Source organism: Aythya marila, assembly GCF_965140915.1.
Source record: "Aythya marila genome assembly, chromosome: 4".
Classification (NCBI taxonomy): domain Eukaryota; kingdom Metazoa; phylum Chordata; class Aves; order Anseriformes; family Anatidae; genus Aythya; species Aythya marila.
The window spans coordinates 14717429-14937467 of record NC_139045.1 but is presented as its reverse complement, the minus strand read 5'-3'; the positions used below and the strand labels follow the sequence as shown (position 1 = coordinate 14937467).

Here is a 220039-nt window from a genome sequence, read left to right as displayed (position 1 = left end):
TGGGGGGTGTTTAGTCTGGAGAAGAGGAGGCTCAGGGGAGACCTTACTGCTCTCTGCAGCTACCTGAAAGGAAGGTGTGGGGAGCTGGGGGTCGGCCTCTTCTCACAGGTAACCGGTGATAGGGACTAGAGGGAATGGCCTCAAGTTGTGCCAGGGGAGGTTCGATTTGGAAATGAGGAGACATTTTCTCTCAGAAATAGCAGTCAGGCACTGGGATGGGTTGCCCAGGGAGGTGGTGGAGTCACCGTCCCTGGGGGTGTTCAAGGGAAGGTTGGACGTGGTGCCTGGGGACATGTTTTAAGTGGGTGAACATGGTGGTAGGGTTATGGTTGGACCAGATGACCTTGGAGGTGTTTTCCAACCTTAATGATTCTGTGATTCAATGAAAAAAAAGTAGTTTCTGTCCCCTCAGCATGAGGGAGGCTGAGGGAAAGCCCCTGTTGCATGGTGTTTCTATAGTGCTGTGGTGGCGGCCTGAGGTGCCAGAGCTCTCCTCATGGTCCCTGAGAAGGGCAGAACAGTCGTGGCTTTCCCCTTGGTTAGGAATTGCTGCACAACATGTTTTCCTCACGTGTGTGAATGGTTTATGGGTCTACATCGGATGTGTCTGCAGCTGTCCCATATTTTTTTCACAAACATATTTTTTTAATGTTTTGGTTTCTTTCTTTTTTTATTATTTTGTTGGTTTTCACCTGGCAATATTCAGCTTGTTTTGTAACATCTGTGTTTAAACATAAACCAAGTGTGCTTTATCAAGCCAAATTATTTTTTAAAGAAACTCAGGATTAGTGTATACTTCCCTACCATAACCCAGGTGAAAACTGTAAGTGGCCCTGTTTTAGTTACCTTTTCAGGCAGCCTGGGTACTTGATTGCACTACAGTATTTTATACTATTGTATTACACTATTATTATTTTATACTATTATACTATTTATTACAGCTGTGTGTAACTCACAATTAACAGAGAGCTCGTTAGTATTTTAAAAGCTCAAGCATGCGCTCTAATTTTATGTGCTCAGGAGGTTGTGTTGAATGGTGATGCCTGCTGTAGACTGAGTGACAGTTTTTATATTTCAGGCTGCAGGTCTGTGCTAGTGCAGTCTGATGGGTGCAGCTGGTCTACTCAGTGCCTTGACTGCCAGAGCAATGTAGTTCTAGGGTGTTTTTCTTGGTATCTTTGCTGTGTTTGCCTACTCTTGCAGGGCGGACAGGTTAGTAAAAATGTCTGGTAAGACCCTTGTCTGTTGGTTAGTCCACCTAAAATGTCAGGAAAGAACACGTTTCCTTTTCTGTGATGAAGGGTAGAGTACAAAATGTGTCCTCTGACATTGGTCAGGATTGTCCACCTTGCTTCAAAGCTGTCAATGCAAATCCCAAATAGAGGATAAAAACATTCACTGAAAAACTACAGTACTGCTTCAGTGAGATGATAGAAGCTAGAATTAGGTGAACGTAAAGAAATTGCTGAGATGACTGTGCTGCTACAGGAGATGGAAAGGTATGTGTTCCTCAGATTTGTAGTGGCTTCCTGATCTGAATGGAGGTTTTTTCTTCTGTAGCGCTCTAACTGATTCAACGTTTACTCACCTGTGAATCTTCATCCTTTCTCTGGAATTGCGTCTTGTGAAATATGCAGGACTTGACCCTCGTAGTTTTGCTGACACTCACTTCTTGATTCCATAGTCAAAGAATGCAGAGCAGTTCTTGTGTGCGCTTGTGTCTGTCCCATCAGTTAGGTAAGCAGCTTGTGGAGTGCCTTTCAGCAGCTGGAATGCACATGGCAGGTTTACTTGGCGTGCCGTGTCCCTGAGCGATACCTGCTTTCTCTCATTTTACTAGGAATTACCACGTGGTACTGCGTTAGCGGTTTTTGGCTTAATTTCTGTCTACGAAAGCTAATGCGAGAGATAACTAACCAAAAAAACTGTCAGGCTGTGTGTAATCCACTAGATGGTACCAGTGAAGTGAGTTAACTGGAAGGGTGCTTAGTCAGAAGGAGCTGTGGTTTGCATCCTTCGCTTTGAATCTTGCAGAAGTACCCAGCTAGCCTTGGAGAAGGCTGTGCTGTTATCCAGGCATAGCCCTCTGGTGGGTTTCAGCCTTTCAGTGTGGCGTGAAGTTCAAATACTGGTGGCGTAAGTCTAGCACCTTTTCTGTAGTGTGTTTTTGAAGCAAAATACAAGTCTGCAAGGGAGGATAGCTGCTGAAATATTTCTTGAGGGTGTAATGGCTTTGGCCAACTCTCATCATGATAATCATTTGAATAGGAGGACAAAACTAAACTGTATCCAGAGATTCCTTCCAACCTCAGCCACCTTGCAGTTCTGTTATCAATGAGCATTTGTTTGAGAATTAATAGGGCAAGAGAGACTCCATGGTGCACGGAAGCAGCTTGTAGCTGTGGCTCCCCATATCCCAACAGAAAAGGGAGGAAAAAAGGGGTACTGAGCTTGGTGGTGGGTTTCTAAGACTAAAAGAGTTCTTGCTGTGGTGGGAATTTGTAGATATCCATTTATTCTGAGGAACAGATATTTGCTTTGCGTTGCCCAAACCCATTCTAACAGGAATGTAAAAGAATTCCCTTGGTGTCTGCAGAGAGCCCTACAGAACCAGGTTAAGACCCTGCAAGTTCTCCTTTTAAACTCCCTTTTTGGTGTTGATCCATATGCCCATGTCTTTTTGCAAGCGACTGCTGATGGGCATTCTCTGAAGACATTCATCAGAGATGGGCGACGTTTGAGGAGCAGCTATGGTGACTAAGAATAATCCATCTCCTATGTCAGAGATAAGATCTGGGCCCGCTTTTGTGTGCAGGCCTTCTGCTGTCTTCCAGGGGATTGAGTAGGGATTGTTGCTGACTGTTGAAGAAGTATGTTTTTTGAGAATGATTTGTTCACAGGCCTGTCATAGCCTGTATAACTTGAAACTGTAGAGAAGCAAGATGAGGGTGGGATTTTTTTCAAGTAGGTTATCTCAGCTGGATTAAAATCAATTGATTAAGAATTTGTATTCCAGGTTGCAGGACAAGACTTGTTGCGACTCCTGCTCTTTTCAAAAGGCATACACGTGCAGATATGACACCAGTCAGCAGGGAGCCATTCGTGTAGCTGGATCATGGTACGTATGTTTTCTGACGTACCCATACATTTGGATAACGTTACCATGGATATCATTAGTGTAAAGTCTGATACCTTTCTGATTGTGTGCATGCTAACCCTTGTGATCTGCCTGCAGCTCTGCAGCAGTAAGGTGTAGGTTATAACAAAAATTTCCCCTACCTTGCTCTCATCTAGTAATGCAGAGTAACTTTAGAAAGGCTTTTAGGCAATGCTTGAAACTATTTTGGCTGTCAGCCCATGAAAGACGTTTTCAGTAAAAAGAAAGTTGTAATTTTTCAAGAAAGCTTCAGAGAGTACTGGCAAACACCTGCTGGCATATATAGCCATGAAATATTATTTGTATTTGTTTTAATTTCTGATTTGCACCTTCCTGTGCTGCAGGAGTTGCTAGCGCTGAAGTAGAGTTTCTGTGTGCCTCTTGTTCCTGCGCCTGGGTGCACTGGCAGTAAGTGGCATGCTTCCTGTTTACGAGGTAATTACTGTCTGCTGGCCTGACTGTATGTCAAGGCTGAGTACTTCAGGCCACCGAGTTTATTGGCTCACTGTGCTATTACTGATAAACAGGAAACTCCCTGAAAGTATTACTCCAAAAACGTTTTCAATTAGTAAGCTAATGACAGAAGATCGAGGGGGGAAAGAGGGAAAAAGGGAAACTAAAGTTCTTAGAAGCCAAGAAGTTTTTTCCTGTCTCTTGAACGATGTGAGTTTGGCTGCTTTTCCCCAGTGTTGCTCATATTTGTGTGTGTGTTCCTCATTCAGTGCTGTTTTCTTCCCCTTAAGCTTCCTCTTCCTCCTCCTCCCACCCTACCCCCTTGGATAGTGTGATTCTCAGGCTGATAGTGGTAAGGGTGATACTTGTTTGCAGTGGGTTTCAAAGAGGGGACACTTTTTTCTGATCAAATACATTTTATGCTTTGGTAGGCACTTGAGGGACAGAGAGATACTGGAGAATTGAACAGTCACTTAGGCAAAAACTGAGTGTGTTTGCTTTGGCTTTGTGGAGTGTCGCTAAGAATTTGCATTTCATAGTCATTGCTGCAATTTTCCCTTGTCTGAGCACTTCCATGGCAAAGACTGGACTCTTTTTTTTCCATCATTTGCCTTTTCACATCCCTTAAAGTAAGTTTAAGTGATAGAGCTGAGGCCAATCAGTGCTCTTCTGTTTTGGCATGGGGGTAACCCTCTCTTCTCTCTTCCATCCCTTGTGTTCAATTGTGCTGCCCCCAGCTTTCCAAGAGTCCTCACTGACCTGAATCAGATTGCTAATCGGGGGGGGGGGGGAAGAAAAAAGTTTTATTTCTCTCTCCTGGGTAACTTTTTCAGAATGTGAGATGAACACTGATGATGGTTCCTTTCTCGCAGCAGTGAGTGCTTAGATGCACTCAGTCCACCTGCAGCTTGGTGCAGCTTTGTGGGTTTTCTGGGTCAATGCCCTCCTGAATCAGAAGGTGGCAGCACGTCATGTTTGGTGCGTGCTTTGATTCCAGACCAACGTGAATTATTTTGTGTTGCAGGGATGTGATCCACAGTGATTATGGTTAGAGGAAAGGAAATGCAGGACTCGCTGTGGATTGGTGGCATGGAAATGTGTCTTGGCCTAGCCTAGACCACGTCTGGAGATGGCAGGATTTGTTCTGGGTGATAATTGTTAGTGGTAAGGTTTTGCTTCTTGTGCTGTGTCTGTTTCCCTGGGCAACAGGAGAAGCGTGCAAGGCTGCAGTTAAGGTCATCCCTCAGATGTAGTTCTCAGATGTGATTATGACATTTGCCCTTGCTTGGCCTGAGTTCAGCAGGGTATTTACAGAACTATTATAGCTCCTGATCACGTATTATGGAAGCCATGAGGTCCTTATCAGATACTTGAAATTAAGCATGGCCTTGTCCTTCTTGCTGAATCATGTTACAGTTAGCTTTTTATTGCCCATGAGCTCTGTACTAGGAGCTCAATTTGTATGCTGTGCTGCACTGACGGGGTGAGGAATGTATTTGGTATTCCCTGCTCACTCCCCTCTGTCTGCCACAGCTTACAGTTGCTGAAAAGTACAGTTCTCTTCTTAGTTGTCACCTCGCTGGAAGTGTGTGAACAATTATTTTGTGTGGTACAAACTGTCTAGCCCAATTAGACAGGGTTAAAGAACAGGCTCGACAAGACCAGTTTTCTTCATGGTACTGCGATAGACCCTATCATTAGCTAGATGGCCCTGCCTTAACTTAGCCCAAAATAGATGAATAGCATCCTGGTGGAATTTTTGGTCACAAAAATAGCATCCTGTTCTCTGCACAAAAAGTATTCACGCCCACTGGCAGCAGCACGGTTTAAAACTGTACGTGATGGGCAGATACCTTTCAGTAACGCATGATGGAGAGAAGTCATGTCAAGTTTTGCTGCCTTCTGCCGCTGTATTTTTCCCCCCTTTTGTCCTGTCTGAGGACAAAGTGCAGAGTTTTCCTTTCTGGCAGCACAGGCTTTGAGACTAGAATTACAAGAGAGGCAGCGCTGTGTGCTGCTTAGGTGCCAGATTGGAAAGGTCACCTTTTCCAGAAGGCTCAGCTCCTGCTGTTGGAGCTAAGAACAGCAAGGGCTTCTGCGTGCTGCTGGTTCTGAGCATCTCCTGCTCAGTTTCTGGCTGTGAGAAGTTGTTTGGGGTTGAAAGTGTGATTTAGGATTGAATATAATCATCGGGATAATGTTGCTGAAAAGTCCTATTTAGAGAATGAAGGAAGCTTGTGTGTAGGTTTTTTCATGTTGTTTTTTTTTTTTTCTTTTTTTTTTTTTTTTTTTTCCTGTTAATAAGTAGTTCTCTGGCAAGCCTAACCAAAGTGAAACCCAGTTTTCTCTGTTTTGTAGGGAACTTCTGGTTTCTAACAAGGTGTGAGCATAAAGGTCTGTCTCAGTAGGGGTGGTGGTAGCCTTTTTTCCTCTCTGCCTCCTCCTCCCTCCCCCCCCCCATTTAAATTTAAATTCTTAAAGCTTCAGAGCTTGCTGCCTTTATTGGCAGACACTGACTGTAGCAATGCTCTTTCTCTTAAGAAAGCAGGTTCAAAGTAGCAGCTGCTCAGAGGTCTTGACTGGTAGGGAGAGTATCTGAGAGGAATCAGAGGGCATGAAGCAGCTAAAAAAAAGTGTAATTAATCTGGGAATTGTAAAACCAAAAATACAAGCATACTAAACAGTTCTAGTTAGAGGTTATAATGCATCCGTTGCTTGACCACCAAAACATGATCCCCAGCAGAATGGAACAAAGCTCTATGTAGTTCCTGAAAAAGAGGCACAATTGGAAGAGCTAACAGGCATGAGCAGTGCCATAAACATTTACCATCTCATTCTGTGCCTATAAGCATGTAGACAACAGGCTAAGTTGGGTCATATCTGTGTCCTACCACGGCAGGAAATTCCTTTGGTCCCAGTGTTGTTCCCTTGTGCCTTTGCAGTCTCTGTGGTCAGACCGCTGTGAATTCAAGTGTCCATTCACATTACTAAAGCCCTGATAATTTACACAGGCTTACTGTATTTGTTTGCAAATGGCTATGGTGTGCATCATCGGTAGATGAACTGGTGATGGCCATTTCTGTTTGTGGTGGGTTTTTCTTCTGTGATGGACATAGCTTCTCCCGTGATCTGTTCCCATGAAGGCCAGGTTGCCCTCTTCTTAACCTTTCATTCCAGCACCAGAAGAGCTGTTGAGGCTGTGACGCTGTGTGTTCTGATTTCAGTGCAGGTTTTAACTTGTCTCTTGCTTTTGTACTCTCCTTGGCTTCCAGGTGAATCACTGCAGTTATCTGGTATCACACCCTATTTTTAAACCACAATGCTTTTCTGTTTGGAGGACCAATGAAATACTGGTGCTTCATTGGGCTGAAGTTTAAATTTGCTCAATATGTCCTATTTCGATTGTTTTGTTTTGTTTATTTTTTCCTGAGCAAATTTGCTTATCAAGCACTTACCAGTGTCACCTTCATCAGATACTCAGAATCTTGAGTCAATAGCAAAGCTGTGGTGTTGCCTAGATGAACAGTAGAGCTATTTAAAGCAGGGCTGAGAGGATGTTGATGGGTCATCTGATTACTCCCCCACCACAGGTGTGATCAGCAACAGTTCACGTATTCCTAGTTTGTTTACAGAAGTTACAGAATATCTGCAACTAAAGCTTGAAAGAATGTGTTGGACAATTATTTCAAGTGCTTAGATACCGTGAGGGTGGGCATTTCATCACCTTCAGGTTTTAGAACGTATGGGGTTCATACTTTAGTGCTTAGTCTATTTTCTTTAACATTTACGGTTAGGCAAAAATTACCAGGGAGTAATTTGTCTACAGTAAATGAAGTGGTAGAATGGTGGAAGGAAAGCATTAGGCTCTGAATTAGTGATCAGGATTGCAGTATTGACAAGACTGTGTTTGAAGCTTTGATCTTGTGTAGAAGGTTTCAGTATAGCATTGATAGAGGTGAAACTAAGAAATTGTTCATCTTGGGGCAACTGTCTGTGAATTGGATTCAAGAAAGGTCTCTCCTATTTGGGCAGCAAATAGGAGCAGCAAATGTCTCTCTGTAACTCCTTGGGCTTGTCTTGGAAAGGAGGTATTGTGGAAGCCCACAGTGAAACAGAATAGAAAAGGTTGGAGATGGAGGCAATGGAGGATTCACTCCAGGGAAGTTTAAGAACTTGTCTCTGTGGCTTTCTGGGAGCATTTACTCATTAAGCACCTTCATACAGGTCCCTATGGATGCATTTGATGAATTGCTTGTCCTTTCCTCTCAGCCTTGGTTTTTAGACTAAGCTGCTTCTGCAGCTCACTGCAGTTGCATCGTGAACTGTCATTTGTCCTCTCTCTCCTTTCTGCTCTTCCTCTGCCATCTGGCTCTCGGCGAGGCACTGAAAAGCTCTGCTGCAAAGCAAGTCAGCAAAGCAAGTTCACCTTACCTGACCCAGGTGTAGAAATTCTTCCATGCTGAGTTGTTTTTTTTCCAGGCACAGCTTGATGTGCAATTATTCAGATGACTCATAATACATAGCCCTAATGTAATCTGCAGGGTTTTTCTTTAAATTTGTCAGCACCGTTGGGTCACAGATCCTGTCAGAAACAAGCAGACAAATGGAGCTTAATGTTTCCTTTTTTATTAGAATGCTTTTGCGGGTCTTGGACCCCTCAGACATGGACCACAGGTCCCACATGAACATGATTTTTTTTAATTTTTTTTTTGTGGTACTTCCAGTTCTGGCTCCTTTCTTCAGAAATCCTTTCTTCATTTTCCTGAAAACAACTAACAAAAGCATGAGAACCTTTGCAACTGCTTTCTGAGATTAGGAACAGAAAAGCTGTAGTGTTACTGCACTCACTTTATTTGCTTTATCCTTTTCCCAGTAGTTTAGAAACTTTTTATCTAGCTGGATTCTGATGAAGTAGAAGAAATACATGTTCTTTTTGTTCTCTGTCAGCTCTTGCAATCTTTAGCTATTAGAACAAACTTTTGATTCACTGTAGTTTTTGTTGCCATTAGTTGTGCTAAAATTATTTTCTAAATTGACCTGCCTGATCACCACTTCCTTTTTTTTGTGAGGGGTAATTTTGTCTTGTGGGAGATAATGACTCTGACCACCAACTAATCACCTGCCAGCAGCTTTCTTGCTCCCCCAACGTGGGATGAGGGCGAGGTGCTGCAGCCCTCTGAGCATCCTCATGGCCCTCCTCTGGGCTCACTCCACCAGGTTCACAGCCTTGTGCTGGGTGCTGAGCGCAGCGCTCCAGATGTACTCCAGAATTGGTATCAGCTCTCCTGGTTGGCATCCCTCACAGCCTTTTGCCCACCCCAGCCTACTTGCTCTTGGAGAGGTGGAAGAGCGGGGTGGGTCGCAGGAGCCCTTGATGCTGTTCAAATACTGTTCAGCAATAGCTAAAATAAATGTTGATTAAGTATTATCAACACTGTTTTGATAACAAATCAAAACCACGGCACCATACAGGCTGCTGTGAAGAAAATAAACTCCATACCAAGTACATTCTTCACGGCAGTAGTACCAACAATGAGTTAAATTGTTTTAATTGCCTCATTTTATTTTATAGGCCACTGACTGCTGCTTTTGAAGTTCTTTAAACTTGCATCGTGTAACAACATGTTAGTTTTAGGTTCTTCTGCAGAGTTTTGAAGTTGATATATTAATTATGTGTATATGATAGGCTAATTACTTTAATTATGGCCTCCTTGAATATTAAAGTTGCTTCGAATGTGTTAGATAAAATCTTGAAAATGTATCTTGACAAAGAACTGCAAAAATAAACTGGGAGAAAAATGTTTTTCCTTGAGGTCATTCTGACAATGCTAGATCACGTCCATTTTAAGGTTTCTATAATTTTACTTAAATTCAGTAGGGTTTTTTGTTTGTTTGTTGTTTTTGTTGTTTTAAGCTGCTGTTGAAGACAAAAACATTATCAGAAAACTTCATCACAAGTGTCTGAGTTGCTCAGTTCAACTGTATTGGTTCCACGTGTCTTGCTTGTAATGTCTATAATTTTAAGATGTGGCCACCAGATGTTGTGCTTATAACTATGTCCTGGTCTCAAGGCCAGAAGAGGCTGTGACACAGATGAAGCCAGGAACCCTCAGAGTTGCTTGCTGATCCGTGTTGTCACCTCACCTTGGAAGGTTAGATGATGGCTGTCCCCCCCTTGGAGTGGGCATTCATGGCTTTTGGGGACCCATGGGTTCTCAGCTGCCCCTTTTCTGGGAGAACTTGGAGCTTATTTTACGGCTCAGCTGTCTAGCAGTGTTTGTGGGATTGTTTGTGAAAGGTACGGATTTTCTGTGTTACCAAGCAGATTCTGTTGTTCTGCACAGACAGTTTGATTATTTTTTTTCCTGCCTAAAAAGTGAATTGAAGTTCTAATAAAACCTGTCTTTTTAAGTTCAAAAGCCTCTTTGGTTTCTGGGGAGCTCATTACATGAGAGCTGTCTCACTGCAGGCAGCTAGGGAGGCCGTCTTTTTGGGTGAGCCCTGTCACAGATGGCAGCAGACAGCACGTGGGCATGATGCTTGGCTGCCCAGCTGGCCTGGGGTGCATAGAGGCTGGCTTCTTGAGAACCTGCTGGCAAGGAGTGGTGCTCTATGATGGCCTTCCCTTCTGCTCATGTGTGGAAGATCAGACTTGGCTTTCATCCTAATCAGAAGCTGGGTACTGGATACTGTGTGGATTAGCAAGCTAGGGCTTTTTTTTTGTTGTTGTTTATTTCTTGGATCGGAGGCTTTAGCTGATGCAGAATAGCTCACCTGCCTTCTCTGTCCTAGCTCCTGCTGTCTGCGTGTCCAGATGGCTAGCACTGCTCACAGAGAGACAAGGCCAGCATCTTTGCTGCCTCCTCAAAACACCATCCGTGCACAGCGAGACTGAGGGAGCTGAGTCTGTGGATCTTCATCTGGCTGGCTTTTGGTTAGTGGTGCTGGCTGTGATCAGCTTGCTCATGAGGGTTCCCTGGTGTCTAGAAAAGCTGAGCTCAAACTCCAGCCTTTCTCTTGGTTCAGATGTAAATGTCATCTCCCTTTTATTAATTTTTTAATGCTGTGTGGTGGGCTCAAGCTGCTGAGAACACATACAAAGAAATTGTAATTGTTTAAGTCTCCTGCCTATAGAAATAAACCAGGCTGTGATATTTTTTACCATCCCGTATAGGATGATACAATATCTGAGCCGAAACCAGATCTGCTGCCTCAAGCCTCGTTCAAAATTAAAATGGAAATACTAGAAGTGGGTACAGTCTAATGATCAGGTCATTTCTGAAGTCGTGAAGTCTCCCTGCAGGAGATACTATAAGGACACACTTGTTGCTTGTTCTTCCACTTTTCCTCTACAGCTTGTAATGCAATCATCTGGGTGCAAGCTGGTTGTGTTATGGTGGTCCATATTTAACTATTGGGGTTTGTAGTTTTTGTTTTAGCAGACAGTTCTGTTGTGTAGGGGGTTATGTCATTCCCAGGGAGATCCTTCTTTTTATGATACGTTTGCTGATTCCTCTGGAACACGCTGAGAGCTGCTGCAGTGTGACCACAGCTTGAGGCAAGTTCCTCCTGTTACAAGAGGTCTAGTGGCAGCCCAGAATTGCCCTGTTATTTTTTGCAAACACTAAGAAGTTGTTTGTCACCTTCATATCCTACAGGAAGGCAGTAATTGTATGAAGTAGAAGAATCCACTGTACACTCGTTATTCTTCATTTCACCAAAAGCTTGGATTATTTCCGTAGTCTGATAATTTTCCAAGTGCTGGAACTTAACCCTGGTCTGCAGATGATCAGGGAATAGTTCTCACTGGTACATGGATACAAAGGGGGATGTTTGGTATTTCAGCTAAAGGTACTTTAGTTTCATGTTGTCACCCCCTGTATTCAGTTACTTGCTTTCTGGACCTAGACATGATTTCTTTTCATGTCTTCTCTTAATACAAAGAGGGATAGGTTTGAGGTAAACTCAGTGTAAATGGTTCAGTCATTTAAAACCAGAGACAGTGATTCTGTCACGCTGTAATTGCCCTCTAGAAAGATTCAAGGAAATAAACAGGTAACCTGGTTTTGGTTTTTCAACACAGCTAGTGTTACAGTGAGCATTCGTGTTTGTTTTCATCTTGTGCCCCAAAATGAACAAAATACAAATGAGACAAATAATCCGTTGGTCATTACTAGCTCTTCTGAATGATGCTAGGAATGAGACTGTTAGGCTGCATACACGGTTAACGCTGTTTTCGTGCTGACCTCTAAGATCTAGGTGGGAATCCCAGCCCTGCTCTAGACCTGGCATGTCTCTAGCCGCACATAATGCGATAGGTTGAGCATCTTCAGTGGTCTGGGGAAAGGTGAGATGCCAAAGAATTGCCTAGATCAGTGCAGTTTCCAACCTAGTGGAATGAGTATGGTTTTCCTCTCAGTCCTTCTCCAGTGTGATAACTCTGTGTCACGATTTTAGAGGAAAAATTTGAGAGAAGGCGCTTCCCTTTTTTTTGAGAAGGTGGGGAAGAGTAAGGTCCAGCTTGCTCTGACTATAGGTGCTTAGAAATGTTTCCAGGCCTTTGTTTTTTCATCCCCTTTCTCCTTGAGTTTAGCCAAAACTGCTGGCAGAAATCTTAATGCTGGTCTCATTCCTGCTCTTGTTTTTACCATGTGACAATGGTCTCTGTTTCAGTGGCCAGCTGCCTTGCATGAGCAGAAGTAGCATCTTGAGAACCAGCTGAAGTTTTAATCTAGTAAAGTTCCCTCCTGGCTGCCTTCACAAGCCTCAGTCTTCAGGAGAAGAAGTTTCTGTCCTCTCCTCCCTGCTGATCCCCTTTGAAGTTCTGTTTGAATGTTTGCACAAATATTATCTGACCGTAGCAATTAGTAATGGATGTTCCACAGCAGGAACTTTCCCAGGCTGGCATGAATAACTTCATTTTTTGTTCAGAGTGCATCTCCTATGAATACCTCAATAGTCTGATCGTCAGTTGGTCCTATGGGCTTCCTGTTCTGACATGCTGGAAGAGGATGTATTATTCAGCCTGTCTTGATTATATTTTTTCTTTTGGCACTTTACCTGAGCCTTTGTTGTGTTTGCTTTTTATGGACCAGAGTTTGTTCTTTGTCATCTATGTATGGATACGTCTCCAGCTTCTTGAAGGGCGTTGTCCAAACAGTCTCCCTTCTTCTGCTCTTTGTGTGCTCTTTCCCCCTTGTTTCTGTTTTTGTCAAGGAGAATAAACTTGTTCCAGGCTTCCAGCATGGGGACCTTAAATGATTTTCATGTTTATTACAAGCTTTTAGGACATCTAGCTGTTATTCCTAGCCTCTTCCAGCAGGTATAGATAGACCCAGGGGCCCATGCTGTTGTCTTTCACAGGAGCTGATGTGTGGCAGATGTTCTGCAGGCAGCTTTAATTCAGCCGAGCTGCATCCTGGAAGATGTCTGACCCGCTTACGCTCAGCAGAGGCTCAGAGAGCTGCCCAGGAGGCGGAGGGAATAAGTTGTTCACTTGAGAATCTGCAAGTATCTGCTGCTTTTCTTGAGCCACTGTTGCATTTTAAGCTGGTTTGGTTTAGGTACAAGTAGCTGCCTAGAGAGACTTGTGCATGCTCACGGGTACGTGCTCTGTCTTGTAGAGTCCCAGTGTCAAGTCTGCAAAAGTGTTCATGGGAATAGGGGGCTGCCTCCAGCACTTTTTGTCTCTTCTTTCCTGTTTCCTTCTTTAGTTAGGTGTAAACACAAATTGACTGAGCCTTTCAGGCAGTTTTGCAGCATCCTTGCTGGAAAAGTAGTGTAAAAATTAGCCACGGACAACCTCGGTTGCTTCATAGGGGTGTGGAGGGAGTTTCTGGTGATAACCTGTGTGCCAGAAGCAGGGGTGACTCTTGAAGGAAACAGGAAGAATGTGGCTGGTGTGGCACTGGAGAATTTGAGCAAGGAAACTGCCCAACATCTGTTGTGTCAGGAAGGAAAATGTTTGTATCTTCCTTTAGGTGCAGATGAGCTTGACAATATGTCCGAACTGCTTTTTGCTCTTGTGAAAGCATCTTCTACCTTACGCGTAAGATGCTCAGAGCAAGGAGGAGGAAAAATTCTCCTTCCTGCTCTAAGCTACTGCTGATCAACATTAAGGCTGAGCTGTCAGTAGCAGAGGTAACCTCTCAGTACTTTGTAGGGCATGTGTGTGTGTGTGTGTGTTCAGGGTTTAATACCAAGCATGAGTGGCTGAGGACAGATAAACATACATGGAAGCCAGAGAAAATAAGCAAATCTTGGCTTGGTTTCCATGCTGGGCCTCTCCATTTCTGAGTTCTTTTGCGAGCTGGGGAGAGAGGTGGGTCACTAAAAATGTAAGTGGTGAAACTGGGACTGCAGGGTAAAGAAGGGGACTCAGGTGTTCCTCTTGCTGTGTTTCACTGTCCTGCAGAGCTGGGAAGATTTGCCTTGTTTGACTTGGGCTTTCTTGAAAGAGAACGGAGAACTGAAAAGGAAGAAAATAGCCTTTGTTATTAAGTATATATATCACGCCTCAGGAGCATGTCGTTGCAAGCAGCAAACTCTTTCTGGTTTTTCCTTTCATATAGAAGAAGCTGATAAAGGTTTTTGGTGGTCTCGATCTAGGCTCCCATAAAGCACTTTGCAACCAAAGCGTGCTTGTATCTACCATTTAAAGGACCATGATGTTTTCACACTGGTGGTTAACTGAACTCTACCAGACCACTTTTTCACTCCCTATCCTCAAAGGAATGCGGAGAGGAAATATGAGGAAAAGGGCTCAAGGGTTGAGATAAGGACAGGGAGATCACTCACCAATTACCAGCAAAACAGACGCAGTGCAGGGAGATTAGTTTAAGACAAAGGGATATTAATGAAAAGAGTAGTTTTAGGTTAGACATTAGGAAGAAATTCTTTCCCATGAGGGTGCTGAGGCACCGACACAGGCTGCCCAGAGAAGCTGCGAATGCCCCATCCCTGGATGTGCTCAAGGCCAGGCTGGAGGGGGCTTTGAGCAACCTGGTCTGGAGGGAAGGCGTTCGTGCCCATGATAAATTCTTGGAAGCAGGTGGTCCTTAAGGTCCCTTCCAATCCAAACCATTCTGGGATACTATTAATATAATTTATTGCCCATTATTAATAGACCAGAGCAGTGAGGAACTAAAAGCAAGCTATAAAACACCTTCTCTCCATCCCCCATTTTTTGTGGCTCCACAGACAGCACAGGGGAAAGGGGGTTGAGGTCAGTCCACGGTCTGTACCACGGCGTCCAGCCCCCAGGTTTTGGTTAAAGCAGCCTGCTTTGTTTTACTGAACAATTAAGAATGTCTGATGAAGATCTATCAGCTTAAGTGCTATGAATGTCTTTACTCCTCACACAATTAAGTTTTCTGTGCAATTGGCAAAATTTACAATTGCAGTAACATCAGTGCATATTTCCTCTAACTGATTATACTCGGGTTTTTGTCTGGCCTTGGCAGTGTGTGGGAGAACTCTGCCTGTTAGGTTTTTATCTTGAATCTTGTGGCTAGTGACAGACTGCCTCTTGGTGTTACAACAGCAGCTCCACCTCTTCACTCTTTCCAACATCAATTAGGAGAAGTTGCATGCAATTTAGGTAAACTAGTCCCGAGGCTATTTGTAAGGATGACCACTGAGATAAAGGACGTAGAGGGGGGAGCAAAGGAAGGGTAGATGGTTAACATGTTTCCTAGGTTCTTTTCTGACTTTTTCTTAGTGAGTTTCCTTCCAAGATAAGGAAAGGGGATGAAATATTGGTAATGCCACAAAGGTGCCACACCCCAGTGTTACAGGAAGGATTGTTGAGAATGCCGGAAAAAGGGGTGACCTTTGGATCACTGTTCAACATGGTACCAGCTCAGCTGAGTCATGTTGACTGCATGCCTGCATCTGTCCCATCGCAGTGAAGAGCAAAATTTATATTAGCTTAATGTATTACAAATCAGCTGGAAGTAAGTTCAGGTTACCCTACAACTGGCACTTTGCTAGTTAGTACAGTTCAGCAGATAAGTGATAGCTTGCTGATGTGTGGTGGCTTGACTGTTAGCTCTCATCTCTCCTTAGCCTCAGATTCTTGTTAGGACTGCCTCACTACACTTAGCCCTTGTAAAACTGTCAACATATGGGATAAAGATGGGTAGCCTTCAAGGCAAGCTGGTGTGCTTAAAGATAGGACTCTCAAAGGTGCTTGGTGTAGGGCTGTTTCTTTCAAAAACCACTGGAGTTGGTCAGACAGGAAAATAGAAGTGAGTGCTGTAAATGCTAGGCAAAAGCTTTTGGTTTTGTTGCAAATAAAAAACTTCGCACCCCACAGGCTACTCTCTGTGTAAGAATTCCAGATTGTTTAGGGTATAAACAGCATTTTCCTACTTGATTGTGTCTGGAAATCAATTTTCTTCCAGTTTTGCTCAGGTTTCAGGGAGAATACTTGAGGTGTGTTACCCTGCCAGTGTAATGGAGGTTCCTGTCCCTGCATTGGGAAGAGCAGCGCCCCTTCAGGTTTGATACATATGTCCTCATATTGGTATATAATGTGTCTGAGACATACTGGACCATCCAAGATGTCCCCTTGGTGGATTTGGCAGTGCTACACCTTCAGCAGCAATTGAAGGCAGTGCAGGATGCAGGCGTCAGCATAAGCCTAAAGCTGCATGCTGTTGGTGACTTCAGCTTGAAGAAAGACGCAGAAGAGCCAGCCCAGCAACACCTGACTGCTAGCATAAGGGGACTGGGAGGTTGATGCTTGTGTATACTGCTGGTAGTTTTGCCGTGGATGTTGCCAAATGTTTTTCTGGACTGTGGGGGGGTGTGTGTGTGTGTTATGGTCTTGCTATATAAAATTCATGCAGACTTCTAGATTTTTATACTCTGCAATGGCTAACACCTCTTTTAGATGAGCTTTGGATGAATTGCAAAGAGGAAGGGCGTCTGCATACTTTAAAGTTATAACTATCAGCTATCTTTTCTAAGCATCCTGCAGTGTGGAGGGAAAGATTTGAATGTGAGCAACTAAGTCATAGTTGGAAATGCACTTGGCTTGGACATGTCTGGCAGTACTTGTTCTCACAACGCATCTCTTCTCCAATGGGTTCAAGAGCACTTCTGAATGAATCACACACTGACTGGTAAACACTTTATTTGCCTTGAGACTCTAGTTCAGTGTCTAAGAAGCTACTGAGAAAAGAAACTTAGAAAGGACTTCCCAAATGTCCCAACTGATCAACTGACTGTGAGGGGATGTGCTGGCCTGAGCTTGTGTTGCAGCCAAACTGCCTTGTGTGCCGTCCTGCAGGGAAGCCAGTCTTTTGGAGAGGCACCCTAATGACAAAAGGCAGAAAGTCACCCTTTGTGCATGCTGTCTTCTTCTGAAAGCACCCTGGTTAGTCTGTCAAAGGTCAGAGCACTGCTCTGATGGCTCAGCAATGAAAACTGCAGGAAGAGTTGAGTTGAGCTTATACGACATGATTTCTTCTTGCCCTGGGACTTTAAACTATCAGCTGTGTGCTGAAAGACAGTCTGCATAATTAGAAACAATGCAGGCAGTTTTCCTGAAACATGGTGTATTCATTTCTGTTTCCTCCCAAATATGATTGTGTTTTCATCTATTCCCTCCACTCAAACCCAAAAGTTGAGTAAAAGGAGTAGTCAAGTGGGAGCTAGCTGACTACTTAAGGATGAGCTCCCATCCATGAGAACCTCCTCCCTCTAATCCCCTGAAACCAGTGAAGGAGGTGTTTTTTTTTTTCCCCTGCTATGGAAGACTTGTATCTTTCAGAAAGTGAGTAATGCCACACAAAAGAGGACTTAATGAGTGTCATAAACAGGATGATTGCATCAGATGCAATGGCAGTGTTGAAGTACGGTTGTTTTCAGGAAAAATACGTGATGAGCCATGTACTTCATGGCTGTTATTCCACCGTGTACCTTCTATTTTTACAACACTGCAGCAGCTTCTAATTCCAGCCAAGCCTCACAGTAGAAAAGCGGCCAAAGATTATGATGTTGTCTAGCTCTTGTCCTGCATGTACTCTTAAAGTGGACTTTAAATCTTCCCTTTTTCGTTGTTAATCTCGGTCCCATTGTTACCTTCCTCTCGTAAGAAGAGCTTTTCTTTGCTTTCATTCTCCTGGCACGCCTCTTTATGTTTGATCCAGGTGTAGCTCATCTGTGGCCCTGGGATTGTGCTCGATGCTCCAGATGGAGTCTCTGTTGCTGTGTGTGGTGTACCACTTCAGACTCTGAGTAGCTCGTCTATAACACTGACTGGGTTTGCATTTTCCTTTTCATTGTTTGAATCGCAGTTCTGGCTTCAAGCCATTTCTGGGTTGCTTACAGCATGGTTAAATATTTCTCCTTTCCAGTGGATGATCTTGGAGAATCTGTAATAAGGTCTTGTTTAATCAACAAGTCTTTGATCTTATGCTTCACCATGTTGCATGCTATTGTATTGATTTCTTTCTCATTTAAATCTGATTTTTTTCCCACAAATACCCAGGATCCAGTTCTGTCTCAGTGCTCTCCTGTTGTACTATGATAGCTTTTAGAGCTGTCTCTTTCTCTTCTGGCTCCTTATCCTTACTTCTAGCAACTGTTTTGATGAGGCCGTACAGTTTGGTGTATTACTTTGCTGTCTTGGTTCGAGTACATATATATATGTATATGTATAGGATTTGCATTGCTGGCTAAACCACACAATGCTTCCTGCTTTGGATTCCTGGGGCTCTTAATCTAATTATTACTTCATTTTCCTTGCAGGTATACCTAACCTGTCAGTCTCACAAAGGCATCTCTGCCAGTCCCGTAGGTACACATCTTCGTTAGCTGTCTGTACATCACACCGCGTGATGACACGCCGCCTGCTGTCTGTCTTTCTTGTCTGACCTCCTGCTTTGGCCTGGGCTTTGGAACAGGACTGTGAGGCGGCGTGCATCGCAGATGGATACCAGACAGCCCGACCTGATCGCAGGTACTACACTGGACAGATGTAGGAGGCTTGGCTCACTCTTTATCCTTACCAAGCTGATACTGCAGCTGTGGCTGCTGTCACTTCTCTGCATTTTCCATGTCAATTTAACTACTACAGGAGCTCCTTTAGGTTCATGTGGCCAGGGTCACTGCAGGTATCAGCCTGGAAGGGGACGGAGTGCCGTCATACTCTGTTGCTTAACATTCTAGCTCTGGCTTATGCAACCCTTTTAAAACAATTGCTTCTTAAAGGCCTTTATGATGCTGACTTACAAGCAACTGACTGTGAGGGTTGTGCCTCCAGAACAGAGGGTGGGTTCAGTGTCTCTAGAGCTGTGTGTGTTGTTTTTGTGTTCTGTCCTGTGGGAGGATGTGGGTCGATGACTGCAGCAGCAGCAGACCCTTCAGCAGGCCTTTTGACTGTCCTCTAGCTCTGCTCCCCTGGAGCAGGCAAGCAAGAAGTGAACCGTGCCCATTTGGCTCAGAGCTGATGTCCCTGCATCCCTAGCAAATTCCACCAAGGCCCTCAACTTTATCTAGACACACTCAAATGATCTTGCTGGCTTGTCCCTGCACAGGTGCAACACAAGATTTAGCTTATCACTGCCAAAGCTTCTCTTATAGCTGCTGTACGCTGAAGCATGCTGGTCTGTCTCTTTGCCGTGCTACCTGGTAGTGTCTGCGCACAGCAGACCTGATTTTGGAGAGACAGAGGCTCCTTCCACGTAAGTCTTTTATCCATAAGTAAGGGAGGTACCCAGACTGTAGTACGCAGACACAGCCTGAGAAACTCAGCTGTCACCAGCACTGTTCGATCCTGTCTCCCCACCCAAACGCCATGTAAGCCCGTCTCTCTGCACCAGCATTTATTTATTTTTTTAGCAACCCAGGACAGGGTCTGGCCTACCCAGTCTCAGCAAGCAGGAAGGGTGGAACATCCTGAGAACCCTGCCTGTCTGCAGGGAGATCACCTGCCTGCTCAGCACAAAGACATTTCTACCTATTTATCACAGCCCTGTTTTAGTTCAGCATTCCAGGTGTATGTGTCCAGTTTCTGTGTAAATATGTGAAAGTATTGGCACCGGGATGACATTGGCCCTTTTGTTTAAATAATAAAGAATCCTTAAAATGCTGTGTTGCAGCTAATGAAAATTTTGAAGCACGGTGACTCAAATGTTTGCAGGAGAAAATTGCTCGTTATAGAAGAATAGCGTGCCCAGTGGTGGGAGACAGTCTGCCTCTAGCATTCGGTGTTACAGGGTACCCTGAGCATGGTCTGTACAATGATCTGCTTCCTGCACGGGGTGAGGCTCCAGGCTTACCAGAGATGTCTTTTGTGGTTGCTGCTGGTCTTCAGTGCTAAGACACCTCGGTTGCAGGAGGGAATTTGGACGAGCCTTCAAGAATATGAGTACAGGAGCTGAGAGGCCCCAGAGATGGAGCTGGGACCTGCAGATGGTTGTGTAGAGCCAGGACTGACAATGTGTTCTTGCTGCTGACAATTTAGCGCAGCTCTGCGCAGTGTGAACAGAAGTGAGAAAGTGCCCTCGGACAGGAGTGGTGTCCTTAACATGCTGGTACCCGTTTGCGTGGTCTCTTTGCTCTCTCAACTCATTGCTCTCAACTATTGATGTCTTTAAAAGACGTTTAGATGTAGAGCTTAGCGATATGGTTTAGTGTTTGACTCTTAGTGTTAGGTCAGAGGTTGGACTCGATGATCTTGAGGTCTCTTCCAACCTAGAAATTCTGTGATTGATACTCCTTTATTTGTTGCTCTAGCCTCAAGTTACCTCACTCCTTTCTGGAGGAGAACCTAAAACTAGGTGTGGGAGTGACCGCAATTTCCTCTTGCATTTTTCTCTGCTTTTTGGAGTTCAGATTCTTGTCATTCGTGGCAGTCTCAGCCTTCATGAATAAAAGTTCCAAGGTCTGCTTTACAGTGTCTCTTGATTCTTATCTTCCTGGTCCTTACCATCATCTTCGCTTTCCTTCGTTAGAAACCAGAGCTGTGCTCAGTATCATGACTGCTTCCATTGCATTGTCTCTTTTCATACAGACTTATATTAACCTGGAGATACTTTGTCATGGCACAGACATGTTCTTTTTCATCCTTCACAATAGCAATAAATTAAGTAAATTTGTCTTTATCTTAATGCTATCGTTGTAGAACAATTAGGTTATACAGAAAACACCAATATATATATTTTTCTTTGGAGTCATCTTTTATCCACTAGAGATAAATCATAAATCTAGAAACAAATTAAAATGATTTTTTCTTAATCTCTCTGTTCCACTTCTCCACTTTCTTGTTACTTTGCTGTTAACAAGATTTGTATCTTAGTCTTGTAGGCGTGTGCATTACTTCACATACCTCAGTAGCCCTCCTGAAGTCATGGGCAGAAATTGTCAGCTAGTAGGTATTAGCACAGTATTGAGTAATTGAAAGCAGATGACTTAACTGGCGCCTGTGTATCAGTTTCTAATTCTGCACTAATTTCTACATGCACAACTTGTTATGAGGATGATTGTTCTTGCTTTTCTGTAGTTACAGAACTGCCCAAGGAGAGGTTAAAATACTATAGCAATAGCATTTACTGTGGGCATGTTTATGCCTCAATCTCATTTAAAGGAGAGAATGAGAGCAGTCATGGCAAACGTGATGGGGGAAATGTCACGTGGGTTGTTGAAGCAATTCCAGTGACACATTAGTATAGCAAGATCTTGTTAGTGGATTAGTGTTTAAGGCAATTCTCCAGCATTCTGCAAGTCAGGGCAGTTCTGGATAATGTATGTTTCTCAATTACAGAAGAGATTGACAAGGCAGCAGGAGACTCCAGCCAGAGCATTACTTTGTGTCAGTGAAAAGGAGGGTGTTTTTTTTAAGAGTACCTTAAGTGAGACACTGAGTGAATGCTGTTTGACTCAGAGTCCTAGGTGAAGCTATGCAATCTGTTTTTAGAGGAGCAGACAATAAAAAAAAAAAATATATATATATATATTTTTTTTTAAATATGATAAGTTGAGTAATCAGGCATATAAAAAAATATTTCTGTATGCCCTGGCTTTGAATTTCTTCCCCCATTGGCTTGCAATATGCATGAGTTGATCTCAGAACAATGTAAAAGGATAACCAAAAACTTAAAATAATAATAATAAAAAAAAAAAGGTTCAGTTTCCTTGTGCAGTAATCTCTGCTCCAAGCAATTTTACAGCTTGCACACAAGTATTCTGGTGGCTAGTCCTGCACATCTTGTAGTTTGTACTGATACCACCATAGCAGGACAACCTGGTCCTGTTAGTGTTGTTACTGACAAATCAAAGAACTGTGCTAAAAGGAGTTAGTTAACAAATGCCTGTCCAAAGGCTGAAACGGGATTTACCTTTGGATATGGCTTTCTTATTGTCTGCTTTATGCAAAGAATGAGATTGAAATCAAGGGATGCTGGGGTTATTTTTGTGACACTGAAGGTACCAGAGCATTTGTGAACTGGGCTGGATATTGAGGTCTTTCTGGAAAACTCAGCTCTCTGTGTACCATGTAGGAAACTTTGGTGCTTATGGAAGATGCCTCCACTTGAGGGCTGAAGCTGTGAATCCAGTCTGGGACTCAGCTACAGGTGCTACCCCTTGTGTTTTTTTCTTCTTGATAAGAGAACTGGGCTTAAGTGATACACATGCCTTGTTGTCATAGGGTTTCTGTGTTTAGACACCTTCAAAAGAAAAAAAAAAAAAACGTAGCTTTGTGTCACATTTCTTCCAGCTTCAGTTCCCAGAGTTATCGTGGTTGAGTGTTACTTTCTCATATTCAGAGTCTTCATTTTTCATGGACCTGACATCATCAAGATGATCTGGTTTGAACACGCTGTGTAGACAGAGTAAGCTAGAGAAGGCTGCAAAGTTGGACTGAAGACTGCATGTTCCAAGCATGTTTTTGACTTGAATTAAGCAGACAATTAATAAAATAAACCCAGCAGCAAATCCTCTGGCAGCAATAATCAAACAGAGCCCTATAACAATTTTAACTGCTACAGCGCTATCAAGAACAACTTCAAAAATGGATGAAGGCTCTTGTAAATTGAAAACTTCTCTTGTTTCCTGAAGTTTAGCAACTGATGCAATGAAAGGTACTCCCCTAATAAAATTGGAGAAGAAATGGAAGGTTTAGTAGCTGTTGTTTGTGTGGTCCTAGTGCAAGATGTTGACAGCTTCCAGAAAACTGACTTGGCTTTGTTTTTCAGGAGCCCTATTTCAAATAATGATTTGGAGCTACTGGGATAGTTCATCACCTACTCTGCAAAGGCACTGCGTTCCCATGGCCGAACTCCTAGCCTGGGCAGAGGGACCTGAGTGTCGGTCACTGTGCAAAGACCCAGGTACACTGCGTTCGTTCCTTGCTGCCATTTTGTTTTTAGTGAAGTCTAACTCAGTCTATCCCTGCATGACCCACATCCTTAGAAGTTACCCACTCCTAAACACCTGGTTTTAAGAATCACTCTCCAGAAGCCTTGAGTCCTTTGTTAATTTATTTTTTTGTTGTTGTTGTTTTTTGTGTGAGTATGCATACATGTATGTTCTCTTTGGAGATTCACTTGTACAGAGATGGACAAAGATAAGCTTTGTGTGTCACTTTGTGCAGCCTAGCAACTGGTGTTTGTAAAGATAAGTGAATGTGACTGAAATCCAGTGATAGATGCACTTGAGCCACATGCATCTTGCAGGAAAGGAATGGCCAAATTTAGGTACAAGTCAAATTGTAAGGTGTTATGGGTGTGTACCATTCTTTTTCCTCCTATAAATACTTTGAAAGAACTAAAAACATTTTCATGCTGAATATTGATACTGTATTGGAAGATACTTGCATGCAACCTTGAGGAAAAACATAAGCTATGAAGTTTGGACCTGTATTTGTAACAAGTAACAACACAAAAGCTTGTGATGCAGTCCTGACCTTATTATATAGGCCTGGGCTTTTCACTTCCAACTTGCATAGCCCGTAGGTCACCTTACTTTGTTTCCCAAACATGTTTGCAGATTGTTGTGCCCTGCCTTGGCGAATGGGCTCTCCATAAACTTGTGGCTACAAAGGCAGGTAGAAGTATGAACATCTGTGTCAGACGTTGTACCAGGAGGTGATAGGAGCAGTGGTCTGCAAACACTATGCTCCAGGTTAGAGAGGGTATTTGGGATATGGAGATTGCTCAGGATTCAACCAAAAAATTATGAGCATGTTGGAGGGAGGCTACCCTAAGCTGGGATCTGGGGACTGGTACTGCATGTGCAGAGCCTTAGACCCCTGAGAAGGATGGTTGTGAGTGTAGCATATTTTGCAATCTTATCTAAAGATTAATCTGGCTCATGCACTACTATTTTTCAAATTGAATTTTTCTAAAAGCAAGTTGAAATGACCTTTGTCAGAATGGTTGAAGATGATCCAGAGAGCTGTTTAGAATCAAATAGAAGCAGCTACTATATGAAACAATGTAGGTCCTGGCTTTCTGGCAACTTAGGAAAACCATAGGAATAGTAACAAAACCACCACAGTCATTACGAGTATGGAGCCTTATTACAGGCTGTAAAATGGGAACGGTCTTGTTAGTGTCCTCGTTAGTATTTAAAAGAAAAATTAGATCATCTGGTGAATGCAGAGTTTTAGGCCAGTTAAACTTCTTAATTCACCAACCCTAAGAAGGAAGAGAAACCAAACCTTGCCCTCAAGTCTTCTTCAGCCTTTCCCTCCTAAAAGGCTTCCGGTGGCTGGCTGCCTCAGGAGGTATGTTTAGGACAGCAGCATTTCATCAGTACTGACTTCTTCATGAAGGAAGAGCTGCTGTTCCAACAAAGGAGCAGAGTAATTTGTCAAGAATCTTTTGTAAATGCTAATATCTTATCAGGAGTTTTCCATCTTAACATTAACTTGGGATTGTTGTGAATAAAGTGGTTTGTGTTTCCTTGGCAGGAGTCTTGGAAACTGGATGCCTTTACAGGAGAAAAAGTGAAGACCATGCTTGGCTGGTTGAACACTCATGAAGCGACATCACCTTTGTCTCCAAATGTAAAAGAAAATGACGTTTCCTGCCATGACTTCAAGTAAGTGGCTGTTGCACGCCATGTCTCACTTGCCAGGCTTTGTGGACACGGTGCATATCTGAACTGCTTTTGCAAAAAAGACACTGTCGATTTTTGCCTCTATGCAAGACAAGATGCAGTTGCTTTTGTGATACCACTTCAGGCTCTTTCAAATCAGAGGAACACCATTCAGCTTACTCAGGGTGGTCACGGGCCCTTTTTGGAGCTTAAGGACTCAGTTCTTGAGGCTTTGCGTGCTAGTGTGTGTCATCAATGTAACCTTTAGCCAAGAATTTTGCTGCTGCAAAATACAAGCTGGACCTGTAACCCAAGCTGAATGTACTCTTGAATGCTGAGAAATGTGGTGGTTCTTCTCAAGCGATGGTTGCCATGCTTGCTTAACTGTCTTAAGAGCAAAGACACAAATACATCCTTCCTGTGGCTACTGATCTAGCTAGGCAGGTCAGACCATGTTTTGCTCAGGAGGCAGATGGGGACAGGCTTTGATCCCCAACTGCCTGTTGTTCCATCAGAGGATTAACAATACTTTATGATTAAGAAAGAATGCCTGGCAGGTAAATGAACCAGAGACTCATGGAATAGTCAATGGAGGACACCTAGGAAAGATGAGAACAAAGCAGTCAGAGTACGGTGCTTCCTCAGAGTGGTTTCTAAACCTGCAGTGGTTTGACTCAGGAAAGCTGTGGATCACAGAGGTATAATCGTCATATTTAAGATCTTTATGGGGATTCTTCTTTCAGAAAAGTGATTAAACCTTTTAAATGTGCAAAGTATTTGACATTTTACATATCTTGCAGCAAGGAGACCCATACCTTACCTGTGTATCATATGACAGAGTATCTCCTTGTGCTCGTTTTAAACCTGCTGTTCTTATTTGAAGTCCCCTTAGAAGAAACAGTGAACAGTCTTTTCCTGTTTACTCTCACAATTCCACACCTTACTCTCTAGATAACTGTTGCCTCTCTGTGCACCTTTTTCAGCTTGCAGAATCCTGGTGCCTTCAGACATCCCATGCACAGATGCTATTTGGTTCCTTTGGACAGTTGTTCTGTCTCTTTTGGGATGTTTTACTGTTCTTTTGTATCTGCTTTGAGATAGGAAATGGACCAGAACTTGATGCAGTATTTAGGATACAGGCATAATGTGGATTAATTGTGATATGCGTGCCCCCTTTTTTGTTTCTCTGTTCTCTTTGCAGATAATTTCTATCATTTTTCTCTGGTTTTGATTGCTACTGAGTTGATATTCTCGTAGGAGTTTCTGCCTCCGTCTTATTCCTGAAAAGCGTAACCAGCTCAACACCTGTCATTTTGTAGGTAAGGCTAGGACTTGTTTTCTCTGTATGTGTCACTTTATACTTATCAGATTCTCATCTGTTTTATTAGTCTTTCAATGTTGTGAGATGCTTTTGGAGTTCATTGTGGTTAGTTTTTCTTTCTACTGCCACGAGTATGCAGTTATTGTGGGATGATTGTCACCTCGCTAATTATCTCTTTTTTTTTTTTGCATACCTTTTATGAATATAACGAATAGCAGAGATTCCTGTGAGTTTGTGAACTGGCTTCACTAAAAATCATTATCATTTTTCTTCTCTCTTTTAACTGTTTTTCCATCTTAAGCCTTCGTATCCCATGGGAGCTCAACTTTTTTAAGAGGCCTTTGTAAGACAACGTCCTGTTTAATTTCTGTAGGAAATACAAGTAGACAATATCAATCAGACTTGCCTCATGGACCAGCTGTTGACTTGCTCAGGAATTGAGGTAGGTTTTCAAGGCAGGACTTTGATTTACAAAAGCTACGATGGTTTTACCCCATATAACATATTTTATAGGAATACTTGCTACTTTTATTACTTCCTTGCCTGTGCTAATTTAGTCACTTTGTAGATCACGCTACACCATAAAGGGTTCCCCATGCTTGTTTTACAACTATTTTTTTAAAAGTTTTCCCCTAGTGTTCTGACAATAAAGTAGCGTTGGATGAGAGGCAGCATACCATCATCAGTCACTTAATTTTTCCATCCTTCACCCTGGTTGAGTGCTATCTGTTCTTGGTTGTTTCTTGCTGTTAGCTTTTCCAACCTGTCTCTTTTGATACTTCATTTCTAAGAAAAATTATCTAGTTGGTTCTGGTGTGCCTCTCTCTAACAGTGTGTGTGCAGTTTATGCGCTTAATTTTATAATACTTCACGCTTCTCAGCTTTTCTGAAAAAGGCTTTATTTGTTCCTAATGTTTGTTTTTAACCTTACGTTCACCTTTGGGCTTTCTGAAGGCTTTTTTATTTAATAAGCAGGATGCATTTGTTCTGAGGCTTGATGTCTTGAAATAGTTTTTATGTCTCCAGAAAACATGTATAATCCTTTTAAGGTTCTTCCTTTAGGTGTGTGGATTTTACTGCAGCTATGTGGTCCCTGTCTTCAAAATTGAGTGTGGCGGTAGCTGATTTTCCGGCTTTGGTATCCCTAGAAATGTTGAAACAGCTGCTGATACTGTTCAGGTAGGTAGCAGAAATATTTTAAAGCAATTGTGTGTACTAGTCAGGTCTGAATCAAGAATTGCTTCCCATCTTGTGGATTTCCTGACTGTCTATTCCTGAAACAATTGCTCACAGCATGCAAAAAGCTGGTATTATCTGACTGACAGTGTAAAGATTTCACATTTTACTTGAGAGTAATTGGAAATAATTGTTAATAATTGTTCCCTGGCATTTCCATTATCTTCCTGCCACCACATTTCCTTTATGTCTGTTTGTACATGTCCTTGTTAAAGGTGAAGTATTCTGGGTCTGTGCCATCTTTATCCTTTTTCAGGTAATTCTGTGAAACATAGGAAGCATTATTTTTGCTTTCTGTCTCTGCATTCTGTTCACATCAGACTTTTTTTTTTAAACTTCTGTTTTGTTTACTATTGATCTTTGTCAGCTTCGGATGTATTCTTAAGAATGCAGTGTCTACCATAGGATTCAGAACAATGCATCCCCTGTGCACCAGGCTGCTTTCTCCTACTTCTCAATTTAAAATTCCTGTATGATCTGCCTGTTGTGAAGTGCAGATGTTGCTTACCTGCTCGTCTTTTGCTACTCCAGAGGCTTCCCCAGCCCCTGATGAATCTGCACCTCTCTTCCTTCCTCCGTTGCTTTAGCCATACATTGAGACTTTGCCTCCCCACCAGCTGTTATGGGGGTCCTATTCTTTGGCATCCTGCATTCTGCCTCAAGAATCTCTCACCTTCCCTTTCTTGTACTTAATACCCATGTAGACCACAATGCCTGCCAACTGCCCAATATTTCCCAACTTGTCCAGGCTTCTCTTGAAGTTTCAGGGCTGCACCAGCAGGCACATCAGTACACACTCTCTGCAGTCATGAGCCAAACCTGTTAAGGACCTGGTAACTGATTCACTGGTGGCTATTGCTTGTTCCTTCCTTCCAGCTGGAGTTCCTACTGCAAGGAAGTATTGTCTGTACGAGAACACACACAGTCACCTTGTGCAGAGGGAGGACCTCTGGCCAGGATTATTACATCCTTCACCAGTTTGGTGCCTTTTGGACATAAAACTAGGCCTGGAAAAGCTTTTTTTGTGCTCTGAAAGCCTCTTTAGCTTAACCTTTCCACTTGAGCAGCAATGGGTTGTTTTGCTTGCAGACTGTTCAGAGACTGTCATGAAGCCTCTGTGTCATGTGTTCTTCCATCTGTGTCATGATAGTAAGCAGGAAGGGCTCCATCTCTGAGGATTGTGGGCTGCCTGAAATGAATACATATTCACACCACCTACACCTGGGTCACGTAATCATGGGACACTTGATATTTTACCCTCAGAAATTTTCACCTTCTAGCTAGTTTCTGTCTGCATTTCTCTTGCACATCTAGACTGGCTCAACAGAAGTCTACTTTTATGGCATGGAAATGCAGCTTCCAGTTAAAATATTGAGATGTAATTACATGATGCATTGTTAGTAACTGTATTTGCTGTGTTTCATAACAAATTATCCTGTGACCCGGACTGAATCAAAATTATGAGAAGCTGAGGTTTATCTTTAGACTATATTTCAGCCAAAAGAAGCTGCCGTTCCCAGGAGGGCAGTGTTCCTGTTAGCTGGCTGTGGACTTGGTATAAGGTGAAAGGAAGAGCTCCAGCCACAACAGAAGTATTTGGAGCAGCATGTTTCTCAGCTGGTTATCCCTGAATTATGGAGGGGTCAAGTGAAGGATATTCAGGTGTCAGGAAAGAATCCCTACATGTTAGAAACTTTATTGCAAAGAGGCTATCTGCCACACACACCCCTCTCTTGTTCTGATGTTCTGTCCCCTTTACTTGCCTTCAGCAACAAATCTATGCATAAGGCTCTGTGGACATATATATATTTTTGAGTATGTTTAGTGGAACTGAGAGAACCTAAAAATTGAAAAAAGGATTGAGAAAACATTGAGAAATGCTACATTAGGTTAGTTTGGGCTTGTGATAATTGACTTCCAAATTAACATGCCATAACTAGCACAATTAGAAATGCTTATGTAGAAAACCTGAAAATATTTATATCATAAATGTTTGTGACCTGGAAGAATTTTTCCAGGACAGACATATCTGTGGCTAGGTGGTCACAATCAAAATTAACATCTAAGAAGTTAAGGAAGAATCACAAGCTTGTCCCAGTAGTAACAGTTACACTCAAATTCTTATCTGGCCAAATGGCACCTTTCAAGGAAGTTCAAGGGAGTTGAGGCACATGCCGCTGAACCTTCATCAACTTACGTCAGCTCTGCCTCTAACCAGGGACTGAACACCGTCTCTCTAGCATATGCAAATTTTCTGTGTTGGTCCTGCCCATAATTTCTGATTTGTTTTTAATTCTGCCAAAGAAGGAAATAAACTCTGCGTCCTTGCAAAATTTTCGTGGCTCTTCTGATTTGGGGTGTTGCAGGGTGTGTAGTTAATGCTCTGAAAAGGCTTTGGGATTCCTGGATGAAAGGTGTGATGAAAGAAGTGTACTGTTATTGTTTTAGGGGAGGAATCATGCTAGTGGGTAAGCCTCTGTCACTGAGACTTGCTGGACTTGTTTGTTCTGACTTGCCTATGACTCCTTTCTTTCCTAATTCAGGTGATAAAGCCTCAAGTCTATGCTGAGATGCTGCACAGTGTGTTTAGTAGTTCAGGACGGTGCATCTCCCAGACAGAAGAACGTACTGCTGACCTCTCGTTGGTGTCCAGAGGTGAGTGCCACAGCCATCAGACTTGCTACTTATTAGTTTGGGCAACGTGGTTATATAATGTGGAGATTTATAGGGCAATTTCGGGGCTTTGACCGAGGCAGGGGCGGAGAATGAATGGCACTAGCTCTGAGCTTACATCTGATTTCAGCTGCCTTCTACGCATCAGTAATCCTTCTGATCCTTCCCCTTTTCTCTTCACCCAAAATGTGTTTGTTTTCCAAGAATTCCCTGGCTCCTCTAACCAGGTGGTATGGTGAAAAGCCAGGGTGGTCTGTGGCCACAGAAGGTTTTAGGGGGCAGGTGAGAGTCCTCTCTCTGTGTTCTAACTCTGATCTGCCTTTCTTGCTGCTGAAGTTAGTGTTGCAGTCACGGTTGCTGAACTAGCAGCGTGGTATGAGATGATAAGCAGGATAAAGTTATAAAAATATCTTCTTGTGCTCCTGTTTATTTTAGTAGGCTTTGTATGCTGCCAGTGAAGCGTTAATCTGTGCAGAATCAGCTTGGAAACACACCAAATCTGGTACCAAACCATTTCACCCACCCTACCTTGGAATGAAAAAACAGACAAAAAAAACATGGAGATTATAATTGCTTGTCTAGTATCTCACTTCTGGAGTAGATTTCCACATATTAATGAGGGAGGAAGAGCAGGCAGGCAAAGCCTTTTTCAAAGGCTGGAAAGGAGAGAGCTGCTATGTTCTGGGACTGATGAACGGACAGAATAAGGTACTAGTTTGTGATCAATGTAGATGTTGATGTAGAAGCTGTTGAGCCTTGTTCTAAACTGGATGTGTTTAGTGGCCAGGTGCTTCATCTCCCTTACTCTAGAATGGCCTCTCTCACCTTCACGTAAGTTGTTGAGTTCTTATGTTGTAAGTAGCTTTCCTAATTCTCCTAAAGCTTGTTACAGAACCGGGGAGTCTTTTCAAGATGTTTTCTGTGACAAACAACTGTGGAAAATGTGTTATTAATCAAGATTATTTCAGTTGTTAGCCCTAGTTATATCCCACAGGTTATTGAACTAGTATAATAGGCCAGCAAAGAACTGACAACCACCAAAAAGGTGTATGCAGAATGGGTGAAAGAAAGGAACAAGAAGTGTTTTGTGCTGATTGCAAAGGTGATTAAATAATTGAGGGAGCCTTTATGAACAGCATTCTCGCATTCTGGACGTTGTTAACTCAGACCTTATCAGTAATTTGTCCCAAAGGCTGAATGCTGTGCTTGAATCTTGCTGCAAATCACCAGAGCAGTCTTTGAAGCTGTTGTCTTTGCTTGGCTGAAGGGTGCTGCTGGGAAGCAGCAAGGGCCTTGGTAGAGTTGTGGATAGTTAAGGGGAGGGGCTCAGTTAGTATGTGGCAAATACATTAGTGATACTTTATCTGACTGCAGAGGGGTGGCATGCAGCACCTACTGTCTTTGTGGGATGTTTGAGGGTGTGGGGAGATCAGGCTGATTCAGCATGACGCATACAAGAACACACACATTGTTTCCCTCAGCAGATCCCTTCAATATCTGGAAGTCTACCATTGTATCAGAGCTGCTTTAGGAGATGTCAAACATTGAGTGAGTGACACTGGTAAGCAAGCATTAGCTGCTTTTATTTCGGTGCCTGGAGTAGAAGGGGAATGTTGTCCCATCCTCTTACAAGTGTGTGTTGTGGGTATGCCACAAGAGCAGAGGAGAAGGACGAGGTTGGTGTGATTGCTCATAGCAGAGGTGGGAATGGAATTGGCGTGTCTTGCTTGCGTGGCCGTGTACTTTTGCTACTGGACTCCTGGGGTTAAGTAGACATGCTCCAATTACTGCCATTCCCAAACACCCTGCCAAGGAAGAACGCTTCAGGGACATAGTTTCACATTGCACTCACCAGGCCAGCAGATTAGTTTGTTCAGTTGTCTTGTGAAAGGTCCCATTTCTATGAAGAGTGATTGTGGGGCTATGCCTGAATCCTAGAATGGAAAAATGGGAGCAACTTTAAGCGTGGAGAGCCCCTCATCAGTGTGTTTGCAGGCCATGTTCTACCCCTGGGTCTTCCGAGAATATTACAGTAGCACTGAGCAGTGGTTGGACTGAAGTTACTATAGGAAGAAAGCAGCAGATCAGATAGCAAAATTGAAGAGTTTGCATGTTTTCTTCTGCACAGAACTTGGCAAAACGCTTCTAGTAAATACTACTAAAAACACACCATGGTTCAGATCTATTTGAAAGCAGATAAAGGTAAGGGGTGCTATGAGGGCGTAGCTTAAGAAGTCAGAAAAAGTCAAGGGCAGATTCCGAAAACAAAACAGGGAAGGGCTTCCCTGCTTACCTTTTCCTAGAACACGGGTGGTAGTTTCACTCCCTTTCCCTGTCTGAACAGCCGTTTTCCATTTAACAAAGATCAGTTTCCTGGTATCAATGTTACTGAGGCTTTTGGTAACATGCAGTAGAAGAGAGAGAAAAGTTCAATATAGTGAATCAAATTCTGTCAGGCAAACCTGAGAGCTGGAATGAGCGTAGTAACCTTTTAAGGAGTTTGGTACAGAGTGAGAGAGAAGGGACGGCTTATCACCTGTGTATTGTGCTTGCCTTTACTTTTGGATAAATGTTCCAAATTGGAATGTAAGGGGTTCATTTTGGGCTGGTCAGAAATTCAACCAGAAATGCAGTCAGTTCTCTGCTTGGTTTCATAAGGAAGACCAGACAATCTTGGCTCCATTGAAATTTCAGTACAGTTCTTTCTGATGTGCCAATAACTATTAATGTAGCTTTAATTCTTGCTACATTTCACTTATTTATATCCTGTATCAAGGCTTGACATATGTGCATAAACACACCTTTGTGTGTAAAACAGCTATGTTTATATTGAATTAAGTTACTTCCAAAATAGTTTATTTAGATTCTTTTTTTTGGCATGGAATAACTTTTTAGTCATTGAAATGCTTTCTTTGGCACGGAGCCGAGGTGTGTAAACTGAGACTAATAGTTCCCATTACCAGTTCAAAATGAACCATGATAGGAATTCCAGATGCTACACTCACTGGATCATCTTGGGCTCCCTGGGAATTAAGCATGTTTTAAATGAGAATGTTGATTGCTGGAAGAGGTCTGATGTTCATTCAACGTCTTGCCAAGATAAGCAGGTTTGTACTGAATGTAAAGGTCTAGGGTTTGAAAGTTCTTGCTTATTTCCTGCAGACCAGAAGCTGCCAGATAGAGACTGTGAGGAGGTGGTTTTCAGAGCAGGGAGGACTCAGCCTTCAAGGTTTCTGAGTGGAGAGTGACTTTTGATTTCCTAAGGCTTACTTTTGAGGAACGAAGGTCATCCTCACCCTTTCACAAGGGTGGGTGCTCTGTTGGAAGATGAGTATATTGGTGTTACCTGAATTCCCCTGATAACCCTCCTGAGAGTGAAGTGTTGGTTACTGTAGTTTGGGCTGTAAAAAAAAATATATATATAAAAAAAATAGTAATAATAACAATAATCAGCATGTGGTATAAGGAAAAGATTCATTTGTAGGCTAAGGTGATCAGATAATCTCTGCCTCTGCGTTCATCAGCACCACAGAAGAATCGGTGTTTCTCTGGCCAAGGGAGTGTTGCTGGGTGGAGCAGAGTTTTCTTGGTGAGTGAAGCGTGAAGACCATACAGAAACCTGATTGCTGAACAAGGGGATCCACCTGCCACTGAGCTATTTAACTACAGAGATGGCTGTCCAAGGCTCAAGAATCCCTGTCAGGTGGTTATTCTGGTAAAGCATGACGATCCTGCACCTCCTGGCATGGCAGCAAAAAGGCTTGGGGAGTGAAGCAGCTAGCTGGAGATGGAACTTGTGTGATTATTACTGACTGAATAGACTGGACGTAACCTGAACAAGAGCTGTCATCTTAAACATCCTAGTTGGCCTCAGCAGAGTCAGGCTTGAAGCCAGACCTACTTGTGAGTGTTTTTGTTTTGTGCATACAGTCTCTAACATGGAGTCTAGGACTAGAATTCCTGGGCACTACTGGAAATATACATTGCTCCAATACAAGTAGTACATGCTTGGTGTTGCCTACGCTCAGGCTTTTCTTCAAAGAGTGATGGATAGCTACTCTTGGGACAAATAAGGCCATCTGTTCTTTTTTTTTTCTTTTTTCTTTTTTTTTTTGTTTTTTTCCCCAGCCCTTCTGCACAGCTGCTGACTAGCATCTCTGCTGTTGAAGTGGACAGAAAAGATGGGGGCTGCTGAGCTAGGTCCTGCACTCAGGCAGCATAGCTGAAGGATGTATATTGGCAAATGTGCACCGTGGGAGGTGGTGAGACTTGGCCCTTCCACTGCACAAGAGATTTTTCTTGTCCTGGTACTCACCTTAGCAAGACAGAGGTGCAAGGTAGAGGTCAAGAGCATCCTACTAAAGAGAGGAAACTGGTTTGGGTTTGAAGAGGTACACTTCATTTTGTATATCCCATACACAGAGTAATGATCTGTATAAGTATAGAAACATAAGGAAGTGCTTCCTAAAAACTGTTTTCTTAAATTCTTTTAGTGAAATCAGTATCAGAAGTGGAGAAAGCTTTTTATTTTTCATCTCCAATGTTTTCATTTCTCCCAGCGCTGTGGCAGTTAAGGTAGCAGTTTCTCTTTTGCAAATCTCTGTGATGTCTAGGGAGCAGGCAGGTCTGAAATTTTGGGGAAGGGGGTCTCTGCTGGCAGGGTTTGATGTGTATCCAATATTTGCATGAAAAAAAGAGACTGAAATTCCAGGTAGTGCTCTGCCTGTCAGAGCACGAGTCCTGTGGGCAATGATACATTCATTTCTCTAATGTGACTCTTAAGCTTTTGAATCTTAATCGTAAGGCCCCATCTTGAGGAAATCTACATACAGGTCAAAAAAACATTGGTTAAGAAATAAGAATACTCCTGCCTCAGTCTCTGCAGAGTCAGCCATATGCTGTTGAAGCTGTGCTTCATGATCCCCATGCCAAGAGCAGCGGAAGGAGGTTGTGCTGATTGCTGTTTGAGTGGAAGCCCACTGGGATGGGAACAGCTGAAGCACAAGGAACCAGGCAAGCCTGTCAGCAGGGGCTTGGACTGGAGAGCAAAAGCTCACCAGTGCAGAGAGCAAGGCTGGATGCCAAAGCAGCATCTTGAAAGCACAAGAGGCGACTAGGTGAGGAGGAGGCATATTATTACCATAACAGCCAAGAGTCTTGCCACCCAGGGCACTGGCCGTGAGGTAAGCTGCAGTCCCACCTGCTGGGTCTGAAAGACCACAAGCCGTGAGCTGAGGATGAAACTGCAGGGAAACTGCAATGTGTTGAACTGAGGCAGGGCAATCCCAGAGGTATTTCATTTTCATCTGAATCTCTCCATCCGTTACACCCTTGGGTTAGGGGGTGGCATATACAGTGAAGGTCTAGGTGGCCTGAAGTCAAGGTCTTGGTGAAACCAGTTCAGTCCTAGTGACTGAATACTATATGCCACTGCTACTTGTGGTTCCCAAAGAAAATAATCTTGACCCGCCTAGACAGGCTGCTCCCATCTGCTCTACAGTCTGCTTTGCCACCAGGGAACTGAGATGGTCTAGTGGGGAGACAGCTAGACCTGCAGAAAAGCCTTGCAGAAAACACCACCGGTTAGAGAGCATAAAAACTTTCCTGCCTCCCTTCTTAAGCAATGGACTGGGATGCCTGCCAGCACTCGCTAGATAAACCAAGCTTTTGGGTGACGAGATCAAAGTGTGTGAGTTGCTTCCAACTACCCTCTCATTTACTTAACACTCCCTCACTGTGTGCAGCCCCCTCAGCTGCTTCTTCTGTGCCTCTGTCCTTTTTTCCCCCATCATTTTCCTAGTTTATGTTTCCTGCCATCTCTTCCTCACAGTTTTGCTCAACTTTCTTACCCTTGAGGCAGAGTGTATAAACCCACTCACTCTCCCACTGCTTCACTATCTTTGCTGTCATGGATTTGTGCATCACAGCTTTACCTTCACTGCTGGTCTGTCCCCTGAGCTCATCTGAGGCCACCGACAGCCTTTGCTATCATCCCACTCTGCTTGCTCATATCCATATTCACTCTGCTGTCTTCCTTGCCACCCCACAGCCAGAAAACCTGCAAAGCATTGCTCTCTCTGCCTGCCTGCTGCTTCCTGCTCCTGTCTTCTCAAATGTTGTTCACAAACGACTGTGCCAAAGGCCTGGAAAGGGGGAGAAGAGCATTTAGTATGTCTGGCAAACAGCAAACGCAAACATGGTTTAATGGGCATAATGCAGTATGGTGACTAGTCAGCTGAGAGCCTCCACCCCAGAGCTGGCTGCTGCCATTTGTCACTCCAGGCACCTTTGAGGGATTATCCCACATGTTCTTCTGACACCTTGTACTAAAGCCAACCGTGATGTAGAGGCCTGGTGCGTGGCATGACAGCAGTTACTACATAGTGCCCTGTAGAATTACGAGGGATCTGAAATAATTGCACTTAAAGCTTTGCATCATCCTACAACAAAGCTACTGAGGACATGCGCAAAAATGCAGTTTTCCTAATGTTCTCTTGCCTAATGCTGTGCAAGAGAAAATAAATGGGAGGGAAAGGCTTACTGTGCATTTGTCCATGTGTGAGTTAGGTTCCCAGCCCTCTCATGGGTCTGCTGCTGGCTTTTGGTGTGCCAACAAGACTGGGTCTTCTTGCCATGTGTCGTCATGTTAGTAGCTATTTCTCTCCCCTCTGGCAGGCTGTCTGGCAGAAGGCATGATGTTCTTACAATGTATGCATGCTTTTCCTGCAAAGAAACCCACAGCCAGTAGAAGACCAGTAAATGTTACTACTCATACCAATGAAAAAGAACTCAAAGCGGTGTGTTTTATAGCATCTCTGATAGCCTAGAGTACAGAAGGTGCCTCCTCTGTTATGAACTGTTACATTCAAGTCCAGTTTAAATACCTGTGTGGGCAGCCAGCTGTACTTGAGGTCTGTGTAATACTTCTTGATGGGAAATCGTCTCTACTGACCATGCCTGCACTACTTGAGGCTTTTCTCAGCTGTGCATGTGAGGTAGTGGAGGCAAGCTGGAACACAGGAGATTCTGACTAAATATAAGGAGAAAAAGCTTTTGCCCTGAGGGTGGTCAGAGACTGCACAAGGATCCCTGAGAGATCTCTGTTCTTGGAGACAGTGAACACTTGACAAAGCCTGGGGCAACCTGCTCCAGTGGAACCTCGTCTGAGCAGATCCAAACCCCTAGGGTTTGGAGGCCTTCCCAACCTACCTCTTTCTGTGAGTTTTTGTGTCAGTGAGCTGAGTTAAGCCGCACCAGACGCAGTTTTGCTCAGGATGTGTTACTGTGTTTCTAACAGAGTTGAATTTATCCGTGTTTTCTTCTCCAACGCAGATCCTGTCTCAGATGGACACAGCAGTGAAGCGTATGGAGCCATGGAAGATAGCAGTCATCGTTGTGTCAGTAATAGTTGGTCTGGCCATTGTCATTGGCTTGATTACGTATTTTTTGTGCCATTGTAAGTGCATCCCATTGTTGTTGTTGTTTTAAGGAGACTTTTGAGGTATCTGTTGTGTTTCACTTGCTACTGTAGTCCTGCCTGGTGATTCAGGTATGAAATTCACCCCAGGTATAGAATCTGCATGAGAACTTACTAGAGCCTGTGAAAGTCCTGTATTGATTAGAAACCCCCCAAGAATACTTAAAATATTACTTACCTGAAGTGAGGATTTAAATTTTGTCTGTACTTCAGTTTGCCTTGCCCTGCTCTCTCCCCTGGTATCCACAGTTAACCAATAACTGTGGTCTTGAGTGTAAACCAGAAGTGTCTCGTTAAGGCACTCAAGTTATGCATAGTAAGCTTCGTCTTGAACAGGATTTTTGCAGAAACTGAATCTGGCATCTCTGGCTGAGGATATTCCAGAAGGAGAAAGGACAGAGGTTTGGGCTTTCTTGGAGTCCTGGTTACCACGGATCTGGTTTCAGTGGTACTTGAATGATGCCACTCTATTCCCAGTTTCTGAACTACTGATGTGAGGGGTTTTGAAGTATATTGCTACTGGGACAGAGCTAGCTGTGTTGCTGTCTCAGCTCACTGAGAGTCAGTGAGGCCTTGGTTTATGTTAGGGTACCAGAAAGAGTAGGGGCAGAGCTGCAGCTTGTTTTTGCAGTTAGCTTTTTGTTAACTCTGCATTATAGGGCCCTTCTCTGCCATTCCCTCGAGAGCCAGATTTTAAACTTAACCCAAATGCTGAATGGGTGCAAACAGCTCTGGGCCACCTGCCTTTGTGGGGCAGGGACATGCCAGAGGGCATCTAGGCTGATTAGAAGAAGATGGTCCTCAGAAGTTTATTAATGGATGTAATTTAAAGCTGCTTGGTGTAGTTGTCAGGGTGGAAATGAGCCCCCAGTTGGTCCATGGAGCAACAAAGTGGCCCAGATCCCCCTTTCCTCACAGTGCTGCCCAGAGCTTGGTCACAGCCAAAGCCTGGAAGTCTTACTTGTGCCATGTTCTGTGTGGAGCTGTGCTTGAATTGTATTGAAGAAAATGAACAACTTTTCCTTTTTCTCCCCTCTGCAGATCAGTACAGATATTACAATGCAGCTTTCCTTATCACCAACATCCAGTATGACACTCGGTACGAAAGGCAAACCACAGAAGAATTCAGATACCTGAGCCAAGAGATTGAAAACATGGTAAGCTAAGATGTTTCTCTGTTACTGCCTGACCTGTGGTGAAGAGTCCTTCATTTGTGTGATTGGAAATTAGACTCAGAGGTGATTGTGCCTCGTCTTATGTGGCTGGATTATACTGGGCAATTCCCAGGACAAAGAGTAGGAGGATGAGGAGAGGAACAAGATTAAATACTGGAAAAGTTGAGTCTGTTCCCTGACTCTGCCACTCACCTGTGTTTAGTAGGGTATTTGAGACTATCCTGCCTGCTATTGCCAACAGAGAAACCAGCAATGACATTAAGTTTTAAATACTTGAGAAAAAGGGTAGATTGCTTGGGAAACTTTATTGAAAGATCAGCCTGTGTCCTGCATATTGCTCTCGGCATCATGGTATCTGCATGCCTTGCAATTTTTTCTATGGTATCTGTCTCTCCAGACCTCTTTAGAGGTAGTTTGGTGTTTTTGCTGCCTGGGGCGGATGGGAAAAATAGTACAATGTGGTCAAGGCTCAGATCATCACAGTGTTAAGTGTTTAGTTCTCTTGGAAATAATCAGGAATTAGATGCCTAACTCCTGCTGGGAACTTGGTTTTCCCACGGTTGCACAGGACTTGAACAGATACAAGGCAGTGAATGGCCCTGTGCACTCCCACCCCAAATCAGGTGGGGTTTGTAAATAGTTGTGGACATATTCAGTGCAGGGATAGCATCTGGCTGATAGAGGATGTTCTGTGCTGGTTGCTGTACCCTAGCAGCTTCAGGGCTATTTCTTATTGAAGCCTAGAGCTGGGCAGTAAAATTGCAGTCTGTTCCCATTAAATAAGGGGGTGTACTGTGGGAATCAGTAACCGAAAAAGTTCGACTGTCTAGCAGAGGAACAGTTTAACCTCAGCATGATTCAATGTCCCGGAGGGCATACAGGGTATGAACTAGAGCTGTGAGAGGCTGTTTGTCCAACACATGCTACTGGCAAGGGGACTGTGTTGCTTGGCATTGATTGCCTTTAACAAGGAAGGAAGACAGGGTGGTACAGAAGAGAGACTAAAATTACTTCAGAGATGCACAAAGCACAGCACCGTGAGGAAGCCTTAAGTGGAGAAAATAGCAAAAGTCCAGGTAACTTATTTAAACCAGAAAGTTGGGACCGCATGCCTTTCGGGGTGCTGTTCAGTGTTTTTGTTCAGGGCAGATTCACTCTAGGTTGTAGAATCATAGAGTCAATCGCCTTGTCCCCATTGCTTCTTGTCCTGTCACAGGACACCACTGAAAAGAATATGGCTCAGTCTTCTTTACAACCTTTCTAGTCATCTTCCAGTCATCTTTATATCCTCCCCAGTCATTTCTGGACTCTAGCATTCCACAGGGAGTGTTAAATTCCTTGTTGCTGTCTCTGCACTCAGGAAGGAGGAATTATACAAGTGCTTCTCCGCTCCACTGCAAGCTTGTCAGCAAGCTTTAAAACCTTGCTGTAGTGGCAAAGATGCCTTGTTGACTGTGTGCAAACAGATGGTAAGCACACGTGCTGTCTGTTCCAGCAAGCCTGTAGTTGAAAAGGCACCCAGAGAGCAGAAGAGATGGCAAAATTTGGCGAGACAGCAAAATTTGGCAAGTCAGTTGTTTATTTTTGGTTCTGCAACCTCCGATGGAAACTTAGTAGTAACTTTGGTGTAGAGGTGGGGATCTGAAAGCAACTTTTTGTGCTTCAGAGGCTCATGAGACTCGTAGTTTGAGAAACGTGCACATATCATGGGTCTATTTTAACACATTATTTTCCTTTAACAGATGTCTACAGTATTTAAGAAGTCCATTCTAAGTCAAAGGTACATCAGGTCCCATGTTGTCAGTCTAAGGTAAGTAATGTGAAGGTCAGGAACAAACAGAAATGTGATGAAGATCTTTTCTTCCTACCCCATGACAGTAGGGAATGTGCCTGGTTGATTTTGCTTGGATTATGCCAGCTGGATGACTAAGTCTTGGCTGCTTGTTGCTCTCCATCGGGGCTCAAAACACTGGTGAGGGCTTAATCTGCTTAGAGGTCAGCAAAGACGACAAAATTGGCCTTACACTTTGGCAAGTTGATTACCTGAACACCAGTTGTTTGTGGCTGTGATGCAGTAAGTGACTTTTTAGGTGATCCCAGCCTTCACTGCTAGTTAAGGGCTCAAGAGATCCAGTCAGCTCTTTATTCCATATCATTCTTCTTGGGGAAGTTTAGGCTGGTGTTTACCCCTCTGCGTGGTGTACAGCAAGAAGTGACTGTTCTCCCTCCTCTCAAAAAAGAACTGAAGGAATAAATTCCACTGTGAGATGCCTGGATAGAGAGATAAGAAAGGAGGCAAAAGGGACATACAGATATGAAGATCCTGTGGGAGCTTTTAAGTCTTTTTTCTCTGTGCAATAGTTATGGTTCTTATCACTGAGAGCAATACATCACTTCCATCACACAATTTGGGTTTCAATTAGTTAAATTTCTATAAGGCCTAAATCTGCTGTGGAATATCTTTCCCTTTATGGCAAAGAATGCCACACTTCCTGCAAATATCCTTTTCCACGGCACTTTGGGGATCGCTAGGTGGTTATTTTCATAGGTTGTTCACAATTTCTCTGCTACTGGTTTCTTCTGCAAGCCTCCCATGCTGTGTAGCTACAGAAATTACAAGATTTGGGAGCTAGACTTAAACAATTCCTTAATACCTTTTAGGCTGACCAAACAGTGCTCTGCTTTTAAAGTTTCACTAGTGTGAGTACACAAGAGAGTACCTTCTTTGTGTAAATGTGCACTGGTTCAGCTTAGCTGCATCTCTGCTCTCTTTGCCTCTCGGTTTCTGTTGCTTTTCCTTTAGACTGTTAGTCTAAAGTATTGTGCTTCAGAGTTTGTATTGATAATAAATGATCATACCTTGTTCTGATAACACAAACTATTGAGATTTTTGTCTCTCGATCCAAGGATGCTAACTCACCCATAAATGGACAAGTGACTTATATGGAAAGAAATGCCAGAAGACCTTTTAAATTTCTGTGGATCTAAGCTAGGTCTTATAAATGGATGTTAGGAATGGCTTGTTTGGTATCTGTTGAATGGTTTTAACTCTTGTGTTGTTTCTACTGCTATGTTCTGTTGATGGAGCTGCGTAGAGACTAAGGGGAGTATTCCTTCCTCTCCTTGCAGAAGATTCCCTCTGATTGTTGTTACAGCGTGAACCAGGCCTTTTGCTGTCTGCTGACGTATGTCGTCATCTTCCTTTGCTTGTGCACAGCTATGCTATTCGTTCCACACATCTGTGCAGACCAGACCTGTTCTTGTATAAGGAAGGCAGACAGTGCAAGCAGAACTAAGAGGCTTAGTGCGCAAAGAGAATGACACCACTTTGTTTATGTTGGTTTGCAGCCCGGATCCTGGCGGAGTGCTTGTATCTGTTGCTCTGGTATTTAAATTTGCCTCAGCTGATAGTACAGCAACAAGCTGGAGTCGTGTCAACACTGTGTTACGCAGAAGGCTGAAAACAAGCTCAACGTCATTGAATGTTGACCAGTCTACTATAACTCTCACAGGCAAGTGCCTTAGGTTTGTGTTTTTAGCTTGGAATTTGTTCCTCATACTTCACTGTTTTCAGTGTAATGAGCTTCACTTTACTACACAAATACATGCAATTGCTGTTTTCTTCTTTTCCCTTCTCAAAATTGTTTTAGTGGCTGACAGCCCAGGAACTTGAAAGTAGTAGTAGCTTGAAGAGAGCTAAAGCAGACTGACACCTGTTTTAATGAGTGAGTTCTGCTCTGTGCATCAGAAGTTGGGTGTGTGACTTAGCTCTGAATGTGATTGGCCAACCTAATCCATCAAAAAAGAGGCCCAACTTTTCGATCTGGGTTCACTCTGGGTTTACTCTGCTAAGATGCACAGTGAATTGGTGAGGAACCTGTATCACAAGGTACTTAAATGTGGAGTCCTCAAGCTCTTAAATAAAAATCTGAGATGGTTCTCTTCTCCATCATCTGCCATTTCCTTTGCTTATTCCACAGGTTGCTGTAGCAAATGTTCATAACCAAACCCTATGGTTCCCTGGGCAGTCAGTAGTCCTCTCCCATGATTCTGTCATTGGTTGCTACCAGAACCTGGCAGAGGGAGTTTTTGTAGGGAAGAATCAGTAATGTTACAGCCAATCTCAGCACTGGGAATTTGTGACCACCTTGCCTTACTGAATGTGAACCTACACATATAGGTTTATGTATCATGCATAGCCCCCAGCACATGTAGATGTTACCTGGACCTATTTAGTCGTCTATCTGCTGCTTTTTTAAGCTTTGAGCTAAGGCACAAAAGATTCATCCTTTGGCCTTGTGCTTTCAGTGAGGATTGTAAGCTTAACTGAACCTCTCCAACAGAGCAAATTAGTTATTTTGCCATAGTGTCACTACAAGCAGCGAGGCAAACCATTCCATGTGTTTACTAGGTACAGAGAGGAGGCAGTTAGGTCCTGGATCACATAGCAATATGAGGCATGCTCACTATATTGTTTGTTTTTCATTTCAGAGTTGAATGAGGACAAGGGAGATACCCTTTTAAACAACTGTAAGTACAAATGCTTTACAGAAATTATCAAGGGACACGGTGCTTATATATTCAGTGTTTATATGCTTTTTATACCTGAGATACAAGCTGAAAAATAACTTCTTAAAGCTGTTAGAGTAGTTGATAATAGTAGATAATTCACGAGCCAGGCAAGACTTGAGTCTTGCTGGTTCTACAGTATTTGCAGAGTTAGACATTCCAACTTGGTGGTGATGGGAAGCACTTGCATTAGTGTTGACTATGTGAAGTAGACGAGTTGCTGTCAGTGAGTTTTGCATGAGGACTGCAGTTGCTGTGAGCTGAGAATTGCTGTGAGCTGAGAACTGGATGGGAGACATCCACTTGCTAAAACAAGCAAGACAGGAAAAACACAGCCTTACAGTGTTGTCCAGGTTGCATCTTCCAAGCATACCATACATGGAGTCTTAAAGAAATCCCTAGCTTTTAAGCAGTTTCTGAAAGTGATCATGCCAGATGCTTTCCTCTAGAAGACAACCTGCTGCCTGCAGAGCCCCTGTTCAGTCCTTTGCTTCATTGCACATGTGTGTACATTCCTGTCTGCCCTGAGCTGGTAGCCATTGACCTTACAGACTAAAGCAGCTAATAGCATCCTGCTGGCAAAGACGAATAGCTCTTAGACTGCTCATGAATTCATCTTTCCTTTCTTCTCTTGCCGCTTTCCTCGTCTAACAGTGTTTGTCTGTAAGAGAAGGGTTGTTGTCTTGTACCCTGCACAGAGGTCATGTCCATGGCCTTGCAGGAGTCGGAGGTGGTGCTGGAGCAGTGCCAAACACAAGGCTGGAAGTGAGCTATCTGTGGAAATGAGTGATCTGGTGAGCTGCCACCATGTCTAGCAGCTGCATGTCCTCACTCCTTCCAATACGTCCTCCATCTGGCCCTCTCCTCCCTGTGAAAGTTTGGCAATAGATGTTCTTAAGGTTTGGGAGCTAAAAGCTTGCAGCCTTCAGGGAAAGACCAGAGGATGGGAGAGGGAGGAGAGCTGTCCACAGCAAGAGCAAGGCAGTGACACAGCCCTGAAGAAGGGAAGGTTCTGAGTCCCTCTCCTGTTCCGTGCTCTCAGGTAAGGTGATAGAACTCCTCTGGAAGCGTGGAAACAGGATCAGTACCTTCTCAGATGAACCCTGTACAAAGGGTCTCTGACTGCATCTTTGTGCTGTCCTGAGCACTAGAGACCTCCAGCATCCCTGCCTAGCATGGTCACGGGCATTGCGTGTGTTGCACATGGATGTTCCATGTTTAAATGGTCCCTGAGAATTAACTTGTTTGGTTTTGACTTTTTTTTGGCTGATATATGACTGTGCTGTTGGCACAGTGGCTGTAAGTAAACTGTTGGAGGAAGAAGACACTATTTATTTATTTTTTTGCTGTTGTTGTCAAAGCTGACCTGCAGGTGACCTGACAAAATCCTTTTCTTATTTCCTTGGTTTATGGGTGGTTGTTTTTTTTTTGTTGCTGAACTTCTCTAGCAATTCTGTGACACTTAAAGCTGTACTGATTGTGTTGTTATTTCCTTTGCTATGCAGGTGGGGCTTTACAAATAATGAAAGATTGCCCTGCAGCGTTTGAGTTCACAAGTGATGCGTAGTGTCTGTCTGCTGCATATTTTGGTGTTGCTGTGTGTATTGAAGCTTAAAGCTGTCCTGGTCTGGCAGTTGTTTATATAGGGATTCAGCAGTGTTTTTGCACTCAGTTTTTAAGTGTTTTTGATGTTCTTTAATGTACAGTAGCAAGAGAGGGATAGCCTCTTTAGATGAAACTCAGATGTCATTGTTATAAAAGCTAATGGTTAATTACCAACCAGTGCATGTGTGTGTCTTTGTGCCTAATAAAGTGGGTGGGTGTGAGCCTGTATACACATACACACCAGCAAGCATATCCCTCTGTACAACTCTAGACAAATACAAAACAAAGTGAGTTTCACAGAAAGGCAATATTTTTTAGTTAGGCAAACAGTTACAGCTGGAGAAAATAGTCTCTCTGATACACAGCCTTCGTGGAAGTTCACATGGCGTTGTGTCTGGCAACTGGTTTAATGAAAAAGTGGTAGTTTTTCTACCAACTTTCACTTAACCCCATACCTATCCCGAGATGCTTGTGACCACAAAACCTGGCTTCCCTGCTATTGAAGGCACTGCTTTAGGTGAGGGTTTTCTCTTGACATCGCTTCCCTCTTGTGCCTGTGTCAGCAGCCACGTGGGCCTGCCCAAAGCAAGACCCTGTTTTCCCTCAATCAGCTAAACCAGAGCTGCCTTTTTTTTTCCTTTTTTTTTTTTTTTCTTTTTTTTTTTTTTCCTGGCAGTCTGTGGAATTCGAAGGGAGACATTCTCCTTCACAGGAGTGGAAAGAATAATCGGCGGGCAGCGTGCACAGGATGGGGAATGGCCATGGCAGGCTAGTATTCAGCTCGATGGGACCCATCGCTGTGGTGCATCGGTGATCAGTAATACATGGCTTGTGACTGCGGCCCACTGCTTTAGAGGGTAAGTCATCAGCACCTTTCTGATCCTATAGGCCCTATAACTTCTGGGTGCTCGGACAGGTCTTCTCTGGTCCTTCAAGGCCCACTAAGGTCTATACCTGCTGAAAGATATCTGTCTCTTCTCTGTTCCTTGGACAAAGCTGACCACATTACATCTTGGTGAAATGGAAAGCTGTGTTCTTGTTAGGATCTTCTGTATGGCTGTGACCTCGTCTCAAATGTCTTTCAGAGCAAAAGAGCCTCGGAGGTGGACAGCCAGCTTTGGAATTCTGCTGAGACCTCCGAAACAGAAAAAATACGTCCGAAGAATTATCGTTCATGAAAAATATAGCGAATTTCTCCTCGATCACGAGTATGATGTGGCTGTTGTGGAACTTGCCTCCCCTATTGAGTTCACAAGTGATGTACACAGTGTCTGTCTTCCTGAAGCATCTCATGTATTCCGGGATAATGCTTCTTGTTTTGTCACAGGCTGGGGAGCTTTGGAGAACGATGGTGAGTGTCTGTTTTCTTCTCATGCTGTCACATGTGTGTCTTACAAGGCTGATGTTAGTTTTATGGTTTTTGTTTGTTTTGGATTTCTGAGATTTTGTGTTTAAGAAGTGAATTTGCTAACAATGCACTGGTGGACTTGGCTTGCTTTTTTGTTGTTGCTTTTGAGTGGTGGCCTGGAATATGGAAAAAAGCAGCAGGTTAGCCTTATAGGAAAAAGAGCAGCTTTTTTTTTTGTCACTGCATGTATTGTGATGGCTGAAGGTGCTCAGTTTTTCATTCTTACTTGCCTAGTGTTCTGGGTTTAGCTCTGACATGAATTTTTACCATTCAGCTTTGTCTGTCATACTAGTTGATGAAACTTTGTGATAGATCTCTCTTTGGTGCTAATTCAGGCTTCAGTTCATCAAATAACTTGAATAACCTTCTGAGCGATTGAGCTATAAGCTGTGTTTTATGGTAGATTCTTGGGGTGATTGCCCGGAGTTGCATTGCAGTTAACCAAACGAGTCTTTCTATGGGCATCAAGGACACACCTTGTAGCCAACAGTTGAATTGAATGCTGAAACGTGTACAAAAATCACTTTTCCTGTTATGTGAAACAGCATCTGGATGGAGAAGGGTCATATTTGGGATGAGCGAGTAAAGGACTTCAGGATAAATAATAACTTTCTTCTTTAGACATTGTCTGAGTAGCTCCCTTTGCTGCCTGCAATGTCAGGAAAGCTATAGAAAAATGTGACTACTCCTAATCCTTGTGTGTGGTTTACGTTGCATACACTGTCTGCAAATCCTAATACCACTTTTCCTTCTAGGCTATAGTGTTAATCAACTTCGACAAGCAGAAGTGAAAATCATAAGCACTAGGATTTGTAATAGGAGGGAGGTGTATGGTGGAACAGTAACACCTGGAATGTTGTGTGCTGGATACTTAGAGGGACAGGTGGATGCTTGCCAGGTAAGTCTGGTCTTAAGTAATAGTAAAAGGGAAGGACATGGGGTGGGAAGTGATGTTTCCTAGAAATAAGAAATAATCAAGATCCTCCAAAGTATGTTTTTTGTTTATGGGGTTCAAGATCTTTACAGTTGTAAACTAGGAACTTCATTGCTCCTGGGCTGCGGTCTGCACTTACGTGTTTAGTTTTTATATATAAATGAAGATGTGAGGGTGTAGAATAGAAGAGACTATTAGATACTGGCTGTCAGCTTCCATCTTCTCAGGAAGTCATGCAGAGGTTAAACATAGCTGTGGTCTGGAGACAAACATTGTTCTGTTACAACTGACAAATGTGGTGCTCACTTCATTAGCGAACACTGTTTTCTTTATGTTCCTGCCTACTGATGTTTTTCTCCATAGGGTGACTCTGGTGGGCCACTGGTGCATGCCAACTCCAGAGGAATCTGGTATCTCGTGGGAATAGTGAGCTGGGGAGATGACTGTGGCAAGCCAAATAAACCAGGAGTATACACACGAGTGACTTATTATCGAGACTGGATCGCTTCCCAAACGGGCATCTGAAACCTGCAGTGGCTTAAGTTTTGTGGGCTGTGTGTAAGGCTGTTCCTCTGACACATTCTGCTCTGTGGTTACCCTCTAAACAGCTGCTGGCTTGGCTTGTGGTGATGTATCAAGTGCCAGCAAGCTCAGAGTAGTCTAGGACTTGAAATTGGTTTGGCCTACCTCCAGAAAGGAACGGACTCAATTCGTGTGACAGAGCTGTTTGTTCGCAAAGTATTCTGTCAAAGGGGCAAAGGCTTTGGTTTATGCGCAACATGCTGACCCTCTTCTCTGTGGCCAAATGTCTTGGCCACTACTTTTGTAACCAGGCAAAGCATCTGAGCCTAAACAATTATTTATCAGCATCCAAGAGAAGTCATAACAAAAATATTGCCCATCTGTTTGCTGCATGTTCCCAAAGCCCCTCCTATCTGTAGACCAGCTCTAACTGAGCCTGACTCCAAGGCTGCTGTGCTTCTGAATACTCCTTGAGCTCTTTTCTTGCAATGCTCCAGGAAGCATACTGTAATAATGAACAGAAGATGGCTTAGAGACATTGCAGTTCCTAGTATCATGTCAGCTACCTGGGTGAACTGAGAAGTTTTCTTTGCTGTGTTATCCTGAAGAAGTGATTGCTGAGAGACATCAACTTCTGTCCACGTTCGCTGAACAAGTGTGTCCACTTCACGCTTTGTGTGTACTGTACCTACCACAGCATTTGCCACGAGTGATTGCTGGATTTGAGACTGAAAACCACTTTGTATTCATGCCATTCTGTTGTCATATCAGAATATTGGGCTGAATGAATTTCCATTTTAAAACTTTCCGGATTGTATGGTTTTTAATAAAAGTCCTTGGCTTTTTGTGCAGGATGGAGCTTTGTAACAATCTTGGTATGACCATTGCTGAAAACAATCTCCAAAAACTGCTTGTTCTCACAAATGGTGCTCTCAGGTCTTTTTAAGTTAACCTGTATATCTTCAGCTGCATTCTGGGGGGTGAAAAAAAGCACATCATTGTCACGGTGGAAATGCATGTCTGCTTCAGAAACGAGAACTTCAGACTGATCCAGAAATCCACGTAAAGATCCTTCTCCTGTCAGGAGTTAAGAGGTGCCTGTGTCTTCTTGCTAGTCCATAGCTAGCTCATCTGATCTCACAAACTTTCTACTTTCTTTGCCTTTGTTTTCAGGAGGCCATGTTCCTCAAACTCGTACACCCCAGCAGTGGAGCATGCTGCTGAGGATGCTTTCCTTAACATGTTTGCAGACTCTTTCCAACACCGTGTGGTTGCTCATTCTGACAACACTGAATGGTGTGGTCTTAATTGTTAGATATATGAGCCACTCACTTGCTCTCTTTTTCTTTGGTGGTCAGAAGAGAAAGAACTTGTCAAAGGAAATACCAGCCACACTGCTGAGACCCGGAGCTGTGGCAAACAGGCAGGAATTTTATGCTAGGCTAGAAAAGATGAGCAAAGCAGGAGGCTTTCAGCATCCTCACATTTAGACGATTTGGGGAAAGACTGATTATAATCTCAGGATGAAAGTGTTGTCCAAACTGAGTACAAGTCAGTTAATATCATCAGTCGTAATTCAGGGGTAATGCAGCTTGCTGCAAACCCTACCCAACAGAGCATCAAGTTAACAGAAGTATTTTTATTGTACAACCTATGATTTAGGTACCTGCAAGCACAGCGAACCATGCTTTACTGGATCTTCACTGGAGCTATGGGTTGTGTGGATGATTCTACTTCTGTGAACATCATGAAGACCTGGTGTTTAAAATGTGCTCGCAGGGAACTTTTCTTGTGGAATAGTGGGAGCTCCAGAAACAAAACCTTAGCGGTTTAAGTTTTAGGTAGGGAATAAAAAGTTTCAAGCAGATTCCATAGATCTGAGCCTGACAAATATCACTTTAAACCCATAAACAGAACATGGATTTGAAATATGTTACCTGCAAAGGAAGCTTAAAAACAATGCATGGCAAGTGTATAACATTTGTGTTTGTTTTTTTTTCCTGGTAACAATTGTCTGAGTGGGACAGTAAGTAAAATTCAAGTCTTCTTAAAAAAGAAACATTATTAAAAGATGCCATGAGTTTCTAATTCCCAAAACACTTCAGGCTTGGGTTTTCAAAGGGCACTTTTTTTTTTTCCTTATCCTGCCAAATTTCATTGTAGTTCAGGAACATAACATTTTCAGGTCTGCAAATCCCAGATATTTCACTGTTTTCCAGAAACAGGTAAGTAGATGTCCAAAGGATTTCTTCTGTGTGTGTGAACTTTCTAGTTGCACTTGTTTTGGGTACAAAATCAGAAACCCTTCAGCATTTTGATCTGTGCAAAGGGCTGCTGTAAATGTAATTCTCCAAAGTAGTGCACATAAAGCTGAAAAAGTGAGCTCATTTTTTGCTGAAGGAGCTTCCAATTCTGAGCATCCATCTGGAGGGATCTAGTGCATGGCTGACCTTACTGCCAAGTGCCAGTGCAGTGCAGCCAGGAGGAGTGGGACTTCAGAGGACCAGACACACTGTGTGTTTTTCATGATCGCAGCAGGAACAAGCCTTCTGGCCTTGTTTCTCTTAGAAGCAATATAGTTTCCATGCTCTGAGGCCTCTTGGTGATGCAAAGCAGTATAAATGAGGACTGTCAATGAGATCGCTTCAAACAACACTCCATCCACAGGCATACTGGTGCAGATGGGCCTTATGGATCTGAATCTCTTTCTTATGGCAAAACTACGCCCTCGTCAGCATCGTCTAGCTTTTCTTGAGAGAAATTGTGGAAACCTGAAGCAATGTATGCAGCAAAAATAGTGTTTGGTTTAGGTGGCCTAGCAGACTTGTATTTTTTCTAAGCTGGGCTCACCTGTTTCTAAAGCTGCAAGCTTTGCCTGCTCTCAACCGTGTTTTCCAAGGAATTGTGACCACCACTGAAGGCAGAATGGGATGCATCTAACCATAAATTGTGCGTGACACACAGGAATGTAATTTATATGTCAATCTAATAAAAAACTGTTAAAAATTGTCTTCTGTTCCAGGTACTTGTTAATTTCCTGTGTCATGGTAAACAACTGCCAGCTGGGGACTGGTCGGTTTAAGAAGGTTATACCAATTCTGTGCCATGTATTTACATGCTGAATTTATATAGTCTTTAACAGTTGTCTTTGTCTTGTTTGAGGAGTGTCACCGGAAGCCCTGTGCATGCTGTTGAGACTTGAACAAGTTAACCTGCCTGCTGAAGGTTACCCAGTTTTGCATGCAGGCAGAAGCAGGTCTTGGATCAGCCACTAGAGGGTGAATCGCATTGTTTAAGGACCTCTTAGAACTCGTGGTGCTCTGTTTCAGGTGCTCTGTTTCAGGTCCATGGAAGGAGCCTGGAGTACAAGGTACTATGTCAGTGTTGCCTTGACAGTGCAGAGATGCTCCATGATCATCTTGCAAGATTTGAGGGAAGGACAGCTGTTCAGCTTTTAGAGTAGGCCTCCACAGCACCAAGCTTTGGTTTCTTCCCCCACTTACCAAAAAGTTGGTATCAAATGCTCCTGTTCACATATGTAAGTACAGCATGTTATGGCTATGAGCAAGGGACTGAGCAGATTTTGCCTGCTGCTCTGCTGCACCAGAGCCAAACCACGGTGCTGCAGGAAAGCAGACTGAAAATGCACAATATTGGTTATCGCTGGTATCATGGGTCTGTTTTCTCAGCTCGTTGGCCTTCTTGCAAAAAGAATGGCAAAGAGCAGCAGCAATTTGGAGTCTGGTAGGATGCAGTGGCTTACAGCTGCTGTTTGCTTTGATCTCCTGTTCTGAGAACTGATGATTCTTCTAGATTGAAGACCCTAAATTTGTTCCTTTCCAAGATGGGAAACTTGCAAAGTTCTGAGCCAGAAGAGCAAGCTCTTAATGAATAAAATTTGCTAAAGTTCATTGATCCTGGTCTGGAATGCCGAATAGCCAAAGGGAGGGTCTTGGAATTTGAGATTGAAAGGGTTAAAAAAAAAAAAAAAAAAAAAAGCCAGCCTCAGTGCAGAACTCCAAGACATGCAAGGTTGGTTGGAACAAAAAGGTTCCTTTGGAAGAACAGTAGCCCTTGTGTCATGTTTTACGAGGTCAAGTGTAATAAAGGGAGTCTTAAATCAGAGACAGGCTGTGTAACAGACATCTTTGTAACAAGTCTGTTTTGTTTTTTGTTTTTTTGAACAATGTAGGGAAAACTACTTTTTTGCTGTTTTCTGGCAGCATGTGCTGTGTACATGACACTTTATTAATGAGGATTTTGTAGCTGATTACTGCCATGATGGTTAGAATAGCTAAGTGTTACAAATGGCTGTTAATCTGCTTTATCTTGAGCTTTCTAATTTAATATGTTATCCAAAGGAAGTGTCATTTAAGGATATTTTGTTTGCAAGCCACTATTCATTGCTAGCAGCTTGTTCTCATGCAAATAAGCTGTTTCCATAAAGACAAAGAAAAGGCTTTTGGAAACCTGTTACTCAAAAATCTGATGAGCTTCTTTTCCGTAAGCTTGGATAGGTCAAGGCATACATGGCATATTTCTCATTCACTTGATTACTGGAAGGAATGCCTTAGCTAAACCCCAAAAGTTGTGCCTTGCTCTCTTCTTCCCCTCAGCTGCAGTGCCTCCCACCTTCTGGTTGTGTCACTAGGCGGCACAGTCTTTGAGGAAGGACTTGCCATCATCCTGGCATCCGGAGGCTGTTCAAACCACGGAGGGTTCTTTGCAAGTCAAAAACAATCAGCTGCCTGCAATTGTCGTGTGTCTCACCTCCCTCAGACTCTTGGGGTCACCTGCAGTCTGCAACCTTTGAGTGACCCAGACAGTCTGGGACTCCAGGCCAGCTGACCTGCATACCAAAGGGGCATGTTACTGAGATCATCCCTTCCCAGCGGACAGACTGTGGCCCAGATGGTCTGGTTGCTCTTGCTTTGAGCGGGAGGCTTGGACTAGACTGTTTATGGTACTCAGGCTAGATGACTGCCCCCCAATGGTTTCTGTGGCAGGTGAGTGCTCCGGCAAGACAAGCTGAGGACAGCTGGCACCGAGCCACCTGCATGCTGATGGACAGAACTTCACCAGGATGCAGTACTTGGTGCTGTTGTCCCCACCTTGTCTGGCACTGTTACCAATAATTGAGTAATCAATGAAAATAGTAGGGCATGGAGGGGAAAACAAGCCTTTCTGTGCAACCTAGGCAGAGCACAGATTACCCAAGAGGGAGCTCTCGTATGCACTGCTGCTAAGTGGGACCTTAATTTTGGTGCTGAGCAGCCCTGCTTGAAGCACGCTGAGTTTTTCCTTCAAAGTCACTTGTCCTCTAAACCCTGACTGCAGGGTTAGCCAGAGTTGAAATGGCTGCAGGATGGACTTTGTGGGCTTGATACTCATTATGTCTGATGTAGCCTGTGAAGCCTCGAAAGCTAAGGCAGCGTACCATGCATCAGGCAGGCAACTGCTCACAAGAACCCCAGTCTTGCATGGGTCCTGCATGCTGCTGCTAAGTCACCTGGCACAGATAATAGCTGGGGCAGAAAGCGTTTCAAAGAGGCAGACACATAGCTGGTAAGAACTAGAATGAAATCAAATCTAAGCTAGCCATTTTCCGGGAACAGAGAGACATAGAAGTCTTGTTTTGACTATATCACCTGCAGAGAACAGAATAGGATAGTTCAGTTGGGAGGGACCTACAAAGATCATCTTGCCTCACCAATATGCTCATCAATATGCCTGATCACTTCAGGGGTAACCAGAAGTTAAAGCATATTGCTGAGGGTGTTGTACAAATGCCTCCTGAACGCTGACAGACATGGGGCATCAATCTGCATCAGTGCTCCCAGGAAGTCTTTTCTGCACTTCTGCTGCCTAAAATTACGATCTTATGTTTAATTTTGGCAGTACCTGTAAAGGATATAGTTTGTTTGTTTGTTTTTTAATCTCAATGTACCTTATTTCTTTGTAGGGCTAGTCGAGCAATATAAAGACCTCACGTCTCTTGGGAGATGCTTGGTAGATGACCGTGAGAGGAGGATTTGTGTGGTGGGTAGCCAGAGAGGCTTGTTGGCCTGATTTTAGGTAACCCCAGGAACAAGATGTGGGCTGGCCTGTTCCCCTGAACCAAGCAGCAGCTCTGGCTGGGCAGCTGCAGAGGACAGGTACATATACATGTGCTACCTTTTTGCCTTGAATGGGGTGACAGGCTATGAATTCTTTCTTAATGACACTGGAAGTGGGAGATTTCTGTTGTCTAAGGGCGTTGTCAGTATTGTGGGCTGGCCTTTCTGGCTGCTACTTAGACGGGTGTAGCAGTTTCTGTTATAAGGGCCTGGAAAGAGGGACTGTTTGGAAACCAACCAGGGCAGGATCTAGCATACTGCAGGGCTTGAGGCCATGGCTGTAACATCTGAGAGCCTCTCCATGCTCAGGATCTCAAAACTGCAGGGGCACATATTAAAATTTGGCCTCAAGTGACTTTTTGTGACTTGGCTTCTCTCCCAGCCCTGACATTTGAGCTAGAGAATCGTTCTCTCCGTCCACTTATCAGTTATTAAAAGCCATGGCTGGGAATTTCAGGTGCCAAAGAAAAGATGTTATAATAAACTTTTTTTTTTTTTTTTTTTTTTGTAAAAGCAGGAGAGGTGGTGTGTAGCGTGTCTAGCTGAAGGTAAGTATAAAGAAATGCATCTCATTTAGAGCTCCCTTGCATTTCAGAAGTCAAATGCAAGATGCTTTCGTATTTTCAGGATGGGGGGGGGGGGGGGCATGGGACTTGAAGCTACAAATAAGCTGTCAAAATGAGCTGATGGAAAATGAGTGGACATCTCCAAGGATAGAATTCCATTGTAGTAGACCCATTTGGCCTTTTCAGGTGCTCACAGAAAAATTTAGATTCGAAGGGATGTCCAGAGGTCTTTGTTCAACCCCCTGCTCAGAGCAGGTCTAATTAGTTCAGGTTGATTAGTGCTGTGCACTTTAACAGTGCTTCTGTCAGTTCTGTTGAATATTGCCGGCAGGAACATCCACTTCTCACTGGAAAAGTAATGACTGGCACGATACAAGATCTAAAATTCGTAGCCCAGGTTGGGTAACTGGTAGGCAATTATGTAAAACATCTTTGCTTATAAATTCCAAAGATGTTATTGCTTTGGGGCTGGCCAGTGGCCATCTCTCAAGGTATCCTTTGTCTCTACAGCCATGCAGCCTGTGTGAGTATGCAAACATAAACCAAGGCAGCCTGTTATTACCATTCTTAGGCAAGCAGACCGACTGGCTGGGCTGACTTTGCAGGGTTAAATGGATGGAATCGTTATTACATCTTTTTACACTTTCATTTACAAAATCCTGTGCGCCCACATTGTCTGATTTCCACCCTATGCTTTGATGGATAGTTTCTGTATTGCTTCCCTACTATTAACCAAAAATACTGCTTACTGACTTTGCTTACTGAATAACTCCCCAGTAATAAGCACTTTGCAATTTGCTAATTTATTGTGAAGAAAATTGTTCCTTAATGATTGTCTTTTCTTGGCCTGTCTGTACCGTTGTTCCCGTGGACAAGTATGTGTAAATGGCTCTTGTATGTTCTGATGCAGGCAAGAATATTTCCTTATTTTCCACTGTTTTCCAGGACTATTTATTTTAATGGCTAATTAATCTGAAAACAAAAGCAACCTACTTCAATTGTTGTTAGGCAAATTGCAAAAAAATATTGATCCAAAAAATCCAAATCCTGTTTTTGGGCTATCTCTGTTGTTTATGCTTTACAGTAACAACAGGAAGAAGGTCTGTCCCTTGAGATGAGCTTTGAAAATTACCAGTTCATGTATTTGTTGTCCATGATGCTTCCTCTAGCAGTACCTCCAGAGATCCCTCGCAACCTGGTGTTCTCCTCTTCCTCTCCAAGAAATCTCATTGCAGAACCCATGTTCCTGAGTGAGTTTTACCTCAAACTCCCGCTGTTTGCTGAAATAAAGGCCTGTTCTGCTGGCATTTGTTTTTCTCTTGACCCAGGTAGGTAGAGTTGGCCTTGTAGGCACATCAGGGAAAAATCTGTGCGTCTTATTCTGCCAACACTTCAAGGGCCACCTTTGCCCAGTGTGCTTGGCCTAGTTACACAGAGCACCTTATTTGTGGTCTTCAAATACTCATCAAGAAGTTAATGTTAATAACCTGCTAACAATGCTGCTAACTTTTATCTCTATGACCAGGTCACTGTGCACAGCCTCAGACTGACCATTCTGGGAAGAAATTGCTCCATGCCTCTTTGGGTTACATCCCAAGCTTAATTAAACCTTTTCTGTTCTAGGAGTGTGTGTTTTGAAAGGATGACATATTTTGTGATCGTAATGTGTATTTAAAAGAAAAAAAAAAAGTTAAAACAGGCAATTTTAACATCTTTTCATAAATTCTGGATTTAATTGGTTTGTAAAGATGGAGTGCTAGAGTTCCTGTGGATGTTAGGAGGATATTAGTACATGGTAATTGTGTATTCACTTATACAAAGTAGGTAATTGCAGCAATGCCCCTTCTACAGGGAGATAAGAGAAGCCAAAAAAAGCAGTTGATTTGATCAAAGCAAGGGGAAAAAAAAAAAAAAAAAAAAAAAAAAAAAAACATCGAGAGAAACAGGAGGTGCAGTGCAGCAGCACTCAGCTTTTCCCACCTTCTCAGAAATGGGTTGTCCAGACAATTGTTCCTCAAATCATGCTGAAGTGCTTGTGAGTGGACATTTATGGGGAAAGAGGGAAAGGGACTATGTGTAACTAGATGAAAATTTGATCCTTTTGTTGCTTCTACTCCTCTGTTACTGAGGATTTTGTGAATGAGTGTTCCCATGAAAGTGACTGGATTCCTGACACTTCACTGAAAAAACAAATGCTTCCAACTTCTTGGCAAAAACCCAACTGCATCAAAGGCCAGAAGCAAGGAGTTTGGATTCTGGTAATTTTCCATTTTCATTTGGGGATTTAGATGTAAGTGCCCGATCTCTCACCAGAGAATATCCATTTTTTTCCCCTTCCAGCTGGCTCTGAAGAACCAGGTTTGCACTGGGAGAAGTGAATTCCAAGGAGATTGGTGGCCCTTTTCACAGAGTAAGCATTTTCCACAGGCGGGGTTATGCCAACCATTACATGACTAACGTGTAATTAGGAGGCTGGATACTTATAGTTGTCATGTCCCTGATGCCAAGGGAGTCCAGGACAGCTGTGGAAGAGCGAGCACTGAGGGAGATGTGGCTTGGCTGACCAAGCCGTTTATGTCTGTGTTTGTTTTTGTGCTGGGCCTTTGTGTTGGCTGCCTGAGGAGGCGAGTGACTGAAGTGTGGACAGCGCGGTGACTCTCCCTTATGGCTTTTACAGTTAGTCTATGGTAGAAGGTGCTGCCAGCCAGGCGAAGGCCTGCTGTAAGGACACGATTTGGACAGAAAGGGAGTGCTAGGAAAGGGAAACTTAACACACTTCCTGTTCTGCTGTGGTGAGGAACAAGTCTTCTTGCCTGGGCCGGTTTATCTACCCCGTCCATCTCTGCCTGGGGAGTTCTTTGATGCTGAGCTGATCAGGTTAGAGTCTTCTTATCGACTCCATGCTTACCTCTGTTTGTTTTTATTCCGAAGTTCGCTCTCTCGTTTTGCAATAACCCACAGGGTGCTGGGTGTTGCGCCAGCCGTGCCTCAATGAAGGATCTTCACTCAACACCTTTCCCTTCCCGTCACACCAGTCAATGCGACTCCTGCATTTTCCAGCAGCATTCGCTACGCAGTCCAGACTTCAGCCGAGCTGTGGTTGGAGGTCAGAAAGGCTACCAGACCTACCGGGACCTACCATGGGATCTTCAAAAGTAGGTGGTGTGTTTTAACTCGGCAAGTTTTATTTGTAGGGGATATCGTTTATGGGAGATCCCTAGGAAGTGGAGGACACACATAGGTCCAGAAAAAACATTGCTGTTCTTTGTCTTTCCTGCCCTCAGCCCTCGTTGTATCTCTGCCTCCCTTCGTCCTTTTAGAAGTAGAGTACATCATGGACCCATCCAAAATTTGCAGCTTGAAAGGGGGCAATAAATGGAAGGGACACTAAAGTTGCAGGCTGAAGGGGAGATTTGGGAGATCGGTTTGGATGAAAGAAATAATGTGTGGCTGCAGGGAGAACCGCAGAGGATAATCCTTTCCTAGCATGGCCAGGAGCACAAAGATTTGCCTTCTGTTTAGAAAGTTGATATGATGGCTTAAGTTGACACTTATCTTTCCCTCTGTAATTGTCTTATCCTGCCCCCAGCAGGATTTTATTGCAACAGTGCAGAATCCAGGAAACTTTTTTTGTGTCAAAATCAAATTTTAACAAGACAGTTTTGGGAAACCCTGCCTTTTAGTCAGGTCTAGGTACAATATTATTTCCCTCAAGCCGTGCAAAGGGTCCCAGTTAAAGCAGCAAAGGCAGCATAGCTACATAAGGAGAAGGTACCCATGAAATGTTCATTGTTAAAGGTTGTTGCTAGAACTTTTAAAGTAGAAGCCACAGTTTCTGAGGATACTGACCAGGTGTTTTGTATTTGGAAACATTTTATGCAGTCAGAGATGCTAGATATTCTTAATTTTGTTTTACTGTAACTTAATGTTAAAGACATTGCTGGAAAGTTCAGAGTATTTTAACAAAAAGGAGCCTCCCAGCCACAATGTTCTACTACAATCTCTTAGATCAGAGTAGGGATCCAATCGTAAATGTAGAGTGAGCTGCCTGGAGTTTGTTGTTTAACACTGGCTCCTGAATTCATGGAAACTTTGCTTTTGGGTTGACAGAACTTATTCTTTCTGCACACTTAAGTGTTTTTCTCTTTTTCCAACGACAATAATGTTTTAGTCAATATAGCGTTGACTTTGTCAGGAGAAGACTGAGTTCAGCTTGTGGTACTCAACACTCAAAGATCCTACTGCCAGTTCAACATCCATACCTTTAAAACTGTGCTGCTCTGACAGTCAGTGAGGAAGAAATCCCCATCAGCTCTGAATACCACTTTGTGCATGTTATATAAAGGTGTATAAGTGAGGCTTCTGTACATAGCAGAACTGAAAAGCTATTCCTTTTTCTAGTTAGATGGAAATCTAGTTGCTATGTCTTGTTTATATCAACAGTGGTGTAAACCATTTTAATAACAGTGTGCTAGACAGTAGTTAAACAACATCTAAGTCCAGTTTGGTTGCATCCTGTTTAGGAAAGGATTCAGTTGTTTAAATAGTTTGTTAGATTGTTGTAAAATCTTATGTGGGGGAAATCTGCATTGGGTAACTAAATATTTACACATTTCAGAAAGGATGGAGACTGGTCTTAATCATAGAGCCCATGTAGCTTGTTAAATGTCCAGAGATCTTTGTTGGCCAGGGATATAGGTCTGAGTATGCACCTGTGAACCTTTGCTTTTTGAGCACATCACACTGTGCCTTAGTCTGTAATAAGAGTAGCGCTTCAGTGTTAGCTTTATCCAGCTCCAAGATGTCTCTTTCTACAGCATTTTGAGCTAAGCTGGAACATGTGCTCCATAAGATCCTTCAGAAAGCAAAGCTGCTAAGGCGAACAGGGTGGAGTGGACAGCCTAGTTGGTCTTGTTGCTCCCGCATTGTGCTGTGCCCTGTGGTCTGGGGAGCAGTGACCTACCACAGCTTCCTTGTGAAGATCTTGTGCTCTGGCAGGGTGAGTTGTAGAGTAACTGGTGCTGTATATGTTAGTCTAAAAGTGAATATGTAGGTGGAAATGCAGTGGCACTTGCACCAATTTGTCATCCGGTAGGTGGGCAAAATAAGTGTAAATTACAGACTGTTGAGGTGTAGCAGGAAATGAATACCAGCCCTGGTGCAAGGACAGTCATGTTCCATTGGTATTAGTGGGAGTTGCGTTTGATTATTGCAGGAGATAGATGTTCCTGCATGGCATCAAACAAACTTACTCTGCTCAGTTTGCGTGGTCCGGTCTAGATCCTGATTCCAGAAGACTGTAGTGAAGTTCTGATATATGCCAGAACTAATTTGATGACTTCAGAATAGGTACCATTTGCGTTTCCTTGCCATTTTCCCTCAGTTTCTGAGCTTTTCAGACAGAAAAACAAAATTATGAAGAACTTAATCCTGAGTATTAAAATCTGGTCATCTTCATTACCTGAGCAAGCCCCGGTGTAAGCTCAGCTGCGTTTCCGGCCTCTGCTGTCCCTACTAGAGGCTGTTGCAGAAGGGCCTTACTCTAAGTTTTTCATAGGCAATCTCTTTTGGGTCAGTGCATTTTGGGTCAGCGGCAAGCCTTTAATTTGTTGTGTTTCTATCACGTACTTTGTCCATTTTTGTATTTTTAGAGAGAGTGAGATCTGTGTTCTCAATGAAGTCTGGTTAACACAAACCTTGGGATGGCTTCATTTGACGTGCTTCCAATACTACACAATCAGACGACTTCATGTAGTTTGTGGACAGATTTGATGATAACAGGGACAGGTTTCATACAGAAAAGAACACGGGAGTTGCTAAATTTCTCTGTCACTGGAAAACTGCTGAATCTCTTGCCTAAGGAGTCTTCTCTCATTTCAGCAGCGTTTCTCCTATGAAGAAATTTGTCCATCTCTGTTCAGTGAAAAAACATAGCTAGATTACAGCATTGCACTGTTTATCTGCCCAGACCAGCAACGTATTATTGTATATAAGCTATAAAATACAGAAAAACTTATTATTCAGCCAGAAATGCGAGCTTCCAAACTACATGAAAAGCTGGATACTTTGGGCCAGATTCTCAGTGGATATAAGCTGTAGCAGATGCACACAATCCCGATGGCAGAAGAGCTGGTCTTGTTCTGTCAGACCTGCAGAACTCTTCAGGAGTCATGTATGTATAGTTGCTTTACTGGGACTTCTCATATACCCAGTAAACAGGTTAAGACACTGTCACTGTCCTATTAGGTCTGTGTTTATGTGCTGCAATTATTACTAAGGCTGATAAAACACTTTTCATCAATTTTCCTCAAAGCGCGCCTCAAATAAGAATGGAATACCAGACATTTTAAAACTATCAAGAAAATCTTCCTGCCTAAGCTTCTTTTATAGGACTATAAACAAAGGATGTTCGATAATCCACAAGAAAGCATCACTTCTAGGTGGCTGTTTTGGGTTTGGTAGTTGCACTGTTGTGTCAACAACTTTCTTTTGCAGACGTTGCTGGTGCTTGCATGCCAAAGCAGAGGCCTGTGCTGTTTCACAGTGCGTGCTGACTTAGCTAGACACAGGCTCTGATCTGAAGCTCACAGCAGCTAATGGAGGGCAGATAATTCTCACAAGCGTCAGAGCTTGCTTTCTTCCCTGGCAAGGGCTTTCCGTCTGAAGCAGGAGGTTTGACTCACTGGAGAGGGTTTTAAATTTGCTCCTTTGGAAGAAATGAACTTTAATCCCGAGATGTGGAAGAGTTGCTAATTCTTCCTAAATTAGCCGTTTCAGGCTGTACTGAGGCAAGTATGTGAATGATTTATTTAATGTATTTATGACATTTTAATTGAGTGGCATCCATAAGAAACTAGTTAGGGTATTAGATAAGATTTTTAAATTGTTGAAACTTTTTTTTTGATACCCCTCTGTTAATGAAAGTCAAACAGACAACTAGCTGACCACTGTGTCCTTGCCATCTGTGGCTTTTAAAATTTATAAAGGGGGGAGGGATCCGTCTGGCTTTGTGCTAATTGGTGTGGGGTTTCTTATTGAGAAAGAGGTTTCTTGGGGGCTGCTTTATGCTCATGATGGGGGGAGCCCAAACACTGATATAAAATGTGTCCCTTCAAATCACCCGCCACCACTCAGGAAGAGTCTCAGTGGACATATCTAGGAAAATAACCAGCAGAATGCCAGTTGAAATAAGCCAATAATATGTTAGGAATTATTAGGAAACAGAACAACCAAATGAAATTGTTACGCTAATATGACCAATTTTACATCTTTTTTTGTTTGCTTGTTTCTCTTTGTCAGCAAACATTTCATTCCTCTTCCCAATCAGACAAATCTTAATCTGAAATTGGCAAACAACCTTTTGCCAAGGGATGAAACCCAGTCCCTGACTGCAATATATTTAAGATTACTGCACTGAGGTAGAGGGAAGGACCATGAAGGCTGGAAAGCAGAAGAGACCCTAACAGAAAACCCAGTGAGGTCAGTGGGAGATTTTCAGCTGATTTTTTGCTCAGGCTTAAAATCTCCATTTCTCCTGAAGGAAACTACTGACTGCTGCTGTAGGGTTTTTAATCCTGCTCTGTATTTCTGTTACACTCCCTGTTCTTCTCTGTTGAGCAGGTAGTTCCCAAGGGGTTAGCAGAGACTGCTTGACTCTTGACCTGAGAACCTAATTTCCTGCTGTTGAACTTGTATCAGCTCTCTGCAGTGTTCAAGCTCTTGGTCATCATATGAATCAAAGCTATTTCAGTTTGAGGATAGCTACTTCTCGTGTATTGAATCCCTCCAAGTACTGTCTCACTTTTCATTTGACAATGTGTCCCATTGTGTAATAATTAATCTTTGAGGAATGAACCTTAGGAGACAGAGCAGAGCAGGAATACAGCTCAAACCTACTGGAAATGGACAAGTATCAACTCAGCAAGCTGCGTGCTTTTGTCTTCAATACAGATGTTTGAAAACCTGGCTTTGAAATTCAGTCCACGCATCTTTTCAAATGGAGAAGTATTCAGTTTGTACAGATTAGCCAAACAGCCTAATCAGGGACATTCTAGTCATAATATTATTATTATTTTTTTTTTTTTAACAAAGTTTTGGTTTTAGAACAAATTTATGATGGAGAGCAAGTCTTTTAACAGTCCTTTCATGCCTTTATTTAAAAAGAAAGGGAAGCCCTTATTTGGTAGAAAGACATCTCAGTTTTTCCCCAAACAATCCCACCTCTATTAAGTGACTTTCTATGATGTATTTACTGAATTTCATCAGTTAAGAAGCTGTTCAATTTAGAGCCTGATGAAATGGTGCTCTCAAAGAGGTTTCATGAATTCAGTGGAAGTCATGTAGTGAGTAAGATTACACATATAAGTAACTGTTGTGGACTGAGGCTTCTGTTTACTACATGGAACTCAAAAGGGAAGAAATTAAGAATAAGGATATAAAAAATGTTTACACAAAAATGCTGAAAAGGTTTGTAATATATAGAATGTTCTTGCTCTATAATCGTGTCCCAGCCATGTTACTTCTGGTCTGATACCGTTCTTTCACTGATATGATAGGCAGTTACTTCTTCTCACTCACCTGCTGTGGTGTGGAGTTGGCATTCAGCCTTTTAAATGGGCTTCTCAAACCCAGCATTTTGGTTTGGGGCTCTGCCAGGATCGTTATAGCTGAAAGACTTTCTCAGTGTTTTTTTTTTTTTTTTTTCTGTGAAGTTTGAGGAAGGCAATTGCTTTTTTAAATGAAACTAAGATAATGAATGTGAGTAGGTCGTATCAAGTTAGCTGTGTTTTTCTTTGTTTGTTTGTTGGGTTGTTTTTTATTTATTTTTGCAACTTAGTCTTACTGCAAGCATTGTAGAAATATTTGCAAAACACATTGTCCGTGCACTCCTGGCACCACACAGGAAAAAAATAAAAAGCATAGACTAAAGCTGAACTTGCCACTCACTTAATGAATTAAGGTAAGAGCTACTGCTACACCCACTAGGGCTTTGAGATCTCTCAGACAATAAGCTGAGTCCTGTTGGATCCTGATTTCATGTAGCACATCCTTAAGGGCTGCCTCCATAAATGAATGTTCTCCATGGAGACCAGATTCCAGGCACCACAGCGGTGAGTGATCATTGGAAGTTTAGTTAAATTGCTCTGGCTTTAAGTTTTAAATAAACACGGAGAGCAAATGTAGTAGTACTAGAGATGTTAAGGTGTGGTTCTCTTAGATTTGTTTTAATCAATTTTCTGACCAAAGTGCTTATGAAATCTCTTCTCAAAATATTTAAATTATCCCTATTTTATTTTATCCCATTTCCTATTTGCTTTCCAGTAACAGATAATTATCCATTGGAGAGAAAGACCAGTTTATGAGGAAGTTAGAGTCAGTTTCCTATATTTTTCTGTATCTGACTCTGAACACTTGTGAGCCCACTGGTCAATCAGTCTAGAAATGTGTGGCTTGAAACACAGGCGTGAGGAAAAGATGCTACCGCGACTGACGAGCCAAAGTCTCTTTGATTATCAAAGGCAGTTGCTATATCGAGCTATTTCCTAAATGTTCTTGTTAATGAGACAAAGCCCTAACCAGTTATACCTACATATTTCTCATTTCTCCAGTTAGAGTTTTAAGGGAACGTCCATGCACTAGGCTCAGAAATAATATTGGAGCTGCTCTTCACCAAACTCTTAACACAACCATTTTATTTTGGTGTTATTTTTTTCTGCTGTGGACCTACAGATGCATTTTGAAGAAAACCAGATGAGACGAGAGTTTAATAAGCTGTTTTAGAGTATAGGAGGAATGAACTCTAGTGTATTTAAACTATGCCTCATGAGGTGTTCTAGAAGTGAGCTATATTATCTTGTTATGAATGTGGGAACTCACTGAGATCCCTTCATACCCTCAGGAGAGGGTCCCTGTAGTCTTCTTTTCTATCTGTACATGATGGAGCTGGAGGTGTGCATCTTAGCACGAGTGAGGTGGGTGGCTCTGGTAGGAATGACTCTTTGCCAAAAACTCTTCCTTCCTGTTCTGTATTTTGTAATGGCTGATAACATCATAGAAAACATGGCTCATGGGATCGTAAGGTGTCTTTGAGTTCATAGCCGAAGGCAGAATTTGCTCTAAATAACCTTTTGGGGGCAGGTTTGCTTAAATATCATACTGACCTATTGACTTGCACTGTGTTAATTTGGATTAGCACCTGTGTAATTAAGAGCACAGCAGAGAGAAGTGTCCAGCTATGTTTTCTACTGGTGTTCCCTTGTCTGCTGACATGTCCCTGCCCTTCCTTCCCTGTCATTCCATCCCTTCAGCTAGTACTGCTCAGTACCATGCTAACCTTTCTTTTTAGATTTGGCCTGAGTAAAACAGGAAGCACATGCTGGCCCTCCAAAGTCTGTTTATCTTTTTGTGTGTGTGTATCCAGCCCTGCTTTTCATGCTCAAATAAACTCAACAGCTCGGGTAATGCATAAAAACATATTATACAAATGAAGGGGATGGTTTTTTTTTTTTCCAGTTTTGTTGCACTAAGGAGCAAAGGCACTAGTATGTCTGTGGTAACTGACTTATTTAACCTCTTGAAAGCTGCTTACGTTGCTGTACAAGAGTTCAGTTAGCTGAAGAATGAGAATAACAGTTTTATTCTTGGAAATTTCCAGTCAGGGATTGTAAGAAAGTCCTTAGTGGGACGCCTATTTAATTGAGCCCTTAAAACAAACAAACAAACAAAACACCTGCATCTGTTTTCTGTGGCTCTTGGCATATGTCAGCATATATTTCAAAATAGCCTTGAGTCATGGTTTCATTTTCAAGGGTGTTGGATGAGAAGTCACTTAATACTAGTGGGAAGAATCAGCTGATACTAAGGGAGAAAACTTTAGCATCTGCACCTTGTGGTTTTGTTTGTTTGTTTGTTTTTAATTGAAAAGCATCTCTTAGATATTTATTCCCCCCCCCTTTTTTTTCTTTTTTTCAGAATTCATCAGCCAGCCATCAAAATAAGACATCTTGAGCCCTGGAAAATTGCACTAATTGTTATTGGAACAGCAGTGGCAGCAGCCATCACCATTGGTCTCCTAGTTTATTTTCTGGCATATGGTAAGTTTTACAGAGCTTACCACTCTTCTGTGACTCTGTTAAGTGCATCTCTCCTGTGCTATTTGAGGCCCACAGTGCTGGGAGTTCATTTTCCATCAGTCTAACTAAAGCTTATTTGGGGGAAATCCACTGTTTTCTCTGGCACTCTTTCCATCCACATTTAGCATCTTTGCAGATCTCTTCTCAGGAACATTTCCTGCTGTGCAGGGTGGTTAAGGCTGTGGTTTCTGTTGCCTTTCACTCGCTTTCACTCCTTTCATGTCTTCCTCATGATCTTCTTCTGTGATGAGGTCAACACATGAGCCTTCTGGCCTCTGTTAAGCGAGTGACAAGCTAAGCCTCCTGCTTGATTCTACCCATGGTGTTTCCCCGTTCCCCTGCCCTGATCCCCAGCAGCTGCATGCCAGTGCTCAGCATTGTGTGGATAAGTGGGCCAGGAAGGAAAGCAGCTGACCAGGAGGATGCTACTTGTGATCCTGTGTGCATGTACTGCTGCCGGTCGGCCAGAAAAGTACCTGCTGGAGAAACTGGGCTTTTTGTTACTACCTGGCACGGCTCACCAACAGAAATGATTTCTTGTTCCTGAGTTCCCAGCTTTCAGAATTATGTGAATGGGTTGGATACAGGTTAACCGCTCCCTGGACATCTGTGCAGTCAGCCCCAAACCCTTCAGTAAGTTTATGGGTCTCGGTGCATTGTGAGTATTGCCTGTTCCTCTTCTCTCCCTTGCAGATCAGAGGCTGTTCTATTACAGCGGCAACGTAAAAATCACCAATATCCGGTACAGTAACGAGTTGTCCAGACAGACCTCAGGGAAGTTCAGAGACCTGAGCGAGAGGGTTGAGAGACTGGTAAGTTGGGACTGTTGTGCCTTTCTTTTATTTAGGACTGTGTGATGATAATGTGAATTGACACGAGCCTTTGGTGGTCTGCCCCCACAGTTAGCAGACATGGGCAATGGATAACATGAGGGTCATGTTCATACCTGGCAGACCAAATCCACTTGTTTTAGCCCATTTAGTAGATATTTGCAATATTCTTGGCTTCCTCTTACATCAGCAAACACTTTCTCTGTCTTCTCCTTCCCCAGCCTGTCTGCTGTATGCACTTACACGTGTATATATGCAGCATCAGGCATGCAAGAGACCAACCTATACTGACAGAGCTCATCAGACTCCAAATTATTTCCCTCCTCCCCTACCTTATAGCTAGCTACCTGGCACTGCTTGCTGGCTTTCCTGCTACCCTGCTGTCTCTAAGGAAAGCATGCTTTTACACCCTCTCCTTTACGGGGTGGGGAGCTCTATCTGTCAGGCTGCTGCTGATGTTGAGAAAACAATACACAAGTCCTTTTCCTGCTCCTTTGGTATGTTTTGTTGGGAAACTCTCCTACAAATAGTAGAGGGTGCTCATACAGTAGCTATGGAAATAAATAGATACATTGCAATTTCCTTTCTTGTTTTCTCTTTGAGCCACTTCCCCGCAGATGATAATTACAGAGTTCAGCTCTTTACAGCCATAAGCATGTGATTGTGCTTGTATCTTTTTGTATTTCATTCATTAGGGTCTGATACGTATCTCCTACCTCCTGTTTAGCAACCTTGCGCAGATACTCAGTTAATAGGACAATCAATGCTTTGCTCCCCACTGTCATTTAATTTAGGGACGTGCCATTTGTTCATAACAAAGTCTATGCTGTGATGAACGTTGTCCTGGAGAAGCAGGATTTAGCAGTGCTAACATCTCTTCCCAACTGCACTGCTGAGGGCCTTGGACATCTTGGTCGAGTTGTCCTCCTTTTGTGCATTTGTTTCCCTTCTGCCCCCTTTGCCTACCAGGGACTGTATTGTATTTCACAAGATCTGCTTCTGGTGCATGTCTGTGTGTATAGAGTCTTACATAAGCTGCATTTACTTAGGTGCTACCAGTTGACAACTGTTACCTAATAATTGCAGGCTTTTAACCTTGTGATAGGACCTTGGAGAGGGAATGTTCTCCCTGAGCATGAGACGTATTGCTGAGGTGGGAGGAAGGCAGGGACTAAGGAGAAAACTTTGAGGAAGAACACTTAGTGAGTAAAGTTGAATCCCTTTCTCCCACTGCATTACTTTTTTTTTTTTTTTTTAATGTCTCCTTTGGCAAGGAGATGCTAATTTTAGCCAAGAAGTTATTTCATACGGTGTCCAGTGCAATCAGAATGCCCTCTGAATCTGGCTGTTAATTCAGATACCGGAATAGAAGCTAATGCTTAAGAAACGTTGTCTCCTCTATGGGTGTCAAGTACTTCCAACAGTAGTGACAGTAAATACTGGAAGGAATACTGGTTGAGCACTGAGAAATGTAATTTCAGAGCATGTTAATTGTACCAGATAAGTAATGCCATAACATGCATACAGAGAACTGTTTCCTTTCCCTTATTCCTGTGACTTTTCTTTCAAGTGGTCTTTAATTCAGGTATTAGCTTCTAGCTCAGTCTTTCAAATCTTCTGAGTTCTTTGCTGGGTGAGACTGAGCATTATCCATAAGTGTTTTTTTTAAGTGACTCCATGGACTAACGAACAACAATATGCTCTCTCTAAGTCTGATTCTGCCCAAGCAAAACTCAGTTAGTGGTGAAAAAAATCAAAGCAATCTTTGTAGAGACAGAAATATCCTCATGACTTCTTAGGACAGCTGTCTCAGAACACCTACACTTTCATCAGCAGCATTTTCACACTGTCTTTTAAGTAGAGGTGGAGAGGCTTGAGTGATTTTTTTTGTTCTGTTTTGAATCATGTTTCCTGATGTGTTTGGTTTTACCAAAATCCTTTGTAGTCTTCCCCAGTTGGGTTCAGAGTTCTGGATGCCCAAGCCTTCCAGTCGTCATTAGTAGTAACGATACCTAAGCTCATGTTGTGAAACAGTGAGTCAATGCAGATAAATGCAGCATCTTTCACAATACTTGGTGCAAAGTGAACAGAAGTGAATCATCTCTGATAATCAGAAGCATTCAAATTACCTGAGGTAGTGCAACTCCCTTCGAGTGTTCCCTTCTCTGATCCCTCCCTGATGAAGCCTCCTTTGTTTGTCCCCAGAAAAACCCTGAAAGGAGCTCTTCTGAGTGGTGATGTTTCCCGAGGAAAAATGTTTTTGATCCTGTAGAGAGGTCATCCTTTGCCTTCCTTGGGACTAGCAGAAAACATTCTGGTGTTAGCTTTGGTTTCCACAGCTGAATAGTAACACCCATTATGTGAACGACATTCCCTACTCTCTTATCTCATTGAAGGCGGAGGGAATGCAGCGAGATCATGCCAAAGAGCTGATGAAGCCAGTGCACCAGTCAACATCGCAGGGCTGACTGGAAAGTCTGGAAAATGTGTTGTGGGGTGGAGCTGGGGGGACTGAGGAACAGATGATGAAAGCTATCTGCTCCCTGCATGGCTTCCTACAAGCGGCCCTAAGGGTTCCCTTTGTCTTCTCATGAAAGAGCAGACCTGACTGAATGCCACTGTGGGAAGAGATGTTCCAGCCTGCCAGAGCCTCCTTGTTTTTCTAGCTGGACCAGTCGTTCTTCCCTTCCCAGCCTAAAATCCACTGTGCTGGACCCTTCCCTCTTGAGCTGAGTACAAAGGGCACAGTTGCAGCCTTAATGGCTCCTTCCACAGCGAGCCTCTACTTCTTAGTGGGTTCGCTTATGTGCAGATCATCCAAGCATCATCTTAGATGCCACTGTTTTCCTACGTGACCATTACCTCTGGTTTTCTGTAGCTCCTGCACCAGGCTTGGGGTTTTTTCTTCTCACACAAAATCTCTTCATTCTGCTTTTGAATTTTCTAAGAGTGTCTTGAAGGCCCTAGCCATCCTCTTAGTAACAGCATCTGGGGGAGATGTCCAAAGCCCTGTTCTAAGCTTTTCTTTTTCATCTAAAGACCCCAAAGTGCAGCAGGAGCTGAGACAGCCAGCTCTAGATAGACCTCAGTGACCAGGCTGATCCCGGGCAGCAGCACCCACTGCCCCATGTGCAAGGAGGAAAGTGGAGGTCATTTGAAAAGCAGTCTTTGCTACCAAGTGAAGGAGTTGTGTGTTGAAGAGGACTTGAAATGAGCACTTTACCATTTAAAGAGAAGTTGCCTTAGCAGAAGGCTGGCAAATGTCTAGATATGAGAGAAAAGCAGCTTTTACCCTGCCCACCAGTGACTTGCACATGTACCCGTTCGCTACCCCATACTCTCTCCTGCTCCTGTGTGACTTTAAGCCAGGCTGTGATGGATGGATATTCTTCAGGTAGGAGTTTCGCATGGCTCCCTCCTTGGCTATGGGGTGCCTGGGGGAGACGTAAGGTGTTTTTTCCTCACCATCAGTGCCTCAAGCCACAGAGTGGAGTGGCATGGATTTCCCCTCTACAAGGTACCTCGGCTCTCCCCCTTCCTGGCACCATCACAAGCAACACAAAACTACCTGGCTGGATCTGAGCAGAGTGGTTGAGGATTGTATTAACAGGATAGCTAGGCACTTTCCCTGGAAAACTGTCTATCCTAGTGTTTCTATTGAAGTCATAGAATTTCTTAAGTAATTCTTGCCTCTGAACTCCATACCGTGTCATGGCATCTCTTCTAGAAACAAACATCTTGCTTCCATGATTTGAAGTGAACAAAGAATCTTCTGCATTCTTATCTATGGACACTAGGAAAAGTTTTTGATGGATACAGCTCTTGAGATGTGCCCTGCCTGATAGAAATGAATCAGTGCAGTTTTAGTTTAGAAGTAGTGGCTCTGCTGAGTATTGCTCTTGTGATACCACAGGAAATGCTGCAGGATGGTTCTGATGACCGTGCTTGTTCTTGGTTGTTTTAAGGACCTGTTGATGAGTCCCTGTAATGGAGCTAGGAAGGAATGAGACAGTTTACTCCCCTGGGAGGTGATGTCTGTTGACATATTTCTCTGAGAGCAGTTGGGGGGCAGGCACGTCCCTGCACAACCTTGCATACAGATCTCCTGCTCTTTGTGCTGCTAAAGGTGAGCGAGAATCCCAAGGACTGTCAAGGGCAGCATTTGGTACCCAGAAGCTCTTTGCAGCTCTGCACCTTCCCTGACACTTTGTGGCCACAAATGGGGCTTGTTAGCTGAATCCAGTGCCCTTAGCTGCTTCCACCACAGAAGACACTGGTGGGATGCAGTGGGAGCTGACTCCATCGTTTGCATTGTCAGTGGTGCAGTGCAGGATCTCAGCGGCTTCAGCACGTTCCAGTTACAACCAACCAAAGCACGCTGTGGTCTCCCGGGCACTGATGTCTCCACTGTACAGATGGAGAACTGAGTTGGAGAGAGCTGAGAGGCCCAATCCATAAAGCTACTTCAACAACCACGAAGAGATCCCCAGAGACAAAAGAATTTTTCAGGTGCTTACAGATGATCAGGAAAGGTTTCATTGGCACACTCAGGTTTTACTCACCCTCATCACACTACTCAAGTTTTTGTGATCATTCCTTCAACTCCTGTGTAGACACTTATGTTTCTGTGGAAAATAGAGCTTTAATTCTTGATAACCCCTTTTGGCAATTAGATTATCCTTCAACAGGACACTTCTCATAACTGAAAGGCTGCCTCTCTGTTTCATATCCAGTAATAAGCTTTCGATCATTGTGATTTGAGTTGTGAGTAGCTTACAGTCCCATCTGCAGGGACAAAGCCTGCAGTACTGGCTGAGCTTTCCATGTGGGATGAATGAAGCCTGACTGAAAGCTCTGGCAATAGTGAATGAGTAGGTGAGACTGCTGTCTCATACCACTTAGCTTTTTTGGGGTCAAACATGAGACAAGTCTTCCTGGGGAGCCAAACTGTGATTTTGGGAGACAGAGTAAGGTGAAATACAGTCTCTTTAGGGCCAAGAGCTAGTAGCAAAGCTGACTGGAACTGTACACGAGGAGTTCATTGCACCTTCCACAGAGCTGATAAGGTAAAGCTCAGATGCGTGTGGTTTGCTCGATCGATACTTTGTGGTCCTTGGGTCTGGAGGTTAATTCAGCAGTAGATCCCCAAGCCAGGAGTTTTTTGAAACAGTCCTAGAGACTGTATTTTCTCTGGGAAACCAGGCTGTGAGGGCTAATGTACAGGTGATAACTGAGCATGTCCTGGGAAAGCGAATATGCTGAAGTTCAGAAGAGTCTAACTTGACTTTTTTTTTTTTTTTTTTTTAACAGCAAATTGAAGCAATGGTCACTACAAGTGTCATGTAGCTTCATTTGCTGCATGTGCTATTTCCCTGCCCACTGCCCCTTCCCTTGCAAATCAACTTTTTCCCCTCTCAGCCCCTGAAACATCAAAGAAAATCAAAGATAAAATAGTCAGATCATACAGAAATTATAGTGGCTGCAGAAGCCAAATCCTTCTGATGTCTTTTCAGACAGATACTACATAAGTTTTGCTGTTTTTAATAAGTTTCAAAAGAAATTTGTTAGTGTTTTCAGATACAGTCCCAAATTTTAAAACTTTATTCCTTATTTAAACCTGGGTATTCCTAGGCACTGTGTACAATCACTGAAGTACTTGCTTAGTACTAGCATGAAGCAAAAAGGTCAGAACTTCTACTGAAAGTTTTTCTTGTTCTTCACTGGTAGCATTTTTATTTAGAATTATGCCTGTAGTAGGAAAATGGAAAAAAAATATGAAAAATTAAGTTAGAGATTTTCTAACAAGACTTTCTTTTTTTTTCCTTTTTTTTTTTCTGCAAAATAATGTTGTACGATGAAAGCAATATTCTTGTTTTCTTTGTAGAAAATATTTCTAGGGATCACTGTGAGGAAAAATCCTAGCATGAATTTAGAGTATTTGACAACTTCTGTTTGGCAAGCTTTATTTTAAGGGAACACTTCTTGCAAAGTGGAAGCATTGCCCTTGGATTAGCAGGACACAATAAGGGTGCCCTCTATGGGTGATCAAGGCTGTAAACAAAGCAGAAAGCAGCTTTCCATGGTAATTTCGCCAAGTGGGAAACGTGGCAATGTGACAGTGGGCAAGATGGCAGTTTGATGGCTTGTTTATCTGGCGCTGGAATTAGAGGTTGAGGCTACACTGAGCACTACAGGTGTGGTTTTAAAGACATAGGTGGAATGCTGTATGCTGAGAGAGGAAATAACTCACAGACAGCACTTGCTTCTCAATTGTAAACCATTTTTTTTATTTTTTTTGTAAATTCCAATCAAAATCAAAGGAAGAAAGACTTCTGGTAGAGGCATATGCTGTATTGTTTTCAAAACTTAGATGCTTTCTTGCTTTGATTTGTTTCCAGTTCTTCCTGTTTTCACAGGTCACAGTAACACAGGGAGCGGGGGGAAAAAAAAAAAAAGAGGAAAATATGATGTACTTTCATTGATGCAGCGTAGTGCAAGAAGCTGCTGTTTAGTGATTTTCCTACCAGTAAGATTTCAAGCTGTTAGTGTGCTCTACCTAAGCAGCATTTCTAGGGTGAAATGGCTACAGTCATTGACAGTGTGCCTAATATCCATCTTTCTTTCTTTAACTTATATGTAGTTATTCTTAAGCTTCTTAATACAATGTGGTTTTCTCAAGTAATAAACATACAAACTGATTTCTCTTCCCTGTCCCCCCACCCCCGGTTAATCAAGGCAGAAGGTCTAAAAAGGGTGTACAAAGTCTGCAGTATCATAATATAACACCCTCCATCCCCCAAAATAAGTAACTCAAATTCAGATCCAGTGTGTGACAAGATAAAGAGGTGTAAAATGGGCACAATGAAAATGGATGTGAACGTGAGGTGGAAAAAGGAATTCAAAATGAAATAAAGGGCAGTTATCGATAGTGTGTGTGATTAAGGATAGAATCTTATCTTAATTATAGACCCATGATCCAGAATTACTACATTGTTTACTGGCAATTAAATGAATGAAGTGATTCAAGATGTGAACTGGTGTCACTGAGATCAAAATCTGGCTGGTCAAGACAGTAGTTGTTTAAAACATGGTGTTGTCAGGAGGGAGAATCCAATTTCGGTACTGTACTTGTGTGATTGGTGCTATCTGGGCACTTGTAACCTGAATACATGACTTGATCTCTCCTAGATCTATCCTAGATTTTATGAATTAGCCGTGTCCTAAGAGCTGTTCATTCCTCTATTTCAACTTCATACCAACTTTTTTGGGGAAAAAAAAGAAATCAACCTTCTCTGGATTTTGGCCTAGATGGGTTTCTATCCAAATTTGGATTTTTCTCTCCAAATTTTGGAAAATCTCCTTCCCAAGTGGGCAAAATTTCAGTTGCGGTGTGAAAGTTTTAGGAAGCTAATTACGGGCAATTGAAAGCTGGGAGTAGGGGTGGGAATACTCAGGTGACCTTAATTCCAGCTGTTGCTATTACATGGCTGTAATGAAACCCTAATGCCGTGACATGCCTTTCAGATTGGTTGCACTAGGGATGAGCATGATACTATAAATCTTGACATTCTTCCAGGTATTAACCTTCTTAATTTCTTCCATCTGAAAGACCAGTCCCTTTAGGAACTAGTGTGCGTGGTCAGTTATTTCTGTTGCAGCCGATGCCTCAAAGAACTGTCCAGCTGAGCTCACTGTAGTGCAGTCGGTGCTTACTCATCTCCCAGCTTTAGCAGTTGAGCTAGATTAAACCCCGGTGCAGAGTTTTGTGCTGATGTTTGCAGATGCAGAGGATCACGCTGCCCTTGCCCACTGTGCTGGGTATGACACATGCTGTCTTTGTGTGGTTTCTGCTGGGAAAGTTTCTGATCTTCTGGTTTGCCGGAGGCCTGTGGATTATTACACTCCTTCTCTTTCAGGTCCATTCTCTTCACCTCAGGCAAACAGTGGGGCTTTATGGTTGCCACTGCTGTGAGTAATTGGTGTCTCTGTTTCTAAGAGGATTGTGGTGTCCACATCCTGGTTCAGGACAGGTCCAGGTTCAGCTTCTCTTGCTGTGCCTGTCCAACTATCTTCCTGCCCTCTTTTCATTCAGTCCTTGGTAGAGTTCCCGACTAACCCCTCAACTGAAACCAGGGTAGGGGATATACCAGGCTCCCAAGCAAGCTGCTACTACGTGACAGTCAGCTGCTGGATCTCTCAGCAGATTGTATGTAAATTGGCCACCGAGTTTGGTACAAAATTAACCCAAGTGATTAGTAGTAATTTGTATTGTACTGTTACTGTAAAGTACTGGAGGGGTTCACTGAATCAGGCAACGCGTTATAGTTATTTATGGTTGGAAAACTTTAAAATAAAATAAAATAAAATCACTGATAATAGGCTTTACTTCCCAATGAGCTATTAAGACGAAGGGAAGAGTGTTAGCATGAAGGTAGCTGTAGAAGGACTAAGCTGGCGGCAGGCAGAAGTGTGATAGTACTGAGCAGCAAGAGGATTTGCTCCCAAACCTAATGAATGCCTTTCAACATCCCACATGCGTAATGCAGTGGGTTCAGCAAGTATCTCACACAAGTTCTGTCAAACTAGATTTAAGAAGAACTTTTTTTGATGAATCTTTGCCTTGTGACAGAGCCATGTGTAGTGGGAGAAAGCAAGGCACACTGGCCTTGCTGGGTCACTTCCAGACCCTGCTACACATCTGAACAATCCCAGCCCAGGTCAGCTTCATCCCACAGTGGAGCAATGTGATCGCTGTCGCACGTGACCCACTTACAGAGCTTGCTTTTCTTTTGGGTCCCAGGGAAGGAGGTGTATCAGCTGAATCTGACATCAGGAAAAGCTTTTGGTAGGTTGCTCAGAGGGCTGGCCCTGCTGACATGGTGTGACACAAGAAAAAAGATGGTAACGATGAGATCCAGAGTCACCTGAGGCAGAATAGAAAAACAAGTCTTATTCATCGAGGTGTAAAACTTCTGGCTGCAAGGAACAAGGAAGAAATCTCCTTTGTGGCTGGGTTTGTACAGGTGGGAGCGTTTTGCCCTCTTCTCGTATCTTTGTTACTGGCCACTACTAACTACTGTAGAAGCACAGATCAAGCAGAGTACAAGGGTGAAGTCCAGTTTGCCTTAGAAAATGTAATGCATAGAGAGAAAGAGAGAAGCTGTTTATTTTATTTTATTTTTATTTTTTTTTTTAAGCAGTAGTCACCATCCAGCAGCTGGTAGACAATGGCCAGGAAAACAAGTGATCAGAGGTGAAATTAAGGGATCTGAACGTGACAGCATCTCTTTTCAGTGGCTGCAATCAAAACAAAATGCTTTAAATGAGTGTAGGTGCTTCACCCAAGCAGGACTGGGTCCCACCTAGTTACTGGGCAAAGTTCTAGTTACTTTTGCTTCCAGGGTTATGACTCAGGCTGAGAAGAAAGCTACAGGCACATTGGAGAAAAATGTTTATTGTTGGCTATGGGTGTGAAAGTTTTCACCAGATGATTTATGGTAAAAATGTGGGATAGACAATTAATCTTTGCGAGCTATCATCAGAAAGCATCTCTCTGATTTTTTTCCTCTTAATGTGAACTCTGTATGAATATAAAAGAGTACATTTGGGACAGATTTGTATCTGTCAAGTTAATTTATCAGCAGTGTGAGAGTTAGGGGTCACAGTGCAGACATTTGGCTAGCATGCCTTTCCTAATAAGATATGGCAGGTTACAAAAGTGGAAAAAAAATTCTGGTCAGGTTTGAAGGTGTTGAAGAGTCTGTAAGGATAACTAAAGACAAACACTCTCCACTTGGTGTTTTCAATCTATTGGTGATGTAGAAATAAGGCAAATCCTAAGAAGGAGAAAATTAATGACAGCGTGTAACAGGAAAATAGATTCCGTTGAGATAAGAAATTGTGAGAGCATGGAAGTAACACAAATCCAGTAATGTTGGTATAATTTTAAATCAAACACTTACTGTTCCTCCATAAAATAACTCCAGCATCCCTTTTGAACTTCCTGAAAACAATATCTATTGCTGATAGTTCAATTGCATTTGGACTCCTTAGATTTATTTATTTATTTATTTATTGTAAAAAAGTGTTGTGTGTAATAGTTTTTTCTCTGATGTCACTGAAAATCCCTCTGCCACAGGACGTAGTGTTCCTGACCAGTCTGCACAGAACATCTAGGAAGTGGTCCAGGATGAGGAGAAAGCTGAACATGGCTCGAGTAAATAATATGAACTGCTCAGGCTGTAGCAAATGTGTGCAAGAGAATGGGGAGCAGAAGCAAGGATCCACATTTCTGTTACAGAAATGCAAATGGCAAGTGTAGCAAAAACACTTGCATTCTCAGAGATGAGAGAATACAGATGGATTGAAAATATTATCACCAGGAGGAGATACAGGTTTCAGACAGGTCACATTAACTTCACCCTCCCTTGCAAGAGGTTGCAAATTCTTACCTAAGTGTAAAATCAGCCTGCTTTTGCTTTTCTCTTTTGCAATGTAGAGGCTTGACACATACAGCAGCACAGCTCAAAGCTCGCTCTTGTTTGCATGGTGCTTTGTGCTCTGCAAAATCTCTGCCCCAAAGATCTTAAAATCTTTGGAGGCAGTGTAGCTGAAGATAACACGTGCCACAAAGCTAGCAGCACGTCCTGCTAACACAGTCATCAGTGAAGCATCTGAAATTGTTACAGGAAGTACAAGCAAATAATATGACATATATTAAAAAAAAAAAAATAAATCCTCATTTTGTCTGAGGACGAACACTTCCAATATCCAAAGTGTGGAGAGGGGGCGAGGGAAACAGGCTTCAGAATTACAGGCAACACAAAGCTGTTCTGAATTTCTAAATGTATGCCTGTTCTTAATTTCTAAATGCATGTATGCAATGCATTTTGCATATGCAGTAGCTTGTTGCACTTGATATCTGTCCACTATATCTTTTTCCATAGACTTTTCTCTGGTTTTCTGAATTCCTAAGTAATTCCAGATAACTGTTAGTAACAGCAAGGCATCATCCCAGTGTGTGACCAAGAATGTTTTTGTTGCCCCTCGTGTATGCTTTTCACCTTAAAATCACTCAAAATAAGGCAGTTTCAATCTTGAAATTATTCTATACATAGCAATGTCAGGCTTTGTGTTACAGAAGCCGAGGTTGAAAAGAGGAGATTTGTGAGAATCACACCATATTTCTTGTTTCTGAATCTGAAATACATTACCAGAACTTTGATTATTTTTTTCTATTCTTTTTTTTTTTTTTTTTAAGGGCTGAAAATGTGAAGGCTTGGTTCTGAATCAAACAGCCTTTATGTGCTAAAAAAAAAATATAAACAACCAAACCAAAACAAAAAACTTACATGATTTTGTAAAGCATTTCTACTTTATTCATTTATTTATTTATTTTTCCTGTAACACGTTCGATGTTTACAGGGTGTATGCATTTGATTTCCTGGGTCTTGCTGGTACAAGGAACTGCATAACTCACTTGTGACTTTGCTGTTTCTCAATACCTCAGTGATCCCAAACTATTCCTGGCAGAATTTCTTGCCCTGTTATATCACACTGCATTGTCTCAGACTGGTCACGCAATCCTGAGACAACATTCAGCCTTAAGCAGGATGTGGTTAAGCAGATACCAGCCAAGATGTCATTTGGGCATTGATTCCTAATACTCAAAAGTTATAAAACAAGTCCAAGGCTTCCTATTTCTGGTGAGAATAGCATGTGGCAGATAGCAAGGGTGTCTGGGGGAGGGCTGTAGTTTGAGATCACTGATATCCTTAGTCCTATAAGAATTTAAAGCAAAGATAAATGTTCTATCAAAAAAGGCTACAAGAGAGGTTCAGTGCGGCGCACAGCATGCTGTGTCCTTTCTGTAAGCCTTTTTGAGAAGGATGTGCTTGGGGAGGTTGCTGCAGCATGTTTCCGGATGTTTATAAACATCCCTAATTATGCCTAGCAGTGGATAGGAGGGTAGTCTAGTGGAACACTGATGTAGCCATAGGATATTGAGAAAAACAAGCTAGCTTTTTGTGATGTGCCTCAGCTAAAATGGGGAATAGCAGAGCAAAGTCTGTGACAAATCTTATGTAGAGGTTGGGCTGGATTATGTTTCTGAGGCTCTGTAATCTGTGATTTTGTAACTGAATACATTTTTTCCAAATTCTTGTTCCAGCAGTGCATCTCTCTCCCCTGTTTTTTTGTTGTTAATTTCTATTTTTCTTTTTTTTCAACAGATGGACAAGACATTTCACAATTCCATTTTAAGGAAAAAATACGTCCGTTCACGCTTAGTCAGAGTGAGGTATGTGAGATTGTTTAAAAAAAAAAGAAAAGGCATACAATTGAGATGTTATGAAATGCTCACCAGGCACCAGGTCCAGCTAGAGCTATTTTCTCTCTCTCTTTTTTTTTTTCTTTTTTTTTTTTTTTTAAAGTTGAAAGTTTCAGTCTGCTCAGCCCTTCCTTGCAGGAGCTGCTTCTTGTCACCTTGCTCTGAATCTGCCCCTGCTCTTTGAGTTCAAGGGGTGAGAACCATCACTGGGATTATGATATTGCAATTACTTTCTTGTTTTATTTTATTTTATTTGATCTCTATTTGCCAGTAGTATCTAGCTTTTGATAGGTGTTTTTGACTACTGTTGAGTACCGATAGTGACCTTTTCCGTAGAAATCCCTATTGTAATACTAAGCTCTTTTTCCTGAGTGAGTGCACAGCACTCCATAAGTGAGCTTTGTGTCTTAATAATCACATATCAAAGATGCAAGACTAATGACAGCAGCCCCAAAGATCTTACTGCTGTGAATGTATCTCTCCTTGTTCTTCCATGGTTTGTGGAATCCGGGCTCCCACTCTATCCTGGCTTAACTCCCACTTAGGCAAATCATACAAGTTGTTATTTGAATGTAGCTTTAGGAATGTTTTAGATACTGATGTGTTGTAAGTGTAGACAAAGTGGTTTAAAGATCTGACAGGTCAATCGGTAGGGAGAAGTAGTATCTTTCATAATGTCTTGTTCCCAAGAACAGACTGAGGTACCTGCTGTGAGGTCTGTTGTGCTGGATGCAAGACTTGTATGTGTTAAAACTCGTTTGTTTCTTCAAATATATCTTTTAGCCTAATAAGAGAGATTTCTTCCCACAAGCTTCATGGCTATTCAGGTGCTTAGAATGCAAGCTCTTCATAATCAGGGTCATTGTTGTGAATTTCTTTGGAAAGCACTGTGCGTATTTTTCGTTTAGCATAAGCAATACATTAGCAAGAATCCCCACTGCTTACTAAGAAAGCCAAAATATGTCTTGACTAGATGCCTTTGGCTCTGGACTTTCGTTATACAGTGAGTGATTCAAGGCAGTCTGTACTTACCTGAGGGTTTTGAGAGGTGTGGTGTGCTTGCAAGAGTTGATATGGTAATTCCAGCGTGGCACAGCACAGGAAGAGGAGTGGGGGGAGAGGTGAGGGAACACCTCAGAAATGCAAAGCAACACCCACAGTTGAATCAGATAATATCTGGAAAATAAATGGAGTGGCAGTCATGCTGAAATTGGCACTACGGGAAAAAACAGCCTGTTGGAAAGTTCACATATAGCTACTCGGTCTCAAATACGATATCCCTGAGGCAAGGAATGTGTCTTTCTGCTCAGCTGTGAAGCACTTTTGCATATTACAGTGGGCTAATAACCCATGGTCTTTTTGTTGCCCTTCACTGGCAATACAGGAATATCTGTTTTGTTTTGCTGCATGTTCTTTTCTACTATCAAAGGCTGATTACATGATGTGTGTATAAGCTACTTGCTTTCTATTTTTAATTGTTTTTCCTCTACATAAATACAACCGTCCAAGGTAGTGAGAAGTAACTGGAAGAGCTTCTCTTTCACTTTCCTATTTGAATGATGTTTAAGACAGAGCAACCCACTTTTAGCTCACTCTGCATGAAGTGCGAAGTAACTGAGATTCTATCTCTTGTAGGTTGTGCCATTCTTGGCTCAGGTAGAAAGAAGCAGAGGAAAGAAGGTTCTTGGTACACATTCTTATCTTCCCCAAGTAATGACCGAGGATAAAACAAGCCATCTGCATGCGTAGAGCAAGATTTAATATGCGAGATTAGACACTTCAGTGTTTGTAGTCTAGCACTCCATCTCTTGCAATGTCTGGTGCTCTGTCTAAGGAGAAATAAGCATTACTTTTGGATGATTTCAGTCCTTTGTATATTCCTGTCCTTTCTTCTGATCACATGTGGGATTTACAGCAACCACTGTGGAACTGTGTGTCCCAGCATAACTGCAGCTCGTACTTTCCCATGAGATGTAAAAGGCTCCTTTTTTATTCATCTTTTGGACTGTGATAAGTAGACTGTGGGAGATGCTGCCGAGTGTCATTCAATGTTGGCATGATGTGAGGTTATCAATCACATTTTCTCCCAGGAATGTCCAAGCAGACCCTCACATTTCTCATGAGGCTGTGGTGGTGAGAATTAAGTTGAATAGTCTCTGGCCTTTCCTCAAATACCTTTTTGAATGGCAATTTAAGATTTTTCTTCTGTGCATGTACAGGACCCTGGAAAGGTCTGTCCAGATACAATTAACCATCTGCCTTATGTTTCTGAAGTACAGCATATCCAGCTTTTCATTGCAATCAAATCAGTTCATTCCATCCTTGTCTTGCATCCCAAACATGTAATCAGTCACTGCTTTTTTTAGACTCCAGGATTGTAACATTGGTCTGGCCACTTACAGAAAACATCATGCCTTGTCGTACCCTAAGGAACATTAGACAATTCAGCAGATGCTTGGATTTCTTTTAGCAATTCATACTCTGAAAAATGTACAAAATGTTCAAGCATGTGTCTAATCTTTTGCTACATTGCTATTGCTAGAAGAGATAAAATGAAAACTAAGAAAGCCAAAATAGGCTGGAGGTAACCAGACTGTTTTGTTGGTTTGCAGTCCAGATGCTGATGGTGTGGTGGCAGAAGCTTTGCTCACATTCTGGTTCTCCTCCACGGATTGCAAGGAAGCACTGCGAGAAAGAGTTGAAAGGATCTTACGGAGGGGCCTGAGAAAATACACCGGACCCCTGCGAATAATTGTCAGGTCTTCTACTGTCTCAAGTAAGTATATTGCATCTCTCTTAAATCTAGTTCTTGTGCTCTTCTCATTGATGGGATTTGTTTTTCCCTTATGATGATGGCTGTTACTGAGATTGAGTCTTCCCTGATGTTAAGTAGGAACAAAATCAATGGCACTGTATAGAGCTCACATAAGTCTTTTAAATAAAGATTGACAGGAGCAGATGCTTTGTGCCCTCTCCGTACAATTTTGCTCTTCCTCCAGGCTGCATTATCAACCTTACACTCCTGTCAGGGTAAAGAATAGGAACCTCACCACAGTGCTTCAGTACCCAGCCATGCAAACAAACATGCTCCTTAGGTCTTTCTATCTTTGAGGAGCCTGAAATTGCGGAAACAATGCACGGGGAAACTTTGTGGGGAAACAGTACATGCATTGGGAAAAAATAATTTTTGGTGGGGGGACCACAATTCCTTGCAGACCACTTAATACCACCTAGACCACTTGAGCCAGCAAAGATGCAGAGAGACCAGACAGCTGTGTTGAATGAACAAGAATCGTAGGTCAAATGCTATTCTGGATGGATCCAGGCTTATTCCCACTCAGAAATGATCAGGAGCAACCCGTTGTTCTGCCTCTTGGTGCTTGAAATGGGCAAGATGCAGCAGTGCAGGGAAGCTCAAATATGAGCTGTCAAACGACCTTTGTTTCTTAATGGCCCAACCAGCCAAACCATCCCACCGTTGGGGTGGCTTGGGATGATGGGTAGCATCCCTCTGGGCAAAGAAGCACCACTTTTCTGTTTCCTTCCAGGTAGAAATAGTGTGTGACCATCAACCAAAGAGACTGAAAGACTTGTGTTTTGGTTTCAGTAGTAGTGTTTTGTTTTGTTTTGTTTTTTTAATGCTGGTCAGGTCATGGCTTAATGAATCTTAATTTGATGCCTTGGTTAAAGGACAAAACTGGAAGAAGTACAAAAGTGCTTGTTAAGAATAACTGTGATCTCATCAAGTTATCTGGTTAGTTGTTTATATTCAGTCTGGTAAATGAGAGAAGCACTTCAGAGCTGTTTTAGTTGACCTTGAACTGCACCAGGGCTGTTACAGTAATATTCTGTGATTCTATGATTAGTTGCTAGTTAAAAAATTAGCTGATACAAATGAATCACTATGTTTTTATTAAATATTTGGTTTCAGTAAAAGATGGCATCTCGGTGTTACTTTGATTAAGTTGTACGATAAACTTCCTGTTGCTTTTCTTGGCTGTCCCAGGTTAACCATAAAACACTGACTCCATAGGTCTGCTACTCACTACAGGACTAGCATTGTGCAATTGTTACCCATGACACAAAGGAACATAAACACTATCTTGCCATTTCTAGGAGACAGCAACAAAATTTAGATCTTTCTTTGCTAATCCGATTTCAACAGCGCTGTGAGGTTTAGGCAAGCTCCAGTTGGCAGTGCCATTTAAGAAAATGAGGTTGACTCAGGCAGAGAGTACAGAATGTAGCACTCCTGCACTTTCTGAGGAAGAGAAGGTCTCAATTTACAAAGTTCATCCTTCTTCCTTACACCTGGTAGAAGAGACAACTTACAACAGGTCCTGGAAGTCCAGAGAGGGATCTAGGTTTTGCATTTCCAGTTTCTTTCTCCCTTCTAATATATCCTGTGCAGCACTAATACTTAAGCCAAGGAAAGTTGAGAAGCCCTAGGTTGTTCCATGCTCTGCAGAACCTTTCGAACATCTGCTTCATTGTAAGTTTGATATTTTTGCCAACTGGAATCCCTATTTATCTTGAGGCAATCCCGGAACTTTTTCATGATGGCTTCTAAAAAACCATTAACCTCTCCATTATAATCCCCTTATCAAAAGATTCTAATTTGGGGGGCAATAATATAGCTTACCTTAGGTGAGCACAGCTAACTAGTTGAACAAATCCAGGTCAGGCACTTATTTACATGGCATGCTAGGAGGGTCTGATAAGGCGAATGAGTAAGTCTTCCTCCCAGAATCTAATCATCTTGTTGTTCAACACCATGTCTCAACTTGCACTTCACTCAAAAGTGTTTGTTTTGTGGATCAGCTCCAACAAACTGCCTTCAAATTGGGTGCAACACTTGTGGTCCAGGGCAGAAGCACAGAAGTAAGTATTCTGCCAACATAGGATCTTGCTTTGCCCCTTCGTTCCAGGGATTGGGAATAAAGAGCTTTGAGGAGATGGAATCCAAGCTGATGATATTTTATAAGTTCACTTTTCTTTTTTTGGGAGGTGAAAACCAAAGAAGGTGGATAGCAAAGATGTGGAAAAATAGCGTGTGCAAAAAAAAGGAAAAAAGGCAAAATAATACCGTCTTTATTTTGTATCATCACTAAACAGTTGATGTCCTTTACACAGAACTGCAAAAATACATTGTTATTGGGGTGTCTTCAGGTGTGTCGTTATTATTGAAGTCCCTACTTTCTTGTTTAGCCATAGTTTACTTAGTCTCTTAGCCAAGAACAATGATAGTTCTAGACATCCACTATAGCTCTGATAAAAAAAAATGGGAGGTGATGGAGATCTCTTTGTTTGTTTCCAGTTGGGTTTGTCCACCTAAATATTTTTCAGTGGAGAAACTAGCAATGTCCTATCTTCTCCAAGACCAATGGAAAGGCTGGCAGAATAAGATGTCAAATCACAGTTGACTTAGAAACACCCAAGTTAGAACTTGCTCTTCCACTTGTATAGAAAGAAGGTGTCGCAGTTTGTCCTCTGTATAGTTCTGGCACCAAAGAGATCTACAAGGCTGATTTTTTTTTTTCCTCAGGGTTTCCTGATTAGAAGTAGTCACCTCAGAGCCTGCATCTCTATTAGGCAAAGTGTAGAGCAGCTTGCCAGCCTATTTCCCCTTGCCAGGTAGGTTGGAAGTCTCTCAAAAGGTATTTTTGGGAATGTACTCTTGACGTCAGAAAGAAACTGGTTGCAAGATCACTGGCACTGTTCGTAGTGAGTAGGAAGTATTCCCATCTGTCTCACAGCCAAGGGTTTTGACCGTGAACAATGACTCACGAATTGGTTTTGATCAACAAGTCAACTGTTATTATTTCTGTTTATCTGGCACCTGGTACTTGCCAAAGCTCCTTGCAAAGTACAGAACCTGGTGAGATGGATTCTCATTTCTTTATCAAGTCTTCTTTGGGAGACATGCAGATGAGTGTCTGACCTGGATTATTGAGGTACGTTTCATCAAGTTGTGGCTCAAAGAATGTCTGTGGCAGTCTGTGCTTATTTTTTTGTACTTGCCACTTGTACAAGCCACAGCAGCAGTCTGCGGTAGTAGAACAGGACATGTATCAACACATTGAGAAACACAGCGGGGATCCTATATTCCCCCACTTTGATGCCATTACCCTGGCACAAGGCGGCAGGTTTCAATATTTGCAAGTCTTGTTGTCTTCCCCAAAAGGCTTGGGGAATAAACCAGCTCTCTGTTCATGCTAGGCTTGTGTCTGATCCTGAACAGTAAGAGTTCCGGGGGCTTCCTGGCTCAATACAGCAGACTGAAAAACACACACACACAAATCCCACTATTTTCATTGATAGTGATGAAGTTGATGCTTAGTTTGGATGAATCTGCACTTACATATCACCATGCATGTGTCTTCACTGGACATCTGACAGCATACGGCATGTTATCCTCACACAGGAAGGATATTATTGAACTAAAGATTCGTTCATCCTTCAGAAGGGGTTGATTATTACCAGTTTTGGAGCTACAAATTTCCATGAAAGACAGGGATTGTTGTCTTAATCAGGAAATGGAGAAGAATTAAGTTGTGGTTGAAGGTGGAGATGGGGGGGAAGTCATGCATGTTAGGACAGGTCCCGTGGACATGAGTAGGGAGGGAAGGGCAGGGTGACAGGGACAATTAGAGGTACACAGCTTTTGTCTTGTCTCTACCAGGTTACTCTCCCCTACTGGAGGAATGAGAATTGCATCATCTCTACCTAAGCTGTGCCTACCTACATTACCTATGTACCTACTTCCACAAGGGTGCTTAACCCTAGGGAGGTAATTCCTGCTGAGGGAATGGAGAGAATGTAGGAATATTAGTAGGAAGTTGTTTTGTGTGCACCATGTAACCACAGAGGAGTGAGACTTCCCTGATGAGCCCAAAGTGCTTGTGTGTTGCCATCTTTCAGGAGACTGCTGCGTTTCCTTTCAGGTACAGTTCTTGGAACAGGACTTAGCCTCTCACTCTGAAGGACTGCTCTAATTCCCATTTCACCCCAGTACCTGGGGCCTTCGCAGTCTTTAACGTAATTAAAGAGCATTAGGGAAGAGACACTATCCCTCTCTCTAACTGCACTATTGGACAAATACACTCTGTGGCACTCCTCTTGGCTGCCCAAGGTTGGTGAACTGCTGAAACTTGCCAGAGATCCTTTTTTGGCTACATGTACTACTGTTACCCTAAATAACATCAAAATAGGTGATCTCACTGTTTCTGATGCATCTGAGAATTCTGTAATTCCCTGTCTTTGAAGGACTTATGTTATCAAAGTGACAAGGGGCAGTAGAGGATGCTTCCTCTGATACATGGCACAAAGCTTTGCTTCAAATGCATGTCCAAGAAAATGGTATTAGTACTGAAGTGCTATTAGGACTGACTTTATTTATTTATTTATTTTTACATTTTAAATCCTTTTCTCCTCTCATTACCCCATTTAAGATAATCCCTACCATGTCTTCTCTGTGGAAGAAAACAATTTAAACATTACTTATGTGATGAGCACTGACCATGCAGTTTGCCTTTGAAGCTAGTGGTTACGTTATGGCATATAGAAATCTGCAGTTGGAAGCCTTGAAAGAAAATAAAGCTGCTTGTGGAAATTAGCATCTGTGAAAAATTAGGTAATTGTCCTGGTAAAGCTGTATCAAGTTTTTGAAGCAGCTTTTTCACCTCTGATTTTGAAGACCTCTCTGGCCCTTTCTAAACTGAAAATGCCTGGGATCCAGCAGTAATGCGTTTTCTTGCCTTAATTGAACTTCTTCAATGTAATGTCTGCTCCGTTTATGTCATTAAGGGGTTTTGACTGTTACTTTCCCTTTAATGTAAGCACTGCTTTCTGTAACTCAAGTGAAATAGGGCAGTGGACACGCGATTAACCTTTCTGATGAAGTTAATTAGAGACAAGACAATGCAAGCACATTTTTCTGTAGGAATCTCTGAGTCCCTTGACGGGGAGGGGTCGCATTCACTCTGCAGTTAAGTACAAACCTGCCAACATTTAGATGGTTGCCAAATAGACGTGCAGGCTTTGGGCACTGAACTCCTTCAGGAATCCTGGCCTTAACTGGCTATTGCATATAAACAATACCAAAATCAGGCAGCTCTCCTGCTTTTAGTTACTCTCCTTTTCTTTCCATTCTTGCTTAAACATGTATATTCAGCAGTAAAAATAAGATATTAGCTAATATTAATCTCAAATAATAACTGTACCAAGTCACTATTCTCATTCATAGGAAATTGAAGCTGGTAATTTAGGTGCGTTCAAAGGTAATTTAGTTAACTGAGTAAACAAAATAACTGTTTTAACTGATCATCCAGCTGGAAAACAGGGGCCTCTTCTGAAGTGTGCTTTCCCGAAGCCATATTTCAATAGATTGCTGAGATTTTAATTTAACCATTAGTTTTCGCTTAAGTTGGGCAAGCTTTAATTTAATAGCAAGTTCCATTTTGCAGGTAGGTTTGCATATTCAAGTTTAACTTGTTCTTGTTTACAGTGGAAGCCTGAAGACTGTTTTCCTAAATGCAGCACAAACAACTATTTTTGCAGCCCTATGTGGTTGGGATGAGATATGACATTTTAATTGTTACTAATTGATGCTTTTTGTTGGTAGTGCAAACAACTAGGGCAACTAGTAAATGAGCAGGGCAGAGAAATTATCTTGTGCCTTACAAGTGATTGCTTCAAGGCAGGGCTTGCAGTATGGTGGTTGGCACAATGAACATCTGTGCTGTTGACCAGGTAAAAAATGTCAACGTTTTTTGATGGTAACAAATGAAAGCAAGCCCCAAGTGAGGTAAACCAGCAAGAAACCTGGTTTTTTTTGTTTGTTTGTTTTTTGTTTGTTTGATTTCTCCCAGAACTATCGTGTAACCCAAAGTGTTCCCTGCTTTTGATGATACCTACTGTGGGTTCAGCTTATCTGAAAATCACGTCAGCTCTGGTTTCCAAAGTTGTACATGTGCTCTGAATTTGGTTTTGAGTCCTGTGTCCTTAATTTTGAGCCCTTAATTTCACCTGTCCTAATCCGCATGATGTGTTCCCAGGTCTGTTAACACCTGCTTTTTCCAGGTGGTTTTTTGTTGTTTTCCCCACTGTGGTGTTTTCTTTGATACCTCTGTTCCAGCTCACAGTATGGGATACACATACAGAAGATTTTTGGTTTTATTTCAGGTGCCTCATAAAAAAAAGCCAATAGAGATATATACAGGTGCCTTGCAGAACGGCTGCGTGATTCACAGCAAAACTCAGTGCAGCGAGAACATACCGATTGAATTGCTTCCGGCACTGTGCTGGAACCAGCTGGTTGCTTCTTTTGTCTCCTTGATTAGCTTTGCAACATAATGCAAGTATTAATAATTGACTGCAGGCTTTATAATTAGGCCTTATGAGGTAAATGTCTCTCCACCCAGAGAGGAGTTAAAAAATAAAAATAAAAATCATCAATACTGCACTCAAAGGCAAAAAGTGTGCTTTCATTGTTGGTTACCTTTGTTGGTTTCTTACCATTTTCCTGCTATACAATATTAGAATGACCCTAATTAGTATTCAATTAGCATTGAATGTAGTATGAATTTCCAGGAAAATATTGGATTTTTAGCATGGTTCAAATAAATAAATAGGGCCAGATTCTTTCCAAAGCGCTTTTTGCCAGTATAACCACATAGGTGAAGCAGATAGTTCTTTAGCATGGCTCAGCTCCTGTTTCTTCATTACTTTTTAACTTACAGGAATTTGTAGCACTGCTGAATCCCCTTGCTGCGATCCCCTAGCTTTTCCTATTTGATATTATTACATTTTGATCTAAGGAATATTGGCAACGGACAGCAGTGTTATGCATGGAAATTCTCGGAGTACAACAAGCATTCCTGAAGCATGGAATTACCCGTACTGTAAGGTTTTCTCCATTCTCTGTCATAGCAGTTGAGAACATGCAAGTGAACACTTTTACTGACAGGGGACCTCACAAGCTGCTGCTTGCCCACCAGTAAACCTTTATCATGAGAAGAGTTCCCGTTTATGGTGAATAAGACCGTCACTATATAAATTTTCAGTTATAATTCATCTCCTGTTCTAACAAAACAAAGCAGCAGTTGGATGCGTGTACATCAGCGCTAACACTGCCTTTTCTCTGTAACATTCCCTGCAGTCAAACTGTATGTACACTGCAGTTCTTTTTGCTTCCTTTTTATATCACAAGCTGCTTATTGTCTTGTTAGGAAATGATGGAGTATGTATCTAGTAATGGTGGATTGCAAACATGCAATTCACCCTGCATACCAGGAGCGTCAAGCCCACAAGCAAAACACAAGTTGCAAGAGCACGGTAGGCAACAAGTATGATCCAGAGCCCTTTGCATTCAAAAGAGACTCCTCCTGGCTTGGTGTGGCTTTGGATCGAAGCTAGATAACATTCTGTGTAGCTGCAAAGAGAAAATAAAAATCAAGTAGATAAGGACAGGGATCTGTTGAGGAAAGCTCCAGCCACAGACTGCGAAGTTGTGTATGCTGTACAAGAATTTCTGGACAATTTAAACATGGTATTAAGACTGTGATTATCCCCTGGATTGCTGGCAACTAGAGTGGTAGCTCCAGAGGATATTGGCTGGGCAGAGAACAGCAAACTGCACTGCAGAGAGGAATGCACTAGCCAGTGCAAGATCGTGACCATTTATGAATTGCACTGGCTTCTACAGCAGCCCCCATCTGCTCTGCCTCTTGTGATGCCCAGTACTCAAGCAGCCATAGGGTAGGATGGCCATGGAGGAGATAAACCTTGTCTGTGCTGTCCTGACCTTACACTGACTTTTTTTTGTTTCAGATGTGGAGAGGAAAACAGCAGAAGCAATCTTCAATGACAGTAAGTGAGGGCTTTTTAAGCCTGGGTAAACTCTATTATTTTAATTAGCGTTAAGAGTCTCTGAGCCCTTTTCCTGGCCCTTAAAAGCCTTTTCACTTCCTTCTGTCTAATGAACATGACCTTACACTTTGCACAGATGAGAAAATCCTGCTTAGATGAGAAATCCTGCTCAGCCACAGGGAAGTCGTTTGTCAGTGCCTACCAGGATGCTTTAAAACTGTCATTACTGGCTTGAAAGTCTTCAGTGTAAATGGGATGAAAATCCCCTTTAGAAAAAGCCTTACACACACTGCTGAGTTCCTTGGTCAGTTGTGTTTTGTGTTTTTTGTTTTTATAGCGAGATTTTCCTCCTGTTAAAAGTAATAGCAATTAAGTGAGAAAAGAGCACATGATGAGAAAAGAAAAAATGCCCAACGTTGAGCAGAGAGGAGACCTTCAGGTTCTGCTGCTGTGTGCTGCAGAGCAGCATGCCCTGGTTGATACCTGCCTATGGCAAGCTCCATCCTCCAGCAGTGCTGGTGTGGAAGGTGCATCTTAAAGGTGAAGTCTGACATCTCTTTAAAAATGGATTAAAACATGTACTTAAATATCTAGTCAAGTCTAATCCTGCCTGCACAGGACTGTCAGTTCTTTCTGCATCTTGGAGCAACAACTGCAGGATCTGTTGCTTGTCCTTGATGTCCTTGATGCTGTAGCGTGACAATTCATCTCCACCTTGTCACCTGTTATTTTCTCATATATGCTCTAAGTGATGAGTTCTACACCTGGCTGTGTACCAGCATGCTTTTCAATTGACACTTTAAGGATGGCAGCCTGACAGAGACCTGTATCGCACTCTGTGAATGCAAAGTGCCCCTGAAAGCTGGCAGGAATGGGCACGTGTGGAAGAGTTTGGAATAGTGGTTTTCAGCATGCTCCTAGAAATTGGGAATTTGACATTTCTTTTGTGTATATCAGAAGGAAGGAAGGACAATGAGGCAATGTGTAGAAGTTAAGTCGGTCTGTGATTATAATGAAAATATTGTGGGTTTGAGGATGACTAGTAGTGTAGAAAATGCTGTGGAAATAGACAATGCTCAGTCTTGTAAAGGTATTGTTGTAGGTGGTCTCAGTTGTAGGTAGTAGGTAAGTTGAGATAGTCCATTTTAAAGATGTTTGAGCTTTCAGGGAAGGAAGTCAGCTTGTTTGGAGACTTAATAGTCATTAAAATAAATAAATAAATAAATAAAAATCTTACAAATCACAGAATCACAGAATGGCCGAGGTGGGAAAGGACCTCTGAAGATCAGCTGGTCCAACCCCCCTGCCGAGCAGGATCACCTAGAGCACATTGCGCAGGATGGCATCCAGGCAGGTTTTGAATATCTCCAGAGAAGGGGAGACTCCACAACCTCTCTGGGCAGCCTGTCCCACTGCTCTGTCACTCTCACAGTAAAGAATTGCCCCCTCATATTCAGCCGGAACCTCCTGTGCTTCAGCTTGTGCCTGTTGCCTCTCATCCTCTCGCTGGGCACAACTGAAAAGAGACCGGCTCCATCCTCTCGACACCCTCCCCTCAGGTATTTATAGGTATTGGTGAGGTTTCCCCTCAGTCTTCTCTTCTCCAGGATAAACAGGCCCAGCTCTCTCAGCCTGTCCTCATATGACAGGTGCTCCAGGCCTCTAATTATCTTAGTAGCCCTCCTCTGGACTCACTCCAGTAGCTCCATGTCCCTCTGGTACCGGGGAGCCCAGAACTTGGACACAGCACTTCAGATGTGGCCTCACTAGGGCTGAGTAGAGGGGCAGGATCACCTCCGTCAGCCTGCTGGCAACACTCTTCCCAGTGCACCTCAGGAATGGATTTCTTCCACCTCTAGAAAGGTTTGATCTCTTAGCAGGTAATGGAAGATTAAATAATACTGCTTTTTCAGTTTAAGTGCTGGTGTTCTGGGTCACTGAGAACTACTGTGTTTTTCTATGTGTTTGGAACATTGACCGCTCAGGTGGTTGATTGAATTATACAGATCTAGGCCCTGAGGATTACCAATAGCTGTCAGGAGGTAAACATGCTAGTACAGACAGTCTTATCAGTTATAGTACAATCTTCCATTGTCCTTTCATGTAGAAAGTTTTGGACAAGTATCTGTATCTTAACATTTCACTGTTTTCCTTCATTGCAGTTACAAATTTCTGTACAGTGCAGACATTACACTGAGCATATCACCTTCTCAATATTGTGTGACTTTTTTTTTTTTCTTTTCCAAATTTATGAACAGCTTTCAATCTGCTGAGTTATTGCTGCTGCTTTTCATTATGAGGTACTATTAACATCACCTTGTGCAGATCCTAGCAGGAAGGGGCAGAGGTTATGCTCTGCGTGGCTCCAGTGTTTCTCTTCTGAGGACTTCAAGGGGCCTGGGGCTTGCAGCTCTTCAGTGAGGTATTACAGATCTCCACTTTGTCCCCCTCTGGGTCACTGTCTGTGAGAGACAGGCAGTGCAATAGTTTGGATGGTATTGTCACTATGCAAATAATTCTTAGCTCTGTCTCTTTTCCAATGGATTGGGATAGTTCTGTCTGCCAACTTTCCTAATGTCTAGCTGAAATCGGGACCTGGTCTAGTGGGTCTTGTCGCAGGTAAGACAGATTTGATACTGGTTGAAGGGGAGACGACAGCTGAAGCAGCTCCCTCAATTGAGGAAGTTTCTAAAGCTACTGGAGAGCTTCAGCTACACTTGAATGTCTGTTTAGTGGCTGAAACCATGAGTATTTCCATTCCCTTCTGGGTTTGGAGGATAATACTTACCATGGATGCACACCGTGTTGGAGGTATCCATGCCTTTGTCACCTCTGGCTTGGATTGGCACAATGCTCTTTGCCTGAGCAGCTCCCAAGGTCCAGCTGCCATTTGTGCAATGCGCAGTTGCCTTATTCCAATCAACATCTTGCTGATGCAATCTGCATGCATGCTTGGTAAAAACCCGTGGCTTGGATCATTGCCATCTTAGATTTTGCCTTGTTTATGTTTTATCCTCGTGACAAATCACCTGGGACTGAGAGATGGCAATCCCTATATTTGGGAATTGTCCTGGCTGTATGGTGAAGGGTTGTGATTCCTGATTTGAGCTGTTCATGAAGCTAAACATGAATGGTTGACCATCATGGCTTACCATAATAGTCAGTTGCTCATTCAGGCTTCTAACAGAATGGGTTGTGCATGAGGATCTCGGTTTTGGGGGGCTGGTAGAAGGTTTGTCTTCGTGTTGATGTTACACCTTTAGAGAACCTAGGTGGTGTGTGATTTTATGTACATTTTCCATAGTACCTGCAGCCTTTGGCAGGCATGTTTACTAAATGGAGGAATAACTAATGCATTCTTTTTCCTTTCTGACAGTCTGTGGGTTACGGCAGAATAGATCAGTCAAGTCAATAGCGAAAGCATCATCATTGCGAATAGTCGGCGGATTGTCTTCTGCAGAGACTGGGGATTGGCCATGGCAAGCTAGTTTGCAGTACAATAATATCCATCGCTGTGGTGCAACACTCATCAGCAATACGTGGCTCGTATCTGCAGCTCACTGCTTCAGAGAGTAAGTTCCCAGCTTAGAGAGAATCTGCAGCAGAATGTGCACCATTCGGATCAAGCTGGGGGGCTTTCCAGATTTCCAGCACACCCCTAACTACTCAGGGGAACAGTTTTCTGCCTTGGAAGGGAAACACATTTGGCACATTCAGGGAAAAAAAAACAAAAGTGAAGAAAAGGTAATGTGACTGAAATGAGAGTGTTTTTTTCCTGTTACCTCGAATGTTTCTAAAGGTTTTCCTTGGTGTTATAATTAGGTTGCTGCAGCTTCAGGCTGCTACCAGAAGTTATAAAAAAACACATTCCTCCCTTTCCATTCAGCCACGCGCTCCCAACACTCTTTGTTTCAACTGTGGCAATTGTGAAGCTGCAGGGCATGTAAGATGAAACAGGTGCTTGAACGAATTATTACCATGCAAAAAGGGTAAAGGAGATGAGTTTTCTAGCAGGAGGGCTTTTGGGCCTGATTAAACCCTGCGGCCACACTCTGGCTAGATCCATGTCAAGGGGTCAGAGGGAGCAGGAGACTGTGGCTGAGGTGGAAATTGCTCTCTTCTAGAAACAGGTTAAAATGACATGGGGGACAGTGTTATGGGAAGTGATAGATGCCTTACGAATCTAGAAGGAAGCTTGCCTGAAGGGGTTATGAGAGAAAAGTGTTTGTCAAGTTTAAAGCCCCAAATACTTATATTCACAGCTAAGTATTTACAGCACTCTTACCTTTTTCAGCATGAGTCACCCTCACAAGTGGACTGCTACTTTTGGAGCTCTTTTGAAGCCACCAAGCTTGAAACGATCGATCAAGACTATTGTTATTCATGAAAAGTACCGCTACCCAGAGCATGATTATGACATTGCACTTGTGAAGCTCTCTAAACAAGTCGAGTTTACAAGTCACATACACCGTGTGTGTCTGCCTGAGCCATCTGAGACTTTTCCATACGATATTTATGCTGTCATCACAGGCTGGGGAGCACTTACCAATGACGGTGAGTCCACCGGGTAACCCATGTGTTGCACAAACCATGGTGCTGATCTGCTACTGAATTAGTATCACTTGTGTAGCCTGTATGTTGTATGGCAGCAAGCCTAGTTTTTGTCTAGAAGCAAATATTTCTCGAATTTGTGAGCAGCAGTTTCTTGCTCTAAAATTAGACTGGATGAAGACAGAGCTACAATCCACTTAAGCAGAATATAGCAGAAATGACCTCCTTTTCCAGGCTTTCTATTTCATATTGTAAATTCTTAAGACAGGTAGTCTAGCCACGTATGTGTTTATATAATGCCTGAGCAAATATTCTTCCAGGTTTAGCCAGAAGCAGATAACTCTGTAGGCTTTCAAGAAAATGTGCAGAGTGAGCTGCCTGTAGTGACTTGCCCAACCTCATGCTCTTATCAGGCCAAGTTGTGAGTACCTTTAGCAATGGAACCAAGCTGTCTTGATTTCATATCATCTACCCAAATTGCTAGGTAATTTGCATTCCATGGTATTAGATGGAACATCTGTAAAATACAGTGTTGTACTTTGGGTACTATATACCATGCAATCATTAATTCTGTTTTAATAGTACAGTTTCTAAGTGAAATTGAGTATGTACACTTTGATGAAAGGTACATAAAGGTACAAGCAATACCTCTGTGTTAAACAAAATTAAGCTGGTCCTCCATAAGATAACATTATTTATCAACACAATTGCATTTCCTCAAACTATTCATTCCCTCAGGTCCAACTCCTAATGCTCTTCAGGAAGCAACAGTGAAACTTATTGACTCGAATACTTGCAACAAAAAGGAAGTGTATGACGGAGACATAACACCCAGAATGTTGTGTGCAGGATACTTGGAAGGAGGAGTAGATGCTTGCCAGGTAACCATAGCTGAAAATTTGCAAGGAAAACTGTTTTAATGCTGATTCCAGTATTTGGATGATCAAACTTTAACTGATAATTTATTAGTCCTTAAAATGGGCTCTGTTCAAACAAGAATTAATATGTAAAATGAAATAGCATTTATTACATGTTACTTAGCAAATAAATCTATACTAAGCTAAAGTTGTATAATATTCAGAATGTAAATCTTTCATGGCACAAAGTGGAATTTCCATTCTGTAACTCAAAATAGCTGCTAGGAACCCATTTGCTTTTCATAATATCTTCTGTGAAATCTAACAATTTGTTTTCAAAAATACCACCTGGATACACCATATTGATGTTTTATTCCTCCTTCATTGCTGCTGTTCCACACCAGCCCCTTGTTTATTGGACAGCAAACCCCTATGTTTTCCTTTATACTAGAGGATTAATAATGCTATGTATTATTATATTTAATAAGTGTGCCTTGATTTCAGCAAATTGTACTGCAGGAGCTGACTATGGCAACTAATTAAAAACCATGTGCAAAAATGCACAATTTCACATTGAAATTAAATGACAGCATCATCTTATAACAGAGATCTTTTACAATCTTTGGTAACAGACTTTGATCAGTGCGAGGAAAACTGTGAAACAAAGATAAGGAAGCTAGGCATAAATTGAATGGTAGGGATACATATATGATGCAGACTTGCAAATATTGCAAAGCAATGGTTATGTTCAAGCAAGAATATTTCCATAAGAAAACTTTTAATAAGGCAATTTCTATTAATGTTACTTATAAAGAATATATTTGTAAGTGCTGGTTCAAAACAGACCCATTCCAGAATCCCAGTCCTACAGATTTAAGCAAAATTCCTTGCAGGATAAGTCCTGGAGACCTAATTCCTCTGTTCCTGTCCTGCTCAGCATTAAAGAAACTTGAACAGAAGGATCCAACTGCTGTGTATTTCAGTTACGTCTTTTGATGGGTGATGGGGAATTTGCTCTGTTCTGTGAGGATTGCCTTTGACGCTGCAAGGTTTCAAGCCTAACAGTTATCACTGCGTCATACTATTAACAGTATCTGAATTCAGCCTTTGAGAGTGACTAAAGTCTTAAGGAGATATTATCTATTTAGAAGACCGATTTCCTGAAGAAATTCTTTTTGAAATGTTATTGCTGCAAGTGACTGAAAGAATTTGCTGAAGGGATAGTGGTTACTGGAGAAAAAAAAAAACAAAACAAAACACAACTCTTGTTGGCTTAGAATGTTGTATATGTTTGTGTTTCCCTACTTTGTACGAGGAGGAAGACAAGCCAGTGTGAGGAATGTTTCAAAAAACAGAAGAGAAGGGATTTTTTGTTTGTTTGTTTGTTCGTTCATTTTTAATTAGAGGATATTGTACAACCACAGGTCAGGAGACTCCATGGCAAACAGGCAAAAGTCAGTGAATTCTGACTCAGATTTCATAAGCAGATTGGATTCTGCACAAATGGCAGCTCTTGAAATACTATTTGCTTTTCTCTCTTATTGGATGCTCCCTCTTATCTATGGAGAGAATTATATTTTCCCTCCTGATAAATTAAATCTTTTATTTTTTTTCCTCCTCTTTCTCCAGGGGGACTCTGGGGGACCACTGGTTACTCCCGATTCTAGACTGATGTGGTACCTCGTGGGAATAGTGAGCTGGGGAGATGAATGTGCCAAACCAAATAAACCTGGAGTTTACACACGAGTGACTTATTTCCGTGACTGGATTACCTCAAAAACTGGCATCTAATTCCAAAACCAAAAATGGATTTAACTACATAGGTTACACGTAACTCATACTTGTCTGTAATTGTGAAAAGTTATTTTTTTTAGTATATACATTCCTATGTAGTTTTGGTCAAAGCAAACTTTGCCCGCAGCAAGCACTATCTTTTCTGTCAGAGATCCTAAGCCCTTGTGAATTTATACTAAGCATATGAGATTGCTGTCCTCATCTTTGAGCTTTAAAGCATTCTCACTTAAAAATTATCAACTGTTGTCATTAAACTAATATTTAAAAGCTAGCTATTTACCTCCTTTATAAACACAAACAGTTTCCGGGGAAAAAAACAAAACAAAACCTTCAACCACAGCTGAGGTCTGAAGATGTCCACACTCTAAGCACAGAGGAAGCTGAAGCAAATGTTGTCACAGCTGACTTTCGAGGAAAGTGAACTCTTTATTCATATTAGAGAGCATCATCTGTGCCAACTGTATCCAAGACCCTGGATATTCACCCTGCTTGGTGGTCTTGGTGGCTAAAAGGGGATCAGCCAGGAATGAGAACAGGTCCTAGTTAAGGAAGAGGAGGACTTCTGTGCTTGCAGTAAGTTGGAAGAGCAAAGACAAAAGCTTCATGTTCTTGTTTTTAAGCACATTTTTTAACAGGTGAAAAAAAAGAAAAAGGAGGATTTTATGAAGTTCAAATTACAGTACTTCTACGATAGCATTTTCAAGTGTCACAATATCCCTGTACAGTATCTGTGCAATGCCCTTCTAAACAGTCTGTTCAACTTGCAGTGTCCTTATTATACAGAAATGCTAGCTTTACCAACATTTGTTTGTAACATGTCTCCATGAACAACCTCACTGGAAGAAAACCCAGCGTTTAAATTCATGCTAAAGGAAAGAATTATTCACCACAAACCGGCAACTACCTTTTACTTCAAGTCAAGAAATTGTGTGCTTTTCCAAGGGCATGCCAGCCAACAGAAGCCATCTCACTGCAAAGCAAGTAAACAGTGATAAACTCTCATGCTTCACTGATGGATTCATTTCTGCCATGAATAAATATGATCGTGTTTTATGAGGCCATTTCTTATTAAAGAACAGTCCAGATGAGAACTTCAGAGTAAATGCTATCCTTATACATGGATTAAGCACTTTTCCTACCTCTGTGCATGACATCTAGTATATTGCTGGTGGAAGGGGGATCAGTGACATGACTGTTGCTATCCCCTACAGCCCAGGCCTTCGATATGAGGAACCGAAGTGACAATCTAATACCATCTCCTTCTGTCTTTGAATGGCCACCAGACTGCTTAGGCTATGAATGCAGGACTCACAGGAGTCTGTACGAGACGTGAAAGAATCTGCAAACCCCACAGCTGAACTTAAAACAGAAAATCTCTCTGAAGCATCTTGACTCCCCTTCGACTCAGGATTTGGTCTCTCAGCTCTTTTCCTGTGCATGATCAGAATCCATGGGAATAGGATGCTTGGCATTTCCTGAAAAGTCAGACCCTGAATGAAAAGTCTACACACAGATGGAAAAACCTACATTGAGGCCTCAGGGTGGTGTAGGGGGAAGCGATTGTCTTATTTTTTTAGCTCTTTACAAACTTTTTTCATATCTTTTGAATTTTGGCTTTAAAAAAAAAAAAAAAAAAAAAAAAAAAGATACCTTGTCTTAGAAATAATTGAAGGCTTTAGTTTAGTTTTTGCCTTTGAAGTAATAGTATCTCTATTCTGATATTCCATGTCCATTTAAAAATTAAAAGGATCTTGGGACAGTTAGGAGGATAGTCAGGTGCAGCAAATCTGTTTTCTTAATTTATTGGTGAAGTTTGTAATTTATGCACTTTTGAGTTGCTGCTATTTTTAAAGTAAGAATTTACTCTGGGCTAGGTTATTACAAAATAGAGACTGTACAGAGTTTTGGATTAGGTCACCTGGAAACACAGTTTTCTTCTAGTATTCAGGTTCCACTTTTTATTAAAGGTATCATTTGGTAAGAAAAGAAATACACCTATTTTTTGTTTTGCCGCTTACTGCTTTGAAGGTGAATGCCTTGCTTATAATCAACTGATGAGTTGCAATTGAAAGCAAGCAGTAGTTCACATTCAGATAGAGCTAATGTTTTGTTTTGCACTTAAATCTATCTTTTTGCCCAGCAAATGGAGAGGCAACAACACGGGGGCAAGGCTCAGATTATCTGTAATCCCTATAAACTGGTTCCTACCTCACACTGAAAGTGACACACATAAGATACCTTTAAGAGGAGAAAAGCAGCCTTTATTTCAGATTTTATAGTGAGAGGCCAAAAGGCAAGAAGCGTGTGGGAGAATGTCTACTTTACTCAGGGAGTCCTGAGCCAGCCAGATGCACTTTTCTTCACAAACTTTTAGCAAACTGTCTGGCCTGGGTTTGTCTTATATTCCATGTCAGTGTTTTATTTATGAAGACTCTGTTTTCTGCAGTAGATAAAAAAGAATATTGTGTGATTAAGGAAAAGGATTTTTAAAAACCTTTTATTATTGTTAAGATTTAGCAAGGATTTAAATGATACAAAGGTAATATATTTCATAACATTAAATGTATTTTAAAAAATTGCTCTTTCTTTGTCTTTTTTTTTTTTAATGTTTATTTAATAATAGCCAAGGTAAAAATGTGTATTTGATTCAAAATAGACTTATATTTAGTTTCGTATAAAACTATACTAAAACTCCATCTCTTTTTCTTCATTCCCAAACCTAGGAATTTTGTTTTTAACAGTGGTGGGATCTTTACAGACATTTCTGCAGTGACAAAAGTGAGACATCTACTTTTCTAAAGATACTGTAAGGTGAATTTCAATATGGCTAGTGCTATGTAAATTTGAAAATGAACCTGAACCTTCTTCCTGTAATCAACCACCTCGCTTGTTGTCTTGCAAAACCTTGTCCTTCTAACATGGCATTCCTGGCACTCCACCGCAGGAACTTCTATGCAGCTGATGTACCAATTCTCCTGAGATTACCCAGACAGATTTACGGCTTCCAGAAACATTTTCCAAACTCCAGGTTATTCAAATCAGGTTGGTTGAGGCTTGCCCAATACTAACTTGCAACCTGGAGCACAAATAGGAAGCAAGTAAGAACCTGATTTCACAAGGCCTAACCACATGAGGAGGTCTGGCTGAATGACATCAAGCAGTCACTGGGATTTCTTATGTAAGTAAAACTTGAAGAAACTCCAATTTCATATCTACTGCTCCTGTTAACAAATTAGAAGAGCTGAGAGCCAAAAGATATTACGTATGCCAATTAATACTTATCTGGCAACTTGCAGCCTGTGTTGGAGATGCATGTGCATGGAGAAACTGGCTCTTGCTTTTGAAAATGTTTTCATGCATGTCAACCTGGAATCAGCTTAGGTAATTAGTACTTTTGTTTATCTGGATCAGGATTATAAGAACATCGTTAATGTGGTTTCTAGGAAGGTGTCACTTACTAGAGCAGCCTTAAGTGAGAAAATCCTTCAGCCCACCCCACTGGGGAAGATGGAGGTCTTTTAAACATGCTAGCAAAGCCTTCCTATGCTGCATGTCATGGAAAAAAGAGGACATTAAAGCCTTACCAGGCAGCATTTCACTGCTTTAAGAGCCCAGGGCAAGCCATAGCCTGTGGCAGGATATTTGGAAACCCATCAAAGGAACACTGCTGATGTGGATTTATGGTCATTTCTGCACAGGCTTGTGTGTTAAACTGAACTGTGTTGGCCATAACGCTGTCAAATAATATGTTTTTAGGGAGAAAACGACATGAAGGTTTGTCAGCTACTTTACTAAATAAATAAAGAAGCAAACGCATCCCCCAAATCACCATTATGGAGTCCTCGTTAAGAGTGTGAAATCATTCCTGGAAATCAAAAAATTGAGACTTAAATGTGTTAATGGCTGGGATTTTCACAGCAGGTGAAAGCAGGTGGATTTACAGCTGACAGCTTCAGCTCCTTTTGCAGACAGCGGCTTTAAAGATGCATTCAATATTTGCACACAGAATGCATCTATGATAGCGCATGTGAACTGAAGTCAAAAAGGGATTTGGGGTGTGAATTGGCTCAAGTACAAAAATGTTGTTCTGACCACAGCAATGTACCACTGATTGGCCTTAGGAAGTCAGGAAGCTGACAGCCTTGTTTGGTATCTTTTGCCAATCTCAAATGCTATAGCTGATTTTAGTGGAATGACAACTCTGGAATTGGGATATATATTTTTTAAATTATTTTATTTTTTATAATTAAGTTCTTAGGGTTATATGTATTTTTTAAGGAGATTATGGGCAAAAAGGAACAAGTGAAATGGCTCCAGATGTTTCAAATTCTGCAATCTTGGAAAATAAGCACAAAACCTTTATGTTTTTTGGGTTGGTACCATCAGCCTAGAGGGCTCCCTAGTATACCTGCTAATAATTGATGCTTTTGAGAACCAGTTTCTTTGCCTGCAGAGATAAACAAAACCTGTCTTGCTTTATTTGGAAATTTGTCTTAGAATCTCCACATTTACAGTTTCATTGATGGTTAGTCTTTGCTTTATTCCTGCCGAACTGCTGGGAAAGAATTAACTGGATGTTGCTATTTCTCCATTCAGGCAAAAGGCTTTTCAGGGTTCGCTGTAAGATGATTGCATACTGAAGTAACTGGTATGTTAAGTGTTCAGCGGCCAGGACAGGAAGATGGTAGGGAGCAGATTTTTTTATTTTTTCACAGCATGATTGATAAAGCTTCTATGATCCTAGGAAAGAAACCACAAAATTAATGGTAAAAAATCACTGAGGGAAAAATCAGCAAAGTGGCAAACCCAAAGCTGACATTTTTGGCTTAGTTTAAACTTTTCTTTGCCTTTTTTTCACCCTTTATAGCTGGGACTCTGTATAATTCTGCTCATCAGGTAGGTGCATTGCTCTTTGAGTCATTGAAATAACAGAATTAATTTTATATTTTTGTGTATTTTGATTTTTTTGTATTATGTGAAAAAGACAGAAAGCAAATACCAGCCTTAAATATTAATTGCCTTACTAGTATGAATTGTGTTCTTTTCATCCCGTATTGCTTTTAGTGTTTACCTGCCTTGGGGTCCAGCATTTTAGACTTCTAGTGGCCTCTAGTGGACCTGTGAAGTTTGTCCTCATCTTCTTCATGTGTTCTATTTAAATAAAATAAAATAAAATAAAATAAAATAAAATAAAATAAAATAAAATAAAATAAAATAAAATGGCATGTAGTAGGCAAGTACCTGCCAAACTATAGCCTCTGTTTGCAAGATGAATGCTGTCCAGCTGCTCTTAGCCTTAGTTAATAATTCAGTACAAAAGCTGCATGCGTTGTTGGATTGTGGTGTAAGTCCTGATGAAGACTTGGAAGTTCCCTTGGACTCTTAGTTCCAGTCATATGAGATAAAAATGCTAAAATAGTTAAAATAATGTAGCAGATGCTGACATGCATGCACAAAAAGGACAAAACTTGGGAGATCTTGTCTCTAGAAGTTCCCCCCTGCCCCCCCCCCCCCCAAAAAAAAAAAAAAGATAGAGAAAAGACTTTTTTTTTTCATGTAATATGGAATGCAGTTTTCTAAAAATAAAATAAAAGAGTAAAAAAAATTTAAAAATAAAAGGTGAGTATTCCGTATAAACTGTATGCAATGACACTTTTTCCACCATTGTTGGCTATGCAGTATACTGCATCTCCTCCCATTTTATCTGAACAAGATGTGCCAGAGATATCAAGGCAGATTTCACGCTCACCTCACCTAACCCAATGGTCAGGGAGAGCACAAGCGAAGGCAGGGCTTACATTGCAAATTCCACTTGCCTGATAGTACTGGGATCTTAACCAAAATTTGGGAAATGGGAGGAGACTGCAAAGAAAATATGTATAGAGGATGCGGAGCTGCTGGTGCCAGAAGTCTCTGGAGACAGCGATAGTTGCCACAGCTTGCTTTGATCAGCACATGTTGAATGCCACCATAAAAAAGGGAAGTTTCCACAAGCCCATACTGTTCCAGTGTGAGATGTTGTGCAGTGATCGTGTGACTGCTTTGTGCCAGATCTGTGCTCCTGTATGCCTTTAGATGCCATCTAGTATTTGTGCTTGGGATGCCACAGTTTCACTCCCTAGCACCCATTTAATAAGAAGTGTCTGTTTTTGAGATGTGCAGGACATGGTGTGGCCTGATGTGGAGATGATACCTCAAGGGCATGTTTTAGAAATAATCTGTTGTGTAAACCGGTAACAACTGAGTGTCACAGGACTTTTAATTTTATTTTAACCACACAGTGCTTGCAGAAGGAGAAAAGCTGAGCGCATGGATTTTATCTGTGACTTCACAAGCTTTGAGTTGCAAAATCAACCAATTCGGCCAGAAGCTGGAAGAAAACCATCTCCAAAACCACCTGCCGGGGCGCTTGGGGCAAATTTCACCCCTACAACATCACTTCTCGGGTCATCCCCACCGCCGGCCGCCATGTCGCGGCGGGGCGGGAGCAGGAGGAGGAGGAGGAGGAGGTGGCGGCCGTAGCCCGGCCCCTCATGTCGGCGCAGGCGGGGAAGAGCCGCGGCACCGGCGTCGCTGCCGCTTCCCACCCCCTTCTTTCCTGCCTTCTCTTCCCCGGCACCGCCGGCAGGGCACGGGCCTGCTCTCAGCGCCAGGCCGCCGCGGTGAGAGCGGGCGGCAGGGACCGGGACCGGGATCGGGGACCGGCTCCCCGCTCCGCGGGGGCGAGGGGCAGCGGCGGGGCTGCCCGCCGGGCTTGGGGCCGCGGGGAGGGCCGGGTTTGGGGCTGCTGAGGGCGGCTGGAGTTTGTTTGGACGCCGCTTGGCTTCGCCTGGAGCCCTCGGGGAGAGCTGAGGTGCGGGTTGAGCTTCGTGGTGCCCGGCGGGGCGGCTGGCAGCGGGTCTGAGCGCCCTCTCCTTCTGCTGCCCCAACAGGGAGCCTGCGTCAGCTGCCTCTGGAGACCGTGGGGAGGAGGGATGCACCCAGGCCTGGCTGCTGAACGGCGAGTAATTGACTGGTTCTGCTGTAGCCTGTGCTAACTCTGAGGTAAGAAGGATGAGGAAAGCAGCCCAACACCACAGCTTCGTGCCTTTGCTGTTCAGGACCTCTTAGCCCTTCTTTGTCAGCCGTAGCTTCTCGGTTCGTCCCTGGGCTGTCCCACAAACAGCTGAGGGTAAAAAGAAAAGAAAGTGAATGTATAAATGTTGAGCAACAGATAGTAACTTGAAGGACCTACCCCCATATTATGTGCCATTCTCTGAGGCAGATTTAACATGGGGTGAGGTAAAACGAAATACAACTTGGATGCAGGAATACGTTAACAAAGTTTTGTCCTTTGGCCACTAAATAATAGTACTATGAAGCCTTATTTTGCTTTGACAAACCAATTTTCGCCACACATGATATACCTGGCAGCAGCTCTGCCATACGAAGAGAGTTGGGAGTCAGTAAGCATGTTGGAAAAGCCTTTCTCAAATGGGTCTGGGATGCAGGTGGCAAACCTCTGGTGTGCTCATCGCACGCCCTCGTTACTCACAAATGGCTGTCAGGGAGAGCACACGTGGTGGCTGTCAGCAGGAGTAGCCGGGGGGTTGTGAGGGAGGAAGGTGGGTGTGTGTTTCACCTCAGGGTGGGTCAGCTTCCCCACCTGAGAGTGCCAAAATCACTGTGCTGTGGAGGAGCAGAACAGCTCAGGGATGGCTGCTGCAGGCCATAATGAGGTGGCACTGGTTTGTCTTGAGGGGACTTTCAGTCTTGTCACCCATACAGAGGATGTAATTTAGGCTTTTACCTGAGCAGGCCTCAAGTCTGTCATCGGATAAGGTCTGTTACTTCTTGCCTTAAGAGCTGGATCCCAAAATGGTGTACTTTGGTTATTTTCAGTGCTTGCTGTGTAAAGGCAAGGGAGCTGTGCTGAAGTGGCTGGTTGTGCAGATACAATGGAGGTGCCGCATGCTGACTGCTTTCTTTGTTGGCTTACATGTGGGATTTAGTGTCCACACTGTGGAGCAGCTTAACTGCTCAGATCTGTGGCCTGCTTTCCAGTGTAACCCTGTCTGACCCTCACTGCCATCCTGCAGCGCTACCTGCCTCATGGTCTGAGAAAAGAAGGGGGCATATTTCAGATCAAAATGTTCTAGTCTCAGGTTGTGCCAGGCTGCAGAGGTGCTGCACATCAGAAATGTTACAATATGCACTAAAGCCATCTGAACAGGAAGTAAGAGTTAACCTGTGGGCAGTATTACTGCTGTTTCAGAGTATATTTGTGCATCTTTGATTTCAGAGGGAAAACTCCTTAATACTCTTAGTATATCTAGGCCTTTACATGCAATCTCTTAGGAGAAAGGATTGTCAGCCTTTGTCTCAAAATCTTGTCGTTTCCAAGTCCGCTTGTAGGAGTTGTACTGAGATGTGCACCTCTCTAGCAGTGGTGAGAACTGGTGTTCTGGGTCAAGTGTGGGGACTGTTTCGCTTCTGTATTTGGTGGTGGTTCCTGTCAGGTCTAGAAAGCACAAATTCCAAGCCTGCATAACAAAAGAACAGCCTGCCCTGTGATGGAATTTCTTCCTAATCCTAGTGCTTAGTTATCCCCCAGGTAACTTCACAATGAAAAGGTCTTTGCTAATTAATGAGCTCCTTAACTGTGCACATACTAAAGTCCTACTGAAGTGTTTGACTTGATGTCTTAGTTAAATGTTGTATTAATTCACATCTTATAAAGTAAATTTAAAAATAAACGTTATTACATCTTGAGTACTTTCCACTAGCTTGTACATCATAGATTTTTAAAGTACTTTTGGATATTGATTTCTTCAGTTAGCTATAATGGTGATTTGTTTCCTGAGTTTTTTCAATTAACATAAAAATAGTGCAGCATAAATAACTATTCCTAGTCATTCAGGGATCGCCTGTCTTCTATTCAGAATAAGCAGCAAACAAGCAGAACCAAATTAAATGACGTGGAGCTCTTAATGTTTAATTTTACTTTTACTAAACCCAGCTGTGGCAAATACAAGAAATTAGTCTTGCGTCTCCTCAGTGAGGAAATGAATGTGTCTCTGTATTTTGAGTTCATGTGTTGAAGGTTTGAGGTTTGTTGTCTTCTGGCTCCTGTGTGTTTTAGTTACTGAGATGCCATGTTGTTCTGCAGGCTTGTCAGTGTTCAAAGTAACTCTTACATAACACTGCTTTCTGTGTTTTTCAGTTCTTCTGTTGAAGAATTGAATGGTGATAGGGAGAGGGGACAAACTGAAATTGCGTCCAATGTAACCGCATTCTTTCTGTTTGTATTCTAGTGCATTCTAGTGCAAACAAATCGCATTGGGTCATGGCGGCAGACTCTATGGAAATTGATGATGCTTTGTATAGGTAAGAATATCTGATTTGAAAGTGTTACTCCTGATTCTTCAGCAATGCTTGGATCTACTCCCATTGATGTGAAAGACAAGACTTGAAAACAATATCTGCTGCCTGTTAGGTCCGGGTGTATGTACCTGAACTGTTCTGTCCCTCACTTTAAAAGCGGAGGGGCGAAATGTCCAGCACGTGAAACTGAATCCACTTCCTGCAAAGTTTCTTAAATTACAGTTAGTAGTGAGAACTAGTTGGATTGCAGATATAACACATCTTCATGTAAAACTGTTCCTTTATTGGTATTCTAATAGGTGCTTTCTGACTATTAGTGTTTTTCTAGTAAAAATGTAGTTACATACTACAATGTTGAACACAGTTTCAACAGCATCAATAATGAGTGCTTTTTGGAAACCAGAACTAATACTTTTCTTGTTTGAAATACATTCTTTTTCTTCTTAACTCTAGCCTGTTACTTCTTTAACAAAGTAGATATTCCTCTCTTATTTGTTCCTCATCTTCTTTCAGTACAGTCTTTTTGCCCTCCTGTTCTATACCATGTAATTTACCTACTATATCATTTATTTCATTTATTTCTGTCCGCATGTATATCATCAGTATTTTTCTTATCCACCAGATACCAGGGTGTTGGGTTTGGACTGGACCTTAGTTTTGCTTTTAATTTTTTATATTTTTGTTTTTAAATTTGTTATCTAGAAGAGACTTGAGGTCATTTGGCATGACAATAGCTTAAAGACCCTGTAGTGGAATAAATGGTATCCCTAGAAAAACATGGTGGTGTGAGAAGCTTCTTTATTAAAAATAAATCAATTCACATCTGTATGCTGAACAAATGAAGAACCGAATTCAGCACTTGTATGGATTTTTGACACAAATCATAGGAAAGTCATACTTGTCCATAAGGAAGTTTTACTTAAAATGGTTTTAATTTAATTGTGTGGTTGGAAACTCTGAGTCTTTCAGAGCTCAGGATTTCACTACAAAAGCTGCTGCACCCTCCAATTTGAATATTCCTGATAGCAAAGAATTTTTTTTTTAGTTTGCTTGTGTCTTCAAGAGTTAATTTTAAAGTGATTTTATACTATCCTGGAAAAAAATTGCACTGCTTTAAAATATATATTTCTTCCTCTCTAAAACCCAGCATTGAGAAACACTGTAGTAAATGCATTTCACTATTTCAATTGTTGGTGAAAGTATTGCATTTGATATGCATTTATTTCCTAAAGGACTCTACAGGTCAGATCCGTGTATGTTACATCAGTTGCTTGGTGAATGGAGGACTGGTAAATATAGCTGCGCGTGTGTCACTAGTGACATATTCATCTGCAGAACTATTGCATGTTAGATGCTGACTGGGATGATAGCAGGAAAGGAATAGCTACTTAAAAGTGAAAATATTTGAAGTGACTCTTGATTTTATTTGTATCTTGTTTTTGTTTGAATTTATCTTTGATATAGTCGCCAGAGATATGTTCTTGGAGACACAGCAATGCAGAAGATGGCTCAGTCCCACGTGTTCCTGAGCGGTATAGGTGGTCTTGGTGTGGAGATTGGTAAGTTTAGACAACATTTATGTATAAGCAGAAGCAAGTATTTGTAAACATACCGTTTAGATTACTTCTAAAGCTTATTTTGGATGTAATAAGTACATCTGCAGTATCTGAGTGATTATATATGTTCATGACGTGTAAGTGACATAGTTGCTGGAAGGATCCCGGGCTTCTGTCTAATTATCTTCTTAATAGAACAAAGTTTTAAATATTATTTTAAAACGTGCTTCCATTAAGCAGATAGCTTTATGCAGTATCTTGTGTCTTGGGTGAAGGTTGAGGTTGGATAATCCCAAGTTATTCCTTTAGGCTTCAGTGTCAATGAAGCTAATACAGGGATAGCCATAGACTGAATTATTAGGTGTAGGGGAACAGATGCAATTTGGTGAAAAATGCATAATTGTCCCAGTGCAAGAGACCCCAATAACCATTTCCTTTACTCTTTAAGAACCAGCTAAGACTAGTCTTGTCTGTACCTGGGGTATTACCCTTTCAGTTGGCTTTGATGGGACTTTGCACCAGATGCCAGAACTGATCTATAAAGTTCTGCTGTTTATTGTCATTAGTGTTTCTGTAATTGCACTTGTAGGATGAACAAACGTAGAGAGCCCTTTTAACCTTGCTCATGTTATTCTGCTTTCAGTGGTGCTTTCAATGGTAGAAGAATACTTAAACCAAACATAAAAGAAAACAAACCCTTAAGCTGTGAAGTTCTTAGAAGTGACATATTGTTATTGTCCACCCACATAACTTTTCACTTAGAGTTTTGCAAAAAATCTGCAACACTCCCTCTCTCTGTTTCTTTTTTTCAGCCAAAAATATCATTCTGGCTGGGGTAAAGGTACGTAAAACAGTTCTGTTGTTGGGTATTCTTAGGTGAGTGGGAGGGAAAGGGGCAACGCCACTAGCTAGCTAATCTTAAGTTTCTGAAACTGTCTTTCTCTGGGAGGATTGCAAAAAATTTGAGGACTCAAGAGCAAAAACTTTAATAGTCTGCGTGTTCTAGTAGTAGGGTATGGGTCTTGCTTTAGCGCGAAATCTGAATTTTTGTACCTTTTGGGATTCTTAGTAGAAGCATTCTGAAACTTTTTGCTCAGGTAGATAATGATAGGACAAGGGGGAGTTGTTTTAAACTAAAAGAGGGGAGACCTAGATTAGATGTTAGGAAGAAATTCTTCTCTCAGGGTGGTGAGACACTGGACTGGGTTGCCCAGAGAGGCTGTGGATGCCCCATCCCTGGAGGTGTTCAAGACCAGGCTGGATGAGGCCCTGCGTAACCTGATCTAGTGGGTGGCCTCCCTGCCCATGGCAGGGGGGTTGGAACTGGATTATCATTAAGGTTCCTTCCAACCCAAGCCGTTCTATGATTCCATGAAATACCTCATGTAATATTTCAGCCAGCTGCTCATCAGGCATTGAATTCACAAAATTCATTGACAAAGTCATCACTCGTAAATGGAGTGATATAAACTGAAAAGCCAATCTGTTCAAAATGTTATCCTGGTCTGTCACCTGCCAGAATCCACTTATATAGAATTTAAAATGGTTGGGTGTTTTAATCTGACAACTGCTTTTGTACTGCTGGAATTAATGTTATTAGAGAAGCCTTTTAAGGCTGTTTCTTCCAATCACACTCAAAAATCTGCTTATTTATAATTTTGGGAGATTGTTCAGTTACAGATGGCAGTTGTGCTTTAATTGCAGTGTGGCAAAAATCATCCTTGGTATTTACATACTCTCATCATTGCAATCTGCAAGGAAAACATTTAATGTAATGCATCTTTCAGATGCACTCCTCTCTCTCAAACAGTAAGGGTTTTGGCAAAGAGGATGGAGGAGTTCATTCCTATATATGGTACAACTAGGTCTTCTGCAATGCTAGTCCACCAGCTTTTTTATGGGGATTAATCCATCATTTTGGGTGCTAAAACCATGTATCCTTCCAGTAAATGCTTTTTCTCTTTCTTAGGCTCTTACAGTTCATGACACCAAGCAATGCACAAAATGGGATTTAGGGATCAATTTCTTCATCCACGAAGATGACATACTTAGTCAAAGGAACAGGTTGGTGAAGTCTTTGGGGTGAGGGAGGACTGAACTTGACTAGGACCAACAGTCTGATCAGTGGCAAAAATAGGAGTTCAGTGTCTAAGAGCTGTTAATAATATCAGGTACTAGTTAACCCCCTACCGTTGGAGTTTCTGTTTTTGAGTGCAATGATGAGGTAGGTATCGTGAGAAGTCTAGGTTGGGGCTGGAATCCTGAGTCAAATAATCAAAATAAGTCAAATATCTCACTTCGTCCAGCTGGGAGCTTGTAACATTAACTTAGTAATGAGGGCCAGAGTGCATTTCTTTCTTAGACTTTCTCAGCCACCTTTGCAAGACTAGAATGTCTCACTGTCTTTTGGACAGAGCTGTTTTCCTCAGACCTGCTAGGAATTTAAGTGTGAAGAAGTTAGCTGCTGATTGTCACCAGGATACTTTCTACAGGACTCCTGTAGGATGTTTGTAGTATGAAATTCAGTTTAGAAAATACAATTTTGTAAATGCATTAAAAAAAAAAAATTTGAAAATTGTTGTTTCAGGGCTGAGGCCACACTTCATCGTATTGCTGAACTTAATCCGTATGTCCACGTAGCAGCGTCAACTGTGCCATTAGAGGAAACCACAGATCTGTCTTTCCTAAAGCAGTACCAGGTATGTCACTCTTAATTTAAATGTCACAGTATTTTGCTCAGAGCTTTTAATATAAGTAAATAAAATGAAAGCAAACTTTAAAGTGTATCTTGAAATGATGGAAAGAAAGAAATGTGTCTTTGGATGAATGAAATGGTCGCGCTCGTATTTTTCAAGGCTAAAACTGCTCCTATCAATTCACTTTGTTGCTTATGGAATTTACTACGATAACAAATAGCTAATTGAGATTACTGTACAATAGTTTTCTTATTTGCAAGATAAAACTGACTTCTTAACAGTCATATTGCACAGTGTCCTACATGTATTTTGTGCATTGTATTCTGTGCAATAGAAACTCAAGCTGTTTAATTAGGTCATTTATGTATGTATCTGTATATCCAGTGAAATGTAGTGGAAGGAAGGTTTTTTCAGTTGTTCAGTCATCTGTCTTCTGCCTGTGTGCACGGCTTGGGATGAGTTGGCAGCTCAACCAGATTTCCAAATGCCCCAGCTACAGAGATATAACTGAATTGGGACACGCTGCGTAAGCTTTGCATCCCAATATTAACCTGAATTTGAAAAGAATGCTTGCAGAAACTGTGTTATGTCTGCAACTTAATGAACACCAGTACTTGAATCTTGTGCAGACCTCCTGGTATGCACTGGTCACTACTATTTGTTTTGCTAACTTTAATCTTGAAATTCAAGAGCTACGTTTTCTCAGAAATTACCTGTAGGTGTTTTCTTGAGTATTGTAATTAGGTTTTGAGTTTCAAACTTGTGATAAAAAGTGAGAATTTGCTGTTCCTGGTCCTGCTCATCTTGCTTCAAGAACTTGTGGAGCAGTAACCTATCTGATGAGAGAACTGACTTGAGACTGCTTTCTCTGTTATGTTGGGAGTAGTAGGGAAAGGAATTTTGAACATTCAGGGTGCCAAAGTAACTTCCTGTTACTACTACCTTTTCCATACCCTGAAAATGTTGATTGCTTTCAGGGTCTCAGTTTTATTTGTGTTCTCGTTCACAGTGTGTCATATTGACTGAAGTAAGCCTTTCACTGCAGAAGAAGATTAATGACTTCTGTCATGCTCAGCAGCCACCCATCAAGGTAACAACAACCTTAAACACACAATTAATCCATACAAGCATTCTGCACCTCCAGCACGTTCTATCTAGAAACTGAGAAAGTGGGTTATGAGGTGTATATAGTTTTATGCAGATACCACAATGACAGAGCAGAATGAGTTTTTGGGAATATGCTGCTGCCGTTCTTTTCTGTGCGTGTGTCTGATGTTACATGGGTAACCATAGCTTGTTTTTTTTTTTTTTTTTTTTGGGGGGGGGGGGGAAGGAGGAGGGAATCTGCTGGTAAATAAATATTTTTCAATGTTAGCTCAAAACCTCTGTTCTGAGAGAACAGGGTGAGACCAAATACAGCAGTAGTAGAAATGGCAGTACTTCATTGCCTATTGCTGTGACTCCTGGTTTTTGTGTAGAAGTTCTGAAATGCTAGTGTGAGTTCAAAATCAGTCGGTAATGCTGTTCTGTAGAGTCAGTGACCTGGGTGTACGTCTCAGGTTTCCACCAGAGCAAAAGTTACACCTGCTAGCCTTGGACAAGGTTCGATGTTGAGAGTTCATTTCTTTGGTATATCCTGTTTTAGGGATACTTACAACTTTTACTTTGTCTTGTAGTTCATCAGTGCAGATGTGTATGGAATATGTTCACGTCTGTTTTGTGACTTTGGTGATGAATTTGAAGTGCTGGATACAACAGGAGAGGAACCAAAGGAAATCTTCATTTCAAATATTACACAAGTAAGGGATAGAAGCCATTGTGCTGGTATAACTTTGCTTTGTTATGACTCATTATTGTCTAAATGACCAAGCAGAGCATTTCAAGTTATCGGCCTGGTAAGCAGTTGAAAACTGCATAGCAGAGGCAAATCAAGCTCCTTGATTGTAGTGTCTACTCCAAAAACAGTCAGTGATGAGTGCTAAAACCCAGAGGGCATGCAGATGTCCCTTGTCATTGCTTAAAATTTAACGTAATAACATTGAGGCTTTTTTTCTTGTTGAGTGAAAGGAAGAGTTGAAGTATGTAGAGGAGATATAGCCTTGTTATGGGAATAGGTTAAGTCTTCAAGTTTCATGACCAAAATAGTCATGACTAGAATAGTCATGAAACTAGCCCTTTTTATGAGAAACTACATCACATATAGAGGACAACCACCAGAATGATCGAGAGCCTGCTTTGAGAAGAAACTTAAGAGTTGATTGTTTTAACCTCCCAAAGCAAAGGCAGCAAGAAAAGGATGTTATGAATAATACTTTAAGTGGAGAATATTGGAGAGTATATCTATCTGATCTTCTATTTTGTAAATGTAAACAATTTTGGCTCCTCTCAACTCTGTTTGGAAGTCCAGACAAGAACCTTATTCATTCAGTAGCAAGTCTTTTGTCATATCTCCACTCTAGATGTAACAATAATCAAGCTAGAAGGAGTCGTATAACAAATTGTATTTGGTCTGAATTAAAACTCATGACACAATGATTTGGGTAGCCAATTCTTTGGTATCTTTAAAGTGGAATGAATGATTTGATCCTCATTAATTATATAAGCCATATGCAGTTGTTTCACATCTTGTCCTGAGTACGTGCCAGGGCAAGGAATATATATATTTTTTAAAATTCTTTCTTAATTGATAATCTGATACTTGAGTTTAATTGTACCTTGCTTCCACTCTCTGAAGTGGAAATATTATTTTGGATAAATCCCTTGTTATGGCAGAAATGAGGCACTCGAAGCGTTAGCTGCGGCTTCAATAGACAAAAAGCTTTTTGTCTAAAGCATGACCCTTTTATACAAGACTCCTTTCTCCTTCCTAACTTAGCCATTTTTTGCTTTCAGTCAAATCCTGGCATTGTCACTTGCCTTGAAAATCATCCACACAGGCTCGAAACAGGACAGTTCTTAACCTTTCGTGAAGTTAACGGAATGTCTTGTTTAAATGGATCCACACACCAAATAACCGGTAAATTGTTTCTTACTCATTTGCAATACATTTTTTTTGACCTTTTTTAGTCCACTGTACTGTTAGTTATTGTAACCAGAAGAATGCTGGGTTGTACAGAGATCACATGAAAAATTGCCATCTGGCATGGAGGTCTTTCTAGTGTTGTTTCATTTCCATTTAGTGAAGCTTTTCTAAACTCATTTTGTTCCGTAAGAAGTAGTAGAAACTACCAGCTAGTAGAAACTAGTTGGCAATCTCTGAAGTGACTAACAAAACTGTTTTGATTTTTTGGGGTTGTGGGTTGTTTTTTGTGTTTTTTTTTTTGTTTTGTTTTTGAGGTCCTGTAAAACCTGTTTTGGACTAAATTAACACCACTGTGTATGTCACTGTACGCCTGGTAGTTTCTTGGGTGATAATGTAAGTGTATTGGGATGCATTGACATTACTCAGTTTCCAAGCATGCTTTTGAATATATTTCTCATGAACTGCCATTTAACTGGCTTTCATCTTCATTGTGTAGGTCTCAAGGCCTACTACTCAGTTCATTTTGGATGATGGGGGATCATCTAATTGTGAAGGAGGGAGAATGGGTGTTAGGAGTCGTGGAGTTGTTCAGTTGTTTTTTAGTACAGTTAGTTAGTACAGTTAGTTTAGTTTAGTTAGTTGTTTTTTCAGTTGTTTGTGGTCTGAGATTAAAAACTACCCTTGAAAGGTGGTTGAGTCTGTTTTCTCTGGACTCATTTGTTTAGCTAGTTCTGATGCTATTCCTTCCTTCTAATCATGGCCTAGCTTTTGGTTTCAACTTTCATGCCCCGAGTTATCAAAACAGTTGTATGCTGTCTTCCTTTATCTGAGTGATGCTCCAGGTGGTACAAGAGGAAAGATTGCTTTGCTTGGCAGTTGGAGCATTTGTCTTGATTGCTTGTGGTTCTAGTTGCTGGGCTAAAATCCTGCTCTGACTGCTATATTGGACACTGCTGTGCACAGTCCAAATAAAACTGAGAGTGATTTCACTGTTGTTACAGAGCTGTGGTCATCAGAATTCCTGTTAAATCTGCTGCTACTCTAAAAAGCTTATTTCATCACAGATCATGTGAGTGTAATACTTTGGCCCAGAACCTTGCAGAGAGGGACAATCCCATTAGTTAGGAGGATCAATTGTGTTCATGGCTTCAAAGCAAGGTTGCATGCTAAAACATTAGAGCATAAAAAAACACTGGGGGAAAAAAAAAACAACTCTTTATTGTTTGTAGAACTGTAGCATGCATTGTCACAGTGTTTATTCTTTCTTCTTTTCAGTGGTGTCACCTTACTCATTCAGCATTGGTGATACGTCAGAAATGGAGCCTTACTTGCATGGTGGCATAGCTGTCCAAGTGAAGACCCCCAAGATGTTTTATTTTGTAAGTGTGCCTTGGCACAACCAGGTTCCTCAGTGATAACAGTCTAAGCACTGAAAGCAGAGTTCAGGAGGTCCATGTTTTGGTTAACCATGATACAGGTTTACACTTACTGGGTAAGGATAGTGTTGCTTATTAATAAAACACAAAGAATAGGAAATACTTTGAATTCAAAGTTACTGGCCAGTGTAGAGGAGGTTTAAAAAAAAAAAAAAAAAAAAAAAAAAGTAAATTAGGGGCAATCTATCCCTGTACTGCTGGTGAGTCCATGAAAGTCTATGAATATGTGTTTTTTGGCAGCCTTCTGAGAACAAGGAAGAGTGGATGAGTTTGTATGAGAGGGATTGCAAGGCACATGGTGCCGTGATCCATTTTGAACCCACAACAAATAAATCTTGACTGCCTTTAAACATCCTGGTAAAAAGCTGGAAGTAAGGATCAGCTGCTGGTGGTATGAAAATGCCCAGCTCAGCATATGAGCTGTGTCTTGTCTCTTCAAACCAGTGCCTTCCCATTTCTTGCTGGATTGTGAAGTTTTTACAAGTACGCTGCAAGTGGTAAAATCTTTGGTAGATGACAACATGACAACAGAGCAGTTTTGGAAATGAATCTTGCCACTGCAATGTAAAACATCTCTGTGACACTTTTGACTTATAAAATTTTCAGCACGTTATTGTATTATGCATCTTTCTGGGTATTAGTAATGAAGACAGCAATAGAAATGCTAGTGAAAAAGGATATTCAGTTCTTAGTCTCTTCAGGAAGAGCAGTGACCCTTTCAGTAACTGTTATTTTCATGCATTCTTTTTTTCCAGGAACGGTTGGAGAAGCAGATAACAAATCCATTATGCCTAGTTGCAGACTTTAGCAAGCCTGAGGTAATTAATATATGGAAATATTTTAACTCTAAAACAAAGAGTGTAATCTGAAGCTTTATATGTACAACAACGTTCATTTTTAACTCTTCTGCAGTAGTTAAAATGAGAACTTAAATTATGAAATGAGAGTAGGATATCAGTTTGTGTGGTCACACAGAATGTACGTTACGGTTTAGATCCCTGTAGAAATTTGTTACCCACTTCTCCATAAATCTGCTGCTTAAAGTCTTGGGTTTTCATAACTCTTTAATGCATGGGAGTATTAATTTTGCAAGAGAGAATGATTTTTCTTTATCAATGATCTTTGGTTGATTAAAAAAAATATGCTGGAGTCCAAGTCAAACCAATCTAAAAAAATACTCATAGGTTGGTAGGAAACTGCAGTTAAGTGTGAGAATATATTTTTTCATTGGAAAAAAAAGTTTCAAAAGTATTTAAAATCCAAAAGAAAACTACCCATATTTGCCTTTAACACAATTTTATTGAAGTATTATTCATATTCAAGGAATGTAAGTCCTTGTTAGTCCACGTTAAAATCTTACACCAAAAAAAGGTTGATCTAGTGGTTTTTTTTGTTTGTTTGTTTGTCTAATAATGTAAGATCTAGCTTGTCTGTTCAGATTTTCTACTGTTAACCATTACTGTTGGGCTTTGATATTGAGGTTTGGCAGAATGCAGTACATTCTAATGTCTAGTTAAAAGAAGATTACATTGTTTTCCAATTTCAGTGCTAAATTCTTTTGGTGGAATCTTTAGTTGAACTTGGTCGAAGTGGGTGCTGAATGTGCGTGAAGGGTATTTATTGCGTTACTCCTGAGCAATATTTATTGAACCCATTTTGTGAGATTGCTAGCAGAAGATACCTCAACTTGACTTTTTAATGCTACTCAAAAACTTTTTTTGGAGCTGTACAGTTAAGAGACAAGGAAGTGAAAATGTAGCAGAACTGTTCAAATAAACAGTTGCTTTTGTCTCCTCCAGTTTGAGTATGTAACTCATCAACGTGTATTCTTGTCTTAACAGGCACCTTTGCAGATCCATGTTGCCATGCTTGCCTTGAACCACTTCCAGGAGAACTTTGGTCGCATGCCAAACATTGGGTAATGCAGCAGTCTTGTGTTTGCTAAGTCTTGAATCAGATCTCTCCTCTGGCTTGATGTGCAGCAGCATTCCTTGTCTGTCTAGTACTTAAGAGATGACATAGAAAGGGAAAGCTGAAATCTAGATGCAAAATGGTACCTGTCTGGGTTTTTAACAAAGTGTTTCCAGTGTAGCAATGGCACTTTCTGGAACTAAGTAGACAGAAAATCCAACTGCTACCTTCTGAAAGCAGTCCTCCTCTGTTCCAGTTTCTTCACATTTAAAGGTTAAACTGGAAAAATTGTTTCAGCGATTCCTGAGTTATCCTGCAACTTACGGATTCAAAAATCTGAAGGCTTTGTTTTTGTCCATAAATTTTTTCAGTTGAAGCTCTATGTGCATAATTTTGATGCAAATTAGACAAAGTTACTTAAAAAGTGTAAGTCTCAGCAGCTGACTTGCATATAGACTTCTACACTGAGACTCTTATTCTTGAGCCAACCTTGACATTTAAACTGCTTTTTAATGATCAATATTAAAGCCAATACAAATTTCCAAACTCTTTCTACTGTAGCAAATGGCTCATTCTCCATTATGTTTTTAGGACTCTAGAATGTTTAAGTGATCATTATTGTTTCTACCCTGGTGTCTAGATGCCTTCAAGATGCTGAGGAAATGCTGAAAATAGCCATGTCTGTAAGCAAAACACTGGAAAACAAAGTGAGTAACAAATCAGTGTCATTGTGAGTAATTTCTGATGCACTCATTTAGTTGCCTAAAGATTGTGCTTTGGTTTTTGGCCCTTCTTCTGGTCTTTGTATCCAGCGATGGATTTGCTGACTTTATGAAGGCCACACAAGGTGATACAGTGGTGTATCAACACTGGTTCAATCAAATGGTTGCCTCACACAAATGTTGAATCCATGTGTCTATGTGAATCCAGTTTCTAGGTCACTGCTCGTTAGATGTTCAGGGTATGTAGTACATCTGCCCTAGCTGGAAATCATTTTTCTAGGCAGAGTAAAGTAATTTCTTTTACTATAGATCAAAAAATAGTCTATGGTGCTGTAAAGTGCTGGCTTGCTCAGTTGATGGGATAAATCTGTTGTTACCATGTCCTGTTTTTCAGCCTCAGGTAAATGAAGATATAGTGAAGTGGCTGTCCAGAACGGCTCAGGGATTTCTAGCCCCTCTGGCTGCAGCAGTGGGTGGTGTTGCTAGTCAGGAAGTCCTGAAAGCAGTAACAGGAAAATTTTCTCCATTACAGCAATGGGTAAGGCTTTTTTGCTTCTTTAGCTTTATTTGACAGTGATGTAATCAATGTATGGTTGCGTGTGAATGCTGTATGATCAAAGGAGCTTGAACAACCTTCTAACAGGAGAAAAAAAAGGATTTGATTCTGAACTTAGGGAAAAAAATAAGTTTGTTTTTTTTTTAATACAATGAAAGTGCAGCAGTTTTAACCAAAACTTTTATATTTGGGATTCAGAAATCATATTGTTTTTTCTATAAGCAAGGCAAGTGTTGGCCTGTCAGTGCAGGGCTGCAAAGGTGTGTTATGGTCCAGAAGCCTGCTGAAGCTGCTGTACTTTCAGGACCCCCAGGACAAGAGTTAGAATAAAGTTAGCTTAAAAATGTCACAGTCCAATTTAGAGAATCACAGCCCTCTGGTTAAAATCATCACAAGTCAAAAGGTTGTCTCAGATTTTGGTGAGCTTTCCTCTGTGTCCAGGCACGTTTTTCCTGTCCCCTAAAATTGTGTAGTGAACTGTAATGAACCGAATGCTGTATAGTCTTACATTGACAATAAAAGTTCTGAACTTACATATTTCTCAACTCTGTGCATAGAAAATATTTACTTTTTTTTTTTTACGCTAAATGTGATTTCTTTCAGTTTTTAATTTATTTTTACTTGTTTTTTACAGTTGTACATAGATATGTTAGACATTGTTACACCTCTGGAAAAGATGGGCTCTGAAGAATTTCTTCCACGGTAATTATAAACACAATCTGCTGTTTTAAGTACTTTTCATATCTGAGTCTCAATCAGGAGTTCATTGTAGCCTTCTGGAGGAGGACTGGTTTAGGTTTAAGAATGTGTGTCCTGTTTGAGCGTGGGAGGGATAGGGATTTTCAGGGGCTCAGTCTGATTTTCTTAATTTGCATCAAAGTGCAGTTTGGCAACAATGACACTAGCATGATAAATGTCAGCTTGATACTCTCCTGTTTTTTTTTTCCTGCCCCTCTGTAGGGGAGATAGGTATGATGCCTTGAGGGCTTGTATTGGAGACCCTCTATGCCAGAAACTGCATAATTTGAATGTTTTTTTGGTGAGTATGACTGAAACTGTTAGGCTTCTTGCAAATACTCTGCTAGTACAGCTAATGCCACTTGTCTCAACTATTTTAAAAAATAATAATAATAAATTAGGCCTGATTATGTGTGTCACTGCATATTGGCATAGACATCCATATAATAGGTAAGTCCTAAGCTGCATGGTACGTGGTGCCCTTTGCAGTGCTTGACTTTTGGAGCTAGCTTTATATTTAGGAATCCAGTTGGATCTTGATAATCTCTAAGGACAAAGGTTGTACATCTCTGGACAACCAGTTCCAATGCCTGTTTAGTCTTACAGAATAAAATGTTTGCCTATGCCAAGACAGAACCTTCTCTGTCTCAATTTTTGATCATTATCTCTCATCCTTCCACTGTGCACCTCCATAAAGAACTTGGCTTTGCCTTGGCAGTAACCTCTTAGGAATCAGAATCCTGCTGTTAGGTCCTTTAACTTTCTCTCCTCCATCTTGAGGAAGTATGGATCCACTGTAATCTGAATAGGACAGGTGATCCAGCCCCCTACTTGGACTTGCCCAAGCTTTTCATCACCTTTTATTGTTATTGGAGGGTCCCAAACTGGACGCTGTATTCCAAATGTGGTCTAATGGCTGCTCAGTAAAGGGGAATAATCAATTTCTCAATTTTCCTCAGGGACAGTTTACAGAAGTTTACAGTTCTAAAAATGTCATTTTCTTTAGGTTGGCTGTGGAGCAATAGGCTGTGAAATGCTAAAAAACTTTGCACTTCTTGGTGTTGGTACTGGGCAAGATAAAGGATTGGTAAGTCACGTCCACTTCGCTTTTGAGAAAGTAATGTAGCAAGGAATAGTTAAATACTTAAACTACATTGAAAGTAGTAAAAACCCAAAGCCTTTGTTCAGGTTGATCTCTGGGCCTAGGGGCAAATAGTTTTTATATGAAGTGGAAGTAGTATGCAGTTAGAGGCAAAACACTTGGAGTGGAGTTGCTATATTTCGATTTTAAAACAAAATATAATCAACCAGTATGAATATAGGCATAGCTGTTAGCTGTAGTGAATGACAAGAGGATTATTTTTTGTTTTAACACATTTCTGTACAGGTTTCTTCAAGAATATTGCTTAGTGCTACACTTTATTTATAACTTAAGCTATTGCTTTTGCCCCTTCTGACTTAGGTTACAATTACAGATCCAGACTTGATAGAGAAATCCAACCTGAACAGGCAATTTCTCTTTCGACCTCATCACATACAGGTATACTTTCTTCAGTAAACTTCCTGGGCTGTTGCGTTTTCCCTGTCCTGTGTCCTCACTGAGAGCTCCACTGTGAGTGCATGTACTTCTGTCCAGAGAGGATGTAACAGCTGTAATGATGTTGAGTATCTTTTAAAACAATTCCCAGACGATACTGGCATGCTGCTTATCATTGGTATTGGTTGAGTAAACTTGGCAGGTCTGATCTGCGTTTGTACTGGAGGCTTTGACTAATAAAATCTCTCAAATTTGCAAAGAAAGAATCAGATGACAAATGCTGTGTTTTATAAGAAACCACCGTGAACTAACAAGCTAGAAATGCTTTTCTGTACCATTGAAATTCAGGGAGAATAAAATAAAACAGACAGCACTGGCAGAAGTCTGTTCTCAATAGAACAACTAATGCTGATGAAACTTGACCTAAGTGTTAGCTGAATGCTGCAGTCTGTCTTAATTTAGTCTTCATTAAGCAGGTAAATAACTTGAGGGAAAAAAAAAAAAAAAGAAGGTACATTCAGTAAATGGATGGCATGGAAATTGTTAATTCCTTAGAAGCAGAGAGAGTATCCCTGTGCTTGCAAACATGGCACAAAATATTAAAAAGCGGCTCAAATCTTCACAGCAGTGGGAACAAGGGATTTCCCTGCCCAAAACTCAGCAGCTGGATTTTTACCTCTTGTTTGTTGAGCAAATCTAGGAATAGATTATATTTTGGTTGGATAGATAAATGGAGAGTGACCTCTGCAAGCTTTCAGAAGCCACGCTATCTTGAGTTCTGGTGTTTTAAGTGGAGATCACTAGATAATTGAATGCAGCATTTTAAAGTGGCTAGAAGTGTCAAGCAGGTTAAAACCTCTATTCCAGTTTAGCTTTTGAAATTGGTTTTGTGTGGAATACTTTGCAGTAATGTGATTATTCATAGGCCTTTGATGTCTGTGCTGCATAGTCAGAGTCGCAGTAACTGATGGTTTTATCCTCTGACAGTCAGGAACTGCTCCTTTCTTACAGCATTTTGAGAGCATGAGAGGGAGCATGTGCATTTGCTTCAATTACTGGATATATTTATGCTGCACTATTCAAGCACTGTGGTCTCTGACCCACTACTTTAAATAAAACTAAAACCAAAACTAACCTAAGATGTATTTTTGTGAGGGAGGTATATGATTAAAGAGTCACCTTTGTTGTGTATTTTGCATGGTAACATTTCTATCAAAGTGAATTGCTGTCTGATGAGCAAATGAAATCAATACTTGACTCAGATGTTATTTTAATAATGTTGATATACATGTATATATTTGCACTTTCAGAAGCCTAAAAGCTATACTGCAGCAGAAGCAACTCTGAACATCAATCCTTGCTTAAAGATTGACTCATATATTAATAAAGTTTGTCCAGCCACTGAGAACACTTACAGTGATGACTTCTACACAAAGCAAGATGTGGTTGTGACTGCTTTGGACAATGTTGAGGCGAGGAGGTACATCGATAGGTAGGTTGTGAAAAGGAAACGAGGGTTGCTCGCATTCTTATTTGAGAATAATTTTATTATTCTGTTCTTAATCTTTTTCAATTTCAACTTAACTCCAATTTAAGATTGATAACATTTTACTCAGATTTATTCTGCTCCTTGGCGAAGATGCTGGCTGGGAGGAGGAAGAGTTTTAAGCTTGTGGTGAAAACCAGCTCTGCTCTCGTGCAAATGCTGCTGTTCACATGGGAGGGAGCCTCTGACTGGCTTCTTGGAAATGAACTGCTGTCAAGGCCTGTTTGAGGGGGATAATATTGTAGCAGTCTTGAGGTTGAATTATTTATGTGGAGGTATATGTACTCTAAATTTTTAAGTAGGGATGTTTACATTTAAAAAGAATTCTAGGTTGGCTCAGGTTTATGCTGTCACAGTCGAACTTGAAGTAGCTCTTATTTAACTTGTTCTTTTCCTGGGTTTGGTTTAAGCTTTCCACTCTTCTTGAAAGGTCCTAGAGTCAGTTTTGCTTATGGTCTGGTAATGTCTGTAAGGCAAGTGTAGTGAGTAATCTGTATCCTGATAGTCTGTGTCTTTCCATGTCAGTCGTTGCGTAGCAAACCTGCGTCCTCTTATAGACTCTGGAACTATGGGAACAAAAGGACACACAGAAGTTATTGTGCCTCATCTGACAGAGTCATATAATAGTCACGTAAGTGGTTTAAGACCATTACTTAGCTTCTGTAGCTAGTCCCATGATAACCTATAAATCTGTAATTGTTTACGTATCTGTCTAAAATAAGTGACCCATTTGAGTTGTTGATGTTCAGTCCTATTAGGAAATAGTTATTTCCTTGGATTCTTAAGAAAAGCTCTCAAGAAATTAAATTTGAGCAGACTCTGTACTAGACATTCGTCTGCCTGTTTCCATAAGGATACATATTAATTCTGATTGAATTGGATACTCAAACTCTTGCATTATCCCTCAATTTAAGTTCCTATGAAACTACCTTTTCAAGGTAGAAATTCACTGTTTAAGGGCACCATGAAATGATGCCACTTGCCACGTAGCCCTGATGTTGACCGTCCTTAGAGTCTTGCTAGAAGCAATGAAGAAAACTGTTTCTGGCCTTGAGTGAAATAGCATATTTCTCCTTGTGAGCGTGTGTGAATATGAACTGCACATCTTGGAAAATCTGGCTGGTAACTTCTGTTGTTTGTGCTTTAGGGCTAAATTTCACTTTCTGGTATCTTTTAGATTAGTCATTATAAACAAATAAACATAAACCAAACTTTGCTCTAAACGTACATAGTATGTAAATTCTTGGTGCTATTATTAGCAATAAGCTTTAGTAAGCCCATGTTTATTCTCCTTAAATACAGCGGGATCCACCAGAAGAAGAAATACCTTTTTGTACCTTGAAATCTTTCCCAGCTGCCATTGAACATACGATACAGTGGGCAAGAGATAAGGTAAGTAAATGAGTTTGTAGATTTTTTACACAACTTACTGTGTATTTGGAAAGATAGGGGATCTTATCTACTTCTTGTAAAATGCCATGTTTGTTCTTCTTGTTTTCTAGTTTGAAAGTTCATTTTCTCACAAGCCTTCGTTGTTTAACAAATTTTGGCAGACCTATCCATCTGCAGAAGAAGTTTTACAGGTAGGAGAAGGTTGCCACGTTAAAATCCAGAGTTTGAATTAATGCTTATGTTCAACGAATGGGAACAAAATCCAGCAAGAAAAGCGATTATATTAAGTAAGATTTGGGTTATTTTCTGACTTTCTTCAGAAAATCTGAAGGCTTATTTGGCCAAGTCATTTGTAGATCCTTCATAGGAGCAGTATTTCTGCTCTCTAATAAAAGCCAGGTTTTGTGCATGGTATGCTTCCTTATCTTGTGTATTCTGTACATGATATAGAAGTATCAGAAACGCTGAGGGATTGTTATCAACCATACTACTGAGTATCACTCATGTGCACCCAGCTGGGGAAAAAAAAAAAAGGAAGATTTACTTTCAAATGGACTTAACAGCTGGATTGTTTTTATTTCTTGTCTGTAATGGCTAACGGTCACTATGGGACTGGGTGGAAATAAAACTAAGTAGATGACAGCTTCTGTGGAAAAACACAGAAAGAAAGAATCACATGAAGGTTAATATTCACAAAGTGATGTTCTGTTTCCTTTTGCCTGTAACTTACTAAGATCAAACTTACTGTTTGACCATTTTGTGATGAATCTTGTCTGTTTTAATCTTTTTGTTTTTTTTTTTCTTTTGTATCTAGAGAATAAAATCAGGGGAGAGTTTAGAAGGCTGCTTTCATGTTATTAAAACACTTAGTAGAAGACCCCGAAGTTGGACTCAGTGTGTGGAACTAGCAAGAGTAAAATTTGAAAAATATTTTAGCCATAAGGTAGGTAGCTAAGATGTGGAAATAAGGCAACGCTTGACTGATAGGGATTTTAGAGAACTTATTCCTAATAACTAGTTTTCCAAGTCTTTGCATGCACTTCCATCTCTTCTTCATAAATGACAAAATTTACTTGAAATTTTAAAATGCTGCATTCCTTCCTCTTCTTACTTTTTTTAGACTGCTTTATTAACTAATTCCCAATAGCTTTGTTCAGTAGTTTCCATGCAGTTGTTTGAATTTTTTCTAACTGACTAGGTATTTTGTTTTTCCAGAGCAGCAGGATTATCAGATGCCTTTTAGTGAAAGGACAAGAGCTTTTTTTCTCCCACTAAACTTTTTGTTACTTAATTCTTCATATCCATATCCCTGATTTTCTTAAAGCTGTTACAGAAAGGTTGGCTAAAATATAAGCCAGTCACTACAGTGTTGCTTGAAGTGTCTGTGTGTGTGCTGAGGAATTGTGTAGGAAAGAAGTGATCAGGATGTTGTGTATTAATAAATATATCACGTCCATGTGTATCGAAGCCCTGGTTGTGATGACAGTTGTCACGTTACAAAAACGTTACTTTCCATTGTGAATTGGTGTGCCAGAATCCTAAAGTGACAACAAGGTGGGGGGGAACTCTTTGCTTATTGGATGAAGTATCTTGCTTGGACGTGGTACAGGTGAGGTGACGTTGTCATCTTCATCCTGTGAATGAATGAGCAAGTCACTCTGCCTGTACGTATTTATGTCTTTAAGCTCTCTCTATTGATAAATATGTCTTTAGATTTTCTTTAAATGACATCAGCTATATGCTGGGGTATCTTAAAAGCTGTATCAAGATTTCACATCGTTGCTAAAAAGAAGGCATGATTTTGTGCAGCTGTATCAATCTATATATGGCAAATTACTGAAGTTATTCTAACTTTTTCTCTAGGCTCTTCAGCTTCTTCATTCATTTCCCCTTGATACACGATTAAAAGATGGAAGTAAGTACAGACACTGTCTTGTGCCTCCTGTGAATTCATGCCATATATCATGCATTGCCGTTCCTGATTCCTTAGGATTTCATCATAAGTCTGTATTCTTACCAGGTTTGTTCTGGCAGTCACCAAAGAGGCCACCTTTCCCAGTGAAGTTTGAATTTAATGATCCTTTGTAAGTATGGCTCAGCATTTTTATGCATCCTATAAAGCTCACCCCATAGTAGGACATACAAGACAATGGCTTTATAGCAGTACAAGTTAGACCGATGCTTGATAGAAGGGAAGGACTTTTGAGTCCCTCAAAATCTGTCTGTTTTGGACGGCGTGCTCTGAAGGGTAGACGTTATGTTTCTCAATGTGTTTTCTCAAGATCTCTTTGAATGTGGTTGCAAAACTTCATGTGGACACTGAACAAAAAAAAAAAATTAAAAAATATCTCTTCCTCTTCAGGCACTATGGTTTCATTGTGAGCGCAGCAAAACTCTTTGCAACCGTGTACTGTGTTCCCTTCACAGAAAAGGTAATCCATATTGCAATAGTGTCCCCATTTCATAACTTGGATATACACATTCAGTTTTGGTCTCGTCTCCAGTTGCCAGTCCTTTCCAATAACTAAAGTGGTTCTTAAAATAATCTATCCATCAGCACTGGTTGTCCAGCAGCTGTTCATATGTATTCTTTTTGATTAAAGTTACTAACCAAGAAAACAACTGACTGCTGTATTAGGTATTTTCAGTAAGCTCTGAACTCTTAAATCCTTATTTTGACAGACCTGGTTCCTGTGTAATATAATGACTGAATTGAAAGATCTTTTTAAGGCATTTTTGATCAAGTATCTTAGCTGTCTTGTGAGGTGTTTTATTATTGATAATTACTAGGCACAGCCTCTCTGTTGCTTATCCTTTGTTTTTCTTGTTACCTTTTGTCTTTTCTAATTGAATTTTCCTGCAAGTCACGTTTACATCTGCTGAACTAGTTCAAGTATTGTGCCATGAGTAATGCCGTACATGCAATTGGGAGACCCCAGACATATATTTGGATCCAGGTGCTGTGCAGGGAGACTGACTGATTCTAGGCCAGTCAGACTTGCTGTGCTTTGCAGAGCAAAATTCCAATTAATGCAAAACTACCCTGCCATTTGTGCTGCAGACACCAGGTAAAAGAAATGGCACCTCTTCCCTCATGGTAGATCTACAGAAATCAGACACATGATAACAAGTATTTATGTTGCCTCAGGATGTCTGACGTGACTTTAGTACTCTGTGAACAAAACACAGTTGCAGACGTTTTAAAGAACATACAAATGAAATATACTGTGTTTTTTTTTAAGCTTGGATGTAGCTTTGATACCTATTTTTACATGAATCCCTGTCAATGTTGATACTATTCTGTATTTCTTGCAAATCTTGCATTTGTAGAGACAAATATGTGTTTGCTTCTTTATAGCAAAGATGCTACTGGAATAATCTTTATTTCACAGACAGATGAATTCTGTTGAGTTTTCTAGTGCTAGGCACTTTATACCACTGTGGGTCTTGTGCACTGTAAACCTGACTTGATGTCCCAGTGGAACACCAATGACTATTTGTGGGATTTATTTGGTTTTGGTGTTCTTTGAAATGTTCCTGCATATGCAGTCTCTTGGGGGGGGGACTTTTTTCAGTTGCTATGAATTTAAATTATTTTTCTTCAAAACCATAATAGGATTTGTCAGAAGAAACTATTTTGAAGATAACTTCATCTGTGAAGGTACCAGAGTTCAGACCTTCAAACAAAGTAAGTATGGCTTCAATTTTAAGGAAAAAATAATCCACACACAGTGTCACTCATCTGCCACTTCTCTGTGCGTTGATGCTGATATGAAATAAACATGAATAAAAATGCATTTTTGAGAAACAAGAGAGTGACATACAGGACTGCTTTAATTTGAATAGAGCTAAGGTGTCCATGTACTAGCCACTAAATGCAAGGTGGATTTTCTATGGGGTTTTTGTAAATGATTTGCAGTAGCCTTTTCAATGCATGGGTGTGATCATAAGTCTCCAATGTCTTTAAGTTTACACAAGCTTACACCTATATAATTAAAGTAGTAAAATGTCATTCATAAGCAACTTCAAAGCAATCCTTGGTTAGAGTCAATTTATTATTTCTCTCTAAGTAGTACTAAGCAAGTGTCATTACTTTTGTTTATTTCTGAAGTGTTAACTTCAAAACAGCTCAAGTCTTGTTTTGCAGTGGGTAGCATTTGTCATCGCTTAAAAATAACAATATATCCCTGGGTGGTTTCATATTTTCTTGCCCAGTGCTAATGTTTGTGTCGTGAATGCTTGTCTCATGAGACAAAACTCCTATTGTGACTCAGAATCACAGAATGGTTGATATTAGAAGGAGCCTCTGGAGACTGTACAACCCATCTGCTCAAGCAGGGATAGCTGGAGCAGTTTGTCTGGGACTGTGTCCCATCTGGTTTTGAATCCCTTCGAGGACTGGAGACGCTCTGGGTGACCTGTGCCAGCGTTCAACCATCCTTACAGTTTTGGTTGTGGTTTGTTTTGGTGTGTGTGGTTTTTTTGTTTGTTTTTATTTGTTTGTTATTGGTTTTAAGTGTTACGTTTTTTATGGAATTTCCTATGCTTCAGTTTGTTCCCATATCCCCTTGTGCTATCATTGGGCACCAATGAAAAGAGTCCAGCTCCACCTTCTGTCCTTCCCCGCTACCAGCTGTTTACACACATTGATAAGATCCTGCTGAGCCTTCTCTTCTCTAGGCTGCTCAGCACCAGCTCTCTCAGCCTGTCCTGATATGAGAGATGCTCCAATCCCCTAATGATCTTTGTGGCCCTTGGCTGGGCTTGCTCTAGCAAGTCCATGGCCCTCTTGTACCTGGGAGGGAGGACTGCAGGGAACACAGAAAATTTAGTACGTTCGTGCTGTACAAAGTCCATGTGTTCTATTAGTTAAACACTGTACATACTTGCAGGTTGTACAGACTGATGAAACTGCAAGAAAACCAGATCATATTCCAGTCAGCAGTGAGGATGAAAGAAATGCTATTTTCCAGCTGGAGAAGTTTATACTATCCAATGAAGCTTTGGAAAGTGAGTAGTACAAGCTAACTCTATAGATGGGTAACATCTTGCAATTGCACTGCAGCAGCATGACATTCAGGTCTTTGGATAAAAAAGTTTTCTAATTCTGCAGGAATTAGACAGCCGATTGCTAAGTCTTTCCAAAGTACCATGCAGGTAATTTGTCTATATTGCTTGACCTTAAAATTTGCAAGAATCTCAGAAATACAGGAGTATAGGGTTCTTTGTTATACTCTCACACAAATGCAGCCCTGATAACTGTGAGAAGGTAGCAGGGTATTCCCTCTAAAGAGGGAAGAGGTCCTGACTAGATCCCAGATGGGCTGAAAGTGATTCTGGTATGACAAACTTGAGAGTTGGTTCTTACAGGAAACATTCTGAAATTATCCTAAATTGTGAAGGCTGTTAGTCTTCATCAACATCTTCTAGATAGGTTAAAATGTAGATGTTTGAATTCTGTTTCTGTTTGGCGGCATGAACTGCGTGCATAGATTTTTAGCCCATGGACACAGAAGAGAAAAATTACTTTAGCTCTAACCCATCCTATGGAGAATTGACTCAAACCTCTGTCTGCCATGCTACTGAGCTTGTACCAATGTGGTAACAGATAAACAAAGCTTTTACAGGAAATTCTCAGAGTAGAAAAGCTATAACATGGTAGAGGTTAATAAGAAATATTCATAGAACTATGCAAAATCTATTCCTGGTGTTGCAAGGAAAATTGTATTCTGGATCTCTTGATATTTCTGTAGTTACTCACTTCTAACAACAGTCATCATTAATATTGATAGGGAAGTTTTTCCTTCTAGCACGGAAAAGCAAGTTATAAGTATGGCACCGCGCTTCAGAACATTAAAAAAATAAATAAATAAAAATGTATTTGTTAAGGTTCTATTTCCCTGTAACTTATGTTTAGCACACCTTCTGTTTTCTAACAATTTTTGCTTTTTTTTTTTTTTTTTTCTACGAGTAGATGACTTGCAAATGAAGCCCATTTCTTTTGAAAAAGATGATGATAGTAATGGGCATATAGATTTCATAACAGCAGCGTCAAACTTACGAGCCAAGATGTACAACATCGAACCGGCAGATCGGTTCAAAACAAAGCGCATTGCTGGGAAGATTATTCCTGCAATTGCAACAGCTACTGCTGCGGTTTCAGGGCTGGTAAGTATGCTTTTAAAATTCTGAAAATGCATGGTTTTTTTTCTCTGTTCCTTGCCTAAAATCACTAACGTTTGGATATTCATTAATGCCATCCAGACAGAGCCTCATCTAAGAAATGTTTTTCGTATTTTCTTTATTTAAGATCACAAAGTATTCATTCTATAATGATAATCATCAGTCTAATATGTCATAAATACTTTCATTTCAAACTTACATCCTGCTGTTGTTTAACCTGGCAGGCAGCTAAACACTGCACAGGTGTTCATCCACTCCCCCATAGAGAGACAGGGCAGTGAACTGGGGAACAAAGTGAAACTCTTGGGTCAAGGTGAGGGCAGTTTTTAATAAGGAAAAAGAAAACAATCCACAAAACAAGTTATGCATAAGGCAATTACTCACCACTCGCAAATCGATGTCCAGCCAGTCTCCAAACAATGGGAGGCACCTGGCCAACTTCCCCAGCTTTTATTGCTGAGCACGACATCACGTGGTATGAAATATCCCTTTGGCCAGTCTGGGTCAGCTGTCCAGGTTGTGTCCCTCCCAGCTTCTGGTGCACCCCCAGCCCTCCTCTCTGGCAGGATGGTGTGAGACATTGAACAGTCCTTGACTTAGTGTAAGCACTGCTCAGCAACAACAGAAAACATCAGTGTGTTATCAGCATTACTTTCCTCCTAAATCCAAAACATGGCACCATACCAGCTACTATGAAGAAAATTGACTCTACCCCAGCTGAAACCAGGACATATTCTTCTATTCTCTTCTGTGCAAGTACGAAAGGTCACTCGTGGTTTCAGCTGTGGTAAGCCCTCAGTACTTTTATTTCTGGTTTGCTGACCAGAAAGAGGAGTTGAAGATAAGTGTTTCGGTTTGTTTTTTGCCGTTATTATTACCGTCAGAGTGGCAGCATCAAGAGTGGAAATGATCTATTCAGTATTAATTCACATCCATGCACCTCAACAGAACTGCAAGCCTTGGGGCGGGGTGTCTTGAATTAAAGAATTGTGTAAGAGCCCTGCGTTAGGAAGAGTTTTGAACATTTTAAACATTTGCAGCAGCAGCAGAAGAATTTATTTCTGTGGTATGTTTGGGTTGCGTTTAACGTGATTTACTTTGTGGATTGCTCAAAGGGTGATCTCCTCAACAACTTATCCTACAGCGGTGTGGCCTCCTAATTAAAATAATGTGCGTCTTATGGAAGCAAGTGATTCTGATGTATTGCAGGTTGCACTGGAACTCATCAAAGTTGTGGGTGGTTACCCAGCTGATGCATACAAGAACTGTTTTCTCAACTTAGCCATTCCCATAATGGTCTTTACAGAAACTGCTGAAGTAAGAAGAACTGAAATCAGGTAGGAAGGGTGATGGTGGAAGGATGATGGTAGAAGGGCGGTATTCTGGAAACCTGATGTCTCTCACTTAGAAGTTGGTGAGACATTACATGTGTGAGATTTGTACTTACTAAACGTAGGTAATGAGATTAAATCCATACGTGCTTGTATAGCAGAAGTGTAATGGATCCAAAGTTTGTGGTCATACTCCAGTTAAAAAATACAGATATTCAAGGTTGGTTATTTTCATTCTTTAAACTTGGAAGATAATGAATAACTTTGTGTGTGCTATCAAGTTCTATTAGCCATATACTGCTGCCAAGGGTGTCCCATAATACATCACTCAATTTCCTGTGTGGAAATGCAGCTCATACACTCTTCTGTCCTAATTTTAAAGCTAGTGGTTTTAAGGGCTTAGTTTTGTTTTCAGTGGAAGCTGTTGGTAGCTAGGCTCTAAAAATCTAGACGAGATAGATATGCAGCACAGTTATTAATAAATATCCTGTCTGCTCAGACTCGATGCACTTCTGTATCTTGGTCAATACAAAACCTATTTTTCAGTAGGCCTGAAAACTCAGTAAATTCATTGCCAGATATTATGTTTACCCAGTTACAGCTTTGTGTCTTGCACTTAGCCAGGTAAAAGGGCTGGAGAAATGGCAGGAGACAGGGAAGAGATTTTTGCTTGAGATAAAACAGCAAGTCACTAGAAGAGAGAGCAATTCTTCAATATATGTTTAAAGGAAATGTCTGTTCTGAAGTAACAAACCATATTTCTCTTTTTAAAACAGAAATGGGATATCATTTACAATCTGGGACAGGTGGACAATTTATGGAAAAGAGGATTTTACACTGTTGGACTTCATAAACGCTGTCAGAGTAAGATATCTGTTGTACTGAGTTAATGAAAGATGAGAAGAAAGCATTTTCTTGTTTTGGGTTGTTGACTTTTTTTTTGACCTTGTCAAATTGTTGTTTAAATCAGAATAATTCTAGAAAGAATTTCAATGGGAGCTTAAATCTGTAAGTTCACACATCCAAGCTTATTTTCAAATTCTTTAATTCCATTTGTTTAAATGTATCGTATTAAAACTTCTGTCAACATCCATGTATTATCTCATTTTCTTTTTGGAATCCTATGGTTCTCAATAATTAGCTGTAGTAGTAACCGTAGTTGTGTCTGCTGGGTTGTGCAGCTGGCATAGTCCTTTAATACATTCTAATTTGTGAATTCCAGGAGAAATATGGAATTGAACCAACAATGGTTGTACAAGGAGTCAAAATGCTGTATGTTCCTGTGATGCCAGGTCATATTAAAAGATTAAAGCTGACGTAAGTATAACGGGAAAATGGATCCAGGGATGTGAATGCACCTACAAATTATGTTCACTGGCTGTATCATACGAATGTGTGTCTGACAGCAGTATTTTCTCCCAAAGTGGTTTCTAGTTGTTTATATTTGGGAAAGAAAAAAGGTACTTTGTTCCTTTAAAAAAAAAAAAAAAAAAGTGAATTAATTCTTGTGGTGAATTAACTTCTGTGCTGAGGACAGGAGACTTAGAAAATGCAACTCTATTGACTCTAATTGATGAATGTCAGAATGAGAAACCCAAAGAAGTCTGACAGTAACTTTTTGGAGACGGAATATAGCTTGGTTTAATCAAAACAATACTAAGTGATCCTTTCTAAACAGGCTTAAAACTAATGGTGATATTTAGCAACTTAGTTCTGAAAGTAGGGGAAGACATTCAGGAAGGAGTTAATGTGTTGGTTGCAAGCTGAGATTAATGGTAGCCTGTTTAGTCTGTGGTAATTCCTTGAGATTCTAGTTTACTTTAGGCCTTTTAAAAATGAAGTTTGCAAGACTGTGAGTGATGTTTACTGACAGGACATCAGGGTATAACAAACTAGAAATTTGAGAGGGTGTGAGTACAGGCCATTATTATTATTTTTTGATTGATAGACCTTTGCAAAGGAATAGCCAGATCTGACCCAAGTTTAATTTTACTTTTACGTGTCGATTGAACTTCTGTAGCTCAAAATTTGTCCATCGCAACTCCTCTGAAGTGTTTGTTGGTCAGTGCTCACAAATAAGTATTGATCAGTAATCTGCTAGTAGGTAACTTCAGGGAAAGTATTACTTGTGTGAGAAAATTCCAGGGAGAGAAGAGTCTATGTTGGTGCTGCCTGTAGGGTGCCTGGCATACCAAGATGTGAATTTATAGCCCACCTCAGAACAGTTGTTTATATTCCTTCTCCTACAGCTGTATAAATCATTTTGAGTGAGTGGAGTTTGTAATAAAGTCAAAGGCCTGCTTTGAAGCTGCCTCTGTGTAAAGATCAAGATTTTCCATTAACCCTGGGACTGTTCAAGCTTTCCATGTAGTTACAGCTTGTGGGGTTCTGTTACAAGCAGTCCCAAAAGCTTTGAAAGATACGTGCACAGCAAATTCAGGTCTTGCTTGCAGGTTTTTTTTTTTTTCTTAAGGTGTTTAAAATCTTGTTATATTAGGACAACAAGTGTTTCAAAATGCTGTCTTCATTTCAGAATTACAGCACTGACCGGAAGCATAGTCCTTAGGTGCAGGTTTTGGAGACGTTTACTCACCTTGCTCTGTACTTTGAGGATTCCTCATGCAAATGGATATGACATCAATATCTCTGCTAAGAAGAGTCTAATGCTTTGTGTTCTTGTGAGGGAACAAGTACTTTTGGGGAAAGCAGCTTTTTGTCCTGTGTGCTAAGGCTTAGCCAGAAGTAAAATCATTCTCTGAAGTGTCCTGTGAGGAATAGAAATAAATGTGTTCCTCAAGCCTCCTAGCATTTGAGCTGGCCTTGTGAACCAGTGCTCCAAGTTGGAGAAAAAAAAAAAAAAATAGTTTTGAGACATCCAGAGATATGCAATGAAAGTGAGGTTGATCTAAGTAATTATTGTGCAATTTAAGTCTCCAAGGTGCAGCTATTGCTTATTGCTGTAATAGGACTCCAGAGGGCAAAGAGGGGAAGTCGTACTGAAATGTGACGTGATTACCTTGTTAGAGCTTGCTTTGCTGTCCCTGAAGAATAAGTCCTAGTTCTTTTCCGTTTCTCCCCCTCATAGCTCTTCACTTTCAAAATTCAAGGACTTGGAAAGTCAGTAGAATTGTTAGAATTCAGTAGAATTGCTTTCTATGAGAACTGCATATCTGGTGTCTGCATTGGAGGGGGTCTGCCTATTAAAGTCTTAAAACCAGCCATTATTGGTAGACCAAGAATTTGGTCCTACTTCATGACCAAATTTCTGCACAGAAAGCTACTTTTATCTTGTGCCTTAATAGGGTGCCAAAGACAAATCACGTGGGTGAGGAATCCCAAGTGGCCATTTTCTCTTGTAATTTCTTCTGAGTGGTTGTTAGTGAGCAATGGAATAGCTCACTAGCAGGCTGAGGCCTGTGTCAAGAGAAGTAGAATAAAGCCATTTGCTATAGCTCAGACAGGAACAACCTGTGTGTCTATTTGTGTCCATTGTTAAAAGGAAGATCCTTCTCCATTTTAATGTGGTTTCTGGTATGTTGGGCTTCATTGCTGGTAGTGAAATTTCTCCTAGTCTGGCTCTGAATTCCCATTGTCAATCCTTCTTCTGTTACCTCAATAAACTGTTTGTTTCTTTGTAGGATGCAAAAGCTTGTGAAGCCATCTGCTGATAAAAAGTATGTGGATTTGACAGTATCATTTGCTCCAGAGACTGATGGAGATGAAGACTTGCCAGGGCCACCAGTGAGATACTACTTTGTTCAGGAAGACAATTGATGGTAGAGGTGCAAAAGTCACTCCAGGACCATTTGTTTTGAAAGGAGTGTGCTAATTTTCAGCTATTAAAGATGGTACTATATATTTCTTTTTGGTGAAGCCTTAATTAAAACAAATGGTGAAAGTCAGTTGCTTTGCACTGAAGACAAACTGGACTTGTTTCATCTCCTGTTACCTTCAAACCTGTTTACTCAAGGGAGGATTGGTCACTCCATGAGATGGAATGTCCAGTACAGTCCTTACCTTAAAGACAAGATTTGTTTTAAGTTGTGGGGAGCTGAAGAAAGCGAGAAGAACGGTGAACGTAACAAATTGTCCCCATGTGCAAATTAAGCACTGCTTAGAGAAGATTGCAAAAACTGGGGAAACTGCCATTTTATGATATTTTTGTCAAATCCATTTCACGTGTTATTTTCTTCTCAAATGAGAATTTCAATCTTGCCATCTACACGAGGGATAATCCATCCAAAATGTTTAGACTTCCACTTAAAAGCAGATGAGCTGCTCTGTTGTGTTGTTGGTGCTCTCTTCTGAACTGTACGTGATGCTGTGTGTCAGAGCAGCTGTCTTAATGTCAGTCTCCACATGGAAACAGAGGGAGGCAGGTCTTGAACAGGTATAAAAATTGTCATAGCTCCCCTGAAGTCAAGACACCTGGAATTGTTCATTATCTGCACTAAGACTGTTCTCTGGGGAATACTGCAATATGGGGAAAGTGGAACCCTATCGGAGAGCTGAGTTAACACTTTCAACAATAAAACTTTGCCTTCAAGAAAGAGAAAATGTTCAGTGTGGTTGAGCCTTTCTGCCCTTACCAAATTGAGAGTGCTGTAGCAAGAGATGACTTTGAAAGGAGGTAAAGGCAAATGGCTGCAGATGTTTGTCACAGCAAACGCTGTTTCCTCAGCTGCTCCTTCTGGTACCATTTCCTTACAGTGGATGGTTATGCTGTACACCTGTCCACAGCATGGGTCTGAGTTGCACTGAGGTTTTTCAGTTACTAGGGTATATAAATATAAAGAACCTGCTTATTGGAAATAACGAGGGACTTGCTTTGCTCTGTATTGAGGCAGAGGTGTATTACAAAAGCATCTGTAACAACACCTTATCTTCTCTGTCATTTAAACACTGGGTAGTGTAGCTCATAGTCCATGTGGCTGAGGGAGGGTGGATTGTTTTTTTTTTGGTTTTCCCCAGTGATGATAGTGAAGTGGGGTTAAAAAAAAAAAAAAAAAAAAAAAAAAAGAGCTACAAACTTTTTTTTTAAAAAAAAAAAAAAAAAAACTACAAACCTTTTAATATTTTTAAGCTTTAGAGACAGTGAATGCCCATCTCTAAATCCTGTGGTTGTTGCAAAAGGTATTAACTACTTCACTGTTTATCCTTGATTATCCTTTGTTAAGATTTAGGAATATCTTCACATTTAATTAACGTTATTGGTTAGGAATTTTACCCTTCTTTTCTCCCCACCTTCTCAGATACTTGTAGTCAGGAACAATAGCTATTAGGCTGGGCACTTAAACACCAAGATGTATGGAACTGAATAGCTGGAATCAACATAATTATTTCAATATATGGGATTTGCCCTTACATACAGGATGCCTTCTGTAAAGGTGTATATAGTTTTATGGTCAGTATAGCTTATAGATATTTTTTAGATTATTAATAGTGCTTTTTAAACTACCTAACTTATTTCTTTTTTTTTTTTAAGAACTTCTTATAGAGATTTTTTTTCTGAAACAAGAGAAAGGATTACTACATTTACAGTGTAGAGAAAGTACAAGCAGACAGTAAGTTTTCACTTCTAAATAACAACCAAAATATACTTCCATGTGGTAGAATCTAAACTCTAAACTGAAATCAGTAATTAGTACTAAGGATGTCTTACTTGAACGTTTAGGTTAAATGAAGAGCACTGTCACCTCTCACAGTTGTAAGCTGCAAAAGAAATTTTCAGTAAGTATGCTCTGGTGCATTGGTGTGGTGTTAACATGCTTCTGCTTTTGAAGTAAGCAGTGTAGAAAAATAGTGTTACTCTCACTACTTTGCTAGAAGGCCATCTGACAGCCCTCAGGGTTTAAAATCAATTTTCAGATACAAGTAACGGAATGGCTGAATGGCTCTTGCTAATGACAATGCATACAGCTTTGTGAGGACCTTGCCAAAAATTCCAGATAGAGGATGGCAAGTATCAGGGCCAGAACTGACAGATAAGGCTGTATCCCTGTACTGTTCTTACTGTGTGTATCTGGTGGATGCATGTCTGTTCTACGGGTGGGTTCCTCTCATTTTAACATTTGGTGATAGAAAAAACAAAAATGCAAAACAGGTCTATAAATGCTTTTTAGCTGACCTCTTAAGATTTTCTGGATATAAGTTAACCTAGAGAACACTTCACAAGTAATTACATAAGAGGACTTCATATGGAAGAACTGTGCATGTCAAGTGGCTATTAAAGTTGTTTTTCATGTTTTCAGATTTTCTGAATTGCTGATGCAGAGGGTGAATGTGTCGATGTTGGAGCTTGTGTAGAGGGGAGTGAGCAGATTTGGCATGAAATTGTGTTTGATACAGTCCATTTTTCAATTTAGTGTTGCTTTTTTCCCCAAAGTCCCAGCAGGTGCTCAGCAGGATCACGCTAAAAGGGCTCAACTCAGGCTGGGCAAGTGAGCTTTGGGCTGGGGAGATTTGCTGGTCTTCCAGGTCTCCAGTACTGCCAGTACAGTGCTAGCAGTGCAGAGGTTCGTTGCAGCACCTGGAATCTCAGAACTGCTTTTTGGCTTTGTAATGAAAACCTTGTGTGTGTCTAGGATTTTTTTGACGCTATGTTCTCATGCAGCAGCTAGAGCTAGCCATCTCCCTGCAGCAATGAAGAACCAGCTGCCTTTCTGCTAGAACACTCCAAATACCTTTCTTTCAAAATGTTTTTCTTTGCAAGAGCAGTTGATTTGCAGAGATTTAATTTTGTATCAGCATTAAAGATCTTTCTCATTCATGCTTTTTTTTATAGTCTGCTCAAAATTTACATTAGCTTTCCCTTAATTTCTTACATTAAATTAATTACTTCCTAAATAGTTGCAGGAATGTTCCTGCATGCAAAATGAGGCATTTAGCACCCGGCTCTGTCTCTTTAATGCTTGGAGTAGGGAGGATTCTGTGTCAAGATCATGCTACTCTTAACAAGGCTGTTTTGACAGATATGGCCTCCTTGATGGATTTAGGAGTAAGAAGTACATGTTTCCATCTATTTATCTCCATTTTCAAAATATATATGGTAAATATGTGAACATTTATTTTAAAAAGTGCTATTCAAGAATAATGACTGCATAGAAAGAAAACTCTGGCACCAGTTTCTACCAATGCTGAAACACCCGTGCCACCTCATCACAATCTCTCGCATCCTAAAATAACACAGGTTTCAGCTAGGCAGTGTTTATATGTACATCTGGCTTGTATCAAACAGAGGTAAGGGCTTTAGGTAAGTTCATGTTCTTAACCTTTCCTTGTATCTTTGGAAATATTGTGGCTAGTTGTTTGAAGAAAGGAACTGAATTTCAGCATGGGAAATGCTTTCAGCTTAGCTGTAATAGTGGAGTTCCTGTAAGCTCCTCCTTGTGCCTCTGTCCTTCAACAGGACTTCTCTGTGTTTTACTTTCAGAACTGTGGGCCGTCCGCAGAGCATTGTGGCATGCCCCCATGACAAATGGTTTCAAGCTTCCTTGGGTTTGGGTCACAAAGTAATTGATGACATCCTGAAGACTTGCAAGTGACACCTGTTTCACAGAAAAACAAAACAAACAAAAAGAAAACATCAAACAAAACATACTGCATGCGTTAGAGAGAATACATTTTGAAAACATGCTGGCAGGCTGGTGTGCCTAGCAATGTTCTCTGAATGATTGGTACTGGATTTGCATCTAGCATTTCAATGCAGTGAGGTCTAGGACAGCTCCCTGCAACATATGGCAATGTTTTTATCATAGAATTAGAGAATGGTTTGTGTTGGAAGGGACCTTAAAGATCATCCAATTCCACCTCTCTGCCATGGGCAGGGACATCTCCCACCAGACCAGGTTGCCCAAAGCCCCATCCAGCCTGGCCCTGAGCACCTCCAGGGATGGGGCATCCACAGCTCCTCTGGGCAGCCTGTGCCAGGGCCTCAGCACCCTCACAGTAAAGAAATTTTTCCTTATATCTATTATAAATCTACCCTTTTTTAGTTACACTCCCTGACAAATAGTAAGGTCTCCCTGGAGCTTTCTGCAGGCTGATCCTCAAACATACAACTCCTTCCCTTCTACCAAATGAGTAACAAACCAAAAAAGGTTTAGCTCTGTGCACTTTCATGCTCTTCAATGACTGCTGGTGCTCTTTCAGCAGGTAGTTTAACAGCAAATGCTTTTTCAAATGGTTAGGATGTTTCTCAGGCCACTGGTTAAACAACTCTTAAGGAAAGTGGAAAAAATATTTAAAACCAAGTAATAAGGTCCGTACGCACTTGATTGCACCTCAACTAAGTTATTTTTATTTCTCAGAGTTATGTGAAATGCACTTTGAACTTCCTCTAGCTGCAATAAGAGCTCACTTCTCAGACTTATTACTGAAGGCTGAATTACGGGGAAAAAGAAAAAGCAATCTTGAGTGTTTTGTGGTTGCTGGTGGTTTGATTATATTTTCAGTAGAAGAGAAGAGGTTGTGGGTACTTTTTCCTCTTCTGATTTTAGATTTTTTTTTCTGTAGATTGGTTAGCCTAACAGAGGCAAAAGACTAAAGAAAGACAAGATGGGCTAAAGAGAGGTAAAATAGATATTTTCTCACAAATTATAGTTAGGAATTTACTGTAGCTTTTCTAACTTTCTATAAAGCAATATTTCTTACACCTTCTTAAGAATCTCTAAAGAGGGAATTGCTCATTTACCTTTCTTTCCAATTCAATAATGTAACTTGTTTCTTTAGACATCACTCTGTAGTGTTTTATGCACGGGACACTGAAAGGAAAGGAAATGACAGTTGATACGCTGTTAGAAATGAAATAACTTATGATGTACCATTGCTGTCATGAATTCCTCTGCAGGAGCAATGGATGTGTTCTGTAATATCCCCAGAGCCTATTGAAGGTGTGTGGCAAGATGTGTTTTTTCTTGTCATAGTTTAGGAGCACTGGGAATTGCAAATGTTGTTTCCTGGTGTCTCAGGTGACTCTTCTGAAACTAAAAGCAAAGCTAAAATGGGGCAATTCAGTTAAAATGTGGTGTGTTTCTAGTCCAAGTTACTGTTTGAAAACATTTCTTTCATTTTTCTTTATTCGTTTTACAAAGGGATAAGGCCTGTTCCATTTTCATTCTGCACAAGGATTTCTTATGAGTAGGGTTTCATGGCTGGACAGCAGCTGGGAAAGTGTTTTCCCAAGGAAACTGGCTTTTGCTGGTGGATCTCTATTGCTTCTTTGTTTAGTCTAACTGGCTTTGGAGGAGGAGAGAACTGGCAAGTTGGTCTCAGGCCCATGCCCTTCTTGCCCCGTTTGCCTTGTTCAGAATAGTCTGAAGGTGAGGAATATGCTTCGCATGTCAACTTTGGGTATTATTAATTCAGCTTTTAATACAGTACGTACTAGTTGTGAAATATATTATGGACTCAACCTACTTTGGCCCATGTCGGACAGTGATTGCGTAGTTCTTGCTGTCGCTGCCAGGACGCAGGATCAAATTCCCACAGGAAGGATTCTTTTCCAACATCTCTATCGCTTCTTTCCGAGATACTGCATAGAAGCAGCTGCACAGATGGGAGGGAAGAAACAGCGTGAATGCAAGTTACACAAGAAAGGCTGTGTCATTCCGAGCTGTGCAAAGAGATGTGGTCTACCAGGCTGATGCTTCTTAACAGTGCTAGGCTCATCCAAGGTAATTAGCCATGGCTGCCAAGGGGCATGACATCTGAAGGACTCCTGATGAATAATGCTATTACAGGAGCATAATTCAGGACAGCAGTGCTCTGCCCTTCTCATAGAGGAAGTGGCACGTTTGTTCAGATAGATTGCTTTATGAACCCTTGCAAAAAAAATGTGAGAAGAGCAACATGGAATTACTTTGAAGGGTAATCAGCATGTTCTCAGAAGGGCAGATATGCCAGTCTAACGTGGTTTTCTAAAAGGTTTATCAAGCGTAGCAATACACTACACTCAACCTTTGCAAAACAAAAGGCAGTGTGGAAAAGCTGCAGGAGTAATCTTTCCCTTACCAAATCTCTGAAAGGCTTTGAGGTAGATCTTGTTCATTGAATATTTTAAACCCCATGTATAACAGTTGAATTTCAAACCTCTATGAAAACAATACTCGGAAAGAAGTGAAGGCTCTCTAGTCAGGTTGGGGTTTGCATACTTCTGTCAGAGCTTACGCTGGCATAGCAGTGGCTGTACTGCTGTTGTCCTTGCTGGGAAGGCTTTCAGGAAGGCTTTCGTGAAGGCTTTTTTTATTCAAGGATGCATTGGAATGGTCATCAAGCGTGATCCTTCTTTTCTTTTCTTTCTCTAGCACTTGGTGCATTCTCATAAGTTGTTCAGGTAGCAACAACTCATCCGGTGGAACTGACAACTAAAAAGGAACAGCATAGTTAGAAATGAAAAGACTGGACAAATGTTGTGAGCAACTGTTTCTGTGGCATCACAGCAATCTCCAGAATGCAGCTGGCATGCAGAGCTCTTTCTTACCTGCTCAATTTAAGCAAGTGTGATAATCTGGACGGTCTGGGTATGCTGCTTTGAATAAGACACTGCAGACCTGTTTATGTTAAAATAGTGGGGCAAATACATCTGCATTGTGGTTTACCAGATTAAAGTGGGAACAATGTGAGCAACTGCAAAGTATCAGGGATTCTATACTGCAAAAGGCTACATAAATGCAACTTAATCTACTTCAGCTCACTTCATCTTTTTGAGTGGTTCAGCTACACCAACAGAAAGTTATCTGTGAAGAAACTTCCTTTATTTTCTACTGGTCATTATTAAAGAATGTCTTGCTCTTTTCAAAGTGAGTTTAACTAAGATGTTTCATACAAGTAAGAATGAATATACATAGAATGACTATAGCACAGTTATTCCACAGTATTAGCAATCTTTTCTTAAACATGTAGATGACACCTAGGACTCCCTGTGCATTAAGAAAGGGGAGAAAAGTGGTTTTGGCTATCTAAAGAGACAGAGAAGTAAAGCCAGAGATAAAATGATCTAAGTTAGTTACTTCGATTTTCAAACTATTACAGCTGGCAAAGTGCTGTGAGTTTTGACTGCTAGACCAATAAAAGGAGCCCCTGTTAGCTGTTCAGAATAATAGGGAAACATCAGATATGGTTCCATCTCTTCCTAAGTGCCACATGAAGGCAGGGTGGGAGATTAAGACTTTTTTTTTTTTTTCCCCCAGTAGAATAAAACACAGGGCTCAAGGGGTTCTCTCAGGTGTGCGGTTGAGCCATTTCTTCATTTATTTCTTCCTCAAATGTTAAATAACTAAAGAAGTTGTTTCTCTCAGAGCAGGCTCCCTTTTTCACAGGTGCAGGAGATGGTCTTATGCTGGAAGTCTTTCCTCCCCAGACAGCAAACAGTGGACTGGGAGCTGTGTCTGATTAAATACCATGGCAGGTGAGGTGGGGTGAAATCAGCCTGAATTTTGCTCTCTTTGGGGGATGAGCAGGCAGGTTAGTGTGTGCAAGCACATTAGAAGCAAAGCTTTATGTCTGTGCAAGACAACTTGTTGCATGCACAAAGACCCTTCATACACACTTTGGACATTGAGAACAAAACCCTTCCGTACCTTTGCTACGGTGAGAATAAAGCCCTTCCATTCTTTTCCATATTCACAGTTATCAGCCTGAGGGAACAGAGAGCGACAGTGTAAGAATAACTGCAGCAAACAAAGTGCAACATTTTCATGTTCAGATAACTTTCATCCCTTTAGCAGTGCCTTGCCTGGAAATGAGCCTCCTGCCAAGCTACGTCAGTCACACCCTGAAGCATTGCGCTTCCCCAGTTGCTCCAAGTTCAATTAGTGAGAGAGGATGGAGGTGGGAAGGGAAGAAATTATGGGTTCTGTTGGAGTAAGAGGAGTAAGGTGTGTGGTCCAAACGGAAGGCCAAAGTAAGGAGGTAGGTGAGTTTCAACTGCAAATCCTTCAAGGTAGTCCCTGAGCTCTATAATCTCTAGTATGGCTTTTGAGCTGTTCCAAGGGGCCAATAAGATATTTTATTGCCCTTCTTGGTTTTACAGATGGCCTGAGCCTTTCAGGGGGGTACTTCCTGACTTCTTTTGTGTATTATTTTTTTTTAGGTTCAATTCTTTGCTCACTTTATATTCTCAGATACTCCAGAGAAAACTACCTAATGTCTTGAGAGGAATTTTCCCTGGTGTTAAGTTCCTATGCACTGCTTCCCTCTTTGGCTGCCTTTTGGTGCCTGGCCACACCAAAGAAGGTAGCTCTACTCTCATGTCAGAGTGGAGCTCTGAATATCTGTGACAGATGGGGTAACGCCCCAAGCAGCTTACAAATCATAACTTTCATTTTTCTTACCTTCACTTCTAGTTCCTCATTTGACAACGTCAGGATGAACTGTGAAGAGTCGTTTTCATTTGGATAAATATTGGTTGCTGAGGTCAAAGCTGATATATCTAGCTTCTGTGAGTACTGAGGAACCAAAAAAAGAAATAGCACAAGTTGTAATTTTCACCCCAGATCTAGTGGCTCTTCGAATAAATCTGTTTAGAAGAAAATGCATGAAAACTTCTTCTAGATCTTGAATTAAATTTCACTGACAGACATTTCAAAGCTCAGTCCCTTGTTTCTGCTTACAAAAGCTCTTTGCGCCCACAACATGCCTTCTGGATTTTTCTCATCTTAGTCTCCATAATTACACATTAAAGCCAAGACACCTCTCCAATTACTTGTTTTGTGACTTCAGCTAAACCCACAGCCACAGTACTTTATGATCATACCAAAGTTTGTCTCAGCTGCATAGAGGAAAGTTATGTTACACACCAAGATATATTTTTACTCTAGTGCACAGCTGAGGAAAGAGCATGCAGTAACGTTATGGAGCAATTTGGATACATTTGTAGCTTAGGTGCCAAAAAAAAATAATTCATTTTTGCTTTAATGAGGCAGATTAAATGCTATTGTTTGTTTCTGTCTTTTTTTTTTTTTTTTTTTTTTCAGTCTTTCTGTTACAACTTTGAGTACTGTTTTATGGACTGTGCAGGTGGGAGAGGGGAAAGGGCACAGAGAGGTGTCTTGGGTACATCGGGATTACTTCTTGAAAATAACTGATGTGGCTCACACAACGTGCAGTTACAAAGATAGCACACTACTCACTGTTGGTGCTTTCTTATCATCATAAAAGAAGAGCACAGTTCCTCTCAGTTCTGTCCAATACGCTTTAAATTCCTGTTACAAAGGAGGAAGTGTCAGTTTGTCAAGACGATCTTTTAGTTTTCACACAGTGCTGAAAGTAAAAGAACTGCTGAGAAAAAATGTCATGTACTTTTAAACAGGTGTTTTAAAGATCATGTATATATTTATTTTTGAAGTATTTTACGAGAAAAAAAAGTTATTTTTGATAGGTAGAAACAGAAAAAAGCTCTAGGCTTTTTTCTCTACTATCCTAATTTGGCATTGAATTAGAAAGTTTTCATTTTAATTAAATTAAATGCTTTTAGCATTTGTCAGGGGACTTAAAAAGGGTAAGGAATGGGAAAAAAAATGTATTCCCTTGAAGTGTCTATCTGCATATAATTTTGATCATGCCAGTTTACTTGCTATAGGGGCAGGATTGTGGATCTTGAGAGCAGTCTGACCTATTAACCGCACTTCCTGTATTCAAAATGGCATTTTGCATGCTTTGTCTTTTAAGTTACATTGTGTTCATAGAGCAACATCATGCCCAAGTAAGTATGACTGTCTGACTCTTCTCTCTGTTCCCTAGTACAGTCATACCCAAGTAATGGGAAAGCTTTCTGTGCTTTTCTCCATCTTCTTGCGACCCTGATACCCCAGGAAGTGCAGCTGTTATGGGATGTGGAATTGGGAACGCAAACCTGTAACGCAGAAGTTCTGTTCTAGTTTTTGGTTTCCTTACTTGTTTTATGTTTGTGTTTATTTTGTTTTGTTGGGGGATTTTCTTTGACACAAAGTTATACATACTCACAAAAATGGAGAAAGAAGTAACTAGTGAAGTCTACTAGGTCTCTAGGAACTAAAGTGAACAATTTTTTTCCTTAAGTATCCTGCTGGCAGTCCTTGCTCCCTGTCCTGCTAGCTTCTAACTAGTCTTTCTGGTGTTTTCTGACAAACTGCTGGTGTAAGATTCTCTACTGTCTTTAGCCTCTGGACCCCAACCTCTGAGCACTGCGGTGTGCTATTAAGGTGTAAACGCCCTTTTTAAACTCTCTGTCCCTAGCAAATTAATGAAGCCTGTGAATGCTTGCTTGGTGCGGGGCTGGATGTTATGGGAAAGTTTTGAACCACACTTTATAATGTAGGCTTTCTGCTCTATGGAGATATAGTAGTAGTTGCCCAGGAGCATTTGTAATTGTTCACAGTCTTTAATATATTTATTCTTGAGTGTCTGGTTTCTCATAAATGATAATACGACTTGCCCAGCCCACGTAAATCTCTTCAGATTGGTGTGTATTATTGTTGTGCCCTGTTGCAACAAGGCAAAGCATGGAATAATTTCTAGTGCTGCAGAAAAATTAACAGTGAGATTATTAGTCTACTTTTGTTTCTTTGTTTTTGTTCCTGTTTTCTGTGGTACCTGTTTGTTCCTGTGTTTGTGAACCACAGTGCTATTTTGGTCTCCTGATTATATCTACCTCTAGCACAGCATAACTCATATTTCTTTTCTACTTTCTGCATCTGCACCTACTACAGAGAGTGTAGGTATGGTTAGGGTAAAAATCACTGTGTAACATTAAGTATAGGGATTGTCATTATCAAGTGCTAAAAAAGGGTGATCAGCTTAATATAGGGTCATGCTCTGAACATACATGATAGTAATAGTACAGATAAAAGCATTCCAGCATTTATATGTTTGTGTCTTTTTAATAATAAAATCCTGGGATAAAATTAAAAAAAAACAAACAACTCTTTTGTTTCCAAGCTAGTCTACCTATGTGAAATCATCAGCTCATACCAACAAGAGAAAACAGATGCCGTGTAGCTCATATATACTTCAGGTGGTGTGTCCCTGAAGATTTCAGGATGCATTCAGTAAATAAATCATGCATTGGAGCAATATAACCGTGTCGCGGTGTTAAAAATACTGCGTTAGCTTTTCATTGTGCTGGTAGCTATGAAATCGGTCAAAATCAATCCAAGTTTCAACAGGTATATGATTATAATATTATAATATGGTTGTTATAATGGGATCCTAGAGATATTGACAGTTACCTTACATCATTTATTTTCCTTTTTTTCCCCACAAGTAATATGAACAGAAACAAACAAAAGCACAAACTAAGCTGCTATCACTATTTCAGTGCACCTATTTGCATCAGCCAGCACCGAGAAGCATTTGCCACCACCATCATCAACAGATACGCAGCAATAATATTTTGAGGAAATGTTCAAATGTTTCTGCTCTCTGGGACCGTGTACCTTACCTGGGATTTCACCTGCCGGACTGACAGGTAACCTTGGAAGTACAGCGGCAGACCCGTGATCCTCTGTCTCTCCTGGGAGATTCGCCGGGGAGCTGGCTGAGGAGTTTGTACAGGCTGCTCCATGCTGCTTCTCAGTATCTTGTGGTTATCAGATGTGCTGGTGGTTGTTGTTTGTTTATTTTTTTTTCTTGGTGCCTCCCCACGCCTGTTGTTCTCCCCTGCTCTGCGTCAGCCAGAGAGCTCGTCCTGGTGACGGGGGCAAAGAAAGCAGCGCCTCTAAGAGGAAGTCTCAGTGCTTGCTTTTAGGTCAGCAGATGCCCTGCTTGGTGTGCAATCGTCGGGGGAACCAGATCGAGTGGATTAAAACAGACCTTTTTTAGTGAGCTGTACGAGACTGTGCTGCTCAGTTTGCCCAAGGGTAAGTGTTCAGAGGATGAGCATGCTGGTACAAAATTGCATTGTTACTGTGAGGGATGTCACCTGGACATGGTGGCAGAACAGCCTGATTTTTATGACTTGCCATCAGCAACATGCAGGCTGGGAAAGCTGTGCTTTTAGATCCTTCCCAAGTGTTTTTTTTTTTTTTTTCTCTGTGAAAATACGTTTTAATGTTGAGACTATCAAATTAGAGTTGGAATTTCTGTAGGAAATGGGATGCCAAAAGTGATACTGGAAATAAACCTGCTCATGCTTGTTTGTAGCTGTCAAGGATAAATCAACTTTCTAATGTGCACATAGGAATAGAAGTTTTTTTCTTTGTGAAAGAGCTAATATACAGAAGTCTTGAAACACAATGTGAAGGGAGATGGGTAGTTCAGGAGTGAAACGTTGGTAAATGAGGGGTGAACTTTCCATCAGTTTCCCAGAGCCCTGATGTTTAACTTTGTTTCTGGCCTTTCTGTAGGGTTCAGAACGAATAGGGATGGCAGGACTCAGTGTTTTGGTGCTTGCTGCTGCCAAAACAGAGGCAAGCAAACACCAAATTGGTGTTTTGTTTTTTTGTTGGGCTACTTTGTGACCTTTTTTTTGTTCCTTGGCTGCATATATGTGTAAGATGAGCATGTAATTATCCTGTAGGGTGAGCTGTGGTGGATCATACAGCTGCCAACCAGCTGTAGCAGAAGACAGGGGTCTGAAAGTAGTTGTGTGATTTGAGTCTGAAGGTAACTGATTTCTAAGCATGGCAGGGGACAGCTCCATGTTCTCAGGTTTTGGCTAAAAGTTGGCAGATCTTTGTCCACTTGGATTTTGTTGGCAGAACCTGACTTCGCCATTGCGTGATGCAGAAAAACTGCTGGAAAAGGGTTACCTGCACCTTCCCTGGGGAAGGCTGACAATAGCAGGGCAGCACTCAGCCAGCCGTTCACTAATGTGTGGTAAAAACCATCATGTTAAATCCCAGGAGTTGGGCTCGGTGACCCCGGCGGGTCCCTTCCACCCGGGTGCACCCAATGGCACACTTTGGGGCTGGCCATTAGACACCACACAGCGCCTCAGGGGCGGCCGCTCCCTCCCCTCAGGGCTGGGCGGCTGCTGCGCATGCGCGGTGAAGCTGCTGAGGGCGGTGCTGCCCGCCAAGCAACGGCCGCCGCTGGCGCGCGGCGGCCGCCGACCAATGGCGTGAGGCGGTTGCGGGGGGGGCGCGCGCGCTGCCGAGGTTTGAAAGCGGCGGCGCTGAGGGGAGGGCAGGGGGAGGGGTGGCGGCGGCGGCCGGCGGCGGGGCTCGGGGGCCGCCATCTTCGGTGTGGCGGCGCCGCGGGATGGCGGAGGGCTGGGTGAGGCTTGTGGGGAGCCGGGGGAACCGGGGGAGGGGATGGGGGAGCGAGGGGGGTCGGTCTGTAGCGGCGGGGCGGCCGGCGGCGTCGCCTGACGGCGCTGCTGAGGGGGGGCGGGCCGCCACAGCTGCCTCCTGTCAGGCGCCTGCCGGCTGTGAGGTGCTCGCGTTGGTCGCGAGGAAGGCGTTAAAGCTCGTTAAAAGCTCAACACTTTGAAAACTTTGTAGCCGCTGCGGGCATCTGTGCCGTTTATAACACGTGAAGGGATCATAATTGCTGTTTCCGTTAAACATTTAAACGGGTTTTGAAACATTTTGTTAATGAGAGACTGCTCTCTGCTCACTGCATCTTCCCGTTTGTTTCTTCTACTGTCTTTGCCTGTTCCTAGCTCAGTAGGGTTTACTTCATTTGTTGTCTGTCACCTGAATTATTGCCGTGCTAGCTGTGGTAAGAGATGGCTAGAGCCTTGCCTGCTGTTCGGATGACTCTGTTTACACTAGTTGCAGACGAATCAAGTCTTCCGGGACTCGTTTACGTGAGAAACAGGAGGCTGGTCGTCCGCTTGTTAGCAGCGTGCTTAGTAAAAGCTGATTCTTATTTCTTAACAGGCTCATTTCAAAAAAGACTACAGGACAAGATTCTGCCATGGAGGAGGGTAATTTCCACTTACGGTTTTAATCTTAGATACAATAGTTTGGGAAAGTTATGCTGATTTATTTGTATGAGCTTAATGCCAAAACTCTTAGGTGCATCTTAAGCTGATTATATGATATTTCTCAACCTTTCTATATTTCTCAGTGGTGGGAGAGGTAAATTGTGCTGGGAGACAAAGCAGAAAGGATTTCCTCGGTATTCTTCTGCTGAAGTGACAGACTGTGGTGTGTGTGGATAAACCTAAGCTACTCCTAACTAGGCTACCTGAGTGCAGCAATAGCAGTCTGTGCCTTTCAGGGGGCAGAGAAATGAAGCCCACCCAGGGTTCCAGCTTTAGTTGTTTGGTCCTTGCTGTGAAATGTGGAAGAGGAGTGAGTATTTGTAGTGCTGCAGTCTTTAAAGGCATGCCAGAAGTCAGCAAGCTTTTTGTTACTGGAGTCAATTTTAGACATGCGTTTCACGAGCTTACCAAATGTGCCAAATTACCTGTTTTTATAGGCTTTTAATAATTATGGGAAAAATGGTCCATGGTGTTCTTCATTTTATTTTGGTTTTGATCAGCGTGGGCCAGCTGTTGGATTACATCCCCCATTTTAATTTTGATGGGGGGATGTGGAATGGTGTTCCAAGCAGCTGAGCTGTTCACTTGCCTACAATTTTAATGCCACAAGCCAGTTCCTACTTAAAAAGCTTTTGTAGCAGTATGGAGTAACTGCAGATAAGTGGTAGGAAGAAAAGCAAAGGGTGGCTTGTTGTCTGAAGGGGTAGATGTACAACTACACGTTTCATTTTCTGGGTCTGCTGAGGCTGAATCACTGTGCAGGCAATACTACTTCAGGGCTGATTTTTAAAGTTTATTTATTTCATGCCAGAATCCTTATTCATCTCAAGGTTCTTTTACCTGAGGATTGTTGTAATACTTGTATGTTTTCTTCTGTGGAGAGAGATGTCCTCATTCCTATCATGTTTCATGACAGCAGGGCTTTTTTTCTGGAATCCTCATAGAGACAAGTTTCTTTGCTGTTATCTGCATATGGGAACAGATGAGATTTATTAAAGTTGGGACTAGTGGAAATAATAGCATAAAATATTAAGTAGCAATAACTCAAGTGTTTGCTGCATGTACTTTCATATTGCTAGGGTAAGGATATTTAGTATTTTTTTTTATTTATTTATTTTTTCCCTCTTTCTAGAAAGAAGATTGATATACAGCCAGGTCAAAATGTATTGAAATTCATTCAGGATTGTTTTGAAAGTAAGGTTTTATTTGATGTTTTGCTTAATTTGCTGGTTAAAGAATAATTTATTTTTCATATCATATTTAGTGGTAATTTAATAGAAATAAAATGGTTAAAATAAAGTTTTTGTCAATTTTTAACGGTGCCCCCTTTGCAGCCCCTTAAACCTGTATAAGTTGTGTTATTATCTTTTTCCTGAGTAGCTGGTTTCTTTCTTGCTTACATTTACTTGAATGTAAGAAGCTTTAGTAACTTGTTAAGATCAGTGTGATTCCAAGTATCCCCTATTTATAGCTTTTTCTTTATAGGCTGTGATAATGAACTTACAATAAGCTCTCCACGTGCAGCCTGTTGCTCAACTCCTGTTGGCAGAAACCAAACGAGGACTTCAATACAGACCCAAAGGGTAAGTTAGTTATGGACATATCACTGTGTAGCTTTGGGTATGCGTTTGGATCAATAAAATAGTTAAATTTCTTGTATTCTTAGGTTGAAGCACTTTACTTTATAACTGATGGTGGATATGGTTGTCTTGGACTGTACTGGAGTTGGTTTCAGTCACTTCACCAGATGGATAGACTCAGCTCTTTGCTGTCAGGTGGACAGTAAAACTGAAAGACGATCCTTGTATAGAAGGAACTCTTAGTTCTTTGAAAAGCCAGCTCCTGATAAACAGTTACTATGCGTAAAATAACTTTGTGATGTTGGGGAAGAGTGGAAACGAATCAACGAACTTATTGTCTGAAAGAATGATGCAAATCTGGTTTGTCTGCAGCCCATTCTGTCTCTTTTCAATACTTGGATTCTAGCATTTTTTGTAAAAATCAGATATTCTGTTAATAGTGTTAAAACCAGTCTTTATAATGGCATTTGTTTGCTTCAGTCTGATGTTAGGATGCTGTATAATCTCAAATGAATTTGTGCAAAATTTCAGCCTGATGCAATAAAGGTGAGTTAAATTGTTTAAATTAGTACTACTGGAAAGGATAAATACCTTGCCCGTGGGCTGGCAGGATGTCTGTTCAAAGCTGCAAATTGACTTTTTTTTTTTTTTTTTGTTATACCTGTGTGAAATTTACAGTTAGTCTTAGGAAGTCTTACATAATAGAAAACTGAAGTGTTCAATTAGAACTGTGCTTTAAATGAGTAAGAATTAAGGGAAGAAAATTGTTTTCTGTAGAAATGTATATTCTTGTCAAAATACCATTGCTTTGTCAAACATTTTCCTTTTGCTTGTCTCGTTATTCTCCACTGAATCTAGCAGTCAGATGCAGGGTTAACGAACTCTGTGAAGAGAACCGGTACTTCTTCAGCATCCGTACCCGCCTCACCACCAGATACTGTCAGTAGCCAAGGTCGGTAGCACTGTTATTAATTTAAGGTTTTGGGGTAACTCTTGGTATAAGCTTTTGAGCAGAAGAACTAAACCTATTTAGTATATGTGGCAGGAGGGCCGCACAAATCCTACCTGACGCCTACAGTACACGGTTATGCAGCTGATTCTAAGAAAACAGAGAGCCCTTTGCCTGAAGGAGGGCCTCGTGACACATTAAAAGATGCCGAAGCACTATGCAAAAGCCCTGCTGAGTTTGTGGATCCTGAGGATGATAATGGGGCTTTGGGATCACCTCTCCTTGTGGAGGAAGCAAAATCTTCTCCTGTACATGTGTAAGTAGAGCTGAATGTTTTTTTCACCTTTCAGGGTAAATTAGCGTGGTGGTTTCAGTCATTGATGAGTTTGTATTCTGAACTCAAGCAAATAATTCCGGGTTGGAAGAAAAGTTCAATTTCTAGGCTTAGAAGGGGCGTCATTGTTTATTCTTTTTTATTAGGTATTCTGGTGATAAGGGTTAATTCCCAAAAGAGCACTACCCAAGGCTTCCAGAATGAATTCAAATTCGTTTTTTCCCCAGTACAGTGCTCTAAATGAACAGCTTCTCAAATGGATGGTCTCTAGACTTCGCAGTGAATTTACAGTGCGCAGTAGTGTCCTGTTGACAGCGTTGACCTTAAAAGTAACAGACACTTTGTTAAAGCAGTGATGAACGGTCATTCTTCCTCTTGCTCTGAATATGCAAATACTACCTGAAGTAGGACAGGTTCAGTTGCAGGCATTATCTCCCCTTCAGAAACTTTCAATCCCAGCTGCAGCAGTAGCTGGTTATCCCAACTTTTTGGGAGGGCTGAATCTCTGGGGGGAGGTCACAGAGACGAGGGAATGACAGTGGTGCTAGTGATGCATGATGAAGTGCCTCTGGGAAGAGGGTGTACCAGGGGTCTGGGAACCCTAATGATTTCTGAAGTACATTCTCCTAAAACTAGGAATTTGTCTTGTTGGGCAGCCCTTGCCTTGATCAAGAGTCACACGTTGCCTTGCTGACCCCACGTTGCTTTGTCAATTAGAATACTTCCTGCTACCCTGGGGAGTGCTCCCACTAACGTCTGTTCCAGCAAATTCCAAAATGAAAGCTTATTCTTAAAAACTGAAGTGCTGTCAACAGGAGAAAATGGGATATACACAAGATAGTTTAATGTGCACTCAATTTATAGCATCATATTTGAATGCTGTTTTGCATACCTAGATTAAATTTTGATGACCAAAATACTCCTGATGTGGTGAAGACCCATGCAGAAGTTGTCTGTTTGGAAGGACCTCAAACTGGGAGAGATGAGCAGGCTCTCAAACAAAGAGCAGTACGCACCACCTCGTCATCCGTATGGAAGCAGAAGTCGGTTTTCTCTTCAGCTTTCTTAGCAGCTGTAACAACAGGGACAGTCGGAAAAAGGTTTGTTTTGAGGCTTAACATGAAATGCACTTTACTTACAAAACAATCCACTCCTAAGTACTGGAGCAATGTCCTTTACCTATAAAAATGGTGTGGGAGGGTGTTTTTGGGGTAGTCATTTGTTAATGAGAAATCCAGGTGGAGAAAGGGTTTATTTAACTAGTTGTTAGAATGTTTTGTGCAGGGAGGATTTAACCATGCCGTTTGTTGCATATGTCTGCCAGCAAAACTGTATGCAGCTATTGAGAAGTGGTTCAGATGGAGTGTTTCAGGTGGGTAGACCAGAGGATTCAGGAAAATCTTAAATGATTCTGAGGCTAGAATCATGGAATCACAGAAGGCATTGGGTTGGGAAGGACCTTGAAGCTCCTCCAGTTCCAATCCCCTGCCACCTCTACCCAGACCAGGCTGTTCAAAGCCCCATCCAGCCTGGCCTTGAGCACCTCCAGGCATGGGGCATCTGCAGCTTCTCTGGGCAACCTGCTCCAGTGCCTCACCACTCAGATAATTTGTTCTTTGTATCTTATCTAAACCTAGCCTCTTTTAGTTTAAAGCCGTTCCCCCTTGTCCTATCACTAAAATCCCTGGCAGAGTCCCTTTCCAGCTTTCTATACCTACAGAAACTTTTCTTGTTGCCCTCGATGTCCCTGGCCAAGAGTAATTCTGAAGGGGCTTTGGCTTTCCTAACCCGATCGCTGGCTGCTTGAATGATGTTCCTCTGTCCTTCCCAGCCTAGTGCTAGCAGTGATCACAGCAGTCTTTTTTCAGAGCTAATTCAGATTGGAGTGGTTAGGTAGGAAGTTGACTGTCCAGCACCTGAGAAATAATGAGGTATGAATATCAGGCTGAAACAATGAAGAACGGGTCTTTTGGAAGATGGAGGGTAATGAATGATAGACTTCATAATCATCTGGGAATGTCCTGTAGCATGGTGGGTGTTCTGCAGTCATCACTAGATTTACAAGATTGAGACTCACCTTTTCCCCCCAAATGATGTCAGTACTCTGTCCCTCCTTTCTTTAGGTATACAGCCTCAATATCACCACCATCACCTCCCGTTGTAAAAGATCACGACATAGAACAAGAGGGTGAATGCGAGTTTTTAATCGATGAATCAGATGGTCTGTCTTCTAATTCTTGGTTTTCAATACCCCAGAAGAACAAAAAGTCCAAAAAAGATGGCTCCGCAACCCCTGTTAGGAAATCTCAGTCCTCTGAAAAGGGAAAGACAGAAGGTAAGAAAGGCAAGACCGGGAAGGTTCAGGCTGAAGCACTTACTGAACAGAAGACGTGCAATTTGGATGTCAGAATGCAACTTGACTTCAAAGGAACGTCACGGTTAGATTCAGTCTCCTCTAAACGTGAAGGAAATCGACTTAAATCTCAAAAGCAAAGCAGTACGCATCTGGGTAAGTTGTTTACCTGGTCTTCAGAATCGTAGTACTGAATATTTTTGTGTTGGTCTTTTGGGAAATGAGGATAAAGGAAATAATTGGAGTCCTAATTGGCATTTCACGTACACAGCTAAGTTTGGGTATATATTTAGGCAGTGAGACAGAATGTCTTCATTGTTGTTTTTTTAACCCTTTCCTGTTAGGAAGTTAAAAACTGTTAGCGGTGTTGCCTTTTCTTATGAGCAGACAAAGATGGATACAAAGCTTTTGCTCCTGTCTCCCTAGAGAGCAGATTACGATGTGTGCTTTAAACTGAGTGCTCAGTTTTCATGAGTTACCTCGGAAGGGTTTTGTAGGAGGAAGCACTGAAAACTGAAGCAGATTGAAAATAATGTTTCTGCCCTTACTCTGCTAAGAGATACAGGAGATACCAGGGATTAGAGAAAGCCCTACTTTAAGTGCTGGGGGAAAAACTTTTTCTGGTATTCATTTTTGTATGATTCTTTTGGTTTATTTTCATGTCTTTAGATGTAAGCACATTTCTTCAGGTTTTTATGTACAGAAGGTATTCATGGCCATGTGTTTTATGTATTGATAGGAAAATCTAAAAAGGGTGAACTTCATCAAGACTCTCCAAGACACAGGAAGGTGTCCTGCGAACCAGAAGCTGAGCAACTAATGTTTTCAGTGTCTGGATGGGACACAGAAGCGTATGATGAAGAACACAAAAAAAGGGTGAAACGAAGCGAGGGTTCACCACTGCCCTCAGCTGAGCATCACAAAGAGCAGATGCCATCTCCAAAAGAGAATCTCAAGTCTTCCAAGTATCCGCAGTCTGCTTCAAAAGCTTTTCTGCATTCAGTTCAGAAGAAACACACTGCTAAGCAGAAACTTCAAGAATCAAAAAATAAAAGTAAGCTGTCTAAGAAATGGGCAGAAAGTCAAAGGAAAAAGCTTAAGAAATCTGTAAAGAAAAGTAGTAATAAAAAGCTTCAGTTACAAAGGGGGGAGAGCTCTGATAATGAGTCCAGTGAAGAAGGGCTTGAAAGAGAGCCTGTTGGATTGAATGAAATGTTTACCTCACCTCTGCGTCAGACATCAGGGAATTCTGTACTTCAGAAGCTGGCTTCATCTGAAAAACCTAAGAATGTGTCGCATGCATTGGAATCGCTCCATGGTGTTTATAACAAAACTCCTGTACAAGCTGCAGAGCTAATGCAGCGTCTCACAGACAGCATACAGAATTCTGAAAAGAAAAGGTCGTTGGCTAAGTCTCCAGGAAAGACACTCAAAAAGATTAATCACAGAACCCCTAAAGGTGTTTCCTCAAACACTGAGGACATCGAGCCTCAAAATACAACGGATTCTGACAGTTCTTCTGCACACGAGGTGGCAAGAAAAAAGCACAAGCAATCAGATGTGAAAGTAAAAAGTAACAAAAGAAAACATAATGCGCAACATAGACTACAGTAAGCTTTTCATTTAATTCCTTAAAATGGGGTATGACTTGATAGATAATGAAACACATTTTGTTAATTTTAAGCAGCAATTGCAGTTGAAGTAAGTGTCAGTTTCCGAGTGGTTAAATAGCTACTAGAGAAACCAAGTGGTGTAATTAGCAACCTACTATTAATGGTGGATTCCAAATCTGGTGTCTGCTTCTGCCTAAGGAAACTTAAATTTGGAATTTTTGAAGTGTACTTTTGAGATTGAGTAGCAGCTGCAGTGTTTGGTGTGGTTTTTGTTGTTTGTGGGCTTTTTGTTTGTTTTGCGTTACTTTGTTTTTTGAAAATCTTTTATATGGCTTCCTGCAGTAAGTAAAATTAATGGCTTACAGTAAACATAATTATTGTTTCTTTTCTAGAGATTCCTCTGCAGCTATGAAAGTTATGAGTTGTGAAAGGTAACTTCCTGTGTTGTCTGTAAAGCTTGCATTTAATCCCAATCCCCCGTGCAATGCTGGTGCAATTGCTGTGCTCTGTGTTCTGCTAGTATAGAACCCAGTAGAAAGGGTTCGTGATTCATGCTGGAGTTAACTTGCTAACACAGTTAGTAAATTAATGGAACGGTTCTTTTGTGTCACGGTGAGGATGTCACAATGTTTCTTGCCTTCTGGGAATTTTTTTTCCTTTGAGGCTTGCTTCCATATTAGCATGTGATTTTTGAACAGAAATATCAGCACTTCTCAAGCTAATAACTGTACTAGTAGTGTTGCTGCTGCTAAGTAGGGTACAGAACAGTATCTATGCTCCAGACTCTTGTTTGTGCGTATAGATAAACAGATACCTTCTCCTTCATGCAGTGGTGCCTTAAAGCAAGTAGAAGTTGCAAGCTGTGACTTGATTAAATTCTTACGTTGTAATTCTACTGAAAACTGTAGTATTTCGATTGAAGTGAGCCTACTGCAGACTTCATTTTAGACAAAGTGATTCTACAAGGTGTAGTTTGGGTGGAGCACAGCTCTTTTCACCTGTTGCACTTTATTGGCATGTTATTTAATGGCAGTGTAATGCAGCTGCAGATGGGGAAGGAGGCAAGGTTGGCATACTATGCTGTGGTTATAAAGACAAGTCCTGTTAAAAGTGACTTGATTGCTGGAGAACCTCTGGAGGTGCATGTATATGTTAATCATCCCTGTGTTATGGGGAAGGCTTTATGGCAGAATACATCTAGCTAAAATTATAAACTTTGTTACTGTCCTTTGCCTAAAGCATGTAAAAGATTTCTTTAAAGTACTTTTGTAATCGTGGTGTATAGAAAATTGTTTGAAAGGTAACACTACTACAGAGGAGAGGAGAGAAGAAGGTCCGTTTCTTCTGTGAGGGAGGAAAAAGGAAAAGTCATGAGATTTTTGGGTGATTTGGTTAGAGAGATGATGTGAATACTACTTTGTCTGCCTGATGGCTGAGTTAGAGGACCAAGTGATGAAAGAGACCTGTGATTTCTAACAAGCAGTCATTTGCTTCAGTGTCTGATCACTATGGAAAAGCATTTAGAAGGAAAAAAAAGAAACTGCATGGTCTGAAAAAAAAAAAAAACACAAAACAACAACAAAACTTAAATTTGGTATTCCTGTACTACTGTTATGTTCCTTTGATATGTAACATATTGAAGCAGGTGTTTTTTTTCTTTCCTTGAAGTGGGCCTGTTCTAGACCATTGTGATGGATTTACTTCCAGAAGTAAGCGTTGTGAAGAGGATAATGGATCTTCAGGTAACGTTTCAAGTTGGTATTTTGTTGCAGTTTATTTATAAGCTTTTTAGGCTGAGGTTGTACAGTAATTTTTGTTGTATCTCTGCTCTGCTGGTCTATTCAGAATAAGAAATGCAGATTGGACTGGCTGTGATCCCATTTCTGCCCAAGTACATGATACGATATGCCAGCTTCGTGTTGTGCTGGCTGTAGAAGGACAAGCACTGGGTGGCTTGGCATCAAGCCTACCAGGATAAAATTGTCCTTCCGAAACACTAAACAAATCCTTTAGGTTCAGTTTGTACCAATTTGGTGTGTTGTCGTGTGGTGGCACTACATGGGATCACTTCAGGCTGCTGTAGAGCAAAGTGTCTGGCTGCAGGTAATGAGGACACGTTAACTTAAAATATTTTGGTTCTCTAAGTAGTTTCCCTATGCAAGTTGAACATCCTCTCATAATGAATATGAACCTTGGGGTTCATATTTGTTTTTTTTCCTTAGTTTTAGATCCAGTTGTAAATGGTGTTTAGTTTATGCAGTGCTTTTTTGAGAGACCTAGTTTTGTGGGTGTTTTGGTAATACGTTTGTTCTAAAGTTATACTTAGAGGGGTTTGAAGGTGAACAATCTAGCACTTCAGTCAGTAGAATTTCATGTCTACGTAGTTATAATACTTGTTTCTTGATATGAAACCACATAATACTGTTCAGCTACCCTGGGTTTGGTACATATTCAAAGAAAAAATGTTGGCAGGAACACCGATATTGGGACTTCTCCTTGTATTACCTTCTTCTTCTAGCAGATATATTGAATAAATGTCAGGAGTAGTAAATGCCTATTGTGATGGTTTTCTGAATGTAATTTCAGATGATTCTGAAGAGTTATATTATCAAGAAATAAATTTGTCAGACAAGATAAGCAGACATAAAATAGGTAAGGTTATTTTAAAATACTTTAATGTGAGTGTATAAATGCAAACGCACTTCCAACTCAATGTAAATTTAGCTGAAGGAGACACAGGAAGACATTTAGCGAAGGGTTTGTTAATTCATAAACCATCTTCATGCAAATGTGGAGCCCTAAAAACCCTTAATTTTAAGTTGAAAAATATTTGGAAAACTGTCTGGAATAGGTAAGATTTGTTAGCTCCTCTTTAGGGTACTACGTAACCCTGCTCAAGGTGTTTTTTTGTTTTGTTTTGTTTTTAACTTTTGTAATCTGTACTGTTTCTTTGTTTTATATTCAAGGATGATCTTTTAAATTCTTTTAAAAATACCTTTCTAATAATTTTGGTTATTTTTATAATTGTCACGTTTTCCTTTTTTTTGATTCAAGACACTGCTTACTATTCATTGAGAACAGTAAGAGGGTTTGAATTGGTTTTGCACAGTGTAACTGAGGGTGCAAATAACCTACCTGCCTTCTGTGGTGGTCTGAGTTGATCCTGTGGAAGGGTAGGATGGCACAGCGTGCGTGCAGTGGATTGTAATCCCACGCTAATCTGTTTTTGTGTTTTTTATTCCCTTTATTATTATTTTGTTCACAACAATGTAGTTGTTTACCTTCAAAAGCAATTTAGACAAGACTTGTTTTTCATTTACTGTTTTTATTTTTAGCATCTAAATATTGTTGACGAATTTGCTTTCAACTCCTAAAGGGGTGTTTTGTTATTCCTTACAAAAACTAAAATAGAAATTCTGACTGTATATGGTAGCTCAGAAAAAATGGAATTTGAGACTATGAAATAGATGGATTGGAAGATGCATACCTGAGAAGTCTTGGAAATGCGTGGGGTTTTCAGTTGGGAAGAGTATTGTTCTTTTTCCAGACCTTGGAGATGGTTTAAGGGTTAGAATCTGGAAGAGTAGGGTCTGCTCGAGTGCTGTGTGTTACTCTCTCCTCTTGCCATAACCAACTTGAAGCCTTTTCACTTCTGCTAATGAAATCCATCAGATTTGAGGAGGGTTCTTAGCCTTTGCCAAGGGGGTTCTCTTCATAGTTTTAATGTTTGCTGCTGCTTCTTCTTGAGCCCCTAATATCCATATCTCAGTGATTCAGTAAGGTATATTGAACGAAATCTACAGTCAGCATGGTGACTGTTACAGAACATGGAAAGCGAAATAATGATGTATGTAAAAGAAGGCTTCTGGCAAGACCTGATTCCCTTTCCTGTCATGAAAGGAAATTGGTATAAATATCGGCTGGGAAGTGATATAAATAACCCCTGGGAAGTGTTCACCGCCTGATACAGAACAGCGGGAGATAATATTTCATAAGTTTCCCATTTCTTAATTTTTTTTCCTTTCGTACTTACTGTGAATTGTTTCATCCTTTAAATTAGTAATGCCTTCCAACACACCTAATGTTCGTCGGACAAAAAGGATACGACTAAAACCTCTGGAATATTGGCGAGGCGAGCGTGTGAACTATGCGATGAGACCTTCAGGTACTTGTTCCAAAATGCTTATCTCCTTTGTTCTGATAGGGCAGTAAAGGGAAATCTGCAGTTTGATCTAGTGCCATGAAAGCATTTTAAAAAAGCCGATGATTTATAGTCTTCAGCCATATAGTCATCTTTTAGTGTGATCTTTCTCTTGATACTCCTGTTTCAGATAGAAATAATAGCAGCAGAACGTGTTATGTACACTTGCCTTAACTGTTTAGGGAAGAACAACATCGTTGTATCAAGGATTCTGTATGATACCAGGAAGAGACAATGTATTGGATCATTCATTGGAGCATTTGTCCTCGTGTGGACACTGCTTCCTAGAGCAGATACAATAATATTTTATCCAGTCTCAGTTTCAAATGACCACCTTGATAAAGTACATCTTGTTCTCAGGGATTTTTTTTATGTTGGCTTAGCCTAATTTGGTATTTTCCTAATCAGTCAGTCTGCTTGAAAATAATATTTGTGTCCCTAAAATTGATATTTTGTCTCAAAACTTGACTCTTTGTGTGGTGGCTTTCTGAAATATTCTTTGAATGAAACAGATTCTTTTCAGAAAGTCTGAAGTTCTACTGCACTTCAAAATACTTGGTGATGAAAAGCTTTTTGGTCTTGTTCTGGCTTTCTAAAGCTATCTGAAAATTTCATTGTCAAGGAAATATATTCGAAACTGAAATGCTTGTAGTTCCTGTAAATGTTCATTCATGTAAAATAAATATTGTGTTAGTGACCTTTGTTCAACTTTTGTTTCAGGAGGGCTTATGATCACTGGAATAGTGTGTCCAGAAACAGAACCTCACAGGAAGGATAGACGGAAGAAGATTCATCATAAGGAGAAAAGAAATTATACAAGTAAAAACACTTTTTATTTCATTCTTTTGATGCTTAAAAAAAATAATCAGAAAACTAATTGAATGCTCCACTGTTGTAAGATTTTCTGTTGTAACAACTCCAGTTTTTCTGAGTGAAAATCTTTTTGGAACGAAATGCATTAGTGTGATCTGATGCGGAAAAAACCTGTTGCTTACTGTAGCCCTAGCAATGCTGTATGACCTTAAACTTTTAACTTCTCTGGGTTGGGAATGAAGAGACACGTGACAGATCCAGAGGTGTTGTAATGCTCTTAAAGCTATGGTTAAAGAAAATCAGCTGTACTTCAGCCCTTGACCAGATCAGATCATTAGTTAATATTAGTTAATGAGGCTAATGCATTTAGTTTCGTAATGCACAGTTAATGTATGAGAGTTTCTGGTTGTCTTGCTGATACCTGTAGCATCATATCTGAAAATGCAGCATCTGCTATTAATATTTTAAACAACTGTATGTTAAATACAAAATCATTGTGGGTTTGGTGAATGGGGAGCTTTAAGAACAATGCACAAAATGGATAAAATTACTCAATAAATATGTACCTTCAGACCCAGGAATAGGAAGCTTTGCTACAGCCACTAAGGCCAGGAGGTGGTAAGTATGTAGGTAGTGCTCAGCAGGGAGATAGGGTCAGAGTCCAAAAACAAAACAACAACAACAAAAAAATCTGTTTTGTTTTGTTTTGTTTTGTTTTTGAGATTTTGGTGCTAAAGAACCTTTCTGTATGGGACTCACTAGAGGTTTTGTTTGTGACTGCAGTGTTTTATATATATGTTGGAGCAAATAAATGTTAACAAAGAAAATAGTGGGAGCTGGGTTTTTCACACAAAATAAGGTGGCTCTTCTCCCTGTGTGTTCTCTGTGCTCCTTGCCACAAAATACTGTGGAGAAAAATATTTAGATTCAGTGTGAGAACTGGATAAATTCATGGAAGACTTAGTTGTTAATAGCTCTTAAATAGAAGTGAGTTGCATGTGTAGAGGTGGAGGATATTCTGTAGAAACATCGTTACTCCATTAACACCAGTTTTGGGGGTGGGAGGGGTACCTGCTTTTGGCTGCTGATGGAGACGGGATCCTAATCTGTTGAACCTTTGATGTGAGCACAGCTTTTAAGTTTCTGTGCAAGTCATTTGCAGTCCATGTATGCTTGAGCTGGTAGTGACTATTCACACTATCATACAAGAATTTGCTGCTCTAAGTTGGTTTGAAGTGCCTCCAGATGCAAATGGATATCCTGGTTAACAGACGTTCATCCTGAGAGATGCTCTTTTGTTAGCAGCCTTGAATTTTAAGTGATACGTACAAGGCCCGTCAGCTGAGTTGAATTTCTAGGACAAATTTCTCAATTCTATAAAAATCCTGTGGTTAGTGCTATAGAGTTGCACCTATTACTGCCTCTTTTTATAGAGAGATTTTTTTTTTTTTTTTGAACAGTGCTATATCAAACAGTAACTTTCCTCATAGCCCTGACTGTCTTAGCGTTGGAGTGTTTAAGTAGACATGAGTGCCTATAAAGTGCTATAGATTGTCTTTGACATCCCTGTTTTGACTACATTTAGAGAGATTTCCTGCGCACTGTGGAGCTAAACTTGTCCGCTTAAGAGAGCTCTTCAAGAGAGCTTTGGGATATTTGTTCTGTCTTGAAAATTCTCCAGTGTCTCTTTTCTCTTTGAAAAGCATAAGGTTGTCATCAACTCTTAAGCTATTGCCTTCTCTGGAAAAATCCATTTTATTTTAGAAATAGTTCTGATTTATAACTTAGAGGGAGATTCCTGTAATGGTGTCTCTCAAGAAAAGGAAAATTGAACATGTGCTTATTTTTGAACAGTTTCATAAGACTCCTGATGCCCATCAGCAGTAGGTAAAAGGAAGTGATTTATTTTTCTTAGTTCTTCATGTGTTTTATATTCTCTCTTAATATCCAGGAAAAGTTCTTCCCAAGTTCAGGTACTTTGGGGTAAATACTGTCATTAATAGGCAACCTTATTGGCATTGCCCTGGAAAGTACTTGAGGATTTAGGGACCCTTTACTGATCACACAAATAATTCCAGTGAAAATTGTGTTTTCAAAGAACTGTTACGGGTTAGCTCCCTTTTTCTGGAGAAAGTGTATTTCAGTCTGTTTAGTCTTAAGGAAATTTAATTACCTGTGTGTGAAACTGTGGTTACATAAGTTTTAAAATTGTGTAGTGATAACTTTTTTTTTTTTTTTTTTTGTTAGAAAATGAGGTAGCTAAAAAATTCAATTACACCCTGGCTGATACTTCTAAGCCAACTGTTGTGGTGGACCCAGTAACAAATCAGGAAGTTCTTCAAGGTAAGTTGAGAGGATGTAACCAAGGACCTTTCTAAACAATAAGTTCTTAGATATAGACTGATAGAGGAAGAAAATTGTTCATGCCACCTTGGGCATAAAAAGGTAAGCTGTGAAAATATTCATTGCTTTTTCTGGAGAAAATTCTGAGGGAGCCACAAAAAGGAGAATGAAGTGACACGTCCTGTTTTCCAGCTAAATATTAAGTCTAGCTTGTGGGGTTTTTGCACTGAAACAATGCACGGTGCATGTAATTTAAAAAGTTGCTGAGCTAACAAGACTCAGTTACGTGTTAGCATTGATGTTAATCTTCTGGACTTTCCTTGTAGAGTGTATTAACACTGGAAGAAGTCACTTGAGTTTCTACAAAGATGAATCAGTAGAAATATATAAAAATCTGAATACATCTACTTTTTCCACTGGTAAATTAATCTTGAAGCCACTTAAAGAAAAAGGACATCAATTTGTCTACATGGATACGATAGTAAGTACACTTTTTCCTTATTTATTTTTATTTAGAGATATATATCTATACAGAGAATCCTAGAATGTTTAAAAATAGCATATGAAGTTGAAAGGTTTTTCATATTTTTTGCCTAAACTACAAATGTATACAGGAAACATAAATAATTTCAGTTTTGAAATCAAGCAGTTATAACTAAAGAAACTTGCTGGAGGTACTTTGCATGCACAGTGCCCTGCTTTCTTTCACATTAAACCTGTCTGTTCACGTGTGCTTCCTGTGCAGACAAGATAGAAAGATTAAATAAAAATACCTCCCCCTCCCCGCTACAAGTTGCCTGTCTTAGGTTTCAACTGGGGTGGAGAAAAGGAGTCGCAGCTCAGTTTATGATGTTAGTGTTTGTTTTTTTGCTATCTTGCAGCGTGTATGCAAAACTAAAGTGTGTTTTTTTTTTTTCTTGGATAACTTTCTTAAATGTTTGCAAAGGAAACATTGCTGATCTTAAAACCCTCACACCTCTCTCTCTTTTTTTTTTTTTTTTTTTTTTAAGGCTTTCTATGTTATCCATGGCAAAATTGTTATCACTTTGCATAAGACGTCATATTACCTGACTTCAGGGACCTTTTTCTATATTCCCGCAGGTAAGCACATGTCTTTAAAATCAGTTTTGGGGGATTGGATTAGACTGAATTAGCAGGCTACAAAGCACAACAGAGGTGAATGACCGGGAGAGAGGAGTTTGAGTAAAGTATGGGAAAGCACAGCGTTAGGAAGAAGGGAGTGTGACCCAACGCTGGACACAGGCTGATGATCGAACCTTGGCCTGTAGTGGTACAAACACAGCCTGTTTACCTGAGTTTCCTTTGGAGTTTTTGATAACATAATCAAGTTCCAAGAGTGAAGTTCTCTTGGTATTCTAGTTCTGTCCCTAGCTACGATGTCAGGGAAACTTCAGCAGCCAGCTTTAAATAGTGGTAGTTAATATAATTGTTTTCACCACCATCTTTTCCTACATAAATTAATGACGATCCATTTGGATCGGTTCACCACGTTTTGCATGGTGCGTGAAGTGCAGAAGGTGCAGCCTGTCTGCTGCAAGTGTTGTAACCTCACATGGGTCATTGAGAATTGTAAAACACCACTGATTTTGCTCTTCTGAGATGAAAGTGGAATGAACTCCATATGGAAGCTACCCTGTAGTGGGTAAGAGAGTAGTCAGGAGAGTTTGTAGTACTCAAGTAGGCTGTTCATGGAGTGGTAGAGAACTTGCATGCAGCTTGCTTGTGAAGAGGCTGTGTTAAAAAAGTGACAATCTACTGCTCTTACTGTTTTATCATCAGCTTTTCACCACAACATCCTGTTTTAACAACCATTGTTCAATTAATGCTTGACACTTCAGTGAAAGTGTCTTTGTTTTAATCTTAAAGGCTGAGGGGTCAGCAGAGACAGATTTATAGCTTGATTTTTGGGTAAAGGAGATTGTATTAACTGGTGAAAGTTCCATACCTGTATTCATCTCCATTTGTCCCTGTTTCCTGATGGCCTTTCTGTACTGCGTGGATGGGCGATGCGGAGGTTGTGGTGGAAGATCTCTTTGTATCTTATCAAGTGTGGCTATATATGGATGTTAGAAAGTTGCTCTTCCTCAACATCCGGTGTCTTTTAGATGCCCCTGTAATTGAGGTCACGTTAGTATGCAAATCCCAAGCGAAGATCTGCAAATAAGTTTCCTTGTGCAGTTCTTAATGAGATTGTCCATAACAATTAAAATAAATTCAGTCACATTAAAGTTTTCTTGTGGCTTTTGTGAGTGGAGAGTTTAAGCCAATTACTTTGGCTTCAGTAAAAGTCTTGGTGAAGGTGTGTTTTTTTCCTATCCTAGGTTAAACAAAACGAAGCTAGCTGTAGGTTTTCTTGTTACCACTTCAAAATGCAGTGACGTGCCTGAAGAGTGGCATCATAGATTTGGGGCTAATATTACTTCTCTTTAAATAAATGAAATAAAAACATACTGAATTGAAGCCAAATAGGACTTCAAAGATTGCTAGTGGCTTCTAAAGAACTTTTTTTCTTTTATTTATAGGAAATCAATATAACATCCGTAATCTTCTGAACGAAGAAAGTGTTCTCCTTTTCACGCAGTTCAAAAACGACAGGTGTGAAGAATTTTCTCCAAAAAAGTTTGCTTGAAATACTTCTCATGCTTTTGTACTTTCTGATTATTTTTTTTTCCCCCCCACATAAGAAGTGTGTTTGTTTGTGCCCAGCTTAACTTCACAAACTAAGACAGAGCTGGTGAGATCAACATAGAAAGCGCTACAAAAACAACTCACAAATTTACTGTCAAACTGCAGTGACCCAGTGGAGGGCCTCGCCCTGTATTGGGCATTTGTCATCCAGAGACAGGAAGGGATGCTTAAAAATTTGTTGGAAAAACATATTGTTGTTCCAAATTGTACTTTTATGCCTAATCTCCCCCAAAATGCTTAACGCTTAAATTAATTTTGACATCTTCAGCTAACATCTGTTAGACTCAATGTCTGCCTGGTTATAAACCTCTCTGAATAATCTGTGTTTAAACGTAGAACCATGCTGTCTGCACTCCAGTAATTGTTGTCTAGGAGACAGGCTGCTGGAATTCTTGTGTGCTAGGGTCCAGCACTCTTCTAATATGTTAATGACAGCAGTTTCTTCCTTGTCTACCAGATGTATGATTAGTGCCTAAAATTTGTATTGTCAAATGGATGCTTTTATCTAGGAGCTTATCGGTTCTTTTATATGGGGCTCTGAACGTTTCAGATAGCTTTATTTTGCGTAATGGCAGTGGGTCACTGCTAAATGTGTTACTTTAATATTGCCTTTTGTTTTGATTGATGTGTTTCTGAATAATAATGAGGACCTTTGGGAAAATTGTAATTATACTGTAAACTCCAGAAGCCAAGTCTAGACAGCAGATGGTATACATAACATTTGTCTCTCAAGCTCTTCAAGGTTCCTTCTGGCTGAACATAAGGAGAAACTTACAGCTACACTGGTAGGGTGCTCTCTCTGAGTGGTCACTGCTGTTCCAGAAGAGGAAAAGATATGGAAAATTGAACTGGAATTGAAAACTTTTTAAGGGCTGAATACTTGAGGATTGAGCGTTGACCTTGTAAGCAGTCTCGGCCATGATCTTTATGCTAAATCTAGAGTACAAATTAGAGTACTAAAGGAGAATTGGCTTTAGTGTTACCCGTAACAAACTTTCAGCTAAGAACTAACAGTGTCTGTGAAAGCACTTGGACACTGGGGCTAAAATTCTTATGTGAGAGATGCTTTAGGTTGGGGAATTTTAGGTAATACATTTTCTTTCAATTTTTCTCTTTCAAGCAGTGGTTCCTATAATTGGTTCATGACCTTGTATGTAATTAATGAAGTTACGTGACATCTTTGCATTCGTGGCCAGGTCACACTGAACTCTGAGATGATTCCAGGAGTGTGCCAATTGCCATTCAGTTCATCCTCTTGAGGAAAAGCTATTTGCAGTCAAAGTTCAAATTGCAGGGAACAGCATTCGTGTATTCCCCTCAGCCTCAAAATTGGAAGTGGTTTTAAATTATTTTTTCTACAAGTCATATAGTTAGAACTGATAAAAATAATTTGGTGTCAGTAGCTTTTTGCAACTTCAGGGCTTGGTTGGCCTCTTCAAGGTCAGTGAGATTCAAATATTGTCCCTCTGTTGGAGCCTTGCCAGCAACCAGATGGGCACTCCTGCCGTCTCCACTGCTTCAGGGAATCCCACCCAGTAAAAGGCTCCGTTTGTAAGTCTTTCAACTCTTTAGGCAGGCCCGCAGAGATCTGGAAGTTTGCCACTTGGTAAACAGTACGGGGCTAGCATTAGACCAAAAATCCTGCGCTCCTCTCCCAAGCGTGTCTCCCAGCAGTCAGGACATGGATGCAATGATCTCTGAGCCCAAGAGCTCATCAGCTCCAGCGGAAAGAAAGCAACCACTTTGCCATCGTGTTACAGGCCAGGGAGTTCAGAAGGAAGACACCCTGCAAGTTTTATTGTGTGTTACCGGATGGCTGAGAGTGGGTGCTTTGGGAAGGGGCTGGTGAACACGTATGGACTACGGAGCTGATGGCCCTAAAGGAAGGTGTGGCTGTGTGGTGTTACAGAGCTCAAGGCAGCCTGCTGCTGTTCAGGAATCCCTGCTGGTTTGGTAGGTTCAGGTGGAAGCAGTGCATTGCCCTCGCTGTCATCTTCCCCAGTGCGCTACATTGCAACTTGTCAGCAAGGTTTTTAAGTGAGCTTTTTTTTTAGGTCTTGAGTAACTGATGAGAAATCCATCATTCTGGATGTTTTCTTAAGCAGAAGTAATATGTTCCGACTGCTTCCTGATACAGATTGCAGATGTTCAAGAGCAGGTTTGAGGTCAGAATGCTGCAAATGCCACTTTTGCTTTTCCTAATTCTGTGCCTGAGTTTGTCAACAAAAAACTGTGGGTTTGGTTTAAAAAAAAAAAAAAAAAAAAAGTAATTTTTTAGGCTAGATTGTTCGTTTGCTTCCTGGCTAGTTGATTTTTTGTGTGACGTGTCTAGTATAATCTACAGAGAATGTTCTGTAGTTGAACTACATCTCAAAATACTTGATTTTCTCCTTTTAAGTAGCAAAAGTCAGTTATGTCAGGCATGGTGTTGCATCTAGGATGTTGCTTTCAGTTTGTAAAGTTTTGGTGAAGTACTTGCCTAATCAGTTATGCATTTTGTCTTGTCTTTCACAGTGTTAGCTCAACTTCTATTGTAAAAAATAGTGGCATAGCACATATTTTGCTGTGATAGTTCAGTATGAAGTTCCTTTAAATCTACGGTGAAAACAGAGCTTGATTTCTTGAAATTAAAAAAGTGGCTCCAACATCCTATAGTTTAGGAAAAAATGACTTGTTTTGGAAAGGAGGGACAGAATTGAAATTTTTTTAAATGTACAAAGTTCTTAACCTTATCTAATAGAAACAATTCCGCCATTTGCCATGAGATGGCGCTTCAAGCACAGCTGTTTGGCGTTGCCTGGCACCTGTACCCAGTAGGCTTTGGATTTTGAATGGGGGAGGAGAATGTTACAAAGGGCGATAAATTCATTCGAACTCTGTTGCAAGTAAATGTAAATAGATTTCCGTTAACATTAGGGTTTGGCACAGAACCTTGCGAAGTTCGTTCTGTCAGCACGCGAGTTGTATTGGTTGCAGCCTCTCACTCAAAGTCGTTTTAAAAATACTGGTGTGCGGCAGGAACTGAGGTGCGCTAGATTGTGCACCCTTTGTCTGGATTGCATATTTTCGCTTAACCTGACACTTGCAGTATGAGTAGGCGCAGGAGAATTTACAACTTGAGCTGAAAAGTCCTGTTTGTATTCCAGGACTCCAGTGGGTGCTGAGTTTTGCAATGTGGCAAGTGAGAATTGGTTGTTGGAAGAAAAAGCTGATGTTTCACTTATGCCTGTTCTTGCTGTGGCTCCTGCTTCCTACACTTCTGTGTTTATCAGGCTACTGGTAGTCATGGGTAACCTGTGGCAGTCGAGTTTTTTCCCTTTCCAAAAGGGATATTGAAAAAGAAGAGTCTTCTCTGAAATCTGAGATTTTAACATTCTGCTTCCTGTCAGTGAGTGATTCTTTTTATCATCACATTTGCTTCTGTTGAATAATCAACTTCCATTGACTACTGTGATGATTTCAGATAGACCTGTGGCAAAATCACCTGCAGTTGGTAAAATGCTAAGATAATAGCCCATGCAGAACATGTTGTGGTCTGTTGCTTAAATACGTATTCTTAGGGTTTCTCCAATGATATTTATTTCCATGTTGAAGCTTTTAACAGTGTTTAGATTGTTTCATAGACTAATGGCTTAAATATTCAGCTCAGATGACACAACTTTTTGTCTACGTACAGCAGAATACAGATCATCATGTCTAACAGTAGCGGAGATCTGAGGCAGGTTTGTAATTACTAAGCTAGGCTGAAATTGTTAGCTGCTGTTACCTGCTGTGAGGTGAAGTTGGGATTATCATCAGGAAGAGACATGGCCTTTTCTCTGCTGCCAGTGTGGCACTGCCCTGTTCCTGGAGGAAACCTGTTTCAGTACGTTAATTCATCGGTTTCTGTCAACAGTAATTGAGAGAGCTGAAGGCAAAAGCAGAGTTGAGTATTTCATCAACACGATGTTAGTAGGTACATGTGTTTCATGGCAGGTGATGTGGTAGCAACTAGAAGCATACTTTAAGGAGCTTAACTGACAATGACCCACCACAATGGTGAAGTCAGACTTCTCTAGGCTTTGGCTTCATCTGAGGAAAAAAAAATGATGTTACTGGTTAGTAGGTTCCTTTGAAAAATCTAACTTTTTGGAGTTTTCACTTTGCTAGAAAGCTCTTTCTGTCGTACTAAACAAAAAGTTTGTTGTTGTTTAAAGAATGCAGGAGAACAATTGCAAAACTGTCAGATGTGTACACATACATGTTTTGTACACCTTAGTAATCGTAAGATAGCAGAATATGAGCTGAGTAATTACAGAAAAATAAACAGTGCCGATAAAACAAACTCTTGAAGTACATACACAATTCCTTCTATTTTTCAAGTATGCAGCTGAATTAGTTATCTGCAGATGACTTTGAATTAATATTTCGGAAATGCAATAAACAGAAAAAGCTATTTCCTCATTTTCATGACAGCTGAAAAGGCATTTCAACGCGAAGGAATATTTTCTTGCATTTCTACTGACGCAGACTCTGCTGCATGATGTGTGTTGTAATACAGAACTTACTTTAAGCAGCGATTGCTCGCAGATAACACATCTGACTGAAGAGTATGGAACATGCTTCTTACATGGTATTGACAGCTGCTGTAACCGAGCACCTTGGTGTTTCCAAGACAGTACCGCTTGCTCTAAAGAATGTCCTGGCACTTCATGGGTGTTCTTAGAGTCAGACAGAAGCGCTGTCTTCACAATGCGTGTCTCTGGTTGTAAGGAAAAGCATCCTTTAGGATTTCACAACCTAACTAATTCCCGTGGTCCAGTTTTAAGACTAAAACAAATAGTTGTCAAAATAATTGGCTGCTGAATGTTAGGGAACAAATACGTTAAAGGGGTGCCTGCAGAGCTGCTCGCTGTTCTTGAGCCCACACACAAAGCTTGTGTTCTTTTTTTGTTCTTCACTTCAACTGCTCAAGTAAAGGCACACAAAACATTGTAAAACTACATTTGCTTTGCATTTCTGCAGTCTTTTCTTATTTGGAGCACCAGACAGGCAACAAATGAAATAAGCCTAAGGAAGCAAAGTGTTTACTTTCTCAGTCTATTGAATTGAGATGCAAATCTGAAAGTATTCAAGATATTTATGTCCCAAGTAAGATTTGTAACTTCTCTTTGAAGCTCAATAGGTAAGGCCTTCTAAATTTGGAAACTGAAGAGTTGTAGTGCTCTTGACAGCTGTGTGGGCAGTTTATTAAATGGGTAGTGTGGTGGGGATGACCCGTGGCCAGCTGCCAGCCCAGCCATTCTCTCGGTCCCCCTCAGCAGGACAACATGGGGTCCCTACCACGGGGTGCAGTTCCCCAAGAACTGCTCCAGCACGGATCCCCCAAGGCCCTCAGTCTCTGCCAGGTGCCTTCTCCTCACCAGGGGTTAGTTAGCTCCTGCGGGGGCACCTGAAGCAGTTCCTCCTGCACTGACTGCAGGGCTGTTTCTCTCGCCTCTGTCTTGATCCTCTTCACCCCAGCTGCTGCACAGCACTTTTTCGTTTTATTTTTTAACTTTTATTTATTTTTTTTTTATTTTTTTATTTTTTTATTTTTTAGAACTGTTTAGATGCTGCCATTATCATTGATGGGCTCAGATTTGGCCAGCAGCAGGTCCCTGTAGAGGAGCCCTCTCCCCATGGTCTCTCTCCCCCACCCCATGCCCTCCTAGTTACCAAAACTTTACTATCTGACAACGCATGTTACTTAGCGCATTGTTTTTTCATGTTTGGGGTGTTCGAAGCTGCCTTTTCTTGTGCTTCCAGCATCACTAGCTAACATGAGAACGCATCAAGATATCTGATAGATGGTGTCACCGCGTGGGTGTCTTCTGGAGTCGATATGCTGTAAGGAGGGAGAGGAGTGATGAGAGAGGTGTAAGCGCAATGAAGAGCTGTGCTGCTTGTCAGGTAGTGTCCTGCTGTCCACAGGTGTTGCAGCCTGGCTTGATTGGGACTCTGTACAGGGTTTTCAGTTAAGTTCAACAACTTTGAAGGGCAGATTGTGACTTCTCTGAAGGGTAGAGAAAAACCTTCCTGGTGTGTTGGTGCCATCAGAACACGGCTGGCTGTGCCAGCAGCTTACGCTCTTGGTTTGGGATTCGAGATCACTTGCATTTAGCATTGAGTCATCTTATCTAAAATTGCACGATGAAATTAATGAGCATGGTATAAAATCCACTGGACAATACGCCTGAACTTACCCTTTCTTTGTTATCATCACTTTTGTGTCGGAGTACAGAGGGGGCAATTAAAAGAAATAAAAGTTAATTATGATTTTTTTTCCCCACAATCTGAACTTGAAATTTTATTGCTGACAAAGCAGGGGTTCCCCTAGGATACAGTAGGCTATAAGCTGAAGAAACTAAGCACTTCTCTTATATTTCAGTAAGTGCCAAGTCAGCTCTGAGGCTAATTAATCAAAACAAATTTACAATTAAGCCCGGGAAGGAAGACTAATTAAGTAGCCAGTTAAGAAAAAGTGCTGAAGGAGGGATCAACCTTAAGGGAAAGTATGAGACTCCTGGTATTGGCCCATGAAGGACAATTAAGTGATAATTGCAGCGGCCTTTCTGCATCCAGCAAAGCTCTCTGACTTTTAGTATAGCTGATTTTCTTCATGTTAGAAGCAGATGTTTGCTTTTTAAGCAACTAAACTTAAGCTTACTCTTAAGGTAACTTAAATACAGGGGTTGCTGCAGGAAGAAATTAAAACACTGCCAGACTTGGGCAGCATTTTAGCTGGCGAAAAAAAAAACGACTATATTTTGAAGACAAAGCAGCGCTGAGTGCACAGGGTTTTTGCCTCTTCATTTTGTGGTGTACCGAGTCCCATCTTAGCTTCCTGTTTAACCTTTCAAACAAATTACTTTGAGTGGATTATCTCATCAGAATTTGGAATAGCTTCGTTCTGTTTGGTTGCTAACCCCACTTAAGTTCACAGAAATCATTACCTTGTCATGAAATGGCTTCTGTTGCTTACATCCTACACCCACGCTGCGTGACATACTTGTGTTTCTTGATGGAAAAAAGGGGGGGGAGCAATAATAGCAATACTGTTTGTACTGAAAATAATTTAGCTCCTTTTCTGAAGGGTGTTTTAAGCTTGCATTTGTTTTGTTGCAATGCTCATCTCTGGCAAGATGCTAAGGGATGTAAATGAGGTGTGTGCCTCACTCTTCCACCTGTCCTTGCCCATCTCCCAGGAACTCTGTATGCTGATGAAGTACAAAACCATTTTTAACGAACTGGATGCATGCATGGACTAAGAACTTGCTTAAATATCCAGTTCCCGCCGCCCTCTTCTGGAATTGGAATTGTTCTGGAAATTACAAAGAAGAGGTCTCCATTTATGGCCCCTGTTGATCATAATTTTATTTTCTTCATAGAAGCCCACGTGCACGTACTTGCCAGTGTGGTGCACTGCATCAAGTTTGAATGTTCTCTTCCTTCATTTTTTTTTTGTCTTGCAGCCTATAGTAGTTTCTAAAGGATTATTATTTTAAATTCAGTGCCCTCTACAAAGTTTTCTTTTTTTTTTTTTTTTTCTTAGTGGTGCTTACCATGACTGGTTGTTTAACTTAGTTCCAGGTATTTGAATTGTTTCAGAAGTGTTCTTGTGCCTGAAAGTTCCTCTGCTACTTCTCCTTCAAGCTTTGTACAAGGCCTGGCAAAGCTCCCGATTTTCTTGCTTAGAGAAGTGATGCAAAGCTTCCTTTGGCCCCTGTTCTTTTAAAGGCCTGTTGTAGTTTTAATCCCAAGAAAGGTCAGTTCAGGCTGTCGCTGGCAGGGTGTTTCTTATCATTGTCTGCCATTTTGGGCTCACGTGGTTGTCCTTGAGCCTCGTCCCTGTGTTGAGGCTGGCTCTGCAGTGCCAAAAGAATCCTTTCCGATGCCATTCCACCTGGCCACACTTAAACCGAGTGTCAGGGCGTGCTTCCGGCACCTCTCGCAGCACTACTCCATCATGCTGCTGACCTTTTGCCTTGGCAAAACCTGGCTGTGACTCGGCCATCACCTAGGCACCGTGCCATGCCCTGATTTTGTATTGGCAGCCTTGTCCAGGCATTCACCTGCTCTTACATCTTCATTCCTGTCACCAGGGGCGATGCCATTTGGCACCGGCCGGTTTTGGCACGGAGATCTGGCGTGAGCGCACACGTGCCCTCTCACGCCCTGCTGCTGCCTGGCTTTTCTGGTGAATGCCAGGGGAAAGGCATCTTCCTGGCTGCTGAGACTTGTGCGGGGTCTGAGGGGGAGCCTGGACTAAGGTGGAAGGCTGTCATGGCTCTTCAGTATCGCCAGCATAGGTACAAGGTACACCTGTGAGCACTTGTATGTGCAGCTGGCAGCCTGGTTCCTGTCGCTGGCTGCCACGGAGAGGTCAAGGGATACAAGAGAGCAGGAGATGAAAGTTCATTTAAGGGGGAAGGGAGTTTATTTGCATCCCTCTGGTTCTGCTTGATCAACTGTTGAGTCCTCTTCATCAGTCACAACTTTGGGCATTTCTCTGTCCTGCCTGGTGGAGGATGATGGTTATGGTGTCGTAAGCCACCTTCTGTTCCAAAGCCCTAAGTCTGGTGCTACCACCTACCTGGTCAGGAGGGCAGAGGAGAGAGCAGCTTACGGCATCACTTGGCGGGGAGCTGTGTCAGACTTGGCTCTCTCAGTTAGCAACAGCCTTAATTCGTGGATTTCTCCCTGCTGTCAGCAGCTCTGTGTGGCCTTGGGGCTGTAAATGGTGGGCTGTGGACCGTTTGCCTAAATAATAGCAGAAACTAATTGAAATACACACAAGGTTTTTATAAAAATAGCATGAAACTTGCTTGTATGTTTACTACTGAGGCCTCTTGGTCCTGCACAAAATGCAGCATTTCGTAACGTTGGTAGCATAAAACAAATCTGTAGAACAAGCGTCAGTGTTGCAGCCGAGTGTGGCTTTGACAACTCCAACCTTTGTACAGAGGAACACAATTGTTAGAGGACCTTGTTTAGTTAAATTAGGCTAATGTGCCCTTTTGAAAATCGTAATTGAAATGATACCGATACTTTTATTGATTTGCCACTTGAGTACGTGGCTGCTTTGAACACAATTTGCAGTCATTCCACTTTATGGAGCAGTTGCAGTCTAGTATTATGGCGCAGAGGTTTTGGGGCGGTTTTTAACAGAATATTGCATTCATCTGGATGAACTAATTTCTATTCTTTTTGCATTTCAGACCAATTGTAACAAGCACCTTGTTGGAGCCCAATCCCTCTTCCCCGTAAGTTCACCTGCAAGCTGAAGATCATCTAGTGAGAGCGAGTTCTGAAGAACACTGTTACCTACCATCCAACTGGAAATACGCCTGTATGGAAGCACAGAGTTCATTGATCTTAAGAGATCTTCCTCCAGTGTAAATTGTAAATAGATGGCCACAAATTATTTTTCTGTTTTGTATCAATAAATGTTAAATAATACAAATCAGTTTTGATTCCTCTGCCTTTCTAAATCATTTAAGAAAGAATGTTATGGTAGTTGGTGCAACGTTGAAAACTCAGGTAATTGCATGAAGCTGAGGAGTTTGACTTGTAAATATGTATGGAGGGAGTTGCGCTGAGTGGTTTCAAGGATGTCCCCAGTGAAATCTAACTTCCATCAGTGGTGTTGAAACTTCTAAAAGGAGTTTGGAACTGAAATATGCCGATACAGATTGGCTTTGGAAAACTGTTCCAGACTGACCATGGTTTTGGTTCTAGTGCCAATCACTGCTCTTCCTGCCACAGGTATACAGAAAGTCCAGTTTGCGATGCTGTAGGAATCTTGTAGAGTTGAGGTAAATCCTAAACAGAGCCAAACTCTGCTGCACTGTCACCATCATTCAGTGCTCTTGAGGTTTCGTGTTTGATGCCTTGCGCTCCCCTCTGCCTTCTCTGTGAAATTTCCAAGGTGTTTCCATTCAGCTGGAGATGGCGCTCCCTGTGTGTTACCTGTTACAGCAGGTCTGGCATAGTTATCAGCGCGAAACAAAATGAAAGCACCTCCCATCCCTTGGGGAAAATATGGTCCATTAGTTTTTCATTTGCCAGGAGCATCAGATTTTAGTATTTTTTTTCCTTTCTCTTTATCTCCTGGGAATATCAATCTGCATAGATCTATTATTAATTCCGCAGCAACTCGCTCATTTTCTCAAAAATCTTTACTGTTGGTGATAAAAGTAGGTCTCTCTAGGAATCATTTAAAATCCCAGTTGGGCTCAAGTACGCCATGCGCAGTGCTGGGTACTTAGTGTGGGGTTTTGTTGTTATTTTTAGGTACCTTTGCCTCAGCTGAACTCACTTTTTTATAAGCTAAGTGTTGTAGAGTTGTCTGGCATTTAAATCTTAAAATTATTAGGAATAAAATCAAAGGTGGGAGGGTGAGAATAAACGCATCCCTGAACAACAGCGACCCGTGCTAAGAATGAGGGCATACTGAGGTATCTCTGCTACAGAGAGGAGAGCAAGAGGGGTTTTCCAGTCCTGAAAGGTTTTGTAAACTCCCCTTACAGCATTTGTTCCCTTCAGCCATGCTCAGGCATCGCTGGGTGCCAACAAGAGCCTTGTTGAGGACGGTGGTTCACGAAGCCCTGTCTCAATTCGAGCTCGCATTTACAATTAAAGCAATGGAGAATCGGGCTTTCAATTAAGACCCCCTTTGGTTAAGACCCCCTTCCCATTGCTAGGGCTGCACGCTGCCCTTCTGCGTCCCTGGGTACGTGTGCACATAGCGCCCTGTGCTGTGCCAAGCGGGAGCAGGAGGGTGATGGTGCTGTGTTTGCACACAGGGCCTGAAACTGCTTCGTCCTGGTGAGCTGCTGCTCAGGTTGCTTTGCGGATTCCCCGAGCAGGAAATGGAGCTTGGCACTCTTTCCTCACCTTGAGCATTCAGTCAGGGTCATGCTCTCCTGTGCCTGTGGTCTGACATACGGAATTGTTACTGCTTTTCTTTGCCACAGCGTTTTAAGTTGGAGTGGAGAAGCCTTCATCTAGAATGCTCCGTGGCATTTTCTTTTTAATTAAATCAATGCCTTGGACAGAAACAAAGCGCTGAGCGCTTATACAACACACCATGTTTTGATAAGCAGGAAGATTCTTAATACACCTTTTTCTTTTACCTGTCTTTACTTGAAAGAAGCAGAACTTATGTCAGCCCTTCATATGTCAGTCAGATTTGTTCATAATTTCACAGGAGGGCAGTTCCAGTAACCTTTACACATTGACCCAGTATTAAATTTTAGGAAGCAATGAGTCTGCATTTTATCCCTGTATTGGCTCTTCTGGGGGTAGAGGAGCGAGGGGAAGCAGTGGTTCAGTTCAGCTCAGGGGTTTTCCAGTTCCCCCAGTGATCACAGATGTGCTTCAATGTTAAGACATGATAAACAGGTCAAGTGGGTGATTCGTAGGGCGTAACAGAAGACATGAAGTTGAATTTCTCTGCATGTAGGAAAATTCAACTTTTTTTTTTTTTTTTTTTTTTTTTTATCTTAATGCAAAAACAGACAACAACAAAACACAAACCAGTGTATGCATGAACCACCTGGAATGCTTCTATGGCCATCAAGGGAAATCACGCCCCTTTTTAGCAGTAACACACCTTGAGCAGCACTGCACAGGCAGTAGGGCAGTGTTTTAAGGTTATATTGAGACCCCCTTGTGCCTTGGACGTGGCAGTGACCAACTACCTTGACTGCTCACCCTGAACCCTTTTCACGTTCAAGAGGGCAGCACATTCGCCTGGTAAATCCTAGCGCTGAGAGGAGTTCCTCCTGGTGGTGATGTTGTAGCTCGGTCACAGGCACGGCACATGCATGACTTGCCTGCAGTGTGCCGTGATTCACAAAACTGATGCTCTGGTATCACTGAGCCGATGCCAAGCTTTTGTGCTCCTTTGTGCTTTGAAATGTGGTGGGTGCAAAGGCAAAAGCTCACAGCCAGAGCTCCATCTACATTGTCTGGCGGTGACAGAAGAGGTTATTACATTTATTGCATGCCTTTGGCAGCTCAGGATTGGTTTTACCATGCCAGTCCCTTGTGTATTTTCAGTACCTCAAGGTACGAGGATCCTTCTCTCCTGTAGGAAGCAAATTAGTTACGCTGCTCTGGGGTCTGCTGGTGTACAACTGTGACTGCTTTCTTATGTGATTCAGCTGTTACTAAAATAAGACTTACTCCTCTGCAGATAAGCAGTTTAAACTCGTCTGTTAAGGATCGTGTGATTTTTTTTTCCCCTCTTCTGTTCTGAGCAGGGTATTATCCACACACACACATATGCTTAACTGAAAAAATATACATCAAACCAGGGCCAAATAGTTTGCATCCTGAGAAATTAACTGTGGAGTGAGTTATATTTTGTGTGCAAGGAAAGCCAAAGGGCAGGGTGTGGAAAACTCTCCATCTGTCTCTCTGGGCACGAGGGAAAGCTTTCCTGTGCTGCAACAACCTCTAGTGCTGCCTCAGCCTGGTGAAGCTCCACCACCTGCTGGTCCTGCTGCCATCATACCTGCTTTCTAGGGCTTTTCCTGAGATCCCAGTCTGTGCAAGAGGCAGGGAGAAGACTTTTCCAGCTCAAATGGATTGTTTCTTTCTTTCTCTTTCTTCTCTTCTTTCTCTCTCTCTCTCTCTCTTTTTTTTTTTTTTTTTTTTTTTTTTCCCCTCTCATAAAGGAAATGAACATAATATAACTAATTTAACTAATTTATCGGATTTACAGAGAGGAGTTCAGCCAGCCTGAAGGATTCAAAAGCTTGAAGTCCCATGCCTGATTATTTTAAACTTATGGCATGAAAATCAGGTTGCTTTAGGTTACTTTCTATTAAATGATGCGGGAAAAAGGCACTTGGACCAGCCCAGAGCCAAGGGAACTTGAGCAAGATGTAGCCTGGTATTTACTGCTTAGAGTTTCCCTGCTGCTGGTTACATTTCCCTCTCTCCCTCATGTTCATGCAGGGTGTGAGCAGTAGGAACACTTCTGAACTGGCAAAAAATATCAAGAATATGGCTTTTGGTGGTTGGTGGATGTCTCTTCCTCCCTCTCCTTGAAGGTAAATGGGGAATGCAAATGATTTGATCAGAACAAGCAAGTCAGAAGAGTGAGCTTGGCTTTCAGAAATATTTCTTCAGACTTGCTAGGTGGTTCACATACTCTCACTCTGCGTACCGTGCTGTTTTAGCATAGGGTTTGGTTTGGTTTTGGTAGCTTGGCCTCCAAAGAAGCTTCTAGTGGTGTGCCCCTATACCCCTGGCTAGCATAAAGGGTGGTGAAATGGGTGCTGGAAACAAGCAAAGGGACACAAGCAAAAAACAACCAAAATATATGGAAAACGCTGTTCTTAAGCTGTGATGTTTTAGCAAGTTTTTCCTAGTTTTGACAGTTTTTGTGTTATTCAGGTCTCTGTACCGAGCCCGCTGCCCACCCTCTACTGACACCTTTCCAGAGGCTCGTGCCTGTGATCCTGCTTACTGCTTTCTTTGGGTTATTACCTGTGTTTTTAATTGATCGAGGAGACTTGTCTTCTTGTTTATATCCATAGAAACCAGAGCAATGGGTTTCAATTCACCAAATTTATACCTAGGTAGCACTTATCACAATCAGTCTGCTCTATACAGGCATGTTTTCATCTTGAGAGCTCGTGTTTACCGAAGACAGTGGCTGAACTCCCTGTTTCAGGGTCTAATTCATAGCCAAGCTGCTGCGCTCAGAGTGCCAGAAGAGTTAAATTTCAGTGCAGCACATTCAGTGGCTCCGTTTCCAGCACAAACATTGCCAACCGTAGTGCCTCTGCAGGTGAAATTGTATTTGACTCTATTATGGCAGGCAGTTAAAAAGCACGCCTAAATGGCAAGTCACACACGTAGAAAAGATCTAATGTTTAACTCAATGTCTTCCCTGAATGTTTGCAATACCAAGCCTGTGTGTAGCTAGGCAGACTGGCTGTCCTTTTTAGTTGCTTGCATTGATTCCTCCATCAAGTATATATACAAACTCCGTATGGGGAGTGGTATTTTTTCCCCTGTGCTCTGTAAATGAAGTTCTGCGATCAGGAGACATAGCTCCTGTTTTCCACTAGAGGCCAATAAAGCGCCAGAGAAGACTGCTGCAAAGCTTTAAGCAGAAAGCCCCGTCATTTTTTTTCCCTTCCAGACCTGTTGCTCAACTGTTGTACTTCTGTCTTGATGAGAATTTCTTCTTTCAGAAATGGTTTGCCCTCTAATGAAGTGGAATTCAATTGCTAATACTTCTTCCCAGTATTTTGTTCCCCAAACCTTCAAGGAGTCAAAGAACTGTCTTCTTGATTTGCTCTTGCATATTCCTTCCACGTTTTCAATTCCTGGTTACCCGTAACAGCTGCCATAGAATAAAGGGGACAGCAAAAAGGCACTGGAAACAGGACGGTGATTCCAGGGCTTTGGTCTTTTATGAGTTTCAGGCAATGCTATGGCTTCAGCTTCTCCATGTCTCTGGGGATCACCCTGAACAGCGTTCGTCCAAGCCAACAGCATCCAAGAGGGGCAGAGGCCTGTCCACGCTGCCGTCAGTCTGTCTGGGTGCCTCCGCCTCCCAGCTCCTCAGGTTCTCTCTCAGTTCCACGATGAGGAGGGTGAGGACAGCAGAAGTCCTCAAATCCAAAGGTAGTTGTGCCAGCTCTTTGTCACAGACAGCAGAAGCAGTCTGGGACCGTGCTTGTTAGCCTGGGAACTGCCCCGTGCTTTCTGGCCCAAATCAGCAAGGAATAACCCAGCCTAACATCTCGATTAGTCCCAGAGATGTTTACAGTGTGATGAAGGCACCGCTCAATACTGGGAGGTCATTTAGGGGTCTGTCGATGCTTGGCAGGGGTCTGATGCGAGCAGTGCAGATGTGCAACCCTCCCTGCTGCCACGCTGTGCTCTGGTTGCTTCTAAACCTGGGGGATTTCCCCGAGGACTGGGGGAAACTTGCTTTTAGAGGTATTTGGGTTTCTCCTTTTGATTTTTGGAGGATGTGCCGCTGTGGTAGGAAGCAGAAGTGGGTCCTGGGTAAGAAGTGCAGGGCACATGCGGTGCCTTGGCTCCATACAACCCTTTCAGCCAGGGCACCCACAAACCACTGAGGATTTTTCTGCATCTGCCAACTCCCAAACCCACCTTGCAAACCAGCAGGGCTCTGCTGCAGGATTTCTCCGGTTAGAAAGGTGCTGTCAGGCACAGGCACACGCTGCATGAGACAGGCTGCAACCCATGAGGGCGAGCGTTCGCTCCAGCTTCATTCATCTGCCATCTGCAAAGGAGTTCCTAATCCTGGTGCTCAGCAGGATGGGTGCTTTGAAGTGTTCACCATTCAGCTGCTCTTCTACAACATGGAGTTTGCAGGATTGCAACGTTTGCCGGGTAGGGGCCTCTGGAAACCTACTCTGTGCCGCCAGTGACTGCAGCGAGTATTGAATACCTTGCTATAAACTGCAGAAAGCTGACTCATTATTATTATTTACTCCTCATTAACGCTGGTGTAACACAGCAGGGAGGCTACAACAGCTCCCTGGCCGTTCTCTGCTGCTGCCACTGGCTGCACGCGTGGTGCTGTGGTGCGACACTCGTGCGGGACGTGTGATCAGAGGGAGGCACCGGCTGCTGGGAACAGGAAGAGAAAGGAGGCAGGGGGAATCTGGCTTGGCTTTATTTATTTCCTCATGTGAGCAGCGCCACAAACACCCTTAAATACCATAAAATGAAAAAGAAGTAGGGAGTGTGAGTGACATCAGCTTTTTGTCTAAAAGAGTGGCCAGCTCTTTTTGCAAAATGAGTAATTTTGTACGTTACCAGCCACACGTGCTGTTTAATTCCTCTCGCTTCCCTGCTGCCTGAAAGATGAGGACCGTGTGGCACGAGGTGCTGTACAAATGGAAGCAAATAGTATCTGCTCTACAGCGATTGTGCTCTAATTGACAAGGGGAAAAAAAAAAGGAATACACGTTTTTTTTTTTTTGGTGTTTCTATGCTGCTTGAAACAGTGGGGCCAGGGCCTCCGGGCACTGTTATAACCTGAGTCAATATTAATAATTCTTCATTTTCTGGAAGAATGGTGTTGCGGAGTTACTTTCTTGCTATAATTCGAGCAGACTGAAACAGGCTTCTCTGTAATGTGAGACTCAAGTTCCTTGGCAGAGTTTCAAGGCAAGCACATCTCTCTCCGCTGAGGTTTGCCACATCAGAAAGGCTCAAATGAGAGCAGGGACTTGGGGTCTTTTCCTAGCGTTAACCCCACGGGGCTGTTTCGCTTGGCAAGTGGCGGTCCCTTTCTGCACAGCTGCTTGGCCCACCTGGTTTCTGAGGGCAGGTATTAATTCTGGAAGCTCCTTACGTGCAGCGAGTGAGTTCCTGGTCCTGGTGGCATGGGCTGGCTTGAGTGGAGCTGGCAGCCCCGTGGCCACGGCCTGGGTCATGCCAAGATCTGCATCAGGGCTGGTTTTGAGCTGCTCTGAGTGGGGGGAAACCATTTGATCAGCGCTCGTCGTGTTTCATACTAAGCCTTTTATGCCACTGCTAATACCACAAGTCGGTGGGACGCTCGTGAACGAGCAGGAATGTTTGATCTGCGCCTGTAATTTGGTTAACTGTTTCTCCTTATATTAATTTACATTTGGGTGATTCTGTAAGAAATTATAGCAGGATTTAATAACACTAATATTAAAAAATCAATATCAGGTCTGCATATTTCCATCTGATTAGCAGTTTTTCCTCTTGATTAAATTATGCATTTTTAATACAAGCCCTTCATTTATCTGTGATGACACGGCACTGCAGCCCTCTGTGTAAAGCGAGCACATTTCAGTGCCCCCTTTGCTGCTGCTGGTACGAGATGCAAATTTTCTTGTTTCTCAGTAATTTTTTTCTGTATCCATCACACTGCATGCCTTTGCTTGCCTAGAATAAAAGGTCATTGTAAATCTTGATTATTCTTGGAAATTGCTCACACAGTTATTTCCTTGACTTGATACGTTTCATCCTCGAGCGCATCAAAAACAGATTTAATCAAAAATGAAAATTTGGGAGAAACTGTTGGTAGTTCTTTCCATATACAGCAGTTTTTGAGAAATGCACAAAAAAAAACAAAAACAAATTTGAAATGTTTTTCATTTTGGTTTGGAAAGCTGAAGTGGAATAAAGTTATTCTTATTTTATGACTTTCCGTGTTATTTTTTTTTGTTTGTTTGTTTTCTTCAGGGGAGAGAGATGAGAATTCACTCTTCACCCAAATTTCTGTGAGTACGACATGCACACTGGGCACTGCTTTCCCATGGGCTGTCCTTGCCGTTGGTTTAGAGAATCCACTCATGCAGGATGTCTGATTAATTAGCCAATGCTAATTACTTTTTTTGTCGGAGTTGTGTTTAATCCCTAACTAACACTGATCTCTGCTTTTTGACTGAGATGGAGCAAATACAGTGGGAATGCAGTTTGGTTTTGAGGTAGGAAGCGGAGCCACAGTTAATTTTTGGAAGGTGACTCTAAAGCAGAAATCCTGCCGTTTAGAAGAAGAGTGTTGAGTGCTAAATGAATCCTCCCCCTAAATCATGCCATGTATTGAGCATGTTGCCCTTCACATATCCCCTTCAGTGCTGTGCACACAGAAGCATGTATTGCACGATTGTTTGCAGGGATTTTGCAAAAACGTACATGGGACATGGTGTCCCAAATCTGTGAAAGAACCCCCATGTAGAAATATTTCCAGAGAGAGCTCTGGTTTGGGATATTTGTCCCGAAAGAAGCTATGCTTGATGCTGAGCCCTCCTCATGATCAGAGTCAGAGGTGTGACAATATGTCAGCCAAGGATGGATATATCCGAGGTGAGGTGCTCTCAGTACGTGTTTGGGGTCTGTGGGGCACAACAGGGTGGATGCAGCTCCAAACTGCTGCTGGAAACAGGAATTTGCTTCTTGCTGCATTCACCTCTGTCCTCAGGCCTTGCACGGGAAATACAGTTGTTTTTTTTTTCTCCAAAGTATCAGCTTTTTTCATCTCACAACCTTGTAGCTCTGAAGTATGGCACTCGCTGTACCTCTTTGGTTCTCAACCCTGGTAGAATGCTAGAGAAAAGATAGGAACCAACGACATCCAGAAGAGTTTAGTTAAGAGAGTTTGGCTCAAAATAATGCATCGTTCCTCTCAGCACATGCTGTGTGTACATAATAAAAGCTTTAAAAAAATCTACAATCTAAAAAAATAAATAAAATCTGTATATGACAAGATTAAAAAGAAAGTAAGAAAGTGATGTGTTGGAGGAAAAAAAAAAGGCAACAAACAGCTGTGAAACAAATCTTAAGAGCTTTAGAAGGAGAGCTTGATCTTCGGTGGTAGGCATGGGCCTTCCCAAAGGGACAGTGCTGGAGGACTTACACAGGACTTGTACAAAAGTCCCAGGTCACCAGTATCCTCAGTGACAGCAATCATGAGCTTTATCGGCAGTCGTGCCTTAATCGAGAGCTCGGAAACGATCGTGTTTCTCCACTGAGGAATTTGGGTGGTATAAATCTGCAGTCTAACGGGCTCGAGTCGCGGGGGCTGGCACACTCCCATTGTGAGCGCTTTTCCTAGGGGTAGATAAAAGCCTCCCATAAATAAAGCTTTGAAATCTTCCAGGAGAGGTTAGCAATACAAATATGGGTGCATGAAGCTCAGTGCAAGCAATAATTCCACAGATTTTTATTAGAAAGTAGATATATGGGAGCAGCTATGCATGATAAATCAACATATCTGCCTCCTTACTGGCTTTTATGATAGGCATTAGCAGTAGTGACTGTCACAGAGATCATAACTGCTTTATTTCAGCTGTCTTTATAAGGCATAGTCAAATACAAGCAGTTGCTATTATTTTTTAAGCATAAACTCTTTCTCCCTGCTTTGAATCGATGACAAAGTGTTCCTGGTTAAACTTCAAGTTTTGCGTGGCTGGGAGAGGGAAGGAAGAAGTTCTCGGTCTTTTGGTTTGGCAGAGTTTTTTCCTGGAGCCTTGGGGTGGCTGCCCTGCATTGCCCAGAGCACCGAGGCACGGCAGTCGAAATGTCTGCCTGCCCTTGGGGCACTTTGGGGAGCACGAGGACTGCCTGGCCTCTCCTTCAGGGTGCTGGAGGGGGTTTCGCAATGCCAGCAGCAAAATGCAACGTTTAATCTTTCTCAGTTGTCTCCTTGGGTAAATCAGCTTATGTGTAATCTGATTATGCATATAATATAGACGTATAAATTAAGTAGATAATTGGTGAATAATAGCATTGCCCACAGAATGATTTTAATAAAGGGTTAGAGAGGCTGTTCTGTGCTAAAAATGCTTCTGTCGTTCTTGGGTAGGGCTTTCAAATACAATTAAAAGTGTTTTGCACCCAAATCTAGAACTGTAAAGGTTCATAACGTGCTATACTGTATAAATACCAGTGGGGAGCTGGGCACTCAGCTCCGATTGGGAACTCCCCGGAGCTCTTTATACGCCTCGGGAAGAGGAGGCTGTTATGTTGGTACCGAAGAAATATGTCCAGGCACTTTCCTTAAATGTTCACTCAAGGCATCCCATATGGTGCACAACTAGGCGAGGTTAAGGCCGAATAGATGTGATATAGAGTAGATGTGATACGTCTTTCTCTGAAGCTGCTTTTGTGGTTTTACGGTGTAGGCAAGCCTGGAAGAAGTGTCACATAAGACAGTGGCAGTAGAGAAGGTGAGAGGTAGGTTTATCCAGCTGTTTCATCTTCAACTCGTCATCCTCCTCCTCTTGGCCACATCTATGGCATTCCACCCTTCTCCAACTCTCCTGCCTTCCATAAAACAGCTGATGGCTGCCCTGGAGAATAATCAGGCACATAATTGCAACCTTCCTCCTCTTTGGTTAGTCCTGCAAAATAGCGCCTGGCCCATATGGTGCTGCTGACACTATAGAAATGATGCTATGGATTAATTACAGCTGGGGACACTAGGAGGGGGGAGCTTTGTGTGCGTGGCTCTCCCACGAGGTGCGCAGTTGCGAAGCAACCTGACACATCTGCCAGGGCTGTCTAAGAAACTATTAGCCAGTTGCTACCTCCTGTGCTCAAGAGCTGCAGGCAATTTCACAGTAATAGTTTCTCGGTTTCTTTCACGCAGGCAACCGTGGTGCAGAGATACTGACTTAAATATGTATCATAGAATGGCATCCTTAATAGAGGCTTTACAGGAACAAAATGTATATGGGTAATCCACTAAGGCTGGTTGCAGCTGACAGCTTCGTTATTGCTCTGAAGACGCGTGTCGGGCACCACGGACCGGGAGCAGGAAGAAGCCGTAGGAACAGACAGCTCAGATTCAGGTCCTGGAGATGATTCTGCATCCCACCCGCATGGGCTCAGGGGTAAAATCAGAAGGCACTGTCCAGGGAGTGCCAAAAATGCAGTATTACTGCACTGTAGAGAAGAGCAGGTGAGTTACAAGGATGCTGAAGCATTCCCCAGCTTGCGGATAGGGCCTCAAGCTGGTTTCCTTCTGCAAACACAAGGAGAAGGGAGGCTTTTATGCAGCAAGTCTAGGCGAAGCATGGAAGTCACCTCGTGTGGTCTGACATATAAATGAATAATTTGCCTTTTATTTTTTTCAGTAAGAGCAAAGCTGAACTTGAAAGCAAAAGCGGTTTGAGTGTGTGTATGTGCAGAAGTAGGTTTAAAGCTCTCCACAGGTGAATGAGGTAGGAGATCACTCTGGTGCATTCTGGTCACTTGATTTAAAGCATCATTTAACCCCTTTGGAAAACGACCTGAATCCTCAGAGCCAAGGCAGTCTCAATTTTGACGATGCCATCAAGATGTGCACGCAGTACCCAGAGACACCTCTTCCTTTTGCACCACTTCCCTTTAGCAGTATGCCCTACCCAAACAGAAAAAATCCACTAAAGGATTTGGCCCTGGAGGGCTGCATTAGCTGGCGTTATTTTCTCAGTCGTCAAGTTTCAGCAATTCAGAACAAGTAGCAATGCCTCTCTGTATGGCTTTAATGACATTTGCTGTCAGAGACATGAGCCATTGGAAAGGACAGGGCTGTAACTTTATTTTAAGCTGGATAGGCTGTAGCTAAATCTTCTGAATCCCTTTCAGCTTTGGAAATGGCTTTCCCCTATCTCTGCCTTCTACCTGGTGCTTTCACATAGTGCTAAAAGGGGAATGGTACTTTTAATCTTGAAAATGCCTTTAGGGCTTTGGAGTGGATCATTTTAAAGTCAACAGTGTTTAAAACACATTAATGAGGGTATTCACCATAAAACAGTTTTATTTCTGTGCGTAACTGATAAACACGAATGTGAGAGAATATAAGGGAAAATAGGTGGGAAAACAGTTGTGCTTGCAAAAGCAAACAAATTGTGGATCCACAATGAGAAGAGTATCATATTTATTTTAACACTAAGGCTGGTTGTGAATTTTCCAGTTAAACATCTTTGGTTTTTTAGTTTCTGCCTGGGAAAATGCTCATTTGTCTTGACTGAAACCACATGTCCTCATATAAATTAGGTTTTGCTGGAAAACAGGCCAGCCTTTTGCTGGAGAACCCACCTACCTGGCTCCTGGGCGATCCCCTTAGCAAGCCAGGGCTGAGGGCTGGGTGGCAATACTGGCCACCACCATTTTCCCTGCCACCTCCAGCCCATTTTTCCCACTTGTAGACAATGCTGGAGAAGGAGATGCACAGAAAGAATGCAAAGGGTAATGCAAAACGGGTGAAGGCAGAAGCAAATGGGATCGTTGCCTCTTAGTAGGCAGGAAAAATAACATTTTTAAAAATTGAAACAATTTTAAAAATAAGAAAAAAGCAGGTCTGGTGAAATGTCAGACATCATCCCGTTTGCTTTGCCTTTTGTCTCTAACAGTGGAAGACCTGAAAGCCCAAACGTGAACTGCATGTGTGTTAATGGTGATATGCAAGTGCTATTGGCCTTTGGTAAAATGAACTGGGGAAAAAAATCCAGCCAATCATTTAAATCAGGCACTTGTTCAGCTCTTAAGGATGTACAATATGATTATAAAACAAATCAATAAGCTCTCAGACTTTCTGAATGTTGTCACAAATGATTAAGTTACATGGATGGGTCTGAATTTACTCCCCCCCGCCCCCCCCCAGCAAGTCCAAAGTGTCACATCTGGACTGAGCTGCATGGACGTAGCTCCGAAATTTGGATTTTTGTTTGCTGCCCTCCCCAGAGGACACTTACCAAGTGAAAAACGGGCTAGAGCTCTAACACAGCATGCAGTTGTAGTGATATCCTTCTTTTAACGTGGGTAGGAATCAGCTTTTAAGAGCCATTAGGACCCAAAGGAAAATATGTTACTTTTAGTGGATATTTCTATGGATTTGGAGCTTGTAAGCAGCATGCTTTGTGTAAGCAGCATCTCATAACAAGCACACTACAAAAGAGGCAGCGCTCATCCTTGCACCTGACTTTTTGGAGGTGTTCATCATCCACAAACAGATACTTAAAACTCTTGAAGGCCATGTAGAGAGACTCACCATGAGTAGCATGATGTGGTGAAAGCCAAAGTGTTCTCAAAAATCTGGCATTTCTCATCTCAGTTGCCATTGCCCGTGTCCCCTGTAGTTATTTAGACCTGTGCAAGGCCAAATTGGACAGGTTTTAGGGACAAGAAATCCCACTCCCCCCATTCAACTGTATTGCAGTGCTGAGGGGCTTAAACAGATTGAAATGCAAAGCAAAAAAAAAATCATGTAATAATGCATTTACATTACCACCGTGCTCTGGGCTCCACAACAATTTTAACTTAGCCCCCATGAGGCCACGCAGTAGTTTTGACTGCGGACGTGTTTACTTTAATATTGTAATAGCTGTGTGTAAAGTAATTGATTTGTAGTCGCTATAGCAACTATAACCTTGTATTTTCTAATGCCTGGGTTCAAAATGTTAACCTGAATGTTTTTTTTTTTTTTGCCATAGAATTCACATTTTGTTCCTTTCATTTCTGGGGTGTGTTTTTTTCTCCTTTGGCAAGGAGCATTGTTCCAACTGATGGATTTAAGAACACATTCTCAAGAGAAAATGTTTTAAAACAACCAGCATTTCCTGCTACGATGCTGCGTTCCCCAGCACTGGTGGCAGGTTAAATACACCTCTAATCATGGTGAATGGTAAGAAACATTAACTTCTAAACAGAGTCAATTTTGTTATTGCCTGATGCTTTACTGTGAACTGGTGCACCTGCAGTGCTGGGAAACAGTACCCAAAACAGATACAAATGGCCGGGCTGAAATGGAGTAGCAGGCTTAAAAACTCCACCCAGCTAGCATCACCTGTGTTTCATTAGGATTCGTTTTGGAGAGGCTTGGAGCCAGCCTCTAAAACCAGCAGCTTTAGCCTCAGAAGAGTTTGGTGCCCAGCTATGGGAGAGGCTGGGAGCTCAGTTTCTGTGAATTTTCTTCTGTTGATTAACTTGCTCCACAGGCAGTCCTGCCAGGTAAGCCCCTGAAAGGTGTATAGTTGTCACCTTTGAAAATCCTCTTTCTCTGTCTCCTTCATTACACTAATCATCTCTTCCTGCTCTTGTTAGAAAATGAGATTAATTTGTTCTTTGCCTCTCTTTTGGGGGCTTTCTGAAATGGGCTGGTTTTATTTTTCCCTGCATCCTTTTTAGTCTTTTCCTCTTTGGTGCATATGTTACTGAAGTGAGAGGTAGCCCACTTCATGGTTTAAAGAAACCTAAAAAAAAATACTGTTGTTTGGTAGGGAACTTTAAAAATAAAACCCAAGAAACCTTCCGCTCTCCAGTCCTGACACAGAATGAAGACTTTGAACCAATTTTTCATGTTGCTCTGAGCGTTGAAGCCTTGCTCCTTCTTCTTCCTGCTAAATACTACATTTCCAAGTTTATTCAGGGTTCTTTCTAGAAGCATGGAAATCCTTAACGCTAATAAGAAGTAGCAGGGTAGCCAAGGAGAAGCGAAGGCTTGATTCCTCAAGCAAATGAGGTCTGAGACAGTTTTTATGTGAAGAAAGCAAAACTTCCCTTACTCCTGCAGCAGCACTGCTGGGGTGAGGCATCTAGCTTCATGTGAAGCAGCACGGGCAATAAGTTTGTTTGCTGCAAAAGTGCACTTTAGGTGGATGCTCTATTGGCAAGTGTATGCCTGAGCTTTGGAAGCAGTTTTGGATGAAAGAGAGAAGGGCGTGTTTCACGGAAGGCTGTGGGAACAAGGTGAAAGCTGAGAAATAAAGAAATGCCTCAGTTTTTAATTTTGGGACCAAATTTTTTCAGTGAGGTGAACTATCATTGACTATATTATCACAGGCATCAAAATATTTAAGCAAGGGAGTAGTTCTGGTAAAGTTCAGGTATTTAGATGCTTAGCATGTAGTTGAGGATGAGAGACCACAAGTGTTTACTGAGGCATTTGCTGAACCCTGTGTAAGTACAGTAAGCCAAGCGTGAGTCTGTGAGCTGTACTGCTTCTTCCCTGGGCCACAGAGTGCCTGGATACATAGCATGAATATTTTCACATCGATACTTGATAAGCTGATGCCCTGTGGGACTGATGTAAAACAATCTGCTTTTAAATCTGTAACTATCACTGACGTTGCTGGTGTGTTGGCTCCGGTAGCCCAAAGCACTTTTTGGTGACCTTCCACATTGCCTTCCCTGTGGAGCCAATGGCTAAGCTGCTAGAGCCCTATCAGCATTGAGGTGTAAATACCTTAATATCAGATTCATGGTGTAAATACCTGCGTGAGGATGTTCTCGAAGCCTTCCTCAGAGGTTACAGGTGCACTGGAGATGCCTGGAAGAAAACACGCAGGTAAAAGAGAGATCAAGAAAAAAAATCATTAAGAAACATTGCTAGAAGTACTCCATAGGAAGCAGAGCGTGTGTGTCCTGGGGTGCCACTGAGAGATTGATGGGGAAAGTTTGTTTGTTGTGCTGTGTTTTGTTTTGCTGTTTCTTGTCCTTTGCATGGCAGAGCTGCAGCTGAACACTTCTTCATGTGCTGGAAATGAGGAAGGCTGCTTCCATGGGTCTAATGGAGCCACAGAAAAACCTTTTGAGGCCTTGGCTGAGATGGTATTTAATTTAAAGGAAAAGTCTTTCTGGTCAGAACGGATGCATTCCTCCCTTTGGGCCAGGGTTGGGTGATGGTATCAGATGCTGCTTAAGAGGTGTGGATGTAAAAGCCATCTGTAGTCACAGATACATGACCCAGTGGTTAAGTAATGGAGTAACATGCCAACACAGCCGGCTGCTCCCTAAATGTGTAGCCAGAAAGTGTTTGCTTCCATTTTTGAATCGCTTTGCGGGTGCTAAGTGGAGCTATTGCATTACCGGCAATTAAGGCACTTCTCCTCCCAGAGGCTGCTCGGGTGCTGCTTGGCCCCGGCACAGAAAGCGCTGCGGGCTCGCGGAGCGGGCGGGCTGACCTGGCGCAGAGCATGAAGATAATGGAAATCTCTTCTCCTCCCGCTGAAAATCGAGCCTTTTCAGACCACGTTGCCAAAGGGGTCTCTGCACCCTGGGGGGCCGGATGCTTTCTTTGCAGACGGCTTTATACAGAGGGTAGGAAGAAGGCCAATTGCACCCACAGCTCCCTTTGCCACCCTAGGCTGGCTCCAGTTACAAACCCACTTCCTTCTGCCAGTTCATAGCATCTGCAGTGCTAATTGGCACTATTTTTATTGTTCTCTTTTTAAGGCACCCCCCTTTCCTCTAGGAGGAGATGGGAGAAATGAAGTGGGTCCCCCAGACCTACATGTAATGAATGCTGTATTTCATGTGTGCTCTGGAGAGGTGAAAAAAAGGGCTGGGTTGAGTAACCTGGGTGTAAGCAGCTTTTAATAAGGTATATTCATGTGCCAAAGCGAATCATTCTGGTCCATTGGGTAAGTATGTATCAAAGTAATTTTCAAAATACTTCTCCGCAGCCAATGAGCTGGAAAGGGTCAGTCCAACCATGCATTATTTTTTAATGCATACGCTTATTTATTGGATTGAGGGAGGAACACAAGATCTTTCTGGTTACTTGCCCAGCTGAAGCTGTCTTCTTGTGGCACAGCAACTCTGTTTGGAAGGAAGGTTAGTGCTCTTCTCCCCTGGTGTTGGGGGTGCTTGGTGGAGGCACCCAGATCCACCACAACAGGGCAAGGGCTGTACCTCTGCATCTTGCCCTCTGAGCTCTTACCACGTTTTGCATGAAATCCTGTGAGATGGGAGGCCCTGAAGCAAGCCCAGGGGCAATGGGTAAGACACCCCCTTGTTTTGAGAATGTTCCTAGGGTTGTGTGTGATCAGAAACCCAGTGGCTTGGTGCTGTTTTTTGCAGTGTGCAGAGCAGGCTTGGAGCACCTGGAAGCTTTCTATCAACCTAGCGTGGTGCCTGATGAATTTTGGTGAGCTGTGTGTAGGCAACATCTGTGCGATATTTTTTCAGGATCATGGTTTTGTGGTTTATATTCCAACTGGTGATCTCTTTAGGAGCCTACGTTTGGTTTTGGATGAGGACAAAACATGGACAGAACCTTAGTTTTTGAAGATTCAATGCAGAAAAGTTGGGGTCAGTAGCAGAAGTGTGATTAAACTTGGATTCATTCATGTGTTTTTAGATCGACTTTCATTTTGCTACAATAAATCATTAAAAAAATAAAATCTGGGACAGTTTGACATAGACATGCAGCCAGCTGCTAGTCCTGATACCTAGCCTGGGGGCCGAGGGGAGGAGAGGGATTTTGTGCCAAGCTCTCGACCCTTCATGGAATGCTTTATCTTTTTTGTGTATTTGTAGCCTTAGCACCTAGGAATGAGGGGGAAACAGCAGAAATGCCCAGTTTCCACTTCAAGCACCTAAACAACAGAAGCAATCAGTCACTTGCCTCCTCTGTAGGAAAAAAAAGAGCATTTTCAAAACATTTTCCAAGCAGGAATTTGCATGTGCCATATTCCATCACTAATGTATCTCCAGCTGTAGCACTTTGTAAGCATCCACAGATGGCTCACGTTCCTGGTTGGGATTTATAATTCGGTGGTTTGTGTTTTTAAGTAAAACCTCAAGTGCTAAATAAAGAAAATGTCAGAACTCTTTAACAATGGAAAAAGGGTCTAATTCAAAGGCACAGCTGTGGGACATCGTGGGAGTTGAATGAAACAGGAGGCTTTTCCTTGGAGGAGCTGGATATTATATTGAAACCATTATTTTTTCCCTAGTAAAGTCTCTGGGCCTGACGACAGGGGCTGGGAGCTGTGGGTTGCTTTGCATCTGCTTTCTCCCGTGGGTGCTGGTGGGTACAAGGGCAGCCAGCAGCTCACAGAGGGTTGGGACTGTGGTGCTGTAGTTTGGAGGGCAGAGAGATATGATCTGTCCTGAGGACTCTGCTGAGGGTAATATCCAGGTCTGTGTGTGTGTATCTGGGTATATATATTATATATATTTATGTGTATCCACCTATATAAGGAAAATATACCCATCAGCTCTCACAGGTGATGATGGATGGTGTTAATGATGATAACAGCTATGTATCTACTTTTTTTTTTTCTGTGCTTTTCCTCACTTATTGCAGTGAAATGGACATCAAACAGTTCCAACCCGTAACTTTTCTTACCCATAGCTAGGAGGAAACACTCTATTTTAGTCACTTTTGAAGCAAACTAGTAGTGAATGAGAGGGTTAAGATTTCAAAACAGGGATGAAATGAAGTGCAGCTTTAAAGTGAGTGGAGCTTTTTGTATTGGGCATGTTAATATTTTTAATTGTCTTTGGTCTCTTCTTCTTAGTGTTGCTATCTATTTGCCTACCAGTGCAGCAGGGAGGGAGCAATGTGGGCACACTGAGCATACCAGCAAGTTCTTGCTTGCTTTAGCATTAAAAAGCACTTCAGCCTTCAACAATTCTTTATTTTCTGAGCACCTTAAAACCAGTGCAAGCCAGTCCTCGGCTGTGGAAAACTGCAGGAAGGCAAACACCTGGGGATGAAAGTTTTACTTCATTTTTTGGTGTTGATATGCTAGCTTTGTTTTTCCAAATATTGATGTGATTTTTTTTCCTGTCTTTGATGTTTTTCCTTCTGTACACATACTGGGATGCATACAGGGATAACCATTAAATTTTTTTTGGTTGGTGTTAGTCCCCTTCTTGCGATTGCGTGAGCTGCCCTGACTTTGCAGGATGATTCAAGATGAAGAGCTTGGGTATAACTGGCATTTGTGGTGAAGGAAGAATGCCCAGCTTCTTGCTTTTAGTGTGATTAATCATCCTGTAAAAGAGACTGCTGTGTAAGTATGATGGCCTTTCTAAAGAGGCAGGGCCGGGAGGATAAGGTCTGTATTGAGCCCCATGAAGCTGCCCCTGGAATAACATCTTGCATTTTCCATGATTGCCCTTCAAAATGAAAGATGTGGGAGCTGCCCAGAAGCTCTGCCTGTTTCGCTTTACAAAGAGCAAACTGAAAAGTGATTTGATCAAAGCCTGAATATAGCCATGTTTTCTTTAGCTAAAGAGCTCTTCAGTGGAGCACACATGGGTGCAACAAGCTTTGAAGGCTGAAAGCTGAAGGCTACAAAACAAAGGGTCAGATTTTAACAACGAGGGAATTAACTGTTAAAAGAGTTCCTCAGGAGATGTGGTGCATCTCCTTTTGCCTTAAGACTTTAGAGCAAAACCGTATGCTTCTCTCTCAACTGTGTTATGACTCAGACTAAAACTTTCTAGCGCAGCTGCAGCGTAGCTGGGTACCAAGTTCACTGCTTGCTGTTCATAGACTTCTACCCTCAGAGTTTTTCAAGCTGAGCTTTAGTTTAGAATACATATGAGGAGGAAATGCAAAATCGCCTTTCAAACAAATATTACAAAATACTTTCAGAAGTCTTTTGCGGTCTATTACTAATTATTTCTGTGTAGTTCCTGATGGTTTCTCTCAATGATCTGAGCGGTCTCAAGCTGACTGAGGTCTGGTGCCCCATTTTTTGGGGCATTTGACTCTGGTGCCCCATTTTTGGGGGCACCAGAGTCAAAACTGAGCTATGCTGAATTGAGCAACTCCTATTCTGTCTCTGGATTTGCTTCCCCTTACATTTATTAATTGTCAGTTGATAGCAGATACCTGAAATATTCTTATTTTATTCACTTACTTATAAATTAACCCTCCATTTTTTTCTAACCAAGCTCATCAGACGCATTTAACATCCAAGCTGAAATTTGGTCTTGATAGTGGTGATGCTGTACACCTAATTATCATGTCACTTAGGTTTGCTTAGCCATCATAAATAATCTTTTTATTACTTTTTTCTACAAACTCTCAAAGATGCTGGTTAATTTCAGTTATTTTGAGGCTTGAGGACAGAAATACCTTGGGGTAGCAGAGACAGTCCAACGAGGAATAGCAACTGTGATGAAGCTGCAGTTGGAGCACTTGGTAGGGTGGAGAGAGGACCAACAGTATCTGTGTGATGAGACCTGGGAAGGGAGAGAACAAAAACTTCCCTGTTTCCATCTGCAGTTGCATTGCCACAGGGGGAAGCACCAAAATGAAGGGAAACTGAGCATGAAGTGCATTTGGGAGCACTTGGCTGAATTTAGCAGGCAGCATAGGGATAAGATGAAATTGCAAGCCCAGGAAGTGACAGATTTTAAGATGTATTTAGGTGCTTACAGACACTTCCTTGGGATGCCTATGGCACCTCCAGTTACAACGTACCTTTCATAACCTATGGACACCATGATTTAGGAACAAAAATTCACATTCCTGTAAGAATTACCGTGCTTGGCTGCTTGCAGAGGGCAGGAGGGTTGAAATTTCTGCCAAGGCATCAAAGAGAGGGTGTCAGAGGCCACCCTTGATGAAACCAGCATCAACACCTGCCTCTGGGCAATAGCAGCAAAGAGGTTGAGCCTTAGGGATCATAGCTTTGTGAGAAAGTTATTTGCAACTGTGATTTATAACACTGCTTGCTACAGGGGTCATAATGATGTCTCTTCTCACTCTGTGTTGGACTTGCAAGTCCAGGGAATCACCCAGAGAGAGGCTGGCAATTGGCAAATGATTTAATGCTGCTGTTTGATAGAAAGAGAGATTAAAATGTATGTTGTGGCGAGCTGATGCTCAAGTCCAGAAAACATGTCTCTTCTTCCCATCCTTTTGACTGCCCAGCAATAAATCTATTGGCCTGAGATGCCCACCCAATAATAACTGCAAAAAAAAAGTGTAAAAAATACACTCTTTGTCATCTGAACTATTCATTGCATTTATAGATCATAGAGCTGGGCAACGTCATGATTGATTGAGCAATTCTCCATCTCCCCTGATTGCCCAGGACTTGCAGCCTAAACAAGGTCACTGACCTGACCCCAATTACAGTGGATCAAAATAAAAAGAGGCATTTAGCACTGTCTTTTCCTGCTCATCTTAGATTGGAGGAGAGACAACTCCTCAACTGCTGAGAAGAATAATGATTTATTTGGTAACTTCTATCTAACATCATGCTGTAGGATGCTGAGTGCCCAGCTGGTGTAAATCAACGGGAGCCCTTTGGGAGCGGCTGAATTTCTGGGGACTGCTCCCAGTTTGCACCAGTTGAGGCACTGGTATCACATATGGTCCCTTCCTCTGAGCAAGCCTACTCCCTGGCTGAGGAGAAGATGGTCCTGGCAGAAACCTTTATCTTCCTCAACAGAACTGGGGGAGAAAAGATGACGAAAACACTTGTGGGTTAAGATAAAGACAGGGAGATCACTTATGAATTACTATCAGTGGCAAAACTGCTTGCAGTGGGGGAAAATTAATTCATTGCCAATTAAATTAGACTTGGGTAGTGAGAAACAATGAGAACATTCAAACACCTTTCCTCCACCCTCTGCTCTTCATTCCTGACTCCCCTACCCCCTGACTGGAGTGGTGCAGAGGGATGGGGGCTGGGGGTTGTGGTTATTCTGTAACAATACCTCTCTGCTGCTCCTTCCTCCTCACACTTTATCCTTGAGGCACCGTAGGGTCTTCTCCACAGGCTGCCATTGCTGGAGGAGATACGCCTCAGCTCTGGTGTGGGGCCTTGGTGGGCTACAGGGTGGATCTCTACCCTGGCACCAGGGGCACTTCCTCACCCTTTTCCTTTTTGCATCACCTTGGCGCTGGCAGGGCTTTATCTCCAATTTTTTTCTTTATTTCATCCCCCCCACTCCCCACTCAGTGCTGCCAATATGGCTGACAGGCTGTATGCTGTGGAGGGGCTGTTGAGGAACCTTCCGGAACCTTCCGGAACTTTCCAGAACTGTCTCCTCTCCCCACAGAGGCCACATATAGAATAGAATAATAGAATCATTAAGGCTGGAAAAGACCTCCAGGATCATTTGGTCCAGCTATCACCCTACTACCACTGTCACCCACTAAACCATGTCCCCAAGCACCATGTCCAACCTTTCCTTGAACACCCCCAGGGACGGTGACTCCACCACCTCCCTGGGCAACCCGTCCCAGTGCCTGACTGCTCTTTCTGAGAAGAAATGTCTCCCAATTTCCAACCTAAACCTCCCGTGGCACAACTTGAGGCCGTTCCCTCTCGTCCTATCTCTAATTCTCTGTGAGAAGAGGCCGACCCCCAGCTCCCCCCGCCTTCCTTTGGCGCCCACAAGATGGCGGCACAGGAGTTGGCGAGTTCAGGTTTCCCTCAGCAGTTCGGCCGAAGGCATCCTCCAGGAGCTGAGCTTCTCCTCCAGATACTGAACTTCTCTTCCAGGAGCTGAGCTTCTCTTTATTTTTCTGCCTTATTTCAGCTCACTTGACCCCGGTGCTGCGTGCAGCCATCTTGCAAAGGGTGCAGAGCAGGTCAGTGTGAGGCGGTGTCTGGCTTCAGAGGAGGGAAGTGTTTGCTGCTCTCTCTTGCCAAAGTCAGACTTCAGGCTCAATGTTATTTTTAATTAATAATAATATAAAAATAACTGCAGCTTTTTTAGCTGTTGATTTATTTTTAACTAAACTTTTCCTCATGAGGTCAAATGGGGTGGCTTAAAAATAAAGGACTCCAGTGTCCAATCCAGTCGACAGACTGGGGCTTATTTAAAGTGTGTAACATTGGGCTGACATTTCTCTTCAGCTCATTTTAATAGTTTTATAGCTGCAGTTAAGGCATCCCCTACAAAAAGTATCACTGGAAGCAACATGCTGTTAGATTTTATTTTTTTATTTCTATGATTGCTAGTTAGGCCCCCTTAGGAGCTTGATACTTCCGTACCTTCTCAGTTTGCTACTGAGGAAAAACATAAAGGTACAGATACTGGAAAAAAAGTCATATTATGAGGTATTTTCCCCTGTGATGGAAGAAGTAGCACCGTGTCCTATCGTTACTGGTGAGTGGATCTTTTTTTATGTCTCTGGATGCTCTTCTGTAAGAACTGTAAGAAGGTAACTTCTATTTTTCCTTTCTGTGTGCCTGTGTTTTACATATGTTTCTATATGGGCTGGGAGAAATCTTCCTAGACAAGGGGGAGTGATTGTACCCTGCAAAATTATTTGAGGCTTTTAATAATGCATGGAAGAGTTAGAATTGGCCTGCTGTTCGTGTGGCAGAAGGAAGGGAAGCTGCCTTGCGGGCACATTCAATAGGACTGCTCAGAGATGTTGGAAAAGCCATCTGACCAAAACCAACCAAACAAACAAAAACCCAAGCAATAATTGACTTGCCTGGCCTCTTCTTGCCAGTGAATGAGCGGCAGCCACTGAAACAACTACACAGTAGAAGCTCAGTGGGTGACTTTGTCATTTCTCTCATCTGTGTTGTGAGGGGCCCAGGAACTGAGAGTTTTGCCACAAACATGGGATTTCATCTGAACAAAAGAAAATTGCAGAGAAAGTAGGAAGTAGGGCAGTTGATACCACTTCGTCATTCACAAGATGTTCACCCCATGTTTTGCCACCTGATGGCATGGTCTGTGTATGGGAGGGAGCCATACATGATCCACACAGCTTCCTGTGTGTCTAACGTTTATCATGGTCCATGCCTATGTGTTGAATACACACATTCCCCAAGTGCATCTGATTTGCATAGCAGCAATATGGCTTTGATTTCCCACAGGAATCCCTCATCTCTAATTTGTCGATGCGTTTATGTTTCATAGTAAGCATTTATGCCATGGCTTTACAGTAAGCTAAGTCCATATGTCCACATCCTGTGCCTGTGTAGCATCCAGTACAGCAAGGCTATGTGAGAGTCATCCATTTAAAACTGTGGTTCCTAACTTTGAGGTCTTCGAGGAAGATTTTCAGCACTGAGAATCTCTGAGAGTTATCTTCATTTTCAGACAAAATTCTTACTGAAATTGGTGAAGAAAGCCAGGGTGGTTATTTAGGTGCCTGAATATGAAGTCAGTTTTAAGCACTGAGATTTGCCACTGTTGGCTCTCATACACATTGAGCTGCACCCACTGCTAATTGCATAATAAATCAGTGCAAATTGCAGTGTTATGGTGCTCCGGAGTGGCCTTAGCAAACCTGAGTCCTCTGCTTGGCAAGCAGCAGCTGCCCTGCATGAACCCACCATTCTGCTGCTCCCGGGTGCACCAGCTAAAATTAGTTATAAGCAGATAAGAAGAAACTAGTAGAAAAAGTATGCGCTGTTGGACTGATGAACCAAGGATCCCCAGGATTTAAGAGCATTAATCCTCTTGATATCAGTAACAATGATGCTTTTTAATTGTTTAATTGTCTTCTAAAATCCCCCTAAGGAAAAAATTAGCTTTCTGCCATGTGAGGTTTGCTCTCTCCCTTGAAATACATGAAGCTTTTGGAAACGAAACTAGAGGTAAGCACCAGATTAGAGCTTTAAGTAAAATTGTCCTGCATATTGCACCAGCACCTCTGCCTCTTACTGTGGTCAGCAAAACCTCTAGCAAGTGGTGAAATGTGTTTGTACGAGTGGAAGCTGCAGCTCTTTACAGCTTCAGGGCAAGGTGTGCTAACCTCATCCTGTACCAAGAGCTGTTGTTGGAGTGGGGGTGATGGAGTGTTGCAGTACGCTTGCAATTAGCTCTCATTTGCAAATAATTTAGCAAGGATATTTCGATTTTCCTAATTTATTCTGAAGGGTAGATCTTCCCTGCTGGGTTGTCAATCAGCGGGCATCTAGTGGCATTTCCATGCTTTGGTGGTGATCAGATGAAAAAAGGAAAAAGAGGGTTGCAGCAATGGTTGTGTGTCAGTCCTTGGGGATACCTCCTTGGTGTGTGAAGTACAGAGGCCTTTTTATAGGATAAATCGCTGCAGGGACAAAGCATGTCCATCACAGACAGATCTGTACTGCATGAGGTGCTGAACAAAGAGGAGGCAAAAACCTGGCTGTTGTCCCAGCCAGGTCACTGGGAGGATGTGTACGTAACCTGAAGTCCGTGCGTGATGCTCCTTGCACTGGAGCCAAACACTGTGAGGTTTTCCCACACCATGAGGATTTTCAGCATTGCAATGAATTTCCCAAAGTGGCCCAAGTTCTTTCCTGAGACTCTACAAAAATAGAAAGGGAACTTTGTTATTTTTAAATCAATTTAAAAACTCTTTTTTGACAAACTTTCTATTGAAAAGCTGTTTCAGTAGAAGATCTGCAGCCAGCACTGGCAATAGTCAGTAGAGAAGACTCCTATCTTCTGTAAGTTAAATATTAGTAGTGGATCAGGAACTTGAAGCTGTTGGGGTGCTCAGATTCATTTTATGATTCAAAATGAAGAAAATCCCAAACTGTAAAAGGCGTTTTAACTTTATCTGCACAAGATTCTGCCTTATTCATTCCTTCTATTAATGAATATTTATGTGTGTGTGTGTTAAGGGCTTCATATATATGGCCAAGAAACAAATATTTTTGAGGGTGAATTATAAGCAAGCATGCTGGAGAGATGCTGTTTCTTCCTGAGTTTCAAACTCAGGCATAACCTGATTTATTACAGTTTGTCCTTATTTGTAACAAATGTTTTTCTATTGCCCCTATTAGTTGGTGACACGGTTTCTGTGGTAAATGAATGACATGTGGAGGTAATGATGACAAGGGGCTGATATTGGATGGCAAGGGGAAAGGGGGGGGCTTGGTGCGACAACATGCCCTGCTGAGGTTGATCCAAGGACACTTATCAATCAAAATGGTGACAGCAGCCAGGGAAATTTAATTGGAGATTCATTGAACCCTTAATGATGTGACAAAGAAAAAATAAGGAGGCTAAAAAAAGGCTTCTGGGCTTTTCTTCCCCCCTTGTTCTGCCAGCTCTCAGAAGGAGAAGGGGACCGTGGGATTGCCAAAGGCGCCTCTTGTCATTGCATCTGTAAGAGGTAATCATTGCGCTTTGAAAGGGAGCAAAGTGTTTGGAGACGTGTGTGTATATATATTTCACTGCCTCAGTACAAAAAGGGGGTTGACAAAGACCTTTTCTTTAACTCATGTGGCGGGGCCTACCTGCCTCTTGATCATAATTGGAAGTATTAAAAGAAATGCTAACAAGGTCCACGTGCCCTGCATGAAAATGGGGTGAAATTACAGTGGCCTGGGCAGTGTTCCCCACAGAAAGGTTTATTCAAACCCTTCTTTCTCCTAATCTTGTTTTATCACCAACAAACATGATGAGTTACATCTGGGAGCCTGCAATCTGTTGTAACTCAAGAGCTGAGCTACATGGCTTCTAAGTGACAGGGTAGATAAAATGCTACCTTTTTATTTATTTTATTCCTGAGCTGCCTTTTAAAATTAGCACGGGTGCTTAGTGCATATGGATAGCTTCTGTTATTTCGCTTTTGCATACATTTCCATAAATAATATGTTAATAAAACGTTGTGGCAATGCCCACCATGTGGAGGGTGCTCTCTGCAGATGCGAGGAATCTGTTCGTTTTTGTCCACCAGCAATTCTTTCTCTTTGAATATGGCATGTAAGAGCTTGCTCTCTGGTTTGGGAGGACTCTGCTGGGAAAAACATTTACTGTGCTTGTGATCTTACTCGTCTTTTCCATTGATTAGAAAATCCCCCCTCCCTGTTTTGCATCCGCTTGCTTATTTCACTGTTCAGACTGGGGAAAAAGGCAGCGAAATGGGACTAAGCCATGTACCGGTAAGATGACTTGTCTGTGTTAAATTCCTGAAGTACAGCAGCTCCTGTGGACGCATCTATGCATTTAGGTAGTTAAAGAGTTGATAAATACATTAATAAATATATATAAAGAGCTATATATCTAAATATTGTTGTGGCCACAAGCCAAGCCCTGTGCGTACGCTTGCTTCAAAGTGATGATAAGTTGCTTTGGCCAAATTTGCGAGGTTGGGGGCAAAATTAAAATGTAAAGGGGAGCCCACCTCCCAGTTCGCCTCCCCCCTCTGTCCTCGCTGTGATTTTCTGACAAAGGCTGATAGGAACTGATCTGGAGGTAGCGCACACACCAGGAGATGGGATTCAATAATCCTCACCTTATCTCTTCTGATTTCTCAAGCTGGCGATGTGCGTCGATAATTAAAGTGAATGGCAAGCTGCAGTGCCACCCTGACCTCTGGGGTACCGATTGCCATTAATAATAATGCAGCCAGACAATACAAGGTTTTAGCACCACATTAATACAGACAGGGCGAGAAAAAGGGGATAAAGCCAAAGGGATAAGGCAAAACCCCTCAGTGTCATCTGGGTATCCTTTCATGCTGATCTCTGCCTTCATGCTCTTTGATTCCAATTATTCTCTTCTCTTTACAGGCAGGAATATTTGTTTAATTATGCCGTGGGATGGGAGGGGGAAGGAGGGAGGACAGATCTGGATCTAGCTACTTTTTTTTTTTTTTTTTTTTGACTCTGGTAGTTGTATTTGCTCAAAACTGTATTTGTATTAGTTCTCACAGTGACAAAAACTGCATTTGGAGATGTTGTATGCCTGACCAGACCCACACATCAGCTCCATGTAGCTTTAGTCACAACCTGAAGAGCCTGTGCTGGAAAATTTGGGCACAATTGCTGTGATGCCAGCAGAGAGAGAGCAGCTCACTGCACCTCTGAGCTTATGCCAAAGCTTGCAAGAAAGAGCAGTCCCTTGGTATGTTGCTACCTCTGTACTTGCGTAGCTGAAAAAATAGCCTGGCTTTGTCCCTGTGCAGGACTTTCCTGAGGTAAAGTGAGAGTATCTGCATTTCCCAGCCTCCCTGCCATTGTCCTGAAGCACACGGACACCTGTGAGGTGTAACAGCAGACAAATCTACGTTGGAGCCTAGATGTAATTCCTAGGCATGGAAATGATGGATGGATGGAGGGATGGATTTCCAAAACCCTCTAGTGTCCATGGTGGTTCACTTTGCTAGGATCCCCTGTGCCTAAATAACCAATGGGACTGAGCAAGCTGTCACCTTCTGGCTGTCCAAATAGCCCTGCCATCAGTGCATGGCCTAACTGGCTTCTGGAATATGTATTTGTAGTCATTTTTATGTTGTTAAGGCTCAGTCACGCTCCCCTTCTCCATATTTTCATGAAGGTATAGCAGAGTATTTTTGTTCGTGGTTGGTCTTAGTGCCATAATCTCGCTGTTACTGCTGGCGCTACAGCTGGTCTCGTGTGTTATTTACCCCCTGTATTCACGCTGCAGGAAAAACCTGCTCAAAGAAGGAGCAATTTTGGGAGATCACGTGGCTGGGAACGATAGCCCCAAGCACATTTATTTCAGAAATGGCTTTGCCCCGAAGCTCCGTGTCCCAACAGTCCTGCAAACTTTGCAGGATCAGGGATCCTCTTCCCTTCTTTGCCATTTCGCCCAATCTCTAGTTAATTTGATCTCTATCTGAGTGCACCAGGGAGAGAACATCTATTAAACAATAAAATAGACCGATTGTGATGTATTTTCAAACGCTTTGGGGGAATTCTACAAAATTAAGTATCAGAATTGTTTTTCTTATTGGCAACTATTGATCTCTGGCTGTGCCAGTTTCTCTCATTAACACTTTTATTACCTTGTCAATCACAGCACAACCTGCGCTAACCAGAGGCTAAAAGGATTTACCGTTATTAACAAAACTGTCTGGTGCCTCAGAGCAATAAAAACAGCTGAAACCACTGGGGGAGGGAGAAGTCTGCAGAGATTTTGGTAGCATTTTAGTCTGGAGACTGTGATTCAGAGGAAAAAAAAAAAATCCATAAAATAGGAGCCAGTTTCTCAGCTGATGCAAATGGTCGAATAGTGTTAGAAGCATCGGAGCCGTGGGGACATCTGGCTGCAAGTGAATGTCCAGCCAGGAATTCAGGATCTTATCTAAAAATACTGAGTTTGTGGGGCAGAAGCCCAGTAGGGAAGGCGGTGTGCGAACACGGAGACACGCCTGCTCAAGCCAAGGGGGTCCAAGGGTTGCAACTGGCTTTCATGACCCCAGAGCCCAGTTTAGGGAACTCTTTAACTTAGTAAATCAGTCCCCGGAGGTGAGCGTGGCCTTTACAGGTTGAAAAAGGATCTTTTAGGCTTCTGCAAGTCTCAAAAACGGGTTGCTGTGGGTAACTGGGGGAATGGCTGTTGACAGGGGTTGGCTGTGCATTGTAATGAAGTCAGGGGCATCTGGTGTGCACATGATAACACGGTGACAGAAAATGAGATAGCAGGCTTACTGTGTGTGCCTTTCAATAGGAAGAATAAAAAAATCCTTTTCTTTTCAAAAGCATCCTGAAGTTGGTGTTGTGACAGCGTGGCAGAAGCAGAATTCTTCTCCTTCAGGGCAGGGTGTCACAACACCCTGAGAGCTGACCCTAAAAACGCAGCGGAACGTGGTGACCCTGTCAGGTCTGACCTTCATCGCAAGTGTAGGAAACAAACCCGGATCAGCCCTCCCATGGTAACCTCTGGGGCAGGGCACTCGCTAACAGCTTCTGGTAAGAAAGGACACGTTCCTTTCAGTACCTAGGTCGTCTTTCAGCCTTGAACACCTTTAAATTTGCTGTGATTAAAAATCACAGTTCATAGTCAGCTGTGCTGTAACATTTCTAAACAGAGGCCTGTACCCTTATTCTCAGTTTCCAGGTGACAAAGTAGAAGTCTTGACTTCTGGTGTGACTTGGGGAGCTGCCCCTCGAGCTTGATACAAGCAGATCCTCTGTGCTGGCAGTGGGAGAGCTCCGTGTCACAGGAATGGGAAGGTGATGGGAACAGAGGGTCCCATCCCGATTATTTAGCATCCTTCAATATCTGAGTGCTCTGCTTGCTTGCGTGTTTGCTTAGGGTAACATTTCTAGTGGTGTTTATATTAAGGAGTCAAAGTGCTGATACACCTGTGAGCATTTGATTTCTCAGGATGTCCCTTCCCCTTGCTGTTGCTGCTAAACAGGCAAAGGTCCAAGGCATTATAATTTTTTAAAACTGGTAGCTAAGGCCCTCTGTCACTATTTCCTTTAGACAGTGTCACTGGAACCTGGTTTTCAATGTTTGTTTTCTACCGTAGTCCAGAATTTCTGTCACTCCTACTAACCTCCAAGGTCACCTAGACACTTTAGGGATGCAAGGCTGCTCACCAGAGTAAGGAAACAATTGAGAAAAGGCACAAGATGGCTGAAGACAGCCATTAAAATCCTGCTCTGGCTCTAAATATAGCAACCTTTCCATGCCAGTCTCCTGTAATTTGCATGTTGAATTAGCATCTCATTAATATCTTATTAGGGACACTGGAAACCTAATGACAAAAACAAACGCAGCATGTGCAAAGAAGAAGAATAGGAGGAATGGAATGAATAAAAGAGCTTTTTTCTTTTTTTTAAGCTGCAGTCTGTCAGCCTGCTTGTGGTTTCTGACCACCCTGGTGGCAGGAGGCTGGAGGTGCCCTCATCACACAGACGAGGCCAAAGGATAAAACCCCAGAGGATGGCAGCAGCCCCTCAGTGTGTTGGTGCACCTGACAGCTGGACTATTCACATGCAGTGTGCATTTTAGTGGAGGGTCCCCAGCCCCTGCCAGCTTCCCAGGATTCTGAGAAGTGTAAGGTGTTGGGATCAAAGGTCGCAAACCGTGGGTTTCAGAACCACATTTCCCCAAAAAGGTGAGGAATAAAGGAGGAAATTAATTGGGTCTTTCTGATTTTCCAAGCTTTGTTCAGGAATTTCTGCCTTTCTGAGCTTAGCTCTATCTAATTTTCTCCGAGTTCACAGCAATGAGCCCAGACACCACAGCTCATATCAACTTCTCCCCAAATGACCGAGCGCTTCAGCGTGCACGTTCCTGTCACTGAGTTTGCTGTTAAAGTGCTCCAGTAATAAGGTACCAATTAGATTATCTCCCCCTTAGAAGCATAGTGCAGCTGCAAAATGGATATCATATCATTAGCACCTTTCCCTGGCATCATCCCAGGGGATGGAAGCTGTGGGAGCAGCTTAGAGCTGACAGCCCCTCGCGGTTTTGGTGGAGCGGAGTGGATAACAGCAGAGAAGTGGGGCTGAAGGATGCTGCTGGCCATGACTGAAATCAGAAACCTCCAATTTCCTAAAGAAAAAGGACCCTGGGAAATGCAAAACTCAAAAGCAGAAGCTAGGATGTTTAAGGAGAGCTGTGGTAGGAGAACTGAGCGTGCAGCAACAGAAAGCATAGGGTTCCATGGACCTCAAGGGGGTTTGCTCTAAAAAGGCAGGCTCAGGCCCCAGAGCAGGTGAGGGAAGGACTGCTCATCCCCCTTGGTCGGTACCAGCAGTGCCTGGCTCGTGGGCTGACTCTCAGGTACGGGTAAGCTGCAGTCAGAAATGCAGCCCATGAAAAGTGAAATCAGACACTTGTAAATCAGGGACCACATGAAAACAATCCTTCGGGGACTGTGGTGAGCTGTTTCCTCATCAGATTTGGCTGTAATGTATTGGATTACATTAAAAAAACAAAACAAAAAAACGGTAATGCAAGCCATGCAGAGCATGGAAATGCTCTTCAGTTCCTCTTCATAAGCATGTTACAAGAAATAATTTGGCTCTGCGTTTATCTGGCCTGTTGAGTTCCAGGGTGCTGGCGCTGTACAACCAGAAATCCATTATCTTAGATCTGTTTATTGAATGAAACAGAAGAAATTGTGGTCCACACAGCCTCTGACCTGATGTCTGTCATGCATGGAGGCCCAGGTAGTGGTTATGCTCTCTTTGTGTCCCCCAGCCGTCAAGAAGATCCATCACAACCCTTGCTGTTCCTCCAGCAAGCCTTCCAGGTGTTGTCTGACAGAGAGTTGGCCAAAAAAGCATCTGACCTTGGAGAGGAAGCCCTCGCTGGCCTCTCTTACAAAGACAATGCAGATCTAATCGTACTGCTCTGAACACCTTATTAATTTCTCCGTCCCGTGGCCTCTAGCTGGTGGGTCTTGAAGACGTGGCACATGCAGGCCATTCGGCTTCCTCGCTGCGGTGACGCGCTGATGACAGGCTGCAATGACAGGGAGTTCCGCTTCGTTACAGCTGCATTTGTCACCATTAATGCTCAGCAGGGAAAAAAAATAAATGGATGTGCTGTGTCACTTTCAGAAGGGTGCGTTCGTGTCTTCCTCTTGAGCGAAAACACAGCAGGGAGGTGGAAGGAGCTTGCTATCCAAGTGACTGTGCTCTTTTAGCCAGTGGATCCCTGCCTCCTGCTGGGCAAAATGCTCGTCCTTTCCTCCAAACACTCAAAGCCTCGGTGAGCAGATGCGTGGCTGGAGCTGAGGAGCCTCTCCCAGGCATCAATATCAAGCTCCTTGGACTTGAAATGAGAGCGGAGGTGTTGGCACGGGCTCCTGTCTGGCACTCGCTCCCACCAGCATTAAATCGACTGCTGAGAGAAAATGATTGCTCGGTTCCCAAGTAAATGTCAGTAAATCTTAGAAATGAAAAGGAGCATCATGATGGGAATAATTCTCTTTTTCCTCCGAAAGCCTGCGCGTGAGAGGGGGGAAAAAGGAACAAGAAGATTTCTCCAGCCACACTTGCTGCAGTTAATAGCAATGCTGTCTTGCCAGGAACATCAAATGGAGGAACAAAACTACTGGGTTTTGACAGCAAGAGAAAACACGTGGGCAGCTCTGGGCTTGTCCCAGGGCCAGGAGCCCAAGGGAGCGCAGCACTGCATTTTTTGGCACTCTCCTGCTAGTTTAGCAGCTGCTAAAGAGACAGAAACAGGCGCATGCCTCCATGAAGAGAGGTGCCTTGACAAAGAAAAAAGAGATCTCGCCTGACCCAAAAACCTCTGACCCTGGCGATTAGTTCCCTGGCTGCTGGCACTGGAGCAGGCTCTCTCCTTAGATCAACCTGTTTATGCCCAGCTAAGCACAGGTCGGAAGAAGAGGCTTCAACTGTAGATGAATTTTCATTCCTCACCACCATTCAGGTCTGTGCTGAGGGATGAGGATTAATGTGCTACGACGTGCCTTTGGGGAAGGGGATGCTCCTGCTCGGTGAAAGCACAGCAAGTGCTTCGCTGCAGTGTATGGGAGAGCTTGGATCTTCTGAGGTGCTTAAAGAGCAGCGTGGGAGGTGATGGTGCTTATCTTTGGCGAAGGGGTCAGTTTCGGAAATTCCCACTCTTCCTCCCTGGTTCCTCGCTTCCTCTGGATCCCCTTGCAGACAAGGGCTGTCTGCAGAGGCTCTAAAGCCTGGCCAGACAAGGCTCCTCCACCCAAGGCTCACCCCAGCGCTGGAAAGCTGTGTGATAAAACTGCAACACCCGTGCAGTGGAAAAGCAGAACGCTGGAGGATGCTAGTGCCCCTCTCTTGGGCTGGGCACCTCCCTGATTTCATTTGATCAGTAATCCAGCCATAAATCTTGATCTCTTCTGTCCAGATTTTCAAGGCAGCATGACCCAAACCCCGAAGAGGTCCTGCTGTCACTCACAGCCCTGCCTGCCCCCATGCTGACAAACTCCAAAACACATCAGCAGCTTGGCTGCTGGCATATGTCTCTCCACGACTCGTCTTTCCAAAGGCAAAGTGATTGATCCTTTAAGCAGGGGTTTGCTAATCAAATTCATTTATTCAGGCACTGCCCTGCTGCATGCTCGGAAAGAGCAGAGCTGCCTTTCCAAACATATTTTTCAAAGCTCCTTAACAACTTAAGAGCAGCGGTCTGCGGGAGAGGGAGGGAAAGCAGATCATTTAGAAGCAGAGGGAAGAGGGTGCGGTGATTTTTTTTTTTTTTTTTTTTCTTGCTGATGTGGCATCGTATGAGGTCAGGGCTAGATGGATGAGCTCCAAACGCTCTCTTGGTGCGTTGAGTATGCAGCTGCTTTGCCAGAGGTGACATAATGCTGGACATTTGGTCTTGGTCCAAAGCGATATTGATGCGCCACAGTAACAGGCAGCTTGGTGAAATGTGCTCCGCACCAAGCAGGGCTGTGGTTTTCCAGTGTGCAGGGCGCTTAGTGAAGGAGAAAGTCCCAACTAATGCACAGCACCTCTGCTTCACTGCAATCTCCCATGAGGCTGGCTTGCTTATAGCAAGATGGATGAGTTTGGAGAACCCTCAAAGCTCCTTTCTCTACCAAAAAATGAAGACAGCCCCTCCTTTATGGTCTGTAGGATCTCTGTCAGCGTTGAGCGCTGTGCCTCCATCATCCTCCTTACGTTGAGCTGCAAGGACTGGCTGGAGCTGCTTGAATCGCTCTTCCCAACTGCATTGTAAAGGCACCTTTAAAAAAAAAAAAAAAAAAGGAGGCTTGATCCTGAGGTGCTAGTGACTTCTCTTGGCCTTGCTGAAAACCCTCTGGGCTGGTTTTTGCCATCAGCCGACCTTGGAGGGCGACTCGCATTTAGTCTTTGAGGCTGTCTTTTCCTGCATGATAAGATAATCATAACAGAGGCAGAGCTGACAAGTGGTGTTTTGATGTAAGCAATGAGCAAACAGACAGATCAATAAGTGCTGAGCAAGGCACGCTTCACCTCATATCGTATCGACTTGCTGCAAAAATGATGGGGCAACAAAATGAAAATGTGCTGTGTTCTATCTGAGTTATGGGCAGTGGTTATGTGTAATAAAGCACAATATATTAACTCAGATGGGACTGGCTGGTGAAGAAAATACAAATGGGCAGACACGGAATGTACTGTCTCTGAATGTACACAGCAACACAGCGAGATTAATTACACAGAATGGGGGAGGAAACGAAAGCAACAATAATTCTATTATTATGGACATAGAAAAAAACGTGCGAGAGATTTATGGCGCTAAGAGCAAAATTTGTGTGTCCTGTTAGTCTGACTGTCTAATGTGTGAAAGATTTATGAGTCCAGGGAGTAATGATCAAAAGTATTTACAAAAGTTTACCATTTGTTAGCTTTTATTTTTGCTCTCATGGAGGTTGTTTACAAGCAGCGGAGGGACGACATCGGGCTGACTGGTTGTCTGGGGGGCTTCTGCTGCAGGTTGCTTCTAAACATTTTGATTTCAGCAGCTCTGATCCCCAAAACCAGGTGACAGCCCAGGCAGAGAGAGGCACGAGGCTACGCTGAAGCAGACTTGATGTGTTCAGAGGAAGCTTGGCTCATGGAGGTGTAAGTTGAGGTGCACTGAGGTGGGAGGCGCTTTCCTGTGCTAGAGCTGCTTTTTATGCACCAGAGGCTCCTGCTTTGCCTTCCCTTACCTCTGCTGATTAGGCATGATGGGAGATCACATCTGGAAGCTGGTGCATGATGCCTGTGCTTGGAGAAACGATGGACAGAGGAGGAAAGCAGAATGCCTGTGATAATCAGGTTGTGGAGAGGGAAAGGTTACAGAAAACAGCCGAACGGGTACGCTGTTGGCCATTTATCACCTTCAAAATGGATCAAGGGTAGCTAAACAATAGGACATGGCTCACAGCTGCGTGGGCACCTAGCTCATCTCCCAGCTGCAAGCAGCAAACTGCCTGCTCAGGGCCCCAGCGAGATGTAAGGTGATTATGGCTGCTTGGTTAATTGAGATGTGATATGACAGAGAATATAATTTGCTTTGATAATAATTATCACTGACCCAGGTAGTTTTGCAAAGCTCAGACAGAGTGCAGAGGTCTGCTCTGATGGATCGTCTCCTTCCAGGAAAGTCTTCTGTAGCTTCGCGGGCACTCCTGGGTGAGCTGGAGAATACATTAAAAAGAAAACAAACCTGGGATAATATTCTCACAAATACCCTGAGAAATAAGTCTGTAAATCTGGAATGCATTTGCAGTGGGTTACGGGGCAGCAAATCCCACAGATACAGAATCAAGTACGAATTTGGGTCACGGTATCGAATCCCAGCGTTCACTCTTTAAGCACTTACTGGGGTCGCTGTCCTCTTGGCATCTTTTTCTCATGAAGCTGGGAAAATCTGCTGTTTCGTTTTTGTTAAGCAGGTAACACGATAAGACTTTTAAACACGGCCTGGGGAGGGAGGTATTTTAAAGCAGGGTGTAGCATTTCAAGTAGTTAAGTAGATTGTCTCCAGTTGTGGCCCTAATTTCCAAGGAAATTGTGAGATTTTGAATCAGCTTTTTATTTTATTTATTTGCTGCTGATGTTACTCAATTGATTATTTTTATCACTAGGAGGGGTTAGGAAAACACTTCTGAGAAGCCAAAAGCTCAAGACACTGCAAATATGGCAGCGATGCAGGCCATTAAAACAACAACAACAAACTCTACAATTTAAAAAAAAAAAAAAAAAAAAATTGCTGAAGACAAAGCCAGTTTTACAGAATATATATGCTGAAAAATGCATCAATAGCTCTTACTCAAAAAGATTAGCTGGACAACTCTAAACTTATCGAGATAAATGAGGTGAGCCCATTATTTCAAGTAACTCCGGGTAGAAATGAGAGCAGAATTTGGTATAGGGAATAGGTTGTGAGTATAAAAACGAGAATATTCAGGCAATTTATCATGATGGCTGAATTAAAAGAAAAACTGCAGAGCTCCCAGCAGCAACTGCTGCTGTTAAAAGGAAGGCATTTTATTGAGACATGAAACTTCTTTGAAGCTCCTATTACTGACAACTTTTGTCTTAAAAAGTGTCAAGGATACGCGTGTTAGGGAAGTGTGATTGCACTTTGGGACTTTTCCACTGGTGTTATTGGATTATGGCAGCAGGTTGTGGCCCAAAGGGGTGAAGGGACAGGGATTTGGTATTGGGGAAGGGAGCAGTGTCACAGGGTTGTGCTTTTCTTTTCCTGGGGTCCAAGGATGGGAGGCCTCTGACCTTCAGCTTTACTTTGTCTCAAGTGCTTGCCCTGCCTAAACGTGCTGGAAACGAAAGAGAAAACAGAGGGAAGAGAGAAGGGAACGGGAGTAATTTGAAATGTGGAACATCTGCATGCTCGTTATTAAAGGAAAAATAAAACAAATCCTTAAAAAGTCAAAGAGGTCCCCGGGGAGGCATTGCTCAGCAGGTGACGAGCTAGGCAGGCATCTCCAGGCAGAGATTTATTTCTCCTGGTTTCTCATCAGCCCTCTCTGGCTGGAGTCTCAGCCCGCAGCCGTTTGAGCCCTGGCTGAAGCCACGCCACTGTTTGCCGACTACCAGGTCATGGCTGGGGAGGAAAAGGAGCTCCAAAAGGAGCCAGGGAGTGAGATCTGGTGATGATTAAGAGGTTGAAAAAAACCCTTTGAATAAATATTCTTGGCACCTGCGATGGGTGGAATACTCCTGCCATCTGGGTTTTCTTCCTGGTGCTCTGATAAAAATAAAAGCTAGCTGGGGAATAGGGCAAGGGGGTGGTCATGATTTGACTCCCCTGATTGCCTGTGACCCTGCTGTGCTTATTTCTTTATCTGGCTGTCAAACTCCATCTTAAAACTCGTGGGCCAGTCGCTGTGGGTCTCACACAAAGCTAAGAGGCACCCAGCTTTGCCAGCGTCCCTGCCCCTGCTGTCAAGGCTCTAAGGTGAGCGATGTCTAGCACATGGAGCCCCAAAACACCAGAAGAAAATATTTTTGTCCTCATCGTATCAAATCCAGACCTGATCAGAGACAATTTTCTAGAGGGACTATTGATTTTTGCCTCGCTGACTGCACCCAGCAATTTGCAAGTCGCTCAGCCATCATTTGTTTCTGGAGCTTGTTTCTGCAGCAAGATAACAGCCTCTGTAAAGAGACCGACGTGTTAACCGTTGGCCTGGTGATGGATCACGTTGACAAGAGCCTCAAATTCACCCCAGCCAAATCCCAAGCATCTGGCCCAAGGATCCATACAAGTTGCTAGCACCTTCCTCGTTTCAGAAGAAAGCCTTCTGAGTTAGCAGATCTTGATTTCTTCTCCAGGATTCAAACCAAGAAAGGCTGCTTTCGTCTGAAGGAGCGCCTTTCCCAGGTTTCTTTGCCAGTCTTACCAAAAATCCATCATTTTACTAGTCTTACGAATGTGTCCTTCAGCCTGGTGGTGTGTATCAGCCATCGGAACAGAGATCTGCTTGCCTTAGGAGGAGAGGGGAGATGCGCTGGGCTTGCAGCCTCCTGTCTAGCTCCTTTACTTGTGGCTTTGTGCCCTCAGTGAGCATTTATAAAGACCTAAGCACACTGAGACATCCAGCTGGGCATCATGGTTGCTTAAAAACATAGGGCCCATTTTGGATGTGGAAAGCAATCGTTTGGGAAGATGTGTTCTTTTTTTTAATCTTTGAGTGTTGTTTAGGAAGTGTTTATTTTGCATGGAAAACAACCGCTGAAACCCAAGCCAGTAACACCCAAAGAATGGAAAAGATGCAGATTGGGGAAAAAAAAATGAACAAAACCTCTGAACACAAGAGCACATGGCCATCTCCTGTATTTTTAAAAGCCAAAGCACTGTCACACACCAAGCTCAGCAGCATCTCTGCAGCTGGTAGCTGAAAACCTAGCTGGCATTTCTCATCCAGTGGGGCCAAATGGGAGAGCGAGCAGGAGATGTGCTCCTGACCTGCAGCTGTGTGGGTTTCTCATCCCCGGGGAGAGGTTGGTAGCTTTCTTCTAGAGCTGCCCTGTGAGCCTAGAGGTTCAAGGGCTCTGCGTGGGGCTGTTGAGGCACTTCAAAGGGATAAAACTTGCAAAAATGACTTAAAAATTGTTTTCCATCCTCCTCTGAGACTTGTGCAGGTGGCTTCTGCTGAATGATCTGAGAGTCCTGGGGACCGGCCCGCTCTGATAATAGCAGCAATAAACACAACAGACTTTTGGTGTATCAAACCAGCGTTGTTCCCAAACCACGCAGCCCATGCAAGACAGAAAAACCAGAGTCAGGAAGCTCTGAAGAGTGCCTGGTGTGAGGTGGGTGAAAGCAGCTGGTGGTGAGGCACATCCCTGCTGCCTGCAGGGCTCCTGTGCCCCAGGGCAGTGCAAACGATTGAACCCTGCCTGGATTCAACAGAGGGGACCCAAAAAAACTGCTTTTTCCCCCGGCATGCGAGCCAGCAGAAAGGCATCTGACGAGGCTTCTCCCAAAATCTTCCAGCTCTCTGCCAGCTCGAACCCACTGCCGGCCTCCCGTGGAGAAGCGCTGCAGCCCTCTTTGCATGCAGATTGTGAATGCATTGTGCACGAGGGCCCTAATTAATACTCGGCTGCAGCTAACGATTTTACATTACGGCTATTAACCTCGGCGTATCTGAACCCAAATGCCAGCGCGTCGGGGAGGGTTTTGTGTACGTTGCATAGTGGAAGAATGAATTTCGGTTTTGCAAACTTTATAGATTGATTTTCCTTATTAATTGGGAGACTAATAGTGGGGAGGAGGCTGGCAGTAGCCTTGTGGCTACTCCAGTGCTTAGGGCACTAGCCAGGGATTTTGGAGCCTCGGGTTGAGTTTTTTGCTCTGTGCTGGCTGCCTGCAGGTTATTTAACCATGTTTGTGCGATGCAGGTAGGAGCTCCTCTGTTCACACAGGGACGGATTCATAGCACTGTATTTCTGCACCCAAATATTCCTTTTCCAAAGGTTTTGTGAGAAAAGCTCCCCGCTTCCTAGCTCAGATGTGTGTCCACCTGCAGCGATCTGATGCCTGGGGTAGGTTTATGAGCTGTGCGTCACTGAAGTTGGAATCGCAGGGAGTTTTTAAGTGAGATTTTTATTTTTTTAGAGTTCTTACTAAGATTCCTTTCACTTGTTCCCAATAACAGGCCAGAAGTGGCTACACACCGTGCTGATGTTGAAAGCCTGGCCTGGTGGGGTTGTCTAAGGGACATGGTCATGGGGAGGAGATCTGCTTCAGCCTCTGGACGGTGACACTTGGAGGCCAAATGTCACTTAGCTGCTGGGCGCTGGTGCCTGTGGTGGTTTAAGGGGTTTGTGCCACTGGTTCTCCATCCAGTCACCTTCCCAGGGATGTTAGAGGGCGCATCTCCTGTTGCTGCTTCTGCCAAAAAAGAAGAGCAGAGCCGTGTCTGAGGTCCCCTGCATCCAGTCAGTGCTGCCAGGGTGAGTTCAATGCCAGGTTTGTGAGTACAATCTGCATTTCCCGCTGTGGGGAGACTGTCCAAGGGATTTCCAGCCCTTTCCAGCTCACCCACCGTCCTACACGTGCTCCTCGAGCAATGTTTAAATGCAGAATACCCCAAAGTGCTGAACTCTGGAAACCTGGCCCTCATTTACCCAGCAGTTGCCGTGATGTGTAATGGAAAAAGGATGCTTACAAGGCCACTTTCTTAAGGAAGAATTTTGTTTCTGATCCAACTGGCAATAAGTCTAACTCTGTGTAAACTATTTTATGGATCTGTATAGTCAACAGATCAATTTTATTATACTTGGCCACTGCAGAAAAACTGTAAACTCCTGCTGTTAGCTGATGTCTGGGAAATATGTTTACAACTTTATTCCTTTCCTTTGGTGGCACCAAATTATTTATTTATTTGTTTTTTTATTTGGAAAAAAAAAATTGTGCTGTGCTCACTCCCATGCTATTCTGTCATGCAGAACTTTTCCACATGGCCGGCTCCAGCACAACATATTGTGCTAATGAGAAAGCATTCGCAATGCTAATTAATGACAGGTCTCTTGATTTTCCTGAGCTGGTAAAGGCTCAATTCTCCTTTGTCTCTCCACCGTTAGGTTTTACTGATTTTAAAGGTATTTTATGCAGCGTTCTTGCAAACATCAGTTTTCAGTGAAGCCTCCAAAGTGACTAAGAAAGCACGATTTCATAGAATCATAGAATCATAGAATATCCTGAGTTGGAAGGGACCCTTAAGGATCATCAAGTCCAACTCTTGACACCACACAGGTCTACCCAAAAGTTCAGACCATGTGCCTAAGTTCACAGTCCAATCTCTTCTTAAATTCAGACAGGCTCAGTGCAGTGACCACTTCCCTGGGGAGCCTGTTCCAGTGTGCAACCACCCTCTCTGTGAAGAACCCCCTCCTGACGTCCAGCCTAAATTTCCCCTGCCTCAGCTTAACCCCGTTCCCACGGGTCCTGTCACTAGTGTTAATGGAGAAAAGGTCTCCTGCCTCTTGACACCCCCTTACGAGGAAGTTGTAGACTGTGATGAGGTCTCCCCTCAGCCTCCTCTTCTCCAGGCTGAACAGGCCCAGTGACCTCAGCCGTTCCTCGTACGTCTTCCCCTCAAGGCCTTTCACCATCTTCGTAGCCCTCCTCTGGACACTCTCCAACAGTTTCATGTCCTTTTTATACTGTGGTGCCCAGAACTGCACACAGTACTCGAGGTGAGGCCGCACCAGCGCAGAGTAGAGCGGGACAATCACCTCCCTTGACCCACTAGCGATGCCGTGCTTGATGCACCCCAGGACACGGTTGGCCCTCCTGGCTGCCAGGGCACACTGCTGGCTCATATTCAACTTGCTGTCTACCACGACCCCCAGATCCCTCTCTTCTAGGCTGCTCTCCAGCGTCTCATCGCCCAGTCTGTACATGCAGCCAGGGTTTCCCCGTCCCAGGTGCAGGACCCGGCACTTGCTCTTATTGAACTTCATGCGGTTGGTGATCGCCCAGAGATTTGTCTCAAAACTCTTTAAAAAGGATATGGGGTGAAATAAAAGGGAGAGGAGTGGGTTGCTGGTATCTGAAGCCACGGTGGCTGGCACTCTGGAGTGACTCCCTTCGGTGACCGTGCTTCAACCTATGACAGAGTTAGGGCTGGGAGCTCCCTCCTGCTATTTAGCTGCACGAATCTTGCTTTAGCAACAGTTTGGGATTATGCAGGGAATTGGGCTGTGGCAATGAGCTACGCAGGGACCTGAACGCTGCTTGGCTGAGAGCAAGGGCTTCTCTATGGGATGTGGAACTGCTAGCTTGCTGCAAGCTGGCACTGCCTCTCTGGTAGGTTATATTTGAAGGGGATGCTGGATCGGTTTGCTTTCAAAGCCCCTTTAAAAATAAGCAAGTTTGGAAACATGTTTTTGTGTGATCTAAGCTTCATCTAGCCCAGTATCCCATCTGTGACGAGCATCAGCGCCAGATGTTGCTAAATAAGATAGGAAACTCCCACAGTAATAGATGGGGGATGATTTGCCCTAAGCAAAGGTCTCACCCCAACCTCGCATAGTTCCAGAGCTGTGTCGAAGCAGGTGTTTTGCTATGTGTACCTGGGACAGGGAAAGGCTCAGTATTTAGTGGATTCTATTAAAATGTTCAGCTTCCTCACACATCTCAGCTATGCTGTCTTTTGAGGCACGCTAATCTGGCATTTTCTTTTTCCTAAGAGCTGACTGCAGAGTCACGGGCTGGGTGAGGTGGGAAGGGACTTCTTGAGTAAGCTTCGGACATGGGCTGCCTTTGGGAGCTTTTAAATAAGCAGTAGGGGAAAAACACAAAAAATTTCTTCTTTCACTCGATTGGAAGTCAGTGAAGAGCACTCCAGTGGGCCTCGGATTTTCAGAGTTGCGTTTTGGAGTGGATTTGCACCTTGGCTATTGCTATGATGTCTAGGTAACTCTATTATTTCATATTTTCTCCCGGTTCCTATGCAATTTGCACATTCAGGGTCAAGCCTTCGCTAATGACAGCTCCTTGCGTTTCAAGGTGGCCGAATCAGCAGGATGTATGGCACGTATCCACAGAGCTTTAAAAATATCTCTCTGCATGACATATGCTGTTTGTCCCTGAACACTGGATAGGTTAATTGTTAAAGAAACATTAATAACATTAACTGATGGTATGGCTTCCCACTGCCTCTGCCCTGGCAATCTCACACTGGCAAATGGATTAATAATCCTATCGGAAATGAATGTCGTTGCTATGCGAGTAACTCTAAACTAGATAATTTAAGAATAGTTTGGATGATTACTAATTAGATCCACCGACACAGGGGAATTTGAATTATTCATGACTGGCTGGAAACAGCGGGTAATTCATTTGTGCACTTCTCTGCAACTAATGTGAAAGTTGTTTATTTCCCCCCCACACCCCACCCAGATGATCTGCTAGAAACGATCCCGCACTTCGGTGCTGATCATTTCACCGTAGAGGAGCATCAGGGTTGCAAAGGTAGGAGAAAGCCTGGAAAAGTTAGTTGGCGAAATGCATGGACAAGGTGCACGTTGAGACAGGAGCTTTATTTTTTTTTTTATTGAGTTTCAGCAAGCCAAGCCAACATTTGAACTTGTGAAGAAATACCTGAATTAAGATGCTGGTGTGCTGCTGGGACAGGTGAGGAGGTTGCACGTGGTGGCACCTGCATCCCCACATGTATGTTTTTTTGCAGAGATGCTGGGAAAGGCTGGGGGCACCTTCACAGCCCTCCTGCTTCCCCCAGACTCACCCAGTGCCAGCCGTCTCCCTGTGGGACAGCCATCAAGTCTCACCTGGGGGAACACTCTGAGGAGCTTCCTCCTCCGTACAGACACACCCACCATTTGAATCCAACTCCCCCAAATCCGAAACATGCCATTTTTAAGGAAAAAAGGCATCCTTAGCAGCTCCGCAGATACCTACTCCTGGACATAGCTAAAGTGATCTGGCTAACTCAAGTTGAGGACATGTAGGAGTTAGCAAAGAGGGTTCTCCACCTGGTCTCTGATTATCCTTAATGGCATGCAGATGACTTCAAAATAACCTGCAGAAGCTTTCTGGGCTGTCTGATAGCTCCTTCTGTCCCAGCACTGAGCTGAGAGCTGTAGCCAGCAGTGACACTTGAGCAAACCAATTTTAGGACTCCTTGCTTTTACTTCATTCCCTGAAATGACTCTCAGTAGTTTGAATAGGAGGGAAAAGAAAAGGTGACACTGGAACTGGAGGATAAATAACCTCACACATGAAATTAGCCAGCTCATTCAGTACCAGGCTCTGCAGACACTATTGCCTTTATTCATTTATGAGCTTTATTATCTTGATTTTTCATTAAAATACAATAAGTTGGTCTAACTCATAAAATAGATAAAGAGAAGCACATTAGTTCATTTACCATTTGGCCACGTACGTAGCTCACACAAGAAGACAGCTACTGCTGTCACCCACGAAGCCATAACAAATTCAAAAAAGCTACAAAACTGGGAGTGGATAAAGCAGGCAGAGGCTTTCCTCCCCGGCTCACCAGCACACCTCTTGCTCTTATTTTTGCTACCATTTTCCAGCACAGCAGCACTAGCTCAGCAGTCCCCGTGGCCCCACGTCCCCCTCCTGGCTTTACCCGCCTGGTACCACAGCTCAGTGCTGGCAGCCTGCGGCTCGGGTGGGGCATCCTCAGCACGAGTGGCCATGGCACTGGGGGGCAACAGGCAGCAAGAAAACGCAAGGAAAAAAAAATCACCGTGTGGCTTGTGCTTAATGCATATTCCTATTTCCTTCCCCTGGCACGAGGGGGAAACTAAATTGGGTGTTTCGTACTGCTGTCCCTTTCTCCTTGACCCCAGACCTCGGTTTCTGGCGTCTCCCCAAATGACATTAAAACACCTGATGTGGCAAGTGGGTGCTTTATGAGGAGTGATGCGGCATCAATCATAATTAACCCGCGTGTCGCTGTCACGGGCCGGGGCAGGCCCCGTCACATCTGGTTTCCTGTTCGAAAATACTTGGGTTTATGTAGGTTTAGCTGAGAACAACCAAGAAAGTGATCTCTAGGCAATGGGAGCTGGTGAAAGATGGATTGTCTGTCACTCAGAAAGATGCCCTGGCTGTGGAAACCATCGAGCACGTTCGTGGGGTTTGATTAGTCCTGTTTTCCCTCACCCCGTGCTTAGCATGTTTGCTTTTCAGATCAGTTAGCAGCCTGGCATCTGCTCTCTGAGCCTTTTGGAAAACACCCGAGGATGCGAAGCACCTGAGGCCTGCAGGCGGGTGGTTTTACAGCTGGTCGTAAAAGCGGGGTCGTTCTCTTTGTTTCTTGAGCTAAATGCCACACGTTGAGCATTTCAGACTCGGCCTCTGCGGATCTGTCTGTCTGTAGGTGCACCGCAGATCGCTGCGCCTTGCCAAAGCAGCACGCCCTGCACTGACACGCTGCACTGGCACAAGAGGTGCTGTGGGTTTTGTATCACCGGGCTGGAAAGTGCTGGAGACTTGCAGTGCTGATTTTTCATCCCAAAAGCAGAAAGCGGCTTGCAGAGCCACTGGGCAACTGGAATTGAGACCGTCCTTGGTGCTGCCTTGCCAGTGCTGGGTGCTTTTGGCTTTCCCATCTGTACAGCAGCTCCTACTGGTGAGGGAGCTCAGGGGCTGTGGGCATCGCCTCGTGCAAGCCGTGCCATCAGACACAACTCTTCTGGTTAACTCTGGTGGCGAACAGCTGGTGACTGGTGGCAGCCAGGGAAACTTGGGTCTGTCGGTGTTGTGTT

General features: G+C 42.2%; 5 protein-coding genes across 10 annotated transcripts; 4 read left to right on the top strand and 1 right to left on the bottom strand.

The window, feature by feature from the left end:
* Nucleotides 1-3770: 3770 nt before the first annotated feature.
* Nucleotides 3771-48434, top strand: LOC309877444 (transmembrane protease serine 11E-like). Of its 3 annotated transcripts, none has more exons than XM_082758762.1 (16): nucleotides 3771-3820; nucleotides 22816-22950; nucleotides 24534-24664; nucleotides 25863-25980; nucleotides 26356-26424; nucleotides 27045-27161; nucleotides 29762-29873; nucleotides 37224-37347; nucleotides 38410-38525; nucleotides 40286-40353; nucleotides 41892-42055; nucleotides 43035-43073; nucleotides 45394-45574; nucleotides 45803-46068; nucleotides 46881-47023; nucleotides 47423-48434. In XM_082758762.1, exons 7-16 carry the CDS (start codon nucleotides 29781-29783, stop codon nucleotides 47582-47584), a joined length of 1356 nt encoding a protein of 451 aa, XP_082614888.1. In that variant the 5' UTR covers nucleotides 3771-3820; nucleotides 22816-22950; nucleotides 24534-24664; nucleotides 25863-25980; nucleotides 26356-26424; nucleotides 27045-27161; nucleotides 29762-29780; the 3' UTR covers nucleotides 47585-48434. The 3 variants fall into 3 exon arrangements, with proteins under 3 accessions (XP_082614888.1, XP_082614887.1, XP_082614889.1); XM_082758761.1 differs by having other exon boundaries at nucleotides 26284-26424; XM_082758763.1 differs by lacking the exons at nucleotides 3771-3820; nucleotides 22816-22950; nucleotides 24534-24664; nucleotides 25863-25980 and having other exon boundaries at nucleotides 26133-26424.
* Nucleotides 48435-57254: 8820 nt separating this feature from the next.
* LOC309877677 (transmembrane protease serine 11E-like) lies at nucleotides 57255-96621 on the top strand (the record flags this gene model as incomplete). The annotated part of the gene is made up of 10 exons (XM_082759306.1): nucleotides 57255-57418; nucleotides 65235-65356; nucleotides 66089-66207; nucleotides 78456-78523; nucleotides 81166-81329; nucleotides 89384-89422; nucleotides 92799-92994; nucleotides 93717-93976; nucleotides 94712-94854; nucleotides 96460-96621. The coding sequence occupies 10 exons, from the start codon at nucleotides 57255-57257 to the stop codon at nucleotides 96619-96621; spliced, it is 1437 nt and encodes a 478-aa protein (XP_082615432.1).
* Nucleotides 96622-103170: 6549 nt separating this feature from the next.
* UBA6 (ubiquitin like modifier activating enzyme 6) lies at nucleotides 103171-135189 on the top strand. Of its 2 annotated transcripts, XM_082759510.1 has the most exons (35): nucleotides 103171-103286; nucleotides 103557-103668; nucleotides 105918-105990; nucleotides 107220-107276; nucleotides 107452-107546; nucleotides 108356-108384; nucleotides 109513-109607; nucleotides 110131-110242; nucleotides 111249-111329; nucleotides 111916-112038; nucleotides 113132-113255; nucleotides 114537-114640; nucleotides 115453-115515; nucleotides 116539-116615; nucleotides 117249-117315; nucleotides 117725-117868; nucleotides 118521-118588; nucleotides 118847-118925; nucleotides 119631-119711; nucleotides 120087-120164; nucleotides 121472-121653; nucleotides 122233-122338; nucleotides 123010-123099; nucleotides 123210-123290; nucleotides 123914-124042; nucleotides 124963-125014; nucleotides 125120-125183; nucleotides 125462-125531; nucleotides 126716-126787; nucleotides 127992-128109; nucleotides 129074-129267; nucleotides 130492-130619; nucleotides 131390-131477; nucleotides 131836-131930; nucleotides 134252-135189. In XM_082759510.1, exons 4-35 carry the CDS (start codon nucleotides 107266-107268, stop codon nucleotides 134385-134387), a joined length of 3036 nt encoding a protein of 1011 aa, XP_082615636.1. In that variant the 5' UTR covers nucleotides 103171-103286; nucleotides 103557-103668; nucleotides 105918-105990; nucleotides 107220-107265; the 3' UTR covers nucleotides 134388-135189. The 2 variants fall into 2 exon arrangements, with proteins under 2 accessions (XP_082615636.1, XP_082615635.1); XM_082759509.1 differs by lacking the exon at nucleotides 107220-107276.
* Nucleotides 135190-137690: 2501 nt separating this feature from the next.
* On the bottom strand, nucleotides 137691-146230 carry STAP1 (signal transducing adaptor family member 1). Its single transcript, XM_082760229.1, has 8 exons — nucleotides 146032-146230; nucleotides 143744-143815; nucleotides 142946-143059; nucleotides 142193-142249; nucleotides 140781-140977; nucleotides 140031-140159; nucleotides 139306-139375; nucleotides 137691-138160 (listed from the first exon to the last, which is right to left on the bottom strand). Exons 1-8 carry the CDS (start codon nucleotides 146152-146154, stop codon nucleotides 137960-137962), a joined length of 963 nt encoding a protein of 320 aa, XP_082616355.1. The 5' UTR covers nucleotides 146155-146230; the 3' UTR covers nucleotides 137691-137959.
* A 1511-nt stretch (nucleotides 146231-147741) lies between these two features.
* Nucleotides 147742-174830, top strand: CENPC (centromere protein C). 3 transcript variants are annotated; one of them, XR_014317466.1, is made up of 20 exons: nucleotides 147742-147806; nucleotides 148415-148461; nucleotides 149654-149715; nucleotides 150007-150104; nucleotides 150963-151053; nucleotides 151147-151366; nucleotides 152281-152484; nucleotides 153508-153893; nucleotides 154477-155347; nucleotides 155743-155781; nucleotides 157019-157092; nucleotides 157937-158002; nucleotides 159411-159515; nucleotides 160272-160370; nucleotides 162612-162707; nucleotides 163034-163188; nucleotides 163718-163808; nucleotides 165251-165323; nucleotides 166150-166318; nucleotides 174656-174778. XR_014317466.1 is itself a non-coding variant. In XM_082760074.1 (19 exons), exons 1-19 carry the CDS (start codon nucleotides 147792-147794, stop codon nucleotides 174702-174704), a joined length of 2844 nt encoding a protein of 947 aa, XP_082616200.1. In that variant the 5' UTR covers nucleotides 147742-147791; the 3' UTR covers nucleotides 174705-174830. The 3 variants fall into 3 exon arrangements, 1 of the variants encoding a protein (XP_082616200.1); XR_014317467.1 differs by having other exon boundaries at nucleotides 150960-151053; XM_082760074.1 differs by lacking the exon at nucleotides 166150-166318 and having other exon boundaries at nucleotides 150960-151053; nucleotides 174656-174830.
* Nucleotides 174831-220039: the final 45209 nt, after the last annotated feature.

What these genes read in the sequence shown, in the direction of transcription:
- LOC309877444 (XM_082758762.1), top strand. Translation starts at nt 29,781, where the DNA reads ATGCTGAGATGCTGCACAGTGTGTTTAGTAGTTCAGGACGGTGCATCT. An exon ending in TCCCATGTTGTCAGTCTAAG is followed by an intron (nt 40,354 to 41,891) that starts GTAAGTAATGTG and finishes GTTGGTTTGCAG; the next exon opens with CCCGGATCCTGGCGGAGTGC. An exon ending in GTCTACTATAACTCTCACAG is followed by an intron (nt 42,056 to 43,034) that starts GCAAGTGCCTTA and finishes TTTTCATTTCAG; the next exon opens with AGTTGAATGAGGACAAGGGA.
- UBA6 (XM_082759509.1), top strand. Translation starts at nt 105,950, where the DNA reads ATGGCGGCAGACTCTATGGAAATTGATGATGCTTTGTATAG. An exon ending in ATACTTAGTCAAAGGAACAG is followed by an intron (nt 109,608 to 110,130) that starts GTTGGTGAAGTC and finishes TTGTTGTTTCAG; the next exon opens with GGCTGAGGCCACACTTCATC. An exon ending in ATAATTTGAATGTTTTTTTG is followed by an intron (nt 118,926 to 119,630) that starts GTGAGTATGACT and finishes CATTTTCTTTAG; the next exon opens with GTTGGCTGTGGAGCAATAGG.
- STAP1 (XM_082760229.1), bottom strand. Translation starts at nt 146,154, where the DNA reads ATGGAGCAGCCTGTACAAACTCCTCAGCCAGCTCCCCGGCGAATCTCC. An exon ending in ATGATAAGAAAGCACCAACA is followed by an intron (nt 143,060 to 143,743) that starts GTGAGTAGTGTG and finishes TTGGTTCCTCAG; the next exon opens with TACTCACAGAAGCTAGATAT. An exon ending in ACTGTCCGACATGGGCCAAA is followed by an intron (nt 139,376 to 140,030) that starts GTAGGTTGAGTC and finishes CTTTCCTTTCAG; the next exon opens with TGTCCCGTGCATAAAACACT.
- CENPC (XM_082760074.1), top strand. An exon ending in GCAAAGCAGTACGCATCTGG is followed by an intron (nt 153,894 to 154,476) that starts GTAAGTTGTTTA and finishes ATGTATTGATAG; the next exon opens with GAAAATCTAAAAAGGGTGAA. An exon ending in AAAGTTATGAGTTGTGAAAG is followed by an intron (nt 155,782 to 157,018) that starts GTAACTTCCTGT and finishes CTTTCCTTGAAG; the next exon opens with TGGGCCTGTTCTAGACCATT.